The sequence below is a fragment of the Pteronotus mesoamericanus genome, unplaced genomic scaffold (assembly GCF_021234165.1).
Source record: "Pteronotus mesoamericanus isolate MK-2021 breed Mesoamerican mustached bat unplaced genomic scaffold, CSHL_Meso_final contig_50, whole genome shotgun sequence".
In the NCBI taxonomy this organism is placed as follows: domain Eukaryota; kingdom Metazoa; phylum Chordata; class Mammalia; order Chiroptera; family Mormoopidae; genus Pteronotus; species Pteronotus mesoamericanus.
Genome location: NW_026555186.1, coordinates 24,341,593 through 24,597,273, shown reverse-complemented (window position 1 = coordinate 24,597,273; position 255,681 = coordinate 24,341,593). Strand labels below are relative to the sequence as shown.

Sequence of the window (255,681 nt, the reverse complement as noted above, 5' to 3'; positions counted from 1 at the left end):
GGAATGTTGTATGCCATTTTTATTCCATTCAGATTAATTTTCCAAATGATGCTCACAAAATTGAACAATCTAAAAACTGTGTTATTTCAATTGTTGACTAATAGTATGCATATTAGGTAGTAGTTGAAAACGTTCAGGAAAAAAAATGCAGCCTCGAAACCTAAATATGTCATTCTTCAATAGCAAAAGAAAATTTGTCGGATGCTAAATGTTACCATGCTCAATGTAATCATGTTATGTAGTCATAAATTATAGCAAATTTTTTTTAAATCAAATATTCCTTCTTGGCAACTCACAGTAGAATTATGGACTGGGATCCACTACTGACCATTTGATGAAAATCCCCACGTCTCAAACAAAGGAATTAGAAATTTGTTTATTTTCCCTACAGTTAAATGCATGGTAAATTTTTAAAAACCATTTTTTCCCCTTAAGTTTTATATGAAACGGAGAAATTTAAGAACTCAGAATATGGTGTCAGAAATTTGGGTTCAAATATCATGTTGCCACTTACTAGCTGGATAGGACTAATCCTTAAGGGAAGTTAAAGTACATAAGCCTCATTTTTCTCCATTGTCAGTTTGGAATGATAACAAATAGTACTCTATTCATAACATTGTTGAGACACACGTGGACTGTTCACCAAGATAAACCAGGGGCTGGGCCACAAAACAAGTCTCAATAGATTTACCAAATGATTTGCTATATCCCATCTTCCTCAAATGGTCCCTGCCACAGAGTTCTTCCATGTGGTGAATGAGCAAATAAATATGCAGTAACCCTGATTCTTGAATCGACATGCTTGTGGAGTCTTGTCCATCTCTCTGATAGTCTCCTGCCATTGTGAAAACAGCACGTTCCTTAAGAGCATTTCCAGGCTTGCATCTCTAGTACTAGATCTCAGAGGAGAAAAGAAGGGGATTAGAATATTTCCTCTCTGCTTCACCTGCTTAATGAATGGATCCAAAGATTGCTATTTGTTCAAGGGCAACTCAGTTTGGAGTTGCTGAGGGCCTGACAGGAAGGGCCTGTGGTTTCCCCACCCAGTCACAAGGTGGGAGGCACCTAGTCCGCTCAAGGCAGTTTCCTTGGACAGATTATGGAGGAGTTTATGAGGAAGTCACAAGGAAAGCAATTTCTGAGGAGATGATGACAGGTGGTGAGTAAAGTTTTGTCTCCTTGGTCCCTAAATATTAAGCAACATCCTCAAGGAGGAGCCAAGGTTAAACAGTCTCTGAACTGGAACCTCAACAAGCGCAACAAGTGGAAGAATAGTAATTGTAATCACCATCAGGGTAACTATGGGCCAGGCGCTGTAGTAAATGCTTTATGAACGAGTTTTTTGTGGGGGTTTTTTCCTGTCTTTACAACAATCTTATGATGTAATATTATTTTCCCTATTTCTGGAAAACTAAAGCTAAGAAAAGTTGGACCATCTACTCAAAAAATCCACTCCACTAAATTGTAGTGTCTGGATTCAAATGCAGGTTATCTAATTCCGGAATTAATGTTCTTAACAGTTTTACTGCTTTTTGTCTCAAAAAAAAAAATCACCCGTACTCCTTTAAACTACCCGTAAAAAGAATTCAGAGTACAGTCATAGAAAAAAATAATCATTAAAAAAATTGGGATACAATGAAATGTTATGGATGAGAATGAACCAATTCAAGCACCTCCTGACAACACGGTGAATCATTCAAACATAATACTGAACGAAATAAACAAGAAACCCCAAAATGAAGAATGATCCCATTTATATACATTTCAAAAACAGGCAAAACTAAACTATATCATTTGGGGTAAGTAAGCAAAAACTGCAAGGGGAAGCAAAGAAATTATTATCGTAAAAGTCGAGGTAGTGGTTACCTCCAGGAGGAAAGAAAAGGGTAAGGATGGGAAGAGAAGGGCGAGGATGCTTTTGGAGGGCTGGCAGTGCTCTGCTTCCCGACCCGGGTGCGGGTTCCAGGACTGTTAGCATTATAACAGCTTACTAAACAGTACGTGCTTTATGCACTGTTTTGAATGAATTTTCTATTTTATACTAGAAATTTTACATAAAGTAATAGAATGTAGAGGCATTCTTAAGAGATTATTAGTGACCTATGTCTAGGGGTTTTGTTTTGTGAATAATATTCCTCAAATGCCAGCAAAAAAATAACTTTGTAGAATTAGAGGAAGTTGAGATCATCCCTTGAAATGGGAGAGGAAGGATTTTGATCTGGGACAGAATATTGCCCACATTATAAGGGTGATGCAGAGAAAAGAGTAGGACTGGTTTTTTAATTGAATCAGCCATAACCATTTCCACTGCAGTGGAAAACTGGCCTTACAGGCTTTTTCAGGAAATGGCCTTCCTGAAGTTTTTCAGTTCAAAAGAGGAAAGAGGAAAAAGTAAACATTAACCAAATATTGCATATACTGTGTTCTCATATCTAATTTTAACTTCATGGGTCTCTTTACTTCCTGTGTCCCCAAACTTTAAAATGCACTGGTAATAACCTGGTAAGTTATCACTATGAATCCTAACCCTAGAAAAATCACGTCAACTGGGCTAGTATGCAACTGATAGACTTTAAGTAGACCACAAACTTATCTTGACATTCAGTTGGTTATGAGGTACAGTTCTTTTATTCATTAGAGGGGCTTCCACATGGCAACTTTCTGATTTTATTCATATTTTCTTTAGGAAAAACCTTTAGGAGACTACAAAGAGAAACTCCGTACAGCTCCTGAATTGCTAACAAATGTTACCAGATGTTAGACCTCAGTCCTTGAGTTCTGGCTAAGGAAGAATTCAGAGTCAAGACTCAAATACAAACAAAAGTTTATTTAAACAGTCAAAGCATATGACTGGTGTGGCTCAGTTGGTTGGGTGTCATCCTGCAAAGCAAAAGGTAGCCTGTTCCATCCCCAGTCAGGCCTGTTTTGCAGTTTTGGTCCCCAGTTAGGGAGCATACAAGAAGCCACCAATCACTAAGAGGTAATGTAAAAAATACAATAAAGATTAAATGTTTAAAAAATAAATAAATTTGCCTGGCTGGTGTGGCTCAGCGGATTGAGTGCCAGCCTGCCAACCAAAGAGCTGCCAGTTCGATTCCCAGTCCAGGGCCAGGTCCCCAGCAGGACCGCACAGGGGGCAACCACACATTGTGTTTCTCTCCCTCTCTTTCTCCTTCCCATCTCCCGCTCTAAAAATAAACAAATAAAAAAAGGTTTAAAAATAAACATTGACCTCACATGAAAACATTTTCCTTTAGAGGATACAATTTCTGTTTTGCCTTTAAGGAGTCAGCCAATCCACTCACCCAGATAACATAGGTATTGTTATTTTCTAAGGAGGACAGGCGATATGGGGAGAAAGCGAAGCACACTTTTGTACAGCACACTGCCATTACGTAGTCCAGGAGACGAGGCGTACACTCATACAAATAAGAAATAATGAAAGGACAGATAAGTGCTGGATGAGTGGTAGAGATAAGAATAATCTCTTTTCTGACCAAATGAAACTGCCTACCTGGCTGCCCACATGCTCCTCCTATTCCTGTCTCTGTCACTTGACTTTTCCTGACACTAATTTCTCTACCTCAAATGTCCTCCTTTGTGTCTGCAGGTGCATATACTAAGCTACTACCAGTGCTTCAAGACTGAGCTACCACCTCTTCTTTTCAACAATGATAACAACAAACCTTCTTTAATCTCTCTTCTTCTCTAAGAAGTGGCTTCTGCCAATTCTATAAATATTCCAAGATTAATTTACCCAATTCTTTTGACTGTCCAAAATTCAATCACTTTCTAACTTGGATTACATATATGTGTGGACCCTCCTCCTAGATTCACACTCTGAGAGTGAGCTCTCCTGTTTTACCTGGGCTCGTCGTGGGCCCCTCTTTCTGCTACTTTGTACTTCTGTTACTTTGAGTAAGTGAACAATTATCAATGCTTCAATAAACTATCCCTCAGGTATACTGGAATTGAATTATGCTGGTAGTAATCTTGAGAAACTCCAGTCTTGCCCTCTTTTTCTCAAACATGCTCATACAGTAGTAGGTTAACAAGGAAGTTTCCTTTACTCCCTTCCTCTAGACAGAGGGGAAAAAATAACAGGAAATCAACCCACAGCACACAATGAAGATGAATATCAAATATTTGTTCCTTTCTGTACAAGAGGAGTTATACAAAATACTAGGTCATTATATAGCACTTGAAAGAATCAAAGTTGCTTTGAGTTTTAAGAATTTCCAGTATAGCAATTTGGTTGTTTTTACCTGAAGGAAGTAAAGTTAAAATACAGCCTTTTAACGGAATAGTCTGAGTATCCACAATCATCACCTGGAAGCAGCACTAATTACCAAACTTGTGACCCAGGAACCTGGTCCCTGCTGTAGTCAGATAACTTGCTTCCTTAACTGTTCCTCCATGCACACTGGACATTGTAAGAAAAGAAAAAGAAGGTACTGTTTATTGAGTAACTTCCGTGTCACTGCAATATCACAAGTTAAATATTATCTCCATTTTGTAGATAAGAACACTGAGTTTCATAGGTAATAAAAAGTTGCTTCATGTTACGTAGCAAGAAAGGATAAAACTGAGATTCTTAAAACACGTATCTTTCTGCCCTGACCAGTATGGCTCAGTTGGTTGGGCGTCTTCCTGCAAAGTGGAAGGTTGCTGGTTCAATTCCAGGTCAAGGCACATGCTTAGGTTTTCAGTTCGGTTGTGGTGGTGAGGGGTGGTGATGGGGTGGGGAATACATGCAAGAGGCAACTGATTGATTTTTCTCTCCCTCTCTTTCTCCCTCCCTCCTCTGCCTAAAAAAACCAAAAAAAAACAAAACAAACAAACAAAAAACCCAAGTCTTTCTCATCCCCAAATCCATGCCATCATACAGCTATGCTTATAAAGATGCCTGACTCCTACACCAGGCTGTGAGGTCCTGAGGTCCACATCAGCACCCCAGTGCCTGGTGCATAAATACCGTACGATGGGACACCTCCCAGTTTCCATGACCTTTCTGCTATGTCACAGAATCCCACTTTTACTGTCCATTCACCCTCCCCAGGCCAGGGGCTTCAGGTGACCCTGACCCCACCCCAGCGGCCGTACCTGTGAAGTAGGTACGGTAGATAGATGTCAGCCTGTTTTAGACTGGAAGCTCGTGGTTGCCCACATTGTCCAAGATTACAAGTAACCGAGCTGAGGTTCAAACAACAGTTTGGCTCCGCAGCCTACATTACTGCCAGCATACTACACTGCCTTTGAGGAACTATCTTCATGAAAGGATGTTCGCACATCAAAGCACTGTCAAACACATAGGCCTTAGAAGCAGTAATTGAGGGTTCCTTGGCAGCTTCCACAACTTAATAAATTCATAATCTAAATAGTGATGGCAGCCATCCATTATATATACCTATAATTAGGTTGGAAGACAGAGGCAGCCCACAAGTCACCTCCCACCACCATGGCCTTCTAGGGACAACACCATAGCAAGACTTCTAAGAAGTAGTGAAAGCATGACCAAAATATCTCTTCCCTCTTTTCTTCCCCTTTGCTTCCCCAGTCCTGGCAGCAAGAGAGAATAAAAGAGGAAGATTTCCTAAGAGACTGAACCAGAAGCCAGGAGACCCAGTTATGAACTCAGCTCTATCAGAAACCAGCTGTGTAACTTTAAGCAAGTCACATAATGTCTTTGCTACTGATAGTAAAATAATGTCTATGAAAATGTTTTGAAAGTATAAAGTACTACAAGTAGTTATTCATTCAATATTTAATACTAAGCTGCTTCTATGTGCTTGGTCTCAGGGCAAATACAAGAATAATTAAGGCATGACCTATGCTGTGGGCATCTGTTGTTTTTGCAGATCTAGCTTCTATTAAGAGCACACAGCTTTTCCTTCGAAGACGTGTCCCCTCCCCCACTTCATGAGGCCTGATGGGGTTGTCAATTACAATGCCCTGTCCCCACTGGAGTGGGTATGAGCTCCAGGCTGGCGAATTAGATGTGGTGACTGGTTCAGAGATGGACACATGACCCAAATCAAGGCCTATCAGATGTCTCCCAGAGATATGGTAGAGGGTTGCTGGAAGAGAGCCTCTCCTGTAATCCCTAGATGGAACCACATTGCGTACTGGAGCTGAGCTGCCTTCCTCAGTTCTGCAGAGGAAGTATAAATGTGAGAACATGAACGGTGAGAAGTGAAGTGGTCTGCAAGGGACCCCGAAGCCAGGTGAATTCCTGGACTTTCCAGTTTGCTAATTCAATAGATTCCCTTCTATGCATAAACTAGGGTAAATTCAGTTTCTGTCATACAACCAAAGGAAATCCGATTAATCCAGTCTCAGTCCTCCAATAATTCATATCTTATAAACTGTATAACCATTTACTTAATAATCAAAGAATAGGGACTTTTAAAAAAAAAAAACAACATATCAGTTAATTTTAAAACATACCAGCTAAGTTTAAGTGTTTTGTAAGGCCCCAGTACCCTGGAATCTCATAGTTGGAAGGGGACTTTCCAGTGAAACTTCTTCCCTCTCTGCCTGCCTGCAATGGCATTGGTGGTTAGCAATAGTTGTATTATACCCAAACCTGTTACTTCACTTGTACTTATTATTGTGTGTGTATACATATAAAATATTTAATAATTAATACTATATAATATTTATAAAATATACTATTATATAATATGTAATATTACGTGTCTGGCACTTAAGAGGAAAGTGCATTAGACTATTTAAAGAAACCTAGCCAGGGTGAAGGGCGGGTGTTCTGGAAATGAGAAAGAGTATATGCAGAAGTCTGCTTCCGGGGTGGACAGCCTCCCACCCCTTCCCACCTGTACACACGGAGAAGACGGTGCAAGGCAGACCATGGAGAGTCCTGCATATGCTGCAATTTTTGATTTTGTGATGTAGGCAAGGACGTTGCATAAACAAAGCTATGTTAAGACTAAAGATCCGTGGTAACTATGGAGAAAATTGGACTGGGGAAGACTGAGGCTTCAGATGGATGTTTGAGATTACTATCGCATGGTTTGCCTAAACCCTGGCATTTTCCTGACTTCCAAAACCCTCAGGGGTTCTCAGTAACACAAAGCTTAGCTTGTCATGCCCTCTTCCACGTGGGCCTGGGTATTCACTGTGGCTCATTTCCAGTTCAGTCAAGCTCCCCTTCTCAGGGCCTCTTTATAAAATAAACCCTGTTTATAAACTCAGCTCAGGGTTCAATTCCATCCTTACCGCTTCATGAAACATTTTCTGGCCATTCCAACCTATTGTAGCCTCTCCAGAACTCCCCCTCCTCAGAATTCCCGACTATTAGGGTCTGTCAATCCAAGATCAGCCATGTAAAAGTGATTAAGAAAGGATAAGGGCTTTATACATGTTCGAGGATAGTGTATCTTAGGTTGTTATTTTAACAGAAACATATTCTCCCATCCTCAGCTCAGTGGAAAATTCCTGAGGGGCAAAAAATTCTTTTCAGAGTTTTTGAATTCTAAAGAGCCTTGTATTGACTAGTATCAGTGCATTTCATAACTTTCAAACCTTGCTTAGCCCTCACATTTTTTCAAGCTTGGCTCAAGAGAGCTGTGCTTTTACTGAGAAAACCTCTGCTGCTTTCATCTTTACCAGAGGGTGTCTGGAGCCATCCCTCCTCTGCCATCCTCACTCCTGCCCCCTCCTCACATCACACAGCCGCTCTAGGGTAGCTTTTGTTCTGCAATTGTGCCTCCTAAGGGGCTGTCAGGGAACCCAAATGGGAAGTCCTTCCCTTGGTTTCTGTGTTCAAAAATACAGGAGTTCTTTATTTCATTTTAAGGAGTAACACTAAGGACCACTCATAACCTTCTACAGAAGTTATTAAGGGAAGCTCATCTTTGCTCTTCATAAACCAGAGTATTGGCCCTTAATTCAAGTTTACACAGTAATTCAGTCAGCATTGTGCTGAGAAGTTGAGGTGTCAGCAAATTTGCCAGGTTCCCACGGTGCAAATACCCAGATAGTTGGAATTCCTCTGTTTTCCTGCTCAAAACGCTTTGTTAAGGGTGCATTATCAATGTTGACTCAAGTTGGTCTTTAAGTATTAGGTTGGTTTATCCTTTCTTTTAAATCTCACATTAGCTTCCTTATTATTAATTTGATGTTTTCCTTTGCTAACCATATAGTTTTAATGATGCTTGTTTGCATCGATAGGATTTTCCAGCCATAATTTCAAGGAACCAGACTTTAAAATGTGTAAGTTTTGATATTCTAATAGGCCTGGAGTTTGGTTTACCTCCAGTAGGCAGCATAGTCTGACGCACAGTAGATGGCTGATAAATCTGGTGACTAAATGAATGGAAGGTCTACGGACACAAGGGTTCTGAGAGATATTTAGGATATAAAACCTGGTAATGAATTGGATGCTGGGGAGAGTGAAGGGTGAGCACAGGTTTCTGAGAGGAAAACCAGAAACTGTTTCTACAGGAGTGTTTTATTCATGTGGGTGGGGCTCGCTTCCTAATTTAGATCCTTCTCACTGGGAGGACAATTCCAAAATCTAGAAGCAAGCTTTAGGAAGAAAAATAGATCTGACCCCACTCCAGAGTCATTTCCTTGTAAAGAGCACCTCAGAGTGGGTTCACAGGTCACGTCCTTAGAAATTAAGTCACAAGTCAGAACCACAGACTTTTGACCTTCCCCCCTGTTCCTGGATTAAAAGTAATAATGAACTTCATCTAGGGCTCCAATTGATCTGGCCCAGCTCTCCGAGTTACTGAGAGTCATGACGCCACATCCTCTCCTTATCCTGGGGGACTGGTCTTAGCCATCCACAGATTTTAAAACTTGTAAAGAAAAGGAAATAACACCCCTCTGGGTCTTTTGAACTAGTAGGTCATACCCGCCAATGGGCTCCACCCTAACCCCTCAGAAAAGAAAAGACAGACTTTCACAGCTGGCAAAATGACAAAGTTTGGATTTTTCAATGGAAACAAAAACAAACATTTACAAACCTTTTTCCACTTCTCAGCTTAACTCCAGGCAATGATTTAATAAGAAAATATTTCCCCTCTCTCCTCTTTTATTTTCTTGATAAAACACCCCACACCAATTTTCTTTCAATTAATTTGTGTATTTTAGACAATATAATATAGTAAATTAAATCTATATATTACATATACACATACATAAATTTACAATATTTAATATGATTTAGGTCCTTTTTTAAAAAAAAAAGCTATTTTATTGATTAATAAAACCCAGAAATTTAAAAGTTACTTATTCATAATTTTAAAGGACTTACTAGCTGGTTTTGATAGAATTTTTAAATAATTTTTCCTCCTCTTATTTGTGATATATGTTGAATAATTATAATGAATCTGATAAAAATAGATTCCTATTCATTTAATTTTTCTACTTATTCCTAAAATTAGATATAACCAATTTTTATGTTGTTATTTTGAAAAGGTTGACTTTGTTAGCATGGGGCTTCAGTTACTTGTAATATTTACACAACTATCTCAAAACTTAAATGCTTGTATCTTCTCTTCAGTCTAAAGGCTTAAACGAGACTACAAACAAGGCAAAGGTTACAGCATGGAAGTAAATATTTAGATAGCCTCTTAAAATAACTCTGCCAGCTGCAATATTTTCACAAAATAATGTTCCTAAAACCAGCTCTGGGAGTGAAAAGCATAATTGGGTGTTTTGTTTTCTTTTTTAAAAAATTTTAAAGCATTTTTTAAAAAGATTTTATTGATTTATTTTTAGAGAGATGAGAAGAGAGGGAGAGAAACATCAATGTGTGAGAGCTACATCAACTGCTTCTTGCACGCCCCCACCCAGAGACCTGACCCGCAACCCAGCCGTGTGCCCTGACCAGGGAATCGAACACATGACCTTTTGGTGCAGGCCAGCACTCAATCCACTGGGTCACACCAGCCGGGGCTGTGTGGTTTGTTTTAATTTAAATTTTTTTATTGATTTGAGAGAGAGAGAAAGGGAGAGAGAGAGGGAGGGAGAAACAGAGTGAGAGAGAGAGAGAGAGAGAGAGAGAGACATAGATTTGTTCCACTTATTTATGCATTCATGGGTTGACTCCTTTTTTTTTAATTTAATTTTTTTTAATAGAAGGGAAAGGGAGGAAGAGAGAGAGAGAGAGAAACATTGATTGGTTGCCTCTTGTATGTCCCCAACAGGGGCACGTGCCCTGACTGGGAATTCAACCTGTGACCTTGTGGTTTGCAGGTCAGCACTTGAGCCACTGAGCCACTGAGCCACACCAGCCAGGACCATTGGTTGATTTTTGTATGTACGCTGACCAGGAATCAAACCCACAACCTTGGTATATTGGGATGATGTTCTAACTGAGCTACCAGGCCAGGGATGCATACTTGGTTTTAATATAAAAACCCTGGCCCCAAATATTTACTTCTGAATAACTATTATATTTTGCCATGTATAATGCACACTGATGTTTTTGTGCACATTATACATAAGATTACTATACCCCATTATTATACCCATTGTATATAATCATTATTCCATGTATAAGGTGTATTCTTATTTTTCCCTCAAAAATTTGGGCAAAAATGTGTGCATTATATACAGCAAAATACAGTGCTTTTGTATTCTCTAACTCAATATTTATGTCTAAATGCCCATTCTCTCAATGCCTCTGAAAGTGCTCTCCCATAAGTTACTCTTAACTTCATTTCTATGTCTCATAATATGTTCGCCAAGTATAGACTCCATTTTCTTCAAAGTCTTTTTACCTAGGAGTGATTCACTAGAGCGCTCCTTCCCCCACTCCAAGCCAAAAACACCTCTGAAACTTATCCCTTCAATTTCCCACCAGTTTATGGACTGAGCTTTGGAATAGAGAGTCCAGCAGCAGTTTTGGGTACAAAGGTATATAGAAGACACAGGTCTGAAATGAGTCTTGTCTTTTGTTGCTGGACATTTTTTCCTGACTGACTGTTCTTAACTATTTGGCCAGCCTGGCCAGCAGTCCAGCAGTAGCATCTGTGGACCTAAGGATTCTTCACTATCACTAAGCCCCCATCAGATTATATTACTTCATATTAGTTTTTCTTCTGAAGAAAATTTAATTCAGATTATTCTGGAGTCTATAGTTATACATCTTCTGATGAAAAAAGAGACAGATTTACCCAAAACTAAAATACAGATTATGTAAAGAACTCTTAAAATTCAACAACAAAAGATAATCCAATTAAAATGTGGGCAAAGCACTTGAATAGACATTTTTCTTCAGAAGATATACACATGACCAATAAGCACATGAAAAGATGCTCAACATCACTAATCATTAGGGAAACACAAATCGAAACCATAATGAGATATCCCTTCACTGTCGTTTGAATAGTTCTTTTCAAAAAAGAGAGAAAAGTACAAGTATTGGCAAGAATGTGGAGAAATCGAGACCATCATGCATTGCTGATGGGAATGTAAAATGGTACAGCCAATGTGGAAAACGGTGGTTCCTCAAGAAGTTAAACATAGAATTACCGTATGATCCAGAAATTTCACTCTTTAGTGTATACTCCAAAGAATCCAAAGCAGAGACTCAAACAGATATCAATATTCATAGTGTTCCTGGCATTGCGGTTCTTGGGTTCCCCAAGATAAAAATCAAGAGGAAACTCAAGAGAAAATTCCAGATGGATTTTATTAACCTTACGCTTGAGCACAATGGAGGCAGCACAGAGAAAAGGAAGGTCCTGTGAACTGACTGATTCAGGGGCTGGTTGTGCTTGGCTGCTTTTATCTTAATTTTTAAAAAGACTTTATTTATTTATTTTTTTATAGAGAGGAAGGGAGGGAGAAAGGGAGAGAAACATCAATGTGCAAGAGGACAGAAACATCCATCAGCTGATTCTTGCACACCCCCAACTGGGGACCCGGCCTGCAACCCAGGTATGTGCTCTGACTGGGAATTGAACCAGTGAATTTTTGGTTCACAGGCCAGTGCTCAATCCACTAAGCCACACCAGCCAGTGTTCTGCTTGTCTGCTTTTATGAGATGGGGACAAGGCAGGAATTTTGGAAAAGGCAGGCTTTTGGAATTTTCCATGTCAGGGCTGAGCTACTTTCCTTCTTCTGTCAGACTGCTCAGCAGCTATTGGTTTTGACATCTGCAAGAAAGTAAGTAGTTAGAAGGGAGAGAAGAAAGGCTACTTTTGGACTCTTGGGCAAGGAGTGGAAGAATGGCGATATTCTTTTTTTCCTTTTTTATTGAATTTATTGGGGTGACACTGGTTAACCAAATTAAACAGGTTTCAGGTGCACAATTTTACAACACGTCGTCTGTGTATTGTATTGTGTTTGGGGTAGTGACTTTCTTTGGTTAGCTTACCTGGTGTTCCTTCTGACCGTTGGCATCCTCGGGTTCCGGGGCCCAGGTTCCCATGCTGTCTCAACAGCAGCATTATTCACAATATTCAAGAGATAGAAACAACCCAAGTGCCCATAAACAGATTAATGGATAAGGAAAATGTGATATATACATATAATGTAATATTATTCAGCCATAAAAAGGAAGTGAGTACTGACACATGCTACAACATGGGTAAATCATGAAAACATTACACCAAGTGAAATAAGCCAGACACAAAAGTACAAATATTGTATGATTCTACTTCTATGAGGCATATAGAATTCATACCTATGAGACAAAGTAGAATAGAAGTAACCAGGGACTGTGGGGGAAGCAGGAGTGAGGAGTTGTAGTTTAATGTGTACAGAGCTTCTGTTTTGGATGATGAAAAAAATTCTGAAAATGAATAGTTGTGATTGTTGCACAACATTGTGAACAGCCTTAATATCAATGAATTGTACACTTTAAATGGCAAATTTTACATATATTTTACCACAATAAAAAAAAAAAGAAAATAAAAAAACACCCTGGCTGGTGCGACTTAGTGGATTGAGTGCTGACCCTCAGTAGAAAGGGTTGCTGGTTCGATTCCCAGGCAGGGCACATGCCTGGGTTGCAGGCCAGGTCCCCAGTCGGGGGCTCATGAGAGGCAACCACACATTGATGTTTCTCTCCTTCTTTCTCCCTCCTTTCCCCTCTAAAAATAAATAAATAAAATCTTTAAAAAATAAAAGAAAACAAAAAAAGAAAAAAACAGACAAGATCTAGAAGTTTTTTCTCAGATATTTTAGCACACTTCAAATGTGACAGGCCCATTCTCGAGCTGATTCTTGACACCAGGGCATGGCCACAGGTGGTCAGCTCAACTTCAGGTCTTTTTGTCCACCCAAGTTGGAAGGTTAATTCCTTGACCAACTTGAATGGTAGAAGAAAATCCGAAACCCAGTTTACAATCTGTTTTCTTTTAAAAGATATGTAAAAGTTCTATAACTGGGGAAGCAACAAGGTTTCTAGTTTGTAATCACCAATTCTTCATAAGCATGTTAAAACTGAAGGTATATTTTTTAACCTAAATTTTATATTACTATAAAATAAATACATATTCAATGTGGAAAAATAGGAAATTGTTGAAAAACATATAGAAGAAAATGAAAATAATATATAGTGTCACCAACCCAGAGAAAACAACTGTTAGCATTTTGGTGGATTTCCTTAAATTATTTTTTCTGTAGTATGCACAAAAACTATGTGTGTATATCTAATACATAAAATAAAAATAAGCAATGTGTAATTGTGTATAGATCATACTGTATCTATAACTGTGCTTCCTTCTTTCTTAACCCAGTATTATTTCATGAGCATTTTACCAATTGACTATTTTCTTCAAAGAACTTGATTTAAAAAAAACATTTCATTTATTAATTTTTAAAGAGGGGGAGGGAGGAGAAAGGGAGAGAGAGAACATCAATGCGAGAGTGAGAGAGAAACATCAATTGGTTGTCTCTCATATGTACCTGAGCAGGGACAGAACCCACAACCCAGGCACGTGCCCTGACCAGGAATCAAACGGGTAACCTTTTGCTTGGTGGGACAATGTCCAACCAACTGAGCCACAAGGGTCAGGGCAGAACTTGATTTATAATCACTGTATAACATTCCATCATACAGATATGCCATAAGTTATTTAAATTTTCTGTCCTCAAACCTGTTGGTTGTTTCCAGTTGTGGAAATAAATGAAGACCACCCAAATGAGAGCAAGCAAACATTATTTATGCAAAACTTGCTGTGGGAGGGAAACGTGTACTTGGTAGACTCAAAGGCAGGCTGAGGAGTTGACAGGCTGGATGGATAGCGGAAAGAAAAGAAGGGCTGCAGGCAAGCCCTGAGTGAGGGTTGTTGGCAGGGGAAGCTGGAGCTGGGCCAGCTAGGAGCGGGCATTATGTGAATGGTTAGGGGAGCATATTTGGCTTTCTCTGACTCGTCCTGAATTGGAAGGTATGGGAGAGGATTAAGAACTAGGGACACTGGCCATTACTGTTTGGGGCTGATTTCTGACAGAGGTTGCGGTTTGTCTTCCTGGACTCCCTACAGGACAATTGTATATTGGTTTCACGCAATATGTGCATATTTGTACGTGCGCCGTTACAAACACTGAGATAAAGCATGTATCCATAAATATCATTGCACATATCTATGAATTTGTACTTGGGATGAACTCCTAAAAGTGGGATTGCCAAGTCAGAACATATTGCTTTCTCAAAGAATTGTATTAAATTTTGACATTTTGGCAATGGACAGTTACATGGTTTATCAACTTCCACTCTCAACAGCTATGAAGGAGGATGTTTGTTTTGCCCTCTTATATTCAGCAAAATAATTTCAAGGCTAATAATTCACCTGTTATTCAAATAATAATAATTACCCAAACCAACACATGAACATGAGTTTGTTGAGTATCAGCAATGCTTCCTAGTCGGCTGAGGAGTGTGGAAAAGAGAGACAGCGCAAAAGACTTGGCGTCTGCCCTCCTGCAGCTTACAGCCTAGCCAGGGGATGGAAAATGAACACGTGAAGTAGATTCGGGCTGCCAATCCTTCTGTAATGTGAGAGTTGGATGCCATCTTCTTTAACTGACTCTAGCATTCTGTACATTTACAGAACTGGGAGAGTAATGACTTGTGGCCTCTGCAGCTCTGACTATAAATGGTACAACAGAAGAAAGGGTGAGGTTGTAAAGGGTGAGGTGTTAAATGAGCTGGGTATTCAGAGGGGAGGCCATGAGAGGTTCCTGCTGACTATTGCCCTGTAAGTAGAATGCCCACTGTTTGTGTGGGAAATTGAGGATCTACCTCTGGGCCCTAGTTTCCTCAGTTGTAAAATGGGATAAGAATAGCTTTCATATCATAGAGTTGATGTTGGTTGGGATTCAGTGAGTTACCGCGGGTGCTGGATATCTTCCCCTAGATGTACCCTGACCCAAGAAGCTGACCTGGGTGGGCTATTTCATCAGGCTCCTTATCTCTGCCCTTCTGGTTGGGTTCAGCCAATGGGAGGTACCAGCAGGACATGGAAGGAGAAGGAAGAGAAGGTTGAAATATTTTTTCCCTGGGTATCCCATGGGATGGACAATATACAAATTCCCTGCCCCCACTCCAGGCTGGCGAAAAAGTCCCAGAGAGGGAACCAGAAATTTAAATTAATAACAGTGTCCCCAGTGATTCCAATAACCAGGTCAACCACTTCAAAGGCCCAAGCTGAGACACAGAAATGATGGAGCCCCAGTCTCTACTCTGGCAGTTTAGAATTAAAGGCAGCGGGCTTCAGTGAAAGAGAAAGAAAAATCCTTTCTGACTTATACCACCATTTCTTTGTTTGGTCTATTTTGGGGCTTTACATAAATGGGATTGTCTAGTATTTACCCTTGTCTGGATTTTATTCAGTATTTTGTCCTGGTAGCAGTGATTCATTCTTTCTCATTGCTCTGTAACATTCTGCTTTATGACCATACCACAAAATAGGAAAGGGCTGGTGTCTCTCCCACATTACTTACAAACATTGTGGTACATTCACACAATGGAATACTATGCAGCAGTAAAAAATGAAGGCATTCTTACCTTTTGCAATAGAATGAATGGAACTGGGGACTATTATGCTAAGTGAAATAAGCCAGTCCGTGAAAGACAAACACCATATGATCTTACTTATATGCATAAGTGGAATCTAGTGAACAAAATAAACTAATGAGCAAAATAGAACCAGAGACATAAACATGTAACAGACTGACAACTGTAAGAGGGGAGAGGGAAGGGGGGAACTAGTTCAAAGGAGATGAAGGGAATGGTCAAAGAACATACATGCATGGCCCATGGATATGGACAAAGGTGTGGGGATTGACTGTGAGAGTGGGGGGGGGTGCTGGGTGGAGGGTGGCAAAGGGGGGGAAATGGGGACAACTGTTAATAGCATAAACAATAAAATACTTAAATTAGGGGGGAAAAGCAGCATTTTCCTCACCTGTCACATATTGTTCAGCCTCCCACCCTAGCACAAGCAAAAGAATTCATTGGCATAAATACAACACTATTAAAATAAAAGCATATGAGGTCTGTCTGGAAAAAGTCCAACCATTTTTAATATAAGGAGAACGATTTGCATGACATCGATGTAACCTGGCAGCCAAGGAGAGTGGACTGGAATGCACATGTGTGAACAATGATGACATCACTGTACTAGGCAGTGGGGTTGGTAAACACCACTGACTGAGTGTGTACTCTGTGGTCTGTTGCATTCAAAATGACTGAGAGAGTAGAGGAATGAATCTACATAAAATTTTGCATTAACCTTGAACATTCCTCGATGGAAACTATTTGGGTGATTCAAAAGCCTGCAGCTATGGGCAACTAGTGACTGGCAGCTTCATCATAACAATGCACCTGTTCATGCATCACATCTCCTGCAGAGTTTTTTTGGCAAAACATCAAATCACCCAGGTGACTCAGCCCTGCAACAGATTTGGCACCCTGCAAATTCTGGCTTTTCCCAAAACTAAAATCACCTTTGAAAGAGAAGAGATTTCAGACCAGCAATGAGATTCAGGACAATATGACAGGGCAGCTGATGGTGATTGGGAGAACTGTGTGAGGTCCCAAGGTGTCTACTTTGAAGGGGACCAAGGCATCATTGTCCTATGTACAATGCTTCTTGCATTTTGTATCTTCTTCAATAAATGTCTCTATTTTTCATAGTACTTGGCTGGATACCTTCTGGACAGACCTCGTATTTTATGAATAATTTGTGAATGTTTGCTATGATACTGTGTGCTAAGATACAGTTCTAAGTGTTTCACATACTTTAGCTCGCTTAAATCTTCACAAAAACTTTGTGAAGGGGGGAGGGCATATGATTGGCATTGTATAATAAAATAGGGAACCTAGGGCACAAAGAGGTGAAGTGACTTGTTTAAGCTTACACAGCTAGTAAGTGGCATTTGTCAGGATTTGGACCCAGATAGTCTGGTTCTAGAACCAGTACTCTTAACCACTCTACTACACAGCTTCTAACAAAATTCACGGGTATATGGCACACCAATGACTTCTATGAAAGAAAAAAACATGGCTAGGTCTCATAAGTAGCATAAGCAAAGCATCTTCTTTGCACATAGGAGGGGCCAATCTGTGTTCAACTTACGTCACAAAATGGAGATGGGAAGTCCAGGTAGGTGGCCATTCCAGCTTAGGTGTGAGCTTCTGAGGACTTGAATGTCACAAAGATAAAGAGAAATTACTAGAGTCCAATCATTCAGTGCCAATTCCTCATCATGAGACTAAAAGAAAGTCAAAGAGCAACTTATAGGTAAACAGTAACACCATGAAAGTGACTCATGAAGAATTACTCACCGACATATGGCGTGTTGACATCAGATGCTTATGATAACATTCTTGCAATATTTCCTTTCTCCATAGTCTGATTTTAAATCCTTAATCCCAAGGGTTTCTAAGAAACTCCTGGATATCACCATTGTTTATATGAAGAGCAACAGACCATTTCCACCAGCCTGCTGCAGTTGAATCACATGGCAGGGACCTTCCAAATACTTGGGAAAGTGATTTTGCATAGCTTTGTCCCACAGTTTCACTCAGGTTTGCCCTTCGGCAATAACAATTCCCAGAGTACCCTTGACTCTTAACAACATTGGCAGGCTTCCTGATCACAAACCAGATTTAAACAGGGCAGGGCAGTGTTTTTCCCACACTGACAAAATTTTCCTCATCAGTCACACATCCTTCAGCCCTAAGCACAAAGAGAATTCACAGGCATGAATACATTAAGAGTCAATGCATTTGACCCGGTATAAATAATCTTCAGGTTCTTTTTTTTTAAAAAAACTATTTTATTTATTTATTTTTAGAAAACAGGGAAGGAAGGGAGAGGGGGAGAGAAACACCAATGTGATCATTGCCTCTTACATGCCCCTGACTGGGGATCTGGCCCGCAACCGAGGCACATGCCTGACTGGGAATCAAACCAGTAAGCTTTTGGTTTGCAGGCCAGCACTCAGTCCACTGAGCCACACCAGCCAGGGCAAGTTTATTCTTCTGTAGACTTTATGTTTGGGAGGAAAATGGTTATAATCTTCTATCTTAGATGGGGGGTCTGGTTTAACATCACAAACACATGGAATCTCGGGTTTCAAATATGAGCCATGAAACCAACATTTATAAGATTGTTGTGTTGTTCTCGCCATAACTGCAAGTTTTTTCCAAAGCCACTAGCGCATGAAGCAATTCTCAATTAACAAAAGGGCTGTGTTTCTAAATTTACATTGTTTTAAACTGGGGGCATACTTTCCTTAAAATATACATGATTGTTAAGAATTGAGGTATTACAGCTCTGGTTGGTGTGGCTCAGTGGATTGAGTGCCAGCCTATGAATCAAAGGGTTGCTGGTTTGATTCCTAGTCAGGGCACATGCTTGGTTTATGGGCTAGGTCCCCAGAAGGGGGCATATGAGAGGCAACCACACATTGGTGTTTCTCCCTTTCTTTCTCCTTCCCTTCTCTAAAAATAAATTTTAAAAAATCTTTTTAAAAATTGTGGTATTGCTTATGTTCAGTAAAAGGCACTAATTTTAAGTGTTTGATTTGATGAATATACCGAAGTAATCAACCACATCAATGTAAAGCACCTAAAAGGCTCCCTCATGCCCCTTTCTGGCCAATAACCTCTATTCTGAATTCTACCATCAGAGATTAGAGTTTTAAAGTAACTTTTGTATTGATACAGAACAGACATATTTAAGTGCGTGAAGGGAACTAATCTCAAGGAGAGAGAGAATACTGAAATACGTATACACCCTTAACTGCCACCCAGTGCAGTGCATTGGACATCTTCACACCCCAGGAGGCTGCGTCGTGCCCCTTCCTGGTTAATCACTGGCTCTCCCAAAGTAACCACTATTCTTAGTCACCGTCACTTAATTTTGCCTGTATGCACTTGTGTCTGGCTTTTGTTCTACACTGTGTTGTTTTTTAACAGCAGTTCATCTTTTGTTTTTTATTGCTCTATAGTATTTATGACTATAAACTTACCACATTTCTCATTTTGCAACTCTGTTGATGGACATCTGGCTTATTGCCAATTTGGGGCTATTATGAGTAAAGCTGCTAGAAACAGCCTTGTATGTACCTTCTGATAAACATTATACTCATTTCAGTGAGGTACAGGAAGTTATTCTATTGCATTGCTTTTGGGTGAAAATGTTTTCTGAATCTCAGACCTGGAGACCAGAAACCCATTTCCTATGTATAGTACATTAGAGGGGACCCTTCCTGCCTTCTTTCTTAGCACCAGAATCACTAAAGTTAAGGATATTCTGGCTTTGGCTTTCATTGGTATATCTGGCCTATTTAAAACTGAGTAAGATAAATCCCTGACTACACTTACAGTAAGGACAACTACTATTCTGTAGGTGATATTTGTTTTCTTTCTGGTTGTCAGCATCTAAATCCCGTCATGCTTTTTGGGAATTCCCCAAGTGACCAATCTGGCAAGTGACTTAGGTTCCATCAATACACTTCTTGCTGAATCACCTGCATCTGAGTCATGAGGGTACCAGGATCATGGGATGCTAGGGTTGCCGGTGCTTTGGTACACAGAGGGCAGCAGGAGAGCTGTTCTCCTCAGATAGGATTTCAGATGCTATTTTGGACATTGTTCCTGTTGCAAAGCCTCTAGCTCAGTTCTCCAGCCTGCCCAGTAATTCTGCTATCTAGACAGATGGTAATAAATTTTTCTCCTTAAATCACACAGCTCAGGTTTCTGTGGCTTATAACTGAGAATCCTGATAGCTAAACTCTCCAACTAAAATTCCCTACATAATGATTATAAATATTTGTTTTAATTGGTAACACAAAAAGGTTTTGTGTAAAAAGAGGAACCTTGTATGCTACTTACAATTCTTACTGTCTTGGTAAATGCAATAATGTTAGTTCCTCCAAAGTAAGCACATGGGAGTTATCCACTAAACAAATTACAGGGCAAATAGAATTAAGTCTTTACATACCTGGAGGAAGAATGCACGGTAAGTTCCTTGTACCTAGGGATCTTTCCCTGCTCCTTAATAAAGAAAGTAAAGTGCCAAATCTGTGTCTTGTTAACTGGAAAATGCTGTTCCTAAGCCTCCTCCTCTTTCCTCCTGTTACACAGCCAGAGGACCTAATGGCTGCAGCAAGTCGATCAGCTGAAGTGGAACCGTGACTGGACTGTGCCAATGCTACTGTGTAGCCAGTAGGCTGTACCAGAATATACAGACCCTCAAAAGAAGCCTTGATTATATAACACTCACTAACAGCTCAAGTTATTAATAATGACCTGTACTTCAACTAATGAAAAGTTCTTTCTGGTAACATCAGAACAAAACACATAGAACTAAATGTAAGGATTTTGATAGATCTTTGTGGTTTACGATGTGATTTCAGATACTTTTGTCTCATCTGTTCCCACTGCTCAGGGGAGTTGAGTGAGGCTTAAACCCACATCCAGCTCCCATTCCTTGCTTTTTTCTACCATATGATAGGAACACTGATAACTTTAAAATAATAATGTAACTAAACAGCGTTAAAATGAAATAGGAAACAAACTCTAAGTTCAGAAAAATCACATTATTTAATTAAAACACAAAACACACCATACAATAGAATTGAAAAGCATTTTGTTAATACCAAAACTTTTTTCTATAATATGCTTATGTAAATATAGGGTGAGGCAAAAGTATATTTTATAGTTGTATTTGAAAGTTTATTCTTATATTATCGTATTATTTTCCAAACTGTAAACCTACTTTTGGCCCACCCTGTAAAAACCTAAGAAAAGAATGGAAGGATATGTTCCAAAATATTAATAGCAGCTATCTCTGGGGCAGGGGGAAGAACAATGGGTAAGCTTATTTGTGTGTATTTGGAAGAGTGTGTGCTTATCTTCATTTTCTATATATTCTATAATAAATGCATTACCTATATACTTTCTGAAAAAAGCTTTTGCCATTGTTATTAAATAGTCATTTTGATATTCTGCCTTTCAAGTAGTCAACTCATTATCTAGCTCAATGAAAACTGTATTTGAATATCCAGCCACCACTTACTGAGCAAGCACCGTCTGGTACTTTACATACAATAGTGCATTAATTTTCACAATTTCATCAGGCCGTATTATTATCACCAGATAAGAAAGCCGATGCTCCAAGAAGTTCACCTGTCAAGATCACTCAGTAGGAGCCGGAGCCGTGGTTGTGGCAAGCCCAGAAGCCCCCGCTCTCTGTCTGCAGGGCTGCCCATCTCTCCTACCTGGGACCCTCCCTTGGTTCCCCATCACACGCTGGTGCAGCCTCTCCAATCCTCTTCGTGAAAAACAGATTTAAAGTATTACAGGGGACAATTTAGAAATAATTATATGTATCATAAAAAGACTGGAAGGATATGCTCCAATGCTTTTATACTCATTTTTCTTTTTTTTCTCTTTAAAATTTTTTCCACAATACTTTTTTTCTTTTAGATAGATGAGAGTCAGAAAAAATTACAGATTTTTCTTACATTATCTTTTGAACATTGGTGCATCTCAGTATCAGGTTTATTATGCAAACCATTTGTAGAAACACGCATAAAAATGTGTACTTCATCATCAACCCCTTGTCTTCTCATTCAGATCTCGTTAGACAATAACTGCAAGGTCTCCGTTTAATACTCTGTTTTCAATGCTACACCACCACCTGTTCAATGGAAGCATCTGGCACATAAATAGGAAATGCAAGTGAATAAATGAAGAATATACACTTTCCTCTTTCCAAGTTTTTGACACACTGACATATTCTCATATGGTGTTTCAAATTAGAATATATGTTAAAGTCAGGTGGAGGGAAAAAATGTATAGGGAGTTATCTTTGCTTCTGAATCTCGCACCTTGCCACATGTGGCTGTTATGGGTTGAAGTGTGTCCCTTCATCACCGAAAGATATGTTGAAGTTCTAACCTCTAATACCGCAGACTGTGACGTTATTTGGGAACAGGGTCTTTGCAGGTGCAATTAGTTAAGATGAGGTCATCCAGGGGAGGGAGGAGGGTGGAGGTGGAAGAGGGTATAGGAGGGATAAATGGTGATGGGAAAAAAATTGCATAGTCAATGAGAAGAAGGAAATACATCAAATATTAACAGCAGTCACCTCTAGGCAGTGAGATTATTGGTACTCAAAATTTTTTCTTATCCTCTGCTTTTCCAAAAATTCCTACAACTTGCATGTACTTATTTTGTAATTAGAAAAAGATTTTTTAAAAAAATTCCAGTATATTTGAGGCATTTGAAAATTAATAATGGCTCTTATCCATATTGCTTGTTATACTGAACTGAATAAATACATGCTGTCTTGAAAAAAAGAGATGAGGTCATCCTACTGAGGGTGAGTCACTAATTCAACATGACTGGTGTCCTTATGAGAAGACAGCTGTGTGAAGACAGAGGATTTAGGTGATACCTATACAAGAAAAGGGACATAAAAGATTGCCAGGAAACCACCAGAAACTAGAAAGGATTCCCCAATAGGTTGCAAAGGGAGCTTGGCCTTGCTGACATTGTGATTCAGACTTCTAGCCTGCAAAACTGAGAGACAATAAACTTCTGTGGTTTTAAGCACCACTTAGCTTGTGGTACTTTTAATGGCAGTCTGTGGAAAGCAACACAGTGGCCTTGACATTGAATTCTTACAAATAATGGGGGAGGAGAAAATAGCCACCTCAATGTCATGACCTACAGGTTTTCAATGATTTTCCAGTTTATTTTATGATAATGTTAAACATATTCAAGAACACGCGCAATCAACACAAAAATGCTAGAAAACCAAAACAACAGGTAACTAAAATTTTAATATGCCTAGGTACTGACATACAAATTTTTAAGTTCAGTGTTACGACATTGGTTTTAAAAAAATAGCATTTACAATTATAACAAAATCAAGTTTTGCAGAGTTAAATTTCCTTAACAGTTCATTTCAATGTTAATCTACTAAAAAGGAATTCTTTTCTTTTTTTTTTTTTTTTTTTTTAAGCATTGGTATTAAGTGAGATGTGAGCACGGGGCCCAGCTCATAAAACAGAAAGCGAAGCTGCTCTAGCTGCGGCGGGCTTCCAGGGGCCTCACGCTGCCCTCGGGTCGCCCCCTAAGACTCTCAGGGTCCTATGCACAGTCAGAGGACCACGGCATTAAAATACTAACCACACACAGTCAGATTTCACTGACAAAGGAAAACTAGGAGGTTCATTTAGGAACCAACACTTTTTAACCCTCTGCTTTTCCATGTTTTTCTGTGGTTTCACTTTAGAAAATTCTTTGAATATCGACTGTTTGCATGGCAGGTATATTAAGCAGAAATTGTATTTCTATACCTGGGGAATTACAAGACCGGTGCTGCTGTACAGCCTCCAATAACAATTTTTTTTTAAACTTTTTAAGGCAGTTCATTGTTCATACTAATAAAAATAAAACATTTCTCTTGAGTAAAGTCCCAAAGCCAAGATAATTCTTGGGACGATGAAGCTTCCCAGTAAATGAAAGGGGGATTCTAAGTAAAGGTATTGTCATGGGGCCTGAGGATAAAAGTCTGAACAAGAGAGAAAATGCAGTAACATTCACACAGTCCTGTGTGATGTGACGTGTACAGGAACGGCTGGGCTGTGGAGGTGTGTGCACAGTGATACTCATTAAAGATGGGGAGTCTGTGTTGGACCCCAGTGGGCACAAAACTACAGGGAAGCATCTGCTTAAGGCTACGTACGGTTAGTTATTAATAGCCCAAAGGGGTCATGAGACACTTGGCTTTTTGGTTAGCTGGTTAGGGTTGCTCATTAAGGATCTTTCCTCGAGACATTCTAGGTAGTTTATTCACTTCACAAACATTTCCACAGATTTCACAAACAACAATGTAGTGCTAACAATGTGCCAGACTCTGTTCTAAGTACTTTGCAAATATTAACTCATTTAATCCTCCTAACAACTCTATGAGGTAGGTACTATTATTAGCCCTGTTTTATAGATGAAGATATAGGCACAGAGAGATTAAGCAACTTGCCCAAGATGATCAGGCTTCAAAATGTTTATCTTGCATCCAAACCCCTTTCAAGGGAAAACAATGACACCTGCTGCCAGGAAGAGAAGTTTGTCCTAAAAAAATCTTAAGAACCCACTTGAGTCAAAAAGGTAAAATTGATACTCTACAGCACCAGAACTGATACTCTACTCGCTCTCACACCTGAGAATGTGATCTCTAAATCACTTTTAATTTCAACATAAACTGTACACAGATGAATACAGGACTTCCTCCACTCTTTCTGAAATGTTGACGTGAAATCATAGTTTTAACATTGCATACCAGCTAAACCAACTAGACACTAATTCAGGAAGCACTTGCTTCTCTGTCACAGAGACTAACATAAAAAAGAGTAAATAAATATGAAGTTTCATATTAAAAAGTGGTTCCAAATAATGTTTAAGAATAACCTTGTACATCCCAATTCATTACTTTATCATATTCTTGAATTCTTTCCTTTATGTGAGAAAGTTTATTCTTTAGATAATCACAGCGTTCTTTTTTTTCCAGAAATGTAGGATCCTGGAAAAGAAACATAGTTGATCTATCAGCATTCTGCCTCCTCAGCAAAAAAAAAAAAAAAAAAACACAGACACATATGTTATCATCCAGAAAATGACCCTTCCTAGAATATTTTCCTGCAGCAGATTTCAAAATCTGCCTTATTAGAAAACCAGTTAAGTTGTCCACAAGGTTTTTTGTAAACTTTATTTTTTAGAATAGTTTAAGGTTCACAGCAAAGTTGAGAAAGGCACCTTTAACTTTAGTAGTTTATTCTGTTAAAAAGATTTTATTTATTTATTCTTAGAGAGAGGGGAAGGGAGGGAGAAAGAGAGGGAGAGAAACATCAATGTGTGGTTGCCTCTCACACACCCCCTACTGGGGTCCTGGCCCTCAACCCAGGCATGTGCCCTGACTGGGAATTGAACCGTCAACCCTTTGGTTCACAGGCTAGCACTCTACCTACTGAACCACACCAGCCAGGGTTAACTTCAGTAGTTTAAAATACATAAAAAGTGAATAAGTATAGAAACGTTTAATAAAAGCTCTCTCTGGTCTCTACTGATTTGTGCAATTAAGGATGGGGTTGGGAACATGTAAATAACCTCATGTTTCTGAAGGAAATGTGGGTGACGAGTTCTGCATCAGTGCTCATTTCTCTAGGGGGCTCAATAAGGACCGAACAGAAAGTAATCAGAACAGAGATGAGAAGAAAAAGCCTAGTGCGTACCCCCACTGCCTAACAAGGAGCATCTTAAGAAATACAAAAAAAGAACTGTTTTAGCTGAAAGAATCTAAAGTCTGTCAGTGGCATCCACTGTACCTGGATAAGAATATACTTTGAAGAAGAAAATGGTTTCACTCACCCTCTTTTTTTTCTTATACTCTTCATGGATTCTTGAAATTCTCTCATGTTCCTGAAAACAGTATATTATACACCTGAATTAAAAACTTGCATTTACTCACATATCTCAAGAACGGCTCAAAGTACACTGAGAATTAAAACAGAAAACCATTTTTACCTAAGATTATAATGACAATATTCACACGTAAGAATCTGATTCACCGGACAACATCTGAGGACTTACGATCAGCCAGGCAGTGGGACTGAGGGGCGAACAGAAAGGCCCTGCCTGCGTGAAACCAGGGCCGAGTCCCAGTGCCACTGCCTGCCAGCTCTGCGACCTTGAGCAAGCTCCTTACCCTTCCTGAGACTCAGTTTCCTTCCTGGTAAAAGGAAATAATAACTATAACTACCCCACAGGGTTGTGAGAAGTTTTACTTCTTTGAAATGATCCTTGTAAAGTGCTTTGCACATAGCATTCACATTAGTTATTTTCAAGCATCATTTTCATCCCTGTTGGAAAGTTCTTTTTCTGGTTTTTAGGTATTGGGATTAAGAGGTTGAGACTATTCAATTTTTGAAGATAGTTATATAATGTTCCTTCTTTCTTCTAAGTTTTATAGTAAGTATGGAATTTGTCAAGGGGTTGAGCAGCCTATCCAAAGGGAACAGATGATCACAGCAATGCCTTCCTTTATCCAGGAAACCCGTGCTATAGAGACCATCAGATACTATAACTCTAGTAAGTAAAAAATAAAATGTTATAATTTATAGTTCTAAAAGCTTCCCCCGAGGGAAGATAGATTTTCTATCACCCATCTCCTTTTCCAACACATTTTAATTCCTCAGTGTCTTTTTCATACTACGATCATGGGCAGCCCTTGCGCTCTGCAGGTGGCCTGCAGAGAGATGAACCTGGAGGTGCAGCTGTCCTCTGCCCTCACAGGTCCTGCGCTCGGGGTGACTCAGCCGCCTGGGGCTGGGGCTGCTGTGCCGGGGCGCACGCAGGGATGAGAGCAGTAATGCCTATTCTAGAGTCTGGGAGAGAAACTGGATTTAAGAGGGGGATTTAAGAAACTGGATTTAACCAGAGGAGTGATTTCAAGCAACACTGGTATTCTATGGGCTTAGAAAAGGCATGTGATTGTTTAATTCTTCAAGGGCCTCAACCAGGTTTGTGGGAGAGCCTGTGCCTCCAAGCGCCCACTGGGCTTTGACACAGCTCCCCAGGGACATGCTGGGAACCGAATGAGCTGTACTGGCGGGCACCTGCCCATGGCAAAGCTCGCCTGTGGCCAAAGAGAAGTGAACATCTGTGATACAATTAATATTTCTACTTTAGATAAGGACTGGAGGAGACAGCACGACTAAGTGTGGCCCTGTCGTTTGGCTACTTACTTGCCATCACATGTTAAAAACCAGAGGGCATGACTACCTCTAGATAGTGTGTGGAAATGTCAGGGGGACTCAGTCTCTCAGCCCCTACAGTATTCAGAACGCTCTCACCCCCGACTGCAGACCCTCATGCCTGAGCCCTCGCCCAGTCATACCGAGCTGTCAAACCAGAGACTGCTGGGTCTCGGCTCAGAGACTACCTGTCTCGGTTGGGTTTTCAGCATGATGTCTGTCAACCAGCTCACTCTTCCCACCCTGTGCTGGTCCAGTTTCCTGGGCCTGCTTGTTCTTTCCTGCACTCCTTTGAGGGCCTGTGAACGAGGTCTCTCTTTGTGCACCTGTGGACCTTGCTTGTTCTTGAAATGGTACTAACTGACCCTTGACCTACAGTAATTGCTGGATTTTTTCCTGCTTCCTGGTACTAGTGTCACTTAGCCAACATTATCCCATTGCTCCAGGATGGGGAAAATGTCACTGCTCTCCATACTTGGCTTAGATAGCTCATAATTATAACTGATTTAAATGTACACGTAAAAGTCTGTGGTTAAAACAAGGATGCCCAACTTATATGGGTCTAAGGAAAAGAATATATATATATATATAACATGTATATATTATATATCCATATATTAATCTTTTAAAATTATTTTAAAAAGCTGTATGAACTCTTAAAATCTTAATTACACAAGTACTAGATTAGATTAATACATTCTCTTTAAAAAAGATAGGATAGTACATGCAAATGTTCATAACAGCATTATTCTAATAGCCAAAAAGTGGACGCAACCCAAATGTCCATCAACTGATAAGTGGTATAGCCACATAATGCAATGTTATTGTCCCACCACAAAAAAGAATGAGGTGCCAATTCTTGCTACAATACAATATAGATGAACCTTGAAAACATTATACCAAGTGAAAGAAGCCAGACACAAGAGGCCATATTATACTACTGCACTTATATGAAAGGTTCAAAATAAGTAAATCCATACAGACAGAAAGTACATTAGTAGTTGCCAGTGGGTGGAGATAGGTGGGAATGGGGAATAAGTGCTGGTTACACAGCTTCTTTTTGGGGTGATGACCATATTCTGAAATTAGAGAATGATGATGGTTGTATGACTTTGACTTGGTGAATATACTAAAATCCACTAATTATTCACAGTTAAAAAGGGTGAATTTTGTGGTATATGAATTGTATTTCAATAAAAAATTTGTACATTAGGTAAAAAATTATAGTAACATATGGAAAAAGAAGGCATTTGCAGGGGGGAGAAAAGAACATTCCAGAAAATGTTGCCCCTCCAGCTGGTTTTCCTCTCTGCCATGATCACATTTCTCAGACTGACGTATGTGCCTGGGAGCTCACGTTCGCAGCTTCAGACCCACTCTCCATCCTTACCCACTGTGCCCTCTGGGCCTGGAGTGGTACCCGCTCAGCGACTGCGCCTGGAGAATGCAGGGCCCCTGGTGGCTCCTTTACACACTGCCCACTCCTTTGTGAACAAAATGTCCTCAAAATATCTTGGTTTGAGTGTGCCATCTGTCTCCACTGGGACCCTGATTGACTCGGTATGTATCTTTGCTAAATAAATTCATATTTTATTTAGATAAGAAAATATTATTTAATAATTGAAAGCTGGAGACATCAAATTATATAATTTGAATTGTAACCTTGACTAGTCACCTTGAAGACCTCAGGTGACTTTCCCAGACAGACAGCAGATGCATATGGTTATGGCTTGTCTGCATTTTAAAGATGGTCAGGTCGTTCCCTTTCCTATCAGTCCTCCCCGGCAGTTGCTGACACTGACCTGCTGGTTTCCCGAATGATGTGGCAACCTGCTCATCACTGCATCCAGCTCATCAAACTTCCTCAGCACGGCTTGAACTTCTGCAGAGAGCTCTTTGTACTCTGAAAACTGGTCTTGGAACACAGCTTTATAGCGTTCTCGCTCATCATCCGTCTGAATCACAGGGTACTTTCTGGGGGGGGGGGAATTAACCAAAATTGTAACTTTTTACTACAACAAGCTGAATGGGAAATCAGCTTGGCTTATTCCTCACTGACCAGACTGTACCTTCAATTCAATACACTATCTCGCAGGTAACAAATATCTGTTCAAATGTAAATGAGTTTAAGCAGAAAGGATTAACTTAGAAACAAACAGGAAAATGAAAAGGCCAAATGGAATCTCTCAATTCTTACCCTGAAGAAAGATTAGATGGATACTCACGCCACATAGTCAGGCAACACGACAGGTTTCGGTATGTGGCCCGCTGGGATATGTCTACTCAGTACTTCTGGTTTCATTTTTGTTGCTCTCAGTTCTTTGAAATTAACTTCTTGGTCTCTCTGTCTGTCACCACCCATGGCCATTTCACACTACAGTTTGGGAGAAAAAGAGAATTTGTTTACAAATAGAGGCAGAAGAAAAACAAACTAGAATTTACTTAGAAGGGAGGGACAAAAAGAAAAGTAGAAACAGCAATTAACATCTCAGTTCAGGATTACATGTTTTATACTGACAAAGTTGTTCTGACTGTTTCTATATCAGCTAACGGGACTCGCATTGAGATCTGGGGGAGCATAAAATAGGTGGAACACTCCCCGACCCAGTCATGTGTATATCAAAGATGGATGATGAAATGGTGAGTCTGGAGTCTTAAGTATCTTATTTTGGATTTATACCCCAATTAGTTGTAAAAGAAGAAGAAAATGTAGTTCAAAATAAGAAATTCAGGGAACAAAAATGGAATAAGTCTACTTAAGTGAAACAAGAAAAAAATGACACCAGAACCTGAGATGAATCAGTTACAAGTAGATGCCGAATGGGTCAGAGAGGGATGCAAATTGCGTTGTTTTCATTATCTGAAAGGAAAGGAAAGAATCCGGAGGAGAGGTGGTGGATGTCTCTAATGTGCCCATGTGTCCCTAACCTGTGACTCCCTGAAGAGGCAATAAGGACCTTGGATGTGGTGGTTTAAGTCACTCTGGCTTCTACATTGGAGAGCTCTTAAAAGGCCTTTTCAAAAATGGTACGTCCACAGGAGAGGAAATGAACGAACCCAAGATGAAATAGCCCAGGGAGAAAGTATGGGGGACAGGACTTAAGAGCTAAAATAGACAAAAGAAGGGCAGTAGGAATGGAAGACCCAGCAAACCTGCCCTAGAGCAGGCAGGCTAAGATGGATGCGCAGCTTTAGGGGAGGGAAAGAGAGTGTTCAGGACTCTATTAAGCAGTGCCCAGAACACCAGTTGAGTTGGTAAGGCTGCTGGATGCCAGGAAAGAGGTTTCCATTTTACACATAAAAAAGCCACATTCAGAGAGGTTTAGTGCATTCTCCAAGGTCTCACAGCTATGAGTAGAAAAGCCATGATTAAAACCCAGAATTTTTTGGCTCATTGATACTTTTAATGAGTAACATAGGAAACTGGTGTAGTTAGCTGTATATTGTTCAGTGCTGAAGTTCCCTGAAATTCTGGTAGCACGCCAGAAATGAATTTGTGCTGGGCGGGGCGGGCAATGCCACCCTGCTGGGGGAAGCGAGCTCCGCTTGGGCACAGTGACTCCTCCGTAGGGCAGCCAGCGCCCCTCCAGTGCCGCCATGGGCCCTCGTCTCACACTTGTTAAATCAAACTCAACTGACTTCACCGAAAACAAGTAAAAAATGAGATTTTAAAACCTTACCAGGCAGTTTTTAAAAAAATCCTCTATTTCCTGATTTTCTATCTCTAGGGCTGCCTTTGAGGTTTGGTCTAACATTAGCTCATTCTAAAAACCACTAGCTCTTAAATCACCAAACAGTACAGCCCAGATTAGAGGATCGGACAAGCTCACCAGCCCTAAGTGGGGGCAGGGCAGGGGTATGAAAAGGAGAAGCTCCCAGACGTGGAGCCTGGTGGAGCCTGGTGGAGCCTGGCGTAGGTGAAAGGGAAGCAGATCACCTCCATGCAGAAAGGCACACCCAGCCACTGGGCCCAAAACAGCAAGAATTCGAGAGGGAGCAGAATACCTTGGGGAAAATTCTGCTTTTCTCTCTGTGGGTGAGGATGCTATTTCTTCATCCTACTGAGTGCTGATATGTTTAATCTTGTAGATGAATTATGGTATTGAACATTTTGGCTTATATAGAAGATTTCTGTTTCATGGCATTCCTTTTTCCGCTTTTAACTACTGAACAACCCATTCTTCACACTGCTGGCCAAGGGAGCAGCTAGGAACATTGCCGACCCTACAGGCCTTGGCAGCGGCCCCTGGCAGCAAGTTCAGGCTTCCCTGTCTGTCCTGGATTCAGCCCAGGTCCTCACGGTGGGCACAAGAGTCCATAAGGGTTCGGTTTTTTTCCTAAAGTATTTTTCAAGCAGGAATTATTCATTTTCCTTACTTGTCCATCTCTATTTCCAAGATTTAACTGTAATATAAAGAGGGAGTTTAAACAAGCCAGAACATTTCCACAGACTATTTTGTCTGCTTTATTTTTTGTTTTGTTTTTATGCTCTTAACATATTCTTCCACTTTTCTGGGTGAACCTCACTGATCATCAGTTCAGAAAACCCTATTTGGGGGGAAAAGTCTGAAATTAGACATTAGACGAAGAATCAAACTCACTTTAAGCTTCCGTGGGAAGGAAGTGCTGGGCTCTAGCCCTGGGCCTGACCACTCTCAAGCAGTGTTCCTGGTTACAAACAGAGCCCCAGAAACGACCTTTCTTTGCTTCTAGTAAAAATTAGTTTTGTCAGCAAATATCAGAGGAGCTTTACTGTGAGGCAAGAGAAAATAATTAAGCAACGAGGTAAGTAATGCTTTGTATATAATTACTAAGTCTTTCAAATTAAAAAGGGGCTGATGAATATCCTGTTAAGGTAGAAATAGGGAAAGCTAGCCCTGACTAGTGTGGCTCAGTGGGTTAAGCATTATCCCCCAAACCGAAAGGTCACCAGTTCAATTCCTGGTCAGGGTGCCTGCCTGGGTTGCAGGCCAGGTCCCCAGTTGGGGGTGTGCAAGAGGCAGCTTGACTCATATTTCTCTCCTCTTCTCTCTCCCTCCCTTCCTCTCTCTCTAAAAATAAATTTAAAAAATCTTTTTAAAAAATAGGGAGAGCTAGATACGTGTTTCAGTGCCAATTTCTCCAATTTCTGATTCTCTCTCCTTTTGAGTATATAGTGTAATGATGCAGAGACCCTGGATCTGAAACCCACTCCATTACTTTTGATGCCTGGATTAGCACTTATGGATTTATTAAAATTTGTTTCTGTCTCTATTTGATCTTACTTTATGTCTGTATATTATTTCTTTTAAAAAGTGTCTTGTTTGCTTTTTATAAATTGTATTCATTAAAATACCAAAGAAGGGATAGCCCAATAGAGTGTTCCAAACAAGTGACAGAAACCTGAAGTTCAGAGACACGGTAAGTAATTTCCCCAGGGTCACAGTAGGGGCCCTAGTAAGTAGCTGATCTTGTCCTGAAGCTCAGATTTGCCTGATCCCAAAGTTTACTTTCCCTTCATCACACTGCACTGCCTCTCCTAGGGCAGCCTGCCAATTCTTCCCCGCTAGGGACTAGGGAGGAAGCAGGTAAAAATCATATCCAATGAGAAGCAGGAGGAGAGCCAACCTCTTCTACAAGGTTTCTCACTGGTAAGTCCAACAGAGATTCCTCAATTAAGTCTGAGATTCTCTCTCACAGAGGTCTGCCTGTAAAATAAACCTGTGTATGTTGACTCACAGGGATCCATCCCCCAGGAAAAGATGCCTTCAAAAGGATATACTGGATTGATAGACTTTTAAAAGGAGTCCCAGGAATGGGGGTTCTCCCTCTGCTAAGGTTACTCCTGACTATTCCAGGACCTCTCAGGATCTGGAACCCCACAACACACACCAGACATGCTGGGCACCAACCTCCTAGGGTGGTCCAAAAGAGGCACCCTGAGCTCCCTGGCAGAGCTTCCTAATCCTGTTCCATGGGTGAAACCTGGCTCAGCCACATTCTCACTGGTGACACTGGCCACTCTATCATTTAGGGTATGTTCCTCCAATTCAGACAAGCCTTTTACTCCATTCTGCACTACTCCCATTGGTAAATCCCACTACCTCCAAGGGACTGACCAGGAAGCCCATAAATTCCACCCTGGCCAAGGATGACCACCATTGCCACATCATCGCCACGCTGCAGCTCAGTGACAGTCCAGTCTGGTGCTGAGCAGTCAATACCTGCAGAGTGGTCACCTTTAACCCCACAAAGCAAACAGATTCTTCTCGTCTGCCTCCGAGGGTGTTCTGAAACACATTTCCCAATTGTTAGCATTCTGAATTGCTAATTCAGGTATCAGATTTTGATATCATCTATTATTAACAAGAGAGTCAGCTTTTAGAAAGTGAATTTCCTCATATGTAAGTTTTTAGGCCCCTTTTCCTTTATAAAGTCTTTCTAATCCTGATACATCTTCTAAACCGAAGTCCCTTTAAACATAACATGTTGTGCAGCGAACATTATTTTAGGACTCTCGCAGGGCTACAACTTACTCCTGGCCGTGTGGGGTTTAAGGCAGTCTTGAATGAGAGATGGCAATGACTTGCGAACCACCCTATCTATCCCAGCTGGTCAAATCTTTTGGAACGTTGTAAGGTAGCCCACAGAGTTAGGGAAGTTGCAATTAAATCACAAAGGGCCAGTGTCAATATTTAAACATCAGCCTCATATTGTTTATCTCAATATTTGAAATGAGTATTAATCTAATTTTTTTAAAAACTTAAAAAATTTAATAGGTAATATATACACATGATACATAGTTCAAAGTGTCCAAAAGGGAACATAATGAAAAGTCTCCCTGTATCCCCATCCCCCCCAGTTAGCCAAGTGTCTTCCCAAAGGCAACTACTATTATCACTTTCAGGCATATGTGATATGTATATTTTAGACAACTTGAAAGTGAGCATCAATTTAGCTCTGAGTTAAAACAAGTCTAATTGAAATGTATATCCTGACAGCAATCAATGTTGAATAAATGAACAAAAAACTAAAACACAGGGGAACCAGGAAGTTAAAACAAAACGAATGAAAAGGCATATATAAGCACACACAAAGTACAGTAGTATCTCTCTAATTCTCTGAACAATGTTTAAAGTGCATAGGTTTGTAGCACTAGGTCCACACTGTTTTATGAGAAAGAAATTCTTCAATACCAACCTCATTTGTACCATGCCTGCTCAGTCAGGACTAGTCAGCTCTTCATTTCTAAAGATTTATGAATATCCAAAATAATTCCAGGAAAGCTGCTGAGCCCTGTCAGCTGCAAGTCAGATGGCTTTACATATATGTCAGAAATAATGCAACTGACTCTTTAAAAAATGTTGCTAGTTACAGATCCCCAATGACAACCAATTAACAATGATGGACTTGAGACATTATCATCCATAAGTTGACTTTCCCAGGAGATGTCAGAGAAATACAAAATCCCTAAGCAAATTTAGTTAAATTTTATAGTTCTTGATGCTTGTGACCTCTCTCTCTCTCTCTCTCTCTCTCTCTCTCACACACACACACACACACACACACACACACACACTCACACAATCATACTCCACTAATCTTTCGTCTGTGTTTTTCTTTTTCACTAGATTTGTAAGCCCCTGGAAAATGGAGATAATACTTTTTCCCCTCCAATTACATACATGTATGAGTGTGTGCATGTATATATGTGTGTGTGTGTATACATACATATATATATGATGATACTCTTTGTAGTATTTGTATCACTGGCCCACAGCCAAACTGGCATGTTTGTTCAATGAATTAATTAATGATGACACTGATGTATTAATCACGATCCCTTGAGCAGACTGTTCACCCACTTCACAAAATCCCCTATTTCAGCATTAATAAAATATTTTTGGCAGGAACACTATAGAACTGATGCTGAATTTTTCTCAGAGTATCTCATCAAGAGAGTATTTTCAAGGAGTATTTGAGTGTTATAGAGAATATAGTTAAAAAGAACCAATAAAAGGTATTTTCAAAATGGATGTACTTAATAAAGGGCTTGCACAAACTGGCAACCCAATAAAAAAAAATTGGACAGGATATGACAGTTAATAGAAAAGGAACTGCAAATGTAACATAGGAAAAATGCTCAACCTCACTCCTGATAAGAGAAATGCAAATTTTAACTACACAAGACTGTTTTTCACCTATTAGACTGACGTCAACAAATTTCCTAACACGCTTGTGTTGATCAGGGGATGAGGAAGTCTATTGTGCTGTTGGGAGCGGGAATTGGTAAAATTTCTATTGGACAATCTGACAATCAAAATATATGAAAGGAAGATTGCACAGGCATATTCTTACATGTATAAGGTTATTCACTGCCCCATTGTTTTTAACAGTGAAAGATTGGAAACAACCTAAACATTCATTGATGGCTAAATAGACTATGATTCATCCACATAATGCAATACTGTAGCTGTAAAAAGAGAAAGCAGAAGAAAACATCTTAGAAATGTATTGTTTCTAAGAGAGCGCCAACCTGTAAGATGCAGAGTACAAAGCACTGGCAATAAGGATGCTCACAGAAATGGTTGAGTATGGATGCAAGATAGAGGAAAAAGTGAAGGCTATGCAAAGTGAAAAAAGAAAAATACGCAAGGAACCCACAGCTAAGGCAAGGACACTGGGACTCAAATCAATGATTTTGGAGCAGAAGGAAGAAATAAACATTCAACCAGAACAGAATGAAGAAACAAGAAACATCTAATAAGTTTTTGTATTAGAAAAAAGCTGAAAGTCCTCTTAGGAACTCAATGTAATAGATACTTTCATAGACAGATGATCAACTCTGTAGATTTATAGACAAGAGAGAAAAGTATTTAACAAATCAAGAGAGAAAATGTAATGTGAGCTTTTTTTCTTACCATTTTCCTTTTTGATGACAATGATGGCTCACTTATCTGGAACAAAAAGAGTTAAAATGATTTTTCAAAGGCATGTGAAGTTACTTTGCGAACATTGTCATCCATCTGCATTTATAGCCCAATCTCAATTTTACAGAGGTTGATTCTCTACTTTTCAGGTGTTCCTCCTACTCTTTCAGCCACTTTTCGATGGGCCAGTGGAGAGCCAGAGGAGAGGGGATGACTGTAATTTCCTGTCAGTCAGGAACAAAAAACAGAGGTGGAAACCTGGAGATGGTAGAGACTATTAGGGAAGTTGTTCTGAGTCACCTAGATTTTCTTTCTTCTTGGCTCCCATATACTTTGCACATTTAAAGAGTCCGAGACAGTTACATTATAAAACTAGTAGAAAAAAGCCACAGGCCATTACATCTTCTAACTTTCAGGAAGGTAGAGCAACGCAAAGAGGCACAACCTCCAACATCAGAGGTGATTCAAGTCTAATTAGTCATTACGAAAAATCTGATAAAAACAAGTTTTTGTTGACAAAGGGAAAAGAATGAAAGTATTACGTTGATAATTACAGATAATGTAGAATTTTGAAATGACATTAAGAACTCTATTGTTATTACTTCTGGCCAAGATGGAGGCACAGGTAGACAAACCTTGCCTCTTCGCACAACCAAAAGAAGGACAACAACAAATTAAAAAAAAAAAAACAATCAGAATTGCCAGAAAATCAAACTTTATGGAAGTCCGACAACTAAGGAGTTAAAGAAGAAATATTTATCCAAACCGGAAGGAGGCGCAGCAGCAAGGCAGTGACTGGAGGACCAGGCGGGCCCACATTCGTGTGCAGATAAACTGTGAGGAACAACTGGGTGGCGAGACGGTACACACAACCCAGTATTCCAGTGCAGTAACAGAAAGCCTCAAAACCTCTAGTGGTAAAAACCTGTGCAGGTTGTGGCAGCAGGAGAAACTCCCAGCCTCACAGGAGAGTTCACTGGAGAGACCCACAGGGTCCTAGAATGTACACAAACCCACCCACCTGGGAATCAGCACCAGAAGGGCCCAATTTGCTTGTGGGTGGCAGGGGAAGTGACTGAAAGACAGCTGAGAGCTGAACAAGCAGCATTGCTCCCTCTCTGACCCCTCCCCGACACACAGCATCACCGCACAGCAGACCTGGGTTGCCTCGCCCTACTGAGTACCAAAGGCTCTGCCCCTTCCAAGGTAACAGGAGCACCAAGACAAAGAAATACGGCCCAAATGAAAGAACAGATCAAAACTCCAGAAAAAATACAACTAAGCAATGAAGAGAGCGCCAACCTGTAAGATGCAGAGTACAAAGCACTGGCAATAAGGATGCTCACAGAAATGGTTGAGTATCGTTGCAAGATCGAGGAAAATGTGAAGGCTATGCAAAGCGAAAAAAGAAAAATACACAAGGAACCCACAGCTAAGGCAAGGACACTGGGACTCAAATCAGTGATTTGGAGAAGGAAGAAATAAACATTCAACCAGAACAGAATGAAGAAACAAGAACTCAAAAAATTAAGAGAGATTTAGGAACCTCCACGACACCTTTAAACATTCCAACATCCAAATCATAGGGATGCCAGAAGCAGAAGAGGAAGAGCAAGAAATTAAAAACTTATTTCAAAAAATAATGAAGAACTTCCCCAATCTGGCAAAAGAAAAAAAAAAAAAAAGACCTCTACGAAATCCAGGCAGCTCAGAGTCCCAAAGAAGCTGGACCCAAGGAAGCACACACCAAGGCACATCATAATTACATTACCCAAGATTAAAGATAAGGAGAGAATCTTAAAAGCAGAAAGAGAAAAGGAGACAATTACCTACCAAGGAGTTCCCATAAGACTCTCAGTTGATTTCTCAAAAGAAACCTTACAGGCAAGAAGGGGCTGGCAAGTATTCAAAGTCATGAAAGGCAAGGACCTACATCCAAGATGACTCTATCCAGCAAAGCTATCATTTAGAATAGAAGGGCAGATAAGGTGCTTCCCAGATAAGGGCAAGTGCAAGGAGTTCATCATCACCAAGCCCTTATTATATGAAATGTTAAAGGGACTTTTCTAAGGAAAAGAAGATTAAAACTATGAACAGTAAAATGATGACGAACTCGTAACTATCAACAACTGTGCCAAAACAAACTAAGCAAACATCTAGAACAGGAACAGAAATCACAGAAATGGAGAGTGCACGAGGGTTATCAGTGGGGAGGGGATGGAGGGAGAAGGGGGAAAAGGGGTACAGGGGATAAGAAGCATAAATGGCAGGGACAAAATAGGCAGGGGGAGGTTTAGAACAGCATAGGAAATGGAGAAGCCAAAGAACTTATATGTACAACCCACGGACTAAGTGGGGAATGCTGGTGGGGGGGGGCAGGGTGGAGGGGGATAAAGGGGAGGAAAAAATGGGACAACGGTAATAGCATAATCAATAAAATATACTTTAAAAAAACAAAACAAAAAACTCTTATTGTTACTAAATTTACATAACATTATGACAGGATGCATGTGTTTCACTACCTAGATTTCACACTGATTAGGATTTAAAGTTCTTCACTTTGTATACTCAGATGTAAATTTAAGAAATATGTTTAACATGCCAAGATAAGCTTTTAGAAAGAACTTAAACCTACGTCAAGTCCTAGTAAGGTTAATATATTTTGTGGCAGAAGAACACGGATGACACTGAAACATGCTGAGGTTCTCCCTATCACATAAGGTGCTTGTTATAAATCTAATCAAGTTTTTTGTTGCTGTCATGCATAAGATTCTTGCAAAAAGGTAAAAACATATATAGGTCAGTGAGTAAATAAATAGGTTATTGAGTAAATAAGGACAGGGTTTCATTTTTTATCTATAGTTTTGCCCAATATGTAGTGGTGGGCAAAAGTAGGTGTACAGTTGTATGTGACAGTTTATTCTTGTATTGCTATTTATTAATTATTGTATTTATCTGCATTACAACTGTACACCTACTTTTGCCCACCTCTATGCAATTATATAGTATAAGGAGATATTTGGAAAACTGGAAAAAGAAAGATGCATAATTAACTTAAAATTAAGAAAAAAGTTTAAAATAATACTGACATTTTCAGTGTCATAGGAAATTCTACTACACATTCCTCCTCAGCAGAAGAAAGCAAAACATTATCTTATTTCAGGGTATAATGAAGCTAGTAGAACATACTCTTAACATTTTGCTACTGTTTAAATAAAATTATTTTAAACAAGGCTTTGATACACTTTTATCCTCTAGATTTTATTATTATTAATTCTCCTCCTCCTCCTTCTCCTTTGTATATTTAATTAGTTAAATCTTAGAAATGAAATCAAGGACATAGCTCCCATTCTAATTTTGGAACACCTGTCTCCCTAAAATAAGGACGAAATATCAAAATGCCTGAGTAAATTTTCAGAGTATGTTTATGACAACTCAACCTCTCAATACTTGGGGAAAAAAAATCATGTTGTTCACCGTATTCTTACTTGACTTCATTTAACTCACTGGAAGAAAGTGGGACTCATCATATCAGATTTAAATGAGCACTTTCCTCCTCTAACTGGAAAGTTATGGTTTTTTACTGTCTTACCATACTAAAGAATCAACACTGTTCTCAAACTTATTTTAATGATGAGACATTGTATTACTGAATATGTTGTTATTCTTCTTTCCGGGAATTCAGTAGCTATGTTTTCCCCTAAAGCATCAGGAAGACATAATAATGCAGCCAACAAACTCTAAATTACATTACGTATCTGGTGTCCCCTTGCAATGCTGCACAACAGTGACACACCAGGGTGCGTTATCCCAGTCACAGCATGTCGGACACTGAGCTAGGACTTTTGAACTTCAGATCATTTTTTAAAAAAGGCTTCTGTAAAAATCTTTGTTTTGAGAACTATCCATATTTAACAATGGAGTGAATAACAGGAAAAAAACATTAACAACAAATGAAAGACTGTGAAATTCCTTACCTCCTGTTGCTCCATGTATTCCCTGTGTCTCCGAGCTGCCTCGTGCCTCCACAGCTTTAGGCAAACCAAAGCACTAATGAGGTAAACAATCATGGTGACAAAGAGGAAGACCATCGCTGCTATCTGTCCTCCTTCCACCCGGCAGAACACTGCATTCACTGGCGTATTAAATAATGGATAGTAGCAGAGTCCACCTCGGTTGATATCATTCACATAGACTATGGCTGCAGCCATATACAAAATAAACAAGGCCACGTTAATTCCAAATTCAGTTAGGGGCCACCAGTTAGAGTCCAAAAGAATGGTTTGATAATACATGGACATGCCAAGAACCAGAATAATAATGGTGGTGACCCAAGCTAATCCAGCAACCACGAGTACAAAAGGAGTTTTGGGGCCATTGTAGTAATAGCCCCCATACATACTGCCCAGGCCACCAATGCCTCCCATGGCAGTGGGCGAGGAATAGCCAAACATGTTATACCACTCACTGTCCTTGTGAATGTAAGCTGTGACACAAGCGAAGACGCCGGCCCCCAGGAGTAGCTCCACCACACCCAGAATCCTCAGGAGGCCAGGCCACGACTTCATGTAGGAATACCTCAGGTTATACGCCTCCATCTTCTCACTGTACGTTAGAGCTGTTTGTGTGTGTCGGCCTACAGATCCATAGGGATCCTGGGGAAGCATGGCCTCAACCTCTTTCCGGGAATTATAGGTTCCTCCTGACCCTCCGTAAGGATCTCTGCAGGAGTCAGGGGGTGAACGGTGGTTTGCTCTCCCTGGAGAGGCTGGAGGTGAACACTCCACTCCATCGGAGATGTATCTGATGTCTGACACTGGTTTATCCCATTCTGGGTCCTTTTTCTTCCCTCTGAAGAAGTTCTTCCAGGACTCAGGGACAAAGCGCCTTACAGGCTTGAGATCTGGTGCTATGGCCGGTTCCTCTGTGTCACTTGAGTAGAAGTCAGGGCCGAATGGTGGCTGTAATGGGAGAGGGGGCGGTGGCAAAGGATCAGCGCTCACAGCCAGCTCACTGTCACGAAGAGTCTGGATGGTTCTTATGGTGCCATTTTCATGGGCCAAGTCCCTTGGGACCTCATCATAGTGCCTATCTCGATTCCTGGATCTTCCATCATTTGACGACATTTGTGATTTCTAGACCTGTGGCCAAGATTAAAGTTATCACTTATAATTAGTTTTTTATTATTTCAATGAGGCTGATTTAATTCACTTAGTAGTGAATGATCATATTTAGGAAACCAATAGGACCATGTCTATCATGATATATAAAATGATAACACAGTTCTGGCTGGTGTGGTTCAGTAGATTGCATGTCGGCCTGCAAACCAAAGGGTCGCTGGTTTGATTCCCAGTCAGGGCACATGCCTGGGTTGTGGGTCAGGTCCCTAGTGGGGGCGGGGGGGCGCATGAAAAGCAACCATACATTGATGTTTGCCTCTCTTTCTCCCTCCCTTCCCCTCTCTAAAGATAAATAAATCTTTAAAAAAAAACATATTTATATTTTAAACATATGTAACAATTAATGTTAGCCAGGAATATAGTCACCATTCTATACAATTTTAAGGACAATCAAAATTTTAAGTATTAACTCTAAATTAAAACATTTATAAATCTAACTTATGTATGAGCTCTAGAAACAATCAAATGTAAAAAAAACAAAAATAAGACTAAACTTTAACAAGATGGGATGCTACTGCATTCCAAGTAGAGTCTTCTCCTCAATCAGCTAAATCAAAATATTTGGGTTTAAGCATATCAAAATGTGATAGGTCAGCAAATAACTCCTCATTTTCATTAACTCAAATTTGCTTTGAAGTGAATGGCCCAGGAGAAGCAGATGGTTAAACACAGGGAGTGAAGAGTTCCTTTCCCTCCTAAGTCAGGAAAGTCAGTCTAGGGGCATTGTTTCTCCCACTCTAAAAGAACAACACTTCATACTAGATTTTAAAAACTGATTTCTCAGAGAAAAAAAAATCACAGAAGGTAAAGAGTCCCCAAAAGTACAACACAGAGCAGCAGCAATGACCACATATATCACTCTTTCCAGAGCAATTATCTAAAGGTGATTGCTGTTGCCATGGAGAGACTCAGAAGTGACCCTAGAGGGTATTTAATCCACCTAAAACATAAAGCATAGAAAAACACTTTTACTAAACCTGCTGATTTCCTTCATAAAGTCAATAATGTGGACACAAATACAAAAAGAAGGAAAGCATTTGCTAATGTATCTACTAGGTTTGCAGCACATGAATGTCTCCCCTAAATTGCTTGTGTGTATTTACTTGAAGACTCACTGATACATGGCATTGTACTTGATGCTATGCAGGTGGTATCAAAATTTAAAAGGATAATTCCACCTTATGATATTGAACAACTTGGAAATTCCTAAGGCTTGTTTTATTTTACTTTGTAAAATGGAGACTGAGCATTCAATATTTACTGAACACCTGCCATGTACCTGGCGTATCAGTGCTGTATACTATGCTGAAAGTGTATCAAGTGAATGAAGCCAACTGAAATCTCTGTCTTTGTGGAGGTTATATTCCAGTGGTGGGTGGCAGATGATAGATAAGGGAAGTGAAGTACAGCGAAGGCTAAGCAACAAAGTTAAGAAAAGGGATAAGGAGTGCATTGTGGGCAGGGTGTTACATGTATTCCCTATGTTCCTGTTTAACAGGGTGTTACATAGAATGACCAAGGAAGACTTCATAGAGAATGTGACATCTGAATATAGAAGTGAAGGAGATAAAGGAGGAAGCCAGGCAGGTACTCCAGGGGAAAGTATTCCAGGTAGATGGAGCAGCTAGTGCAAAAGCCTTCAAAGAGTGCCTGGCATGTTGAACTATTAAGGCATGGAGGCCAGTTGCGGTAGCAGCACACTAGTGAGATGTAAAATTGAGGTCATCTGAGTCATGAGGGCCTTGAAAACCACTGGAAAGGATTTTGGCTTTTACTTGGGAGTGAGATAAGGAGCCACTGGATGACTCTGAGTAGAGTGACACATCTGGCTTTTTGTTTTTGTTTTGTGGGGCAGAGAGAGAGAGAAACATCAATGTGAGAGAGAACCACTGATTGGCTGCCTCCTGTATGCACCCCCAAACCCACAACCTAGGTTATGCCATGACCGGGGATTGAACCCAGAACAGCGATGCTCCAACCAACTAAGCCACATTGGCCGGGGCTGACTTGTTTTAATAGTCTTTCTCTAGTTGCTGTGTTGAAAGCACGCTACAGGGGACAAGCATGAAAACAGGGAGACCGGCAAGGAGGCCAGTGAAATGATTCAGTGGGCCGTGGTGGGAGCAATAGAGATAAACTTTTCAACAGAAATGTTTAAACATAATAAAAGTGGAAAGAACAGTATTATGAACTCATATACCCATTAACCAACTTCAGTGATTATCAATTTATGGCCAATCTTGTTTCATCTGTATCCCCTACCTTATTCCCTTTGTCAATACATTACTTTGAAGCAAACCCCAGACATCAGATCATTTCACCTGCAACATTTCTTCATCCCTCCAGTGTAGCGTTGGGGAGAAGCAGCCTCAGAAAGTCTGAAATCCAGATGATGTCAAGTAGGCAGACTATATATACAGAAGGGCACATGCTGCCCCAGACTAGATAGAATCATCCAGGAAATGGGGGGAGATGAAAAAGTCTAAAATCGGGAGTCTTCTAAATGGGGAACTCCAGTTTTAAAGAATTAACTATGATAGTCCCAGCACACGGTACTGCCCAAAGCAAAGTAGGAGCTCTATAAATGACAGCAATTAATTGTTGTCTTTTTGTTTCTTATCTTTATCTGAAAAGTTTAAATTCTAGAATGCAAAGTACTACTATAGTTTTGAAATATTTTCCTAAGAAGAATAGAAGCAAAAACACAACAAATAACTTTAGCAAGTTTTACATAACAGCCCTCAATGTCTATACTATATATACACTTAAAGGATATCCCATGGCGTAACTCACTGGTATTTAAAAAAGAAAAAAGTGTGCTTCTAACTGTAATGGATTCATCTGCACCTGTGAAAGGTGGCATATTTGAATCATATCGCCCTATCAATGTTTAAAAGCAAAAAATACGTAAATCTGAAGAACTGTAAAAGAGCAAAATATGTGATGCCAGAAGGAAATGGTCAGCTGTATTTCAGCACATGGTAAATAATCTGGATACAGGGTGCCGCTGAGAGCCACTCGGCACGCTGAGGCACAGTGGGTCTTTGTCTGGTCCACGCCCGGGCCCTCACTGCGTTCTTTGGGACACATATCCGGGAACACGACTGAGGTGGGAGAAGTGCCCCCCCTTCGATAAAGTGTCCCAGGAAGAGAGTTTGGTCACCTTTCCACAAACAGAACCACAGCTTTACCGGGCTTTAAAATTTTACTGGGCCCAAGAAAAGAGGCAGATTTAGGATGTCTGCGGGCTTCCAAGGGGCTGGGAAAGCCCCGAGGGCTTTCACTTCACCCACCAGTGAGTGGTCAAGGGCTAAGGAACATCTTCACTCGGGTGTCTCCCGAGTCAGCCGCTCGGCGACCGTCCCACCTACCTCGCTCAGTCCTGGGCTCTGCCCACCCTGCCTGCGTGCTCCGTCTTCGCGTCTCTGAGCGAAAATCCACTCTCAGTCTTCAGATTCCACCCAAAGTGGCCGGAACTAAGCCGGCTCAGCCGTGCCCCACTCCCAGTAACCAAGATCCCCGCGCCCGGAAGGACAGCGGCGGCGCGGCCCGCGTCTTGCCGCGCACCTGAATACCCTGAATAAAACCAGGCAGGACGCGGGGCCCTCCGGACCCCCGCCCCGCTTCCTCCGCACCGCCTCCCGCGCCGGCGTCCGCCTGCAGGTGTTAGCGGGGCCGTGCGTCGAACACCAAGAGCCCAGAAGGCTCCAGGGGGCCGAGAAGCCCCACCCCGCCCCTGCACCTGCGGGGAAAGCGCCGGCCCCTCCCCGCCGCGTCCCGGTCACGTGGGCCCCAGCCCGCGGACCCTCTTCACCTGGGCGGCCGCCGGAAGAGCGCGCACGCAGCCCGGGGCAGTGAAACTGGGATCGGGCTCCCGGGGCGGGGCCGAGCAGGGCCAAGCCTTGCCCCGCCTGGCTTTGTCAGCTCTCCGGCCGGGAGCCCGAGCCCGTAGGTGCGCGGCTCCCGCCCCCGCCCCGCGCCCGCGCTCTCCCGGAGGCCGGAGGAAAGGTAAAGGATGTGCTTAACCCCTCCGGAGAGGTATCGCAAGGTGGCCACCCTTTTCCCTATTTTTTAAAAGACGACTTACTCTGAAGGAGATTCACGTACTATGCCCAGTGCTACACGGCACGGAGTATGTTAGGAAACATTAAAAGATATGAGAAACAAAAAGAAATTCAACATTTTAATTTTTATATAAATTATGTCATACTTTCCAAAAAGTATCTAGAATATTCCACTGTACAACATATTAAAAGGTATCCGAGAAGCTAGAGACCATAGAAAAAGTGTGATTAAGGCACAAAGTTTATTTACACTGATAACTGCATAAACTTTTATAATTCATATTTACAACCCCATAAACTTTTGTATTCTGTATTATTCCTTCACACTTTGTGATATTTGGCATAATGTTCACATTTCATACACACGGACCTCCTCTCCCAATACCACTCACAAGATAAAATAAATACTAGAGAAAAAAATGAAGATACTATTTGAAGGCTTGATCTTCTATTTCCTTCAGGGAGAGTCAGTTTCTTGTACTGAAATACGACAACAGTGAATACTACAACAGTGAAGACAAACTGTAATTCACTTGAAAAGTATATTATCTCTTCAAGTGCCACTGAATAATACTAATGTGAATCTGTCAAGCAGCAATGTGATTGCTGGGCTGCTTTCTATGTCCCATCGCTCTCATAGTCTTCTATTACCACGTCGTCGTCATCTTCCAGGTCTCCCTGGGCTGAAGAGGGCTGCGGCTGGCTGGCCGGCAGTTCGTTCCCACTATTCTGACTCAAAGGAAGCGACCAGGATTCAGGTTCTGTGGTTTGAGTAGGTTCATAAGGAGCTTCCTCTGCAGGCTGTCCTCCGTTAAGCAGCGCTTCGTATCCACTTTCTGGGCCTATCATTCCATGCTCCCTGTCAGTCAGGGCTTCCATTTTTAATCTGCCAGATTCATAATGCAGGCGTTAATAATAACCAAAGAAGGGGGCTCCTTTAATTTATACCATGACTATGAAGATTATGAGGCCATCTCCTGAAGTTTCCTTTCATTTACTTTCATTCTACTCACTATTTAGCTAGGCCCTTTATTTAACAATATAAACAAATGTACAAGGTCAATGACAAATTGTGAATAAACCATTATAACTTATGACACAAATGAGTTGATTAATATCATTAGCAAAGAGTTCTTACAAACTTAAAAAATAAATGAAGAGAAAATGGGCATAAAACATGAACTTACAGAAAAAAATACCAATGTTAAACTAAACAAATGGTTCAACCTGATTTGTAATTTTAAAATGGAAATTAAAATAATGTGCTACTTAAAAATTAATAAGCTACTACTGTCATCTTTTCAACTGGAAAAGACTTTTTAAAATAACAGAACCCAGTGGTGGCAAGGGTTAGGAGAAAAGGACATGCTGGCACACTGTTAAAGGACATAAAATTGTCAACACACTCTTGGAAGCAATGGGGCAATATAGTGCAAAGACTCAGAAAGATGTATATCATTGATCCAGCAATTTCATTTTTTAGGAATTCATCTTATTTGTAAGTAGTATTTGATGTGCATGATGATTTAGCTATAAGAAAGCCTGTGGTAAAAGTTGGAGATAAGCTAAATGTACCAAAATAAGGTATAGGTTGGATTATAGGAAACTATGCAGCTATTAAAATATTAAATATTAAGCTAAATAATCATATTTAATATGATCAATATGAATCAAAGATAATGTAAATGTGGTCATCATAAATGAAAGATAACAGTACTAGTCATTGTAATAAGTATTACTGTCAATCCTGCCTCCCAAGTCAGATCAAGTAGTTGAATAATAGCAATTATCCCTTTTCAATCCTTTAAAAATGCCTGAGGGCATAGTTTGATCTTACAAATAAGCAGAATAGAAATGAAATATAGTTATTGTGTTAATCACTGATATTAGCCCAGAAACAATTCTGTGATAAAAATGACATATAGGTTTATCTCTCTATAATATCTATATTTTCTCACTTATCTGAATTTTCTTTCTTCTTTTAAAGATTTTATTTATTTTTTAGAGAGGGGAAAGGAGGGAGAAAGAAAGGGAGAGACACATCAACATGTGGTTGCCGCTTGCACGCCCCCTACTGGGGACCTGGCCCACAACCCAGGTCTGTGCCCTGGCTGGGAATTGAACCAGCGACTCTTTGGTTCTCAGGCCAGTACTCAATCCACTGAGCCACACCAGCCAGGGCTCACCTGTCTGAATTTCAATGCTAAGAAAATAAAAGGAAGTGCTTATGAGGTACTTCCTGGTCACTGCAGGCTTCAAACATAGGCTAAGAAAATCTGTTGAGAGGAAAGCTGAAAAGGGGTTTTCAGATATGCAAGAGGTGTTGAACTAGATGATTTTAAAGATTCCCCTGCCTTTGTGATTCCATGATTCTATTTTGTCTGATATTCCATGGTAAACTGGTGTAACTATGTTTTTATATGTAATAAAATAATGGATCTACAATGCAATCATATGGTCTTTAATCACTGGGCCCAAAATGTATTTCTTGGATTTTTACAGATAACATTTATTGATTGTATATTGAAAAAAATACAACATATTCAGTGGACATTTCAGTAACAGCTCTATGAAAGTTAAGATCATTAGCTTACCTTCCAAAGTGCTGCTTCAGAGGAAGCCTTCCAATATCTTGGATAAAAGAAATCTGAGCTGAAACAGATTTTTAAAAAGTTTTAAAAAGACATTTCTCCAAAGAAGATATACAAATACCCAACGAACCATGAAAAAAGGGCTCAAAATTACTGATCATTAGGTAAATCTAAATCAAAATCATGAGATACCACTTCAATACCCCTTAAGGTGACTATTATTAAAAAAAAACAACAACAAAAACAAAAAGGTCAGCAAGAATGTAGAGGAACTGGAATCCTTTTGCACTGCTGCTGGTTATATAGAATAGTATAGCTGATGTGGAAAATGGTAAGGCAGTTTCTCAAAAATTTAAAAATAGAATTACTATGTGACCTCACAATTCCACTTCTGGGTATCCATCAAAGAACCAAAAGTAGGATCTTAAAGAGTTATTTGGATACCCATGTTCACAGCAGCACTATTCACAATAGCCAAAAGGTGGAAGCAACTTAAGTGTCTAGATGAATGGATAAACAAAATGTAGTATATACATACAATATTATTCAGCTTTAAACAGAAAATTCTGACATATGCTATACATGAATAAACCTTAATGACATGCTAAATGAAATAAACCCATCACAAAAAAATACTGTGCAATTATGCTTATGTGAGGTAGACTGGTATTAGCAGAGATGGGGGTTAGTGTTTAATGTGCATAGTTTCAGTTTTGCAAGATGACAAATTTTGAAGACTGGATGCACAACAAGGTGAATACGTTTACCGCTACTGAACTATATATTTAAAAACAGTTTAATTTTATGTTTTGAGGAAACATATTTATTCAAGAATAATCAAACAAGAGACTACAGCATTTGAGCCATGACCTGCTTCTTCCCTTACTCAGCTTCCAGGAGAATTCACATCAGTTGGGTGCAGCCAAGAACACAGGGCTTCCTCCTGGTGAGTATGGCCAGCCAAGAGTCTGGGGCTCTCTTTCTCCACCCAGCCCCCACCCATAAAATGGAAGCTCCACTCCAGTGGCACAGTAGGCAGGGAATACTCCCTCCTCCTCAAACTGCAATGGCCCATGCCCCAGGTCATTCTTAGGGCACAAGTTTCAAAGACGAGGAGAGGCCAAGGAGATGAGGAGACCAGGAGAATCCAAGCTAAGGTGAACAGAGGCTTCAGTTGAAGCTCCATCCAAAGAAAATGACTTTATTTAAAACACTGTGTAGGAAAGCTCAAGCTTAAGGGACATTTTAAAATCAAGGCCTCCTAAGAGCAACAAACTAAACATCAGACAGCTACTTCATTGCAAAGAACCAGAGAGACAGCTAACAAAGCCCGCCTGGAGTCAGAACAAATCTCAGAGACATGCCTCAAAGTCTATACCTGCCCAAATTTAATTTAATCAGACTGTGAAATAATTTATGTCCCTGGCACTGTTGAAAACAACAGACCTATCAGCTAGAAATTAGTGGAGCATCAGCAGGTTGTCTGATGCCAAACAAGGCAGACAGTTTAACCAAGAATTAAAGCAAGGAGAAACAAAATCAAAGAGAGCCCTGCTAAAACCACTGTCAACACAAGGTAATTGGGCACGCCCAAGGCTGAGAGCTCTTTGAGGAGTGATAAAGGCTTCACACTGCAGGGGGAAACAGGCTTCATTAAAATAGTTTAGCCAAGTCACTAAACAAATACATACGCAACAAAAAAAAAAAAAACAAGCTGCAGAGGATGGAGGAAAATCAGTCTCCAGACCTGCCACAATGTATTACCTAAAACATCCAATTTTTAACAAAATACTATGAGACTATGCAAAGAAACAAGGAAGTCTGACTCCTGCACAGGAAAAGGGTGGGCAACAGAAATTGAGAGAGCCCAGATTTAAATTTAATAGAAAAAGACTTCAAAGGAGCCATTACAAATATGTTCAAAGAACAAAAGGAAACCATGCTTAAAGGAGCCAAAGACGGGGGAGGTAGAAGGTAAAGGGCGGAATGAATGGTGATGGAAGGAGATTTGACTTCGGGTGGTGAACACATAATACAATATACAGATGATAGATTATAGAAATGTACAACTGAAACCTATATAATTTTATTAACCAATGTCAGCCCAATAAATTCCATTTAAAAATAAACTAAAAAAGAGAAGCAAAGTCAGCTATAATGACAACGCCTCATCAAATAGAGAATATCAATAAAGAGACAGAAATTACAGGGGGAAAAAAAGAAAAGGAAATTCTGGAGTTGAAAAGTCCAGTAACAAAAATGAAACATTAACTAGAGAGGCTCAACAGTAGATTTGAACTCGCAGAAGAATCAGTTTTGAACACAGATTAACAGAGATTATGCAATTGAAGAGAGAAAATTGGATGAAGAAAAATGAACAAAGCTATCAGGAATGTGGGATACCTTAAAGCATTCCAACAGACACTAAGTGAAGACTAGAAAAGAGGAGAGAGAAAGGAGCAGAAAAAATATTAAAGAAATGATGTCTGAAATAGCATAGTACCTAAGATGAAAGAAATAGGACAAAATTTGGTAATACAAAGAAAAGCCAAACACCCTATTTTTAATTTTTTAAACCTCTTAAAATTTGCAAGTCCAACACTCTGAGGACTCTTGGATACTTACCTTTTTAAAAATCCACTACACAATAATCACAATTTTTAAAAACTAGCTTTTTGATATGGAAAACTTAAGAGGTGTGATCCTGGAGTCTGAATTTTTTTCAGTAGTGAATGAATGATTCTCCAGATGATCCCAATGTAAGTAATCTAAACTAGTACTTCTCAAACTCCTCAAACACCTCCCATGGAAGAAATCACCTGAAGAATCTTGTTAAAATTCACATTTATTCAGTTGGTATTGGGCAAGGCCTGATAGTCTACATTTCTCTCAAGCTTCCAGATGATGCTGATGCTCCTGGTCCAAGGAGGCTCTTGCTTATTACACTGATTCTTGATCCCACACCTGCGAGTGGCGACATGGAATGTGGCAAGCTGTGCAATGTGAATTGGTGGCAGTAGGACTGGAACTGAAGAACAGCCTGCACTGTTAGGAGATGCTACAGGTAGAAGAACTGAGTAAATAAGTGAATATATTCAGCAAAATGGGAGATGGATTTTTCATTGCTCAATAAAGGAGGTACAGATACTAAGACGGGAAAGATGTTAGACTGAAATTGAAGGTATCAGTGTGAACTCACTTTGTTCCCCTAGAAAAGCCTAGAAACAATGACACTCCAGGAGCAATGAGCATGCCTAGCACCAGAACCTGATTTCTAAATACCATTTCCACCAAAAGGAACCAGGGCTCCATGAAATTCATGGTTCCAGGACTGGAGCAGGGAAAGTCTGAAATGATATTGGAACATTTTGTACCAGAAAGTACTCAAAGTGTGACGGATCAGAAGGCACATATTTACCTTAAAGCAGCTTGCACTGGCCAAATATGGACAATTTGATACCAAAATAATTAATGAGAGCAAGGAACTACAACTGAGGAAATAAGAATTGGAGTCCACACTAACATAAACAAACAAACAAACAAGTGTGGGAGACAGCATAGCAATACCTACACTACAACTCACCAACACAAATGTAGAAGAAATAACATAGAAAATCACCATTTGCAACCATCACAGATTTAGGAAATAATCAACAGATGCTATAACTAGTAAGTGAAATTTTAATGAGAAATGGGATGTTTACATAATCTCAAAGTATCTCCCCATAAACACTCAATAACTTTATATTAGAAAATATGAGATATCATCTTACCAAATAATAAAAGTTAACTTTACCAGTAACAATGTAAATAGACATCATGTTCTCTAGATATGATGCACTGAGAACAGAGCATCACTTCTGTGGTATCCCTGTCAAAAACAAACGTCCTGAATACAGTCATGAGGAAGCATCAGGCAAAGTCTAAACTGATGAACAGCCTCTACACTGTAACTGCCCCATATGCTTCAAAAACTTCATCGCCAGAGAAAGACTAAGGTACTGTTCCAGATCAAAGGAGACTAAAAAGACACTGTAACTAAATACATCATGTGATCTTGCTCTGGGTTCTAGACAAGAAAGAGAACAAGTTTTTGTTCTTATTTTACAAAGGACATTATTTAGGACAACTGGCAAAATTTGAATGGCACGTATAAATTAGATGGCAGTAGTATAAAAAGTTAATTTCATGATTTTGATGTGTATACTGTGGTTATGTAGGACTGTCCTTTTTTACAAGGACTACCTTGAAGTGTTTAAGAATAGCCGTCATCATGCCTGCAAATTACTCAAACATGGTTCAGAAAAAAATACATACTTATATGGGTGGGCATGTAGGTATAAAGAGAGAGGAAAAAAAATAAAAGGTAAATACAGTAAAAATTGACCACTGAGAAATCCTGGTGAAGGATATACAAGAATTCTTTCATGCTATTATTGCAATTTTTCTGTAAGTTTGAAATTATTTCAAAGTACAGTTTAAAACACTAGTATAATCTTCAAAATAATAGGCAAGGATAGAGAAATCTCTGGATTCTGACCCACAGATTAATCATGTCCATTGTTCAAAAGTCACCCACTTCTGCCTATGAATGTACAATAGCATATTTTAAATCTTTTCGTATTAATCTTTTCTTCTTGTGGGTAAAAGCCACAAGATGAGACTGTCTTTGTATGAAGGCAGCCATTTACTCTATAATCCTTTCCTCTGACTAGTCCATAAGGCAAACCCTATCTTTAGAATTTCTGAGTTACGTAGCAGATTATTACTACTTTATATATTACACAAATTCTGTTCTACATTAAAGATCAACACCACAGACATGTGACCTACTACTGTTAATGAAATGTGGCCCTTAAAATACACAATTAAAAAAAACTAATGATGAAAAAATTGGTGAAGTTCATAAAAAGGCAAACCTCCGTAGACATAAATTGTGCAAGTGTGCATTGCCACAGATATACTAATTTTTTAGCATTATTTATAATTTCATAACTTGGAAAGACATTGTAAATATATTATTAATGTACTTTGTAATATTGAAACCAAAGTATCAATAAAGTTAAATTATAAATTTTGAAAAAAACAGGAGTTAGACTCCTATTTTTTAATATACTTTACTTGAATATACTTGAAGAGCCCCCATAAATGGGATTGGTGTCCTTATAAAAAGGATCCCAAAGACAGCTCCCCCTCGCTCTGCTCTCAACCAGGTGAGAACATGCAAAGATGAACATCTACAAACTAGGAAGCAGGTCCTCACCAGACGATGGATCTGCCAGCACCCTAGTTTTGGACTTTCCAGCCTCCAGAGCTGCTTCATCACTAATTTATAAAATACGGAACACTATCCATGGTAAATGATGTAGCAAATTAAAACTTGTATCTAATATCTGTAATATGTACAGGAAAGTGTCTAGAGGAATTTACACCAATCTGTCAAAAGGAATTTACCTATTGTTATAGGGGACTTTCAGTTTTCACTTGATATAACTCTGTATTATTTTATTTCTTTTTTAATCAAAAAGAAATTAATTATTAATTCTGGATCAACAGATGAAGGAAAAAAAATTAGTCTCACTAGTATATAGCAATGAGTAGACCTACAGAAAGACAATATTATAAAACACTACTTCTCGGGAGAATAAAAACCCACAGTATTACCTTGATTTCTCATTGGAATGGTGAGCAAAGCAAGGTATGGCAGCAGCTGAGTTTGGAGGCATAGAGCTGGTAAGCAGAAGTCAGAAAAAAGTGCTTTCGCTGTCAGGCAATTTTCCCGATACTGTATAGAAGAAATAAAAAATAAAATGAAAAATCTGGATATGTATTCCTACACATGCTAAGTTTATTATATTATAAAAGTTTGTGGGCTTATATAGTATAAATATACTTCTAAGAGTTTATTTAGTCTTTTATAACTATTCCAGCATTATTTATAATACTACAGTTATTTCACATTTGACATAACAGCAGTAAGAATTTTTTTTTACAAGATCTATGGTAGAAGGAAAAAACACTTAAAAATCAAAAGAATTGTTTATGAACATAGACATCACAAATTTTTTGAGGACATTGTTTCTCAATGAAAGAACTTATGTTCTTCAATTAACACAGGTGCAATGTTAGGCTGCTAAAAAGAGAAGCACACCTGGCAGAGATAATTTATATGTAACAAAAATGCAAAATTAATGAACGTGCTGTAAGGGCAAAGTAGGTCAATAAGGGATTATAAATTGCTTAAAAGTCATAAAATTCTTCAAAGAAATCTTTTGAAATTTCTTAGGTTAAGAATTATAGGCTCATATTTAGCCATATTATTATATCCAGGGGGTCACAGATTCAGATGCTACAGGAGCCAAGCAGGTAGTACAAATCAGTGCAGTGGAACAGCTGGAGACAGTGGTACCCACCACTCCCATCTTTCAAGAGACAGATTCTACTTGGCTTTGGCAGATTGCTGTCATGTAAAAATATGGGGCCTTACTTCCCTTTTTATTCCCCACCCCAGGAGATGCCAGAAATTCTGGAGCCAGAAATCCATGTCTGAATTTTAATTATTATACTAATTTTTAAAGATGGGCAAATTCATTAAAAAAAAAACCAACCCTGTGTGTGTACCCTGACTGGTGTGGCTCAGTGGGTTGGACATCCCTGGTTTGATTCCCCATCAGGGCACATGCCTGGATTGCGGGCCAGGTCCCTGGTTGGGGGGCATGCGAGAGGCAACCAATTGATGTAGGTATCTCCCACACATTGATATTTCTCTGCCTCTCTTTCGCCCTCCCTTCCTATCTAAAAAATAGATAAATAAAATATTTTTTAAAAATCTGTGCATGTTATATTCAACTGGGGGGCCACCTGTTTTTTGACCTTTATTTGAATTCAATCCTCTCCAGTTATAGCTATGGAAACTAAGTGCACACACTTATTGTTAGGTGAAATAACTTGTCCAAGTGGTTAGAGATAAAGCCAGATTTATTTTCAATTAAGACTAAAATATAGTTATACTTTGATTCTAATAACAGTTATTAACTAACAAAACAGGTATGAGCTTTCAAATTTTGAGTGTTTTTTTCCCCCTAAAAAATGACTAAGCACGTAAGAAGGCTGTCCTTTTATGTTTTGTCATAATTTAAAGAAAAATGTGGGTCCTAACAAGTATTTCTTACTAAGAATAAAACATTTTTCTTTTTTATAACCTAAAAAAATAACAGCTTTATTGACATATAATTCACATGCCATAAAGTTCACCTATGAAAAGTGTACAATTTTTTTTTTTTTACCTTTCTATTAATTAAAATCCACTGGGGTTTGTGCAATGGTCGAAAACTTGATCCTCCTCCTTGGCAATGAGCAAATCCTCGGGCTCTGTTGGAATGTATCACACCTCTTGTAGCTATAGATGTACTATATTTTCTGAGTAAAAAGCGTGTCTAAAAAAAGAAGACAAAACGTGAAATGAAGAAAATAAGATTTATAAAAGAGTACTATTAGTACCACTGAAACTAACCATATTTAGTCACTGAATGTTCACTTTTTTGAACATCGCTGCAGCCCTAAAAATAACATGCTACAGAGTTATTGAAGCAAATTCAACTAATAAATAATAATCAAATGCTATGTGTAAACTAATTACATCTTGGACATGAGTGGGAGAAACAACTTTAAATACATTTTTGAGACAACTGGGCAAATCAAAATAGGACAGTATGTTAGGTGTGATGTTGTTAGACTTGTAACAGAGTAATATTATTATGCATGCTTAACTATTAAGTGTCATGGTGTTTGCAATTACTTTCAAATTATTCAGTCAAAACAAGTCTGGAACTACATAATTAAGCAAATGTGGTAAAAATGTGAAGAACTGGTGAACAAAGTAAAGGTATACAGGTATTCGCTGTATTACTCTTTGAATTTGTCTACAGGTTGAAAAATTTCAGAATAAAAAAGCAATATAAAAAAAATCAAGCAAATAGTCCTGGCTGGTGTAGCTCAGTGGATTGGATGCCAGCCTGCAAACCAAAAGGTCACCAGTTTGATTCCCAGTCAAGGCACATGCCTGCGTTGTGGGCCAGGTCCCCAGTTGGGGGCATGTGAGAAGCAACCAATCAATATAGGTGTCTCTCACACATTGATGTTTCTCTCCCTCTTCCCCTCTCTCTAAAAGTAAATTAAAAAAAAATTATTAAAAAAAAATCAAGCAAGTACAACTGCTGAATAATGAAACTCTAAATATGACACACTATATGAAAAATGTTTTTACTGTATTTTTCCTAATTTTAATTATTAATGCTATTTCACCATTTATAACACAGAGAAATAAACATATCAGAACAGTGTTAACCAATGGAACTTTCTACAATAGAAATGTTTTATATATGGGCTGTTCAATATAGCAGCTGTTGGTCACATATAACTATCAAATGCTGGAAATGTGGTTAGTGTGACTAAGGAACTGAATTTTAATTTACTAAGGAACTGAATTTTAATTTAATTTAATTAGTTACCTGTGGCTAGTGGTCAGACTACTATACTGACTACTATACTGGTCAGAGTAGTGTTCAAATGTTAAGAAAAATACAAATTTATATAGTGAATAATTTCAAAACTTTAAAAAAAATTTTTTTTAAATAGCAGAAAGTATAGAAAGAAGCAGTTATTTTCTTTCTATCCACTCTTCAATACCTGTCAAAATTTCTGAGTATATTAATTTTATAATCAGGAATCTTTAGGAAAAAATTAGTATTATATTATCACCAGGAAAATAAGATTAATTGCTGAAGCTTCATTATAAACAATGAGTTAGAGGAATTAATTTTCTCATATTTATTAAGAAGTTACAGAATATCATGTCAAATAGTAAAGAATAAAAGTAAAATTTCTCAATTCTGAGGAAATAGTCAAAAACAAAAACATTGAAGTCAAATGGTCTTACATTCCAGTCACCACTGATGATATCTGCAAAACTCAGAAATTCACTGGCTCTCACAAGATCATCTACTTCCGTGAAGAAATCTACGTAGTTTTGGTGAAGATATAAATTAAATAACTCTTCTGGCATGTGTGACATTTCTACCACTTCCTATAATATAAAAAAAGCATACATACATAATTTTGGTGGTCAAATCTGTATGTCCACAAATATAAATAATATATGTCTTGTAAATGTTACTAAGTGTTATTAAAGGCTTCTCACTTTACCTCAGGATGAACAAGCAATGTATCCCGTTCATACTCTGATAAATGGGAGGGCAATCGAGGTGATTCTAATTCTGTTAAAGGTGCTCCTATAAAAAATTTCTGGATTAAAAGTAACATCTTTATAATTACATAACACCTCTCATTTGAAGGTTTTTCAACACTGTAGGCACATAATTCCAAAAGTACTAAGTGAGCAGTTAAAATTAAAACACAAAATAACTGGAAGCTTATGTGAGTTGTCTTATTAGCAAGAAAAATTTAGAATTCTGATGCTTAGATTATGGCATTTCTGGAATTAAAATATTCCACTTCTTAAAGCACTCCACTTTCATCTTTCCAGCTCTGGGCTGCTTTCTTCCTTAGAGCCTCATCTCAATATAGATGTCTCTACTGCTTAATTTACTATGTAGGCAGAAGCTGCTCTCTGCGGGAGAGAACAGGAACCCCATTCCCTACTGCAAGAGGTTATAGAAGAAAGTTGAAGAGGATAAAGAAAGGGTGGAAGGAAAAGAATCAGTGGCATGGGCACTAAGCTTCAGCAGTCAGAGGAGCTAGAGACAGAGAAGTGTCTCCATTTCCATCTAAGTGATGCCTGTTTCATTTTCCTCAGGTGGAACAAAGGTTTCTACTTAGAAATCCCAATTTTCAACAGGAAGAGAGATGGAAAGCAAGTATAAGAGGTATTCACAGAGTTTTACAGGAAGATAAAAAAAGTAGTTTCAAACAGCTGGGTTTTGGTAACCAGAAAACAGTCTCAGATATTAACAGGTGTGATAAGCATGAGGCTACAGTGAAAGTCTGCTCAGACTATTTGTGATTCACTGATGCAGCTATTTTACTACAGATTTGAAAAACTATCTGAGACAATACAGAGGATACTATACACATAACACATTTTTATTGTTAACCATGATTTGCATTTTGTTCTGACATCTAAAACTATTCTGAAACTATAGCAATGACTTGCCTTCAAAAATCTGTGAGCCCTGGAGAGTGTTGCTCAGTGGGTTGTGTGCCAGCCTGAGAACCAAAAGGTCACTGATTTAATTCCCAGTCAGGGCCTGGGTTGCGGGCCAGGTCCCCAGTAGGGGACAAATGAAAGGCAACCACACACTGATGTTTCTTTCTCTCCCTCTCCTTCTCCCTCCCTCCTCCTCTCTCTAAAAAAATAACTAAAGTCTTTTTTAAAAATCTGTGTAAATTGTTTTATTTATTTTTTTAATTCTCACTCAAGGACATTTTTTCATTCCTTTTAGAGAGAGAGGAAAGGAGGGAGAAAGAAAAACATCTATGGGAGAGAGAGAGACAGACAGAGACAGAGAGAAGTATCAACTGGCTGACTCTCGAATGCACCCTAACTGGGGATCGCATGCACCCGGACCCACAGATCGAACCTGCAGCCTAGCTGTATGCCCTGATCAGAAGTCAAACTACAACATTTCAGTTATGGGACGATACTCCAACCAACTGCGCCACACCAACCTGGGCAATTGTTTTATTCTTTATAAAAATCACATCAGACCAATTAAAAAAAAAGAAAAAGAAATCAATTTTCTTCCTTTTGGACCATGAAACCAAAAACTGATTTTTTTGAAAGGAGAAAGAATTTGAAAGGAGAGACAATTTGGGAGCTTAGAGATGGGTGATGAGGGTGAAGGGACTGAGGAAAAGTAGTCATTAAAGACAGAAGAGGAGAAAGGAAGAACATCTCTGGTTAGGGACAGTGCAGCTTGTTAAGAGACCAGGGAAGTATAACAGAATCCAAACAAACCTGAAGCTACCTGGCAATCTGCCTAGCGCCCTGGTGGCCAGAGCTCAGTGCTAAGAGGGCTTGCTTGGGCAGCCAACACTTGTCACTAAAAATCTAGATCTTACCTCTGGCAAACTATAATTGTATAAGACTTACAAACATGAATATGGCCTACAGTAGTTAGATTTTATGTTTAATCGCACTCATATTCCAAAAATACTCTATCTAGATAAATAAATCTTCCTGCTTAGGCCTTGCCAAACGGTCTCTGCCCTAGCCCTAGATCTTTCTTGTAAGAGAACCAAATACATGATGTTTAAAATTTCTGGTACTTTATATTGGCTGTGAGACTCATATCTAGTAATTTTTTTAATGTATAAGGTTTTCTTACTTTTGCAATATAGAATTTTCCCCAAAGCTCTGAAGAGAAAGAGAGACACATCTTTTCCACCAATAGCTTGGACCTCTTGATGTTCAAAAACCTTATCAGGTTTTTTTCTTCGTCTTGATTTTGACAGCGCAGCATCTGATTTTAATGAACACATTCCTTTTCTCCTTGGGCATAAATTGTTCCTTCCTAAATAACATACACCCAAGTGACAATATTTAAAATAAATTTAAAATATAAAAGCTAAAACTTGTAAGATTAAGTCATTGCTAAGTGGCAGAGCCAGGATTTTCACCCAGGAAGTCAAATTAACTTTGAAAGGTAATGCAGCAAACCACATAAGTCAATCAGGTTTTGTCTCATATATACAGATATATATGACATATTCACTGGGGAGTTTTCATGCACGTGTACACATATAATTTTATGACACTGTCTCAATAAAAAAATACAGTAAGTGGAAATAGGTATATTTCTATTATAAATTAAAATGAGTTTAGTTTGATTTCATGATATAATGTCGTAAGAATGTATTTCCATAGTTACCTTTTGAAGAAGAAAACTGTAGGCTGTTTATTGCACTTCTGATATCACCAGAACATCCTTGACAGAGCAACTGTAGAGAAGTTTTATCAGGGACAGTAATATTTCCTCCATTCTAAAATGAGAAATTTAAAAATTTTTAAATGTTTTTCTAAAACAAAAACTTAAAACTCCCTAATTTTATAAACTTAATGGAAGTATACTAGAATCCTTTAAATTTGAATGCTAAAAAACCTCTGTTTTAAATCCCAGTCTGCCTAAGAAGGTACAAGTTTCAATCACTTCACGTAGCTTAAGGTAAAACTTCAAGAATATAAAATATTCATTTGCTTTGACAAAATTACATTTTGAAGTTTTCTATCGTTTACTATATACAAATATATATATACAAACATACATATGTATCTATACAGAGAGACTTCAAATCACAATATAATGTAAAATTAAATACAAAAAATTGACAAATTTTTTGTAATTTACATGAAAATCTCTACGCTGGGGTTTTCAACATATTAATACAGTCTGCTGAGAATTAAAAAGCCACAAACACACTGACTCATCTTTAAAGCCCAAGTTTCATACGGCATTTAAGATATATAAAATACACATATATTTCAAAGACATACATGCAAATTTAAAAAATATATATACTACACCCTTGGTAGTTCAAATATAAGACAAGAAAAATTTGTCCCCTCTCTCCATTCAGAACCTCTTAATGGTTTACTAATATGATTTAAACTGAATTCATGTGACTGTTCACAGACCATCACGTTTTAGATCTTGTAAAAACTGATTAAAACAGAATAAAGTACCATGCTACAATCCTTCAATATACATTTTTATTTTAACTTTATTAACCCAAGCTGTTTCAAGTCCTTATAAAAAAGTTACTGTCTGTCCTCTGTTGGTCTCCTCAAATCCTAAGCTTTGTTACCACTGTTAATATTCTCATATCATCTTTCTGAACCTTTCTTTTTGCACAAATATAAGTATATATAGTATCTATATGTAGACATAATCGGGACCATATTATCTATGCCTTATCATATATGATTATTTTTAATACCATATTTTTGTGCTCTTTGAATCTATTTCATTGTCTAAAAAAATGTTATGGGTGTACCATAATTTAACTTGTATTTCCCCCATGAAGGTATATTTACATTGTTTCCAATTTTTCACCATGACAGACATTTATATGCATCTTTGCCAATATGCATGAATATTTCTGTAGAATGCTCTCAAGTGTCCAAAGGTATGTGAGATTGCCCATTTTTCCATATCTTTGGCAATCCTGTTTATCAATCTTTTAAGTGTTTTGTTATGTATGTGAAAAATGGTATCTGAATGGTAATGATTTTCTCTGATCACTTGCAGGGCTGAACACCCCTCATGTTTACTAGCCATTCATATTTCTTCACATACTAGCTTCTATTCTTAGCCTTTGTGGTAGGCACATTTTTCTATGTGCAGGTGTTATGCCTGTCTTTTAATTTTCCTTACCATGCCTTGTGATTTACTGTTTCTCACTTTTTTGAGATAAATCTATGGCTTTTGGGCTTTTGTTTCTTGCTTAGAAAGACTTTCCCCCAACACAAAGCCACTATTTACTCCTCTCATACTGTCCTAATTTTGATTTTTGCATTTTAACATTTAATCATCCTGGGTATTATTTCTGTGCATAGTATAAAGATACAACCTTATGTTTCTCTATACGGATATCCAGTTGTTCCAACACTATTTATTAACTGTAATAACCTCCTCTTTCCCCAGTGATGTGAAAAGCCACTTCATATAGAAAATTCCCATTTATTGACCTATTATTGTTCTGTCTTCTCATACTCTTTTATTTGTCTATTATTGTCAACACCACACAGTTGTGATTTCTATGGTTTTATATTATGTTCCAATACCTAGATAGCAAGTCTCTCTTCATCATTCTTACAAAATTTTCTCGCTCATGCCTGTGAATTTCTCTTCCATATTAACTTTATTTTCATTGTGAATAGACTGAATTTAAAAATTGTTTGAGTACTTGTTTTTGAAAAAGTCCAGATATGGATTACTTTCCAAAAAGGAAATGTAATTTGAAATCATGATCCTTGGAGAAAATACTATAAATGTTAATTACTATGAACATGTAACTGTGGCTGAAGTGTGTCATCAGCAGTTCTTTCCACACTTTATATACCTAACGGTATCAGGAAAGACTATTTTTTCCTATAAAGACAGAAAAACACCTACTTAAACAAACAAACTTCAGATACTCAAGACTCTTTCTTATTACAGTAGTCCCTCCTTATGTGAGGTTTAATTTTCCATTGTTTCATTTATCTGTGGTCAACTGCAGCCTGAAAATATTAAATAGAAAACTCCAGAAATAAACAATTCATACATTTTCAATTGTATTTCTTTCTGAGTAGCATGGTAAAATCTTGAACCACTGCTCCATCCTGCCTGGGATGTGAATCATCCCTTTGTCCAGCGCGTCCACATTGTATAGCTACCTGCCTGTTAGTCACTTAGTGGCCATCTTGGTTATCAGATTGACTGTAGTGGTATCATGATGCTTGTGTTCAATTAAACCTTTTTTACTGCTTTTTCTATTTTATTATCATTCTTATTAATTTCTTACTGTGCCTAATTTATAAATTAAACTTTATCATAGATATGTATGTATAGGAAAAAACAGTATATATAAGGTTTGGTACTACCTGCAGTTTCAGGCACCCACTGGGGGTCTTGAAATGTATCCCCCAGAGATAAAGGAGAACACTACCATACAACTAAGTTCACTTAAGATGTCAACAGTTTTTCTTTATATAATTAATTAAGCTCTGGTTCGTGTGGCTCGGTGGATTGAGTGCCAGCCTGCAAACCTAAGGGTCACCGGTTCGATTCCCAGTTGGGGCACATGCCTGGGCTGATAGGAGAGGCAACTGATCCATCTCTCACACATTGATGTTTCTCTACCTCCTTTCTCCCTCCCTTCCCATCTCTCTTAAAAAAATAAATAAGTAAAATCTTTAAGATATATATATAAAAAAAAAGATTAAGCTACAGAATGCAGGAGATGAAAGTCTTCTTTACATCTTCCTATATTATCATTTTCATCCTGGAGACCCCAAACAATATCCTAACAATTTGATTTTGTAAAAGCTTGTAGGACTTGAATAGTGTTCTTGCTCCTTTGACAGTTCTAATATGCTTGCAGGTCAACTACTTAAGACAGAGCACATTAACACATTACCTCCATAACCAAGAAGTTATCTCTTTTTACCAATATCACACAACTTGCTAAATTAAATGCCATTTGCAATTTAATAAGTTAGTCTTTTTTTTTAATTTTAAAGAACAATGAGTGAGTCTTAAAAAGTTTTCAGTTAAGGTGATAAAGTAGTATATTGATTACTTTTATTATTTCTTACTGTTTAATAAATAAAATATTTAAAATTATAACTTGTAGTTATGCTCATAGAGAACGTAGACTTTCTTAAAAAAAGCACAGGTAATCCAACCACTCACTAATCACTAGATCTAATCACATTTAGCATTTCTATATACTTTCTTGTAGTATGTATAGGTTTCTTTGTATGTGCATTTTGTTGTTACTGAAAATTGCCTGTTTCATTTTAGCAGAGTAAATTGGAATCAGAACAAAATTTCAAACCTATCTGATACTTAACAGTTGTGGGATATTATGCAAGTTATTTCCTCCAAAACTCAGTTTCCTTACCTGTAAAATAGGGATAAGATACCAATTTTGTATGGCTGTGGTGAAGTTTAATAAGATCAAGTATGTAAATACTTTGTATAGTCCCTGACACATGTAAAGGGCTGAAGACATTTCTACTGTTAGCATTATCATATAAGTTTGCATCTTGTCATTTTTAACTTGACATTAAATTGAATTTTTCAATATCACCAAATATCTCAAAACACCAATGGCATTAATAGCTCATCCATGTAACTGCTTCTTTATTGGATTGTTTGTTTCTAATTTTTCAATATTAAAAGTTGTTATTTATTCAGCTAAGTGCTCTACACACACATCATTTTGTTTAATCTTCAAAACAACTCCTCCCTTGCAGATTTCCTTCAATTCCTTTGATCCCAGCAATGAAAACAAAAATTATGTTTCATGTAAGATCTAGAACTGTGCTGGTAGAAGAAGTTCCATGTATTTATTTTAATATCACCTTGATTTGAAAGATAGAAAAAATGATGTATTAAAAGTGACAAAAGCTGCTTCACAACAATGCTAGTATGCCAACATTGCTGAACTGCAGACTTAAAACTGCTTAAGATGGTATAGTTAATAACCCTGTAACTATATTTGAAAATGTTCTCACTACAAAAAACAATGGTAATTACATGATGGGACGGAGGTGTTAGATAATGCCTGGTGGCAATCATTTTGCAATATGTAAGTATATCAAATCAACATGCTGTATACTGTAAACTTACGTGATGTTTTATCAACTGTATCTCAGTAAAGCTAGAAAAAAAATTATTGACATGGTAAATTTTATTACGTGGTTTTTTAAAAAAAATCTTATTGATTTTAGAGAGGGGGAAGGGGAAGAAAGAGAGAAACATTGATTTGTTGTTCCCCTTATTTATGCATTCATTGGTTGTTTCCTGTACGTGCCGTGACCAGAGGATCAAGCCCACAACCGTGGCATACCAAGGTGATATTCTAACCAACTGAGCTACCCAGCCAGGGCTATCAATGTGTTTTTAACCATGCACACAAAAAAGGCGTCAACAGGATAAAAGTAGAGTTGAACTGTTGATGATTAATATACCTAGATGCCAGGAAACAATTTCTTGATTACAGGCACTGTTTAGAACACTAAGCCGAACAAAGGGAAATTGCTCTCAATGTGAAAGAGAAAACAAAGTTTAATAGTAGAAAAGGTTAAGGATTTTTAAAATCAGTCTTTCCTACACTTTCCAAAATGACATGCCTTCTATGTGTAATAAAAATTTTTAATTCTAGAAGTTGAAATAGTATCTCTAACTCCTCAAGTTTATATAATACCGCTTAAGTTTTAAGATTCAAGCCCTGGCCAGTGTGGCTCAGTTGAGTGGCTGCCATCCAGCAAAGCAAAAGGCCGTCAGTTTGATTCCTAGTCAGGGCATGTGCCGGGACTGCAGATTTGGTTGCAGGTCACAGTGCAAAGGAGAGGCAACCATCTATGCTTCTCTCTTTCTCCTCTCTCTAAAAATAAACAAAATCTTAAAAAAAAATTCAAATTAATCAGTTCTTAAGAAACTTACCTTATTAGCTTCTATTGTCACTATTCGATTAAGAAATTTCATCATAATTGTTGGTGCCACAGGATTGAAACTGTCAAAGTTTTATAAAAGAAAATGGTTAAATGATTAATTTAAAATACAATGTGTATTTTAACATTTTAGGCAGAAATTTTATTCTTACCTAATGTTTGACATAGCACACTCCTCTTGAACTTCTTTGGGAAACAGTAACCTTTGATTATTATCTCCACTGAGACTGTCAGAGATTATAAATACTAGAGGACAGCGACCAATCTGTACATACTTCCTAAAATAACAAAATATCATAAAGTTAAAATTTAAGCCACTTACCATTTATTTTGGAATTTCAGAAAACTTCACTGAAACTCACCTTAGAATTTCATGTAAAGTATGAGAATCTCGATAAAACTGGTTAGGTAAATCCTATTGAAAATACATGATAAATACCTGTTCAGTTTTATTCCCATGTAAATTTATTTTCAGATTTACATTTACCAAGACAGGAAAAAATGTTATCTATTCAATGTGTTACAGCCAGAACTTTTATAAAAGGGAAATATGAAATAGCTGATATCCTAAACAGTAATATCCATCAATGGGAAACCCAATTTTCACATTAAATTTCTTGGGGTCACTACTAGTTAGAGTATGTTCACTAAGCCATCATTTTCCAAGTATTTATTTTGCTTTCCTATACTTAAGCCATTAAATTTTTAAAGCCCATTAACCTAAAGCTACTCTATTCAAGTTTACTGAATAGGTTTTTAGGTTTCCACTATCATTACGCTGTATTTTACCACTATTAATACTGTGACATATCTTGAAATTGTTTACTCTACAGTTACTGGAGATTTTCAAAAGCTGTACTTACCTCAACAAGAATTATCTTCTTATCAGTTCTCAGATTATCTCCAATCATTTGTAGTTTGTTATATTTTGTTGCTCTTAGTAGAAACTCTTTAAAAACTGTTATCTGAGACTGATAGGGAAATACATGGAAGCTTGATTCTGAAAGGAAACATATTTAACCCTTGTATTTTCAACAACTTATATATACATCAGTATCATACATATATACATATGCATTAATGAATACATATGCAAGAACAGCTCACAATACTATAGATTGTTCAAATTTTACACAGGCAAAACTTCAAATTTAAAATAGGATATCCATTTTGAAAGGCAAAAGTCATGAGTATCAGGGATTGTTCCAGACCAGAGAATGTACTATGGCGTCAACTCACTTCAGAACACAGCTATGACTCCAAACAATTGGTAGAAATACTCAGGACTTTGCATACACAATGAAGACCCTCCAAATAAGTGTGTGACTATAAATAAAATATTTCCAATAATAAAGGTTTAACAACAAAAGTTGAATGACTGATTAATGAACTTGGGAATAGGGAAATTCTCCATATAAAAGACTGTTTATAAAGACATGCTAGATTTTCAAAACTAATGTTCCTATTTAAAAAGTAAAATTTTAGGAATACAGGATACTAGTAACATAAAGAGTGTGCATACTAAGGATATAGTATGCACAGAGCATATTTAAGAAAATCCAAGAGAAGGGATTTATGAATATTCACATTAAAATAAAACTGTCCTTGCCCTGGCTGGTGTGGCTCAGTGGACTGAATGCTGGCCTGTGAACCAAAGGGTAGCTGGTTTGATTCCCAGTCAGGAACAGGCCCCCAGTAGGGGGTGTGCAAGTGTAAACCACACATTGATGTTTCCCTCTCTCCCTTCCCCTTTCTCTAAAAATAAATAAATAAATAAAATCTTTTAAAAATAAAAAAGAAATAAAGTTGTCCTTCTATGGAACCCCGTTCACTGTGAAGTGGCCTAAAAGATTTGGCTACCCCTAGTTTAGTTACAGTAGCAACAAGTAAAACTATGGAAGTTAAAAATGATTGTGCTAGAGTATATAAGCATACATGTAAAATTATTACGTACTACATCTTTAAATTGGTACATTATTATTTTTTTTAAACAGTAATTTTTTTAAAAAGATTTTTTAAATTTATTTTCAGAGAGGGGAAGGGAGGAAGAGAGGTAGAGAAACATTGATGTATGATATATATTGATCAGTTGCCTCTCACACACCCCCAACTGGGGACCTGGCCCACAACCCCAGTATATGCCCTGACTGGGAATCCAACTAGCCAACCTTCTGGTTCACAAGGCCAGTGCTCAATCCACTGAGCCACACCAGCATACCATTATTATCTTTGGATGTTTGTCTTAAGGCTTCCTTCCCAATTCCAAAGACTTTGCCTTATGCTTTGATTTGATTCAATTCACACAGGTCTTTCTCCTCTTTTTCGGAAACAAGTTCCTTTAATATTTCTTAAAGCTTGATTTATATTGGAACAAAAAGATTTTATTTACAATCTACATTATCTAGCCTGAGCCTGAAAAAAAAATACACTAATAATACAAAGAGGTTAGCTTCTCCTCTAACAAAACAGTTAAGACTAAACCCTCATTGAATCCCCTTCTCTTCTACAGCAGACACTGTTTCTTTCCTTCTCCTGAAACTACCTCTCTCTGAAAACTAGGAAGTATGGGAGAAAATGCTCTCATATAGTTTCATTTGATTGCTACTCTGACTTTGTAAAGCAGCTGGTGGTGAGCAGATGCCAATCTAGTATAAGAGAGGCAACATATACCTTTCTCTCAAGAACATACACCAAAAAGGAATCTTAAGGATATGGATAGGGAGTTTGTTTCAAATGTCCTTCAATTAAGCACAGGCTTTTCCCAGTATTTCCATTACCTTCATTGCAAACCTTACCATGATTAAACATGATCTCCTTGAAATCATCTTTTTGGAAGTCTGGTAAAACTGGATTAATCCACTCTTGTACTTGAATACCAAGTTCTTTTGACAGAATTTTTATAGTTGTTGTTTTTCCACAACCAGGAGGCCCTGTTATTAATAAAATAGGTCCACCCTAAAACCAAACACAAACATTAATTAAGAACCAAAATCACTGGAATGCTAGAATATTATGTTTGAATTTTCTTTCTAAATATTAATTAATCCTATAAATACTTACTGAATGTCTGGTATAAGCAGACTACATTTCACAATAAGGCTGGCTGGAGCAAACCAGCTTTAGATAAAATAATCTTATTTCCTGACCTTTAAGAGTAGCTTCTGTTATTTCTTCAATTTTTGCATTATGGCCCTCCCAAGGACTGCTTAGTAGTCACATTAAAGCAACTAAACCTCAGATTAGGAAGGTAACATTTGAAACAAATATTTTTAGAGGTTACCTGAACTCATAAAATTCAATCTTAATACAGAATTTTTTGGATTATATATTTTAATATTGTACAACATTCTAATGGGAAAAACAGTTTGGACATCAGTTTCTTTAAGAAATGTATACTAAGAAACATATTTAGAAGATAGGACTCTGTTAAAGAGAGACTAGAGACTGTAGGTCCCAGTGATATTCTCTCACATGTAAATCTGATTTTAAAAAATAGTTCCCTATCATTTTTCAACTTTGAGATGAATCCATTAGTGTTTCAGTTGCCCCCAATGGTAACAGGTACTCTTTTGAATCATGTCTGGCTTTTGGATTTAATCCTTTGGATTAGCATTAAAATAACAGGAAAATATACAGGAAAAACAGAAAATGGATGTTAAAGTACTTAGGTGAAAGACTGCTAGGGAGCTGGACACTTACCTGTTGCCAAAGTACCTCCCCATAGATTATGTGCCAATTGCAAGAGAAAATTACTTTACAATGAAGATTTATAACTAACACTCCCTTAATCTAGTGATCAAAACTTAACACCAAAAACAGCAGAACCAGACATACTCCCTAATATGATGCAATATAAAATACACACCATGACTTATAAAGTATTCTTGCAAAACTGTTTAACTGAAGTCTATGCATTAATTTACCATTCTATTTTTCTTTGTTTGAAGCATCTCAAAATTAGAAAAATTTAAAAAGAGAGAGAAGAATATTCTAGCTTGGGGCTGAGAGTCAGTGTGGTTTTAGGAAGTGAAACAAAAAACATCAGCATAAATGAATACTGTTTTAGGCTATATTTAGTATAAAAGCTAACATGTAATTTGCCTGCTTGCTTCAGTGTGAGACAATCTTATGTGCTAAATATACTAGCACCTGAACTGGTTTATTGTGCTTTATGTTGATGACAGGACATAAGAGTGAAAAGGAGGTATAAAAATATAGGGAAAACTCAGTCTCATAATCTTTTAATGAGACCAGGAGTAGTAACGTCAGAAAGCTTTCCATGGCTAGTGATCTGGATTTATTTGAGTAAAATCATCATAAAGGTTTAACCCCTTACAATAACCGATAAGACAGAGAAATATTTGGTGTTAAATATTTCAAATATGTCTTTTATTACCTGTTTTGACTGCCTTTCTAAGACTTCAGCTTTTAACCATGTTTCAACTTCTTCAATTTTCTTTTTGTGCACAGCAAGTTCATGCTAAAAATTTCAAGTTTAAAAAAAAAACATTTTAACTCAAGGATGTTTGGTACATCAGTGCAGAATAATCTAAACATTTTAAAACTAGCAAACCATTAACATGATAAAAAAAGGTTGATTACACTTAAGAACTGACAACATTATTTGAAAATTTGAGCAGGTTTGGAATTATAAAATTTTTAAAAATCCTGTAATACATTTTGGGAAGAAAATAAATAGAAACAGGTATTACATTTAGCAAGAAAGAAAGAAAGAAAGAAAGAAAGAAAGAAAGAAAGAAAGAACGAAAGAAAACAAACAGATCAATGCTACTTTGGTGTTAAATTTAATCTAAGACAACCAACAGTACAATTTCAGATGAGACTGGGCATGGTCAGGATAGTATGGCCATAGACAACCAATGGTACAATTTCAGAATAACTGTTGAGAAAACTCTGAGCTTTGGGATATAAAATAAAAATCCTTAAATTACTGTTTTTTCCAATTAATTTAGATTTTGTGAAAAGTAACCTGAAAATGTACATCCCTCTCCTTCCTGAAATAAAATCATGTTTGTATGCTATTTAGTACCTGAGTTTCTGGTTTGTATTTATCCACCCATGGTTCATTTTCAGACAGATTTTTTTTTGAATTTTCTAGAACATATATCTGTTCTGCAGAAGATAGTGTTCCTTTTTTTCTAGTAGGAAATGTGCTACTTTCTAATGTGGAAGGCACATTCTTTCTTCTATGACTCGTGTTATTCACACTTAATGATGTGGCAGTAATAGTAGAGGTGCTTGTATTCTCTGAAAAATCATCAAATGATGGGTCTACCCAATCTGTGACCTGAAAAAAAAAAAAAGTCATGAAAATACTACTACATTTTTTGCATCTATTCCTTATATAATTGAGTTACTCTGTTTAAAAAAAATTGTATATTTGTAGTATTTAAAATAAAAGTCTCAAAAGTTAGCTCTTTAAATAAAACTGATTCCAGCCCTGGCCAGGTGGCTCAGTTAGTTGGAGCGTTGTCCCATACACCAAAAAGGTTGCGGATTTGATCCACAGTAGGGGCGTGCTTGGGAGTCAACCCATCAATGTCTCTCTCTAAAAATCAATTAAAAACAAAACCCTTAGGTGAGAATAATAGTAATAATAAAAACTGATTCCATATGTATTAGTTATTTTTGTACTTTACAAGAAGTTCAAATGCATACTTGTCTACTTGACCATGGTAATGATGAATACCATATAAAGGAATATAGAATACTAACTTAATTCTTTTTATTTATGTCATCTTCCCAGGATAAAGAGTAGGCTGATTATTTTAAAACTCATTTGTAGGACTAAAACATAAATATTTAAAGATTTTATTTATTTATTTTTAGAGAGAGGGGAAGGGAGGGAGAAAGAGAGGAAGAGAACATCAATGTGTGGTTGCCTCTCACGCCCCCCGATTGGGGTCCTGGCCTGCAACCCAGGCATGTGTCCTGACTGGGATCCAACTGCAGACCTTTTGGTTTGCAGGCCAGCACTCAATCCACTGAGCCACACCAGACAGGGATTAAACATAAATATTTAAATTACCTATCAAAAAAGGCAAAACAAAATAGAGAAATAAAATATTACTTAACCATGTACAACAGTGAGAAGAGTTATACTTCCACCTTAACCAGGTTAACACATTACATTTCATACATCAAAATAATCCCTATTAGCTTTAAGACTTTGTGAAGATATAATCTAAAAATCCTGATACTATAAATAATTTGTAATTATGACTTGATTATATTCACTCCTCTTTTAAGGACAGAAAGTTAGAAATATTAGTCGTGGATAAAGAAATGAAACCTCTCGGAAAAATTTCAGTCATAGCTACCTGATTCATTTCCTCCTCTTCAAAAGACTCACTGTTACTACAATTTTGGTCCTTTTCCTCTGTTTTTAAGAGTACATAAAAAATTATAGTAATCGTTTTAATAGCAATTCTGACCTACATGTTACATATACATTTTATGGCTTTATTTCTGACATAAATGTGGACTCCCATTTACCAAAGAAAAAAAAAGAGAGAGAGAGAGAGAAAGAGAAACAGCAAAGCTAAATAATTTACTTAAGATCGCAGATAAATCAGCTCTGGCTGGTGTGCCTCAGCGGACTGAGTGCCCCTGAGAATGGAAAAGTCACTGGCTGGATTCCCAGTCAGGGCACATGCCTGGGGCGCAGGCCAGTCCCCAGTTCCGGGAGTGTGAGAAGCAACTAATAGATGTTTCTCTCTCCTTCTCTTTCGCCTTCCTTTCACCTCTCTCTAAAAAATAAATTAAAAAACTTTTTTTCTTAAAGGATAAATCAGATCAACCACTAGGAAAATAGCTACTTTGCATATGAGTTATGATACTGTCTGATCTTCATCCTACTCTGGCTCCTAGCCTTGCTGAGAACTCACTCACTGAACCTTAAGATTTCTAAGAGGCAGGCCCTGTTGTTAAGCTTTAACACCAACTACAACTCATATATCTCTTTTATTCTATTGCTCTTTAACTCTAGAATGTTCAGTCTTTTCTCTGTGACGGGGATTGTAAGTATTTTTTAAAATTAAGGTTGTACTTTCAGTATACAGTTGTTTCACAATTTATAATGAGGCTTTTTAGATCACTAACTACAACAGACATTGGGCATCATTACACTGATAGCAGTAATAAATCATTAAGAACATGTACAAAAATGTAAATCTTTTGGGGCAATTATACGACCATTTTAGTGTATCATACCTTTGTGGAAGATACCTTTCGTCTAAGAAAAGTTTTTGACATTATAAACTTTAATAGTTCCCATCCATAGCATACAACTTGTAGTACATTAAAGTATAATTCACCTAGGAAACAAAAAGAAAAAAATTCTCAATTAAGAAAAACCAAGACCCTGGCCAGGTAGCTCAGTTGGTTAGAGCATCACCCTGATAGCCAAGGCTCCGGGTCTCATCTCCCGTAAGGGCACATACAATAATCAACCAATGAATGCATAACTAATCAATGTTTCTCGCTCTCAAATTAATATAAAAAAATTTAAGAAAAAAAACTGTGAGAATAGTAATTAATATGTATGATATAATCAACAGCATAATAAAGTTAAGGCTCAAAACCAGTGAGAAAGAACATAATAAATATAGATAATGTAATTACCAAAGTGCTTAATTAAATTTTTATTTTAATGAAATAAAATCTGTGTCAAATAATCTACTCATGGTGTTGTAAAGTATTTCATAGGAACTCAATAATTAGAGAAAACAAAAAAACCACGTATTTCTGTACCTACCTTTTGTTATTACGAAAAATTAGACAATTTTATTTGTGCAGTTTTTATAGGGATAATTAAAATTTCCCTCATTTAAAATTAGGTGCAGCTTTTCACTGCCAAAATTTAGAAACAAAACAAAACCCACTACATAGTGAATTCAAACTTATCCCTCACTTTGGACAAAGACTTTAAATCTTACTGTAAATTTTTTCCTGTAACTGTTTTCCTTATTTAAACATACTAGGAAATTTTTTGATAGCAGTTTTCTTACTTTCATAATTCTTCAGTGTTAATACAAGCTAGTAAATTCACCAGTTTTAAGTTAGCCAAAAGGAAAGGTTTATAAACTTATAAATTGGAAGGTATAGTGGACTCGGAGACACACAAAATGTCTAAATACTTCCACATATTATAAAACAAATCGTACACATACAAATTGTTCACGATTAGAGTTTTTGTTCTGGAGTTTCAAAGGGATACACAGGTGTAAAAAACGCCTATTTGAGTAAATATAGCTCGGAGATCGAAATAAAAGGCGCAGGCTGTTGTTAGGGTATGGACTCTAAGTCATTTTTTGACAACAACACTGACAATTACCTCCTTTAAAATGCAGGTAACTGCCCCTGATGATGCCACGTTCCTGAAATGAGACGTCAGAAGTAGAAGAGACCTTCAAGAATATTTCTAGCAGACCCACACCACCCTACACACGGCACAGGGTATAATAAGCTCAGACAGTCGTACAACGTAAGGCGGCTAATCAGCGAAGAGCCGAGATAGTCTCGCGTGCCCCGGCTCCAGGCCAGAGGTCTGCACCCCCACCCCTCTCATTTCCAAATGACATGGGCAGGTCGGGAGGAGGAGCAACGAGATTCAGGAAGGCGTGACTGCAGAGATGGACTCTCGTCACTAGGACAGGTATAGACACCACAGCCGCAACCGCGGCGGCCTTACTTGCCGGGAGCTGCATGCCCTCGTAGGCGGAGAGGAGCGAAGGAGCACAGACTCTGCTCCAGGTGGTAGGGCACCCACCCAGCCCTACACGGGCTCAGCGCTGAGCCTCCCCGAAGTCCCGCCTACCGAGGACTTTCCACACTCGCCGGCGCTTCCGCGACACAGCCCGAAGGGCGGGGGCAGCCAAAGGAGAGAGTAACTTAGGCATCCAGTGCATTGCCTGAATTGAATGCTAGCTTCCCCTCTATTTCCCTGCCTCGGACCACACAATGAAAGTGTGTCATTGTAGGCCAGGAAACAATGGTCAGTGACTGGAAGGCGGAGTTTGATCGAGAGCGCCTCGCAGAGCCTCCGGAGCCCCTGGCGCTTGACACCGCCCACCCTTCCGGCTCCTTCCGGTTGCGCTTAGAGCCCTTGCGCCGAGGTTTCCAGAGCTGTGGCGGTGGGGACCATGCTGCTTCCGAACATCCTGCTCACCGGTTAGGGCGCGCAACGGGGAGGGGATGGACAGTGGGTTGGTTTGGGACGCCGAGTTCTCTGGAGCCTCGGGCGTCCGAAGTGGGAGCGCTCAGTGTTTTGTTTCGAGGCTAGTCGAGGGCCGCGTGGCGTGGCAGTTGTTAGGTCCTCAGACCCGGTCCTCGCGACCGTTGTGGGGGGAGGAGCCGGACGGGGGAACGTCAGTTCTGTTGGCTGAGTCTGCTCGGTGAGGCGGAGAGGAATAAACCAGTTCAGCTCCCCTTTCTGGCAAGCTGACTAATCTTTCTGAATCTAGTTTTTGTTTGTGAAGTGGTTGTTGATTTTTTTTTTTTTTTTTGGTTGGGTGTCTTTGGCTTTTAGAGAGGTCATATTGGTGATCTGTTAGCGGTGGATGCCTAGTTTTTAAGGCCTTACTGGGCCGTCTTTCATTTTCCTTTGTATCTGAGAGTCAACTTTCGGTAAGAGAGTTCGGGTGTTTGTGGCGTATGGTGATTAATTTGCTGTGTTCATTGAGTTAGTATCAGAGACTTTTTTTCTTCCAAGAAGAAAACAAATTTATCTCCTGAGCACATCGGGTCGTTTCTTGTACTGAGATGCGGCGGAAGTTCCCGTGGGGGTCCTTCTGGTTATTTGGATCCGTACTCAGGGGCCCCGTTAGTATGTGAGCGGTCCTAAAATGCCGCATAAGGGAGACGTTCTTTGTGGGGGGGAAAAAGCTATAAATTTTTTATCGTTTAACAAAACATAAGCTTGTTGGCTGCGCACAATTTTTCTGTTTCTGAGAGCTGCAAATTAACATAAACATACTACTATTTAGCCTTTAAGATTTCTTAAGGGAAAAATTCTACAATATCTAAATTGACTGGGGCATTCAATGTCTTGGTTTTTAATATTAAGCCATATTGTCAAAAACTTGTGTGTGAGCATTTTATTAAAAGCGCAGTGAGTCCAGGATTCAAACGTGGTGTTATTAGAGGGGAACTTAAGGCGAATGTTATTGTCTTGTATATAGAGATTTGATTTATTCTTTTTATCATGGATGATAATCGAATTTTATTCAGTGGCATTAAACCTGAAAAGCTGAAAATTATGCATTTAATTATCTTGAAATCCAGTAGATATTAAAAAGGGAAAGTGAAAAACAATGTGTAGTGCTGTCATTTATGTGAAAGGGAATGTACGGTGTGTGTACATATTAAATTTGCACGTTATGTATCGGTACATGCACACACAGTATGCTATCAGATGTACCTGTGTGTGGATGTTTATACAAACACATGCATAGGACTTCAAGAATCTAAAGGAAGAGTATAGGGAGTCCTTGGTGTAATTGAGATTTGTTTTTGATATTGTGTGATTTTTTTTTTTCCATGAACAGTTTCTTAATTTTTTAAAAAATTAAATAATGGTAATTTATTTGAGATATCTAGCTTTACTCTGAAAATTTCCATAGTGGTGGCAAGCAGTCTGTGAATTGGTATCAGAATTGCCCAGGCCCCACTTCTGACAGAACTAGATGCACTGGGTGAGATTCTGACATCCAACAGGCTTTGGATATATTAATTCATATAGGGTGGCTAATTACAAAACTTTTCATTTCTGTTAAGAATATTAAGGAGGGCAGGTAGGTGGCTAAAGTCTAATAAGTATTTCATGAACAATATTTTCTGTGGCTTGTCTTACAGGTACACCAGGGGTTGGAAAAACAACACTAGGCAAAGAACTTGCATCAAGATCAGGACTGAAATACATTAATGTGGGTGATTTAGCTCGAGAAGGTAAGGGACATTTTGGTGGTGTTTTTAAAAAGAGAGAGAGAGATGCTTTGGATGGTATGGCTCAGTGGATTGAGTGCTGGCCTGTGAACCAAAGGGTTGCTGGTTCCAGGAGGGCGTATGCCTGGACTGCAGGCCAGGTCCCCCGTAGGTTGGGCACGCGAGAGACAACCACACATGGATGGTTTTCTGCCTCTCTTCCTACCTTCCCCTCTCTCTAAAAATAAATAAATAAAATCTTAGAGAGAGAATGGAGTATTAGTACTATACTGTGAGAGGGTACAAAAAGCAGAGGAAGATTACCATTGAGGAATTTATGCTGTGTTGGAGACCCATAATAATAGAAAGTACAGTCATACCTCAGTACTCGTTGGCTTCGGAACTCATCAGATCCTGTACTCAGTGCATTTTGATGAGGAAACAATGTTTCAGCACTCGGCACTTGCTGGGGACCCATTGCACTTGCTAGAATTTGTCTTTGTCACACTGCTGTCCCGCTAGAGAAAATGCTTCATTGTTTGCTACTCATTGTTTTCAGCGTTCATCATGAGTTCTGGAACAAATTACCAGTAACTGATGAGTACCAGGGTACCACTGTATTAAATGTCTAAAACTGTGTCCTAGTTATTTTGATCATTATATTGCCCCCCAATTGGCTAGCAGGTCTTGTGGATAGTAATTGGGAAGGTTTCCATGAAGAGATTGATTGGACTTAGGATAGGCAGAATCTGAATGTGAGGAAGAGGCAGAATGTTTTGAGATGGATGAATGTGTAAAAGTTCAGGTGAAGCCAAGCGTATCTGTGGAACTGATTATATTGATCTCACTGGAAGGAAAGAGTATTCTGACCTCAGGTAGTAGGACATGGTTGTCTTACGATATTTTCTTAGATTAATTTGGTAGTTGCATGTCTGCATGAAACTGCACATATTCTAAAATGATGTGTTTTTACTTATTTTACCTTGTTTTCCCCCAGTCATTTCCCCCTTATTGTGTCTTCGTCTTTCCATATTCTATTATGATTTGTACAGGGTAGAAACTCAATAAATTTAAGTTAAGGGAACTGTAAGTGTACCTCATTAAAATTAAAAAGATTTAATATATTTTTAAAATTTAAATATTTTTTAAATGTAACATTTAAAAAACTTTTTTAAGTTCCTGACAGTTGCTACTAAAGTAACTATTTCAGGTTTGATCTAATGTGCATATTTTCTTTAAATGACCTAAAGTCTGATCACCGGATATCATGGAGTCTGGCAAGATGGCTTCTCCCAAGAGCATGCCGAAAGATGCACAGATGATGGCACAAATCCTGAAGGATATGGGGATTACAGAATATGAGCCAAGAGTAATAAATCAGATGTTGGAGTTTGCCTTCCGATATGTGACCACAATTCTAGATGATGCGAAAATTTATTCAAGCCATGCTAAGAAAGCTACCGTTGATGCAGATGATGTGCGATTGGCAATCCAGTGTCGCGCTGACCAGTCTTTTACCTCTCCTCCCCCAAGAGATTTTTTATTAGATATTGCAAGGCAGAGAAATCAAACCCCTTTGCCACTGATCAAGCCATATTCAGGTCCTAGATTGCCACCTGATAGATACTGCTTGACTGCTCCAAACTATAGACTTAAGTCTTTACAAAAAAAGGCAACTACTTCTGCGGGAAGAATAACAGTTCCACGGTTAAGTGTTGGTTCAGTTACTAGCAGACCAAGTACTCCCACACTTGGCACACCAACCCCACAAACCATGTCAGTTTCAACTAAAGTAGGGACTCCGATGTCCCTTACAGGGCAAAGGTTTACAGTACAGATGCCCACTTCACAGTCCCCAGCTGTAAAAACATCAATTCCTGCAACATCAGCAGTTCAGAATGTTCTTATTAATCCATCATTAATTGGGTCCAAAAACATTCTCATTACCACTAACATGGTGTCATCACAAAATACTGCCAATGACTCATCAAATGCATTGAAACGAAAACGCGAAGATGATGATGATGACGACGACGATGATGATGACTATGATAATTTGTAATCCAGCCTTGATGCATGTAACATGTATACTTGATCTTGAATCCACTGTACTAAGATTAAATACGCATGCTGGATGTTTGCAAGTTGTGTTTTAGAAAACATAGTATTTAATGAGTAAATACAGTTACCATAGTTTTTAATTGAGATATTGTATTTTCTTTAATAGAATTCATAGTGGTTTTTCGTCAGCCTTTAAGTGTAAGAAATAAAGTTGCTATTCATCAATTTGATTGTTGGTACTGTGGCAATTACATTTTTAGAAGCTATTTTACCCCTCATCACCAACAGAAGTAATAGTTGTAAACGACTTCAGTTGTTGCAGGCTGTTTATTACCACTAGAGTGTCATCTCTGATGTCTTCAGATGATTAAATCACAGTAGGCTCTCTGGTGTGTAAGTCATTCTAATGTGCCATTTCTCTCAAATTACTAAAATACAACCACGGTTCTTTTTGGGGAGAACACTGGATGGGGACTTTTATTCAAAGTGAATCGTCATCTGTTTGGATTTATCTTCCTCAATTGCCCAAGTTCTTCCTAGGTCCTGTTTTTCTATCCCTTTGGTTATGCTTATGGACCCTAATGTGTCTCCCAGTATCTCCCCACTTTAAAAGTTTTAGCTCTGGCCATATAACTTAGTTGGTTAGAGTGTCGTCCCTATACGTGAAGGTTGAGGGTTCAATCCCAAGTCGGGGAACATACAAAAATCAACCAATGAATGAATAAATAAGTGAACAACAAATTGGTGTTTCTCCCTTTGTCTCTCAAATAAAATTAAAATTTTTTCAGTATCCCATTTGCAGACCAGTTTTCTGCATTTTTGCTTGCCATATTCTTAATATAAATCACTGTCATGCTTTTATTTTTAATCCAGGCCTGGCATGTAAATTAGAGTTAATAAAACTCAGCTCATTATTCTCATTATTAGCTATTGTACATAGCTCGAAAGTCTTCATTTTATACCTATGTGAAATCTGGTTTTGTTTCTTTCCATGTTGAGCTTTACAGTTTTTGGCAAGTGATTTGGGAGTCACAGTAGTCATTTTCCGTCATGTCTTCCAGTTCTAGCCTCAATTTTACAGGTCTAAACTTGATTGCTATATAATCAATCAGGCATAGCATTGTGAGGAACAGTAACACTAGACCATTTGGTCCTCTCCTACTTACATTTACCCCATTTTAGCCAGTTGTTAGTCCACCTAATGGTGTGTAGTCTTAAACCATTTTATTGATGAAATTTAATCCTTAAAGAAGTGTTTTCCCCTCATAAAATGCCACATAAAAGATTTCTGGTTTGACTTGAAGTGGTGTTGGATGAGGTACTTTATAAGATCTCATAATGTACCAGATTTTTTTTTTCTTACGCCATTTGTAACAATCACTTTAGAATATATTCTGAGATATCCAGCCTTCTAATTTTTTTTTTCAAATCGTGATATATTTTAAGGAAAACCATGCAATAATCTATGAAACAGTGGTTCTTAGCTAGTGGTGATTTTGTCCTTCAGGGGACATTTGGCAATTTCTGGGGACATTTTTGGTAGGCACAACTGGGGTTCAGGGAGTTGCTAGTGTCATCTAATGGGTAGAAGGCAGTGATTTCTGAACATCCCACAATTCACATCATCTAATCCCATAACAGAATTATCAAGCTCAAAATGTTAGTAGCTGAGGTTGAGAAGCTCTGCTATAAGACTTTAAAGGAAAAAAAAATGGTTTTGAACAAATGTCTAAATGGATGTTGACAGCCATCCTAATAATCATATTGAATTGCTGTATTACAGTTGACCCTTGAACAACATGGATTTGAATTGCGTGGATCCCCATATACGTGGATTTTTCAATTGACATGTGCAGTTCAACTCTGTGGTTGGGAATCTATATGTAGAGGGCTGACTAGTTATACATGGATTTTTCAGTTTGTGGCAGGTTGGTCCCCCTAATCCCTGCACTGTTCAAGGGTCAGTGGTATTTTTAAGAGATCCTTATGCCACTTGGAACCCAGGCATGAAAAATTATTTGGGAAATTAAAGTTAATAAAATCACTGGGAGTCCTAAATATTGTGTGCCTAAGAGTACTTTTCTTATCCCTGTACTTCCAGGATCTCAGATTCCTCCTCACTTGATATCCTTTCCCATATGCAGTCATTTAATTACTTTTATCAGCATCCTTAATTTTCCTGCCACCAGTTTGTCAGTCTGAAGCCTCTGGTCCTAATCTCTGTAAGTCAAGACAAAGTAGTAGTATATTGACTCTGGATCTATTTCAAATAGGAGTTGGAAAGCGTAGCCAGACCCTCAACATTTATAATCTTGATCTGTTTCTAACCTAGTTGTGGGCAAACTGCTGCTGTTTTTATAGGAACCACTAGCTAAAGATTAACTCACAATGCCTGATGTATTTACTATCTTGCCCTTTCCAGAAGTTTGCCATCCTCTAATCTCTTTTCTGTTCCATCTTTTTCCTCCACTGAAAGCCTTTGAAATGACTCTCTCCATTTGCTCTCCAACACTGTTCTCTCCCAATCTTTGCATCAGATCCTCTCCTTCCCACCAATATACCTCTTTCCCTCATGATTTCACTGCAGACATCTTGTAATTTCTGCTCCTCTCTCTAATAATCTCATACACTCAGGACTGGCCACTCCCTTTCATTGATGATTCTTAATAACTAAGCCCAATTTCTAGACACCCAAATGTAGCCATCTGGATAGTACCCAGGCATTGCCATATTAGCATGTTTAAAAAGCACATGCTCTGAAGTTACCCCTGACTCTACTTGCCCATTCCTGATTCCTATCCCCCGCATGTACAAACACTAATACACCATGCAGATCATTTGGCCTTTAAATTTTGATAGTTTGTCTAAAAAATCTCTGTAGACTACTATTCCTAACACATCTGGTGCTGCATTCCTATGGTACCCCTAATCCATTCACAAGACCATTTGTGCTGAATCTCCTTCAGTGTCTTACCTTCCCTCCTCTACACCATCCTGTCCAAAAAACAGAATAGAGCCCTGGCCAAGTAGCTCAGTTGGTTATAGCATCATCCCTATGTGCCCAGGTTGCAGGTTCGATCTGTAGTCTGGGTACATACAAGAACCAACCAATGAATGCATAAGTAGCTAGAACAACAAATTGATATTTCTCCCAAATCAATAAAAAATTTTCTTAAAAAATGGGGAGCAGGAATAACATGACTTGATTTTTACTGATAAAGTCCATCCTTCTTATGAAATATAGGAGATTATGAACTGGCCTGTCTACCCTCAGCCTTACCTGCGGCCACTGTCCACTCTGTCCCCTTCAGTCTGCTCACAATGCACTACTGTTTCTCAGTCACACTAGGAATTTTCCACCTCCATGTCTTTATACATCTCATTTCCTTACATGTAGATGCCCTCCTCTGCCTTACAGGCAACTCTTAAAAAGCCCAACTCAAATGTCACATGTTTGGTGTTAACTTCTCTAAGCAGAAATTACTGCTCTTTTCTGTACATAAAATGCCAGGTGTCAAAAAAACAATCATTCTAAACCAGTTAATGTCTTGTACTTAATAAGTTTCTTGGATTGAGGTAACTATGTTTCCAAGTGAGAAATATCTGGAGATGTCTTAAATATTGGCAGTAGCCTCAAAACAGATAAGTAGCATCCCAGTATCTTCAAAAAACAGCTTTCACATAGTGTGTAAATTCTAGGATGGCAGTTAAAACATTTTATAGCTTGATAAATGACAGCTAGGAAGATCTTTTAAGGTAAGAACTTAGCCTTTCAACTCTGGTTCCACAATCAATATTTTTTTCTGCAAGTAATATATCTTTAAATAAGTTACAAGACTTTGTTTAGAAAATTGAATGATTTTCTAAGCTTTCATAATTTAAAGCAAGCCTTTTCGTGTTTGCTAGATTAAGACCCTATGTATAGACAACTATAAATTTCTGAAACTTTCTGAAGTAGTATATATATTTCTGCTTTTTTGGGAAATTTACAATAAAGTTTAGAATCCATTCATGGTCATGTCTCTCAATTTACTACGGTACAGATTATAATCATCACCCAAAATTCTGCAGGAGCTTTGATACGGTATCCATGCTGTTGGAGATTTGTTTCCTTCCAACTCTTTTTACAAATCAAAATGATTTTTTCATTGAATTTATTGAGGTGACATTGGTTAATAAAATTATATAGGTTTCTTTCTTTAAAAATTTTTTTAAAAATCCTCACTTGAGGACATTTTTCCCCTTGCTTTTAGAGGGAGGAAGGGAGCAAGAAACAGCGATGCGGGGGAGAAGCATCGATTGGTTGCCTCCTGCACATGCCTATACCTGGGGTCAAACCCACAACCTAGGTATGTCCTCTGACCAGGAACCAAACCTGCAACCTTTTGGTTATGGGATGATGCTCCAACCAACTGAGCCACACTGGCTGGGGCAGAGTATGTAATACTTACTTCTTGAACTTTATTTAATTGCATAGCATTTCATTAGTTACTATATCAATATTTAACTTTCCCTTTTGTTGAACATTTTTAATCATTTTATCACAATCTCTTTCTGATTAGAAATTAAATGATAGAGGAAATCTGAATGGGTATCTTTTTTTTTTTAAGTACACATCCAGAGTTGATTGACTATATATGTACATATACAACTAGTATAACAGACATTTAAAGGCTGACTTTAATTTGTACCCCTTTAACAACTGGGAATGTACAACATTTTTTCATTATGTTTACTGCCTTTTCCATTCTGTGTGAATTCTTTGTTAAATTCCTTTTTATCTTGATTTTTTTATTTTTAAGGTCTTTATATAATCTATATTTCAGTTCTTTGTCGTACTACAAAATATTTCTATTATTTCTCTTTTTATTCTTTAAGTGACACTTTTTTATTTTTTTTTAAGATTGTATTTTTAGAGAGGGAAAGGGAGAGAGAAAGAGAGGGAGAGAAACATCAATGTGTGGTTGCCTCATGCGCACCCTACTCGGGCCCTGGCCCACAACCCAGGCACGTGCCCTGACTGGGAATTGAACTGGCGACCCTTGGTTCACAGGCCAGCTCTCAATCCACTGAGCCACACTAGCCAGGGCAAACATTTTAATTGCTTATTTTATTTTTTTAAGGTTTTAAAAAATTTCTTTTTAGAGAGAAGGGAGGGAGAAAGAGGGAGAGAGATGGATCAATTGCCTCTCGTTAGCACCCTGACCAGGGACCAAGCCTGCAACCCAGGCATGTGCCCTGACTGGGAATTGAACCTGCAACCTTTTGTTTGTGGGACCAGTGCCCAACCAACTGAGCCACCCCACTAGGGCTTCTTTTCCCTTTTTTTTTTTAATTTATTGATTTTAGAGAGAAAGAAACATCGATTTGTTGTTCCATTTATTTTTGCATTTATTGATTGATTCTTGTATGTGCCCTGACTGGGAGACCCCTCAACCTTGTTGTATGGAGACAGCTCTAACCAACTGAGCTAGCTACCCAGCCAGGGCTTATGTTAGATTTAAATCTGCCTTCTTTAGAACTGCGCATCATTTTTTTTTTAAGATTGTATTTATTTATTTTAGAGGGGAAAGGAGAGAGGGAGAGAAACATCAATGTATGGTTGCCTCTTGCGTGCCCCCTACTGGGAACCTGGCCCACAACTGAGGTATGTGTCCTAGACAGGCTCAAACCAGAGACCCTTTGGTCTCAGGCCGGCACTCAATCCACTGAGCAACACCAGCCAGAACTGCCCATCCTTCTTGTTTTGCCTTATGAAATAGGATATTTAACCCTTGATTTTGGAGATGTTGGAAATCTAGAAATAAAGATGCTGTTCAGGAACATCTGGATACTGACTTACCCACACCACATGAAGATACGGCCTCAGTGACAAGACGGTTCATTCCTGGAATCCAGAACCTATTTTTATTTTTATTTTTTAAATCGAAATGTAATTTATTATTTTAAAGATTTTTATTTATTTATTTTTAGAGAGAGAGAAAGGGAGGGAGAAAGAGAGTGAGAGAAACATCAATGTGTGGTTGTCTTGCTCACACTCCCTACTGTGGTCCCGGCCCGCAGCTGAGGCATGTGCCCTGACTGGGAATCAGACTGGCGACCCTTTGGAGAACCTGTTATTTTAAATAAGTTTCATATCCTTTGCCTAATAAATTTGGAACTTAACCTTCTGTTAATGTGTGTGAGAGCATTTGTATCCATGTGTCACCCTTCCCACTAACCTGTAGGTCACCAAAATTAATGCTGTTCTAGTAGCCCACAAATTCAGAAATTAGCTATTATGAATTCTTTAGTTGGTTTCCATTTTGATAGCTAAAACAGTTTCAGATATGTGGCCATCCAAGAATTTTCCTCTAGATAAAATTCTAATTTATTAGTATCATTCACTATATCCATGTGACATCTATTGTGTTAGTGCCATCCCTTGTCTCTAAAAGAGTAATTAATGATTGACTTCCCTTCCTAAAGTCTAGAATTAATTGACTATTACTGAAAGTTACTTAGAAAATACTACTTCTGCCCTGCCTGGTGTGGCTCATTGCATTGAGCGCCAGCCTGCGAAACAATGGGTCACCAGTTGGATTCCCAGTCAGGGCACGTGTCTGATCCCCAGTAGGGGGAACGTGAGAGGCAACCACACATGGATGTTTCTTTCCCTCTCTCCCTCCCTTACCCTCTGTCTAAAAATAAATAAATAAAATCTTTTTTTTTTATTTTTTTTTTAAGAAAATACTACTTTAACCCGCCAATGTACATCTTTTCCAGGGCAGTTATATGACGGCTATGATGAAGAGTATGATTGTCCCATTTTAGATGAAGATAGAGTAAGTACAACTTTTTAAATAAAGGATACATTTTAAAAATTTTAATAGGAAATTTGACTTGTTTTTTAAGAATCATTCATCCTTTTTTTCCTCCACCTTTCTTATAGGTAGTGGATGAGTTAGAAAGCCAGATGAGTGAAGGTGGAGTTATTGTTGATTACCATGGTTGTGATTTCTTCCCTGAACGCTGGTTTCATATAGTTTTTGTGCTGAAAACAGATAACAGTGTATTGTACAAAAGACTTGAAGCAAGGTAAGAAAGGAAATATATTGAATTCTTAAAGTATAAACTTTTTTTCAGATTCTGAAATTGGTTATTGTGACTATTTGGTCTCTAGTTGTGAACCAAATCTGCATGGTACCAACATTCTGAATCTAAAAGAAAAAGATGCATTTGTATAATGCAGGCATTTGTATAACTGTGTAAATGAATACTTCAACTGACAGTTTAAGTAAAATGTACTATATTGCAACCCTATTGAATATGCTTTTTCCTTGAAGTAAAACCTTGCTAGGAAAACAGCCAAGCCAACAACATAGTCTTTGCTACTGAGTGAACATTACCCAAATTATCCTTATTACAGGAATGGGAAAGCTTATGAAAAACTAACAAGATAAATCAACATTTCACAACCTTTAAAATATATTTGAGTTAGTGCCTCCAAGAGAGTGTCACACTCCAGAATAACCAAAAAGGATACATTTTTGAGGAAAACATTTTTCTGCTGCCTTCTGATTCAAGCTTTGGGAAGATGGCAGTTCTAGGAGGAATTTAGAGGGCAGTCTCAGCAAAGAAAACTCCAGAAATTTGCCTAAGGTCAGATTCAGAATTTGCGATTCTCACTGAGTCAGCTCTGAGTAACTACCATTGGGTGGAATACTTGCAAAATCCTTGCACAAAGGAGTATAGTAGCAGACATGTAGGGAGGGTTCGGTTGGAACAAGACCCACAACTGCCATCCTTTTTTCTCTAGGTAGTGAAAAGCCATTAAAAGTATTTGAACAGAGAAGTAATAGAGACCATGTAGTACTTACGCTTTTTTCTTAAACAAGGCACTTTTTAAAAATTATTAAAAATTACTGTTTTTTTGCAAATAGCCAAAGACTAAGGTATGAAAATAAGATGAGAGGTAGTCTTTTATTTGTAGCCATTGAAAAAATTATAATAAAGTAACTACTTTTTAAAAAACAGCTCTATTGACATACATTCACACACCACACAATTCACCCATTTAAAGTGTATAATTCAGTGGTTTTTAGTATATTCACAGAGGTGTGCATCTATTACTACAGTCAGTTTTTGAAAACATTCATCATCCTCCCCCCCCCCAAAAAAACCCCACACCCATTAGCAGTCACTGTCCATTTTCTGCCTCTTTCCCAGTCTGAGGCAACCAGTAATTTACTTTCTCTCTCTGCAAAGTTGCCTATTCTGGACATTTCATGTAAATTAAATCATATAATATGTAGCCTTTTGTGTCTGGCTTTTTTCACTTAGTGTGATGTTTTCAAAATTCATCTGGGTTATCAGGTGCATCAGTACTTCATTCCTTTTTTATTGCCAAATAAAATCATTGTATAGATAGACTATATTCTGTAGTTTATTTATCAGGTATGTGATTGCAAAAATTTTCTCCCAGTCTGTGGGTTGTCTTTTCATAAAATTAATCGTCTTTTAAGTAGTTTCATTTAATTTTGATTTTTTTCATCCTCACCCAAAGATATGTGTATTGATTTTTATTTGATTTTTAGAGAGAAAGAGAGAGATACATCAACTTGTTCCATTTATTTATGCATTCGTTGGTTGCTGCTTCTATGTGCCCTTGCTACAGATTGAACCCACAATCTTGGTGTATTAGGACAATCCTCTAAACCGACTGAGCTACCCAGCCAGGGTAGAATTTTTTTATATTTTTCACTAGTTAATTGGTTGGCTAATTCACATATCTGTCTAAAGATTACTTAAGTTTATTTTTTTCAATGTCTTTGAAATTGGTAAAGATACATCTAGGTGATCAAGTACCTAATTAGTGTATATTATTTTAATCATATACATTTCATTTTATTAGATACCATCTACTTGTTTTATCTGTTTATATCATAACCACTCTCATTCTTTTTAAAATCTAAGACCATAATTATAGTATTCTTATTTTATTTCAGAATCTGGATTGAGATAGTTAGGTGTATTTACTAACTGAGTGCCTGACAAAATGTCAGGGAGGGGAAATTTCAGACAAACCTAAATATTGATCCTTCGTTTAACCCTCTTGTAGCACCCCTTATTTATAGGTGCCAGTCGATTTTCTATAGGTAAAGAGAATACAAGAAGTATTTTTGCATGATTTTTTGTATTTCCCACAGTCTCCAGTTTCTGGTATGTTTATTAAAACTCTAATTAATGCCATTTGTTTGCTTATCTTCTCTCTGCCTTCTAGAGGTTACAATGAGAAGAAACTGAAGAATAATATTGAGTGTGAAATTTTTCAAGTGCTATATGAAGAAGCATTAGCATCCTACAAGACAGAAATAGTGCATCGGCTGCCCAGCAATAAACCAGAAGATCTAGAGGATAATATCAATGAGATATTGAAGTGGATTGAGCAATGGAGCAAAGATCAGAGCTCTTGACTTATGAGTCTGGCCCCTTTAGAATCACTGTTAATATTTCTCTGCCCACATCACATAAATTGTCCAATAATCAGTAAAACTTTTTTATTAAAATTATGTTGCAGAACTAGTAGGTGCATAGTATACAGCTTTATGTTTGGGTTTCTCTTTTCTATGAGAAAGCTAAACAATCTCAAGTATAATGAATATAATGTTATTAAAGACAGAATAAAAATTGTCATCATTTAATGCTTGCTGAAAGAATAGGGGTAGCGATTGCTAAAGAATAAATAAGTCAGACAAAATGTGTGGACGGATATCTTTTAAGTTTATTACAGAAGAAAATGAACATGGTCTCTTAAAACTGAAATCTAAAGATAAAGCATCAGAGTTTCCATTTTTATTTCTCTAAAAAAGGGAATACTTACACTCTGAAAAAGGTACAAAAGATTATACTGGAAAGGTAGGTTTCCCTTCCAGGCCACCCCTGTTCTTCAGCTACCCCACATCCTCTCCCTTTAGGAACTAATGTTTCCTATATTTCTTTTCAGATGATTTATGTCTGCACAGTGTGTGTGTTACATATTTTCTTAAGCGCATGGCTAGCATACCATGTACACTATTCTGTATTTTTTCACTTACTATATTTTGGAGATTATACCATCTCAGAGTCTACGCACTTCCCTATCATTTTTTTAAAAGATATAATTCACGTGTCATAAAATTGACCATTTTAAAGTGGACAATCCACTGGTTTTTATCATATTCAGAAGACTGTGCAACCATCACCACTAATTCTATAACATTTTCATCACCCCACCCAAAAGAAGTCCTGTTCCCATTAGTCATCACTTCCCATTCTTTTCTCCTAGCCCCTTGCTATTACTAATCTTTGTATACATTGTTTCATTCTAGACATTTCATATAAATGGAATCATGCAGTATGTGGCCTTTTGTGTCTGGCTTCTACTACTTAGCATAATGTTTTTAAGGACATCCATGGTATAGCCTGTATCAGCACCTCATTCCATCAGTTCCACAGTTGGATTGTATCCACTTTGGGTTTTGTGAATTACCAATATTTGTGTATGAATTTTATGTGCATTTTGGTTTTCAATTCTCTTGGGTATGTGTCTAGGAGGGAAATTGCTGGGTTATACTGCAACTGAATTTAACTTTTTGAAGAAATACCAAACTGTTTTCCAAAGTGGCTATGTTGCTTTATAGTCTCACCATCCATGTACTAGGGATCTCATTTCTTCACATCCTTGCCAACATTTGCTACTGTTCATAATAGCCATTCTATAGAGATGCAGTCATATTTTATTTTTGTTTTTACATTTCCCTAATGACTAGTGGTGGTGTACTTCTTTTCATGTGCCTATTAATCATTTGTACAACTTCTTTGGACCCCTAAACTTTGTAATGTTTGCATCGAATTCCATTAAGGATGTGCTGCAATTGGTTTAGTCAAGCCCCTATGGATGGACAATTAAGTTGATTCCAGCTTTTTACTATTACAAACAATGATGTAAAAAAGGATAATACATATGTTAATGTGTGCCCGGCACTCTTAAACACAGTTCAAAAGTGAACTCTTAATTCACAGGAAGGTGTTATTTCCATTACAGAGGACAGAACCAAGGCACAGAAGAGTTCCGTAATTTACCCAAGAGCACAGCAAGGAAAGTGTCTGAGTCAGGACTCCATCCTAGCAGGCTTTTACCCACTAAGTTGTGCTACCTCATGCTTATGTAATTTTGCACATGAACAAGTTTCTCGGTCAAGTAAATTCCTGAAAGATAAACTGTGTGCAAACATAACATTGAGTAAATCCTTTTTAATAAAGACAGATTGCCTATTATATATGTGCAAGACTTCATCAAAATCACTATGGTAGGGAAGGCCTCCCAAGATGAGTTCTTGACCTCTAGATGATCTTAACCTAGTATATAAAAAAGACATACACACAAATGGACGCTTTAGACAAATAAGGTAGAATGTGGCAAGTGCCCTGTTGGAGATTAGAATGAGAGAATAGAAGAGAGAATTATTTTCTACTGTGAGTATCAAATGATGTAGGATGCAGGGCCTTGAAGACAGGGTATGGAAGTAAAAAAAATCGCTTGGCCTAGGTTAATACAACAAGGTGCTACCCAGTACTACCAGTCATATAAAATGAGGATAATTACTTCACAGGGCTATCGTAAGGATTAAGTAAACTGCTTAGCCCACACTAAGCACCATATGTATAGCACCATATATGTGTGTGTGTGTGTGTGTGTGTGTGTGTGTGTATGCTTGTTATTGTTTTCAGTAGTGTGAATGGCTATTTTGAGAAGATTATTGCCTTTTCACTACTGGAGTTCTCTAAATTCTCTTGCTAATCAAGCTACTCATTATCTTAACACGAATATTGACTCAATAATAAATGAGATTTTCCTTCAACAGGTGGGAGATAATGAAGTCTAACACAGAGCTACAGAACTTTTTGGAATTTTGTATATTCACTAGTTTCAGTCCTAGGTTTTCATGTGAAACTAGTGACAATGATTTAACATCTTATAGTGTGTTTGGAAAAGGTCTTAAAAATAACCTCCTTTACTGTTTTTCTCTGTTTTTATTCAAACCTATTTGTTAACTTTTTGTTTAAACAGGATGATTTAAATCAAACTTAAGTGTGTTGCCCTGGCCGGTGTGCCTCGGTTGGAGCATCATATCGTAACAAAGAGGCTGTGGGTTCTATTCCTAGTCGGGGCACATGCCTGGGTTGCAGGGTTCCATCCCTGTCTAGGCATGTATGATCCTCCTTCAGGGTGCATCCAGGAGGCAACCAACTGATGTTTCTCTCTTACATGGGTGTTTCTCTCTCTCCTTTCCTCTCTCCCTTCCTCTTTATCTAAAAGCAATGAAAAAATGTCCTCAGATGAGAACAAAAAAAAATTGAAAAAGAAAAGATAAGTGTGCCAAAATTTTAATCATTTCATAATTCTGTAAATGAGACTTTTTAGTATGATGTATTTGGTTTCTCAAGAGTGCCTTAAGATAGTAAGCTTTGGTGTATACATAACCAGTGACTTTTTCCCCCTTATGTCCTTGTTATATTTTTATTTTGGAGGGCTTTGAAATAGGGCTTTGGCCTTCAGTTATATTCCTTCTGTATTCTAAGCATGTCCTACCCAAATCCTTACCAACATTTAAATTTGTCTTTAACACAAAAGTAATAGGAGTCGAAAGAACCGTTTATTTTTTCCTATGAAGTAGGAAGAGGGAGAGGAAAAAAATCATGTTTTAATAACCTTCATTGCTGTATATGTGAAAAACAAATCATGAAAATTATATATACCTATGCTTTTACTTTTTCAAAATAGTAGTTTATTTTTCGCTGTATTTTTTTCTGTTACCATTTATTACCCTATACCCTCCTGCACCCCTGCTCATCCCCCTGCTGCCAGTCACCACTCTGTTGTCCATATCCATGAGTTCTTTATCTTTTTTCTTGATCCTGCCACTCCTCAACCTCTGCCCCCACCTCAGGCAGAGCTGTCAGCCTGTCTATCTATGAGTCTGTCTTTGTTTTGCTTGTTAGTTGAGTTTGTTCATTATATTCCATATATGAGTGAAATCATATGGTATTTGTCTTTCTCTACCAAGGCTTTTACTTAAAATTTAGTCCCTTAACTACTTTTGATGACATAAACTCTATTGACATTCTCATGTAAGCTATGAGCCCACTTCCTCCAAGGAGATATACATATTAATACAAAATGGTGCCTATATTTTTCAGAGATTCACAGACTCCTGAAATCCATCCAGAGGTTCATTGTTTAAAGAGTTTATTTTTATGGGAAGAGGGTTCAAAAAATAATTTGTGGAAAAAGACTAGTGAATAAAAAGCATATTCGTCATCCTGGAAGTCCTAGCCAGCGCATTATGCAAAAAAATAAGGACATGCAGAGCTAGAAGAAATAAACAACTCTCAGTCAACATGGTACCTATGTAGAAATTCCGAATGGCGTCCACACAAAAGCTACTTGAACTAATAAGTGACTTTCAGCAAGATCACAGAACACAAGACCAATACATGAAAGTCAATTGCATTTCCGTATATTAGTGACAAACAATATTAAATTAAAATTGTTTTAATTTAATTTTAAGGAAATTAAAATTAAAACAATAATACCATCTACTAATGTACCAAAAGGCATGCGGTACTGAGGTATATATCTAACAAAATATGTGCCATGTCTGCATGCTGAAAATTCAAAGGAAGGATCCAATTAGATGGATATACCATGCTCATTAATTTCAAGACTCAATATTATTAAGTTGTCAGTTTTCTGCAAATTGACCTATAAATTCATTCCCAATAAAAATCCCAACATAAAAATTGATAAGCTGATTCTAAAATGCACATGGAAACATATAGGAACTAGAATAGACAAACAACGCTTTAAAAGAACTTTTAAAAATTTTAAAAAACATATGTTTATTGATTTTAGACAGAGAGTAGGGGACAGAGAGAGAGAGAAAAACATCAGTTGGTTGCCACCCATGTGCTTCCCAACTGGGGATTGAATCTGCAACCTAGGTATGTGCCCTGATGCAGAATTGAACACCCGAATCAAACCCCCAACCTTCTGATGTACGGGGCAATGCTCCAACCAAATGAACCACACCAGCCAGGGCTTAAAAAAAAAAAAAACCAACTTGAAAAAGTTAAAAGACTTAGAGTACTTCATTTCAAGATTTGCTATAATAAAGTTTTAAGTGAAGAAAACTTATTTTTGTCTTGCAAAGCTACTGAAATGTTTATCATACAAAATGAAATAGTACACAACTGACTTGACAGTTATAAATATTTTAATTCTCTATGATAATTTTAAATCCCTAAGCAGCTAAAAAGCACATGACATTGAGCTTGTTCTGTTACGAGGAGAAATTTTAGAGCCTTGATTCTATCTAGTTTCCCACATGTCTAGGAATATTTACTTTTGAAAAGCAGCTAATTAAGGGAAATGTGGGTTGGATCTGGAGAAGAGGAAGACTAAAAGAAGTTGGCTACTGCGAGGAAAGGGTTTATTCGTTTATTTCGAATCCAAAGTAAACTTTAAATCCAGCCAACTTTTTTAAATTATATTTTATTGATTATTCTATTACAGTTGTCCTCATATTTCCCCCATTTGTCCCCCTCCAACCAGTGCCCCCACTCGCTCAGGCAGTCCCCCCACCATTGCTCATGTCCACGGGTCATGCATATAAGTTCTTTGGCTCCTCCATTTCCTATACTGTCCTTTACATCACCATGGCTATTCTGTAACTACCTATTTGTACTTTTTAATCCCCTCACCTTTTCACCCATTCTCCCCCGCCACATCTGTCAATCATCTGGTAACCAATTTCTTTTTTCTTGCTGCTTTTAAGAGTCTCTCTTTACCTTTAACTTTTGGCCTTTTAAATTATGATGTGTCTTGGAGGGGGCCTTTTTGCATCCATCATACTTCTGACTCTCTATGCTTCCTGGACTTCTATGTCTATTTCCTTCACCAAATTAGGGAAGTTTTCTTCCACTGTTATTTCAGATAAATTTCCAATTTCTTGCTCTTTCTATTCTCCTCTCGTACCCCTATGATGTGAATGTTGGACTTCTTGAAGTTGTCCCAGGGGCTGTTTATACTAGCCTCATTTTTTTTGGATTTTTTCTTCTTGTTGTTCTGATGGTTTTTTTGTGGTTTTTTTTTCTTCCTTATGTTCCAAATTATTTATTTGATTCTCAGCTTCATCCACTCTACCTTTGTTATCCTGTAAATTGTTCTTTATTTCAATTAGTGTATCCTTTGTTTCTGACGAGGTCTTTTTCATGCTGCTGAGGTCCTCACTAAGTTCTTTGAGCATCCTAATAAACAGTGTTTTGAACTCTGTATCTGATAGATTGTTTATCTCCATTCTGTTTAGCTCTTTTTCTGGAGTTTTGATCTGTTCTTTCATTTGGGCCATGTTTCTTTGTCTCTTCATTTTGGCAGCCTCCCTGTGTTTGCTTCTGTGGATTAGGCAGAGCTCCTTTGACTCTGTGTGTTGGAAGTGTAGCCTAACGTAGTAGGTTCCTGTAGGGTTCAGTGAGACAGCCTCCCCTATCACCCAAGCTGGGTACTCAAAGTACACCCTTCGTGTGGGCTGAGTACACCCTCCTCTTGTAGTTGAGCCTTGGTTGCTGTTGGCAGGATCAATGGGAAAGGTTTACCCAGGCCAGTCAGCTGCCAGGACTGGCTGTGACCATGGGCCACCAGCCTCTACCCTCCATGGAGGATCAGCTGTGCAGGGACTGGATGGTGGTGCGCCGTGGTTGGTAGCTGTCCACTGGGTGCGTTAGCCCTGGTGGGTTCCCAGGTGGTATAGGCCAAGGTCAGTCGTGGCCTTTGTTCTGCCTGGGGCACCCTGCCTGAGTGGTAAAGCAATCTGAGATGGCTGCTACTTGTGCTGGGCTTGGAGATTTCCACAGCCAAGTTTTCTGACCACTATGAAATCCCTTCAGTTATTTCATAGATGTTGGTGTGGATAAAAAAAGGGATCATATACTAAACCTGAAAAGCCCAGGGGAAGCCCAGATGGTGGGCCTTACAAACTCAGAGAGTGAAAATAACCACATAGGATGGTATGAACATAAAACTTCCTAACTAAAAGCAAGTCATGGTGAGTAGTCAGGTCCTAGGTCTGTAGCTTCCTTGACAAAGGTCAATCTTTACCTTAACTGAGGCTATCTATTTGTCTTTTTGCATCTAAAATAACACACCTTTGGAATGTCAGAGTAATCTCCTTTTCCAGACCCCTCAGGGCATAACAGCTGCACTAGAACAGAGACCTCAGAACCCCTCATTGTTATCTTGTTCCTCAAATACTATCTCTGTGCTATAAATGTTTGGGGTTTTTTAAGTATATTTCATTGACTGTGCTATTACAGTTGTCTCATTTTTTCCCCCTTTTATTCCCCTCCACCCTGTACGGCCCCATCCCACAGCATCCCCTCCCTCCTCTGCCCATGGGCTGCACATATAAGTTCTTTGATTTCTCCATTTCCTATACTATTCTTAGCCTCCCCCTGCCTATTTTGTATTTGCCATTTATGCTTCTTATTCCCTGTACCTCTTCCCCACCTCTCCTCCCTCCTCCTCCCCACTGATAAACCTCCATGTGATCTCCATTTATGTGATTCTGTTCCTGTGCTACTTGATTGCTTAGTTTTTGTTTTTAGATTCAGTTGTTGATAGTTGTGAGTTTGTTGTCATTTTATTGTTCATAGTTTTGATTTCCTTCTTTTTCTTAGATAAGTCCCTTTAACATTTCACATAATAAGGTCTTGGTGATGATGGACTCCTTGAACTTGACCTTATCTGGGAAGCACTTTATCTGCCCTTCCATTCTAATTGATAGCTTTGCTTGATAGAGTCATCTTTGCTGGATGTAGGTCCTTGCCTTCCGTGACTTTGAGTACTTCCTTCCAGCCCCCTCTTGCCTGCAAGGTTTCTTTTGAGAAATCAGCTTATAGTCCTATGGAACTCCTTTGTAGGTAACTGTCTCCTTTTCTCTTGCTGCTTTTAAGATTCTCTCCCTATCTTTAATCTTGGGTAATGTCATTATGATGTGCCTGGTGTGTGCTTCGTTAGGCCCAACTTCTTTGGGACTCTCTGAGCTTCCTGGATTTCCTGGAAGTCCATTTCCTTTGCCAGATTGGGGAAGTTCTCCTTCATTATTTTCTCAAATAAGTTTTTAATTTCTTGCTCTTCCTCTTCTCCTTCTGGCACTTTTATGATTCTGATGCAGGAATATTTAAAGTTGTCCCAGAGGTTCCTAAGCCTCTCCTCATTTTTTTGAATTCTTGTTTCTTCATTCCGTTGTGGTTGAATGTTTATTTCTTCCTTCTGCTCCAAATCATTGATTTGAATCCCAGTGTCCTTCCCCTTTGCCATTGGTTCCCTGTATATTTTTCTTTATTTCACTTTGCGTAGCCTTCACTTTTTCCTCTTTTCTGTGACCATACTCAACCATTTCCGTCAGCATCCTTATTACCAGTGCTTTGAACTCTGCATCTGACAGTCGGCTATCTCTTGATTGCTTAGTTGTATTTTTTCTGGAGTTTTGATCTCTTCTTTCATTTGGGCCATATTTCTTTGTCTCAGTGCTCCTGTTATGTTGTAAGGGGTGGAGCCTTAGGTATTCACCGGGGGGTGGAGTGGGGGGCAACCCACATAGCTGCACTGTAGCATTGTATATGGGAGAAGGGTCAGAGAGGGAACTATGCCACATGTTCAGCTCTCTCCCTGCTTTTAGTCACTTGCCCTGTGACCCAAAAGCAATTTGGGCCTTTCTGGTGCTGATTCCCAGGTGGGTGGGTTTATGTGCATTCTGTGGGTCTCTCCAACAAACTCTCCCATGAGGCTGGGACTTTCTCCCACTGCCACATCCCCCAGAGGTTTTTACAGCCAGAGGGTTTGAGACTTTCATTTCTTGCACTGGAATTCTGGGTTGTACAGTCCATCTTGCAACTCAGTCGTTCCTCCCGGTTTATCTGCATGCAAATATGGGACTGCCTGGTCCTCCAGCCACCTTGCCATGCATCCTCTCTGCCCCTGCTGCTCATCTGTGCCCCCTCCTACAAGTCTGGATGAATGTTTCTTCTTTAACTCCTTGGTTGTTTGACTTCCATACAGTTCAGTGTTCTGGCAGTTTTTGTTGGTTTTTGTTTTTAAATTGTTGTTGTCCTTCTTTTGGCTGTGTGAGGATGCAAAGTGTATCTACCTACACCTCCATCTTAGCTGGAAGGCCTCTGTGCTGTAAATGTGAATTATTAAGTATTGCGTACCTGATGGGGGACTCAAGTGTTGAAAATTTCTAGTTTCAGATAACAGCTAGTAAGCTTAGTAATCGGTGTATGTAAAAAGCTATTGTTTCAGGAACTGAAGGTATGACCCATCTTGACTCCAGGAAATCATTGGCAGCTCCACCTTTGTGCCCCAGGAGGACTGCAAGGAATCCAGATGGTATCTGAGCCACTGTCCTCCCGGGTAAGCTGCCTACCGCCCAGGACACAAATGAAAGAATGCTGCAGCTTTTTATCTGATTAACTTTCCCCCTGAATTCCAAACCCCTTACCTACACTTTTCTTCTTATAAAAAGGGTTGGCTGGAAATGGAATTTAAAATGGTCTGTTAGGGTACAAACCCGCCATCTTCTCAGATTATCGAAGATCTGAATAAAGCCCCCATAAAGATTCAATCTCTCTCTCTCTCTGTTTTGGTTCTAGTAGGTGACAAGCAGCACGAATGCCGGCTTTTCCAGTTTCATACCCACCCATGTAAAAGAACCCTCTGTTTCTCTATTTTGCTTTTTTATCCAATCACAGAAATTTCCCAGATTTGCCTTCTCCTACCCCCTCAATCTGCCACCAATGGATTTTGTGTAACTCTCCTGACTCTCCTCTTTTTATTCTAACGAATAAACTAAGCTGCACAAACTGCCATTCTCTGGAGCATTTTCTCAGTTCCTTGAGATTTTGCTTCTGGGCAAGTTTAGTCAGGTTGGCTCAAATAAATTCATAAAAATTCTCTATTGGTTTGGACATTTTTTACATCGACATTGGGTAGTAGGAAATAATACCAAAGTCATTTTACCAAACGTAATCAATCTAATGACGTTTTGGTGAGGTTAGAAGAAGGCAGGGCCCATTTCGAGAAACCCACAGGAGCAGGTGGTCCAGAGCAGCCGCTTCCTAGGTCCTCAAGGCCACTCCCTCTGTTCCTTCCCAGGGCCAGGCTGAGGGCTGCAATGCCCTCGGCATTTCCTAGGACTGAGCCCACGTTTCAAGGTCTGTCTCCACCGCCGAACCTCAGCTCTCCTCCACCGTTCCCTTACGGGACTTGCAGAAACAACGTTTTGAACAGTCTAATGCTTCCTTTATTGGAGCACACACGGTCTTCTGCGCAATCGGGTGCCCGCAGCGGGGAGAGGGCGGGCTTTGGAGCCGGTCGGAGCTCGGGTCCCGGGGCACTCTCCGTACAGCACAGCCGGTTATGCAGGGGGTCCAGCCCCCGGCGCGCTCCCGCTCGGGGCTGCGCCGCGCGGTCACGTGGCCGAAGGACGCGGCGGCGCGCGCGACGTGGCGGCTCGGTGCCGGGTGAGCGCGCTGATGGGGGCGCGAGGGCGGCGGGGGTCGCGGTCGCCTAGCGAAAGTAGGGTTTCCCCAACCCTCCCCTGGCGGAGGGGTTTGGGGACGAGGCAGAGCCGGCAGATGGAAACACGGTGCGGGGGTGGGGAGCGGGGCGAGGCTGCGCACATCCGCGGGAGCTCGGCAGGTTGTGGACGAGCTGGCGAACTGGCTCCTTCCCCCTAATGTTAGTTTAATGGCCTCGTCCGACACTGAAAGTGTAAGGAATAGGTTTACAAGGTTGTTCCTGCTTCTCTCTTCTTTTCTTGGCTTGATTTTTCTTTTCTTTTTTTTCTATTAATTTTGAGCCTTCACAATTACAGCGTACTAAATGCAATGTAGTATCCTGGATTGGATCGTGGAGCAGAAAAATGACATCAGGAGAAAAACTGGGGAAATTGTAATAAAGTCTATGGTTTAGCTAATGTTAACTTCTTAATTTCGATAAATGTACCCTAATATTAACATTAGAGGAATCTAGGTAAAGTATATACTGGAGTTCTCTGTATTATCTTTGTAACTGTCAATCTAAAATTGTTTTAACAGGAAAAGTTACAAAACAAAATCCTATGGTGCTGTGCAACTGGCCATTATTCACCAGGCAGGGATCCGGTTCATTCCTCTTTGCCAGGCCTGACAGGAATTGTTTGACCAACTTGTTTGCTAAGGCAAGAGTTGTTAGGCCACTGGGTGTGGATGCTTCTGGTCCATGTTATCCAGGAAGGAATCTGCTTTCTCTTTTAATTCAGTCCATCAGAATTAAACACCTTTGGAACACCTGTTACTCACAAGCAAATGAGACAGGTATACTCCCTGAACTAGAGATGTGTACAATAAAAATATTAGATAAGAAGTAACGACTACTGAAAGTGACAATACAGAACTAAGAAGGCTCAGTGGTAGGAGAAATCACATCTGGCCCAAGGTAGTCTGTAAGGCTCCTGGAGCGAGTGGCTGCCATGAACTGAGAGGGGCCTGAGAGGAGAAAGCACTCCTGGGGGGGAGACCCCCCCAGGCGGAGATTGAAGGTGACCACGCTGAGGCCACGTGGAAGAGGTTGCAGTCCCCTTTACAGGAAAGCACAGAGCATGCCCAAAGAGTACTGACAGTTGAAACGGGGTGAAAACAGAATTCTTCTTGTAGAAAACAGGGTGACACTTTTATTTTATATATATATGTCATGAGGGTTATGGAATGTGATGGGCATCTTTGGACTGTGCTTGGCAACAGTGTGTAGGACTGAGGGGAGTTACCCCATCCCGTAGAGTCCCCCTAGCAGCCATGGATGAGGAAATAAGCCGCTCGGGACACTTGGTCTGCCAGGAAAAGGGGGTGGCGATTCCCTCTAGAGGAGAATGCCCTGAGCACTTCTCCTGAAGTGGCTTTTATTGAGAACAAAATGCGTGCAGGGGTATACAGCATGCATGCAAAGCCTATCAATCTAAGTCAAAAAGGCTATAGATAATAAATTGAAAAAATACAGAGGTTTGTCTTAAGGTCTGTCAGGTTGGCGCCAGGTACTCATTAAGGCACAGTTTTCGGGGCTCAGGAATAATCTCCTCACTGTGAAGTAAAACACCTGGTTTTTCCTTGTCAGGGCAGTGGGAAGCAGAGCAAGCTTTAGTGGATACAATGCATTCCTTCACGGAGCCACAGTTCCCGATACCACACAAAGTGGTCCCCAACATAGGACAGCTTGGAGTAGATCAGTTAGGGACTATTGGTTTAGCCCAGAAGGGGTACAAGAAATTGAGCCAAGCCTGTGAAGTTAATGTGCAAAGAAGGACATGGCATTGGGAGAGTTTGTGGATCTAGAGGACTTGACAACTGAAGGTACCAGAGAGAAAAAAAAATGAGGGAAAAAAGAAAACTATTCCTAAATTTTGGACTTGGGTGTTTTAGAGCGTGGTTGATGCATTTGCAGAAATAGATGACTCAAGAGGAGACATGGCTGTAGTGGGGGAAGGGTGTGAATTTGTTTTTGAACAAGCTGTGTTCGAATTGCTGCCAGGATATCCTGCTGGAATGGAAGCCAAACATATACCGAAAGGACAGGAAGAGGAAAAGGAGCATGAACAGGCAGATATCAGAATGGGGGATTCCCACGAGGTTGAAGAGCCAAGGTGGACCAGGCACCTGGGTGTGGTGAGTCAGTGAGCACAGCTTCTGCAGAAGGGGAGGTGGCAGAGGAAGGAGACTAGGTCTTGGATTTAGGGATTAGAAAGTCACTGGTCACTTTTCAAAGAGCTGCTTTAGTGCAGAAGTAGGATTTGCTCAATTTGCAATCTGATCGTCCTGTGGCCTTTCCCAAGTGGCCAGACCACAAAACATGGAGCCAGAGAAATAGTTTCTAGTTCCGGCTCTTCCACTACCTGTATAATTTGGGGCTAGTCATGAATGCCTACAGTAGCACAGGAAAATACATCTCCTAATAAAACCAGAAGGACCCTTTTATTCCTAACAACACCTCATAGTTCATAGAACTAGGGTCTTAAATGGCACAATTTGGAAAATGCTGATATAGAACCAGGATTTTAGAGCTCTAAAAAAACCAAAAAAAAAAAAAAAATCTTCTTATCCACTACCCTCATTTGACAACTGAATAAACTAATACTCAAATTCTAATTCATTAAACATTGATTCCAAATATATCAGTGGTGCCCAAATGTTGAGTATATATAACCCCATAAAGTAGTTATGCTTAAACCCATTTTGCAGATTTGAAAACGGGCTCCAAGCCCTGGCAGGTGTGGCTCAGTGGATTGAGTGCAAGCCTGCACACTGAAAATTCACCAGTTTGACTCCTGGTCAGGGCACATGCCTGGGTTGCAGGTCAGGTCCCCGGTTGGGGGCACATGAGAGGCAACCAATCTGTTTCTCTCCCTCTCTTTCTCCCTTCTTTCCCCTCTTTCTAGAAAAATAAATAAAATATTAAAAAAGAAAGAAGAAAAAGAAAGAAAGGAAGGAAGAAAGAAAGGAAGAAAGAGAGAGAAAACAGGCTCCAAGAAGCTAAGAGACTTGCTGAGGGTCACAGAGTAGCAAGTGAAGGGGTGAAATTTGAACCTAGGCCTCCTGAAGTCAGGCCTTCTCTGTTGCCCATCGTGCTGCCTTTCTTATTGTCAACACTGAATGCGTTTAAAACTAGTCAAATGGAGTGTTAGTAATGTGTTCCAAAAATCCAGTTTAATTTGACTGCATTCCATATTAATATTACTATTAGTACATAAAAAGTGGGAGAGTACACAGCCAACAGTTCCTAAAGTTACACTTTAAAAATCGGTAGAGTGTTAGACCACGTGAAAGCTTAGTATGATGTTCAGTTCTGAATAGCAGGAAGGTGTTCCCATGGCACTTATTATGAGGTCTGTCCAGAAAGTATTCATCCATGGTCTATGAAAAATAAGACACTGATTGAAGAAGATACAGGAAACATTGTACATAGGACAGTACACCTCAGTCCCCTTCAAAATAGGCACTTTAGGACCTCACAGGGTTCTCCCAGTTGCCATCAGCTGCCCTGTCATATTTTTCTGAATCTCATCCATGTTCTGAGATCTCTTTCCTTTCAGAGGTGAGTTCAGTTTTGGGAAAAACCTGAAGTTGCGGGTCACCAAATCTGGGTTTTAGGGGACCAAATCACCTGGGTGATTTGATGTTTTGCCAAAAAATTGTGCATGAGACATGATGCATGAGTGAGTGCATTGTTGTGATGAAGCTGCCAATCACCAGTTGCCCATAGCTGCAGCCTTCGGAATCATCCAAGTAATTTCCACAGAGGAATATTCAAGCTTAATGCAAAATTTTATGCGGATTCATTCCTCTACTCAGTCATTTTAAATGCCATGGCCACACAGTACACACGCTCACTCAGTGGTGTCTACTAGTACACCACTGAGTGAGCGTGTGTACTGACTAGTACAGTGAATTTGTCATTGATCACACATGCGCATTCCAGCCCACTCTCCTTGGCTGCCAGATTACATGGATGTTGCACAAACTGTTCTCGTTATATTAAAAATGGCTGGACTTTTTCTGGACAGATCTCATATATGGTGCATTAAAAAATATTCTTAGCTAATCCTGTGATTGCATATTCTTTCCTCTTAATTGCTTTTTTCTTTGTGTTGACCAATTCCATTTTCTTCACTGCTGGCTGCCTAACCATGACCACACCTTCCTTAACAGAGATGTGAGGTTGCATTTATAAACAGGGTTCTGCTGCACTAGAGGTACAGCACTACCTCTTATCCAATACATAGTTTCCTGTCTACCCTGATATATAAAAATAGAGAAAACTTACTTATTTAGGAAATAAACTTGTAAATGAATCAAGGTGATTTTAAAAATGGGTTCAATAGACTGTGTTGAGTGTGGCTAAAACTAGCTATTTTAGACTTTTACTTTCAGTTCTGTTAGATATCATACGTAACAGAAACCTGATTTACTCTGATGTTAGCCTCATTGAAATTCTCCAATGGATAGAAAGCAGTTGCTAAGAGTGTAACAGTATCTCTAACATCCGGGATCTGGATTCAGAATCTGACTCTGGCTCTTGTTAGCTGTGTTAATCTGTGTGTGCTTCAATTTAACTGTCTATACTTTAATAATAGTGTTGGCCCTGGCCAGGTAGCTCAGTTGGTTAGAGCATTATCTCCATTTGGAACACCAAGGTTGATGGTTCTGCCCCCACTCAGGGCACATACAAGAATTAACCAATGAATGCATAAATAAGTGGAATGACAGATTGATGACTATCTCTCTCTCCCTCTCTAAAATCAATAAATATAAAAAAATATAATAATAATGTTGTCTTGCAGAGTGTTTGTAAAGATTAAATAGAATAATCTAAGTAAAGCACTTAGAATAGTGCCTAGAACACAGAAAGCAAGCAATAAGTGCTAGTTATTATGCCATTATTATTGATTTAAGGCATTTAGTTTAATAATTTTCTTAAATAAGAGGGTATAACTTATTAACACACTTCTCATTTTGTCCCCTGATCCAGTGAACAATCCCTTACTTTTTTCTGTGTTTTTAAAAACATTTACCATCATATTATTGAGGTAAAATTTACATATAATAATGGTGGAGGGCAAAGGGGGCCAAATACATGGTGATGGAAGATGATCTGACTGAGTGGTGGGCACACAGTGCAATGAGCAGATCATGCATCATAGAAATGCACACTTGAAACATATGTGATTCTAACCAATGCCACTCCAATAAATTAAATTTAAAAACTTACATATAATAAAATGCACCATTGTAAGTATACAGTTGAATTAGTTTTGACAAACCATCGTTCTACTCAAGGTATAAGACTTGTCCATCATCCAGAAAACTTCGCTCATGGCCTTTGAAGTTCACCTTCTTACCCCAGGCAACCATTGATCTATTGTCTGTTATGAATATTAGTCCTTCCAGGATTTGATATAGTACTGTGATTCTTCAGTTAGCATAATGTCTGTAAGATTCACCCATGCTGTTGCATTGATCAAAATTCATTATTTATTGATGAATATGTTGTATTATATGGATGTACTATAATTTGTGTGTTTTCCTGTTCATGGGCATTTGGATTGTTTCCAGATTGGGGCTAATTTGAATAATGCTATGAACATTCATGCACACATCTCTATGTGAATATATTTTCATGTCTCTTGGGTAAATACCAAGAATGCAATTGCTGTGTCACCATTGAAAAGAAACTGCCAAATTTTCAGTGTTTGTACCATTTTATACTCCCACCAACAGTGTATGTGGTTGTCTAAATCCTCAGCAACTCTTGGAATTGGCAGTAGTAGGTGATAGAATCTCATTGTAGTTTAAATCAACAATTCCCTGATGACTAATCATGTTGAGTGTCTTTCAAATCTTTTAAGGGCCTTTGTTTTTAAACATTGAAAATATATGGTACTTTGACCTAAAACAACAAAAAACCCTTTCATACATGATTAAATTTATTGGGCATCCATGTCCGGTTTTAAATAGTGGAAGAATAAGAGAGATCGCAGCAAAAAAATGAGATTTAATTATGTTTGAAGGACTGAGATTTTATTTTTTGAAAGTCCTGATGAACAGGATATTTAGAGAAATACATCGGATGTGTTTTGTTTCTTTTTATCTTTAAAAAGATTTTATTTATTTTTAGAGAGAGGGGAAGGGAAGGAGAAAGAGAGGGAGAGAAACATCAGTGTGTGAGAGATACATTGACTGGTTGCCTCTTGCACACTCTCAACTGGGGACCTGGCCGAAAACCCAGGCATGTGTCCTGGCTGGGAACTGAGCTGGAAACCTTTCAGCTCACAGGCTGGCACTCAATCCACTGAGCCACACCAGCCAGGGCTCCTTTGTATTTTTAATGAGTCTTGTGAAAAGCATGAAATATTTCTAAATAAGTACAGCAAAGCAGCTGTTTTGAAACAGCTGGTGGTGAAAGTCCCTCTTAACTGCACTCTGTGTGCTAAGCTGAGCATTTCAGGTGCCCTCCAGCCACCAGGTAGGCCACTGTCACCAGATAGGTGCCGACAATGCTCTTCAGACCAGGAAGGCTCAGTGATGATTTCTCTGCTTTCTCTGCTGGGCATTTTCACGTGGAGATGTTGTTTTCTTCCAGGAAGAAGGGCAGACAGTTAGCCCCAAGGCATCCAGGGTGGAGCCTTGCTGAGATGACTCTTTTTGTTTTTCTGTCCTAGAGGCAAGTTGATTTCAGTGTGTGTGTTCCTTCCTTGCTTTGTTCTTTCCTTGAACAAGTATTTATTGAGCACCAATTATGTCTCAGTTTCAGGTACTGGGAATGCAGTGATGATCCAAACAGATAAAAACTTCTGCCCCTGTGGAGCTCACATTCCTCTTAGGGCTGTCTAGAGTGGGTTTGGACTCCGGTGGGGGAAAATTTAGGGGGTGCCCTACCTCTTGAGAGGTATTCAAGAGAGGCTGGAGCCATCCTCCCATCCTCAGCTTCATGGGGCTCCCTCTTTTGCACCACCTTTCCCCTTTTAGTGGCGTGATTTGAAAAATGAGTAAGATACGGAGGAGTAAAATACAGAGGAGTGTGTTAGGGTGGTCGGTAATGGCGGCTGTGGAAGAATTCTCAAAGAGAAGAAAGTTCAGAGCATAAAGGTTTTTTTCCCAAGGGAGGGAAGGGGCTAGGTGCTGGGGAGAAAGGCACCAGCCCCGGCCCTGAGAGCTTAGGGCTTTGGGTTTTTGTCGGGCAGTGGGGTGGTTGTAGAGCAGGATGTTTCAGTTAGGTGGCAGCTTGTTTCGATATTATCTTTGGGTGCAGCGTCAGCGGGGTCCTCCTGTCGTTGTGGTCTGGTGTGTCCTGTTTCATGGGTTCCCAGAACCTCCAGAGCCTCTGTGCCTTCAGGGCAGTTCCAGGAATTTTCTAGTCCTGAGGATAAAGGCTCATAAAACAATTAGGGTCAGTCATGCTTGGGGGTCTAGCCAGCTCGGGAAAGAGGGCCTCAGAAAGTGGTTTTTGTCCTAACGGGGGAGTCCAACCTGTGGCCCGAGAGCCACATGCAGCCCAGGATGGCTGTGAATGAGGCCCAACATAAAATCATAAATGTACTTAAAACATTATGAGATTTGTGTGTGTGTGTGTGTGATTACGTGTTGCAGTGTATTTAATGTGTGGCCCAAGACAACTCTTCCAGTGTGGCGTAGAGATGTCGAAAGGTTGGACACCCCTGTTAGAAGGTGATAAGTGTGAAGGAGAAAGATAAAGCAGACAAGTGGGATTGCAAGGGTGGGGACGGGGGTTGCAATTTTAAATGGGGTGTCAGGAAAGGCCCCGCTGAGAAGGTAAGACTGAAGGAAAGGCCCACTGGAGCTGAGGAATCAGTTGTGCAACTGTGGGGGGTGGGGGAAAAAGAGCATTCATTCCCCTGGGGCAGGGCGGGCACAGACGCTGGGGCTGGAATGGCTGGCCTGGTTCAGAGCACCGCGGCGCCAGGGCAGTCAGCCTGAGGGGCTGGGGCAGGGGTGAGCATAGGGTATTTAACCCTAGAAAAGGCTTTGGTATTTGCTCTGGTTGCATTGCAAAATAGGTTTTGAACACAGATGCAATCTGATTTTAGAAAAGGGAGAGGTGGGGCACCTTGGTCCCTCCCACCTATCACTGTCCCAGATACAAAACCTTTCCTAACAGCATCTACACAGAAATAGCAAATGAGCCGAGTAGGGCTGTAGGAGAAATGGGAAGAGCCTGGAGCCCCTGAATTGGATAAAGGGCGGGGAAGGGACAGAGGCAGAGTGGTCTTGATCATTGGAAGTCTCGTTTTCCAGAGACTTTGCTGACTGAATCTTCTAGAGCTCTTAGGCTTGTGAAAACAGAACCCTTTCCTTTAGAAGCTTGTATATCAAGAATGTTGTTTCCTTAGCAAAGACTGATCTGTTTTATCCTGATCAGTAGATTACTGCAGTAAGTAAAAGCCTTTCCTGCTTCTTTACTATTCACTGCATCTTTGAAATAAACAGCTGAAATTTTTCTTACCTAAAACGTCCTGAAATGTTGAATTGTATTGCGCCTTGGCGCTGGCGCCTTTCTGGGACAGCCATGCCTGCAGAGCGCAAAGAGGAACTTTTCTTCCCTGGAAAAACCCACCTTTCTCACACTGACAGTGTTTTAACTACTCTTTTTTTCAACTACAGGTAACCGGTTTTCCCTTCTGGTCCAGGCGGCATCCGGCTGATGAGCAGGGTGGAGAGGCCACCGGGGCCGGAGGGGGCGCAGGCGCAGACCTGCGAATCAGAGGATGATGATATGGCCCAAGGCGATTTAGGGTATGGCCTCGGAAGAATGCCCGGCAGTGCTTATGAAGGGCAAATTTCACCTTTATTTACATCTAGAAAAAGATCAGATGAAAGGAACTTTAGCCCTCTCCCATTTCCAGGAAAGGGGGAAGAAAGAAGTGGCGCCATTTTTCAATATTCCAGGACTAAGATCTTGGAAGCTGCACGCCTTGAAGGGTCCAGAATCTCCCATCCCAGACAACTGAGCAGCCAGGGTGAGAATGCCTGGTGTCCTCTCTGTCCTCCTCCTCCTCCCCCACTGTGAATTTTGGTGCTTCCACCCTTCCAACACATCAAAATAGGTCACCAGAGTGGATTTTAGAAATTTATCTATCTTCACTTCTCAAGATTGGTGATGGTTCAAAAGTAATTAATTGATCAAATTAATTTTTTAATTACTTACTAAGTAATTCTTAGTAAAATTAATTACTAAGAATTGTTCAAATTGTGAAGTACACTAGTTATTCCGTATTCATACATAGTGATACCGGTACATAATTACCTACCGTGCTTTTTTGATGATGTAGTGGTATATTTCATTTATTCTTTTTTTTTTAAAGGTTTTATTTAATTTTAGAGAGGGGAAGGAAGGGAGAAAAAGAAACATCAATGTGCTATTGCTTCTCAAGCGCCCCCTACTGGGGACCTGGCCTGCAACCCAGACATCTGCCCTGCCTGGGAATTGAACCAGCAACCCTTTGGTTCACAGGTTGGCGCTCAATCCACTGAGCCACACCAGTGAGGGCTGTTCTTTGTTTCTTATTCAACAAATATATATTGGGTACCTATTAGGTGCGTGGGATAGCTCTAAGCTCTGGGAATAACATCATTGAAAAAAATAGTCAAAGGCCCTAATGTCACGGAGTTTACATCGTAGTATAGGAGACAGAAAATAAACCTACATATCGGCAGCTGTACAACATCAGTCAGTGGTAAGTGAAGGGATAGTGAGTGACTGGGGAAGCTGGGGCACCACTATATTAGGCAAGGGTCAGGGAAGCCTCTGGAAGGAGGTGACATTTGAGCACCCCACGCCTGGTGCTTTTCTGGGGAGGGAGTGTTAGTGGCAGAACACGCAGACTTCTGGTTATCTTGTGGGTGTTATGAAATTCTCAAAAATTATCAAAACAAAATTAATCTATTTATTATAACTAAAAACAAGTTTCCCATACATTAAGGGAAGAATACAATTCAGAAGCATACTGTGATAGAATGACACAGCTCCAGAGGGACTGGGAGGCGCGGCTGAGTGCAGGCTGTGCTGTGGCACAGCTCTGTGTGGCTGAGTCTTTTGTAATCGACGTTGTAAAACATCCCCCACCAAAGCGGAACAAACACAAATTAGAACAACACAAAAATAATGTAAGAAACCTGGTTTCAGATTTATGGTTTCAAACAACATGTTCTAGCTGGGGATCTATTCCCATCCCTCAAAACTCCTTCTTGAAATTAGGGTGGGATTATTGAAACATTTTTCTTCCAAGTCCTTAGAGAATACACACTGTTTTGCAAGGAAGATGCTGAAAACTGAACATGATGCTAAAATGCCTTTGTAAAAACATGGGGAAACCACTGGGATGGAAATAAGATGTAATAGTGACAGAATGAGCTTTTGTTTTGTTGTGTTACGCACTTTTGTCTTTTTATCAAAGTTGACCTGATCCTAGGTAAGAATACTGTGCAAATTTCTTAATAGGTAATCTCTAAATTACCAGAAATGTAATGGTTTAAAACAACACAAATTATTATCCTACAGTTAGGTAGGTCAAAAGTCATAAGCAGGTTTCACGGGGCTGCAGTCCGGGTGCCAACGGGGCATTCCTCCTGGAGGCCGCGGGAGAGAACCCATTCCTTTGCCTGTCCAGCTGCTAGTGGCCGCCTGTGGCCCCCTCCCTCTGTCATTAACGCCAGCACTGGCTAGTTGGGTCTTCCTCATGCTGCGTCAATCTGACACTGACTCTTCTGCCTCCACTTTCATTTTAAGAACCCTGTGAATACCTTGGACCCACCTGGCTAATCCAGGATAATCTTCCATCTCCAAGAACTAATTTAATCCCATCTGTAAGGTCCTTGGTGCCACGTATTCACAGGTCATGGGGATTAAGATGTGGACGTCGTCGGGGGCCATTATTCTGCCTACCACAAGTATTAATAAAACAGAACTTGTTGTCAATACAAATGTCACTTTTGTCCCTCTTTGAAACCCTGTATCATTAGAGTAAACACATGATTTAGGTTTGCCTTCGATACTGTCATGCTGATGAAAGTTCAAAATAGCAAAGAAAAAAATTGTTTTGAGAAAATTTTAATATCCTTCAAAATATTCTAAGTTTTTTCTTCATTTACTTCTTTTCCTTTGCTTATAATATACCACTTTAATGTTTTTCTATTGCCACGGAGACCACAGTGAACATGAAGCTCCTAGAGAGCTCAGTTTAATGTCTCAGTTGATCACATTAAAGAGAAAATAACTGAAGTTACAGGAGATTTCTAGTCATTCTCTTTGGGAAAAAATTAAATTCAGGTTATTTCTTAGCTATTCATATCACTATATTGATTACACTTAAGCCAAACACCAAAACTTATTTATTCCACTCACCAACATTCATGTTTGTGTGTGTGTGTGTGTGTGTGTTTGTATGTAACTAACCAATTTATTAACAAGTTTTATTTTAGAGTCCTTTTTAAAAGTCTTTTTATTCAAAGTGTGTGTATCTTCATTTGTGAAATATTTTAAACTACCTATTTTTGTCATTATTTGGATTATTACAATTCTTTTCTCTTTGCAATTTGGGGGAAATTTATATTTGATAATTTGTAAACATGTCTTTATTTAAAGAAAATATGTGGTTTTTTTCCTAATAGATCCTAATTCAGAATTATCAAGTGTAGAATTAAAGCAACGTCTTGATGAAACATTAGAGGTAGGTACTCTAGCTAATATAAAAGTTCTCTTGTGAATAGAAGTCCACTGGTAGATATTTTGTTTAAGTAATACTAAAATTGTATGGAAGGCAAATGTTGGCTTTACCGGTATTCCGGATGAGCAACAGGGTAAACAAATGGGCTGCCCACCTCAGTTTGTATCCTCGGCATGTCTCAAAAAGGTGTTTATGTAAACATGCCCCCCAGTTCTCCTTTTGCCCCTAATCCTTACTTCTCTAAAATCCCGGGGAAATAGTTACCACTTCCTTCCATCTGTTTCCCCTGTAAATATGTCTCCCCTATAAACAAGTCAAGAAAGAACCTGACTTAATTTAACCTCTTTGAGGTCAGAAGGCCAGAAAGTAGCCCAGGTGGTCCAGCCTGTTGGGAGTATGTGTTTCTGTGAGGGGTGCCCCTCCAGTGGGAAACAGGAAGCCCATCTTAGTGTACGTCTGTGACTCTTTGGAAGCTGCTGTAATGAAGTACCACACATTGTGGGTTTAAAACAACAGAGATTTATTCTCTCTGTTCTGGAGGCTAGAAGTCTGAAATCGAGGTGTCGGTGGGCCGTATTCCCTGAGAGGTCTTGAGGAGAGTTCTTTGCCTCTCCCAGCCTCTGGTAGTTGTTCCCGACAGCCCTAGTCCTTGGCATCCCTTGGCTTGTGGCTGCATCACTGCAGTCTCTGTTGTCATATGGCCTTCTCTGTGTGTCTGTGTCCAAGTTTTTCTCCTTTTAATAAGAACACCAGTCATTGAATTGGGGTTTACCTTAATCCAGTCTGATCTCATTTTAATTTGATTACATCTGCAAAGACCCTGTTGCCAAATAAGATCACATTCACAGTACCAGGAGGTAGAACTTGAGCATTTCTTTTGGGGGGACACAGTTTAACCCGTAACTACTGGAGCTGTGTGAATGATTATGTGGCCTAAGAGTTTTTTGTTTTTGTTTTTGTTTTTTTCAAATCCTTAGCTGTGTGGCCTAGGTGGGTAAAAGCAAAAGATTTGGGCTTTGAGTTACAAATAGCACCTGATAGTAAGGCTCTCAATTTTGGCCTGTCTGGCCACTTACAGAGTCTGTAGGACTTTCCAACCACATTTATAAGGTCAAAGTGCTTTGAGTCAAACTGTATTTTGAGCTTAAATGTAGACTCTTCATCAAATTGATCATTTGGGGTTGCACATCTTGCAGATAAAAAGACTAATTTCATTTCTTTCCTCAGGAGGTAGAAATTTTAAAAACTGAGCTTGAGGCATCCCAAAGACAACTTGAAGCTAAAGAGGAAGCACTGAAAATTCTTCAAAGCATGGTAAGAAGTTGTTTTAAAACTTCCATCACTTTCGCATTCCAATACTAAGTGGTATGGTTTTAGCTTTTAAAACAAAAGCAGCAATGCTTGATATAATTCAGTTTCTTTTTGAGGTTTAAATTTTCTAACAGCTTTACTGAGGTATAATTTGCATGCTATAAAATTCACTCATTTTAAGCATGCAGTTCACTTTTACTAAACTTAAGAGTTGCGCAACCATCACCCCAATAATTTTAGAATATTTTCAGCACCCCAAAAGGAACCTCATACACCTTAGCAGTCACTCCCCAATGTCATCCCTAATCTACTTACTTTCTTATAGATTTGCCTTTTCTATTTAGTATAGATAGAATCATACAATATGTGTCAGGATTCTTTTAGTTAGCATGTTTCTGAGGTTCAAGCATGGTGTTGCATGTGGCAGTACTTCCTTCCTTTTAATTGCCAACTCATATTCCATTATATAGATACAGCACATTTTGTTTAACTACTTACCAGTGGATGGGCATTTAGGTTTCCACTTTTTGGCCATTATGAATAATGGTACTGTGAATGTTTTTGTACAAGTCTTTGTATGGAAAATCCTTTCATGCATTCTCACCTTCATTGGGAAAGACCCAAACCAAGATCTTCTGACTTTTGAACGATCAAACACGCCACAAAATAATGGTCTCTGTGGAAATTCTCATCTCAAATTAATTTTCTATTGCTTTAATATAAAAATGTGAACTTCAGCACTGTCCAGTGTAGCTCAGTGGGTTATTGTCATCTTGTGCACCGAAAGGTAACAGTTTTAAAAAAATACATGTATTTATTAATTTGAGAGAGAGCGAAACATCATTTGGTTGCCTCTCCTTTGGGCCCGACCAGAAATTGAACCTGCAACCTTTTGATGTACAGGAGGACAATCCAAGTAACCGAGCCACCTGGCCAGGGCTCGAAGGTTTGATTCCCGGTCAGGACATATACCCAGGTTGCTGGTTTGGTCCCCAGGGGTGCATGAGGGAGGCAACCTATAGATGTTTTTCTCTCACATTGATTTCTCTTCTCTTTTCTCTTCCCTTCCCTTCCCTCTCCCTTCCCCTTCCTCCCTTCCTTCTTCTCTCTCTCTCATTAATAAATGTACCCTCGAGTGAGGATAAAAAAAAAAAGTGAACGTTTTGTGCATATAGGAGTAATTGGAAATTTAATTTATACTGATATGATTTTTATTTTTCTTAGGCAATATTTGGCAAAGCCACAAGTCATACCCAGGTGCTACTTCAAAAAACTGTGGAACAAAAGAGATCCTTGGAGAAGGTATTTGCATTTTTAGCTTAGACTTGTTTAATCCAAAAAGCTTTCAAACAGAATTTCCTTAAAGGCCACCTCACTAACGGATATGTCATTTGCACATACCTCTGCTAGGTGTGCTTCAACTTTATACGGTTCCTTCCCTTTTGGAGCTTGTACTCCAAAACAGGTTGTCAAATGGGCAAAGAGTTACGGTTTCCTTTATTTCCCCATTTTAAGGTAGGGGAGGCCTGCCAAGTTGATACCTCCTATTTTTCTTCTCTTCTTCCTCTGCTTCCAGAGCCTCCCCTTTCAGACCACCTCATCTTCACTGAAAAGGTAGTTAGGAATTGCCTTCAAAGGTCACGTGCCTCCTGTGCCTGTTGTGCCCTCCCTTGGTGGGACAGCCCTGGCTCAGACTTCCAGTGTATTTTGCTTGTGGAGCCTGCACAGGTTGAGGGTAGGGATAATGAGACACGTAGGTTTGGACCAGCACACTTTTAAGTTAAACAACTTGTAATTTCTCTTACAATAAGGAAGTTTAGGCAAAGCTCTTTTGAGTGCTTAAGCGGCATGTTATATGGGTTTACAAATGTCATAGACTCTTTCTGAGCAATGATTAGTGTTTTTTTCCTCTTTAACCTATTTCTATGAAATGATTAGATGATTTATTTCAGCTATTCCCAATGTCCTGAAGTGATTTTGTAAAGTTTTCCATGAAAGTGCTATTTTCTTCCTATAGGAAATAAATGCCTTGCAGTGGAAAATAGAATTTGACCAGAATAGATTTAAAAATATAGAGGAATCTTGGACCCAAAAGTTTGACAGGTTTGTATATTATTATTCCATAGTTTTTCTTTGGAAATCTTTCAGGTGTGTGTAATTGAAATGTAGCTTAGGCTTCCTCTGTCTTTGAGCTAACAGTAAATATTATAAAACTCTTATTGCTTATCCACTTGCCAGCTCCATATCTTTGTTGGTTCTAATTTTATTTTTAAAAATATATAATATAAACTGGATTTTCTTTAAGTTCATTGATTATCCTGCTACAGTTGTCCCATTTTTTCCTCCCCTTTAGCCCCCTCCACCGTGCCCCCCCCCCCCAGCATTCCCCACTTAGTCCGTGGGTCGTACATAGAAGTTCTTTGGCGTCTCCATTTCCTATACTATTCTTAACCTTCCCCTGTCTATTTTGTACCTGCCATTTATGCTTCTTATTCCTTGTACCTTTTCTCCCATTCTCCTCCCTCCTTCTCGCCACTGATAACCCTCTACATGATCTCCATTTCTGTGATTCTTTTCCTGTCTTAGTTGTTTGCTTAGTTTTTGGTTTTGTTTTTTATGCTCACTTGTTGATAGTTGTGAGTTTGTTGTCATGTATTTTCAAATACAGTGTAAGAGTCATTGTTTTCCAAGTTATTTTAGCATTGATGCTGTTTTTTCAAACAAAATCTTTTGAGCAACTCTTTCATTAGTGTGATTTTTAATAACTTTAATTTTAACAAATACTTTTTATAAGATCAGTCATTGAGAAATTTATTTGATACCTTGGTTATAGATGGCTTTATTACTTAAATTTTTAATTTATTATTTCTTAACTTCTAATTTGAGATAACTGTTTTACAAAAAACTTTTAAGAACAATACAATGAAATTCTCACATAACTTTCACTAAGATTGTTGAAATTTTTGTCCTTTATCATTCTTTCTCTTTGTAGTTGAATATGTAGATAAAGATAGAATTTTTTCTGAACCATAAGAGTAAGTCACAGGGACATTCTCTTTAAAAACCATAACATAATTATAAAAACCAACACTGTTTATTAATCTGTAGGCCTTATTTATATTTGCCAATTATCCTAATAATGCCCTATAGCAAAAGAGAGGAAAAAAATGTCGCCTGTTTAGGATCCAATACAGAATCACTCATTGCATGTGGTTGTCAAGTCTAAACTTTAGTGTCCTTTTATATGAAACAATTCCTCAGTGTTTCTTTGTCTTTTATCACCTTGATAGTTTTTGAGAGGATAGGCCAGGTATTTCTGTAGAGTGACCCACAGTGGGCATGTCTTGTTTCTGGATCAAATTCAGGCCATGCATTTTGGGCAGGATAACCCCTGAAGCAAGGTTGTATTCTCAGCGCAAAATATCAGGAGGCATGAGATGTTGCTTTGTCCCATTCCCAGGATGTGAATCTTGATCACTTGGTGTAGGTGTGGCATCTGTCCTCATTCTACACTGCAGTCACAATTTCCCCCTTGTAAATAATGAGCATTTTGTGGGGAGATACTTTGAAATTATGTAAATCTATTGTTACTCATCAGACTTTCACCCACTAGTTTTTACATCCACTGATTATTCTGCCTGAAGAAATTATTACTGCGATGGTTGCCAAATGGCAATTTTTGAATTCCATCATTCCTTCTACAAGTATTGACATCTTACTGTAAGAAAGAAATTTTCTTTTTCTCATTTGGTTTTTTGTTTGTTTATATGAATATGAGCTCATGGATTCTTGTATTATTCAGCGTGTTAGAACTATTACTATCATAATTTCTTTTGATGCCTAAAATTTTACAACTGTAGTCAATGGGAGTGCCATCAAACTTGCTTCAGTGGCTTTTTGACACTTTCCTATCATTCCTTTAGCACTTTCTTGCTTTCTGGTACAAGATATTCAAGTTCGGAATACCCACAGTATTAGGCATTGCTTTGATCCTTTTAGTGGGGAATGGTGTTTGGAAATCAAGATCTGAGCACTGGGTAAGCTCATTGCTACTGGGGAGTCAGTGATTGAACGTCCTCTCAAGGAACGGAGCTGGAAAATACACACACACACACACACACACACTCTCTCTCTCTCTCTCTCTTTCTCTCTCTCTCTCTCTCTGTCATCTCTCTGTCATCTATCTAGCATCTGTCTATCTGCCTATCATCATCTATCTATCTAGTATCTCTCATCTGTCAATCTATTAAAAACCTTGAGTTCATACCCATATTTCCAATTCTAGGCTACCACCAAGGAGATCTTTTTAGCTTTGTCCTTTCCACATTTATAACTCCCACAGTGAGAAACCTGGCTCCTATTACTCAATATATTTACTTATTTTTCCCACATAGACAATAGAAAGTAGCCTTAGAATTTCTGTACATGCCATTGCAAAATCAAACCTACCAACCAGAGTTCAATACTTGTATATAGTTTTCTTTTCAGCCTGAGGGTGTTAAAAATCCTGTGTTCAAAAGTTACTTGATAGTTTCTTCTTTTTTCTCTGTAATATTGTTAATGCTATTCATTTAAGATCAATTTGTTACAGTTTGTATGCTGTTTTAGAGTTGTTTTCACCATGCTGTTGATTTACTTATTTTTTTTGTTAATCCTTACCTGAGAAAATGGTTATGATTTTAGAGAGAGAGGAAGGGGGAGGGGAGGGAGTGAGAGAAGGAAAGAGAGATAAACATTGATGTGAGAGAGAAACATCTATCAGTTGCCTCCTGTACATGCCCCAACTGGGCATCGAACCTGCCACCTAGGTATATGCCCTGACCAGGAATCAAACCCACAACCTTTTGGTGTATGAGATGATGTTCCAGCCAACTGAGCCACCTGGCTAGGGATATTTTATTTATTTTTGACTTTGTAAAACAATAACATGCTTTCAAAAGTCAGAGTCGTCAGAAGGGTATATTCAGAGAGGTGCCATTCTCTCCCCCATTCCCACCCCCTGGTCCTTCATTCCCCTCCCCATCTGCAGATGACCAGTCTTAGTATTCTCTGATTTATCCTTCCTGTGTTTCTGTTTGCACAAACGGGCAGATATTTATGTTTTCTTATTTTCCCTTCTTTCTTGCACAAAAGACAATTTACTGTAAATATTCTTTTGCACTTTGGTTTTCCTATTTAATAATATATCCTGGAAATCACTCCCTTGTGTGGATGTGCCATACACTCTGCAATCAACCATTCTCCTATATATCGGCACTTAGATTGTTTCCGGTATTTTGCGAGTATATACAATATGGTAATAAATAACCTTGATGTATATACATTGTGTTGTTGGAGATGTATTTTTTAAGGGTGAATTCTTAGAAGTAGAATTGCTGCGTCAGAAGGTGAATGCATACATTGATGTATTAGATGTTGCCAAATTCCTCTCTGTAAGTCTTCTAGCACTTTGCATTCCTACCAGCAGCACAAGTGCCTGTTTCCATACAGTCTCCTCAAGAGAATATATTATATGTTTTAATGTTTGATAGTGTTCTTTACCTAATTTGTTGATAGATTGCCTTTTCAGGTACTTGTCAATTAAGCAGAGGAGGCAGGGGATACTTATTATGAGGTCTGCACAAAAATAGTTAACCAGATAGCGAAGTTAATGCATTTGACTGAGTAGTTATTTTTTTAAATTACAGTTTATATAGTAATTTATAAAGTAATTTAAGTGAATCTAATAAAATGTTTGTGAGCATTTGAAGAATGTCCTCATAACCTTAGAGGTCATCAGAATTCATTTTGAAACTCATCTGAAGTTCTTAAAAAGTGGTTGTACTTACAAAGGTGCCTTCTTCCTCAGGAGCTACACATCTTGTGTTAGAACTGGATTTCATGTTGTATTAATTTGTTAATCGTGGAAACAGAATGCCTGAGATTTACGTTTAGTTTTAATTGGGAAGCATTAACTTCATGACCACTGTTTTAATGATCTGCTCACAGTCCTGAGCACAGCATATAACATTTTGCCCAAACATCGCTACAAAATGTCTTGACAAATATTTTATATAGTCACAGAATGACCAGAAGGTCTGTCTGCTGGTTTTAATTACAAAAAAATTTTGCATCTTGGCTGGTGTGACTCAGTGGATTGAGCCGCTGGACTGGAACTGAAAGGTCGCCACTCTGAATCCCAGTCAGGGCACATGCCTGGGTTGTGGCCAGTCCCCAGTTTGGGGTGTGTGAGAGGCAACCAATCCATGTTTCTCTTGCGCAACAATGTTTCTCTCCCTCTCTTTCTCCCTCCCTTCCTCCCTCTTAAAAAAATAAATAAATAAAAATCTTTAAATTAAAAAATTATATTTAAGATTTTGTGCTCTAATTATGGGGTTAAAATATTCGTAGTTAAGTACAAAGTGCTTATGTTTGGTTATTTGGAGGGTACTTTTTTCCAGGCTAAACTGTGAAAATGCAGTCCTCAAAGAAACTTTGAAACTAAAAACAGAAGAAATTAAAATGCTGAAGTCTGAAAATGCACGTAAGTAAAGAATGGTATTTTGATGATTCTTTAAAAATATTACATTGAAAGATTCATTTTATATAGAGTGTCATATGCTTAGAACACATACCGATAGAGACAAAGTGCTAGTATTTCCAAGTAATATATTTTAAGGATAATAGAAGAAATGTATCATTTAGGTTTTTTTAAATTTAAAATCTATTTTAGGTGAAATTCACACAACAAAATTACCATTTAAAAATGAACAATTCAGCCCTGCCTAGGTAGCAGTTGATTAGAGCATAGTCCCAATACACCAAGGTTATGGGTTTGATCCCCAGTCAGGGCACATACAAAAATCAACCAATGAATGCATGACTGAGTGGAATGACAAATTGATATTTCCCTCTCCCCCTCTCCTCTGTCCTCTATCTCTCTAAATCAGTAAATTTTAAAAAGTAAACAATTCAATTGGTAGTTATAAAATAGTCACAGGAAAGTAAGTAAAGCATAGGAAATATAGTCAATAGCATTGTAATAACTATGTATGGTACTAGTTGGGATATTGGAAATATCATGGGGGACATTATATAGGGTATGATTGTCTAACCACTAAGCTACACACCCAAAACCAATATATAATTTTAAAAAAACTTTAAAAAAATGAACAACTCATACCATTCACAATGTTGTGCAACCATCTAGTTCTATAACATTTCCATTAGTCCAAAACAAAACTTGAGACCTATTCCTCCTTTATCATTTAGTTTTCATACTCAATGTGAAACAAAATGGTACAGTACCTGATATTTGAGGAACCTGAATATAGATATATAGTTTATTGAGACACTAGTAGGAAAAGTTTATAATTGTGTATTTAACATTATTTTCCTTAAAAGTGTCTTCTGTGACTTTATTCCTAATACAATTATTCTTAATTTTTCAAGATATTATTTGACTCATTAGGAATTTGAAATGTGAAATTTTTTACACATGCAGTTGACCCTTGAACAACACCAGCGTGTTGGGGCATCGACCCCTGTGCAGTCAAAAAATCTGCATAAAACTTTGGACCCCCTAACACTTAAATCGCCCCTCTGTGTCTATGGGAGATCGGTCCCAGACCCCACCGCTAGGGACACCAAGTACATGAATGCTCAGATCCCCCATATACAATGGCATAGAATAATGCATACAATCAGCCCTCTGCCTCCACGGCTTCCCAGCCATGGGTTGAAAACTGTATTTCATTCCAAGTTTGGTTGAATCAGCACATGGGAAATCTGGGAAAAAGGAGGGCCCACTGTATATTTATTGAAAAAAAAATCACATATAAGTGGACCTGTGCAGTTCAAACCCGTGTTGTTAAAGGGTCAGGGGTATACATGTGTATACACCCCCCCCCCATATATAATAAACCACTTTATGACAAAAATTAATAAAAGAATATTATTTGATCCTATTAACCAATGCCACCCCATTAAATTTAATAAAAACTTTAAGCCCCGGCTGGTGTGACTCAGTGGACTGAGTGCCGGCCTGTGAATCAAAAGGTCACCGGCCTGATTCCCGGTCAGGGCACATGCCTGGGCTGCAGGCCAGGTGCCCAGTTGGGGGCATCCAATTGATGTTTCTCTCTTTCTTCCTCCCTTCCCCTCTCTCTAAAAATAAATAAAAATAAAATCTTTTAAAAACTTCAAAACATATTTAAAAAATTGAAAAGAATACTAAAGTATTTAAGGATGATAAAGTGATACCAACTTTTAATGAGATTTGGAGATGTTGATTTTCCCTTCTGAGCAAAAACTATTTTAAAGTGGTGGTTTGAAAGGGACAAAATGAGCTCTAAATCCGGTCATGGGCCTGAGGGAGGCACCATACAGAGTGTGGCTGAGTGAGTTGCGGCAATGTCCCGTGTGAGAATTGCACACGCATGGTGCTTCTTGATACCGGTGATTTGAGCAGATGGAAGTTTCTCCTCTATGAGGTTAGTTCTCCAGACAGAAGCTGCTCATAACCACAACCCCTCCCCTTCCTCCCTACCACTCCACCCTGCAAGAAGAAGGAAAAGGTTATTGTTTCCTGCTCTCCAGTAGATAGCTGAGCCCTTGTTCTAAATGGTTTGAGAAAACTGTCAATAGAAAACTCTTACAGAGTTTGGATTGCTGGTACATTGGACATAATACAACATATGAGATCCCATCTTCTGGTTGTCTCACTAGCTACAAAGTCTCTGAATAATTTGCCTTTGTATGTTTTCTCTTTGAAAATGATAAAAATTTTCCAAGAGCAAATGAAGACCAGACTTTCACTGCAAAGTTATTTCCAGTTAGAAGTAATAACATTTTAGATACCCACTATTCTATCAGATTTTCTGAATGGGGCCAAATTTTGTGGGCAATGCATGTTGTATATGCATTGCTTATAAGAAATGAGTATAGACACTGATGTAACAAGATTAGGTGAGGCTAGAGTTAGCCCTCAAAACTAATGCTTTCTTGTATGGCCCTTCCTAGGTTTGAATCAACAGTATCTGGAAGCCCTTGCGATGCTTGATGTCAAACAGCAGAAGATGGTTCAGGAAACCACATGCAATGATAAAAGTGACTTTGCAGAGGTTTCAGGTCTTGAGGTAGGTAAGCGGGTATGAAAGCTTAGCAGGATGGAAATTTTCTACTTTCCTTTCCACCATCACCATCTGTTACATGTTCTAGGACAGCCCCATACTTAGCAATTTGAGACTGAGAGGCCCATGGATTGCCCAGGTCAGTTCCTGTCCTACTGGTACCGTACCTCTCCAGCTTGACATTCTTGGACATTAAGGGATATACTAGTCACCTCCTTCCTTTTATTCTTTGTTTCTATAGTTTTAGCAGAAGTTATGTTAGTAAGGTCTCGCATTACATAATCATAGACTTTTTTTTTTTAATGAGTGGACAGATGATTGTTTTTCTCACTGACATTAAAATTCAGTGATTTCTGAAAGGCAACTCTCCTTGACAGGAGCAGGCCGGGATGAGTGCTGGCCAGGGGCCAGGTGCAGAGTCACAGGAAGTCCACGCCGTGCATGTTAGTACTTGCTTCACTAGGTCACGGTCCTCCTGCCCAGGACTCAGAACTATGCGAAACTCGTGCCAGGTTAAAGGTGAAGGTGGAGAGTGAAAAGAAAGAAGATGGAATTCCATTAATTTTTTGTTCCAAGTAACAACATTCTTTCCTCATTTGCATGTAATTAATCTTCACTTGGATCCTGAGACCCTGGCCTCAGCTTTCTTGCATTTCTGTTTTCCTCTCCAGTTTCTTTGAATCAGATGCTGGACTAGAAATGTGCATGGGTATGTGTGGGTGTGCCCCTGCATTTGTGTCCAGCCAAGCTGTGCAACACTTAGTAACGGACAGTGCTTTTGGATTTAAAGCTCACAGTCCTTGGAGCCTGCCTTTGTCTTGGTCCTGGAGGGAGCCCCTGTTCCTGCGCCCAAATGGCAGCGTCTGCTCAGAAGATGCTTCTCCAGCTCAAACAAGAGGTAAGAGGAAATGCTTCTCCAGCTCAAACAAAACTTTGGTTTTGTTTCTCTATTAATAGTAGAATAAATGGAATTATCTGCAATGACTAGCTTCATTTTAGTAGCCATTGGTGATGGAACTTACACTTAATTTTATATAATAGCATTAACTTATAAACTGTGTTTTATTTATTTCATGATTCCGGAATACAAATAGTACTTGACACAACATTGTAGACACACAACGTTGTTTGCCTAAGATTATAGTTAATATTTCCTAAATTCTATTTCTTTTGTTTGTACAGGGCTGTAAAATCACTATATATTAGAGTAGTGATTTCCAACCAGTGTGCTGCAAGAATTTTTAAATTTAGTCAGGGACACTGACCTCTTTTCCCTTAGATTGTCAAATAAAAAATGACAACAGCCAACACAACAATAGCCATCCAGTGTGAAAGAATTAAAATCATACCTATTTTTGTTAGGTTTGCAAAAAATTATTTTTTGCTGTGTCACAGAATTTGAGTAATTAGTTTGTATGTGCCATGAAATCAAAAAGGTTGAAAATTGCTGTATTAGAGGAAAATGTGCACTTATGCTTAAAATTACTAGGATCCTCAATACTGATTAATGGGTCATTAAACATGAAGCTTATTAGAAAAGCAGCAAGGTACCGTGGAAGGAATTTTTGTACTAGCAAGACTTAGGTTTGAATGTTAGATCCATCGCTTTCAATAACTAGTTTGGAGGGTTGTAAAAAATGGAGGAAGCAGACATATGTTTAGCAATGCCCAGCATTTAATCAAATGATAGCTGCCATTGTAATTAGGCTTTAATAACAAATACAGTGCATGGACCATAATTTTAAAAATGCTTTACCTTTACTGAAGGTATGGTATTTAAAGTCTTCAGACTATATAGAAAAGCTAACAGCTAAACATTAACAATTCACTAGGAATAGCATAAAATTATATAGATCAGAGTCAGGGTCAACTATATATAGGGGGTATTGGAAAGATGATATTCAAAATTATTTTCAGTGTTATTGTCTGCAATAGCCAACCCAAGGCAGTACTAAAATGCAGGCTCTGGTATCCCCCCTTCTTCCTAGTTGGGAAGAACACACACAGGGCCTGTCTAGGAGAATGGGGTCCAAGAGTTGAATTAACAGAGAATTGAGGGCACTACAAAGGAAATGTCTGGTATTCTAGTTCAGAGTGGGCCATTGCTGCAAAGGAGAACTGGCAAGGATTAAGGCAGATAAAATAGACCAAAGACAGACCGCAGACCCGTGCTAGGCAGGGAGATTGCATTTGCTAATCTGATTTAGCATTCAGGCAAGAATTATTCTGATTTTCCTCTGACATCCCTCAAACTTTCTTTCAAAACCAGCTGGATCTTTTGCAGAAGAGTAAAGAAGAAGCATACATAATGGCAGATGCATTCAGAATTGCATTTGAGCAACAATTAATGAGGAAAAATGACCAGGCACTAAGATTGACACAAATGGATAAAATGTGTAAAAAAGAAACAAAATGGATAAACTGGAAGCAAGTTAAAGAGGATGGTAAATATGAACTATTATGGCAATAAATCACGTGTAATTTCAGTTATTTTTGGTTATAATTTGATTAAGCACATTTAATACAATGGGTAACATAATTGAAATTTTGCATAGGGTTGTGATTTATTTTAAAATTTAGTCTCCATAGGAAGAAAGGTGTCATTGGATGTTACACATGCAGATAAGCTATTAGGAGCAACAAAACCATAAAATAACAGGAGAATCCTTTTTAGAACTCTCCTAGTTCATTGAAGCAAGACCATATTTAGTGGAGGAAAGAGTAAGTGCACTAGATGATTATGGGAAAACTACCAGGAGGGAAGAAATACTGAAAATGACAGTGAAACTCCACATTAAATATATCTATCTAATTAAACTTTCTTGACATGTGTGACTTTGGAGGAGACATTTTGGGGTAGAGGAAATAAGTTGGACAAATTAATAAAATATTCTTCTAATAAATAAAACAGAAGTTAAGGCTTAGGTTCACAAGCCTATCAAAGTTCATGGCCATATTTAAGTATTACTGTATTAGAGTAAACAGAATATATGAAAATGACATGAGAGAATTAAATTACAATTGAAGTAGGTGATCCAATATCTACAAATTAGCTGTTTTAAAAGAAAATTTAGTTTCTCTAAAAGGTCAGCATCAGTTTTCATTTATCGATATTGTTCAGAATTCATATTGCTTCTGTTTAAAATTTTAATTTGAAACCATTTATCAGTCAAGAAAGATTAAAGTGAAGTTTATAAGAAATTTGAATGTTTTAGTACTGAAATTCTGATGACTGATTTCCAAATATTTTCTAATATGTTAATATCCATAATCCTCAGTCCAATATATCTCATTTTAAGATGAACTTGAGGACTAGTAAGCACCTTGTAATATTAAGTATGAAACCTTAAATAGTAGATAACAATTTTGTTTGAAATTTTTCTTTTCAAATAGTACTTATTAGCAATAGTATATGGTCTAGTGTTGCAAATTTTAGATTAACTAAACTTTATTCATCCCTTTGCTGAAATGGTGAGAAGGGACAATAAGAATAGTAGTAAATAAGAACTATGAACATAGGTTAAAAAAAGATTATACAAGCTATATACTTAGAGTGTTCATCAGGTGGAAGTCCAGGCAAAAAAGGGAAATCTGTTCTTCAACTCTCACTCTTAAAGAGGCATTCCCCATCGTCCTGAAATTCTAAAAGTTTTTGTGACATGAGACTTACAGAGGCCATTAAGCTAATATGATGGCTAAGTCCTCAACAGTAATTTATGGTAAATACAAAATCAATATTTATATGACTGTCTTCTATAATAATTCCTTGACAAAAACTTAAGGTGTAACTTCAATGTCCAACTCAAGGAAGGTGATCTTGCCAGGGAAATAGTCCATGCATTTAGCCTTTCAGGAATCAGTAGGAAACATTTAAGAATATCTAGTTCCACATGGATAACAAATGTGTAGGTGATCTTCCTGAGGCATCTCTTCTGTCAGCTGCACCCTTGATAGCAGCCAGAGTGCAAATGTTTCAAAGGCGAACCCTTTGCCAACAACCTCGGTGTTCTGTGTTGTTAACAGAAGGCAAATCCATTTGGACATCTATCTATCTTGTTTTGATGGAATGTAGGGAAAAGAGTGATGAGAGAAAGAAAAGGAGGGAAAAGACATGATTAAAGTAATCTGATGAAAGCTTATCACATTCTGTCGCCTTCATAGGGGGCCCCCAGGTATGCGTGAAGGCTGGCCAGAAGGATAGTACTATGCAGGTGCAAACGGGGTTTTTAAGAGGTACATTTGTATTCATTTGAACGTTTGAGTTTGTACTCATTTTATTTCCCAGAATTCCTGCCTTTCTTGGCTAGGGATAAAACTCAGGGACTTTTCCATAGAAAATGATTTGAGAGGTATAGCTCCCAATCTTGGTTTTCTGTTAAGGTACTGAGAAACTTAGAAGAGAATTTAAAGAATTGATTCATTCTGAAAAGCCTTTACAAGTCCTTAAAAGCTTCAGTAACTCTTGACTGTGAGCTTCTTAGTGACAAGATTTTGATTCATTTTACTAGTATATTCCCAATAATCTGAACCAGTACAGGATGATTATTACAGTTCATTTTCTTATGTGTGATTAACACTTAAGCCATCCACTTTTCTTCTTGAATGGCATCTTAGACAAGTTCTGAGTTATAGTTTATGAGCCTAGTTTCTTTTTAAAACTGAAAATAGAGGCAGTTTGTCCACTTCTCAGAGTTGCCAAGCGCATCTCTTGCCTGGTGTTTGTTTCCGTTTTGCCACAGTTGCTTGCGGAAGAGGTCAGATGTGAACCCGAGTCACTGCGTTTTATCTGCTCTCTGTTCTCCGTTTACAAAGCATTTCAAAAGTAATCTTGAAATTTTCATTGTATAAATCTACAAATTTTGTACCTTGTATTACAAATTGTTTCCTTTCTATGGAAGAAGCAGAGCATTAGTGTACACTTTTCAGGATGTGGACTTTCAACATTGTCAGTACCTGGGCTAGATGCTTTCATGGATTTTTGGGGGTACAGGGGGGGTAGTCATTACTACTTTAACCATTTTTAAGTAACATTAAGCACATTCACATTGTTGTGTAACCATCACCACTATCCATTTCCAGAACTCTTTCATCTCAAACAGAAACTCTGTACCCAGTAACCGCTAACTGCCTGCTCTTCTCCAGCGGCAGATGCTCTGTGGTTTAATGGCACAGCGACCCTGAGGCAGAAGCACTGATGCTCTAATTCTAGAGCTTAGGAAATGAAGCTCAGAGCGCTCGTCCAAGGGCATGCAATTAGTTAAGTGACTAAATGAGGATTCAAGTCCAGGTCTTTCTGACTCTGAAGCAGAGTTTGCATGGTTCAGGGGCCACTGGCTTGTAGACATTTTGTTGGGTCTTCACAGTATTCTCCAATAATGTGGGCAAGTGGCTGACATTTAAAATTGGACAATATCAAATACAAATCTGGATTGCTGGCTCCTCTGGAAGACTTAGATGATCTGGTCGCATGGGCTGCATTCCCTTCCGGGGGCAGCCATTGTGAGCTGAGCAGCAGCAACAGACAGGATGTGACAGAAGGGCAGGGCGTTGCTCTGGCTTCTTGCCGCGACCCTGGCCTTGCGTTTATCATCCTGGCTCTAAAGACTGTGCTCTTCCCGCCCCACTGTGCCACCTGACTCAGCTGTGCTCACGGTTACTTGAGAAGGACAGCCTCCTGACTGAGGAATGTAGTAGCCCTGGTTCATACCTCTTTTCACAGGGAAGTTCTACACCCGTGAGTGTCCTTTTTATGTCTCAGCTGGCTTTTCACATTCTATTTTAGGATTGCTATCACAAAGGACTAAGAAGACCTTAGGGCAGAAACTGATGCGGATGCTCCCTTCAGAAAACAGTTCTAAGAGGACTGAAGACCAGGACAATCCTCGGGAAGTCTTTAAGATGCTAATAGATTTGGTTGGTATCTTCACTTTCTTTTTGATTGTGGTTAAGCGAATGTTTGCTTCCTATTAATTCTACTCTGCCACTCTACACTTGCCTTTTATGCCCTTTCCCCAGACCCTCCGCCAGAGTTACAGCCTTCAACTCCTTAAACTCTCAGCGTGCTCTTTCCACTTCCCCATCCCTGTTCTTCCTGCGCAAGTTTAAAGCTCCACCTCTGAAAAATGGCCGCTTCCCATAATTAACTCCAGGCATCTATGTCTTCTGCACTTAAATACATAGTTCAAGACAGGGCCTTCTCTTTACTCAGGAATTTTTAAGGTGTTCATCCACTTCCTCTCACAATATATCCTTTAAGCATTACCACAAGCTTGAAATCAGCCCTTTTATCCTCATTTCACAGATGACTGGGGTAAGAGACTCACATTATATGAACATACTTATCTATACGAGAGTGTTAAAGTTATTTATTTGCATATAAATATATAAAAACAATTTTATATATAAGTAACTTCAACATTCTTTTACAGAGATAAGTACAGGTTGATTTTATATATTTATATATATACACACACACATATATATATTTCTGCCACCCCTTTGGATGACAAAATTTTCAGTAGTAGTTTTCTATTCTTTAAAAAATATCCTAAATAACATAGAGCATAATGCTTGGGAATTGGTGGACACCTAATTAATTTATTCATATTGATTGACCTGATAGATTAGAGAATGAACATTTTGATAAAATACTTCTCACTATAGCTCTGTATTATTATTTACTGACTAACTGGCATTTTTAAAAAATTTATGTGCATGCAGCTGAATGATAAAGAAGAAGCTTTGGCTCATCAAAGAAAAGTTAGTTACATGCTTGCTCGGGCGTTGGAAGATAAAGCCACTGGCTCAAAAGGGAATAAAGGAAAAAATCCCACAAAAGACAGTTTTCCATTAAAACTCCCCCAGCAGAAAACTACAGAATTCTCTGTTTTGCGTGATTCTGTACCTTCAAGTGTTCGAATTTTGAATTCTGTGGGCTGTATCTGTTCAATCCAGCATCTTCATACAGGTCAAAATCGCACAAGAACTCTGAAAAGATCCCATTCTTTGCCATCAAATATCATGTTTTGAAGACAACCCAGTTGAAATTAGAACCGAGAACTGTTTGTATCAAGAGACTTTGAAAAAAGATTGCGTAAACATTGCTACATCTTCAGAAGCTGTATGTTTTCTGGTTATTTCTAGATTTTAGAAGGCAGCTTAAATACTCAAATGTTTTCTACAAGAATTTATTAGTACTCTGTGTAGACTATTTTATTTATAAAATACATTACTATATTTTATAAAATTTTCAGTATTTACCAACAATTTAAAAACAAAAATATTATTGTATTGGGTTGGCCAAAAAGTTTTTTTTCCCTGTTAGATGGCTCTAGTAGTGCTTAGTTGTTTTTAACTTCATTTGAAACAATTTTGTTAGATTGTATTGTGACAGCTGTCATATCAGTGTGCATTAAAAAAAACCTATCAAAATTGGTGAATTTTTATGTAGCCATTTTAATATTGAAGATGGAAGAAAATCCATCACATTTTTGACATATTATGCTTTATTATTTCAAGAAAGGTAAAATTGCAACAGAAATGCAGAACAAGATTTGTACAGTGTATGTAGGAGGTACTGTGACTGATGGTTAAAAGTGGTTTGTGACGTTTCCTGCAGGAGATTTGTAACTGGACAATACTCCACAGTCTGTTAGACCAGTTGAAATTGATAGTGAGCAAACTGAGACATAAATTGAAAACAATCATGCTATATAACACGGGAGATAGCAGACATACTCAAAATAGCCAAATCAATAAAGTTATTAGTGAAAGTGAAAAATTTGTCTTTTTATTTTATGGAGAAAAACCAAATGAACTTTTGGCCAACCCAATATTTTGAGAAAAACAAAAATTATTTAACTATTTAGATTGACTGTGGGGATCTTTGGCTCAAGCACCAATACAATGTAAATGAATGCTCTAAGAAATAACAATGCCTAGGAGTGAATGTAATTTTTTAAATACACTTATCTTGTTTTATTTGTTTTTCAGGATTTTTCATTTGTCACATAAAGTTTAAAATATTTTCCTTAAGTTAATCTTAATTAAAAGATACTACGGCCCTAGCTGGTGTCGCTTAGTGGATTGAGCACTGGCCTGTGAAACAAAGGGTCACTGGTTCGATTCCCAGTGTAGGGCACATGCAGGCCAGTTGCAGGCCAGGTCCCCAGCCAGGGGGCTCATGAAATGCAACCACACATTGATGTTTCTCTCCCTCTCTTTCTCCCTCACTTCCCCTCTCTAAAAATAAATAAATAAAATGTTTTAAAAAAAAAGTTACTATGGTGGTACTTTGGTAGAAGTATATTCAAAGTCATAGCTAGTTCTCTTCATAGTTTTCTCTTTTCTTACAAAGTGTTGACATTGTGTAGCCAGATCTACACAGAATTGTGATACTAAGACCAGTTTGAATTAACTTCTTGGTTTTGATGCTAAATTTTAGACCATTTAATTTGTTTTCATAAATATTACATCATAATAATATCTTAATACCTTTTGGGAATATTGCTAAATTTGTATCACTACAATTATGTTGAAAGAAATGTATTACATTGTCAGCAATTATAATAAAACTTATCTAATTATGATCTGTGATGAAAAGCTATATGGCTACACTAAATACTACTTACATAGGTAATAGTAGAGTATACAGTTACTATATAAACAAATTACAGTTGTGTTAAACGGAGAGCATTTAATTGGCATTACTAAATAATAAAAGCTGAAAACTGGGCAAATATATTTTTAAAAAAGGGGGAATGATGAAGAGCTATTGTTATCAGACATTAAAATGTATTGCCCTATCCTGGCTGGCATGGCTCAGTGGATTGAGTGCCGGCCTGCAGACCAAAAGGTTGCTGGTTTGATTCCTGGTCAGGGCACATGCCTAGGTTGTAGGCCAGGTCCCTAGTTGGGGGTGTGCAAGAGGCAAATGATCAGTGTATCTTCTGCACAGTTTTTCTCTCTCTTCTTCCCTCCCTTCCCCTCTCTCTAAAAAGAAGTAAAATTTATTTTTTAAAAAATTGTCCTGATAATTTAAAGGTCCATTATTTAAAGCAGTGTGGTACCAGCAGGTCAATGGAATAGGAAAAAAAGGCCATACACAGATCTTGTATATATGAGAATTTCCTATAAAATAAAAGGTAAGGGCCCTGGCCAGATCGTCAGTTGGTTGCAGCATTGTTCTGATACACCAAGGTTGTGGGTTTGATCCTTGGTCAGGGCACATAGAAGAAACCACCAATGTAGGTATAAAGTGGGACAACAAATTAATGTTTCTTTCTCCCTCTAAAATCAATAAAAAATAGAAGGCACGGAAAGGAAGGATCTGGGATTAGGATTATCTAATATTAAAATTAGAAGTGTAAAAATATTTCAAATTACAAAAACTAGAAAGGTTCTTTTTAAATGTGTGTATATGTATGTATCTATATAAAACAAATTCATGTAACACTCCAATTGGTAGGTGGACAAAGATAGATTATGTGAGTGGTAGAGATGATGAGGTAAACCAGCTACTTTAATGCAGTGTTGATGAGTGTGTATTTGAAACCCTGTATTCAGTTTTTGGGGGTCTCTACTCAGAAGTGAAATTGCTAGATTATATGGTAATTCCATTTTTAATTTTTTGAAGAAACACCAGTTTTCCATAGCAACTGCAACTGCACTGTTTACATTCCCACCAACAGTGCATAAGGGTCCCAATTTCTCCACATCCTCACCAACACTTGTTAATTTCAGGGTTTTTTAAATAGTAGCCATCCTAATAGGTATGAGGCAGTATCTCATTGTGGTTTTTTGTATTTTTTATTTTTAGTCAATTATTTTTATTCTCACCTGGGGACATGTTTGTTCATTGATTCCGGAGAGAGGATGGGAGAGAGAAACATTGATCAGTTGCCTCCTGCACGCGTCCTGACCAGGGATCAAACCACAACCTGTGTATGTGCCCAGACTGGGAATTGAACCCGCACCATTTTGGTGTATGGGAATGACACCTGACCAGAGGTCACTGTGGTTCTGAATTGCATTTTCCTAGTGATTAGTGATGTTGGGCATTTTTCCCCACATTTATTTGCCATTTCCATATCACCTTGGTGAAATGTCTATTCAACTCCTTTGACCAAATTTTAATTGGATTTTTTATTGTTGAGCTATGAGTTCTTTATATATTCTAGATATTAACTCTTTACCTGATAAATTCTCTCCTGTTCCATATTCACCATTGATTATATCCTTTGATGCATACAAGTTCTTAATTATTATATAGTCCAATTTGTTTACTTTTACTTTTGTTGCCTGTTCTTTTGGGGTCATAGCCAGGAAGTCATTGTCAAATCTAAGGTCATGAAGCTTTCCCCCTGTTTCCTTTGAAGAGTTTTTATAGTTTTAAGTCTTATGTTTAGGTCTTTGATCCATTTTGAGTTAATTTTTGTATATGGTGTAAGGTTAGAGGCTTCATTTTTAAGAATTACTGAATGGCTACTGGGAATGTAAACTGATACACTACTTTGGAGAAATATAGTAGTAACAACACTAATTAAACATGCATATAAATGTTCTAGTTTTTTAATAATTGTGAAAAACTGAAAGTAACCCAAATGTCCATGTGGCAATATTCTAAAGATGACCCTTCTCACGATTCCCATCTAGGGATGGACTACATAACTTCTGTGAAAAGATTTTTAAGATGTATTTAAAATCCAAGTGAGTTGACCTTAGTAAGTATGGATGACCCAATCACATGCACGCCCCCCGCCATTTTTTAAAGAGCAGAGTGCGCTCTCTTGGTAGCAGATGAGGAAGGCTGATGAACGGAGGCACTGCTGCTGGCTTGCAGATGGAGGGTGTCATGTGACAACACATGTGTTACTGCCCTGGTTGGCCCCTGGCTGACAGCTACGGACAGGTGGCACATGCATTAAAACCGCATGAATTAAATGCACTTGGAAGCAGATTCCTCCCTAAGGCCTCAGGAGATAGGACCCCAGTCCGACTGACACCTTGATTTGGGCCTATGCAAAAAACAGTTGAGCCGTGCCAGAGAGCTATCTGACCTTAGAACTGTGAGCTAATACATTTGTTTTAATTTAAGATGCTACATTTATGGTAATTTTTATTCAGCAAAAGAAAAGTAACAGTCCATAATAGAGCACGGGTAAACAGATTTACATATACATATATTAACATGGAGGGAATTTGAAATTTAAGTTTTCAGTAAAAAAAATTGCAGTATGAGATGTACAATTTATCATTCATATAAAATTCTGAGAGTGAAAACAATGCTGTGTATTACTATATGCATTATAAAACAGCAGTATAAAATCATGGGAGGACACATTCATTTCCTGGGAGTCATCTGCCTTTGGGTAGGGCGAAAAGGAAGAAACAGAATGGAATGACATATGAAAGGGACCTCGATTTTATCTGTAATATTTTTTCTTTTTTTCCTATTTAGTATATTAACATTTGTTAAGTCTGGGAGTATATTTTGCTGTATTACTACTCCTACTTTTTGGTTTTTAAATACTACCCTTGCTACTACAAATTTGTGATGCTATACTGGCCAGATCATCAAAATAACAGATAATTATTTTTAGTAAGATTTCCTTAATGCATTTTTTATTTTTATTCTACATTTCAGAAAACTGAACTTATCTTTCTTTTGCATTCTAATCAGAAAAATCAAAAATAAGTTTTAAAATACATTTAATAAAAATAACTCAGTTTTACATATTTTACATGTGTAGAATATTTACAAATTCCTTCTACAGCATTTATTTAATGTTTATTATTTTTTCATTATTTGCCTTTTTGACTATTTTCTTCAGTAGTAAAATACTATCCAGTGTTGTCCGTAACTAAAAAATTAGCTTCTTGGGTAATCCTCCTAAGTGGGGGGAAAAAAAGAAAAGGTTGTTCACATTTAATCTTATGTTTATGCAATTTTGTTTGTGAAATTTTAACCAATCATTGCATTCCCATTACATTTACTTTACTTGCTTTGATTTTTCCAATAGCATTTGTTAAACATTAAGCATACAGTGTACCAGTAAGGGTTTATGAAGAGAGTAAGATACACGTTAATAGTTCTCATAGCTTTGAGGTATACTCAAAAGCACCCTTGTCCTTTTAAAGAGCATGATGCCGCTAAAATTAAAATACCACATCCTACTTACTTTATATAATTTAAGTTTATAAAACATAAATAGCTCACAATTTACATTTCTTAGCTTTCCTCCATCACTAGCTACACATTACTCATTTGGAGTTTTCTGAATCCATTGCATTTCTTATAAAAATGAGTCTTACCTTGTTCTAAGGCCTCTGTCCTCTTTCGTTTTGTTGCCAAAGATGGATTAGTTTGCTCCTTCAATGCCTCCACTGGACAGTTTGGTCTTGGCAGATGACATCCAGGTGTTGGCCCTGGCCGATTACTGAAATACTTAGTTTTCAGTGCCTTTTAAAAGAAAAGGTACCACAGAAAGTAAACTTTTAAGTGAGTATCTGAACTGTGTTTAAGGAAAATCTGACCTCCAAAATCGTTGGGAATGTTAAAAATACTAAATGAATACTCCCGCTCCCAAAACAAAATTAATTTCAAGTATTTGGACAAGCAAATTACTATGAATAAACAAACATCCAGCAGCCTAAGATTGGCCGATAACTCCATTACTGTAAGAAAGACATTACCTTCTTTTTTTCCTACAATTAACCAGTCTATACTAAATATGAAATATCCTTAGTAAGATAACAAGGGGAGACCCCGCCCCCCAAAATGGAATTAATATCTGTAAGGTGGGCCCCTTGTAGTACAGGCTTCCCCTACTAGTGAGTGAGTGAGGAACCCATCTGTATCAGTGTACCAGCTGGCACTGTTGTGAGAGGCTGCATTTGGCTTCAGTGAATTTTTTTTTAAGACTCTGTCAGCACATTTGCCCATTTCATAATGGGTGAGTTATGAGCACATCTGCCCACACAATGCTTGAGAGTTGAGTTTTTGACCGAAAATGGCACAACCTCGTGCCCCACCCTCCCTATTCACCCAGTCTCACTCCCAAGCAACTTGTTTTTGTTACCCCAGATGAGAAAAGTCCTCAAAGGGAAACATTTTGCTGATGTGGAAGAAGTGAAACAAAAAATGGCAGAAGCACTAAAAGGCATCAAAATCAATGAGTTATGCAACTGTTTGGAAGAGTGGAAAAAACGTCTTGATAGGTGTATGGCATCAAATGCAGAGTACCTTGAAGGTGACCTAAGTTTAAGCACGTAAGAATACACACTTTTTTATAAATAAATTCCACTTGGTTTCTTTTTGCACCCCTGCCCCGCCCTGTATTGTGTAATTCAGCTCTCTACACATTATGGGCCCTATAGTTCAAAACACAAAGAGAGAAATTTGCTTAAAAAGAAAATCTAAGTGTACAGCGTGGGGCAAAAGTAAGTTTACAGTTGTTCGTATGCAAAATAACACAACAATAAATAATTCAAGAATAAATTCAGGGGGAGTGGGGTGAATAGAGGTGGAAGAAGGTATGGGGGGATAAATGGTAATGGAAAAGTTAAAGTTAAAATTAAAAACTAAAAAATATTCTGTGTTTTACATACTCGCAACTGTAAACCTACTTTTGTCCCACCTTGTATTCAAATTCCAATCCATGTAAATATAAATTCTTAAAAGCTTTTAAAAAGATGCAGTAGGTTGGCTACAAGGGATTAAAACCCAACAAGCCCCCGCAAACTGACAGAAACATTGCTTGAAAGGACTTGCCCACGGTTATTTCTATTTTCTGCCAGTCTAGTGCTCTATGATAAGATATTTCACGTCAGGCCAAAATTTCAATGAAAATACTTTTTTCTAAATGACATATTTGTCAAGTTAATGCTTTATTTGCATCATAGTACTGTTTAACATCCACAATAATTTAAGATATTTCCTTTTGGATAATCCTTTTAGGATTAAAAAGAGATCCATATAAACTCTTCAATCATTCCCCCACCAACATTACATTATTTTGAAGTAACGATTCAGAGATTCCTTACTTCCAAAGAGTTGCATTTCTAAAGTGCTACTTCCAAATCGAAGCAGTTCCCTAGGTAAATAAAGCTAATTCTGAGCTACATGGGATCTAAAAAAAGGGAGTTCCTCGTTCCAACTTGAAGACAGAGCCAAAACCCATCTTTTTTCTCATGAAAATCTGTTATTTAGTATCTTTTTAAAAAAAATTAATCTTTATTAAATTTTTTCCCATTACCATTTAGTCCCCTTATACCTCCCTCCCCCAGCAATCACCACACTGTCGTCCATGTCCGTGAGGGGGCGAAGGGATGGAGCAAAAGGGAAAAAGGATTGGGCAAGAACACAAAGCCCATTTTAAAGAATTCGTTCTGTCAAAATACAACCCAAATCAGTTATCATGACCACTATTTTTCTGTAAGTTTTGAGTTTTACTATTAAGGAAAACTTTCTAGATAATTGGACCTGGTCTCAAGTTTCTTATGACAGAGTTTCTTATTCATGTAAAGGTGAAAAGATAATGAGTTACTTGTTTGAAATTAGAAGAGTGATTCTAATGGTAAAATATCTAGCCGGTATGTATTAATGTAGCATTTACATAAAAAGAGAAGGCTTATAGAAGTAAATGCATTAAACAATGATTTGGTAGGATATAATAAAAAAAGGACAAAAACTCACTTTGTATCCTTGATATATTGTGCATTAACATGTTTTGTTAGACTGGAAGACTTCCTATTTCATTTTAATCAGTCTCTTTCTTTATGAAGCTAAAGCACTGCATGTGTTGCATATTGTATATCCCCAAACCAGTTTTAAGTGTTTGTGAGTCTACCCTTTTTGGTTCATGTGCTTATTTAAAAAAAAATTTTTTTTTAAATGTTCTGATCTTAAGGAGAGAAAAGGAGTGAGGAGAGAGGAACTTCAAGGAATTGTTCCACTTACATCTGTGTTTATTGGTGAATTCTGGTATGTGCCCAGAACAGAGATCGAACCCACAACCTGGGTGTTTTAGAACAATGCCCTAACCAACTGAGCTACTCAGCCAGGTCCTGTGTGCTTGTTTTTTAAAAAAAAAGAAAATTTTTATTTTGAATCTATAGCTCTTACATTTTTGTGTTGGATGACATTTCTCTCTTCTTTTATAAGAGCAGACATACTTGGTATTTCAAATTTTTCTTGAGTTGATACTTATTTCCCTTGAACAATGGTCAGTTTCACTGTTTGTTCTATTTGGGCTATCATTCAATCTCCTGTCAGCATACAGTTGTACCAGACTAAACCATTTCCTCCCCATATCACTTTTGGACTGCAACAAGGTCCAGTGTGCATATCTGGAGTGTATTTTATAGGAAACAACAAAAGACTTTAGGCATTAGGCTTGGCACAAGATATAAATTAATACCTAATATTTAATTGAAATATATTGGTGTCTTAACTAATACAAACTTTATTTTTTTCCCCTTTAAGTAGGCCACTTGAAAGCCAATTAATTATGTAATTGAGCCCTAGCTGATGTAGCTCAGTGGACTGAGTGCCAGCCTATGAACCAAAAGGTTGGTGGTTCAATTCCTTGTCAGGACAATGCCTGGGTTGTGGGCCATGTTCTTGGTTGCGGTGATTATGAGAGGCAACTGATGGATGTTTCTCTCTCACATCAATGTTTCTCTCCCTCTCTTTCCCTCTCTCTAAAAATAAATAAGGAAAATCTTTCAAAAAAAAAAAAATTGGTATGTATTTATGTTCCCAATAAACTTTCCTGTAGTGGTGCATGCATGATGTAATTTAATACCAGTCTAAACAGTGCTTATAGCTTGAAGATAAAATTTGTTATTCCTTAAAACAAAAACGCATCTTTCCAGTATCTAAAGAATGTCAGAAAATCTTACAAAATTCCATTTTTATCTTATCAATGCTACAGTTAAGATTATCCTCATATTTCTTAATGTAAGAAAGATATGCTAAAATACCTGTGTGGCTGTAATTCGAGTACACGGATTAAATAAGAATAAGCCTTGTATGAGAGCTAGCAAGTCGTCTCCTGCTGCAATGAAGATGTGTTGTAATGGGATTCCAGGGAAACTCTTAAATGTCACGAAATCTGGAAGACTACACATATCCTGTAAAAATATTTTTATAATTCAAACTTAAGTAAAGGGTTAAAAGGCATATAGATCTCAAACAAAGAAATAAAACTCATATTTATTTCATGTTCATATTTATTCATATTCATGTCATATGAATAGTATGTAGAAAATGCCAAGAATCTATTTAAAAACTAGAATTAATGCGTAGAGCAAAGTTGACCATATAAACTACACAAAAATCAATTGTAGTTCTATATGCTACCAATGAACATGTGGACACTGAAATTTTAAAAATGCCATTTAGAATCACTGAAAAAGAACAATAAAATACTTAGGTAAAAATCTAACAAAGCATGTGTAGAACTCCTGCACTGAAGGCTACACAACACAGGTTAAATAAATCAATGCTCTAAATACATGGTGAGACCTATCATGTTCATGGATTGGAACTTTCATCATCATAAAGATGTTAATTCTCCTCTAACTTATATATAGATTTAATGCAATTCGTACCAAAATTCTGGAAAATTATGTAAGATTATTCTAAAATTTATATGGAAGCCAAAGGAACCAAAATAGCTAAAAAAAAAAAAACTTTGAAAAAAAGAGGAATTGGTCTACCTACTTTCAAGACTTAAGAATTCTTACCTTGACCAAAGTCTCACATCTAACACAAAAATTAACTCAAAAAGGACCACAGTTATAAACAAATATCAGTAAATAATCGCTATTAGGACATGTTTTACAATTAGAACATAGAGCAAACTTTTAATTAGAAAGTTGAGGAGGTAATAGCACAAAAGAAGTTCCTTAGGCTTAATTTCAGTTTCAGATAATTTTACTGCAGTTTTAACCATAAGGTGGTCTAATTAAAATTTCTCTTTTCTAATACTTACTTATTCCCCAGGAGATGGAGCTAGAATAGGAAGAAAAACCAAAAGGTCTATAATTTTAATTTAAGAATAAACAAGGGAGTATATTTTACTGAACTGTATACATAAAATTTAGCAACATAAATTACTAGTAAATTAAGACAATGAATACATTTCTTCAAGCAATATTTACATGACAGCACTATGTATAGAAAATATATTAAGGCTTACAGGCCACTGTTCCTCAGTTGGTGTGCCCAAAGTTTCAAATATTCTTGTTAGCTGATCAAGGTCTGAATCTCCTGGCAAAAAAGGAACCTGAATGAAAGTGAGAGGTAGATATTTCAAGGTGGTTTGTAATAGTTGTTATGCTGGTGAAACTATAAATTTAATAAGAAAAACTAAAGTGTAACAAAAATTAAACACCACACTGCCCATTTTATTCACTCCACAAATCTTTAATAAATACTTATCACTGGTATAAATATTTCTATGCCTTTTCATTTAACAATAAAATAGGAGGTTTAGAATGCAGATCAATTTTCTTCTAAAATGATTTGAACTGTATTGACTACTTTGGTTGGACATGGGCTTACTTATTATTGCTCCTGTTTTCTAGTTTAAGTAGCTTTTTAATCCTACTTTTTAAAAACAGTATTTATTTATTCAATTTTTATTTATTGAAATTTGAGAGAGAGGAAGGGGAGAGAAAGAGAGATCGATTTGTTGTTCCATTTATTTATGCATTCACTGGTTGATTCTTGTATGTGACCTGACTAGGAATCAAACTGGCAACATTGACATTATCTGGATGACCTTCTAACTAACTGAGCTATACAGCCAAGGCCTAATCCTACTTTTATAAAATTTATATAAAAGAAAAACAACATTATAGAAAAGGGATGAATGCTCCTAATAGCAAATCTTTCTATTAACTATCTTGCTTTCAATATTATATGATATTAGGACATTATATAGTTTATAATTGTAATTATATAAGGTAATTACAATTCTTCACCAATTAGGGCTACCTATCCATTTCTTCATAATCTTAATGATGATTCCAGCAAGAATGCCAACGGATATGATGCCAACTACGATTTCAATCAGGTCCACAATTTCTAAACTGTCTATTCCAACTGCTCTCTCCTCTTACTTTCTCAGTGGAGTGATTAGTCATAACATTAGGGACAAGGAGTTGTTTTTCTCTTGGTCATGAATGTACCGTGCTTTTGGCTGCTGAGAGGTTGTCAAATGTGGCCTTGGGGTAAACTCTATGTTCTCATAGTAGCAGAGTTGCTCTGCCCGCTGATTCACAGGACCCAATACTAGCAACGGAGATTGTGTCATCTCCAAGTCTAAATGTGAGGGTTTTTTCTGTAAGCACCCAGAGGGATGAACTCGAAACAATTCACAGAACTTACACTAAACTGGAAAAAACAAACAAACCCCAAAAAGATGTTTAAGAAGGTAATTTTTCTCTCTGGTGTACAGAAGTTGCTTTCTGTGTTCAAGGAACTAAACAGCTATATTTTTATGTCTTGGATTCACATTTCTTTAAATGTGGCTTGAGGAAAGACAGAGTAGGGACTGGAATCTGGAATGTAGGGAGAAAAAAATCAGCTTCAGAAGGATTCCCTAATATTCCTTACTCATTGGACATCATTCAGAAGGGCTAACCTGAACTTTACAGTTAAAGAAAAGTTTCTGAGTCAGCATCTTTCTGTCCGATGAGGGCAGAGTGAGGATGCTTTACTGCAAAATGGTTTCAGTAGGACCACTGTGTCTGCTCTGCTTGAACAGAACTAAAATAATTCTCTCACACAAGGTTTAGCATTAGTTACAGAGAGTTGCGGGTGCAGTGGTTGGTATTACATAGCCTGCAGGGGTGTCCAACCTGCGGCCTGTGAGCCGCACGCAGCCCAGGATGGCTGTGAATGCGGCCCAACACAAAACCGTAAGTTTACTTAAAACATTATGAGTTTTTTTGTGATTACGTGTTGCAATATATTTAATGTGTGGCCCAAGACATTTTCTTTTTACAGTGTGGCACAGAAATGTCAAAAGGTTGGACACTCCTGCTTTAAATTTTACATTTAAACAGCCCCAAAGTCCCAGGAATGCAAAAGTTCATCCTAACACATTTAGTTACTGTAGAGCTATTACCATATTAAAACCCAATGAGGGTTTTATTATAGTTATATTTCAGAACATAGAAATGATCAACAATAAAACCTTTATTGTCCTAAATGGGAGGTTTTCTCATCTCACATTAGCATTAATAACAAGGTTGCCTTAGGGGTAAGGTTTTTTTTAAATTGGTTTGTTTGTTGGCTTTTTATTGTAAGGATGGTGCACCTCTCTCTGTGAAGATAATTCCTCCACAAATTTTAAGAACAGATACCTATAACAATATTGAAATGCACACAGCAATTCAAGACTTACCCGTAGAAGCAACTCTGCTAATATACAGCCAACAGCCCACATGTCCACACCTACACCATACATTCTTGCACCAAATAGTAACTCAGGGGCCCGATACCACCTGAAGAACAAAAAGAAACACAGTCATTTTACAACAAAATTATTAAAGTATTTCTTAGTGAAAACTCCTCAGCGAGACATCATATCATTGATGAAATTCACTGTTTTCTACAGACTCACCTACTAAGTCATTTGTACTCACACAATCTGCCTTCCTACCTGTAACTATCCTTGACTGTTTTTAAAGTCAATCCATCAATCTGAGCACTACATACCATGCTCTTTTGCCTATTTTCAAGGATATTGCTCCTGTAATTCTCTCCCCTTTCTCTTATGTCAACTTTTTGTTCTTTACTAAACTATTACTACCAATATACAAACACACCATTATTTCTATGGCCCTAAAAAATAAACTAAAACCCAAAGAAACAAACAACAAAAATGTCTTTAGACCCTACTTCCCCTAACAGCTACCTCCCCATTCTCTGGTTAGTCTGAAGAGTTGTCTGCTCTTACTGTGTCTAATTCCTCTTCTCTCATCCTCTTAAACTCTTTTCAGTCAGGCTTTCATTCCTAAAACGGCTCTTGTCAAGGTTAACAATGATATCTACATCATTAATCTGTCAATTTTCAGCCCTCATTTTAATTTGACCTATTACTAGCATTTGATTTGCATGAAAACATGAGAAACTGGTAGATGAAAAGCCTGTATACTGTGCTCTTGTATGTGGGTCCTTGTTTTCCTAAATTCCTGAATGACAGGCTTAATCTTTCCAGCAATTACATGAATAGCTATTTATACCCCTTATGTCTTACTAGGGGTTCAGGTGATTGATGCTCATTGAGATCCACTAGGAAGGAGTTGACAAAGTAATTTGAAGGAATAGATAGATAAAATGAAGATCTTCTCAGATTTTTAAAAAAGTCTTCGAAATTGAAAAATACCATTGCGGTATGAATGATAAAATCTGTTGTCCCTATCTATTTAATATGATTTTTAATTTGTATACATAAAAAATTACAAGTGTAGCCCTGGTTGGTGTGGCTCAGTTGGTTGGAGCATCATCCTGTAAACCAGAAGGTCGTGGGCTCAATTCCCAGTTACGGCACATATCAAGGTTGCAGATACAGTCTCTGGTTGGGCCTGTATGAGAGGCAACCGATCAACGTTCCTCTTGCACATTGATGTTTCTCTCCCTCTCTCTTTCCCTCCCTTTTCCTCTCTCTAAAATAAATAAATAAATATGTCCTTGGGTGAGGATAAAAACAAAAAGATAAAAAAACAAAACAAAACCCAAAAACCCGAGTGTAATAATATGAAAAACCCAAACATCAAAATAATTCTTTGTTTAGAGAATTTTTCATTCACACTGAATGATAAAATATGGAATCAGGACTGACTATAAATCCCTCCAAATCAGCCCTCCAAATCAGGTGATTACGTAAAATAATCACTAAAGTTATAACATACCTAACTAAAATGTAAAAGACGTATAAATTAGCCCTGACCAATATGACTCAGTTGGTGGGGCAGCATCCTATTAAGTGAAAGGTCAGTGGTTTGATTCCAGGTCAGGGTACAGGCCTAGGCTGCAGGTCCCATCCTGGTCCAGGTGCATATGAGAGGCAACTCATCAATGCTTCTCTCTCACATCAATGTTTCTCTCTTTTTCTTTCTCTCTACCTTCCCCCTTCCTTCTCTCTCAAAACAAACAAAGAAAAAAGCCAAAAAAAAAAAAAAAAAAAAAAAAGAAAGAAACCCCAAAGCAAAACGAAGACACTGTATGGTCTTCATTATTAAAAAAAGAACAAGTATAAATTACTCTCAAAAGTTACTATGTAAGTGTCTGAGGACAGATTTAATGCAACTCGTGTTTGAATGAAGGGCTATATTTTTTTCTCACTTTGGTACAATATACATAACATAAAAATGGCTGTATTTTCAACAAAACATACAATGATCCCTGAATTCTGCCAAGGAAGCAAATTATGCTCACTTGTGATTAATAGCCTGCACAATATAAACTTTCAGTTATTTAAGGATTCTTACCTGGTTACAACCTGATGTGTATAAGCTCTATTGGGGCTCCCAAATGATTTGGCCAGGCCAAAATCTGCCAGCTTTAGAACTCCATTTTCATCTAGCAACAGGTTGTTTGGTTTCAGATCCTATATTGCGGAGGTTTTAAATGAACAAGTAAGCAGGGCGGGTGAGACTACCATAACAAAACATTTAGCTGGTTTAACCTTAAACTTAGCAAAAACAGGGTAACACCCCAAATTAAACATCTATGTTTTTTTATTGATGTAAAATTCTATCAAAGCAAAACAAAACTGGTCACATTACCTAATGAGACCTTGGATCAGGGTACCTAATTTCACTGAACTTTAATTTGCCTACTTTACAGGGCTGCTATGAGAATTATATTTAATATTTTCGGTAAAGAGCCTAGTGTAATCACAGGCTCACAGTAACTAATCAATAAACGGCTGTTGCCACTAATTTAATAGCAGTAATATATGTAAATTTAGTAAATAAAAACATACATTTAGAAAGGATGAGGAACATAGTCTCAAAATCTATGCTAAGAAGACATAGCAATAACCTAAACGGGATTCCAAGGTTAAGGTATGAAAATTACCAACTATAAATTATATACTCTTAGCTACTTACATAAGCAGGGTGCCTAAGAATATCTACCTATCTCAATTATCAGTCTTATTCCAATAGTTGAATGTTCAGAACAATGACTGAACCATTTCAGAAATTTTACTTCATTACTTTGTAGAATTTTAGACTACTAGAAATATTATTTTTCTAAAGGAATTTTAGCATTGTATAATTCAATCCAGATTCTCACTCTATTTTTTCCCCCTGATAACCATGGTACAGCACATGGAATAGTAGACTTAAAGCCAAAGATCTAGGTTCTAAGACTGTCACTTACCAGCTCCTGGCCTTGAAAAATATATATAACCTTGCCCCAGTCACTAAGCAATTTAATTCTTCATTTTTGAAAACTATTAAGGGCTGGGTCTCTTCCATTTCTAAATTTCACAGTCATTTACAGTCCATACAGCACCACCTGGTGGAACGACTAGAGGGAACACACTGAGGAAGAAGGTGGGATAAAATAGTCCAGCTACATCTTTATTTAACAATGTACATATTCAGACCATTTACGTAACAAACTAGTTACATAAAACTTGACAACATAAAGAAGTTATCATAGCTGGTTAAAAACCTTACCCTATGAAGAATCCAATGTTGATGTAGATATTCTAACCCTTGAAGTGTCATCAACATGTAGGCTTTGATGTGTGATGGTGTCAGCACAAGACTATTATCCTTTATTATAACCTGTAAAGGGCAGGTATACAATGTACAGGTAACTTCATTATTACAAATAAATGCCACCATATGAAATCACATACAGACATAATGAATTTATTCATAGAGGTGAATCTCAAGAAAGGCTGCCTAACTCTCCTTAGGAAGTAGTGTCAGAATTTCCCATCACGTGATTAGGGAAAGTCTCTGGTTTGGAGAGAAAGCAGTGCTTTTTCCCCTACTGCTTTATTTTTTCAGCTGCCCCAGGATGTATAGACCCTTCTGATAAGAACATTCAACATACTTTTGGGAAACTACCTGCTCCTCACTCAATCCACATGGTGTTAAGTGGACTAACCACTGCCTGTGGCCTCTAGAAGTAGGGTCATGACCCAAGCAGTCAATGACTACTGCAGCCTGCTGTCCAGGGGGTTGGCTGGGGGGTGGGGGTGGGGGTAGACACATGATCCAAGTCAAGCCAATCAACCAGACCACATACTTGTACTATAATCAAAAGGAACAAAGAACTTTCCTTCCTCAGGGATTATTAAACTCTGAGGATATAAGCCTAGAAGTGTCTCAGCTACTATATTGAGAAATTATGCCCATGAATGAAGGTAATAGAAAAGAAAATAAAGCTAAAGTGCAAGACTGAGTTCTGATGGCATTATTTGTGAACTGTGCCTATAGCTAGTTTATCAATTACATGAGTTAAAAATTACCCTATTTTATTTTTAAAAAATCAAATTTAGGTAAAATATACCCTTGTAGAGTGCAGTTCTGAGTTTTAATGAACACACCCAGTTCTATAACCACCAGTACAATCAGGGAGTAGTTTTATAATCCCCCCAAATTCTCTCAGGTCCCTCTATACTCAATCCTTCCTTGTACCCCAGCAACCACTGATCTGGTTTCTGTTTCTTTACTTTTGCCTTTTTATATAGATGGAATCATACAACATATAGCCTTTTAGACCTGGCTTCTTTTATTTAGTATAATGTATCTGAGATTTGTCTATATTGTTGCATATATTAGTTCACTTCCTTTTATTCCCAAATAGCAGTCTATATTATGGATATACCACAGTTTGTTTATGCATTCACTGGATGAAAGATCTCTGGACTGTTTTCACTTTGGGCAATTATGACAAGCTAAACATCTGTGTACCAATTTATTTCTGTGTAGGTATGATTTTGTTTCTTTTGGATACAAACCTGATAGTAGTAGTATTGCTAGAGCATACCTTAAATGTGTATTTCACTATATAAGAAACTGCGAAACAAACAGAATAGAACCAGAGGCATGGAAACAAGGAACAGACTGATGGCAACAAGAGGAGAGGCAGGAAGGGGATAAGGGTGGAAAGGGGAAGGCACCAGTCAAAGAACATATATAAATGACCCATGGACAACAGGGTGGGGACTGACTGTGGGAGGGGGACTGGGGGTAGGTGGGGCAGATGAGAGCAAAAGAGGAAAACTTGGACAACTGTAATAGAACAACAATAAAATACTTAATAAAGAAAAAGAAACTGCCAACTATTTTCCAAAGTAGCTGTACCATTTAAAAACTTTCTTTAAAAACTTTATCAATTTTAGAGATAGAAGGAGGAAGGAAAAGAGAGAGAGAGAAACGTGATTTGTTGTTCCACTTATTTATGTGTTCATTGGTTGCTTCTCGTCTGTGCCCTGACAAGGGATCGAACTCACACCCTTGGTGTATTGGGATGATGCTCTAACCAACTGAGCTATCTGGCCAAGGCCAAAGTAGCTGCACCATTTTGTACTCTCACCAGCAATGCATGAGAAGTCCAGTTGTTCCATACCCCTGGACTGTCAGTTTTTGAGATTCAAGTAATATTAATGAAAAGCACGATCTTATTTTTCTCAAAAAGAAACGGCTTTCAAAAGGTTGATTGAATCTCTTAGGTCCTTAACCGTAGCTTTAATAAGCATGACATTATTTGATAAGTAAAAACATTTACATCATTTCAAAAAATACTGCCTTGACTGTGTTTTATGCATATTTTAGCTTGAAGTTTTGAAGCGTCTTTTCTTTTTTCCTATTTTGTATTGTTTTTGTTATTGATATTAAACAGTGTAATCTTTGCAGGCATATATTGAAGATTATTCTGGAGCATTTATTGCCTTACCAGAAATGTCAGTAAGAAATGTTCTTTAGAGTAGAAAGATAGACTTGAGTTTCTATACTTTAATAAGAGCTCTTTGTTCCTGGAGGGAAGAGTGGGAGGTGACTTTTACTTTCATCTCAATTTACTAAAAACCCACAACTGAAATATATTTTCTTTCAAAAATTAACAATTTTAGAATTTCAGATAGTAGTTGCTCAGGAGTACACGCTACTCAAGATATTAAGAGAATAACAAGCTATGTAGATCTACTGTTGATACAGAATCTATGTACTTGAACAAATGTGTGAATCTTAAATATCTCAAAGCAAAACAAAAGTGTTCTTCTAGAATGTTGCTTTTTTAAAAAGCACTAAAGTTAGACCAAGGCATAGAGTTTTGTTCTGACAGACATTTAGGTTATTTGTAAAGATAAGGAATGCATTATGCGTCAAAATCAAACATTCCTTTCATGTTATATATATTTTGTTCTTTGTTATATTGGCTTTATTTTCAAAATTGTAGTTTGTAGCATTAGTTTCTTTTTATTGGCATTGCATATACTATTCATTCAATAAGTGAGATAAGACTTTAAAAAAAAGGTTGACTGATATTCTGTGACAGTATGGAAAAACAGCACTGAATTTTCAAGGTCTAATACTCATTTCTCTAAAAATAATATCAATTAAAAACAAAAATAAAAATAATGTCAATAAGGTATAGGATAACTTGGAAGAAAAATGCTAAAAAAAATCCCAATCTTTGTATTTAACATTGAGAATATGGCTGAACAATTCAGAAGATCTTAGATTTAAGAGTATATCCAGATTTTAAAATTAAGCATTCTTTTGACTTCTGGTATCTTCATAAGTAGAAAATAAACATTTAGGTTCTCTTTTGAAAAACAGAACCCCCCCCCCACAACATTCCTCTAGGAATCTTAATCTTACCTCTAGATCAGTTTCCATAAAATCAAAGACAAGACTAATATTAGATTTATGTCCAAAAGCATCAAGGAGCTGCAAAACAAAAATTAAAAAAAAAAAAAAAAAGAAAGAAAGAAAATGTGATTTTTTAATTAAATACTTAGCAGTATTATATCAACTAAATAATTTTTTTAAAATTTAAACAAGCATTTGGACAGTTGATAATTCTCTGTAGAGTTTAATCAATTTTATTAAATTTGACATTTATCTCTTTTTTTTTTTTGCTAGGAATCAGTACTTGGAGGCACAAAAATATTAAACTTTATTATTTTTTTTTAAAAATCACTAAATAGTTAACCTCTTCCCCCAAATTTTGGGAGTTATAATTAAGAAATGAATTAATGAAAACCTCACCTCAGTCTCCAGTTCAGAAAAATTCCTACCTAAGAAAATCCTATAAATTGCAATAGCAGCTATCATTCACTGAAGGAGCACATTCTCTATGTCAGGCACTACTCCAGGTCCTGTACATGTAGTCAATTAGCTAGTCTCACAACAACCCCGTAAGGCAGGGGCTATGGCACGGAGTTGTGAGGGTGTGTGCTCAAAGCCTTACACGTGCAACAGCTCTCTAGGCTTCAAAATGATTTGACAAAATTAGCCTGTATGCCAGTATTTAATCTATTTCATCAGTTGTATAGTTTTAAAGACACAGCCTACAGGAACAATTAGGATAGAAAGTACATTTCAGCCTGATAAGCTTTTAAATCTTTTTTTCAAGGCTTGCTTAGGACAATTCATTTTGCTGAGTCTTCAGTCAACATACTAGAAAAGGCACGGTCCCAAATCCCAGAAACAACTTAGATCATACTCACACCAATTATATTTGGATGACTTAGCTCCTGTAATAATTTTATCTCTCTTAAGGCTGTTCTATTTATACCTATATAAAAAGGCAAAGCAAAAAGTCAAAAATAATTCTCCAATCTCCTTACAAATATTTTTTTGGAAAAGGTTAGTCTCTCAAGAAATAGCAGTGAATATTCTACAGAAAAATAAGGGCTATTTTGACAATTTTAATGACACCAGTTTTTCTTTTACATTCTTTTATTTTAAAAATCGCTTACACAGACCATGATAAATGATGAAAAATGTATTTGTTTTATTTGTGGCACATCAGTTCTAAAGACTGCTGGAATAACAACATGTCTATCACGTAGACACTAAGTTACAGCTTCCCTTTTCTTGTCCTAACAATATGAAGGGCAGATTCTTTATGCTTTATCAACAGCAGAGTAGTGATAACATAGTATCTTTCCCAATTCAATGGATAGAACTCAAAATAAAAAATAGGATCTGGTACTAGGTGTTGCATGGGCGATGGGTCCTTTTTTATGGGAACTATTTCTCGATGACTAAAGAGGACTTAGCACCCTAGCAAAGCTTTGGCAGAGGGATGAAGAGTTCAATAGTGAGCTTTGTGCACAGCCATGAAGGTATATCCTGAATCTTCAAATTCGGAGTTAAGAAAATGAAGAAATGATGGCTTGTAACAACACCTGAAACATGAAGACAGTAAGACAAGAGACTAATAACCTTGCTGTCTTCCAGTTACTATGGTGACTTGAATGTTCTTTTCTACATCCAAAGGGTAGGAGTCACAAATACCTGCCTCCCTCCTGAGTCTACCTCTTGTTGGGAAACACCCTGTCTGGTTTCAGGAACTGTAACCCTGCCAACAGGGTGGAGGGCCCCAAGACTGAAAAATAATCAGGGAGGCCTTGAAGAAACAGGCTTCTGAGGAGGCATAACCTGTCCCCCCTGGCAGGGGCATAGCTCCTGTCTCTCTGCTTGGCTCTGTGGTCAGTGATCCATGATGGGTAAGTTATCTCATGCAGAGATAGTAACCTAAGACATATATTGATTTGGTATGGGTAGCAGAAAAGAAATTGGGGGACATGGAGAAAGGGCAAAAAGGCCCACACCCCTCAGCTGGGCTTGGACATGGCTGGAGTCTTCGTTCTATCCGAAAGAAGTCTCCTTGTCTCTTGGTGGCTCCCTCCCCCCGCCTGGCTCAGGCTCCAAACAACACTGGAGTCAGTCCTAAACCAGATCTGGCAGTTCCTAGGGAAATCAGGCCTAAAAGTAAATTCTTTAAAGTATGCTTTGTTTTATCCACAGACCGAAACCCTATACCCTTAGGCACTCTTGTATTTACTATGCTCTCCTGTTTAGTCATCTCTCTTGCTTACTTGTCTCCTCTGGGACCCATGTAAATCAGTGTGTTCCTGCCATTTGTTTTCTTCAAAACATCACCTATTCTTGGTGGATGTTAACATACTGATGTAATGAGATAACCTGTGCATTCCTGTTACCTAGCCCCACTGATAACCTTTTCAATAAAAGCCTTTCAACAAGGGGACTCTGGGCCTTTCCCACTAGGGGGATGTGCCACGCATGTCTTCTCTTCTGGCAAACAGAGAAGTGTTTGCAATGACTGGTGTTTATTTCCCGCATCTGTGACAACCCCAGGACAGGCTCTGCAGGATCCAGAGTCCCTGGTCCCATCTCAGCTGGCCCCAGACGGTAACCCTCAGATCCTGGAGTGCTGTGCTCCCCATGACGCACTCAGTCCCCCTGACTGGCAGTTGCTGCCCAGACTGGGGATGAGGGATGACCCGCGGAGGCGCTCCCCTACGCGTCACGATGCGTCGCACCCTGCACTATGACCTTTATTCTTCTGGGACCCTGCAATAACTCAGTCCAAAACCATTGTTAACTCTAATTAATATTTCATTCATTTCCTCAGTAGAAATAAAAACCTTTCTTGTTCTGTCAAAGTACAAGAAATAACTTACCATCTTTAGCTTCTGATCTATGTCCAAGTTTAATCTGGTAGAGGAGAAAAAAAACAAACATTAAGAATACATTAAGTTATTTAGAATTAATGAATACACATACACTTCAAAAACTTATCTACAGCAAAAACAGGTAGCAACTCATATGTAGTTAGTGTTAGTAGGCAAGAAGGGAGTGGGAATAATGAATCAGAAAGGCAAAAGTAATATAAGAAAGGATCAAGCATCTACCTTTTCTTGCCCCTTAAGTATTTGAATTACATATTCAAAACCACTCAAGAAATAATGATATAAGCATATTCACTCAAGAAATAATGATATATGCATATTATTTAAAGAAATGGGGGAAGAAGTTATAGGAGTTGAAAGTTATGCTCCAAGGAGTGAAAAACTGGGGTGTAGGAGTCAGGTATGTTAAAAAGCCTTGACCTACTAATTAACTTTTCAAACCACAAAGATGTATTATGTGAAATAAAATAAACTGTAAGAGAAGATTCTACTGTTGTTATTGTGCAGAAAGTTTGTAGAGTCAGCACTAACAGAACCAAACATTAAACATTAAGAAATTCAGTGGAGAAAGATTGACTCTTTTATTATAAATGGCACCACCCAGGGGAATGGGAAGCTAATGCTCAAAAGCCTGAACTCCCCAGTGGCATGTAGCTTTCATATTATATAGGGCAAAACCACAAAACACCGTGGGTTAGAGGTTAAGGATTGTGCTGGGAACTGATTGGTCAGGGGTGAGGTAAGGGTTAAAAAACCATTTCTTCAGGTCTTGAGGTCAGCTCTGAGGTCTGCCCTGGCGTCACTCTGCCTGGTTCCATGGAAAAGTAGCCGGAGGGTTGTTCCAGCTCAGGGCGCAGGAGCTGAAGCAATTTAGGTCAAGGTGTTATCTTCAGCTTAACAGAAACCCATACCTTGTTACCCTTAGACAAGGTATGGCCATTGTTGCTGGCTGCTTCAGAGGGTTAGCAAGTATTGACTAGTTAGGGAAATGGCTAAGGCTTGCAGGGCCACTGGTTTCACCAAGTCACCTTCAAAAGGTAAAAGTTTATCACAGATAAACAGGATGGATTCTACCCTAATTTATGTTAAAAGCAAGCAAACAAAAAAATCTTAGGACTTCAGAAAACTACAGAACTCAATATGACAACAGTTTGAAGAGATTATATCAGTCAAGTGAATACATTTAAAAAAAATCATCTGAGGATATGTTTTATTGATTTTAGAGAGGAAGAGATGGAGGGATTGGGGGGGGGAGAGAGAAACATTTAGTGGTCACCCACCATACGTGCCCCAAGTGGGAGCAAACCTTAAACCTTTTGGTGTACAGGATGACACTGCAACAGAGAGCCATCCAGCCAGGGCAAGTGAATACATTTTTGATGAGTGTCTACAAATATACCAGTCATAGTTGTAAGTGGAATTTGAGTGGAAATAGACAATAAACTCATAGGTAAGAACATTTTAGATTTTAATAAATGCTACGAAGATAATAGAGACACATGGCAAAGAACAGTGGGGAAGGAGGGAGGCGTGCCTGTTTTAGTCAGAGTGACCATCAGGGGTGTCTAGGTGAAGAGACATTTGAGTGAGATCTAAATGGTAATGAACCTGTCAAGTTTTAGAAAAAAAATATATTAGCCAGAAGACAGAGCAAATAAAACAATCCTGGGACTGGAATGAATTTAATGTGTTCAAGGAACAGAATAGTTAGTGTGGCTTAGAGTAAAGAAAACCAGGAATAATATTGAAAAACAACTTTAGAAAAAGGAGAGTTAAGGGTTTTACAAAGGAGTAGCTAGAGTGCTAGATTATAGAATATAAACTGGAAAACAAGATTAGAAAAGTCAGAAAAAGTAAAAAAGAGCCCTGGCTGGGTGACTAAGTTGATTGGACCGTTGTCCATACACCAAAAAGGTTGCAGTTTCAGTCCCCTACGGGGTACATGCCTAGGTTGCGGGTTCCATCCCCAGTCAGGGTGCTTACCAGAGGCAACCAATTGATGCTTCCCTCTCTCTCAAAATCAATAAATGTATCTTTGGGCGAGGATTAAAAAAAATAAAAATAATAACAATGGAAAGGGAGTCAGGAGTTAAGTGAATGAAGAAAACATGCTTCAAAAGAGAAGCATATTTTGAAGGAGAAACAGATCCAATGTAGCAAAAAGCAGCAACAGGAACAATAGGAAGGTGGAGGTCACTTACCTCATCAAATAGGCCTTGAGATATGAGCAAAATAACCTCTCCTTGAGAAGGTTATTGACTGCAGTAGTATGGGAAAGAGCAATCAATGGGACAGCAGGACACCTGGACGTATATTCTAGCTTTAGCAATTACTATCTGTGTATCATCTTGAAAAGTCACCTAATCTCTCTTAACCTCAGGTACCTCAAGTGTAAAGTGTAAACACTTTACCTATTTCACAAAGCTGTTTTGTGGGTTAAATGAAAAAAATGTAGGTGAAAGTGCCTGGCATACAGACAGTTAGCTAAATATAACACATGCTTCTTGAATGAATGCATATAAAAAAGCTAATTAAATCATTTTTAAAAACGCATGCACATCAATGTTGTTAATGTTGGTGAAAGCCTTTCACAGTCAATCTGTACACAGAAAATACAGAAATGATGCACAGAGTGAATGCAGGTGAGGCAGAAATAGTGATCCGGAAGATCATAACATTAAATAGTTCTGAGAACCCAAAAGACTGGCAGTCTTTTATCCGCTTTGCTAACGTCTGAGTTTATAAAGCAAACATAGCTTCATCTTCATTTCAATTTCAACTAATGGAACAAAAAACTAGTTCAACTGACTTCCATCTTGGGACACAAGACACAAACTTCGCCTTCTTTAGAAACGGCGTAAGTCAGTCCTCATTAGCAAAGCACGGTCAAGATTAGTCAAACGGCCATCTACCAGCTCACACACACCCGAATCTTCAAAGAAATTCAAAGGAAAAAAAACCCTGTAACTCACTTTTTTAATAGCGACAATCTGGTTGGTGTTCTTGTCTCTGGCTTTGTAAACCGTGGCAAACTAGAGAGGAAAACAAAAATAACGTATGTCTGTGGGAAGTTTTTTGTGGTTGGCTTTTTATTTTAGATTTTGGGAAGCAAAGAATCAAGGGTTCTTGGAGCGGACTCGCGGCGGCTTGACACGTAGCGGGGCAGTCCACGTCCCGTTCCCGTCCGTAGTTCAGAGAGGGGAGGGTTGCTCAGGGTGGACACGGGGGCAGCAGCGGCATCTGGGCAGCCTCGGCAAAAGGCCAGTCCTCCAGCTTGCACGAGAAAACCTGTGAAGAGACGATGATACTCGGAGCCCTCCCCTCAACGATCCCCCGATTCCCCGAGAGCCTCACCTGTCCCTCCCCGAGGAAGTCCAGTTTTTCATAACGCTTTGCTCGCGACTTCACGTCCACAGCCATCCGCACGTGAAGCCAGACACCAGCTGAAAAGAGCTATCTCCCAATAGGTAGCAGGAATTTAAAGCTACCTTTAAGCCTCCAACAGCCACTTCCGTCCACTAGGCGCTGACGCTTTGTTAGCTCCGCCCACTTCCGGGATGGGCGTGGGTGCTCTTAAATAGGCCGGGCCCCCGGAAGTTACGCAAGGTACAGCACGTTGGCTTTTCCGTGGGGCCAACCGCCCTGTCAGGCGATCACGTGGTGCTGAAAGTCGTGTGTTTCCGTAGGTCCGCGTTTGTGTCCCCTAGTTACCGTTGTAACCTAGATATTAACTACCACCGACGATTTAGCGTTTATACTGTTCTGAGTTCCGGACTTAATAGGCGTGTATAAATGTGAAAGGCTTGGCCTTTGTCCCTGATGTCCCTTTGTGGTTTTTGGTAGCGGGTGTTCTGTCGCTACGGTTACTAGGGACGCCTGGCTTGGCAATCTCAGGTTACTCAGACGCATGACCACTTCTTAAAGCCTGGTCAAGAGGTATTCTTTCTTATTAGTCCAGTGCCTTCATGACGAAGCACGCCCAGGGACACAAGTCAACTGAAGAATTTTGTGTATGGCATCAGTTTTCTACTCTGTAAAGTGGAAATAGTAATAGACTACATCATAGGTGGTTGTGAGGATTAAATGAGACATGCAGGAAGGTTAACGTAAGGTTAGACATAGTAAATGCTCAATTAAGTGTTAACTGTGACCAATACCCAGCTTTCTCATAAATTCTCATACAAATCAACAAATTAAACATTAACTCATTTATTCAGTGAATATCTAATGAGGGCTTACTATGTGCCAGACTCTGTTGCAGGCTGGGAAGTCAACCGGAAAGAAAAAGATCCTTGCCTTCAAGTGGGAGTAGATAACAAGTAAAATATGTTATGATAAAAAGTATGTATTGATACGTAGTGATAAGTGCTATAGAGATAATTGAGCAGGGGAAGGGGGTAAAGATATTATGGTTTTCAATCTTCAATAGGGTGGGACAAGAGATCACTGAAAAGCCACTGCAGTTTTGAGCAAATGGTATGATCCAGCCATGTTTTAAAAGGTTCCTCTGGCTGTTCTGACAGGTCAAACTACAGACTTCTGGGGTCGAGGGCAAGGAAAAACAAGGCGGCCATTTAAAGAATTATTGCAGTAGTCCAGATGGCTGTATTAGGTTTTACCAGTCTGGCTTCTAGACAATAGGATTTGCTGACAGGAGGGTATGTGCTGGGGTGAGCTGGTCGGCAGGGCAAGGGAACTTCTAAGGTTTTGAATCGGATCACTTGATGTTTCTAAGAGTTGAGAATCTGATTTTCGGAGGTATATTTGAAGAAGGCAGCAGGATACCAAGGCTTGTAATTTAGTAAAGGGAATACAGTGGAGAGGCTGAGCTTTGCTCTGGATCTACACGCCTACATTGACTACTAGCAGAGAGAAACATCTATCAGTTGCCTCCCATACACGCAGTGACTTGGGATCAAAACTGCAAGCTATGTATGTGCACTGACCAGGGATTGAACCCACAACCTTTTGGTGTACATGACAATGCTCCAACCTCCTGAACCATCCAGCCAGGGCACTAGTGCTAGTTTTTTAGGAAAGTATTCCGAATGAATTTTAAAATAATAAAAAATCCCATGAATCATGTATTTCTCATGAGTCACCAGAACAGCTTATTGCTAATACCAAATCCCTACCACAGATTCGAATTGAGCAACATTTATACTAGGCCACAACACAGAATTTATAAGAGAAGCAGGTCAACTCTAGAATACCAAAAAAAAAAGTAAAGATTAACCCATTATCTTTGTTGACAAACTGGGCAATACTCAACAATTCTACTTATCTATTGCTTATAAACTACTATAGGGATTTAAAAAAATTTTTTTAAAATTAATTTTAGAGCGAGAAGGGGGGAAGGATGGGAGAGAGAAACATTAATTTGTTGTTCCACTTATTTATGCATTCATTAGTTGCATCTTATACATGCCCTGATTGGAGAAAGAATCTGCAACCTTGGTGTATTGGGGACGATGCTCTAACCGCCTAATGCTCTGACCAGGGCTATGGATGTCTTCTTTAAAGCATATTCTAGAAATCTGTAAAGGTATGGAAGAAAATTTATTTAGTTTTGTGAGACTTTATTTTCACAATCATATATACTCTTGGCACAGGAAGACCCTTTTAAAGTTTCATAAATTACGTTGACAAGGTAAATATTTAAGTTGATTTTATGAAGCTTTCAGACATTATGTTTGAGAAAGTTAATGGTTACCAGGATTTGCATACATTATTACAATTAAAAGAGTAAAATAAACCAAAGAACAACACTTTCTTAACCCTAAAAACATAAGAAATTGCAATTTCTAGTTAAACATTTATACCTATGCTATATTCATTTTGATCTGATTTTATACTGACATTTTTTTTTTCTAAAAATAGGTGACAAATAATCTTTTGTATTAACTTCCCAGAGTTAATACTACAAAGTCACTGGTTTTTGCTTTGGCTATATTTTTATCATTTAGAGTAGGATGTGCTTATTAAGCCAGTTATACTCCAGTAACTTTTTGAATGAAAAAAGAGAATTAAGAACAAATAGTGGAACCACTATTTCACTGATCATCATCCAGTTTCAGGAAAAGCACTTCCAAAAGGCAGCAATTCTGCCTAATAAATTCATTTCTAAACAGAAATTGAAAGAAGTGAAATTATGGGAAACCTATGATGGTTTACTAGATAAGACATTGTGTGCTTTTAATAGTTCAACACTGGTAATACTTGATAATCAAGAATAAGTTAATAGGCTAACATTTTCAGATGTGTACTTTAATAAGTATAAAGTATATAAACAATCAGGTAAGCTTGTGGAGGAGCTGACCAAGATACATAAATTATGAGATATAATTGTCCATCTAAATTTTCTATGTAGGGTTTTTTTTGTTTACAGAATATTTATTAAAGTTGTTTAATGTACAATTTCTCATTTGTCATTTTGGAAGTCCTTTATTGTAAAGACTATTCTTTTGTCTGATGACAAACAGCAGCCAGTATCAGTGATTATTCTGGACCTCCACGCTGAAATGGAAAAAAAATAAAACAGTAAGATTAGGTATTAAATTTACAGAAAAAATGTTTTCATGGCCACTATACAAATTTACATTATTTTTAAGCAAATGATCTTTAAAAACAATTTTGGGATTTTTCCATTGCTTGTGGGCACTCACAGAAATGTCCTAAGTAATTTCAGATCTGGAAGGGACTTAAGGTTCACCTAGATCAGTGGTCCTTAATTTGGTGGTCTCAGAAGCCCTTTACACTATGAAAAATTACTGAGAACCCTAAAGAGTTTTTTCATGTGGTTATATATATTACTTCCAAACATCATATTTGTACACAGATTTTTTTTATGCACATTAACTGAGAGCTTGGATATGATTTATTTCTCATAATCCTGGCCTATCAGACCGTCTGTGTCTTAGCTATGGACACACCGTGACAAGACAATGGGAGAAGCGTATAATTCAGCATATGAAATTCCAACAGCCAAAAGTGTGTTAAGGTGTTTTGCACAATATTGTGATAAAGACCAACAACATACTTGGATAAATTCAATTTCTTCTTGAGACATAGGTTTCCTTCTATATTTCTGAGGTAATGTTTTTATTATTTCTGCAGTGTCTGGTGGACCCTGATGCATCAGCCAATCTGGCGATTTACTTCCTTTAAAATGCTGTGAAATTGAAGAAGAGTGAGATGGTAGTCCTGATGATCTCAAAATTTCTGATACTGAAATTAAAAAAATGTAATTAGAAAAATTGTTCAGAGGTCTTAAAATACTATTTTGCACAATCTATTATTGAATAATTTAGTCATTCTTGAAATAAGTATTATAATTCTGAGAGGTAAGTTTTGGAGAGTAACTTAATTGGGTAGCTATATAAAATTTCATAAAGGCTGTGACCAGTGTGGCTCAGTTAGTTGGGTATCATCCTGCAAAGCTAAAGTCACCGATTCGATTCCCAGCCAGGGCACATGGCTGGGTTGCCGGTTCGGCCCCTGGTCATATGGAAGGCGCCCACTGACGTTTCTCTCCCTCCCCAACCCTCTATCTAAAAATAAATAAAATCTTTAAAAAAAATTTCATATTCTTAAAACAAATATGGAGGTAGTGTTAAGTTAGTGAATTACTAAATTGAACAAGTTTATAAACTGAAATTTCTAGGTAGTGGAGTTCAACCCATATAACCTATGTTACTGAAGTTTCGTCATGCAGTGAAGTTTATAGGTAATAATATATCTTAAAATAGGGAATAAGAATTCTGGTAAACATAAATGAGATTTGTTTTCTCAATACCTTTATACTTGTTTGTCAACTCTATCTTAATTCTTCAAGAGTTACAGTGAGTTAAAAATATCTGTATAAAATTTGTTAAAATTTTCCCTGAATTAAGGATCAAATATCTTATAATGAAGATAGGGACAGAGGATCTGGTGAAAAGGGAGGGGTCAGAGAAAAAGAGGACTTTTGTTCAGAATCTTCAGTTACTTTCTAGGCAATGATTGCTAACGTCTACAGCAATCTAAGAAATATTTATTGACTGAATAAACAGATAAATGAATAAATGAAAAAAAGGTTAGCTGGAGGGAAATATAGAAATGGTTATTATTCCTCACAGTATCTGTAAATGTAAGCATGGGGCATTATTCTAAAGGATAGAAGGAAAGAAAGGTAGAATATAAATTCCCCTAAATAAACTCGGTATCGTCAAAAATTCAGACATCTATTGTTGAGTCATTTCCTTTTTAAATGGAGGTAATAAGTTAATTTTTAATTGCATGCTACTTAAGGTACCACTTTCTTCTAAGCTACAAAGTCTACCTGATTTTAAATTGAAAAATATTGCCTATAATAGGATATTCAAGTAGAAATATACATGTGCACCATAAAAAAAATCTAAAGTACAACTTACCATTGGGTTTAGGATGGTCTCTTCTGTTAGGGAACCTTATTAATGGAGTATGTGGCTTGACTACCTAAAGGAAAAATAAAATGCATTAAAAAAAGATGAAACACTAAAATAAAGTCATTAGCTATATATACAAGAAAACCTACTGAACCTTCATTAAAGTAAAATAACTTATTATTTGACAGCAATTTTAAATTTTACTCCTTTACTCTTCCCTGAACAGGAAAGCTGGTCTATGAATTATTAACTTATCTTACTTGCTAATCCCAATAACTTTGTACTTTATACATTATAAGACATTTTACTGCACTGCCAACTGACCTCAAAGACAACCCTATGAAAAAGATGACATCGATTTTATGTTGTGTGACTTATATATTGTCCTGCTAATTGGTAAGAATTGGAAGTTTCCTGACTTGAATATTGTTTCCCTAATCTGTTAATATCTAGCAGTTTAGAATAGGATAAAAAATGTACTGAAAATTACATAATTAAAAGGTTTGTTTTCTGACTACAAAAGCAGTATGTGTTCTGTGTAAAAAGTCTGGGGGGAAAAAAATGCACAAAAGCACGAAGGGGAAACACTATCTTGATCCCAAAACCCATATAAAATAGGTTTAAACATTTAATAGCCCTTTTAAGGCTTGTTCCTACACCCACAGAAATACATACTTTCCATTGTCCTAATTCATCATGCCATTTCCATCCCAGTTCAATCTAGAGCTTTTGTCTTCTACCAGGAAATCTTTCCCCAATCCCACCCATTTCCATGCCTCTGCTTTTACCTGACTGCTTATCTTTTAAAGCAGCTCAAATATCACTCCTAAGAAACTTCCCCTGAATCCAAAATCTGATGCTTCTCTTTTGTGCTGCCCCAGTCTCCTGAACAACTTAAGAATATTGTGTAGCGGACAGATAAATGAGCCAATGATTTACAGGACAGCTAGGTCCCTCGAAAGGCAAAGTCAGAAAATTAAGCATTTCTGCAGCAGTGCCTGGTGCACAGTAAATGTTCAGAAAACATCTGCCAAATGAGTGAACAGGCTATTTGTATGCTAAGACTAAGTATATAAGCATGTGAATATGTATACACACACAGTGCACATACACTGGAAAGAATCCATTTCAACATTGCTTTTGTACACTTAAAACTATGCTATAATATGCCCTTACAGATGAAATTCCCACACTACTTGGGATCCCCCCTTTTTTTAACAAAATTTTGAAAATTATGTAAAAGTAGAGAAAGTAGTATAAGCCCTGATAATCACATTACACAACTTCAACAGTAATGTAGTCAATCTTATTTTATCAACCATACCCCTATAAGGGGAAAAAACCTGATAATCTGGACTATGCTAAAAAGAAAAAAATAGACCCCCCCCCCCCCCGCAACATATCCAACTAGGTAAAAAAATTTTGCAATAGACCAAAGGTTAATAGCCATACTATATATAGAACCTGTAAGCATAGAAAAATGGGTAAGATATTTTCCACAGGTGAAGAAATGGAAATAGGTCTTCAACCACATTAAAAGATAGTCAGCCTTATGTATATTAAGAGAAAATAAAACTGCATGGAGATTAATATTTTTCATTAATTAGGTTTTAGCGTACAAGCTGGATAACAGCCGTCTGTTGGGAAGATGATAGGGAAGCAGGCACTTATTCATTGCTATAAGGAATGCAAAATAGTATAACCTCTATGAGGGGAAAATAAGCCTAGAACCCACAGGTCATTCAATGTTCTCTTTTCCAGCACTCTCAACTTTCTTGCTGGAGGCTTATTTTCACCTGTAAATCTCAGTCCCTGAATTAATCCAACCACCCATCTTCTTCCCTTGTGCCTCATGCAGCCAAATGAATTCCTATATGACAAACTCACCTTTCTGCTCTTACGTCAGCCCAAGCATATCAAATATACACTGCCTGGCATTCAGCAGTCATTTAATTAATACCTATAACTTACTCTTTTAAAATTACTTCTAAATCCCCTGTAGTCCAGCCAAATTTCTCTACTTAATGTTGATACTATGCTTTGTGAATTTCCATGAGCTTGTGCCAGTGAGTCTGTTGAAATACTACCCTTTCTTCAAGGTATGGATCAACAGCTGAATTTGAAGCTCTATGCAGGCCCCAGGTCTGTTTTGCTGGCACTATAGGCCCCAGCACTGAACGCAGGCTTGGAACAGAAGTACTCAATAAAATTTGCTAATATAATATGTAATTATTTCATGTTAGCACATTCTGCTTTGTATTTTGAATATCTTAGTCAAAGTCGTTGCAGCTCTGTTAGGAGACAAACCATTCCTTATTGTATACCTCACAGTATCTTTTTTTCTTTTTTGTGCCAATATCAGTAGTTAGTTCTTTATTAATACTGTGTACTATTCCATTTTAACAAATCTACCACAATTTGTTTATCTCGCTAATGACCATTTGTATTTTCTCTGGTTTGGGGTTTATTATGGATAAAGTTCCTATGAACACTTTTATACGAGTCTTTTCTATATAGTGTATGCACTCATTTCTCTTGGGTGTAAACGTATGAGTAGAATCGCTGGGTCAAAGGGAAGGTATGTTTAACTATTAGAGACTGACAGTTTCCCAAAGCAGCTGTACCTGTTCATCCTCCCACCGGCAATATATGGGGGTTTCGGGCGCTTTGCATTCTCGTCATCACTTGGTACCATCAACATTTTAATTTTAATCATTAGGTGGGTGTAGTAGTACTTTCTGGTTTTCACTTGTATTTTCCTTGCAAGTAATGATATTGAGCCTCTTTTCACAGGCTTACTGCTCATTTGGATATCTTCTTTTGTGCAATATCATTTTTTAAAATCGCGCTATATATTATGGATACCAGTTCTTTGTTAGATGTTTGCTTTATCCTCACAGAATCTTTAATTAGTTAATGCTCAATAAATATCCAATGAATGAGTAAGCGAAGGTCATTCATTACAATGAGACCAAGACTAAGATCTACGATTATATTTCAGACTGACACAATTTTAAGAGAAGGTCTTTATGTGTCCCCGACGGGCACAGGAGATATACTTGTGCAGAAGGAAATCCACTTCTCATATCAAAATTAATACAATACACTTTCAGAGTTGAAAAGGACCATTTAAACCAACCACAAAAGTGGAGTTTGAGTTAGTTCCTTTATATCCAATTTTACCACTGCTCTTCAAGCTCGAGACCACAGCTGGAGAAGCAATACAAATGCTATTAGGAGTTAGTAACTAACACGTGGATTAACTAAGTTCCTATAGCTGCCAACCTAAATTTAGGAAAAAAAGCTTGGGAAACCAACACTAAAACATGTATTATAGTTAAACCTAAATAATCTTTTTTTTTTTTTTTTTAATTCCCTCCCGTCCGGCCTGTAAGCAGACACCTGAATTGGTGGGGCGAAGGTGCAGCCAGTTCTCCGGCCATTCCCAAGTCCTTGAAGGGACACACTGGGTCAGCGAAGGGTTTGCTTGCTTTCCCCCGCCGCTACCGCCTCCCTTCTGATTGGCTGATCGGGGTGTACTGGCCGGGATATCACAGACTATACTGGACGCCGATTGGTCAGGATTTGGCCAGGGCAGCCTAGCCCGCCGACTTCTAGGAGAGCTAACAAGATCCTCGCGGAGGGCAGTCCAGGGACCCCCCAAAGCAGCTATATGCCTACCTGCTAAGTTGCGACACGCCCGCGGCCTGGTTCGAACCCTCAGCTCCGGTCACCGGCTTACTACCCGACCCAACGGGCTCAAGGTCCAAATCTCACACACCCCCAAGTGGTTCCGCTGGCCCTACTCAGGGCTGCGGGCACCGCGCAGTCTCCGCCACCGCCTTTCCTCCCCAGCGCTTTTAGCTATAGTCAGCACCATCCCTACCGCCCTTGGTGCGGAAAGGCGACCGAATCTCTTTACCTGAACGACCCTGCTAGCAGACGCCATCTTACTGCCCATCATGACCCCTGAGAAGGGGCAGCTTCCGGGGCGCTAGCGAGCTGCCTCGGTCACTGGAGTCTTGGGCAGCTGGGGGCGGGCTCTGTCTATGACGTCAGGGAGGAGGGGCGAGTGGGCTTGATCCTCCACTGTGGCGCTAGCACCACCCCTCTTTGCGTGACCCCACCCCCTCATGTCTCCTAGAACGCATGTGTTTCCCATTGTTCCCTTTGCAGATGAAGGTTTCTGATGTTGGGTTTGTTTTGCTCGTTAGCCAGGAGTGATCTAGGACCATTTCCTCTCCAGAAAACCAGTTTCTAATTTCAGTATAGTCCAAATTTAATCTGAAGTCAAATACAATCTCGTGGTTTTCTAAAACGAACAATTATGTTAAAACTTCGGAGTTAATGGCAAATTCCGGAAGAGTGGTCAATTCCGGGTCTATACAAAGCCATTTCATATGTCCTTCCTCATTGGCATTGATTAATTTGGTCTTCTGTTTCTGTATTTTTTTTCCACTATTTGTCTTGATACTATACTGCTGCCTGCTTCAAATTTGAGGGAACGCAAAAGTTCACGTTTTTCCTTGAAACATAAGCCATCTATTGTATATCATTCCCCCAAAGTGATATTAAATTCTATAGTAAAAATGAATGTTTACATTGTTATAACTTTTAATATACAATATATTGTGGTTACTCAATGTAACTTTATGGGTAATGTAGCCTTAAGCCACTGTAATTATTTAAAGTGACAAATTTGTTTTGATGATCTAGGTCAGTGATTTATAGCTTTTTAGAAATGGAATTTGCCCTGGCCCGGTGTCAGTTGGTTAAAGCATCATCCCAGGGTTGCAGTTCTGTCTCAAGTCAAGGCACAGGCAAGAAGCAACCAATGAGTACATAAAAATGCAGGAAGAAATCGACGTTTCCCTCTTCTGTCTCCCCCTCCTCTTTCTCTGTAAAATCATTAAAAAAATTTAAAAAAAAAAGTAAGTTACTGAGCCCAAATGTGGGCCCTTCTGATTTAATATGTCTGTGGAGGAGACCAGAATCTATTTTTTAAAAAGCTTTCAACCCTGGCTGGTGTGGTTCAGTGGATTGAGCACCAGCCTGCAAAACAAAGGGTCGCAGGTTCGATTCCCAATCAGGGCACATGCCTGGGTTGCTGGGCCAGGTCACCCGCAGAGAGCGCAAGAGCCAACCACACAGATATTTCTCTCCCTCCCTTCTCTCTAAAAATAAATAAAACCTTTTTTAAAGAAAGATTTCAAAGCTTGTTTTAGCAGCATATGTTCTAAAAATCAGATTGATAAATGATTAGATGGGCAAAGGACATTTTTCTTTTTCTTTTTTTAATAGCTCATATTTAAAAAAAAGATTTATTTCTGGAGAGAGGGGAAGGAGGAGAGGGAGACATCAATGTGTATTTGCCTCTCACGCGCCCCCAACTGGGGACCTGGCCTGCAACCCAGGCATGTGCCCTGACTGGGAATCAAACAGCAACCCTTTGGCTTGCAGGCTGGCACTCAATCCACTGAGCCACACCAACCAGGGATAATAGCTCATTTTTTGTTGTATTTTTTTTCATTACCATTTACCTCTGCTATACCCTTTTCCACCTCCACCTATTTCCCTCCCCAAGACATTTTAAAAAGGGAATCTATATAGATATATCAAGTCATCCTGTTGTATAATTTAAACATCTTATGATTTTGTCAATGATCTCAATAATGCTGGGGGAAGAGCTCAAAAGCAACAGCAGCTTGGATTCCCAGCACACAGATTTTCATTTACATACAGAGAAACAGCAAGTTTCTCTATGAAAATCTACAATATTAAATTCTTATTCTGAAATCATTTAAACAACACAGACTTCCTTGGCAATTTATTAAAATAAAATATTTTCCATTTTTCTTTATGACTATACCTGAGAAAGAGATGAAAATGGGCAGAGAGGAACCATGATTTAGAGCTTTTATTAAAAACTTTCCAAGTCCTCTAATAACAAGAAACCTCCTGATATTACTTGAAGACAAATTCAGAAAATGCCAAATGCAGTGCAAATTTGGTATTTGCATACTGGTCATACTGGTAAGATTTTGTGTTGGCAAGTCTGCCAAGAAAACGCTTTGACTTTTCTCTAACTGTGGGCTTATTTCTAAGAATTGGCATTCTTATTTCTTTACAGAATTCTCATCCAGGCTCCTTTGGGATTATTTCCCTCTAGGATGAAGATGATAAAAGTAACTGAAGATGCCCTGGCCAGGTAGCTCCGTTGGTTCAAGTACTGTCCTGACACACCAAGGCGGTGGGTTGGATCCTGTCAGTACACATCCAAGAAGCAACCAGTGAATGCATGTGTGAACGGAACATCAAGTTGATGTTTCTCTCTCTCCCGCTTCCTCTGTCTCTGAAATCAATAAATTAAAAAAAGAGAAAACTTCCAAAAAGGTAGCTGAAGCTGAACCAATACCTAAATGCTACCTTCTCTTCCTGTTGCTCAATTAGCCTCCTGTCATCAAATCATTTGATTACACACCCCACTGAAGTCCCCTGATTTTTATGTATATTCTCAAGGCTATTTATTTTTTAGCTATTTTCATGGACCTGAAGCACACCATCTGATTTTACCTCTTGCATTGTGTCTTCTTAAAGCCCCTATGTCACCGAGCCTTTGACTCCTTTCTTGTCCCATGCACCCTGTCGCTGACATTGGCTGTAGATCTGTTAGGCAGCACTCAGCACGCGCCATAGCCTCCTGATGTGATGCAATATGAAGTACCCAGAAAAAAAAAAGTTAGTCTGATTGATGGGGCCCAGCTGGTTGGGTGTTGTCCCGCAAAGAAAAGGGTAGCCAGTTCAACTCCCAGTCAAGGCACAAGCCTTGGTTGTGGGCCCAGTCCTGGGCTGGGGTGCGTTTGAAAGGCAACCAATTGATGTTTCTCTCCCTTTCTCCCTCCCTTATGCTCTCTCTCTCAAAATGAATAAATAAATTTTCTTTTTAAAAAAGTTAGATTTAACTTCTAGTTTATAGGAATACAGAGGTGAAACAAGGTACTCAAAACTTGTAAATAAATCAGAATGGAGAACTTCCTACAGGACAAGTGTTTCTTCAAGCCAATAACTAAGAAAAATGTCGTGGAGGGGCTTTATCATCTCTGTTAGAGCTATTCAATCCAACTCAACTATGCTATTGTGAAGGGAAAGCAGCTACAGATACTTTGTAAATGTATGGGTGTGGCTTGGTTCCAATAAAATTTTATTTGTAAAAACAGGCAGCTGATAAGCCATAGTTTGCTGACTCTGATATTGATGAAATGAGCAACCAAAGCAACCATCACCACCACCACTACCATTTTTGAGAAAAGTAAATTAACCAAAGCACCATTAGCTTGAATGTTTTATTTTGTTAAATGTATAATCTTTATTATATTTTTTCCATTACCATCTGTCCCCTTACACCTCCATCCCTAGCTTGAATTTAAAGGCTGAGATACAAAATATCTTAGGGTCCCTAAACTAGAAAGCTGTGCGCAAGGGCATACTCTCTAATGCCCTCTTCAGATATGGCCGTGGTAGTGGTAGGGGAGAACCTCCGAAACTGCAGAATAAGATACCACGGATGAAGAACTGCTTCCAGAGAGCACGAGAGCCAAATCCAAGTGTTCCCTAGTCCTAGGAAGGGGCACTTCCTATCACTTACCAACTTATATTTCAGAATTGCTACAGGCCTTGTCCACTATTGTCTGAAATAACATAACTTGTCTTCTCAGTTCTCAGGTCTCCAGATCAAGAAGAGCCACATCTGGATCTGAGATCCTGAACTTTGAAACTGTTATTGCATGACATTGTTAGGTTATCTTCCTTGGGAAGGGGTGTGTCTTTTACACAGAGAAGGGAGGTTAATATTTAAGACCAAGATGCAGACTGGGAAACTGAAATCTTTTCAACAAATACCCATTTTCTGTCGACCATTCTGGAACTCAGAATGTCCCTGCTGTGGAAGAATTATACTTTACCGCCCCATTGATGTTGGGCTGGTCAATGAAACCTGGGTGGAAAAAATGTACACCTCTCCCAGACAGAAACTTTAAATGTGCTTGTGTGTGTAATTTGACTTGGCCTCATAAACCATGAGAACATGTTTCAAATAGTGGCTGTTCCTTCAAGCCTGGGTCCTAGAAAGATCAGCCAAACCAGGGATCCAAGACAGGAACAACTGTTATAAGCCACTGAGGTTTGGGGTTGTTACCCAGCAGGATTTCAGGCAAAGCAAACTAACAATTTCTGAGTTGGACTCTAAGAGGGAACACACAGTATAACAGAGTCCCAGGAAAATGCAAAAAGTTTTTCAGATGATACTGATAACCCATCGAGCTGGGATTCACTAATACACGGTGCACCTATGATTTATTTAATGCCGTATCTTTGGATCAGAAAGGCATTTTACCAATTGATTTCCTAGAAGAAAAATATAACTAGTTTTACAATTTATGCAGAGAATTTCCAGGAATTCACCGTGGCAAAATAAATAAAATTACAAGTGAATTATGATTTATCAAAACAAATGAAGTAAAACTAAATCTTCCAAAGAAAATTGTTCAGCATACAAATTTAGGCAAGTCTCAATATTTTTATTATTGATCTAAAGAGCATATTTCAAATGTTATTAACAACTGCCATGCATCTTACCAAGTTGTTTAAAGTCTTAAAGAACGCTAAAAACACCATGCTGTCTATAAAAATGATCAACAGCTCCAAATTAATAAACAGCTCAAGTCAGAGTTTTCAAAAGATTGGATGGGATGTATAAAAAGTGGCGTTCTATTTTTTAATTACAAGAGCAACATTTATTGTTTTAATTTTTTAGCTTATGAAAGGGATGCCTGATAAATATTTTATTTCCAATAATTTTGTAAGAATTTCTTACGGTGATACATACAAGAGAAAAAAATCACAATTCCTCTACAATAACCACAACTATTAACCCATTGGATATCTTTTTCTTTTTTCCAAGGCTAAGGCGCTTTATTTGGGTCTCTGTTTACAGATGTGGGTGTAAGTTGGGGGAAATGAGGAGATGTTGGTCAAAGGGTACAAGCTTACAGTTAGAAGATGATTAGCCCTGGCTGGTGTGGCTCAGTGAATTGCGTGCTGGCCTGTGAATCAAAGGGTTGCTGGTTTGATTCCCAGTTGAGGGCGCATGGCTGGGTTGTTTCTCTCTCTCTCTTCCCCTCTCTAAAAATAAATAAATAAAATCTTAAAAAAAAAAAAGATGATTAAGTTTTGGAGATTTAACACACAGCATTGTGATTATAGTAACAATACTGTATTATATACTTCAAAGTTGCTGAGAGACTAGGTCTCAAATGTTTTCACCATAAAAAAGAAAGAATTATGACATAACAGAGACATTAGCTAATGTCATGGTGGTCAATTCAAAACGTACACCTTAAACTTATACAACATTATATATCAATTACATCTCAATAAAAGAAGAATCTATAATGAGATAAATCTAAAATAAGATTTATTTGAATAAAATACAACCAACTGTTAAAAAAATAAAAGCGTGAATACGCTTTTCTAATTTTTCTAGCATTTTGGTTGACGAAGAAATGCAGAGACATATTCCAAACGAGAGTTGGGCCTCCAGGACCATTGTAGAAAAAATGTTCACATAGAGTGGAAAGCGGACTAGATGATGTCTTTCTGAACCCTTGCAAGGCCAATATTTTCAGATTCTTTTTAGAGTATGCCAGTCACTTTAATTATAATATTTAAAACAGTAGATTCCATGTTATAATATTAAGGTAAAAAAAAAATTTTGCAGTATAAGAATACTTCCAAAAACACTGAAAAACATATTTCACCTAAAATTGGTTATTTAAATGATATATCAAAGACAAAAACAAATAATGCCGACATAGAATTCTTCTTAGATCATGGTGAGATTCTTCTCAAGCTGCAGAACAGTTTCCTTAAGAGCAGAATCCTCTGCCCAATTGACTTTACTCCCCAAAATGAGGTTCTGTAATACAAAAAAATTTTTTTCAAATTAAAGTTATAGACATTTTAAAAACTTAACAAGCTTTCAAAACACCCTCTTTCGCTGATCTTATGAAATAATTACCAAACTAAATGTGAACATTTACTCTGTGATTGTGAAAAAAAAAGCGATACATTATTATATATGCTCATTTCCACTTTCAGTAAGGCTTCAGGCTTGATCCCCATAATTCTAGGGAAGGGTTACAATGCTAACGCTTTTCTATGCTTCATCAGTTTTTGTGGGTGGTTTTTCCCATGAAAGGTGCTTTTAGTGGTATCCTAGATTAAAGAAAAAAGATTGCAGTTGGTTCAGAGTTCACTTTGTACCTCCATAGTGAACAATTTGAGCCTAAGTAATATGTCTTATTTTTAAAAAGAGGTAAAACAAGAGCTTAATTCTCAGCTCTTGCCAAGTCTCAAGACCCTGAAAAAAGATGAAGAGCATTTCTGTGGTAGACATTGGAGGAATAATTAGGGTCATAATTAATGAAAATTCTGGTCATTATGCACTGAAAAACGATAGCTGAATGATACTGAGTTATTAATTGAAATATTGTTAAAACCCATTTTGGAATATAATGATATATTATTACACATAAAAAATAAAACTTTGGCCTAAATAAGACTCATTCTTGTTATAAGTTAATAAAAAGGCCAGTGTATACAAATTCAGTCCAATTTGAAAAGGCAGATGAAAGTAAGTATTCACACATGACTGAACCCCTGAAGACTGATCCTCCATTAGGAACAAAGAGAGCTCCCAACTTAGCCAAACCTATATTCTGTTTAACAAAGTAATGAGTTCATTAATTCAATGTTAACACTAGTTTAGAGAATGTAAATAAAAATTTAAAAATGTAGAATAATGCCGTCTCCCCCTTATTTCCCCAGCTGCACTTGCTCTGGAGCATTCCCAGCACCTGCCCCTTCCCCCTCTTTTCCCTACCAGGTGCATGACCTTTGTCTTTTCTCTCCTAAGCTCCAGCTCCTCTTTTGCTTCTGTAACTTATTTCTTGAGCCCATGCACCCCAGTTGGCTCACCTTTTCTACCCCTGTGACTTTCTAAATAAACTCTCTTATAATAATAATAATAAAAAAAGAAATGCAGACTAACAGAAGTCTCAAAGTGGTAGAAAGGAGTATGTGCCAAAGCAAATGAAAATGATTCTTTACTCATCACGCAATCCTCTTCTTAAGGTTAGCCTAGGGGATTTGACGACTTCTAACTGAAAAACCCACTCCTACTAAAAAGTAGGTGTAAGACCTGTAGAAGAATTTCTTATGGTGATACAGAAGGCCTCATATTCTACAAGGATATGCTTTACACATAATAGGCATTTCTTTTACATATAATAGTTTTTTAACTGTGCATCTTCATAATTGGAAACTGGCAATTTAAATATTTCAACAGTTCCAGAGACATTTTATAATTCACAAAGCGCTTTTAAAAAAACTCCAGAATAAAGAAAAGGACACTTAAAATTTAAAAATTTAAAACTTGATTATAACTACCAACATTTATTGAGAATTTACTTGGACCAGACACTATGCTAAGGAGATTAACATGAATTTTCTTTGATAGTTGTCGCAACCACTCTTTTTAAACAAGGACACGGACACTTAGGAAAGTTAATAATTTGCTCAAGGTCAGCAACTTTTAAGTAGCAGCCAGGATCTTAACTCTAGATTCCCATCATTCCCATCAATGTTTTCACCAAACTCCCAGCTTGGAATCTAATGCTCTCCGCCATTGTACCATTCTGCCTCCACAGGGCTGCTAAAAGTCATTCCATTTATAAATGCCATAATGAAAAATCAATACCATAAACATTAAATATACATGAATTCCAGATATATATAAACAGACCAATTTTCAGCACTGGATTATTTTGTCAAGATCAAAGACTAACTGTAATTCTGAAAGTAATAAAATCAACCATTTTTAGTAATAAAAAAAGTTCTTTACCTCCCTTCCTTATTTATATACACATTACCTGGAACACGTGTTGAATAACTGTAGTAATTTGTATCTCCATCTGTAGCCTTTGTTTCAAGGCCTTTATCTTGTCTGAATTTTCCATACTGTCCAAATCATCTTTCTGTTTGTTCTTTTCAGTCTGTATTTCTGAAAACTTATGTTCTGAAGATCGTTTTAATTCTGTAAGGTTAAAAATAAAACAATATACTATATATATAGCAATTCCTACATACAAGAATCTTAAAAAAGTATGGTTATTTCAGTCAAGAGAAAATATTTTTAAAGATTTTATTTATTTATTTTTAGAGAGAAGGGAAGGGAGGGAGAAAGAGAGGGAGAGAAACATCAATGTGTGGTTGCCTCTCACGTAACCCCTGCTGGGGACCTGGCCCTCAACTCAGGCGTGTGCTCTGACTAGGAATCCAACCTGCGACCTTTTGGTTTGCAGGATGACACTCCGCCCACTAAGCCATACGAATCAGGGAAAGAGAAAATTTTTAACAAGGAGTATTTCAGGTTGCAGTTCTATTTTTATCTAAATATGACTTCCCTGGTACAAAATACCAATATCTGAATTTTACACTTAGCTATGCAAATGTTCATGGTTTGTATATATGACAATGATAACTGTTCACAAATGTTTGAAGTGACATAGTGTCAAAGAGGACCTACTCTGGGCACCAAAATAGGCAGGAGTTATATGTAAGCAAACAGTTTTACCTTTTTATTTATAAAATGACATATTACCAAGATGAATATTCAGCAAAAAGTAAGGTTCCCTTCTCAGGATATAAACATCAACCATTTTTTACAGTTCCTGTAATGTTCTAAGAATTACACTATTTGAACACATAAATGGGTATGTCATAGGAGCTTGGTTCGTTGACATTAATGTATCAAAAGTAAGTTAGAATGCAATGAAAAATATTATATATTCAAAGGATAATTATATCAGACAATCACGACTATTTCTGACCCTGACATGACTTACAATGAGTTAAATCTGTATATTTAAAAATAGTAATTCATGCTGTTAAATGAAAAAAGCAATTTACAACACAATAAAATGATGCCAATTTTATTATAAAAAACAGGCATTGAAGATTATCTCTTGATGGTAAAATAGAAATTTCAACTTTTCCTACATATACTTTTCTCTTTCCAAATTTTCTACAGAGAATGTGTACTACTTTTGAAATAAACATTTCAATAATTTCAATGCAAAAAGCCACCTCATGTTCATTAAGTTAAAAGGCTGTAGGGCCATTTGTATTAACTGATCATATAAAAATTATGTATATATAAATATGTCTAACTGTGGTCACACAGAAAGGACGCATGCCTTTCACATTACACTTTTCTGTATTATTTGATTTCCCCTCACTGAGAATGTACTCATTTCGTGATTTAATGTTCTAAAACAACAAAAATGTATCAAGCAAAATACATTTTATATACTACTTTTTAAATTGTCATGCCTAAAATTGTAAGAAAATTTGAAAATCAAGAAATTTCTCAGTAGCTGAGAGATGTGGCCCTATCAATCTCCATATGAACTGAAAATATACTATACAAAACCCCTCCCAAAACTGTTCTACATACCAAATCTCTTCTTTTTAATATCAAGCAGTTTTTCCTCCAAATCCCAAGATTCCTGTTATTAGAAATAAAAAGATTAAGGCACATCACCTAAGCATAAACATGTAATACTTAAATAACTGAATTTCATCTTAGTTCATATTTTCTTAAACTCCAGGTTTTAATTACTTCCTTTCTATACAACATGAGAGGAGAGAGTAGCATAAATTACAAGTAGATACTTAGCAACATTAATGAAAAATAAGAGTTATGAAAAAGAGAGAAAAGCCCTGGCCAGATGGCTCAATTGGTTGGAGCATCATCCCATACATCAAAAGGTTGTAGGTTTGATCCCTGGTCAGGGCACACACCTACATTACGGGTTCAGTCCTAGGGCACATGCAGGAGGAGGCAACCAACGGATGTTTCCCTCTCTCTGTCTCCCCTCTCTCTAAAATCAGTAAATATATCCTCGGATGAAGATTTAAAAAGAGAGAGAGAAAGCTTAAGGATAGTGAATTCCAACCATACCAATCCCTTTGGACAATCCCATTTAATCATATATAATATAGTTACCAGCAAGAAGGTGTTACTGAAATCATTGAGAATGCATAAGCAGCCTAATGTGCAAAGTTACCTGCTGTGATTTCATTATTATTTTATTTAGCTTTAATATGTGTTTCATGTTATCCATGAGCTCACTGAAAAGGAATAAAAAATGTTAACCTTAGTTAAAAGTAATGCCTCATTAATGAAGGAATCAATTAGTAATATATACTTTCATTAAATTAACTGTACACTTCAATAGAAAATCATCATTTAACAAAACAAATCTTTAAAAGTTTGATGTAAATTAAATTTCTGTTTAAAAGTAGAGATGTTATTTCCCTAGAGAAATTTTTGGTCATGGACAATGAAAAATATCCAATTCAAGCATGTAAGAACATTTTTTAAAAAATCTCATATTTAGAGAGAAAAAACTCTAACAATTTGCTAATAAGTTGCTTTTTTAAAAAATACTTTATTTTTTATGGCAATTTTAGGTTCACAGCAAAATTAAGCAGAATGTAAGTCAATGTACCCTCTGCCCCTACACACACACAGACCCCCGGCTATCAACATCCGCTACCAGAGGTCCATATGTTATAAATGATAAATCTTTATTTAACACATCGTAATCACCCAAAGTCCATAGTTTATGTTAGAATTCACCCTTGTTGTTGCACTTTCTATGGGTGTGACAAATGTATAATGACATGAATCCCCTACTACAGTATCATATAGAGTAGTTTCACTGAATAAGCTGCTTTTTATCTCCACTCCTCTGAAAAATATTTGAGTGCCTACCACATACCAAGAACTGTGCTAGGCATAGTACCTGTTTTCAAAGAGGAAAGAAGTTAGTGAGGGAAAAAAGTAAATCCACAACCATAGTGTTGTTTCATTACAACCAGTATTGGACATGAACCATTCTAAAAGTTGTGCCAAGTGGAGCAAGGGACACCCTTGAACCTTAAAAGACATGAAGTAACGACCTAAGTCAAGTAGTCTGCAATGGCTGGAGCCAAAGGGTGTGAAACAGGACTGGGCAAAAACAGTGCTCCTATTTCAAAGTGCCACAGTCCCTTGGGAGGGCTGCTAAAGCGGGCTGCCAGCTGCCCTCTCCGCCACCCTCCTCCCCCATACCTTGGTTTTTAGATTCAGAGTCAGTAGGTTTGGGATGGGACCAGCAATGTGGTCACTGTGATAATACGAATTATTCTGATATTGTAGAAGGAGAATAGTGGGGAGGCCGAAGAGGGGGCATCTATACAGACATGGAAGAGCTGAACTCATTTTCCACTGGTTACAGTTGTAAAGTTTATGATGAACCTGTCCCATACCTCTTTGACTCAGGAATGTTTTAAACTCTCATTTGGTGGAGGAGCAATAATGGTAAGCTCAAATTCAGATTTCAGGATTTATGTAACTCTGGATTTATATGGAATATGGGGAGAATGTGTATGACTCTGAACCACCATATAGGAGACGCGCCCAGCTCCGTCTTAGCATTTTTCTACTGCTCATGGGAGGGGATTTTTATATCACAAGACTTTTAGAGCCGTGGGAGATGAAACCACAGGTAAGTCTCCTGAGGCCAGACATTTAGAACCAGATTGTAGGGGACCTTGACTGCCAGAGTCTTTATTTTATATTCCTTGACAGATTGTTTAATGTATACAAGCTCATTTCTGCCAATGAAAAATAGTTTACTTTCTATCATTGGGTTGTTGTTGATTAAATGAAATAGCAACTGTTCCTGGTTTTCAGTGAATAACCTCCAAAATTAACTTTCAAACCTTCCTTCAAAATTTTCAGACTATCTGGTTAAAACCTAAATTGCTTCTTAGTATTGCAATATAAACAAAATGCCAGTGGGACTATAAAGTTGGGATGTTGAGCAAGGCCCACAAAACTTCCATCCCTTTTCTTATTCCCCTGATAAAAGTGATTGGCGGGGACAGTTAATTTTTTTTTTAAAAAAATCAAGAAACTAAAGTCATTGTGCATATCCCCCTTCTTATTCCCATCCTTAAACAAATCGAGAAAAAAAAAAAAGTACCTATTCTGAACGTTACTTTCCTCCAAGTATTTTCTAAGGGCTGACGAAAGTTGCATCCTATCAGAGGAAAAAAGCTGGTGTTATAAAACACGGATAACATTTACGGTACACTGAAAAGAAAATTTTAAAATATGACAAGTGAAAGATTGATTTCTGTTTAAATATAACATAAGCATGGCATAAGTAGGTTTTAAAGCAGTATTGTATGGGAAATATTTGATAAGTCAGTCACAGAAATATGAACTAACACCAAGATGGACGGCGCTGTTGCACATGGTCGTGCACGGCCAGGGTGAGACTCAGCCCGAGCTCTGTTTTCCAAGCCATCCAGCTCGGTGCCTGCAGGAAGCAACAAGCATGAAGACGCGACGATCAACAAGGCCTGAAAGGGAAAGAATGAGGGAATACAAACCCACACTTAACTGTAAACTTTGAAATAAGTCTATTACAAATAAGCTCCATAAATCACTGTTAAATTCACATAGCTAATAAATAAGTAATAATAAAAAGTCAATCAATTCAGGAATATCAGAGCCCTTCCTTTTGGTCACATACAAGAAAATTCCAGTTTTAGAAATTTAGAAAATTTAGAAGTTTTAGAAAATTTAGAAGTTTTTAATACCCCTGAAATCACCTTAAAAAATATGATCTATATAATGGGCCAGTATATGACCTGAGGGGAAAGGCTCACTGTTAGAAGCAATTAAAAGCACTTTAGCTCTGCCTAATCTGGCTTAGTTGGTTGGGTGGGTGTTCTGCAAAGCAAAAGGTGGCCAGTTTGGTTCCCAGTCAGGGCACAAGACTAGGCTGCCAGTTCGGTGGCCCAGTTGGGGTGAGTATAAGAGGCAACTGATCAATGTTTGTCTCTCACATTGATGTTTCTCCGCTCCTTTTTCCTCCACTCTAAAAATAAATAAATAAAATCTTTAAAAAAAGATAGTAAAAAGCTCTTTAACTATTTTTCATTTAAATGTATGAAGAAATTCATCTGGGAAGGCCAGGAATACAGGAAAGCAGTTTTTAAAACTCAGTAACTGAATTGAGATAATTAATTCAGATCACAAAGTCTATAAGAGACTATCTTTATCTTATTAATAACTGTATACCAACACCTACCATGAAGCTTAAAACATAGCAAGCATTTGAATATTTGTTGAATAAATTTTAAACTACAGATGCAAAATCCAATATAAAATATACTTTAAACTCGATGACAATTCTTTTACACAATTAACAGTTACTGGAATATACAAATCCACACAATCCTTTCAATGAATGGGGTTTAACTTCATATTTCTATTGTCTTGATTGACACTTCCTTATGAACCCTATATCATGTAGCTTCTTTAAGTGACTGAGGTAACTTTTTTCTCAGGATTCAAAATTTGTGTGACTATTTTGCTTGATTCATTTAGACTAAAATATTTTTTCTACCTCGAGCCATACCCATTTTGCATTCCATTCACAATGCTTACTCATGAAATGTAATAATTACCTGTCTAATGCAAGCTTTTTCATTTCAAAAGCCATTTTCACGTCTTCAATTTCATTTTCCAGGTCTTCAATTTTACTATCAAAGAAGTATGAATAAAAGATTTTCAGCAATATCAGGACAAGTCACTATTGGAATAAATGTATAAAGTAAACCTATTGGAATAAATGTGTAAAGTAAACCTTTGAAAAAAGTAAAATGCATCTATCTAAATAGAGTATTCTATAGGCTCACCACACCAATGTACTTACAGATTTGGTAAACTGATGCCACCTGAGATACTTTGATAAATACCTTATTAAGGGCGAATGCCAAAAGTGCTAATAGGATAATGTACATTTAACTCTATATCCCATATCAACAAGTTCTCAATACATGCATGACAAATTACTTGGGAAATCAAAAGGAAAAACAAGAAGGACAATGTTATAAGACAGATATTGTTATTAAATCTTAGTAAAAATCACAAATAAAATTTAAAATATGACATACGTTTCAATTTGTTTTTCTGGAATGATTTCTTCTGGAGTTTTTTCTTCATCTGCAAAAAATACATTTGTTATTTAATTTTTTTATTTATTGATTTTAGAGAGAGAGAGATAGACAAACATTGATTTGTTGTTCCACTTTTTTATGCACTCACTGGTTTATTCTTGTATGTACTCTGGCTGGGGATTGAACCCACAACCTTGATATATAAGGAGGATGCTCCAACCAACTGAGCTAGCTGGCCGGGGTAATTTTTTGAAGCTAGCAATGTTTTAGAACAGTGCTATCCAGAAATATAATGTAAGCCACAAATATAAACCAAATATGTAATTTTATTTTGTAGTTTCCACATTACTAAAGAAACAAGTCAAAATATTTTTAATATAGCTTATTTAACCCAATAGGTCCAAAACAGTATCATTTCAACATGAAATCAATTTAAAGTTACTAATGAAATATTTCACAATCTTTTCTTCTGTGTGTATTTTAGATTTATAGCCCTTCTCAATGAAGACTAATCACATAACAAATGTTTAACAGTCAGAGCTAGCGGCTACTATATTGGAGAGAATAGCTTTAGAATTATATATATAAAAAAAGAAGGGAGGAAAAGATGAACAAGATCAACATAAAAAATTGACTGTATGTTTATAAAAACTGGACATTAAAATTTAATACCATGTACATGTGCATTAAAAACATACTTAAGAATCAATTTAACAAAATATGTGTATGACCTCTACATTGAACGCTACCAAATATTTTAATGGAAAGACATATCATGTACATGTATTGAGAGTGCCAGCATTGCTAATGTAAAAATTCCCCTATATTGATCTGAAGATCCTAATCAAATCCCATTTAGAATTCTATCAATTTATACAAATTGTTTTACAGAAAAAAAAAGAGCTGATTTTAAAATGCATATAGAAATGCAAGGACCTCGAATAGTCAAAACCACTTTTTAAAAAGATTTTATTTATTTGTAGAGAGAGGGGAAGGGAGGGAGAAAGAAGGGGAGAGAAACATCATTGTGTGGTTGCTTCTCACATTCGCCCCACACTGGGGACCTGGCTGGAAAGCCAGGCATATGCTCTGATTGAGAATTGAACCAGCAACCCTTTGGTTTGCAGGCTGGTACTCAATCCACGGAGCCACACCAGCCAGGGCTCAAAACCATCTGGACAAAGAACAAAATCAGGGGACTTACAGTAGCTGATATCAAGATTTACTGTATAGCTACAGTAATCAAGAGAGTGTGGTACTATTGTAAGCACAGGCAAATGCCTCAAGGGAATACAGGAAAGCGTCCAGAAAGAGACCCACACATAAACAATGGAGACAAGAAAGTCTGCTCAGCAAATAGTGGGGAAAAATTGGATTTCCATATGGAAAAAAATGAAACTTGATCCTTAGCTCACACCATACAGAAAAATTAACTTGAAAATCAGACTTGAATGTAAAACCTAAAACCACAAAACTTCTGGAACAAAACAGTTAGGAGAAAATCTTTGTGACCATGAGGTAGTCACAGATTTCTTAGATAAAAACTCAAACTCAGAGGGTCTAACAATCTAATGAAAAAATGGGCCAAGATTTGAACGGACACGTCATAAAAGGAGATTCATATATACATTGCCAATAAGCACATGAAAAGATAGTTAGCATGATTAGTTAGTAGGTAAATATAAATTAAAGCCACATGAGATACCACTATGTACTTATTAGAACGGCTAAAATTGAAAAAGGTTGTCAGTACCAAGTTTTGAAGAGGATATGGAGTAACTGGAAATCTCATACGCTGCTGAGGGGAATGTACCATAACACTATAATTGCCTTAGCTGTTTGGCAGTTTCTTAAGAAGTTAAACATGTGACCTGCTACTTCACTTTCAGGTATTTAATCAAGAGAAATGAAAACAAATGTCCACAAAAAACAGAAGTACAAATGACAAATGTCCATAGCAGGTTTACTCAAAATGAGAGAAACTGCAAACAACTGAACTGTCCATCAGCAGGTGAATGGATAAACAAATAGTGGTACAGTCATCATGGGACATGCTCCATAATAAAAAGAAATGAATGACTGAAACAAACAACATGGATGAATCATAAAAATACTATGCTGTGTAAAAGTAGCCAGACACATTGGGAATGACTACTAACAGGTCCTAGGTTTCTTTTTAGGGAGGTAGGAATTAGTAGTAATACATTGTTTATATATATGTAGTATTTTTAAAAAAGATTTTATTTATTTATTTTTAGAGAGGGGTAGGGCGGGAGAATAAGAGAAACATCAATGTGTGGTTGCCTCTCACATGCCCCCTACTGGGGACCTGGCCCATAACCCAGACACGTTCCCTAGACTGGGGACTGGCACTCAATCCACTGAGCCGCACCAGCCAGTGCAACATTGTGAACATATTAAAAACTACCGAAATATACATTTTAAAATGAATTTTATGTTATGTGCATTCTCAGTGAAAAGAAAGGTTTCTGACACAAAAAATACATACCATACAATTCCATTTACATCAAATTCTAGAAAAATGCTATTCAATACCACTTTCTGTGATGATGGAAATGTTAAATATCTGTGCTGTCTAATATGGTAGCCACTAGACTTGTTACTACAGCAACTAAAGAACTGGATTTTAAATTGTATTTGATTTTAATTAATTTAATTTGAAAATGCCACACGTAACTAGTACCTACTGAATCGGACAGCACAACTCTTGAAGACAAACCTGCAGTAACAGAAATCAAATTGGTGGTTGCTGGGGGTTAGTGTAGGAAGTGCTGCAAAATGGCTCAAATGAGGTATAACAAATATTCTATATTTTGATATACATTTGTCAAAATTCATCAAATTGTACCCTTAAAATGGATGCACTTATTAAAAAATGCTTCAAGCAATAAAACCTCAGTAATATATTTTTAAATGGTAAAATAATCCCTTTTAGATAAATATCTTCTTTCAAAGACTACAACCTAACTTCTCATGGTCTGCTTTAAATCTGACTTCTCCTTTACTTGTAGAAATTCAACAGTGCAACTACTAAATCTACTCAAGTTTTCAGATGTCACAATGCCTTAAAAATGAAATTATTATAGGGAAAACCAGGACTGACCGTATGAGAAGGGACACTCTCTTATCACTTGATTTGAGCTCTTACATCTTCCTCTCAGAGGAGCCGTCTCGATCACCCTACCCAAAATCGCCCCCGCTGTCACGGCACCATTATTCCTTCCTCACACTCACCGCACTTCATGGCTATCTTGCATGTTTCTTTGCTTACCTGTTTGGCTACAGAGAATTTAAGATTCATGAGGGCCAAGTCTGTCTGGTTCAAAACTGTATCTCCATGCCTCACTCGGCAGCAGGGACACAACGGACACTTAAAAGGAGTGAAATGAATGCAGGGATACCTACAGAGATACTCAGTGGTCCAAACTTTGAATAGTTTTTTTTCTCTACACCCTGTCCTCTAAGATAGATTATCCTTTCCGATTAGGTGGGCTCTCATGCAAAAGCATTAGTATGTTTCTAAGGTAAACACCATAGGTATAATTCAAAAAGCATGAGGTCTGGAAATAAGGGGACCATTAGCTCTGTAAGGGGATGGATAGTGACCTATGGGCCATCTTTGAGGTAAGTGTTATTGCTATAATGGAAGGGTCATGGCTTTGGAGGCAAGAAGGCCTGGTTTATATCCTAGTTCTGTAATTTATTAGTTGTAGTAAGAAGAAAAAAAGTTAGGGGCCCATGTTTTTAGATAAGGTTTCTTCGTTGTTATTTGTTTTTTGCATAAAAAGACTTTAGAAACCTCAGAATATCCAAAGGAAAACATAGCAGAATTGCTGCAGATCTATGGCCTTGAAATAAAACTTCAGCAAAATCTGAAAATTACCTAAGTTCAAACACAGATTCAGCTGAAATGACTCAGATGTCTATGATCTTTATTTCAATAGTATTGAATCACAGTTCTTGATTCAACCTAACATATTATTTGATTTTATTCTTTAAACCTATTTCATAGAGAAAAAATGGTTCACCAAACCTACCTTCATGACCCAAGGAGTTATGAGTCAGGTGGCAATAGGTGGTTACAACTTTAGGAGGACTAAACCCATTATTTTACTACTCTCTCGGTCCCAGAGACTTCTGGATTAACAGTTTTAAAAGATACATGAAAACTTTTTGTGTTTAGAATAAAAAATTGTCACTCATGTCTTGAGGCTAATCTCCCTTTTGCCTCTCATTCCTATTATCCAGCACTTCTCAAAGTGTAGTTCTCAGGTCACCTGCTTCATAATTATGTGATCTGCTAATTCAGCCTTCGAGTTGATGATAGCAAGTTCTATGATTCCTTAAGTCCTCTGGGGTTTCTCAACTCTCTGACCAATAGAACTTAATTGCCTTGCATTGTTATTTGGTTGTTTTATATACATTTCCTGAATCCCTAACTAGTTCCGGAGGGCCCAGGCAAGCCTGCTTTTAGCCTTCTTACATAGTATATAAGATAGCATTATGCTGCCACTCCTATTCCCTAAGTACGTAACTTTTTTGTAAAGTGACTTTTTTTGTAAAGTTGACTTTCTTTTCCCTAGAGTACTGTTACTCATCAAACTCACAAAACTTTATTTGAAAATACAAATATGCCCTGACCAGTGTGGCTGAGTTGGTTGGGGGTCATCCCACAGAGCCAAAGGTCCTTGGTTCAATTCCCAGGGCGGGGCACATGCCTGGTTTACTGGTTTTGTCCCGGGTCAGGGCTTCAACAGAAGCAGCCGATGTTTCTCTCCCTCTCTTTCTCCCTACCTTTCCCTCTCTAAAAATAAATAAGTAAAATCTTTAAACGCCCCCCCGAAAACCCGCAAATACTTACTTGCATCAACCATTGATTTATATTCCAAGAGTTGTTGTTTTGTCTGTGCTCTCAGCCTGAAAACGGATAAAAAGAGAAAGTAATATATTTATTGAGGTTTTACTAATTAGTGTAAGATAAATAACTCATTTTTTGGAAGCTAACACAACAAAATAAGTATAAAGAAACTCAGCATTAAAGTCTTCTGATTTTGCCTCATTTTATTTAAAATGGGCATAAGCAACTTTAAGGCCTCAGAGGAAGACAAACAAATAGAATACAGTAGAAAACAGGATTTAGAAGGAAGAGTTAAAAATTTGATTTTTGAATGTATTCTTTTTGCTTTAGTTTTTTATTGAATTATTGAGTTGATATCGGTTAATAAAATTAAACAGGTTTCAGGCATACAATTCTATAATACATCACCTGTATATTTAAATTTTTTCTTTTTAATTGAACTTATTGGGGTGGCATTGGTTAATAATTATACATATTTAAATTTATTCATAATGGGCCACAGTGAAGTGGGGTTTAATGAGAAATGCTCCGCAAAAAACTACATCAGAATGGGAAAGTCTGCAAACACTGATGAGTTACAACCAGACTGTAAAATGCTCAGGAGATCCAGAAAAATAACAAAGATATTAATTCCTGGATAGATTAGTAATTCATAGTTTCTTAGCTGTCCTATGATTCTACTTAATTCAAAATCATACATAAGTAGAAAAGCTATGGCTAAATGATAATTAGTTAAGTTGTACTTGTGTTTAACACTGACATGGTAGTTTCATAAAATTGAAACTGTTGCTTTGTGACTTTGAGACCTTTTTAAGAAGCTAAGAAGCTAAGAGTCCTGGTTAGCACGGCTCAGTGGATTGAGCGCTGGCCTACAAAATGAAAGGTTGCTGGTTGGATTCCCTGTCAGGGCACATACCTGGGTTGAGGTCCAGATCCCCAGTTGGGGTGTGCAAGAGGCAACTGAATCACTGTATCTCTCACACATTATACTTCTCTCCCTCTTTCTCTCTCCTTTCCCATCTCTCTAAAAATAAATAAAATTTAAAAAAAAAAAAAAAAAGCTAAGACACATTAGACAAATTTCTAAAGTTCCATGGCACAGTTTCTTGTTTCAAAATTCCAAATGAAGAGAACAATTTGTTAGATGTTAATTATGCTAGCATTTTATAAGACATACTGAAAGTTTAGTTCCCTTATATCTTTAATGTTTTAGTATTTTATATTGCAAGTAGGAGGGAACTTTTATTTATTTATATGTTAATTTATTTATTATTTTTTAATTCTTACCAGAGGACATTCTTATTGATTTTTGAGAGACAGGAAGGGAGCGAGAAAAACATTGGAGAAACATTGATGAGTTGCTCTTCTATGTGCCCCAACCAGAGACCTAACCGCCACCTGGGCATGCCCTGACCAGAATCCAACCGACGGCCTTTCAGTTTACGAGCTCAGCTCCAACCGACTGATCCACACCGGCCAGGTCACGAGGGAATTTTTAAAGGGAGCTTGTGAGCTTTATTAGCCAAAGCCCTTCAAAGCAGTGGTGAACTTGGAAAACATTTACAGTGCTTATTTTTTAAAAATCCCCTTGTTATGATTTAGAACAATCTGCAAACTTTTTTTGTAAAGGACCAAAGAGCAAATATTTTAGGCTTTGTGAGTCATATGGTCTGTGTTGCAATTAATCAATTCATTCCTTGTAGCAGGAAAGCTGTATTAAGTAAAATAAGATTTTACTTAAGGACAATGAAATTTGAATTTCATATAATTTTCACGTGTTATTAAATATTCTTCTTGTAAATTTCCCCCCAACCCTTAAAGAAATAAAAACTATTCTTAGGTTGAGGGGTTCACACAGAAACAGGCAGTAATGTGGACTTGATCGTGGTTTGCCCACTGTTTTTTTGAAGATTTATGTCCCTTCTCATCAAATCTTCCCCTAGTAACTGCTTAGTGGAAAGGTATGAAAATCACCCTGTTGGTAGAAAATATAACATAAAAATATACAAAAAACTTCTGGATTGAAAAGGGCTGTAGCTCTAAAACAAAGGGGCGGGGCAACCTCTTCCAGTAGCTCAGGGCTTGGCTGCACTCCACAGCCCGCTCGAAAATCGCGGCCCCAAGCGGGTAAAGGGATAAGAAAGGGAAGGGTAAATTAACAGCTGCGAAGGCTCTAAGGGCACTACGCTGAACGCTTGCCCCAATAAAGTGGTCTCTATTAACCACTTTAGCAACCTTGATAGGAGGGTGTCATTTTTCCCTCCTCTTCTTTTCGAAGACAAAGAACGGGGCTTAAGGAGCTTAATCGAATGGTGCAGTGACACAGCCATTCAGGGACCGAATCTGAATTAGAAACATTCTGGCCATTCAGCGCGAAAGGCGGAGCTCTTTGGACACAGAGCACAGCGGGATGGAGGGAACAACCTGAGCAGCAGGGTCAGTTGGTCCTCGGGATGAGCCTGGGCGCGGGCGCCAGGCTGCGGTCCGCCTTCCTCTCTGGAGTCTGCGGGCGCAGCGGCAGCTTGCTTTTCCAGTTGTTTTTCCATCCTGGTTCCCACAAAGAGCTACTGCGTAGGACCGAAGGATGCTCTCAGAATAGGACGCCTTTCCCGCCACCAAATTGAAGTCCAAAAGGCGCCAGAGAGCCGGCGCGTCCGGTCCTGCCTCTTCCTCCCTGCGGGCCCGCCCCTTCCGTCTTGATCTTGGGTGGCCACAGTTGCCGTTGCTCCTTTTATCCTGGCTCTGCTAGTTTGAAATCGATACAAATCACTAGTACAAGAAGTTTGAAGGACTTTAATTAAGCCCCAGCTCTTCCGAGTGCTGCGCTAGAGGCTGGGCTATAGAGGTTTGGGACACTCCCCGGCGCTGTCGGGAACCGCAGCCTGGATGGTAAAACCCCGACAAAATGCTTATTCAGCCATGGGGTTGGGACATGGAACCTGCGGGACAACCGGGGGTGAGGGGGGTGGGGGGGGTGAGGGTGTGTGTGTGTGTCCGTCCTTTGGCACTCCCTTTCCGTGTGCGTGTGTTTTCATCTGCGTTGGCACTGCCTTTCTGCGGCCTTGGAAAACCGTAGACTGGGAAAGAGAAATATTACAGGGTTAAGAAGACTTTGATCTGAGCTCATAAGGTCCAGACACCGCGTTTGGCTGAGAAACAAGTGGCCCAAGTTCAAAGACACCACGCCCCGGCGAGGAAGGACAGATACTTGAACTTGACATCCAGCGCGAAACTCTCGTATCAGTAAAATTCGAACTCGTAACAGAAGAATTAGGTGCCCCCAAGTGTCAGGTTGGTGATTCGACAGCTTACAATTAAGCTTTCCTAGCTGGCCAGTGAGCGGGTAATAGAGGAAACGCAGGACCTATACCTGCCTGGTTGAGCTATAGTTTTTTCATTAGGGACGGCGGTGTAAGGGACACTGTCCTTGTGGCACAAGCCCAGCAGCACGGATCTCTTTTAACCTTTCCATAGCTATTTCCCAAGTTATACTTGCTCACATGGCTCCCCTTTCTTCTTTTTTTTTTTTTAAAGATTCCATCCACTCATGTTTAGACAAAGGGAGGAGAGGGAAAGAAACATCAATGTGTGATTGCCTCACATGCGTCCCCAAATGGGGACCTGACCCACAACCCAGGCATGACTGGGAATGGAACCCTGACCCTTCGATTAGGAGGTCTGCATTCAATCCACTGAGCCATACCAGCCAGGGCGCTTTCTCTCCTTTATTAAATACAGCTCCAGGTAAGATTCAAAAGTCACTATAGGATGTAAATAATGACGTTAGGTTCGAAGCTCTTATCTCCAAATTCCTGAAAGAACATTTTGTTTCCTTTTATTTTTTGTTTTATACAAAGTGATCCTGCTCTTTTTCTACTTTAGCCAAGATGTCTTACAAAATCAGTCTCATCCTTTTAAGCAATTGGCTATCATGTCCACTGGCCAAATTTGGGACAAAGACAATGTAGTAGTTCACCAGTCTGAGCATTCATCAAAATCACTGGTTAAAACAGATTAGGTGCCTAAGTCACTGAGTTGCATTTCTAACAAGTTCCAGGTGATACAGATATTGCTGGTTGGGGACAGTACTTTTAAGAACCACTGCATTAATGGGTTTTAACAATTTCTTTTAAGAAAATTTCAGGTTAAACAGAAGTGCACTTCAGTCTTCTCTGGCTTAGGAACACCAGAAAGCACTTCAATAATACATTTGGGGGCCGCTTTAGATGGCAAAATTACAAAAATAAGATAAAAATTTAAAAAAAGTTACAAACCTAATCTCCAATGCAATTAAAAATCACCAACAAAAAGATCTCTGACCAAAAAAATAGTATTTTTTAATCCTCTCCTGAGGACATGTTTATTGATTTTAGAGATGAAGGGAGGGGTGCAGGAGGGGAGGAGGAGGGAAGAGAGACATACATAGATCTTTTACCTCCCATACTTACCCCAACCAGGGATTGAACCCCCAACCTAAATATGTGCCTTGGAGGATGCTCACCAAGGTTGTATGAGAATCCTCCCATACAAACTTGGTGTATCGGAAGATTCTCCAACCAAGCCACCTGGCCAGGGCCTGACACATTCTAAAAAGAAACTACTCAGAAAATGAGCACTTAACTAACCCCCAGACCAAAAAGGACCACAAAAGAAATGATAACCAGAAACTGATGAAAAGGAGTACTTCAGAAACAAGCTTTCTCAGAGGAAAAAGTAAAGGCTTTTATTATTAAAATACATTAAGTATTTAGGTTAAATTAGAAAATAGCCAATAGAAAAACAGATGGTGAGAATTAACATCAAAACTAAAACTATAAAACAAAGATGGTAGAAATGATAACACCAAACATTGATTCTTTCAAAACACCAATAAAGAACAACGTCCTGGCCAAGTCTGATTAGAAAACCAAAGCATTTAATATCAGGAATGAGAAAGAAAACACAAAACCATAATATAGAAAAGATTAATTTTATCATGCACTTCTATGGTTGTAAAAATCTAGGATGGATAATAAAAATGGAAAAAAGATCCATAATAGACCAAAATACCATGGTCAAATAACTTTTAGTTTTCAATGAACAAATAAGGACTTCAAATTATAAAGACCTGAAGGTGAAAATCTCTTTAATCTACCTTTGAGCTGGTAAAGTAAAACCCCAAAGTTGGCAGCAACAAAAATGGAACCAATTACCCAAGTGAGATGCCAAATTTTTTAAATGAAACAGCTTAAATCTATATATCATGAGCAAGAATTCATTCCACTTTTGGAAATCTCTAACATGGATTATTACATCAAATAGAGAAAAACCCTAATGATACAAGTCGAAAAAGTAAATGAAATTCTATAGCTTTGCCTATAATTCTAAGAGAATAAAAAATTCTACCTATTATCAGTGATTATTTTGGAGATTATTATACAATAAATACCATAAACACTGAGAAATAAATTTTTTGGATTTAAGGCCTAGAAAATGCCACTAAGAACAAATCAAGAAAATTGATATCAGCTGGGTAAGAAAATACACTTAGCAATAAAAAATAAAGTAGAAATTAGGTTCCACTCATAATAGTGGCAGAAAACTTAAACGCAGTAATACATTTGAGTTGGAGGGGTGGCAAAAGGGGAAAAACTGGGACAACTGTAATAGCCAAAACAATAATTTAAATCCCCCCCCAAATAATTTGGCAACCCGTCATGCAACACATGTTCATGGGGAACCTGGTGCTAAGCCATTTGTAGTCGAACAAATCCCCCAAAACTTGACAGGGAAAGTGTAGCAATTATGTAATTAAATCCTAACATTGTATTTAAGGATATGCAAGAAGACTTGATAAAAACACTTCTGAGTAGGAACAATGTCAGTCCGTTTCAACATAGGACATAATGTACCATAATGTACAAAACAATTTTAAAGTTCCTACGTGTTTGAAAATTGCCCCCACATATTTGAAAAATAGTGGTGGGCTCATCTTACCAGAGAATGTAGTTTTACATTGTTAGCCCAGAAAAAAACAAGTAGACCAGGGAGCAATAGACGGACATTGGTATTTCAGTTCAGCTGGACAAGGTGATTTTAATCATATGGTACTGCCACAAATAGGCACCCATCTGGAAGAATCTGACCTTATGCCACAGCAATTAGAAGTCTAATAAGACAAATTTTTAGTTTTTAAAGATATTTATGGTTTTGGGATACCTTACCAATGAAAATCCAAAAGCAACTGCAGAAAAAAAAAAAGATTTGATAATATAAAAACTGTGTCTGCATGGCAAAAAAACAGCATTAACAGTCCAAGGGTAAATAACAAACCAGGAAAGCCTTGCATAGTGTTAAGTTAGTAGACAACAACAATTTATTCAAGTAGCCATTGGAAGTATAAATTAAAACAACGAAGTAGAATTTTTTTTTTTGCCAAATCACAGAAATTGAAGACAATGATTATCTTTAGTTCTGGCAAGAGTGCAGAGAAAACAAGCGTTTTTGCACATTGCTGATGACATTAAGAAAGTCATCTGGCAGCACCCCCTAGAAGTGAGAACACACATACCCTTTGGAGAACCCAGTGTGCATTAATAAAAAAGAGATGGTATATAATATTTAAACAGCATAGGAGCAAATAAGCAATCTGAATGTCAACAGAATGATTGAATATATTATGGTATACCATGCAATGTATACCAAAATCCAGGTAAGGCCTTTACATGTTAAAAGGAAATGCTGATAGAACAATCAAATTTTTTAAAACCTCCACAACAATTTACATGCATGTCTATATTTATAGAAGTCAGGAAAGGATATATCCCAAACTGCTGATACTGTTCAGGTGGATGGGACTGAGATGTAGGAAAGTTTGGGGAGAGGTAAAATAAACTTTTAAAGATACTTTTGTATGTTTAATAATGAGCCTCTTTCATTTTCTCAACCAATAAAACAAAAAGTCAAGTAGGTTTAGAATACAGATTGGCGTTCTTATTTTTCCAAGTTAAAAGTTGATACTAAATTTGGTAACTTAAGAAATAGTGGTAAAGTTAGGTTATTAGAATTATGGTAGCAACCACCAGAAGAAACAAAACAGGGGGACTAGGGATGAGGTAGACTTTTACTTAAGTAGAACAAGGCAGCAAATTCTCCAAGATAACTGGGCTTACATGCAGTATGCCCTGTGGAAATAAGAGTTTTGAATGCGTTCATGACCTCAGTAATTGCTATTAATAAAGTAAAAGTCAGGTTCATAAAACAAGAATTACATAAGCAACAATTTTATATATATATATGTATATATATATATTAGTTGGGTTCTCAGGTTAACTGAAAGCACTTTCATATCCAACATTCCCCACCATATCTATAAGACACCTTTTAAGGTACCCTATAATAGGAAATAGCCACATTCAAATGAACTAAAGTATAATAAGTAAAAAGGACCATAGCTTTATTAAAAGTAAGTAAATGTAACATATAATATATACAGATAGCACATGGTGCCAATTGTATTTGCAGATATTACAGTATTCCAACTCAAGTTCGCAAGTTACACCTTTGCCACAGCCTTGGCTAAATCTTGAACTAGTGCAGAATTCAGCTGTGCTATAGTGCTGATCTTAGCATGCTTAGACGCGGCATACTTGTTCTTGATAGTCTGCAAAAGAAAAGTACAGAAATTAATGGAGGAAAGCCAGGTATTCAGGTTCTTAGAAATAAGCTATGCATTTGCAGGCATGAAGTCTTAATTATTTTCACTTTTCCCACACAACATCCTGAAATGTCACTGATGGACTTACCATGTGCTTTGTAAGCCCACGATTCACCATGACTATATTCTTAGCAAGGTGTTGCATAACAGCAAGAAGGGATTCTTCAGTGTATGACAGGTAATGCTGTAGAACTGGTGTCTAAGACAATAATAAATAATGTTAAATGAGTTAACGTTAAAAATGTTCATCAACAATGGTTTTCATAAAATTTATAGATGTTATTCAAGAATAAGGTAGGGAGATAGATACTGTGTGACTGATTATAACTGAAGTTTAAGACAAGCTTAAGACCCCCTCTTCCCTACTCTTCTTTCATGCTTCTCTAGTATCCTGTGCTCAAACCAATATACTTTTGTACTGCTGACTTGTCTACCCCAAACCTAGATCCAAATTCCTTAAGGCCCACTTTCTCATTCATAGTTCTATTCCTAGGCCTAGAGTAGCACATGGCATACAGAAATTCTTGTTGAATCAATGAATATGAATGAACTTGCAGGATGCCATTTGACCTGCTTGAACTTTTCCACCTGTAAGGAGTAGCAGGTACTCTGCCTTTCTCAAAGGGATAGAGAAAGATGAAATCAGGTAATGAAATGAAAGCATTCTGTGAAGACATCACAAACAGGATATCATCTTTAATCACTCCCTCCACAGATGCCAGATTTAGGAACCATTTGAATTGTCCTTTAATGAAAACAGTTCTGTACTCAGGCAAATACTATTTACAATTTACAAGCTTAGGGCAACCTAGGTCTGTGAGACAAAGCTTACCCATTCACCATTATCGAGAATTTTCAGTGCTAAACAAAAAGCTCCTGCTGCAATCTGAGAAGGAGGAAAGTGCACCATGTCGTAGTCTAACATACTTAGTTCCATCAGGTATTTGGCCAACGTATGTTGTTCCACATCAACCTGGAACAAAATCCACACACAGGTCACTGAGCTGTCAGGAAATTTTGCCTTGGCAATAACCAGTATGCCCATAACTGTAACCACAAATGTTTATCTATAAACTCTCAAGTGCAATTGCCCATGGAAGGCCTTAATAATATTAACATACAGCCAGACTGGAAATAATTATGTTTATCCCTTCCCCATGTAGTTAGGTGTGTCAGTTGAATTGTAGCTGCTTGGTCAGCAGCATTCTCTAAAGTTCCACACCAGAGGTTTCTCAAGGGATCTATACCTCTCCAATCTTAGATGCTCTCCGAAGGAAATGCAGGGGTAGAGGGCGACCCAGACTAAAGTTTAAAGCTCTCAGAATCTTCATTTCCATCTGTCTGATTTGGAGCTTAGTGTAAGTATTGTCAGTCACAAAGGCAAAGTCACCAATTTCTGGAGGGTACATTTCTTCATATTTGCTTGCAATAAACATGGCAGTGACACCAACCAGCTGCAGCATCTTCTTGGGCACCAAATTATTCTGCAATGGGAATTTCAACTGGATGAATAATAGGTCCTTGAAAAAGGAGACACAGCTATGAAAGAGGAGGGAAAGACATATTCCCAGAGCAAATTCTCTGACACCCTATCCCCCAAAATAGATTTCAGCTGAAAAGGTCTGTTTTTTATAACTCGGTTAGGACCCTGGAAGGGAGACCCCTTGATTACTGAACTGTGCTTACCTGCATAAACCGATCAATGATGGAAACAGTCATATACATGGTCTCCTGCAGTAATCTGAATTTCATTTGAACCTGTACCAGCCAGTCGATTAGGATGGCTCTCATGTTTCCAGTGACTTCACGACCCAGAAGGTATTTTGGTCTGACTGCTTGCTCTTCCTACAAAAGAAATGCTGCTTTTTTATCAGAAGACGACTCCATGTGACATTTCTAATCAGAAATATTAGTTACCACAGAATAGCTTTGGGAACATTTGGAACCTCCAACAGCCCTTAACTTAATTATTCTTAGAGTCACTACAAAAAACACACAAACATTAAGTACGACAGTGGGGCAGGTTTTTTATATTGACAAATCTTGTGTTCAGCTCACCATCGCCCCCTTCTGGCCCACAGTCTGCACCTACTTCCTCCCAAATGAAGATACACTACCATTATCTCCAATCTTTTCACCTACAACTGTAAACCCAGATTCTGAGCTTTATGGAGAGAAAAATAGCAGCAGATCACAGATTAGCTCAAATCCGTGTGCTACCCTTCTCCTGCCCCGGGGTTTAAATCCCCAAAACACCATACAGAAGGAGAGTGAACGGTCAAGAACCAGTACGTCCATCTGCTAAATCTGCTCCTCCAAAATTAGTAAACAAACTAAAAAGGGAGAAGAAACCCAGATGGTCCTGGCAAGGAAGTCATCTTATAGGACAACGGTGTAGAAAATAGAGATGCCCTGAAGAAACAAGCAAGAGGCTGAAGATGTTAATGATGCCAGGGGAAGAGCATGCATTATAAAAAATTGGGTAAATCTGGTAACTGTATAGCTTACGTTGTTAGCATACAGAATGCTTCCTTTTTGCGGGCAAGAGGACAAATGCTGCTAATGGGAAGTTTCAGGAGTGGGATGAAATAAAAGAGAACTAAAACACTTAGTTTTTGAGTGGACTCTTCTGAGATGCAAAGAACAGCTTCACGGCCACATTGACCCACAAAATGCCTTGTGTTTAGGTGGCTAGTGTTTCCAGAGTTTGGGACTCGCCACCTTCTAAGTGTGATGGATATAAATATATCATTCAATCTGTGGAGTTTCCGTTAGAAAGAGCCATGGTATTATCTACTTTCACTTTAAAATTTCCCCATTCGAAATGGCAAATTAAGACTTCATTGGTTTGTTCAGTGACTTTTCTTTTTTCTTTTCTTTGGTATTCCATGACAGAGAATTTGAAAGTGGAGTCTGCTATTAAGAAATGTTTCTCTTGCCTTCTGCTTGAATTATTGTAAACTGTTAATGGCAAATATCTTTAATAAATCTAGATGCAGTTTAGAAAAAGCAAAGATTCTAATCATAATACTGACCTCTAGTTGTCTCAGATAAGTATAGATATCTTTCACATATTCACTACAAAGGTTTGGATCGGCTCCATCTTCTGCATCCACATCATTCACTGCAAGAATTACATCAGAGAAAGCCTGACACAGATATTCTTCTGCAGGGGCACAGCCAGATGTTTCCATTGGGCTTGGAGAGGGAGTGTCAACCTTAAAACAGAGAGACCTTTTGAGCTAATAGCAAAGAGGAGCATACAATCTGGAAATAAAGATCAGATTATTGGTACCAGCTCAAGAGACCACTTGCTGAGTAGTCATGCAATTCATTTCCTTAAAGATCAAGTATCATCTTTTAAAATTTATTCAATTTCTTTTTAGGAAGTGATTAATATGAAAAGTGAAATGCCTGCTTGAAGTCTGCAGAACCTAAATGCTAACGGGTAAAAAACAGAGAAGTAAATAAATTCAGATTCTGGACATTCCTCCAAAGGAGACTGATAAATAATGAATATCTTTATCAGTGTCATTCATGTGACATTAATCCAAATGAATGGCAAAAGTCAGTCTTTCGTCTTTATTTCAAAACATGGACTACTTGTCACTGCTCAAGAGAACACAAGCTCTGTCCTATTAATTACTACCTGATGTCATTAACCATTTCCTTCAAACTCCAGCTACCCCCTTGTTCACTAATGGATCATTTTCTTCAAGCTACCCTCTGTGCTAGGCACTAACTTAATGATGTTCTCCAGGGGCTTTGAAGTGGAGTTAAGGAGAATGATTCTAGGAACGATGGTTGGGGTGGGGAAAGTTAGGTAAATCTTCAGGAGTTGATAGCCAAGATGTTTCGAAGGATGCAAAGATTATTAGCTAAATGAGAGTGGGGAACACATTTTTAGCTAGTGTGAAAGCAAAGGCAAAAATCAATATGGGACTTTCAAGGGAAGCACCAGTAGTTTGGAATGGCCAATTAAAGACCTTGCATGCTACAGGTTTCCTGTGCTATGCCCAGAAAGCCAATACTAAAGCAATAGCCTTGAATTTTATATCCTTATATATAAGAAGACTGGCTGAATGACTTTTACAGATTTTCCCAACTGGTTTTACTAAGTTTTTAAAACTAGAGCTTCAGAACACATTTCACTGTAATTTCAGCAAAGTAGCCTCCTCCAGATGGCCTGTTTTCCCTTCAAAGTAGATATATTTACCCTAATACTTAATAGAAAGTTCTTGGTTTTTGAGGCTGTTAACTAACTTATCTTTTTACCTAATCTCTAAAGAACTATATTTTCTTTCTGCTTTACACCCATTACATGTTATAGGCTTATTAATTACTCAGTGGTCATATTAATGAGTAAAAAAAAGATTCAAGGGAACAATCTATGTTTCAGTCAATAAATTCTGACCAGAGAGAGCTTGTACCAAAGGCAGCTTAATCTTTGGTCGAGGCAGCTACTACTCAATACCATCAACAAAATGATTAAAAGCATAGGTTCTGGCCTTGGCCAAGTGGCTCAGTTGGTTGGAGCATCATCCTGTAAACCAAAAGGTTGCTGCTGGTTCAAGCCCCAGTTGGGGCTTGCAGGGGAAGAAACTGATCAATGTTTCTCTCACATTGATATTCTCTCTCTCTCTCTCTCTCTCACGTCGATAAAAACTTCCTCAGGTGAGGATTAAAAAAAAAAAAAAAAAAAAAGGCATAGGTTCTGAAGCCAGACAAACCTGGGTTTGAATCCAGTACGTGCCACCGATTTGATATGTCTTTAGATCATACTTTAACACTTCTTTAAGCCATTATTTACAAAGTAGAATACTACTAGCTAAGAGAGTATGAGATTATGTGAGTTAATGCATTTAAAGTGCTTAGCAGAGTATAAATGTTACTATTATTACTATTTATTCAAATACTATTCCATGCATTAGAGTAAAATGAGATTCGTTAAAAAAAATCAACAGACTCTAAAATAATAAAATAAGTTTACCAAAATAGGCTCGGGCGAAAGTTTTTCTTCTTTAACAGGCTCAGGTTCTGGTGCCAGCGCTGGCGCCGATTCCACCACAGGCACCGGCTCAGGCTCAGGCTCGTGTGCCTTTTCCAGAGGTTTTGGTAGTTTTTTAGCAATAACTTTTCCAGCAGTTAAAGGTTTTGCCTCCTGTGGATGAATGGGAGAGAATAGGATGTTTCTCAATCCAGGGTCACAGTTGGAAGGTGGGCCTTTATAGATACGTTCAATCAGGAAAATAGTTACCTTTTTCAGGGGCAATTTGGCCTGTGGCTGTTCACTGACGTTGTTTCCGATGTCTCCAAGTGCCGTTCTTGGCCGCAGTCCGACCTTGGAGGCTGCAGCAGTGGCCACAGGCACGCGCTTTGCGCCTGCCACACTGATCTTCGCCTTATTCTCAGCATTGATTTTTGTGTTCTGAAAGAAGCAAGGCCACTTTGAGAGCCGGTCCAGCTAGGTTAGACTAAGGGGTTAAAAGGAGCCAAGAGAGGCTCCGGATGGAAGTCCGCTGTGAGCCACGGGAAACCTGGGTTGCAGGGTCTACGCTAAGACTATGACAAGTCAGTTTCCTCCCTGAACCTCTTCACTCAGATGGAGGAACTGCCCATTTTGTTCCGGATAGCCCTAAAATACCATTAATTTACATTTGAAAGGAAATAAAAAATGTCTCCAATAGCCGGCACTTTCTCCTTCCGGAAGCGAGTTAACGTAGTTGGTGGGAACTCACACAGGGGGCCTCCATTACCTTTTAGAAAAGGTTGCTCGTCGACCCTCTACCATCCCCCCGCCCCTCCTTCCATATTTATCCAAGGCCCATCCAGGTCTCTTTGTCTCCTTCCTCTCTTCGTTGGTCAGACGTCCAAACTCCCCTACAATGCCAGGGGCCCACCGACACTCCTATCTTCCTCCCCAAGTCTCTGCCCTGGTCTGCTCCCGCCCGGGGGGCTCCGGCAGGCGAGATGAGAACAAGCAGCGAGAAGGACCCCGTTTGTTTCCCGTCCGCAGCAGCAGCTCACCCTGGTGATCCGGAGCGCCATGGTTTCCTCTTCACCAGGTAGCAGCTCAGTGGGGAGAAGCAGAAAACGGGAACCCCCAGACAAGCCGGGGACCTGAATCCAAGACAGATCAACAACCGTTCCTCCGCAGCACGCTGGGAGATGCAGGGCTCAGCCTCAGATTTAAACCCCGCACCTCTCCCTCCTTATTGGCGGGTTCGTGGCACTCGCTCCCTTCCCATTGGCGGCTGCCCATTCCCCCGAGAATGCGTTTCCAGGGCGATCCCGCGACGGAGTTCGAGAGGAGGCGGGGCCAGAGCAAGGTTTGGTCGCGGGGCCTGGGTCCAAACTTGGTCTGGCTCCGCGTCTGCGCTCTCGGGTATTTGAGGCAGTAACCTGAAGAGGTCAGGTCAGGCCTGGCCTAGCCAGGCGAGCTGTGCGCCCCGCCCCGCGATGTAGCCTAGGGGAAAAGTGGCTTTGGAAAAGTGACAGTGGAGCAGCCACTATCTGAGTGGCAAAAGAGGCACTTACAGCTCTAGTCCTACTTATTGTTTCAGACTTCATACATATGGAAATATATATGGTGGTATATAGCCAGAAAGGCTTTGATATGCATTCTTTCATTTGATCTTTCCAACAGCACTCTGGAGGAACTGAAGCCCAGAGAAGCTTTAGGTTGTTTTTCAAGGATCACAAACTAGTAACGTGGGTACTAAATGTAATTTTTCTTTTTCTTTTTTTGGGGGGACCTAGGGTGGGGGGAGGCTGTGGGAAGGGGTATCTGCGATATTTCCGCAAGGCTAATTGTATCATAAGAATCTTGTCATTTTCTTAATCTCCCAGATTCCTTCAAACAAATTGTTTTCCAAAGACAATCTTTTTCTTTTAGCTTTTCGAGAATAATTTCAAACTTAGGAAAATTTCAAACAAAAATATTATATACACACGTATACTCTTTACCCAGATTCAACTGTCCTGAGCATTTTACCCCATTTTCTTCATCATTTACTTAATCTCTCTCTTTCTCTGTATAAACTGTATGTTTTCTTTTCCTGAAACATTTGAGAGGAAGATATATATACCTTTTATCTTTTAATTCTGCTGTATGTATTTCCTAAGAAAAAGAGATGTTCTGTTACAAAACCATATACAGTTCATAACTTCAAAATTTTACTTTATTATATTTTTATGTCCGAGTCCTTTTTCCTTTACTTTATTATAATACTTTATTCAAATATTATAATATAATATTCCACTTTGTCAGTTGACTTAATAATATCCTTTATAGCATTTTTCCTCCTCCAGTACATGATCCAGTCTAGGGTCAGATGGTACATTTAGTTATCATGCTTCTTTAGGCTCCTTTAATTTGGAACAGTTCCCACAGCTTTTCTCTGTCTTTTATAACATTGATGTTTTTAAAGAATATAGCATCCTTTTTTAAAAAAAACATTTTATTTATTTAGTTTTAGAGAATGGGTAAGGGAGGAAGAAAAAGAGTGAGAGAAACACAGATGAGATAGAGAAACATAGATCGGCCTCTTGTATGCACCCCTACTGGGATCGAACCTGCAACCCAGGCATGTGCCCTGACGGGGAATTGAACCAGTGACATTTCAATTTGCGGGATGATGCCCAACCAACTGAGCCACACAAGTTAGGGCTACTTAATAAAAACAGAACTTTCTTATTTTTGTTTTTGTTTGTTGGTTTCTTGTGATTTGAATAGAGATTGTGCATTCTTAAATGTTATATCATAGCACATCTTCTTAGGGGATCAACTCTGCAGATGCATGATTTCATCTGTCTACCATAAATGAGATTAAATTTGATCACTTGGTTAAGATGTTGCCTGATTTCTTTACTGTATATTTACTCTTCTTTTAAAATTGCATCTAATTAATTGTTTGCTAATAAATTTAAGACCATGCTTCTCATCAAATTTCTCCCTAGATTTCACATTCCCTCACCATAGCATTTGCTTAGGAACTGTTGAAACTGGTGTTTCATTGCCATGGGCTCCAACTAGCTGAAGCTGATTAAAAACAAACTTGGAATGACTCTAGGATGCCAAGCCTTTGCCAGACTTAATGGAAGACCCCTTCCTGACTATTGCACTGTGGAAATTCTTTTAACCCAGTAATTCTCAACTGAAGGACATTTTATCCCACAGGGGACATCTGGCAATGTCTGGAGACATTTTTAGTTGTTACAACTGGGAAGGTGCTAGTGGCATCTAATGGTCAAAAATCAGAGGTATTGCTAAACATCCTATAATACACAAGACAGCTGCCACCCCCCATGCTCCCAACACAAAAAATTCTCCAGCCCCAAATGTCAATAGTTTGATAGCACAAAGCTTAAGAAATCTTGCCAACTATGTACAATTATATACATGGACTCATTTCTAAACAGAATGATAGTTATGCTCAATTAGCATTAGTTCCATAGATTACCTCCTTTCTTTATAACACTTATAAACTTTTCACTTTCCTCCTCAGTAAATTACTCAGTGTTCTCTCCCTTGGCCAACTTAACAGTGTGAACAATACGTACCAGACACTGTTCTAGGTGCTAAGAATACAGCTCTGAACAAAATAGAAAAGATCCCTGCTCTCATAAAGCTTATATTCCAGTAGGAGAGAGACAAAACAAGTAAATAAGTAAGTAGAGTTAAAAAAGAAATCAGCTAGTACTGAGTGGTAGGCAGAGAATGAAAAGAAAATGATGCAAATAGAGTGACTTGGTAGCTATTTGTACTTTAGACATGGTGGTCAGGGACAGTCTGAGAAGGTGACATTTAAGCTGAGGCTTAAATGACAAGAAGAACATTTCAGACAGAGAAAACAGGCTGTGAAAACCCAATGATAGGAATTAGCTTGTCATGTTCAGAACAGCTAGTGTGGCTAGAGTTTGGAGGAGGGAGGTAGTGCAGATAAGATTAAAGAAATTTGGAAGGGTAAAATTATACAAGGTAATTGTAAATTAAGATGAAGAATCTGGGCTTTTTGTGAAGTGGAACCTTTTGGAAGATCTTAAACTAAGGTGTAGCATAACCTATCTGTGGAGATACTGTATGTGGGTGAGAAGGAGGAGGGGGAAGCAGGAGGTAAAGATTCAAGGAGAGCCATGAAGAGGCTATTGTAGGAGGCCAGGAAAAAGATGATGGCTTGGATGGTTCTGGTAGTGCTGGACAGAAAGGAATGGTCTTTAGAAATATTTTGTAGGTAGACTTGATGGGTCTTGATGGCTTGCGTGTTTAGAGTGCAAGAAAAGGAATCAAGGATGACTCAGATTTTGGCTTGAGTAACTGAAACAGAGAAGATGGAAAAATGAGCAGCTTTTAAAGGGTAGCAGGTTTGGGGCAGGAGATCAAGAATTCTGCTACATTTGGAGACGTGGCTGGGTAGGTCCGTTGATTAGAGTGTCATCTTGATATGCCAAGGATGCAGGCTCAACCTCTGGTCAGGGCACATACGAGAAGCAACCAATGAATGCATAAATAATGGAACAACAAATCAATGCCTCTCTTTCTAAAAAAATTGTTATTTAAAGAATTCTGCTACATTTGGAATGCTTAGAGATATAAAAAGGAGGGGACCATTAGGCAGAAGTCAGGGTAGGAGCTAAATTCTCCCTTTCTGTAGATAATCCTGACACAGGTGAGGTTATCTAGAGAAGGAATATAAAGAAGAGTAGATGTCCAGGACAAATCCCAGAGCCCTCCACATTTAAAGATTGAACAGATGGGGAAGACGCCAGTGCAAGAGCGCTGGAGAGGTAGGAGACCAAATAGTGGTAGGTGAGAAGAGAAGGTAGTGTTGCACAGAGGAGATAGTGGTATAACATGGCAGGTTGAATATACACGTTTATTGTTTCTTCCTGAAGGTACTAAGGGGATCTTTTTTTAATTTTTTTTAAATATAATGTGCTGACTTTCTGAATACGTTTAAAAGGATAAATAGTCCTTTCAATGCAAAGGAAAAGAGCAGACATTGCTCTAGCACAGAGTCAAAGCCAAGGGAACTATGAAGCACACTTGGGTGTTCACTGTGCCTTAAAGGGATTATTTTAAAAAATGCATAAATTCTCAAAGGTATGGGAGGAACAATCATGGCACCATTTTGGAAGTAGGAAAGTGCATGGAAGAGCGGTAATGAAAATGACAGACTGAGACAGTTGCAACCTAAGCTGGCAGTGCAATGCCAAGAAGCAAATTGATTCGTGCTGTAGACTTCAGCAAGCCTCAGGAATTGGAGGTACCAGGAGCCCATAAAATCAGTGCTATAGGTGGAGCTGAAAACAGGATTGGTTGATTCCCTACTGCAAATCTGAGCACAGTGAGAGTGCAACCTCTTCCTGGTCCTGGCAGATGACTGGAGGTGTATGTTTTGCAGAGGCTGAACTAAAGGGATTCTGGATTTTGAACACCAGGAAAGCATATGGAGATGAAGTGAAATTCTCCATACCAAATGGTGATACCTTTAGTTACCTTCTTCCACTCAGTCCCCTAAATGCAGGAAGCTGGACTTATACCCTCATAAATGAGATAAAAATATGAGATATAAGAAAAATCTTAAAAATACTCTAGGGAGGATGTCCGATGAGCTTGCATCTAAATAAAACAAAATAAAAATACCTGGGAATAAATTTAACCAAAGATGTAAAAGACCTGGAATTGAAAAATTACAGGACAGTGAAGAAAGAAATTGAAGAAGATACAAATAAGTGGAAGCATATACTGCGTTCATGAATAGGAAGAATTACCATGATTAAAATGGCCACACTACCCAAAGCAATGTTCAGATTCAATGCTATTCCTATCAAGATACCAATGGCATATTTCACAAAACTAGAAGAAATATTCCTAAAATATTGTGTAGAACCATACAAGACCCTGAATAGCCACAGCAGTCTTGAGAAAGAATAAAGTTGGAGAAATCATGCTACCTGGTATCAGACTATACTACAAGGCCACAGTAATCAAAATAGTATAATATTGGCATAAAAACAGATATAGATGAATGGAACAGAATAGAAAGCCAAGAAATGAACCTATGCCTTTATGGTCAATTAATATTTAACAAAGAGTCAAGAACATACAATGGGGTAAAGATAATCTATTCAATAAATGGTGTTGGAAATATTACACAGGTACCTGCAAAAAAAAAAAAAAGAAAAGAAAAAAGAAAAAAAGAAAAAGAAAAAGAAAGTAGAACACTTTCTTACACCAAACACAAGGATAAACTCAAAATGGATTAAGGACTTAAATGTAAGCCTTGCAACCATAAAAATCTTACAAGAAAACATAAGCAGCAAAATCTCAGACATTTTTTGTAGCAATATTTTTTCAGATATATCTCCTCAGGCAAGGGAAACAAAAGAAAAAATAAATGGGACATTAAACAAAAAAAGTTTCTGCACAGCAAAGGAAACCATCAACCAAATGAAAAGACAGCCCACCAAATGGGAGAACCTATTCACCAAAGATACATGTATTAAGGGGCTGATATCCAAAATTTATTAAGAACTTACACAACAACCCTGGCCAGGTGGATAACTTGGCTTGAGTGTCCTCCCGTGCACCAAAAAAGCTATGGATTCAACCCTGGTCAGAGCACATATGGGAGGCAACTGATGGATGCTTCTCTCCCACATCAATGTCTCTCTCTCTTCTCTCTCTCCCTTCCTCTCTCTCTGAAATCAATTTTTAAAAAAAGAAGAGCCATACAACTCAACACCAAAAAAACCCAAACATCCAATTAAGAGAATGGGCAAAGGACCTAAATAAACACTTCTCTGAAGAGGACATACATATGGCCAATAGACTTATGAAAAGATGCTCACTGCGAAATCATCAGAGAACTGCAAATTAAAATCACAATGAGATATCACTTCACACCTGCCTCAATGACTATCATCAATAAATCAACAAACAACAAGTGCTGGTGAGGATGTGAAGAAAAAGGAATCCTTTTGCACTGTTGGTGGGAATGAAGATTGGTGCAGCCACTGTGGAAAGCAGTGTAGAGTTACCTCAAAAAATTAAATATGAAATTGTCTTATGACCCAGAGATTCCATTTCTGGGAATTTATTGAGAGAAATCTCAAACACTATTTAGAAAGAATATATACACCCCTCTGTTCATTGCAGTGTTATTTATAATAGCCAAGATTTGGAAGCAGCGTAAGTGCTCATCAGTAGATGAGTAGATTAAAAAAGCTGTGGTATATTTACACAATGGAGTACTACTCAGCCATAAAAAAGAAGGAAATCTTACCTTACGTGGCAGCATAGATGGACCTGGAGAATATTATGCTAAGTGAAATAAGCCAGTCAGAGAAAGACTTGTACACATGATTTCACTTATATGTGGAATCTAATGAACAAAATTAACAAACGAAATAGAAACAGACTCATAGATACAGAAAACAGACTGACATGTGTCAGAGGAGAGAGGAGTTGAGGGCTGGGTGAAAAAGATGAAAGGATTAAGTGAAAGAAAGAAAGAAAAAAAATAAAAGAAGGAAGAAGGAAAAGAAAGGAAGGAAGAGAGAAAGAGAAGGGAAGAAAACTTCATAAACACAGAAAACAGTATGGCGGTTACCAGAGGAAAGGGAGGGCGGGGTGAGATAGAAGAGGGCAAAGTGGGGATAAATGTTGATGGAAGGAGACTTGACTTAGGGTGCTGAACACACAACATATAGACGATGTATTACAGAATTATACACCTGAAACCTGTATAATTGTATTAACCAATGACACCCCAATAAATTCAATAAAAAGTAAAAAGAAAGAAAAAAATATATCAAAAAGTAAAAATGCAGTAACATGTTTGGGAGAAAAATTTTAAAAATTACCCATAAAAATGGCTAAATGACAAGAGAAGGGACTATGGAAAAGAAGAAAATTAGAGGATCATTCCACAAGGTTTGACATATAACTTGATAGGGGTTCCAGAACAAAAGGCCAGATCCCAGACAATAAAAAGCTAAAGGAGTTCATCACAACCAAACCAGTATTATCAGAAATGTTGAATGGACTTTTTTAAGAAAAAAAAAATCAAAAGTACAATATGAATAATAAAATAGCAGTTACTACATGGATTAAATGCTCCAATCAGACCTAGGGTAGTTGAATGATTAAGAAAATAAGAACCATACATATATTGCCTACAAGAGACTCATTTGAGCTAGAAAGATACACATGGACTGAAAGCAAAAGAATGGAAAAAGATAGTTCATGCAAATGGTAACAGAAAAAACCAAAAAAAAAAAAAAAAACAACAAAAAAAAAACAAAACTGGCATAGCAATACTTAAATCAGACAAAAGACTTTAACCCTAGCTGGGTAGCTTAGCTGGTAAGAGCGTCATCCCAATACACCAAGGTTGCCAGGCCAATCGCAAGTCAGAAGCAACCAATGAATGCAGAAATGAGTGGAACAATAAATAAATGTTTCTCTCTCTCTCTCTCTCTCTCTCTTCTCTTTCCCCCTTCCTCATTCTCTCTAAAATCAACAAATAAAAATTTCAATAAAGACTTAAAAAAAACTATAACAAGAAATAAAGAAGGACCCACCCAGCACTCCCACTTCTGGGTATTTATCTGAAGAAACCCAAAACACTAACTCAAAAATAAGTATGTACCTCTATGTTCATTGCAGTATGATTTGCAATAAGCTAAGATATGGAAGGAACCTAAGTGATCTTTTATTGCTAGACAAATGGATTAAGAAGATGTGGTATGTATGTACAGATACACAATGGAATATCTCAGCTAAAAGAATGAAATCTTGCCATTTGTGACAACATGAATGTATGTAAAGGGTAGTATGTTAGGTGAAATAAGTCAGATGGAGAAAGGCAAATACCATATGATTTCACTTATAAGTGGCATCTAAAAAACAAAATAAATGGACAAACCAAACAGGAACAAACTTACAGATTCAGAGAGCAAAGTGATAGTTACCAAATGGGAGGGGAGTTGAGAGGAAGAGTGAAAAAGAGGAAGAGATTAAGACATACAAATTGCTAGTTATAAAAATATCATGGAGATGCAAAGTACAGGATAGGGAATATAGTCGATAATATTTTAATAACTATGTATGGTGTCCAATGGTAATAGATTTATTGGGTAATTACTTTGTAAGTTATGTAAATGCCTCATCACTACCTTGTACAACTGAAACTAATATTGTATGTCAGCTGCAATTGAAAATTAAAATGTATTAAAAAAATAAAGAGGGCCCTGGCTGGTGTAGCTCAGTGGATTGAGTGCTGGCCTGTGAACCAAAGGGTCACCAGTTCGATTCCCAGTCAGGGCACATGCCTGGGATGCAGGCCAGGTCTCCAGTGAGGGGTGCACAAGAGGCAACCACACGTTGATGTTTCTCTTTCTCCTTCCCCTCCTCTCTGTCTAAAAATAAATACAATCTTTAAAAAAAATAAAGAGGGGAAAAAAGAGACCCATGAAAATGGAGGAAGGGAATTATTACAGAAATAATACATAAAAACCTTTCCAGAACTGAAGGACATGAGTTTCATCAATTCATGTCTGAGTGCTCTGCATAGTAAGTGAACAAAGACTTATCCCATGGTGCTGGCATATAACATTAAAAATAAAAAGAAGACCCTATAAGGAACTAACACAGATAGCATACAAAGGATCCAGGAACAGACTGAAATTGATCTTTCAACAGACATGTTGAAAACTACAAGATTATGTGGGAAAATGATTTTCAACCTATAGTTCTGTGCCCAGCTAAACCATCAAACCACCATGTAGCAGAATAAAGGTATTTTCAGACTTAGAAAGTCTAAAAAATTATCTTCTATATATCTCATCTTAGAAGCTATTGGAGTCTGTAGTCTCCCATAACAAAAATTAAAATTAAGAAAGAGGAAGATGCAGGATATAAAAAACAGTAGTTCCAACACAGGAGAAAGATTAAGGGAATTCCCAAGACTTTGAAAATCCTAGGCTGGCTCTTTCCAGTAGACCAAGGGAACAATCAATGAGATAGTAATTATGTACATTTATTGATAGAATAGTGCTCATCTGACACTTGGTAAGGGTTCATTAAATTATTTTCTTCACAGTATTTATCGCAGTCTGAAATTTTTACATATTAGCCTGTCTCCACTAGAAAGTAAGCTCCATTAGGGCAGGACTTTATAACTTCATCCCTAGCTCCTAAGACAGTGTCTTGGAAAAGAGGACTTCAATACATTTTTGTACAATATGAACAAATTTGTTGAATGTTTAAAAAACATGAATGAGCTATAGAATTTTATTAACGGGCTTTCCATAACTGTGTCAATATTGACAGATCTATGTACTGTACTTTGTTGCCAGGGGAAAACCTGCTTGGTCTTTAAATTGAATTGAAAAAGGGCAATAGAAAGAGGAACAATAGGCACCTGAAAAAAAATCTAGTCTGCATTATTGCTATAGATGTTAAAGTAAACAATATGTGATAACACCAGAACTAGGAGGAAAAAAGCATCAGATGATTATGTAAAGTGCTTAATATGGTGCCTAGCACGTAGTACTTTCTAAATAAATACTAGCAAACTATAAAAACATTTTGAAAAAACACTTAAAATATAGAAGTTAAATTATAAAGATTTTGACAACTGTACAAACCTGCGCAACCACCACCCTGATCTAGAACATTTCCATCATTACAAAAAAATGCCTGCTTCCTCTTTTTGAAACAAACTCCATCTCCCCAAGAAATCATGTTTTAGGCAGAATATCAACCCCCCAAAGATGTCCTTGCCCTAATGCCCACATCGTCACCATTATATGGCAAAAGGGACTTTGAAGACCTTGAGACAGCAATGATCCTGATTACCTGTGTGAGTCCACTGTGACTACATGAGTCCTTGAATGTAGAAGAGGAAGGCAGAAGAGGTGGTCAGCAAAAGATGCAACAGTGGAAGAGGAGGCAGGTGAGATCTGAAGCAGAAGCATATGACCCACAGTTCCTGGCTTTGAGGACAGAGGAAGGGGGATGGGGTCACAAGCCAAGGAATGCTGGTGGCTTCTAGAAGCTGGGAACACCAGTATAGAAAAAGGGACCTCAGTCTCACAACCACAAGGACTGAATTAAACCAACCCGAATGAAAAGGAAAATGGATTCTCGCCTAGAGCCTGTAGGAAATGCAGCCTTGCAGCACCTTGATTTTAGCTCAGTGAGACCCATACTGGACTTCTGACCTGCAGAACTGTAAGATGTTTGTGTTAAGCCACTAAATTTGTGGTAATGTTATGACAGCATTAGAAAATGAATAAAAATCACTTTCTGTGCTCTTTCACTATAGTCTTCTCTGTTCTTGGACTTCATATACATGGAATCATACAGTATGAACTCTAGTGTCTGGCTTCTTTCACTTAACAATATTTTTGAGATGAACATATATTAACAGTAATTTTTAAAAACTGCTGAATAGTACTCCATTATGAATACACCACAATTTAACCATTCTTCTGATGGACGTTGGCTTGTTTCCAGTTTTTGGCTATTATGAACACATACATTCTTGTACAAGTCTTTTATGGACAGTTTTCTGCTTCTCTTGGGAGTGGAACTGCTGGGTCACAGGGTGGATGCTGTTTAACTTTAAAAGAAATTGCTAAACATTTCTCTAAAGTGGCTATTCCATTTTATACTCCCACTAGCACTGTGTGAGTTCTAGTCCCTTTATACCTTCTCCACTTCACAGGAGTACTTTACATCTGTGTATTTTATTGTGTATTAGTATACCTAAATGTATCACAAAAGAAAAAATGTAATAGGACACCATATATGTACAAAGTATTATAACCATCTTTGTAAAACTGGACAGTGGATAGAGGAACAAAATGTAGAAAAAATGTGATTAAAAAATCCAACTTTATCCTTTTGATTGTTTTATATATTATTTACTAAACATTTTACTTCTGAAAAATCACTCTAAAAGTGATATAAACATTAGTGGTTTTAAAATGAACTCACTTTGGCATCTATGTATCTCTTTGCATATTTAACTTTCATACAAATTAAGGCCATTAAAATGTTTGCCTTAAAATTTCTATTTTAAGACATCTAACATTGCTGATGGATGATAAACTGGGACAATCTCTATGGAGTGCATTTTAGCAATATTTTTCAGAGTTATAAATGCTCTAAACCCTTTGCTTCTGAAATTCTGCTTGTTGGAATTCATTCCACATATTTATTTGCACATATGCAAAATGATGTTTATACAGGGCTATTCGTATCAGCATTGTAATAACTAAAGATGGGAACCAACCTAAAAAATTCCGTCATTAGGTTTACACTGCAGCTAAGAAAAAGAATAAGGATGTTTTTTAATGTTTCCACTGTGGTATAATTTCTAAGTAAAAAATAATACATACATGTATTTGCTTGCATACTCATAAAATATCTGGAAGGGTATACTAGAAACTAACAAATGTAGTAATTTTTAGAGAGGAAAGCTGTGTATCTTGAGTGATAGAATTGGGAGGCTTTTGCCATTTACTCTTGAATTTCACCATGTGACCATTAACTAGTAAACATGCATTTCTGCATTAATATAGTGGGTATTTTAGGGGGGAATCATAATCTAAATTTAGAGTAAAACCAGAGTCCTTTAGAGATATTTAATTATATATAGCTTCATTATTCTTTTGCTGTAATTAAAAAAGTTCGATCAATTATTATGTAATAGGAACAATAAATACATGTCAAAAGATGTAAAGTTTATTCTAAGTGGAAATCATGGGTGCCTAAATTGGTAATAAGGGAAAACAATAGTTGAAAAGAAAGAGAAAGGAATAAATAGGTGTGTCAAGCAACCACCACCGCCCTTCCTGAGGCAAAATATAGATAGATTTGTTTTGGGTATTGCATTAAGCTTGTTAGGTCAATATCTAATTAATTTCTTAGATGCTGCTTTCACTAGGGAAAAAGGAAATAAAAGCTACCTATGAAGTTTAAAATATTAACAATTCTGTAACTTTAGCCCATTTCAACTTTCATTTTCACATACATTATTCCTTTTGTTCTTCATAACCCAGTTAACTTGAGCAGATTTTATGTATGAGAAAAAGATGGGGCTGATTTGCTTAGTCATATGGTCTGTATGAGTTGGAACAAGTACCCAGGTGCTCTTCAATACTGGAGTTTCCCTACTTCCCACCTGCACCCCCTTAACCTTCAGCCCCTGCCTTTTCTCAGTCAGTTTTATATTTTCCTGCTGTTTATATGCCTTTTAAGAGAAATAACAATCTTAATAATGGTGCAATATTCATTGTACCTATCTACTTAAAATTTTTTAGTGTATAAAAATTGCACTGAAACATCGATATGCAATTATTTTTCCCACCACTCAAAAAATTTTAATACATATTGAAGATTCTGGACCAGATAATGTTTATAAAGAAAAGACAAGGAATATCCAAATAACTTATAACAAATTTCTAAACCTCTCACATATTAAAATTTGTAAGACAAAAATATGATTTACAGTACACATTTGCCATTGTTATAGATAAGAAAATAGTAGCCATACTAAAATTAATTCATCCTACTTATCAAAATTTCTAGTATAAGAATGAAAAATATTCAGTCTAATAAATAGATAGGTATTCAAAAGTTTCTTTTAGACTCATTCTTTGGTGTTTATAAAACTGCATGTATTATTACATATCTATCGTACAGTCTTTTCAGACTGTACATTCAGTTTAAATTGGAATTTAAAAATATAAATTAGATATTAGCTATAGAAAATAGTAAAGAGTATTTTGATTTCATGGCACCCAAGTGTTGATGGACAAGATTTACTTATTAAAATTTTAAAATAAACTACCTATGCTTTTATATTTCTTATATATCTACATGAACCAGACATTAAAAAAAAAATCACATCTGTAGACAGAAAATTCAACACTGAGTTGACAATTATTTATGATCCTCTCAACTGGCTATTCCACAACATATGGAGCTAAGTGAAGACGAAAAGCTTAGCATTGCTTGGATACCAGCATGGTAAGGAAATAGGAATGCCAGATGCATAAGAAATAGGATATTCTACTTTAGAGGGAGAAGACAAGTGAGTAAATAACTTGGACACAACTTAGTGTAAGTTCTTTACCCTAATAAAGTAATTATTCATTTGCAACTGTTACCAAAAGTAAAAAAATTTATTTTACAGAGTGGTTGGTTTTTGTAATACATCAAAAACTGTAATGTTATACTTTCCTATTCTCACTACTTGTCTCATATCAGTGGTTGAAATTTTCCCAAATAATTTACTTTACATTTAAAGTGGCAATACAGATTTTACTTAATGAATTTAAGTTATAATTAGAAACAAGTTTTATATACAGAAAATCCATAAATATAGAACTTTTATTCCTATATTATCTAGGGCTATGCAAAAAAATTGACTAAAAGTTTTTCATCTGGGTCTTTGTAATAAACATGTAAATACATTATTTACAATGGAGATACTTTCTGACAGAAAAGTAAACACAGAAGTAATTTGGTCTTCACTTGATTCCATCATTATATGTTCATTTTCAAAGATGATGTGATACATCATGTTCACTCAAATTTTAAGATTCTTGTTATACACATAATTCAAATGATGATTTTCCTTGAACAATGAATGCTTGCTTCATTCTGTATTTAAATTTCCTCTAAGAAAGATTCCTAGATCCAATAGTAGGGAACTTAAAAATTCTTTTTTCAAATATGGCAAAATGTTTCTGTACAACTGTGTGCAATTTTCTTCCTTCTGGCAATACTATAAATAGTCATTTAATCTTCATTGTTCACACTCCAGGTGTAATTCCTGGGTTATCTCACATGATGTAAGTACCATCTTTGTAGTATTTCATGGACTCCATTTGTTTTGTCATAGCCAGGACATCATGAAATCCAGTACTTAGGCCAGACATATGCTGAAAGTATGCTTCTTTCTCCACTTGAATTGTTAAATTGTTTACACCGGCATCTTTAAGTATTCCTGTAACCTGTTATAAAAATCCATACATTTTAAAGCAGTTAGATTAATGCATTTAATATACATGTCTTAAATAACTGATACCCCATTTTTTATAGCTACAGATAGTCAAAGATAAATCCTTGAGAAAATGTTTATTATTTATTTGGCCAAATGTTAGGATTCTAGACAACCAGTAAATTCTGATCTCACATTCAAAGTAGTAAAGGAAAATAGTAATTATTTCCAATTCAGAATGTCTAGAACAGGGATACAGGGACCGTTTTGATCCCTATATCCAACCATAGCACATGCATATACACTACAAACATTATTATTATTATTAATTTAGGGCTACTCTATAATAACTTATTTCTGGATAATCTATTGGGAATCAAGGTGGATCACAAATAAATTTTATTTTACATTAACTTAAGCTGATCCTCTAAATACTAAAACTTGATTTTATTTTAACCAGTCTTGGATATTAAAAAACCTAGATGGAAAAAAAATGTTATGTTAACCTTAGCTGAAAGGCTGATATTTTCAAACAGTTAAACTACTACTGAACTGTGTAAGTTATAATATGTGAAATTTTATGCATGAATTACCTCAACTGACATTAGTATAAAAACAAAAAATTATTACCTGCTGTACTATTCTTTGTTCCAGCACATCAGCTGTCACTTGTATATGAATTGTTCCTGCCACAATATTGGCAGAATGACGCCAAAAATGAGGGTCTCGGTATGATATTAATCCTTCAATTTTCTGTATCTGTTAAAGAGGTGATATAAATGGACTTAAAAGCTATAACTTACTTAAAACAAAGCAATCTTTTTGGTCCAGGAACCACTATGAAGCTAATTTTAAGAAAAAAAGGAGAGCCCATGAATGAGAAAGGAATAGGAGAGTCAACTAGCTTAAGATAAGGATGCCAAGGATATTTTGATTTAGGAGTGATGTCAAGGAAGGTAGTACTGAATAGGAAGTAAATGGGGTACAGGTGTCTCTGTAACCAATAGTTGCAAATCAGTTTTCACCTATGTAAGATGTACTCTGCTTACTTCTAAACAGTGGATATGTTCAATATACTATATGATTTTCTTTAAATACAAACATTTGCATATTGTTTGTTATTACACATTCAAAAGATATCTTCTATGATCAACAACTGAGGGTTGGTTAAATAAATTAGAGACTACCCATTGTCATTAAAGCTGTATTAGAGATTTATCAACATGACATAATTAAATGAGGAAAATTTAAAAAGCAGTACAAAACAGGGTTTTTGGGCCACTTTTATTTTAAAAATATTTTTATATAGAAACACAACTTTTAAAAGTGCTTCTCCCGGTGGTAGAATTATATGTGATTCCCCTTCCACTCCCCCTTTTGGTACTTTTCTGTATTTTAGTATTTTCTGTAATAGACAGATATTATTTTAAAATGAAAAACATTTTTAGTAGGATGTATATTCACTAATTATGAGAAGATGAAAAAAGCATACTATTATTTTTAAAAAAAAATGGGATCTAGCTCATTTTTTTAAAAGAGATTTTATTTATTATCAGAGAGGGGAAGAGGAGAAAGAGAGGGAAACATCAGTGTGTGGTTGCCTCTTGCACACCCCCTTCTGGGGACCTGCCTGCAACCCAGGCATGTGCCCTGACTGGGAATCGAACTGGTAACCCTTTGGTTTGCAGGCTGGCACTCAATCCACTGAGCCACACCAGCCAGGGCTTATTTATGAAAATAGTGGGTTCAGGTGCTATACTTTAAATATTCAAGCTGCTAACTTTTCATCAGTAGATCTTAATTGCTTTAATATGATCTGGCAAACCACAAACTAAAAGATATTCTATTTTTCTAATTCATAGAAAAAATTATGAACTGTTTAACCAACTGAGCCAGACACTGGACAGGGCTGGAAATATATCTTTATATCGTGTGGTATGGAAATATAAAGCTTTTCTTTTCCACCAGGTAGAGATGTCAATTAGGTCAAACCTTCCCCCCGCCCCCCGATCTAAAATGTAATCTCTGGTATATAGTGAAGTTCTTAAGTTCCTGGGTCTGTTTCTGATTTTTAAAATAAGAATTAATCTGTGTGTTTATTCCTGTGAAGAACTAAATTGTTAGTTCTGTTAGTTAATTTTGTAACTTTATAATCACAAGATAGGATCCTTTTAATTAATTAGTTAATTTTGTAAATTTATGCATTTTTTTGTTTATTCTCAAGCATTAACTCTTCCAAATAAGCTTCCAAGTAATACTGGGTGATCTATTCTCTCTCAAAACAAAAACAAAAATTCCAAATGAGAGGCAACTGCACTGGCATTTAAAGGACAAAAAATCAGCATCTTCACAATACAGTTTCCCATCCAAAAAAAAAAAATTTTTTTTTTCTTCATTTACTCAGTCCCTATTTTATGTCCTTTAAATAAAACTGTATTTTCTTTATTCATATCTTGTGCATTTCTTGTTAGGTCAACTCAATTTCAAATGCTATTTTAAAAGGAAAAAAACAGTTAAGAAAATTATGCACAGTACCTTTTCTAAGGCAAGATGTAATTCTTTTTCATGTTCTGGTGGCAGTCTCAGAAGTAGAACCTGACAGGCATCTTTAATCAATGGAACAACACTGAGAAATATTAATATAGCAATAAAAAGAGAACAGAGGGGATCAGCAATGAACCATCCAAACTGCTCTATGAGAATTGTGGATACGATCACACCAATACTGCCAAGTGTGTCTGCCAAAACATGTAGAAATACACCTGGAAGTAAAATATATAAAAACATTAAAAATTAAATTACATCTAATTTAGTTCTTTTATCTATTCTGTAAATATTACTGGGTACCTACTAGGCACCTGTCTCTCTGCTAGGGGCTGTTACTTCAAAATGACTAAAACATTGTCACTACCCTCGAGTAATTCACAGCCTAGTGGTAAAAAGGTAAGGATGTGGGCCACTGTACAACAGTGTGGTGAGTTTTATGATACTGTAGTTTATTTGGGAAGGCTTCCTATAAACTGTACATGAGCCAAGTCTTAACATTACCCAAATACTTATATTAAACATTGACGATAAATAATTCAGTATAGTAAGTGATAAATATTTCCCCGATTTTTTTAAAAAAAGATTTTATTTATTTTAGAGAGAGGGGAAGGGAGGGAGAAAGAGAGACAGAGAAATATCAATGTATGATTGCCTCTCGCATGCCCCCCTACTGGGAATCGAACCAGCGACCCTTAGGTTCGCAGGCCAGCACTCAATCTGCTGAGCCATACCAGCCAGCGCCCCCATTTTTTTTTTTACAGTACAATAAAAATCTCCTGTTTTTTTTGTAATGAAAGTTCATAATGGCATACAAAGTGTTTCCCTTGCAAATAATATTTATGCAACTATCATGATGAAAAGGACTATATAATTACAACACTTTACATGAGCATTTTCTACAGCAGATGATTTCATACCTTTTTTTTAAGCCAGGTTGTTTTTCCAAAAGAAAATCGTACCAGAAGCCCAATATTTTAATACAAATAAACAGTATTAATCTACAGTATGGTTGAAAGGTGGGCCAATGTTTGGCAAGGACTTACCCCTCATGTTAGCATTCATGCCTCCGCCTGCAGATCCATGGCTGTGACCATGCCCATGGTCACTGTGTCCATGCATATGGTGTGAATGGCTGTGATCAGATGAGTGACAGCTTCCTTGAGAAGCTCCATGGGTATGGTTATGGGCATGGCTAAAGGCACAGATACCAATAAGGTTTACTATCAGTCCTCCGACTGAGACTGGCTAGCAAGAAGGAGAAAAGAAAACCTTTAAATTTGTATTTTAAAGAATAAATCTGTTGCTTAAAAGTTAGTATACAGCTATATGTTTTTCTGTTTATGCTTTTGAAAGCATTCATAGTAAAACCTCATTAAGTTCATTAAGTAAATCCACACTTAAAAAAACATAAATTTTAGAACATTATGTAAAATACCAAGAAAGTATTGACAAGTAGAAGGATTTAGAATTTTTTTAATTAAGTAATTAAGAATATGTACTTGGTTCATGAGTTATGAATACATAAATGATGCTTAAGTTTCCTTTTATTAAAAAAAAAAAGTTTGAAAACCCTGCTTACTAGAGCAAGTACATACTATACCAGGGAATCTTGTTTATATTAGTAGGTAAATTTCAATAGTTTGTAAAGTCATGATTATAATTTAATAACTAATAGATTCCAAATAAATATAGCCCACTATATCTGACAGTAAAATTTCCCAAAGTAAAAAAAAAAGCCAAAAGTACAACGAAAAAGCAAACATTAATAATAATCTCTATTTTTTAATAGATTTTATTTATTTATTTTTAGAGGGGACGGGAGGGAGAAAGAGAGGGAGAGAAACAACGTGTGGTTGCCTCTTGCACGTCCCCCACAGGGGACCTGGTCCACAATCCAGACATGTGCCCCAACTGGGGATCAAGCCAGCGACCCTTTGTTTGCAGGGTGGCACTCAATCCACTGAGCCACACCAGCCAGGGCTCTTTTTAAAAATAAATAAATAAATAAATAAATAAATAAATAAATACATACATACATACATACATACACACACACACACACACACACACAGTGAATGTAATTATCCTGATTTGATGGTGCCACAACAACACTCCAAAGGATAAATTAGGTTACTTACCATTGTTTATCCTCTTACAAAATGATTTTGAATAGCTCAGGATGTTAATCAATTTACAAATGTCTACAGTTTCTCCTTTAAAGAGATCCATTTGTTTTATAAAAAGAAAATACAGCCCTGACTAATGTGGCTTATGGGGCTGGGTGTTGTCCTGCAAACTGAAAGGTTGCCAGTTCAATTCCCAGTCGGGGCACATGCCTGGGTTGCAGGCCAGGTCCCCAGTTGGGGGCCTGTGAGAGGCAAGCAGTCAATGTTCCTCTCTCAAATTGACGCTTCTCTTTGTTTCTCTCCCTCTCTTTCTCCCTCTCTTCCCCTTTCTTTAAAAAAAAAAGGGGGGGAATAGATAATTGTAATTAATTTTCAAAGGTAGTAAAAGAAGGGATTTACTTTAGTAAACAGGTATGAAGAAGCTTATTTACATCTTCTTGTGGCTCAGACCATTTGTCTATCGGATTTAAAATTTTCAGTTATGAGCTTTATTGAGCTTGAAGAGGGTTAATGAATTTTGAATAAAACTAAGTACTGCTTACAGAGATCTCATCACTTCATAAATACTTCTCGTCTACTGAGAAATACTTACTTCATCTTTATGTAATTTGTCATAAAAAATAAAATGTAGAAAATGAGAGCCCCTTATAAATTATACTGCCAAAAGTCAGTCAGTCTTAAGAGAATGTGTATTTTCTATGCACATACTAATATACATACACATACATCTTTTTAAATCAAGAATAGGATTTTAATATTGTTTTATAATTTTTTTCACTTAGTACATCTTGTAAATATTTTTCACACCAGTATTTATAGGTATACCTCATTCTTTTTAATAGCTGCATAGTATTTGGTGAGTGAAAAGATTTTTTTAAACTAGTCCTTTCATTGGTGGCCATTGTTTTTTTCCCTCCAACATTATAAATAATGGTATAATGAATCCTGCACCTCTACACACTTGTGTGAATATTTCTGTATTAAATATTAAGGGATATGAGATTTTAAAATTCAAAATATATTTCCAAAGTGTAATACAAAAACATTTTACTAATATATACTTCCACAAACAATACTCATAACTGCTTTGAGTCATTCATCAATTAATTGCTGAGTTTTTACAAGCCAGGTGCTAGAATTTAAATGTTAATGATACACAATTCAGGTCCTGAAGACACTTAACTTACATCTTAATTGTGGAAGAATGACAAATTAAACAAGTTATTACTCAGTGTTGCTGAAGAGGAATGCACAAGATACAACGGGAATGTTGGGAAAGGGAAATTTAACAAACTTTGAGGAGGAAAGAGAGAGATTAAGGCGAAGTATGCCACCAGAGCAGACATATAAGCAAAGTCTTGAGGGAGGTTGAATGTTAGAAGTAAGGGAAGGGCAGGCCAACTGCAAGAATCAGCAAATGTCAAGGCAGGTCTGTAGGTATAGGCAGAACATTAAAAGTTGCTATTGCAGTACTATAATCTATGGAGTAAAGCCTTAAAAATATTTTTCTGATTCTATCTCTAACAAATTTCTTCAGGTATTTAAGAATGCACTTTCAAACAAAAACATTTAATAAGTCAGAAAGAAATCTGTGTTTTAGAATGTTACCTAATATTTTGACTACTAAAATATTAGAGGAAAGGATTAATTCTAACAATCAGGAAAAAAAAAAAAAAAGAAATTACATTTAAGAAAGTACACCTGATTACCAGCAAAGCCTCTGAGCACTGGAAGGTGAAAAGAAGAGGGGAGAAAGGTGGGTGGGTGGCTGGGGGACAGAAGAGTATCACAGCAGCCCAGGGGGTGGGGCCAAAAGATACAGATCGTCCCTAGGACAGCGAGGGAAGGATGTCGGGGTGTTTACCAGGGAATGGTATATTTACTAAGGACTGGCCAGGCTCTCAGAGCCGCATCACAGCCTGAAGGGGGGAAAACATTTCTAAGAGTCAGCAGTGTAAATAACAAGACAGGTGGTTATGTTGATTTAAATAAAAAATGAAACAAAACCTTCACAGATCAATAATTATGAACAGTTATACTTCAGCATGAAAAAAACTGTATGAGTATGCTCAGAAATTCAAATAGAAAAATAAAGACTTACTGTTAACATGTGTGTGTCTAATTCCGGAGGATCAATTAATCTAGCCACTGACTCCACGAACACAAAAAAAGCTATTACCATTAGAAAAAGTCCATTAATAAATCCAGAGAGAATTTCTATTCGGCCATACCTAAAAATGTAGAATATATTTTTACTTTACAAATGAGGAAACAAGTCTAAATTTTCAAGATATAACTAGTAAGATTAGAAAATTACCAAGATTTTTAACATATTAACACGTCCTAAAGTACTTTCTAAACATATATGTTTGTTGAAATTTTATTTATGAATATATGTGTTCCCTCTTTTACACAAAGCCTCCCCTAATTTCTTAGCAAAAAGTTATTTCTACTCTACTCCAGTCCTTAATGTGTTGTATCTGTCACAGCACACAGATTATTTCATACCAAAATCATTTGTATTTTTGGCTCAGTGATCTTTCAAAATATAAACAGGTGAAAATAAGAGCTGAATTTATTAATCTATTTAGAGTAGGTCTTTTCAAAATACCTTGTACGAATAGGGGATTCTAATATTTGTTAAACTGAATTATTCATTTAATGAAATGATATTTCAGGCACAGCCACTTCATTTTTTAATACTCTTTCTAACAGCAAAGATGTGAACGATGACGTCCATTCCACTGCAAGAAACAGTTTGAGCAAACAGCTCAATATTTAACTAATTCTTGCTCTCCGCCCATAAGAGGGATTTGTCAGGGAGTATAATCTTGAGCTTACTGTCAATCAGTATTTACTCAATATTTGGTTCATCTCTTCTTAGCTAGTTCAAATGAAAGAAAAATAAAATTCTGGAAAGTTATTTGCATTAAGAATAATAAAATTTTATTCTCTAAGATGGAATTTACACTTCAGACTTTTTCATCGTATAACCTCACTTTGACAATCTGTGTACCTACCCATAGGAGAAAATCCGAGTTGCTTTCCATCTACTCATTAGGGCAGCAAAAAGTCCCATGACTAAAGCAGAGCAGTCAAAGAGCATGTGAAATCCATCTGAGATCAGACCCAGACTATTGGTCAACACTCCATAGAATAATTCCACAAAGGTAAAAAGCTAAAATAAGTTAAAAAGAAAAAAAATAAGGGAGTGTGTTAGGAAATACTGTTTCAAGAGAGACTTACTAGGTTTAGTTATGAGGATTTTAACCCAATTAACCCAAATTATAACCATAATTATACACAATCCTTACTTGAAGATATAACCGTCTCTTTAGCTATCTAACTGGCACTTAAACGAGGTTATTCAGATATGCCCATCTTATAAATTATTTAAAAGGAGATAGTTAAAATCTTTAGAAGCTACTATATTTATTGATTTGAGACAGCACACTAAACCAATGTTTCTAAAATGCCTCAAAAATTGTTTGCTTTAAGTCCTTGCTGGGCAGCTCAGTTGGTTAGAGCATTGTCCCGACATGTCAGGCTTGCCAGTTCAATCCCCAGCCAGGGCACATACAAGAATCAACCAGTGAATGCATAAATAAGTGGAACAACAAATCAATGTCTGCTCTCCCTGTCTCTTTCTCTCTCCCTTCCCTTCTCTCTCTCTTAAAAAAAAAAAAAAAAAAAAGAAAGAAAAAGTTTGCTTAAGTAGTCTGAATATGATCCTGTAATTGTTCTACTGCTTAGAGAAAATGAAATTTTAGCCTATTGGTATTTACCAGAAATTTCAGAATTACTAAAATTATATCAGAATTAAAATGTTAAGTTTTTGATATGCCACTAATATTTAAAAATCTTACCAGATTCAAACACAAGAAGTAAAAGATCTGCCTAGAGTCATTTTCCTCAAGAATTTGTTTCAGTGATTCCTTAATAAACCTAGGGATTGACTGGGAACTATGCTGAAAAGCATCACCCATGAAGTTATAAAGAGGTGTTCCTTCAGGAGAATATCCAATTAGAGTACCTTTCTGTCCTCTCTTAGAGGGAGATGATAAGATGTTAGCAGCTAAAAAGAGAGAAAAACGAGTATTACAAAAGTTTAAAAGTTTAAGCTAGTGAAAATCAACCCAGCATCTGTCAGCACTAAATGCAAGTACTGAACAAATTCCCAAATTAAGTAAATGATGTAAACATGAGAATCCATAAGAAGAAATTTGCAAAGGAGAAAAACGCTTACACAAAATGAAGAATATAGCACTCACTACCACTCCTCCAGACAGGACGTGTTCAGTGCTCTCCTGGTGGGCTGCTCTGTTCATAGCCCGCAGCTGGTCTGTTATTGGATGTGTCCAAAAATTTCCAAAAAGGAGAGCACTAATAAAAATGGAGAAGGATCCATAGCGGGCACATTTGGAAACTTCCATTTTGACTGAACAAATGGAATCGACGTAGAAATCCAGGATCATGACAAAAAAGATAACCGTAGTGAAAGGCATAATAAGAGAAAACCAAGACTCCACTTTACTCTAAAAATTAAAAAAAAAAATTGTTTTTGTCAATATCATACAGGTATAAAGTTCATATCTTTTAAGATGTTTAAGTTAATCCCTTTATGTATAAACAAATATTCTCATGATTCAATATGATTTGTAAAATGCCAAAATATAAGAGCTATAAGATACTGGCACATTTCCCCAATGTTCCGCAAAGTATTAAAAAAAAAGTATTATGGTCTAATAATTTTATAAATACTAGGTGACCCATAATCCTTGTGTCTAAAACACGGTGGATACTAAATTGTTTCAACTGGTTCTTTTGAGTCATAGGCATGGGAGGCATATATAAATCTAATGGTTACTTGATTCTATTTTTCTATAAACAATACGACTAACTTTAAAAAAAGTCAAAAACTACAAAGAAAAAAGCAAAGATAATTTAAGCCCCTTGCAAGCTCAAATTTAAATAAAATATAGTGTACCAAACTAAAGTTTATAAAAGCAATTCATTTTACTTATTACCAATAAATCCTGATCTTACCTCAGTTGTCACAGAAAGAACAATGACCCATGGGCACAAGAGAAGCACAGAAACAAGATGGGACAAAGCTTGAAGACGTTTGGCTCCACCAACATCTAGAGAGAGCTTTCTGGAAGCTGTATGAAACCCCACTTTACAACACAAAGCCAGTACCAGCAACAATACTCCACCCTATGAGTAAAATTAGATAAGTCTCATTAGAAATATACACAGCCCAATATTCAATCTTTAAATACATAATATTTGAAGAAGTGAACTAGTATGTTTTTCCATATCCCAAATTCCTGAACTACTTAAATGGCAGGCAGTATTATAAATTACTGGTAACTTATCTTAATGACACTTTTAAAATTATAGTTGCTGTTAACTTTTCAGAATCTTTTGATTACATTAGCAACAAAGAAAAGAACATACCTTGTGATCTGCCACACCTAAGAAGGCAATGGCTGTGTAAAGCATGTGAGTTAGAGCACTGTCATGATGTCCTTCAGCTAAGCGATCTGGAGTCAAGGGACAAATAGCAAATATGAACTCATTGAACCCTGAAGTCCTCCTGGAATTTTTGGGTCCAATTTTAGGTTGACTACAGACTAGTCAACCTAAACTACCCTCAATAAAGTTTCCCTTAAAAACAAAGTAATTTAAAATTTAATTTTGTGATATGATTAATAAATTGCATGGTCTGTATTCCTTTTGTTGTCTCCAAAACAATTATAACAGTGCTTAAGATATAGTTGTTAAATTTTAGTACTTAACTGCTAAAAGATATATGAGTATACATATAGAACAAAGGGACAAGAGCAAGGACCCTCCTTGGACCACTCCTATCCAATGGAATTAAGGTTGTTCTTTTAGAATGACATTTCAAATCAGTCCTATATCTGTTTCTAAGTCACTGACCTCATAACCCTCAGCAATGCAAGCAAAAAACAAATGAAAGTGTGTGTGGGGCGAGTGGGTGGGGAGAATAGCTGTATCACAAGCAATCTGGACTTTTTCAAGGTCATGGCACCCTCTTTCACTGTAATAAAATAAAGTGATATGAGATAACTAATTATAAATAGTTAAATTTATAATTATTGATGACTAATTATAAATAGATAAATAGTTCTTGGGCAGTGAATAGCTGTAACCAGAAGAATTAAAAAAGGTGTTCTGAGTCTGTTAGATGGAGTGGGCAAAGAAAGATGTATGGATAACAAAGAACAAGTTATATCTGTAGAGAAAAATAAATGGACACATTTGACTTGAAAATTGGGTTTACATAAGAGAAGAGTGGGATCTGAGTTGGAAATGATAATTTAGAGCAAGAGAGCGAATACCAAATTAAGGAATTTGAACTTTTTTCTGGTAAAAGGACATCAAATGTTTTTCATTTAATCTCAAAAAAATTTATATTTAATAACTGCCACTGACTTCTAAAACAATCATATAAAATACAAGGGAACAAATAGATTGATTTTGTTGAGCACCAAACCATTTTTGTTTTGCATGATGATAACCTAAAATACTTTTACTGTCCTTAAATTTCTGACAGTTTAATTCGGTCATTCCATTTTCCACTCTACCAGTCATCTTCTATTTTTCTACAAGACTAAATAAGTCTGATCTACTGCAGAAGGATACGGTGTTCAGCCATTTTAGCCATGAGATCATCATTGTCAAAAAGCAAGAGGCAGATCACAGCGATAATGAAAAAAGCAGCTCCCCTTGTCTGAAAATGAAGAAAACAATCTAAGTATGGCTTTTTGAAGAATTGATTTTCAAGACTACGATTATACAAATGCTAAAGAAAATATTTTTGCAATTAAACATTTAAAGTAAAACAATATCTGACATTAGAGCCCTTGTACTATACAATATAACTTTACAATAAGTATTAACAATAAGATAAAAATAAAGAGGTCTAACACATTTTGCAGGATATTTTAAGGGTATTTAGGACAAAATAATAACAACTTCAATTGTCTACTTACTATTATGGCTAGCCATGTTACTACCATGCACAAACTGTTACTGTTTATAGAATTACCCTTTGCCAATGTTACTTTGCTTGTGGTTGGAAAGCCCAAGTAGGTAAAGAATAATTAGTAAGAACTTATTTTATTGTACAACATGTAAGTAATAGGAAGGACAGTTAAATTACAATAATATCAATATCCTAGTTATCACTCTTCTAGGGAGAAGAACTAAGAGGGCATGTTAAAAAAATTAGCAAAGTTATTTCTAGTATCTAGTAAAGGTATAAGGCACTTAAAAACTGCTAAGATTTTTATGTTCTCATTCCAGGGAAAGGATTTTGACAAAAGAAAATTATAAAGGACATATTAGCTTAGTTTATGCAAAACTTCAGAATTTGGGGTCCAAAAGCAATGTAAATAGCATTATTATACATTCTATATTTACAAATTTATAGGTATAATACTAGATACTTACATTAATTAAAAATTTAAAATGAAAAGTGAGGATCCTATTCTACTCATTATTCAATTATTTTGGTAGATATTTTGACATAAGTCAGTATACATAAACCACACCATTAAAAATTTCATATTTTCATTGAATCAGAATATGGCAACATCAACATCACTCAAATATGGGCACTGTAATCTAATATTTTATTAACAAAGAGGGCAAGTGAGAATTTTGTAGTTCTTTAGTCATAACCAAAGGAAAAGAACAGACACCTGAATAATGCTGAGGTTCATTACTGTCACTAATGAGAGGATATGGAAAATCTACACTGTCATTTCTGATTATTGGTACGGCAAAGTTTTGTGTTTTTTGTTGTTGTTTTATTCTCATCTGAGGACACATTCCCATTGATTTTTTGAGAGAGAGAGAGAAAACCATTGATTGGTTGCCTCCTGTACATACCCCAACTAAGGAGCATATCAAACTGATGCTCCAACCAAGCCATGTAGCCAGGGCAGCAAAAATTTTTTTTTAAAGATGTTTTCAGTCCTTTGCATTTCTTTTGTGAATTGTTTTTCCCTGTTTGCTCATTTCTATTCAGGATCTTAAGTGTTTTTCTTAACTGATTTATATTTTTAATGAAATATAAAGCTTTTAATTTTTGGCAATTCCTGTTAGTTTGTTGTTTGCACAATAATTTCTGTTATACAGAAGCTTGTAATCATTATGAAGTCAAATGTATTGAATTTTCCCTTTGTGATTTTAAAAAATTATTTATTTTTAAATTTACTTTTCAATTACAGTTGGCATAAGGTATTATATTAGTTTCAGGTGTACAACAGAGTGATTAGATGTACTCTTAGGCAGTGACTTTGTGATATTTTTTCCAGGGCTTCTATGCTTAGGAAGTTCTTCTCTGCCCAGAGATTAATTGTCCATCTCTATATATATTTTTTAGTTTTAATTAATTTATAAAATTTAATCTTTATTGTATTTTTTCTCCACCTATATTTTATTCTATGTTTTTAAAAACATCTCCCACATTACTCTTTGATTCACTTGACATTTACTTTGGAGTACTCTTTGAGTTGGGGGAAAATTTTAAAAAATGGCATATGCTTTAATACTAACGATCCAATGTGAAATCCATAGTCTCTCACTCTGCTCTACTTGGCACATTGTTTTGTTCACTGTATTTTATTCATCTGTCTCCATTACTTAGCCTGAAATCCTAAAGGACTAATATACTTTGTTTTTATTTTTCCTTTCCCCTACACCTAGAACAAGGCACCGGAAACATTTAATTTTATAAATAAAAATAATGTAGTTATAAGAATGTGGAATTAGATTGATGACTCATTTACCAAAAAAGGATAACACTTAAATTATCTAAGATGAATAGGGATACCTAGCTGGCAAAATGTTGTATAGATATTTATCCAAAAAAAGTTCATGAGATTTTAAATATAATAAGTTCTTAGGTATTTAAAAAAATGATGTAAGGGGATTAAAAATGAGGTTCAGGTACAGCATGAAGGAGATGTTTGTGGTGATCAGTTTTGTATCTTGACTGTGGTTGTGGTTACATGAATCTGCACACATACAAACACACACACACATACACATGGGCATATTCAAAATTGGTGAAACCTGAATAAGGTCTATGGATTGTACCAATGTCAATTTCCTGGTTTTGATGGTATAACTAAGTTTGGTTAAGAAGTTGCTACTGAAACTGAGTGAAGGGCACAAAGACCACTCCACTATTTATGCAACTTCATAGGGACATAAAATAATGTCAAAAAGTAAAAAATAAAAAGTTGTAAGAAAAAATTTAAAATCAGTAGAAAAAGTCCCTGCATTCTTTTATATGGTAAAAGATACTATACTATTTTATTGCTTTGGATAACATTTCACATGGATATTTTCAATATTCAAGTAGCTAATAATGGAAAATTCTACCTTTGCTGGTCCTCCTCCAGAATTAGTGAACAAAACACTGAGAAGTGAGATGACAACAATATCACTGTGTTCAAATAGCAGCAAAGTCCTACAAAAATAAAACATTATCGTTCATGAAATATATCTGATCTTATCAGAAGCATTAATCAACCACAGTAAAAGAAGAGTATTTCCCCATTATTTCATGAGAGAAATAAATAGGTAAACTGCTCTGGAAAATATTTTGGGATTATCTACCTTAGAAAGGCTGAAGCTACAAATAATCCAACAATACTACTTACAGATTTCTGGTATCTGTGTACCAGGAAATACTTATAAGATATCAGCATTGTTAGCCCAAAACTGAAAACAATCTGCTCACTGATAAGATAGTGGATGATATAGATTGGAAGATATACATTTAGTGGACTATTATAAAGCAGTAAGAATGAACAAAATTCCGTGAATATATTAAGAAACACAGAAATGTATACTTTAAAAGTGCTATAGACTAAATATCTGTGTGTCCCCCCCCCCCCCCCCCCCCCCCCAACACATTGATATATTGAACCTGATCCCTCCTGTATCTGGAGGCAGGGCCTTTGGGAGGTGCTTAGGTCGCGATGGTAGAGCACTCATGAATGGGATTAGTGCCCTTATAAAAGAGACCACAGAAATCTCCCTTGCTCCTTCCACCCTGTGAGGTTATAGCAAAAAGAGGGCTGTCTATGAACCAGGAAGCAGTCCCTCACTGGACACTGAATCTGCCTCACCATGATCTTGAACTTCTCAGCCTCCATAACTGTGAGAAATAAATGTGTCATTTAAATGACACCCAATCTATGGTATTTTGTTACAGCACCCCAAATAGACTAAGACAAAAAGGGAATTTTATGGTATGTGAATTATGTTTAAAAAAATTGCCATAAAAAAAAAACGAACCATATATATACATATACACACACACATATAAACTACATGCATCAAAATGGGCAAATCTCAAGCATAACAGTGAATGTAAAAAGTATGCTGCAAAAAATACATGCAATGGATTTATATAAAATAAAATACTTGCAAAGTTAAACATTAAAAAAAGAAACATGTACATATATGGTAACATTACAAAGAAAACCAAGAGAATAAAAAACAAAACTTAAGATGCTGATTACATACAATGGTAAGAGGAGAAGGGGATACAATCAGGAGGGCTTCAAAGGTACTGACTGGTGACATTTTATTTTGGGGCCTGGGTGTTTAATACATGAATGTTCGTTTTATTATTATTTACTTTTTAGATTTTATTTACTTTTGGGGGGGGTTTGGGAGAAAGAGAGGAAGAGAAATGTCGATGTGCAAGACATATATCGATTGGCTGTCTTTTGCATGCCCCTAACTGGGGACCTGGCCCACAACCCAGGCATGTACCCAGACTGGGAATCGAACCACTGACCTTTCAATTAGCAGGCCAGCGCTCCAGCCACTGAGCCACACCAGCCAGGGCCATTTTATTATTTAAACATATTTATTTTTACTTACTCTAAGTACAAATTAAAAAAAAAATTAGAAAATATTATCACCAGCCAAAGGAAGCCTATAGGCTCTAAAAAATAACAGATTTTCAGCTGCTCATTAAAATTCTTTCATTTTTTTCCTCTTTACCCCAAAACCTGAAAGGGAAACATATTTTAGTTCTATTAATATTTGGGAGATTATAATTTAAGAAAATAAATAAATCAGTAGAATAATACTAAATTAAGACAGCCAATGAAACACCAAAGCAGTCTCTCTAATCAAGAAACTGCTGTTTTGAGTCAAAGAATGAGGGTCAGTTTGGCAGAGGGAGCTAGTGGTGTGAGGGGCTGTAAGGGTGGGAAGTAAAAAAATAAAAATTTTTGCCCTTCCTTCCCTATCCTAACACACAGAGACAGTGATTTGGTAACACATAGAAAAAACGTAATGAAGAAGAAATTTAAAATATTAGCAAAGATAAGCAATACCACCAATCATATTCAAGCATAAACAGAAAAAGTGCTGCTCCAGCTGAGAAATTTCAGCCAGCTTTCCCACCACTCCAGAATGTGGTGTTCTGGACAGGAATGTGGTATTTGCAATGGTGCGTACTATGCATCTGACAAAGTGTAGGGTAAATAAGCCAAAGGACCCAGACCCAGAAATTGTTATGTTGGCTGGGAGAGGGGAAAGGATTTTTCACAAAGCATTTCCCACCCACCACTTTTTACTTTGTGATGCCACTGTTCCGAGTGAGATTCTTTACAACTCCCTTCATCTTACTCCTTATCCCTCACAGTCTCCCCTCATCAATGGCAAGGTACTTTTTCTTATACTTTTACTCAACAAGTAAAACCCTTTAGAGATGGACAAATATTAAAATAATGTTTATGCAGTTGCCCATGTTACAATTCTTATTAAGTGGCCCTTAATTAAGCACTTTTCCCTCAAACTGGCCCCTTTACTTAAAAAAGGTTATGGATCTAGGGGAATATAAAATAAGAGTTAATACATCTTTAATCTGAGTATTGACATACTACGCCCAAGACATTTGTTTACAACCATATCTTCTAAGAATTTTCTGTGGGCACTCAAGTACTTTCAGAATTTGTGTTAAAAAAACGTTTTTAAAGATTTTGCTCTCTTCCTTATTGGTGATTTACCACTTCAGATCTTTTAGTTTTAAAAATCAGCTGCTAAAAGGGATCACCCATCAATAATTTAAAAAAATCCACTTATGCCAAATATTTTCTGAAACTGTTTGGATTCTAACTGGTAAAATATATATTACAGATCATGAATAGTAGGTTAATGGTATTCACCAAAGAACCAGTCCACAAACTAAACAGGTACTTAATATATTTATATGTATTTGTTGAGTTGTACTCAATGCTATAGAAGTCATAGAAGCATTTGTATGTAATCTGACACAAATAGTTGACATAAAATCTAATGGAACAAAACTAATATTAAAAATGAAATATAAACATTCAAAATATGCATTTTTATTTACCTTAGTGGTCCACAAAGAGTGAGGCCAAAAAACCACAAGAGTGAAATGATACACCCAGCAACTGCATGTTTAAATATTTTGATCCACTGTAGATGAAAACAAAATATTAAAAATTTCAGTCATATATATCCTGCTAAATATCTGAAAAATCTTAAATACACATAGGAAAATAATGGTAACAAAATTTTAAAGGCCAAATAATTACATATTTTGAAAATAAACAAAAAAAAAAATGTTAAGATCCCTTGATTATATTTGAATTTGCATTTGCAAGACAGTATTGTTTCCACTTTCCATATTCCTGCATGTTAGGTCTTGAAATCTTTTTCCATACATTACAGTTTTCTGGGTTTTCCACCTCATTAGTTTCTTACTAGTTTGCTAACATTTAACATTTTAGTCTTTAAATTCTTTAAAAAAATTTGTTTTTAACTTATTGATTTGAGAGGGAGAGAGGAACAGGAGGAGAGAAAGAAGAAAAAACTGATTTCTTGTTCCACTTATTTATGCATTCATTGGTTGTTTCTTGTATGTGCCCTGACTGGGGATTGAACCTGCAATTTTGGTGTACTGGAAGACACTCTAATAAACTGAGCTACTTAGCCAGGGCTAGTCTTTAAATTCTTTCCCATCAGGAATATTCAGTGCTTCAGTTATTTGAAACAGAGAAAAAAAAGCTGAGATGGTGTTTAAAATATTAATCCTACTTTTAAAAACATCTTTGGTCTCTAAAACAGAGGTATTGTACTTAAATTTGTCATTCTAATACAAAATCATGGCACAGGTTTCCAAGTTATGGCATAAAGCAAACATCTAGTAGGGCATAACTGCTATCCAAACAGGTGATAATGTGAGATGACTGATTATGCAGAATGAAGGACATTTCTGGTATGCATCTTGAACCTTAGGTGTCTAAAAAGGATGATGATGATGATGAGGGTGACAGCAACTATCCTATGTATTGCATACTCACTATATGCCAGGCATTATTTTAAGAACTTTAGATACATTAATTCATTTATTCCTAAGGAAAGGAGTTATTATCTCCACATAACAGGTGAGAAAATTATTGCCCAAAAAAGGATTTAGTAAGTAGGACACACAGAACATGAATTTGTCTGACTCCAGAGGCCTTAACTGTTGACTCCTATGCTCTACCTTGCCTTCCAATGACATCTGTATAGGCTTTGGGGCATGTATGTCTCCATGTCTGATTTGTAAATCTTTCAGAATAAGGAAGGATCCTGTACTATAGAAAATAATCATATGCATGCTTTAAAAATTTTCTGCCCTCTTCTGCATTTTTAAACATTCCATTACCTTAGCACTTTACAGTTCTTTTAAAAATACATATTTTATTGATTAAACTATTACAGTTACCCCAATTCTTCCCCCTTTGCCCCTCTCCGCTTGGTATTCCCCTTCCCTCCAGCAATCCCCTACCTTAGTTCATGTATGCGGGTCGTGCATATAAATTCTTCGGCATTGCCATCTCCTATGCTATTCTTAAGAACCGCCCCCCCCCCCATCTATTTTGTACCTACCAATTATGCTTCTTAATCCCTGCATCTTTTCACTCATTCTCCACCTTCCCCCTCCCAGCTGATAACCCTCCAAATGGTCTCCACATCTATGATTCTGTTCCTGTCCTGGTTGTTTGCTTGTTTGTTTTTTTTAGATTCATTTGTTGACAGTGGAGAGTTTGTTATGTTAGTGTTCATAGTTTTGATCTTCTTTTTCTTAAATAAGTCCCTTTAACATTTCATATAATAATGGCTTGGTGATGATGAACTCCTTTAGCTTTACCTTGTCGGGGAAGCACCTTATCTGCCTTTCCATTCTAAATGATAGCTTTGCTGGATAGAGTGATTTAGGTTGTAGGTCCTTGCTTTCCATCACTTTGAATACTTCTTGCCTGCAGTTTCTTTTGAAAAATCAGCTCATAGTCTTATGGGAACTCTTTTGTAGTAACTCTCTGCTTTTCTCTTGCTGCTTTTAAGATCTTGTCTTTACCTTTAACCTTTGGCATTTTAATTATGATGTGTCTTGGTGTGGTCCTCTTTGGATCCAACTTGTTTGGGACTCTGTGCTTCTTGGACTTGGACATCTATTTCCTTCACCAAATTAGGGAAGTTTTATTTCATTATTTTTTCAAGTAAGTTTTCAATTTCTTGCTCTACCTCTTCTCCTTCTGGTATCCTTATGATTCAGATGCTGGTACATTTGGTGACGTTCCAGAGGCTTCGTATGCTATCCTTGTTTTTTTGAATTTTTTTTTTTTTTTTTTGCTATTCTGGTTGAATGCTTATTTCTTCCTTATGTTCCAAATTGTTGATTTGAATCCTAGCTTCCTCCCCTTCACTGTTGGTTCCCTGCAGATTTTTATTTTGCTTAGCGTAACCTTCATTTCTTCCTTTGTGTTGTTGCCAATACTCAATGAGTTCTTTGAGCATCCTGATCATTAGTGTTTTGAACTCTGCCTCTCATGGGCTGGTTATCTCTGTTTTAACAGTTTCTTTCTTTTTCTGGGATTTTGTTCTGTTCTTTCATTTAGGCCATATTTCTTTGTCTCCTCAGTTTGGCAGTCTTCCTGTGTCTGTTTCTGTGTATTAGGTAGAGTTGCTTTGGCTCCCTGTCTTAATAGCATGGCCTATCATAGAAAATGCACCTGTAAATTGTGTGAGGTGGAGCCTTAGGTAATTGCGAGGGTTGGGCAACCACATCACCCTGCTTTGTGGCTCTGTAGCAGGGGAGGGTTTGGAGAGGGGACAAGGCTGCTGCCTAGCTTCTGGAGGTTTGACTGGCACTTGGCCAGTTTCCAGTCACTTCACCCATTCCCCATATATGACCGGCAACCTTCTAGTTGTTGCCCTCGTGCGAATCTCACAGCAGGTGGGTCTGTGTACATTCTAAGACTGTGCAGGCCATTTAAGCAGGGTCTCCTGAAAATCCGGCAGTTTCTTTGGCTACTCCAACCCCCACTGATTTTTACAGCCAGAAGTTATAGGGACTTATTTTCCCTGCTCTGGAACCCTGGGCTGTGTGGTCTGGTTTGGGGCTGGGATTGCTCACTCCCATGGTATCCCTCCTGATTTTTATCCACCATACATGAATGTGGGACTGCCCCTTCCACTGCTGCCTCTCTGCACCACACCATGTCTCCTCATCTCTCTGCCTGTCTCCTCCTCTCCTAACCATCTGGATGAATGTGGCTTCTTTATATCCTTGGTTGTCAACCTTCCAGACAGTTTGATATTTTGACAGTTCTGGGTGTTGTTTTGAAGTTTAGTTGTAACTCTCCCTGTGGCAGCAAGAGGAAGCGAAGCATGTCTCCTACAGTTCATTCTTGAAGCTCGAATTCTGAATAGACAAGCTAATCTGGAAATGTTCTGCTTTGCACTTAAATTATTTAAGTAACCCCGAACAAGGAAAGAGCACTGTCATCTGGCCCACTGAACAGGAAGCAGCTAGGAGAAAAGGACTGTGCAAAAAACTTACCTGGTGTTTGGTAATACTTTTTCCAGAAGAAAATGGCTTTTGAAACAAAACCATAAGAAATGCAGTCCTGAGAATATTAAAACAGTAATATATTAATCAATCTTATATACAAGGTGTAGTTTTAAGTAAAGACATTTATTTAGACAAGTATACTAGAACCTGAAAGGTATGTTAACCTCTAGAGAAACTATACTGGTGAACATTTTGGGAACTCTTCTTTTGTAATTGCCTTCTGAACCAGTTCGCAAGCCATGGAAGAAAAGGAGTCAATATTTTTTCATACTTTGAAATACCAAAGAAAATTAGTCCAATCTTCTCAGATTATTTAGTAATAACGAATTTTGAAATAATAGAAATGAAGAGAGTACTAATTATATGTTCTTACCTTTCAAACTCCCAAAAGGGTTATATAAAAGTGCATACAAATAGTGCTTAAAATTTCCTAGTCATCAAGTATCACTTTCCATAATATTACTAAAATTATACTTCCAGGAACCTTCTAACATTTTTTTTTTTTTTAACACAGAGGATGATCATTATCAATCTCAAGGTCTAGAGAATCTCTATTTGGAGAGAATTTCTTATTATATGAAGAATAATATAAAATTTATACTATATGAGGAAGTTGTACTCTGAGGGGGACATGCAGTGAATACAGTCCAGCATGGTTTAACTTAGAGAACAGGGAATGTCTCTGCTAAGACAAGTCTCAGGTAACATTTTATGCCTGCGGGAAGGTTGGACTATACCAGTGGTATGGCCTGGGAACCCCCAGGGCCCCTGAGACCCTTTTAGGGAGTCTGTGAAGTCATAATTATTTTTATTAAAAAAAACTAAGACATTATTTGCTTGCCTCTTATTCGCTCAGGCATGTAGAGATGTAGAGATTTTCAGAGGCTAGCTGAAGTGAGATAGTGTAAAAGATTGTTGCTGAAGCCGAATAAGAATCAAGCTGTCTTCAATTATGCCAGAAATCTGCAAAAACCTCATTAACACAAAGTAAGGTAAAATCTATGTTTTGGCAAGCTATTAGAATATTTTATATATATATATACACACACACACACACACACACACACACACACATATATATATATTTTTAAATCAACCTTTGTATTGCTAACCTTGGATATTCTATCTCAAAATATTCAATGTAAAATTTCCTAAAAATACTCAGTTAAAACAAGACTATCCAAGCAATAAAAAACATTAAGGAAAAAAAACATGTACACTCACCCAAGTTTTAATATAAAAATGAACTGAACAATGTGTACTGCTTTTAGGAGATCATATGATTCAAAAAGTCCTACTGCCTTCAAAAATTTAATGAAACACAGCAACACAATGTATTTCGTTAACCTGAAAAATAAAAGCAGAAACAAGTTTCGGTATCACTGAAATCACAAGAAATGCTGTAATCTTTTCTTCTTATTATATAAGTAGTGTGGTCACTATAAAAACCATAAAAATACATAAACCAAAAATGAAACAAACCTAAACAAGGGAAATTTAAGTCCACAAAATTAGCTAGGGTCAAGCTCATGTCTCTTAAGTATGCTCATTTTAGTATGTCACATAGAAAATCAAAGTTCAGCCAAAAGGCTTTGAAGATTCCCATCTTCTAAACTGTTTCCAATTACACATTCGCATTGTCCCACATGAAGAATAAAATCACCTTAAACATGAAAGATAAAATGCATATTAAAATCTAAGATTAATTTAGATATTGGCCCATTTAAGCTAGGGAAAAGTGTTGGGAAATGCTCTGTCTGGTTTTAGGGACTGTAGCCTTGCCAACAGGCAAGAGGGCCTCAAGGCTGGAGCTAATCAAGGAGGCCTTGGGAAAACAGGCCACTGAGGAGACAAAACCTGTCCCCTTGGCAAGGGCGCAGCCCCTGCCTCCCTCATATCACTCTGCTTGGCCCTGTGATGGTTGGTTAGTCAAAGATGGATATGATAACTCATGAGGAGGGACAACCTAAGACAGAAACGGCCAGTATGGGCGGCAGTCAAGGACTTGGGGGACACAGAAAACGGGCAAACAGGTCCGTACCCCTCGGTTCGGTTTGGGCTTGGCTGGAGTCCTCATTCTATCTGAAAGAAGTCTCCTTATCTCTTGGTGGCTCTGTCCTGCCCGCCTGGCTCAGGCTTGAAACAATACTAAAGGCAGGTACAACCCTAAACTGGATTGGGTGGTTCCCAGGGGGAAATCAGGCTTAGAAGTAAGTTCCTCTAAGCACCCTTTATTCTTCCCTCAAGAACTATGATAACTGGCTCATCCTGGGAAGGAGATTTATTTACATTATTCATAGACCCTGACCTGAGGCAGATCTCCTGTGTTCCTTCAGTTGTTATCTATGATCTCTATGTTTTCTGTAAACAGAGCCTTTTGACATTGATTGATGAGCTTTGCATCCATACACCTGTGCATATGGTTCTCAATAAAAGCCTTTGGACAAGGGGGCTTGGGGCTTTCTCCACTAGAGGGAAGAGCCACGTCCCCTCTCCTGGCAAACAGAGAAGTGTCTGTGACGACTTGTGTTTATTTCCCCCATTAGTCACAACCCCAGGACAGGCTCTGCAGGATTTGGAGCCCCGCTCCCTCAGCTGGCTCTGAACAGTAACCCTCAGATCCAGGAGCGCCCCATGTGACACTCTCCCAAGACAGAAAAGTCATACAGATGTAAGTAAATTAACTATATTAATGCTAATTAAATACTCTGGTCATGGTAGCAATTCATAATTAGCCAATATAAATAATAGTTGAGCTAACAGTCCTTTGTTTATTCAGTCCCTAACACAGGGACTGACATAGCATGTGTTCAGCAAATATTTACCAAGTTAAAGAATGATATGTCTATAATTATACTTACATGATACAGTAACGTCTAGGTCAGTAATATACAGGGTCTGGCACAAATAACACTCCTTTTTTATTATAAAATCTCTTATTACAAAATCTTAAGTATGTAATTCTGTAAGATAGTATCACACTCAAGCACACCATATGATGTTTTAGGTGAAATGTTCAAATTAAAACTATAAATTATTACACCCATATTATCACCCTACCAATCACTCTCAAGCAGTCCTTACTTCTGCCAGACCCTGTATATAGTGCAGTAATTTAGTACATAAGAGGCAGTCAAGCTTCTGGTAATTTAAAGTACCAGCAACTCAGCCATAAATTCAAGATAAAGAATGAAATCAAGTAAAGGAAAGCTCAAAGTCTCAATTTTTTAACTAGACATAAAGATAAGGCAGCAGGAAAAAACACGGACACAAGTAACAACACTGTCGAAGAGGTAGGGAAGAAAAAAAAAGACCAGGAAAAATAAAGTTACATTAAAAATCACAGCAGTCTGCGAAATATTATGTTAGCAAGAGCCTTGTACATCCCTCATGGGGCTATTTGGCCATTCTTCAAATATTCTTTGCATATTTTACTATGCAAGTAAAATCTATGCAAGTAAAAAAAATCTAAAAAATGTTATCCATTTTAAAAGCTCGAATATAAAAGCCACACTTAGGATGGCAGAGAGCAAAGGTAAAGAATCTGGACCCAGGTACCACTGAGGGGTTGAGCAAATAGCAGCAGTCTCTGGTTTCTGTGATGTAAGGATATGTCCCTATTTGTTTAAAGTTTTCTTAGTTTGGTTACTTACAACTAAACACATTTCTAGGTGCTACTCAAGATACTAGATACATAAAAGAGACCCTGTCCTCAAGGAATTGAGGTCTTAGAAAGATAGGCAGGAAAACCAGTATTTATGTGACTCAGGTAAATAACAGGGTTAAAGGAATAGGTACGGAAGCAACTTTGTAATTTGCTTCTTAATAAAAGCCTTTGGACAGGGGGGCTCAGGGCCTTCTCCACTAGAGGGAAGAGCCATGTCCCCTTTCCTGGCAAACAGAGAAGTGTCTGTGACGACTCGTGTTTAACTAGGGAAGCAAAGACTGCCTTCAGAGTTTGAGATATGTAAGTGTATATACAAGGACTAACTAGATACTCTGAAGCAGGGAAAGGGAAATGGTATTTCAAAGTACAGAGAGCAGCATATGCAAAAACACTAGCACTAGGAAGGCATCATTGAGTGACTATTTAAGCCCAGTTCACCAGATTATGCTCAATATGACCAGAAGTCACTAAGGAAATGGTAACTTACATTTAATATACTTGTTTTAAGAAGATCGGAGCAATATGTAAAATTACTTCTAAATTTTTGTTTAAAACAACAAAACTTAAGAAAAATTTTCCCTTAAATAACAAGATTTAATCATATGGAATATTAAATACTTCTTGATGTTACAAATATGATCTGACACTAATTTTATTTCCCTTTTAATTTAAAGAAAAGATTACAAAGTAATTCCTGAGCAGCTGGTTGTTAAAAAAATTTTAAATAAAATAATTCCCAATTTCCCCTCACCGGTGACCAACTTGGTACGTACATCCTTCCAAACCTTTTTCTTTGTGTCTCTATGAATGGACACACATATTTTAGATATATTCACGATTGTATACATTTTTCTGATATTGTTATGTGACTTTTAACACAATGTATATTGAAGATCTTTCGTTATTTATTAAATTAGAAAGTTTATTTTTTAATTTCAAAACTTGGATACTTTGATTTTTAAAGTTTCAATTAATGAAGTCTTCCTGTTGGGCTAAAAATGACACACTAACGAAGGCCAAGTAACCACACATACACCACTAAGTAGACATTCCTAGTTTACTGCAGAGGGAAACAATGAACAGCTTAATTTACTAAAAGGAACAGGGGGAGAAAAAGGAGTCTTTTAAACAGGAGTACTGGCCCCTGAGCCACTTACTGACTCTCTGGGCAAGAGATGGGGAACCAATCCATCTCCTCAACTTAAAAATCATTATTTGCCATTAATTGCCTCATCAAAGTTATCACTGGCGTCCGTAAACCTGAAATTACTGAAATTTGGGTTTGAGTTTAAACCTGTTTCTTGGACTTTGCTCACTTGAAACAGCTCACAGTTCTCCAGTTTAAACAAACAAACAAACAAACAAACAAACAAACAGTCCCAGCCAGTGTGGCTCAGTTGGTTGGGCATTGTCCCACAAACTGAAGTCACTGGTTCGATTCCTAGTCAGGGCACATGCCTGGGATGCAGGTTCAGTCCCCAGTTGGGGCACGATTGATATTCCTCTCTCTCTCTCTCAAATACAAATAAGTAAATAAATAAAAATAAAAACCAAACACCCCTCTCCCCATGTAATTCAAATATAATTCATTCAATAAATATTCAAGTGTTTATTATACAGAAGGCACTATGCATGGAGTTTGGGATAAATGACTCCCAGTTCAGTTATTAGGTGTGTGACCGTGAGAGACTTACTTTTCTATATCTTAGTTTCCTGGTCTGTGAAACAAGGACACTGCTACACAGTCTGCAGCTCTGTGGTAAAGGTTAAGTGAGATGCTATACTCAAAGCATTTGGAACATAGGAATAGCTCAGTAAATGCTGGCTGTCACCCTCTGCCTTATTCTACAGAGAACTTATAGGTGTCAAAACTGAAACATTTAAAACAATTCGTATTTGAATTAATGTATTAAAAAACCTCCACATTTAAAGGATTTGCCAATTAGTTTTTGTTGCAGATTGTAAGCAGTATTTGATTTTCAGTCTTTATAAAGGAAAACTCTTGCAACCTGAAATATTTTAAAAATTCAACCAGTCTTGAATTTGATTCTGCAATGAATTACAATAGAAGGGCAGCTCTGCTAAGTAATGCAAATAAGATAGCAAAGGACTGTTTCCCACATCTATCTAAGAGGATAAACTCTTTGAGTAAATAGTAATTTAAAACTTTTATTTAAAAATAACTTCAGGTTTACAGAAAAGTTGCAGGAATAGTATACCCTTTGCCTAGATTCCCTAATTGTTAACGTGTTGTCCCGTTTGCCTTATCTCTCTCTCTCTCTAATTGCACACTTTTTTTCTCAACTATGTATTTAAGTTACAAACACTATGCTCTTTTACCCCTAAATATCTGTATTTTCTAAGCATATAGACATTCTCTTATAAAATCAGCAGTTACCTGCTCCAGAAACTTTAACAGGGTACTTGAATCTATTGTCCATAGTCCAATTTTTTTTTAAAATCTTCACTTGAGGACATGCTTATTGATTTTAGAAAGAGGGTAAGGCAGGAAGAGAGAGAAACACCGATGGGTTGCTTACCGAACATGCCCCCACGGGGGATGGAGCCCACCACCTAGGTGTGTGTCCTGACCAGGAATCGAACCTGCCACTTTTTGATGCAGGGGACAATGCTCCAACCAACGGAGCCACCAGGCCAGGGACATAGTCCACTTTTGTCAAATGATCTAGTACTGTCCTTTACAGCATTCTCCCTCTCTAGGACCAAATCCAGACCAGAATCCCCTATTGCATTTGTCATGTTGAAATACAAATCCAATATGTAGTTATTTACATGAGTTTCTCAAAGTGAATGAGAAAATTAAACTTGTACTACAAAAATATAGCTGATTTAAGGTCTGTTGCAGCATTTTGTTTTTTCTTTTTCACAAAGAATAGTTTTTAGTAAGGCTATTTCTATGATTTCAAAGAATTTATCAAAACAACCCTTAAGTCTCAAAAGAAATATTCAAGAACAACAAAACCTTAACCTCATTAAAAAATGAAGGCAATGAATAGCAGTTCTAACCAAATGGTTGGGCCATATTTCACGCACCATTGACTCTACTTCACAACTCAGGACAGGTCAAGGGCACACTTGAAAGTGGTCGCGTACTTACCTTTTGAGGGGCCAGTGGGGCACTGGCGGGGGGTGGGGAGGAGAGGAATCCTCACTTTTTACTCTGAATTTCTGTACTGTTTTAATTTTTTGGACAATGAGCACACATTTCTTATTTAACAAAATAAACCGAGAAAGGAAAAGAAAACTTGATGACGGGCTGGACTCTTGATGGGCGGGGCTAACCTGAACTTCCAAGTTCATTTGTTTGAACTCCGGTTTATTCGCCTGAAGATAGGATGGTGACATCTTCCCTTAATTTACGCAGGAAGATGTCAGAAAGGTTAAGTAGTCACTGAACTACTACTATTTTAGGGAGAAACGGCCAACAGAAATACTTTGCTTCGATCAGATGACTCTCTCACGTGAACCGGCTGGCAGTGCTAAGGTTAACGGTCTGCCCAGAAAACCACCGGTTCAAGCGGAACCTTCCTGGATTTTAGAGCATTCACTCTGCAGCGGGAACGGAGGAGCCAATGAAAGCAAGAAGCAGCCTGGAAGTAGAGGAAGAGAGGACGGAGGGCTCCAGGGCGCGCGCTCAACCAAGGAGGGCGTTCCGGGCTGTCATGGGGCCGAGAGGAAAGCCGGTCACCGCGCACACCCGGGTGGAGTCCAGGGAGCAGCCGTCCAGCTCCGCGAGCGAGCGAGCCTGCGAGCGCAGGCACGGGCTGAGAGAGGCTCCGGAGCCTGCCGCTGGATCGGTCCCTTACCGAGCGCTGGGCACGTCCACCGGCCCGAGGCCGCCGCTGCCGCCGCCGCCGGGGCCGGACAGCACGTCCCCGCCGTATTTCTCCTCCATCCCGGGGCTCAGGAGCCGCCGCCGCCGCCGCTGCTCCTGCCGCGGGGTCTCCTCATGTCTCGCCGCTGCCGCGGAGCCGCGGGCGCAGGCGTGTCACTCTCCCATGGCAGTGGCCACGTGGGGTTCCCGCAGGCCGGGCCGCTGCCGCCGTCCCCGGAACCAGCTCACAAGCACAATCACGTCGGGACTAGGCCGCGGGTAGTTCTCGAGGCGCTGGGTTCCCAAGAGGCGGACCGGGTCGGACGTTGCCAGGCCACGTCATCGAGCCCAGCAGCCCTCACTCCCGGGGGAGTGCCCAGCGCCGCGCCTGCGTATAACAGAGTTCTCGCTTCCCTTGGCCGAGCCTTAGGCTCCTCCCACTGCGGGGTGACCAATCGAATCCTCGTTCCTCATCCGCCTCTTCCTTAGACCCGGCGGGCACGCTTACCTGTCCCTGCGGCGCCGCCTGTGGCCTTCGCGGATACAGCGCCTTCTTGTGGAGCAGAGCGATTTTTTCTGTTGCTAAGTGAGGAACGTGGTTTCCTGTGTGTGTGTTGGTTTGAACCCCAACCCTGCCACTTAACAATTGTGTCACTTGGTACTTCCTGTACCTCAATTTTCGGATCTGTAAAATAGAAATAGTAATAGAAATATCTGTATCTTAGCTTTCTTGGGAGGATTGTATGTGTAAATGGTATAGCAGTGAATGGTGTATAGTAATCAATAAATTATTTTTACTCATAGGAAATTGGATGACTAGGATTTGGAAAAGAAAATAGGGTTTGGAGCAGTGTAAATTATGAATAGTTTACAGTATTGTACTTAATTTGAATATACATAAAGAGTCCTAGTAACATAAAAGAATGAGGAATCATAGTCTCTACCCACTGGAGCTTCATGATCTATTCTGGAAAATATTTAGCAATTTTAGAACAGGGCCTGGTTGGCAACGTTTCATGTTAAAGGCACAAATGCTAAGGTTTCCCAAATAAGGTGTGATATGGGTCTAACCAGAAAAGACTCACTGGTAGACAGAACCTGACCTGGAACTCGGGTAACGTTCTGGATATGGGAGAAAGACATTGTGGGAAGACAGGTCCTCTGTGTGAAACACAGGGAAAGGCCCGATCTTTAAAAGCAAAAGATGTGTATTTTTCTATTTGAGGCAAATGGGAGAGCAAATATACAATACCCCTAAGCTATATTGAGGTTTTAAATTAAGAATGTTTTATAGCATTATATTTGTTTATTGAATTTGCACAAAAATGTTCATATCTTTTGCCTGCATCAGGTGACACACATTGGTCCAGAGTGGGATGGATTAAGTCCACCAAAGAATGACATTCTTGCTTCATGGTGTCCAAGTGACTTTTTTTGGTAGCATTTTTTTGAGTAGCTATTCTTTGTAGAATTCTTTTTTTCTAAATATATTTTATTGATTATGTTATTACAGTTGTCCCATTTTTTTCTCCTTTTTATTCCACACTGCCCTGTATCCCCCTCCCACCAGCATCCCCCCCACTACACAACCCCGCATAGTTCATGTTCATGGGTCGTACATATAAATTCTTTGGCTTCTCTATTTCCTATACTGTTCTTAACCTCCCCTTGTCTACTTTGCACTGACCATTTATGCTTCTGATCCCCTGTACCTTTTCCCCCGTTCTCCCTTCTCATCCTCTCTGCTGATAACCCTTCATGTGATCTCCATTTCTGTGATTCTGTTCCTGTTCTAGTTGTTTGCTTAATTTGTTTGCTTGTTTGTTTTTTGGTTCAGTTGTTGATAGTTGTGAGTTTGTTGTCATTTTACTGTCCATATTTTTGATCATCTTCTTTTTCTTAGATAAGTCCCTTTAACATTTCATATAAGTAAGGGCTTGGTGATGATGAGCTCCTTGAATTTGACCTTATCTGGGAAGCCCTTTATCTGCCCTTTCATTTTAAGTGATAGCCTTGCTGGATAGTCATCTTGGATGTAAGTGCTTGCCTTTCGTGTCTTTGAGTACTTCTTTCCAGCCCCTTCTTGCCTGTAAAGTTTCTTTTGAGAAATCCGCTGATAGTTTTATGGGCACTCCTTTGTAGGTAACTGTCTCTTTTTCTCTTGCTGCTTTTAAGATTCCCTCCTTATCTTTAATATTGGGTAATGTAATTATGATGTGCCTTGGTGAGTGCTTCCTTGGGTCCAACTTCTTTGGGACTCTCTGAGCTTCCTGGACTTCCTAGAAGTCTATTTCCTTTGCCAGATTGGGGAAGTTCTCCTTCAGTATTTTTTCAAATAAGTTTTCAATTTCTTGCTCTCCTTCTGGCACCCCTATGATTCAGATGTTGGAACGTTTAAAGTTGTCCCAGAGGTTCCTAAGCCTGTCCTCATTTTTTGGAATTCTTGTTTCTACATTCTGTTCTGGTTGAATGTTTATTTATTCATTCTGCTCCAAATATATAATTTGAGTTGCAGTTTCCTTCCCTTTACTTATGATAGCCTATATATTTTTCTTTATTTCGCTTTGTATAACCTTCATTTTTTCCTCTGTTTTGCAACCATACTCAACCATTTCTGTAAGCATCCTGATTACCAGTGTTTTGAACTCTGCATCTGATAAGTTGGCTCTCTCCTTGTTGCTTAATTTTATTTTTGGAGCTTTGATCTGTTTTTTTCATTTGATCCATATATATATATTTTTGTCTTGATGTACCTTTATGTTGTAAAGGGCAGAGCCTTAGGTATTCACCAGGGTCGGGCAACCCATGCCATTGGATTGTGGTGCTACATGTGGGGGAGGGGTCCGAGAAGAAACGATGCTGCCTGCTCAGCTCTGGCCCTGCTTTCAGTCACTTGCCCTGCTGCCCACACGCAAATTGGGCCCTTCTGGTGCTGATTCCCTGGTTGGTGGGTTTGTGTACATTCTAGGACCCTGTTGGTCTCTTCAATAAACTCTCCTGTGAGACTGGGAGTTTCTCCAGCTGCCACAACCTCCACAGGTTTTTACAGCCAGAGGTTTTGAGGTTTTATTTCCCCATGCTGGAACCCTGGGTTGCATGATCTGTCTAGCTCCCTAGTTGTTACAGTTTCTCCGCATGCAAATATGGGACCACCCGATCCGCCAGCCACTGCCTTTCCGTGTGTCCTCTCCACCCCAGCTGCCTGTCTCCACTCCTCCTACCAATCTGAATAAATGTTTCTTCTTTAACCCCTTGGTTGTTGGACTTCTAAACAGTTTGGTTTTCTGGCAGTTCTGATTATTTTTTGTTTTTAAATTTGCCATTGTCCTTCTTTTGGTCATGCAAGGAGGCAAAGTGTATCTACCTATGCCTCCATCTTGGCCGAAAGTCTCTTTGTAGAATTCTTATTTTCTAATCAGAATGGCAGTGGCAACAACTGATAATTATATTTTTCTAGAGCTAGTTCCATTTCTAATTCTGGAGAGCACAAGGAAAAATGACATGTATAAATTGAAGTTAAATTTCATTCCAAGCAGTTTGAATTCCTTTAATATTTGTGACTTGGTTAGAATTATGACACTTTTTGTTTAAGCCAATATGAGTACATTTCCTACAACTGTGTGGCTTTTCTTTTCTTTTTTTTTTTTTTGGTGGTGGGGGTGGAAGGAAAAGTGTCTCTGTTTTCTTTTCTCCTACTCACTTAGCTCATTCCAGCTCAGATTCTGTACTCATCATTCCTCTGAAGCAGCTCTCTCATGGATATTTTTCATCAGTATGTTACCTCATCTCTCTATAGCTTTCAACATAAATCTCTCCCTTTTTTGTGAAGCATTCTCTTCCCTTGGTTTCTAGAACTCCATATTTTCTTGTCTCAAAGAAGCTCAAGTTGTTTATGTCCAAAAGTGTATGTATGATCTTTCCCCTAAACCCGATTCTCTTCTAATACTCTCTACCTCATTGTCTGGCACCATTTATTCAGTTAAGCAAACCAAAAACTTAAGCATCATCCTTAACACCTCCCCTTCCTTATGCTATATATCCAGTCAATTACCAAATCATGTTGATTTTTTACCTTCTCAATATTTCTTAAATCAATCCAAAATTTTCCTTCTCCATCACTACTATAAAGTCTAGGCTACTATCATCTTTTGTTTAGACCACTACAGTAACATCCTTACAGTTTTTTCCAAGTCCACTCTTTCCCTTTTCCAATCTGCCTTTCATATGTGCCGCAGTAATAGTGATATTTTCCAAATGCAAATCTTACAGTGCACCACTCTTCACTCTCCAGCCTTCCAGTGGCTTTCCATTACATTATGCTTAAGGCAAAGTCAAATCATTAACACAGCCAACAACATCGCATATGGAATTGCCACAACCTATCCTTTTAGTTTCATCTTACATCAGGCTGCCTTTTGTTCTTTGGGTTACAGAGAACTCTTGCTGCCTTCAGCTGTTCTGCTTATCTTCTAGTAGAAGACTTTGCTCATCTATTTTCCTTGCACAGGATACTCTCTACCTCAACCTTCTTTTGTTAAAATCCTATTTACTCTTTTTATTACAGGTTGAGTTCTCCGAGAAGCGGAGTCTGAGATGGAGGTTAGTAGGCAGGATATTTATTAAGGAGTGCTTTTGAGACAAACAACTGTGAAAGGTATGGAAAGGAAACATAATTGAGCAGAGTGAGAAGTTGAGAAGTGGTGCGGTCCTCAAAAACCTCAGTGGACCTCATGGAGATCTCTGACGCTACAATGGTCTTTGAGAAATATCTTACATGTTTTCCCAGTAAAGTCCTACGAGGTCTCACCATAAAGTATCCAGCCATGTAATATGAAAAATAGAGACATTTACTGAAGAACATACAAGAAACATTGTGCATAGGACAATGATGCCTCAGTCCCCTTTAAGTAGGCACCTTGGGACCTTGCACAGTTCTCTCAATCACTATCAGCTGCCCCTTTGTATTTTTCAGACTCTCATTGATGGTCTGAAATCTCTTCCCTTTCAAAGGTGATTTTAGTTTTGGAAAAAGCCAGAAGTTGCAGAGTACCAAATCTGGGCTGTAGAGGAGCTGAGTCCCCTGGGTGATTTGATGTTTTGCCACAACACTCTGTAGAAGACATGGTGCATGAATAGGCACGTTGTTGTGATGAAGCTGCCAGTTACCAGTTGCTCATAGCTGCGACCTTCTGAATCATCTGAATAGTTACTGTGGAGGGATGTTCAAGGTTAATATAAAACTTGATGCAGACTCATTGCTATACTCAGTGATTTTGAATGCCACGGCCACACAGTACACATGCTCACTCAGTGGCATCTACCACCCCCACTGACTAGTACAGTGAAGTCATCATTGTTCATGCATGGCATTCCAGTCCACTCTCCTTGACTGCCAGGTTACTTTGATGTTGCGCAAATTGTTCTCGTTATATTAACAATGGTGGGGCTTTTTCCAGATGGACGTTGTGTAATTTCAGAATCCAATCTAGGATGATGTATTGCATTTAATTGTCATGCTTGTTGGTTTTCTTTTATCTGGAGCAGGCCAGGTCTCTCCTTTTTTTTCAGAACGTTGACATATTTGTAGAGGACAGGACAATTATTTGCAGAATCTTCATCAGTTTGGGTTTGTCTGATGTTTCCTCATGATTGAATTTAGGATATGTATTTTTGGCAGGAATACCACAGAAGTGAATCTCTGTTCCTTTTAGTGCTTCACATCAGAAGGCACATGATGCTGATTTTTTCATTACTGGTGAAGTTAACTTTTATCATTTGGTGAGATAATGTCTACCAGATTTTCTAATCTAATGTTAATGAATAAATATTTTGTTTAGAGGTACTGTGAGGTTCTAAAGATACTAAAGATTCTTTTTCTGTTCACACTTTAACTCATTTATATTAGTATCCATTCTGCACGTTGACCAAAACAATTACTGCTGTAAAGGTTTCCAAATGGTAATTATCCCTTTTACATTTATTAGTTGACCTTCTACTGTCAGGTAAAACTTTCTTGTCTCCTGATTTATTTATCTACTTGTTTATATCAGTATGAGCTCATGAGTTCCTATTTTATTCAATGGATTGTAATCAATTGCCATCATTATTTTGATGCCCCAAACTCTTCCAGATTTAACCAGTGGGAGCATCAAGGCTGCCTCCAGTGTCATTTTGACATATCCTTATCATTCTTTGAGAATTTCCATATTTTTGGTACAAGATGCTCCAGATTCATTATATACTTTCCCTGTCTTTTGTCTGGAATTAGCCATTTTGCCAAGGCTCTGCTATGTACCAGGTATGGGATGTTGGGTATGCTCATTGTTGCTGATGTTCTCACTCCTTCTTTGACCTATCACTGGACAGAGTTAGGAATTATGTTTGCACACAAACACACATCAAAATGTGTATGCGTATGTATGTATATTAGATACATAGGTACATCTTTCTATTCATCATTTATCTGACAGAAACTAGGAGTTCATATTCATACTCCCAATTATTATCCAATCTTATATGTTTTATCCTAGCCTTTCCCCTTTCTACATTTTTACCTCTCTTCTATGAGAGTGAGAAACCTGCCCCCCATTATCCTCAATGCATTGACTTTTTGGTTTGGTCTTTTTGTATGTAATCAATCTCCTGACCATGTAGGCCATCTTTTTCTCTGCAGCACTGCCAAATCATACTGGCCTATGCTGGCTAAGCCTTCTCCTGAAGTCCAGTTGTTATTTTTTAAAAATCTAGTTTTGATTCATTTGCACCCAGTGACAAGTATGGAGAGGAAACATTTTCTCTCTATTTAGCTTTCAGGCAGCTGGAAGGAGCAAGAAAAGGAACTGCCGTTTTGGAGAGGCTACTATGTACCAGGAATTCTCTTGGTTTGTTTAATTTATAGAAAACCCTTTCAAGATCAGCATTATTTTCTGTTACAGAGTTTAACCGCCCCCTCCCTCCCCTGCAAAAGTCCTATTATCTATTATATAACTAGTAAGACAAGATTACCCTCTAGATGGGCAAAGTGCACTTCAGGGTCAGTTTTTTTGTGGCTTTCTTCCTGATTGCATAAATAACAACTGATCCCATGATGTCAGAGAACCAGATGGGGAGGGCCTGTTTCTTAAGCCACCTCAGGAGCCTGGATCGGAGAATGTAGTGGACTTTGTCATGGGGGGCAACTGAGCGCCGGCTTCCTTCCTTCCAAGGAATATTTATCGAGTGCTTACCATGTGCTAGGTCCAATTCAAGGTACTTGTTGTGTTTCTCAGAAGCAAACTCTGAAATAAAGATTTGTGTGAAAGTGATTTATTAGTAACTATTCCCATGAAAAACTGGCAGGAGAGTGGGAAAATGGGACAGGGAAGAAAGACAAGCAAGGGTGTGGCAAGGTGCCTTCGTCCATCCGAGCTGCTGTAAAAAGGTACCGTAAACTGGTGGCTTATAAACCACACACATTTATTTCTCACAGTTCTGGAGGCTGGGAAGTCTAAGATCAAGGTGCCAGCTGATCTGGTGTCTGGTGAAGACCTACTACTTTCTGGTTCTCAGATGATGCCTTTTTGCTGTGTCTTCACATGGCGGAAAGGGAAAGCTGGCTTTCTGGTTTTTTTTTTTTTTTTAAATAAGAGCACTAATCCCAATTATGACGGCTCTGTCTACAAGACCTAATAATCTTCCAAAGGCCTGTAACTTAATACCAACACTTTGGGAGGTAGGATTTCAACATATGAATCTTGGGGGTGTGGCACAAACATTCAGACCATAGCACAAGGGAATTTGGATATTTTTGGAGCAGTTTTCGGGCAAAGACAAGAAGGTGCTGGCTGTGAGGAGTGCTTCTGGCACGGGTAAATATAGGAAATGGATCCAAGGGGATTTGGGCAAAGACTTACTGAGAGTGTCCCCTACAAGGCTGCATATGTTTTGGTCATTTCCCACATTACATTTTCTACCTGTCCACTACAAGGCTGAATATATTTTGGTCATTTCCCGCATTACGTTGTCTACCTTCACAAGGTTGAAACCAGAAAGCTCACATTCCCAGACTTCCTTATAGCTGGAGTTCTGACGTGTGACCTTGGTCTCACCAATCAGATATATCCAGGTGCGACTTTAGCTAAGGAGCAGCAAGTGGGGACACTGATTTTCTGGTGTGAAGGAGGCATCTAGGAATTTGGAAATAACAGTGGCAGAGCTTCTGGTATCTAACCTTAGGCATCATTGGTGCCAAATGGCAGTGGCAGCTATGTTTTTGGCAGCATGGCCTCCCTCCATTGTGTGTTTAGGCCTTACTTCTGACTGTATAGTTTCAGAGCAGGGCTCTCTTGTCCTCCAAGAGACTCTGAATTACCCAATTTCCCTTAACAAATTTCCGCATGAAGTAGTCAGAATGAAGGTTGTTTGTAATTAAGAAAACTGAATGGTACTGGTGATATGGTACCAGACCTTGAATAACAATAAGTGGCTCACAGATTTTGTAAATGTATTTTATTTTAAACTAAGGAGCAGTACAATGCTCATAAAAATCATCTAATATGTTGCACCTTAATGGAGAAAGCTACTCCAGACTCATCATGTTACAGGACAGAAAGTTCATCCACCTGGAGCTAGCAGAGCCAAACTCTAGACACCAAGGATTGCAGTGGAGAAATATTGGCCATTTTGTTATGAATGGTGCCACTCAGGAGGATGGGAAACTGATTCTCAAAAGCCCAAACTCTCTGATGGTGGGTAGGTTACAGATTATATAGGGCAAAATCACGAGACACCATGGATAGGGGTTTTGGGTCGTGCTGAGAGGTGATTGGTTGGAGGTGAGGTAAAGGTGATGAATCATTTCTTCAGGTCTTCAGGATAGCTCTGAGGTACTTTCTTATGTCCCTCTTTTGGTTTCATGGGAAAATAGCCTGGGGTCATTCTATTTTAGGGCTCAGGCACTGAAACATAACTTAGGTCAAGATGTTACCTTTAAGCCTGCAGAGGTCTGGACTGCATGGCCATTAATCAGTTCGGGGCTACTGCCTTCTGCTGCCTTGGTGGTTGCTGATTATCCAGGGGAAAGCCTAGGTCTTTATATAATGCCATCCTCTATATCAAAGGTCAGGCAGGTTTGTTAGCAGCCTCTTTAAAAGACTAGAGTCTCCTAAACTCAGTTGCATGCTTAGCATCTGTTGTACTTGGGCTGCCATCATCATGGGATGCATTATTTGGGGCTGGGGGAAACATGGTGAAGTAATACCAACATGAGGTTCATGCTTCCTAATGAGGGACAAAGTCCTTTGTCTATGAGCCAGGCATCTTGGGACTTCTGTCAGCTTTAGGAAACCATGGCAGGCTAATTGTGAGCTTGCAAACAGGGAAAATCTTAGTCTCTTCACAGTTCTTGACACATGTACCCACAGAAGTTAGTATCACCTATTTAATTATATGTCTGATAAAATTCATAATAGACTGTGGTCAAGGGTGTGAGGAAACAGGGATTCTTGTATTATTGGCAGTTATAAATTCATATTACCTCTTTCAAGGGCAACTTGGCAACATCTATCAAAATTTAATATGTACGTGATCTTGGAATTTAACCTATATATTGCACAACTGTGCAAAGGCATAATTACAGGGATATTAAGTATAGGAATAATTGTTACCAAAAGACTGTAATATGTGCCTATAATAATGAAAACACTTATTTAATTTTTATAAGGTTTAAAGCACTCTTTTAAGCAACTTTTAATGTAACAATTCAATCCTCACAACTATATGAGATAGTATTGTTATTATCCTTTCTTTACTGGTAAGGAAACTAAGGGAAAGAAAGTTTAAGTAACTTGCTCGGTGTTAACACAGCTAGTGACATTGTTCCTGATAAATAATGGTGTATTCATTTAATGAAATACTATGCAGTTAAAATGAGGTAGAACTTCTTATAGTTAGTGCAACACAAGAGGCAGAATAATGTGTCGTTTTATGCTTATTTTTGTGCAAAAAGAAAATACAAATTTAGTGATTTATGTGTATGCAGAGAACCTGTCTGAAAAGATAATAGGAAAGAAGCAACAGTGAGAGAAAGTCAAAGATAAAGGAGGTTTGATTTTCACTCTACATATTTCTGCAGCAATCACACTTTTTTTTTTTTGCTACATTCAGATATTTTTAAAAACTGTATGTACTCTGGTTTCTTCCTACATGGCAAGCACTTTGAGAGCAAAGAAATGTCTCATTTTCACCTATACCCTCCTCCCCCACCCTTCCCAAACTGACCATCACGATACCTTGCACATAGTAGAAGCAACAAACATTTGTTGAATGGATACATGGAAGAAAAAATACCCCAAGCCCCATCACACAATAGGCTAAACTAATAAAAAGAAAGACTAATGAACCGTAAGCTTACACAGCTTTCTTATTCAGCATGTGAGGTGTTCCCATTTCAGACATGACCGAGATTGTGACCACACACAATACTCTGGAAAAGAGACCAGCTTTAAACACTTCAACTCACTGTATTTGTCCGTATCAATAGAGAACTTGTAGTTATCATTTTTAGAACTTTTGCACTCCCAGGGTATAGTACCCAAAATAGTTACATAGGATTTCCTGAAACTGTGTAAGAGGCAATGGCAAACTGGATTGCATTACCTGCTTTAAAGGAAGTCAGTGATGGCCTAAGTTCCCATTCTCCCAGGGAAGCTGAGCTGGGTGGCCTGTCTAGTCACAACCATCCCATAGGATCTCTGTCATTCATTCCAGTCCACTTAACAGACATTTGTTAAGCACCATCTTTTTGTGTGGTCCTCTGATGAATACTGCTTTTAAAAAAGGAAGACAAGACATTTTTGAAACCACTAGAGGACGATATAACACAACACAATCCACTCTGAATTTGGGCAGAGCATGAGGCCAAAACCAGAAAAGGGAAGGCAAGAGTGCTGCAACCTGGCATGACTAGAGAAGGAGCAGATTTGTAGCCTTTTCTTCTGGGGTTTTCCAGTCAAGGAAGAATAGTGCACACTATTCTTCACAGAAACCCCTTCACAGGCTGGTTATATACAATCTTTTCTAGAGCTACTATGTACAGGGTCCAGCAGAGGTAAGGCCTGCTTGAGTGTGGTTGGTAGGGTAATAATATGGGTGTAATAATTTATAGTTTTAATTTGAACATTTCCCCTAAAATGTCATATGGTGTGCTTGAGTGTGATATTGTTATGTTACAGAATTACATGCTCATGATTTTGTAATAAAAAAGGGGTATTATTTGTGCTGGACCCTGTATTTGGCTTTTTCCTGCCTCTTGCAGATCTGCTGAACACCTCCTCCTTTTCAGATAAATTTGACTTTACTCCTTTGCATGAAGCTGGATTTTGAAAGCACAGAACCTAGTGTCTTTGATCATAATATTGTTTTGGTTTACTCAGAGTTAGAAATTCTGAGTAGTTTATAACTAATTCTTTTATATTAATTATTTTTGGATATGCGTTTCTTGCTTGTATACCTCTCACTCTTCTGTTTCCACCACAATGATTTCAGTAGAGAATTTTGAGAATTTCTGTAGTTTTCTTTTACTGTGTCTTTGTATTCAAAAGAGAACCAACATATTTGTCTTGATTTTCACAAGTTACTAAAATCATTTAGTTGAGTCCTTGATTATTACATGTGAAAATTACCTGGTTTTGTATCTCCAGGGCTTATTACATTGAAGGCTTGGCACATGGTAGGCTCTCAGTGAATGCTGTTGAATCTCACTTCAAAAAAGACTAGACAGGGAAAATATCAGAGTATGGCTTGCTTGCCCACAGTCCATATTAAAAGTTTTATGCCCAGGGCCTCTTGCTGAGGGAATGGAACTTGAAATCTCCTTATTCATAGATGCTGTATTCTAAATCATATAACTTATTATCTCATCTAAGGACCATCAACCTAGAGCTACAGTAGTTGTTTTCAAAATGTGACTTCAAAATCAAAAGCTTGAGAATCACCTGGGGATTTGTCAAGAATGCAAGTTCTTGGACCCTACTAGAGCTATACTGAATCACGAATTGTTTAGTAAAACCAATTAAACCTTTAAATTCACTTGGTAGATTTTTTGTTCTTTAACAGCATGGAATGGACCAAGTTAGGGCATGCACTTGGAATCAGGCACAAGCGTGCCATTACTATTGAAAATCTAGTCCCTGGAAGAATGAGTGTGGATGTTTTTCCCCATGCACCTCATAGTTTTTTGTCAACCAGACCAAACCCAACATAAAAAAGGCACCCAAGTTTTTGGATGGACTAATAGCAGTAGAAAAAAAAAATCAGTATGTTTAAAGAGGGAAGTTATACCAACAGTGGGTGGATTTGACAGTTTTATAGATTCCTAATGTTAGAAAGTTTTCCTGGAATTTGAACCTAAATGTAGAAGCAGAGTTATTTGAATCTGTGGAGTTGATGGAGGTGTTCCTTGGTGAGTAGCAAAATTTGTCAGAAAGAGCTAGATATTAAGTAGTAGCTTTTAAGAAGAAAAATATAAATCTCCTGGGAAAGGAAGGAGAGCTAGAGACCATAGTACTTGAGATACTGGCCTAAAGTTGTGCAGGAAAAAAATGTTTTCTTTTCTTTTTCTTCTTCTTCTCCTTCATTTTCTCCTCCTTTTTCTCCTTCTTTTTCTCCTCCTTCTTCTCCTCCCCTTCCCCTTCTTCTTCTCCTCCTCCTCCTTCTTTTTATTATTATTTAAATCAAGGGAGATAAAGCCCCAAGCTTCCAGGAGCCCTGAGGTAAAGCGTATGCATAATGAGGCAGGACACCTGGGATATGAAGGAGCAGTTGCTTTGGCATAAGACTTGTTTTGCTGTCCAAGAATGACTGATAACACTGAAGTGTCACAGCTGAGATGGGAATAAAGCAGAAGGCCAGAGTCTAGAAGGATGACAAATTAATGCATATAAAGGCTCATGCATCATTAGAACTACTGTACCTAGATGTTCTGAATTGATGGGTTCAGGTTTCTGATTTTAATAATTCAGAAACATTCTCGTTGTTAGGTGTTACCATAGACACTCTAGTATAGCCCTGGAGAATCAGGTAGGGGTAGCCCTTTGCTGAGGCTCGTCTTGTACCACAGCCCCACCTATAGGGCACCTGTAGGAACTACATACAGAAGGTACCAAAGTCTAGGAATCCGGTGACTAGAATCATTAAGATTTTGGAGATGATGGAACTTTAAAAGCCATTGAGCCAAGTTTCTACGCAATGCCTGAACCACTTTTATAACATTGATTAGCATTTGTCTAACTTCCGTTGAACCTCTTCAATGAATGGAAACACACTCTCACTTAGCAATTCATTCTATAAATATTTTCACAGATTTTAACTTTTCATTGCATACTTCACCACTCCCTTCTGCAGAATCTAGGCCTCCTAATCTTAGGCCTTTCCAGGAGGCTTCCAGGTGAATTGGTTTCCTTCTCGTTGTTATCCCTCTTTGCAGGCACTTTGGTGGTGGGTCCTGCCAAAACAGTTACTATTTATTCTCCATCTTTCAAATTACTGTTCACATTTCCTAACTACTCATTCTCTTCGTTCTGTGGACTTACACTTTTATTTAAAGAAAAACTTATCTACTGTAATTTTGGTAGATTTTGGAAGAGAGAGATAATAAGTGTAGGGTTTTCCATTTATTCCAATTAAGATTTTTATTGTTAAATCTGGCTTGTTGTTATGGCCTTTGGATCATCACTCTGTCATTCAATATATTGGCTATCTCTCCTAGCCATTAGAGATATGGAAAAGCAAGCCAGTTTGCTGTACAAGCAGATATTTACTCAATGAATAGGACAAATCTGAAGACAGAATCCCAGGGCATTAGAAATTCTGGGTGACATTGATTCATAATTAGCATCTATCTTTGTGATCATATGGGCCACATTCCTCCATCTTGTTCACAATGTGAGAGTCTCTGTCAAATGCTGAGATCAGATGCTGAAGCGGAGTGTTGACAGCTTCCTCTGATTTACCACCGGTCTGGCAGAGTATGGGTAAAAAGGAAAGTGCTGTTAATTCATTAAATCATGACTTGTCCTTCCTGACTCCTAGGCATATTTAAGTGCTCTTTGTTATTCTCTTTGGCTTAAAGTGATATTTGAAAACCTGTCTAATTGCTTGCCCATTCCTGCCCCAGTATCTAAGATTATTTTTCAATAATAAATAGCAGCTCATTTTATTACCAAGTCCTTCCAGTAGTTGGCAGGGATGGAGTTCGTTGGGACCAGGAGGTTTGCACTGATGTATTGAACCCAGGGGCTCTCTTATAATCTCTCCGCCAGTTTGGATTTTTACATCTCTCATCTGAATGAGTTTCTACTATTTTCTGTTCAATCATCTTTCTCCTTGGCAGAGATGGAAGATGGAAAATAGGAGATGAAGTATTCCATGAACCATGTATCTGCCTCTATTATCAATCTTTCACCTCCTTGTTCTTATTACCCCTATGTAATTTCAAAAAGTTATCCTGAACATTTCAGTAAAAAGAACAAGTAGAGCTCTTGGGTTTACAAGAAAATGTGAATTATTTAACATTTCTGATTTTTATTAAATGACTTTTTATTGATTGTAGCCTATGCTTTGTACAGGGTTTCAAGTGGATCTCTTGGCTTAGCAACTCATGATTTAAACTCATATTCAGGAATGAAGGAAAATGTTTCAAAATTCCTCATAGCTTCATTCAGTTATCTGCCTCTCACACACACAGGGTAGAATCTGATGTGATTTGGCTGGGCAAGGGTATTGAATTTCTTCAGTGTGCCCTCGACGCCCATTCTTCACCATTCTTCATACCATTCTTTGCTCTGCAAGGCTGTTTGGCACAGATTACACCAAAGGCACCCATGCTCTCTGGCTTTCTGCAGGAGACGGGAGGGAGGGAGAGGGGAACATGGGGTACAGGTATTTATTTCCTTGGTTCTTTCCTGGGAGGTTGCCACAGGCTGCTGTGTCTCTCAACAGAAGGTCACTGCTCTTGCCTAGGCAGCCCACTCCATACTGCGCTGTCTCTCGAGGTCCTGCTCTGGCCAGCTCTCCTCCCCTATTCCTTCGAGGGTAGTGGTAGCTTCACTGCTGCTATCTCTTCTGGCTTCTCAGTATCCACTCGCCCTTTTGTAATTTTCCTAATTTTCCTAACTTGAGTGTACCATCTGTTTTCTGATTTTATTTTGATTGATATAGAAAGTTTAAAATGAGGCTGTGAGAAATTTCTTCTACTGTATTGGACCCTATGATGAAATATTCTTGGACATGCTAGGAACTGGCTCTTTATAGAGTTTTTGGTACATCATAATCAAATATATAAAATATTTTATACATTTTTTAGATCAGAAAATCAAGTGAGATTATTTTCTCATAAGAAATCCATTAACTGAATTTTACATTATAGAATGGATTACTGGTATTTTGGTTTCCAAAGTGTCAGGTAAACAATAAAAAATAAAAAATCTGCTCACCTACACATATGACTATATATATTTCAGAATATACATATTTTCTAGGAGATACACACACACACACACACACACACACAAATTTTCCAGAATATATGAGACTCCTACAAACCCATGTGAAACAAACCAAAACAAGTAGAAAAATGGGCAAAGTCACAGGTTGCAAATGCATATAAAAAGGTGCTCAACCTCATTAGTAATCTAGAAATTGTGACTAAAACAAGAAAGCACCTCATATGCATTAGAATGGCAAAAAATGAAAAAAAAAGTCATATCCTGTGTGGAGTGGGTGTGAGGATACATTGGTGTAACCACTTTGGAAAATAATTTAGTAATATCTGGTAAAGTTGAAAGCAAGCATACTATAGGGCCTGTCTCTCAATGAGAAAGTGCAATTCTCTAATTCACATTTGAAATCCTACCCTCTTTTTTTCCTGCACCATATTCCCTTTCCTTTGTCCCCACCCATCATTTTTTTGGGATGTATCCCCCACCATGCTCTTTGTATTTCTCAGGAGAGCCTGTGATTTGTTAAAACCTCTTAGATTGGACTGGCTGCCTTGGTGCTAAGACTGAAAGGGCAAAAATGATTTATTCCAAGGTAAAATGTTCCAGGGACATCAAGAGCCTTTGTGCCATTCTTTTCAAAGCACCTGGGTAGCTGCTCCAGAGCCCATGGAAATGAGGAAGGAAAGGAAAGGAAAGAGTCTTCCTTGGGCTGAGATGGTGTTGAGAGCTCTGCTTCTTATCACCTCAGCACACCCTCACCCAGCTGGCCTTTTCTGAAAACGGATTTCACAACATTTGCCACCTTATAACTCAACATGTGTGTGATTTCCTGTCAGTTTAACTTCTCCAAACTTTTGTTTAACAATAACCAGAAATTCTCAGAAATAGGAGGATAGTGCAACATGGCCCTTCCTTGTCACCATCCTGTCATCTCCCTGGAGTTCCTGAAACAATACAACTGATGGCTCTTAGCAGAGGCCAGAAGTCAGGACAGGACAGGAGACCCTCCTGCGTTGCCCCCCTTGACCTGGATCCTTCCATTTCTTTGTCCTGTCAGCCCTCATGAGTCTATTATTTGATACTATTAGTGTATCCTCTTGATGAGTGACATTTCCTACCCTCCCCGCTGCCACCCCCAGCCGGACCTGTTCTATAACCAGTGGCAACTCAAAAAAAAAAAAAAAAAAAAAGTTGCTTGCTGACAACTGCTTGTGGGTTGACAGGACCAAGGAAAGGTGGTGTCCTTGGAAGAGGGCAGCCCTTTTCCACCTCCAGGTTGGACTGGATTTCTAAGTGCAAACATTTATATTCTTCTTGGACTTGGAGGTCACTCTCTTGCGATAAACAAAAAGAGATCCTCACTGGCTTTCCAAGTTTATGATTCTGCCTGAAGTCTTGTAAATGAAAACTTTGTGAATGAAATCATGCATTTGAAAGTTGAAAGGCTAATTTTGTCTAACTTTTTGATTTTGCAGTTGATGAAAGAGGCTCAGAGACATTAACAAATTTCCCTAGTAACAGTATTATTACTGCTACTATTATTATTTTTAATCCTCACCTGAGGATATGTTTATTGATTTTAGAGAGAGAGGAATGGAGAGAGAGGAAAAAGAACCCATCAATGTGAGAGAGAAACCTCGATCTGTTGCTTCCTGAGCATGCCCTGACTGAGGTTGTGGTCAAATTACATGCCCTGACTGGGAATCAAACCTGCAACCTTTTAGTGTATGGGCCAACATTCCAACCAACTGAGCCACCTGGTCAGGGCCACAAGAATATTATTTTATATAACATAATTCAAAAGCACTGTTGACTCCATTGTTCAGAAGAGGAAAGGGATGCTCAGAGAGATGAAGTGAGTGGCCCAGGACAGCGCAGTGAGTTGGAAACAGAGGCTGGACTTGAAGCTAGGTCTCCTGATTCCTGCTGTGATGCTTTTGATGGACACAATGCAGTCTCTGGCCATGGGAGGGGACTTTGGAAATAGCTAGGTCAGCTGTCCAGAGCCCACTTTGTCTGTCTATACTTGCTGATCCAATGTACTACTAAAGAATCACATGCATTAAAAAGTTAAATGTTATTTATTTGTTCTTCATCAGTAAAACATAAGGTATAGAATTCAAGGGGGCAGAAAAGGTGAACACAGGGTGAACAAAGCCTTCCTCACGCTCCTGTCCGCCAGCCATCTAGTTGCCTCCTTCGGATATGTACTATGCTTAGATAAACAAACACACACACATACATATAAACATTTTTAATAAAAAATGGAAACACACTTTCCCCTGTTTTCTACCTTGCATTAGGAAAAAATTGATGTATTTTGGATGTCAACCCTTATCAGTGCACATAGAGGTGCTTCTTACTTTTTAGTGGCTGCAAGTATTCCATTGAATGGATAGGTCTCATTTTTCTTAGCCTGTCCACTCTTTTTGTATATCAGGTGGTTTCCATTCTTTGGCTATTGCTGTGAAGAATACAGTGTACAGCATAAGTTTTTATATATATGTGCTAGGATACCTAGTAGGGGTTGGTGAACTATATAGCCTATGGGCCAAATTCAGGCTGCCATTTTTTTTGGTAAATAAAGTTTTATTGGAACACAGCTATGCCCACTTGTTTACATATTGTCTGTGGCTGTTTTCATGCTACAACAGCAGAGCTGAGTAGTTGCTACAGTGATATATGTCCTGGATGCCTAAAATATTTACTATCTGGTCCTTTAAAGAAAAACTGCGCTTGCCTCAGATCTACAGGACAGATTCCCATTCAGGAATTTGCTGGGTCAAGGGTTTTGCATTTTGCATTTGATAGTTAGTGGCCCAATTCTCTCTGTAGCGATTATACTGGTTTATTCTCCCACTCGCAGCACTTTTTCCCTCATGTGCTCACCAAAATAGTTCATTGAACCTTTTCATCTTTGCCAGTCTGACAGGTAGAAAACAATATTTACCTTACTTTGTTTTGCATTTCTCTGATTTTGAGTGCAACGGAGCATTTTTTTATGGTTGGGGAAGGGTGGAGGTTATGAGGGAAAGAGAAATGAGTGTGAAAGAAATTATTGGGTTTTAATTCTTATACTTGTCTACAACTTCAGCCCACTAAACGAATTCAGCAGAGACCCTACTGCACATGCCAGCTTGGCCATCCTAGGTCTCTTGGTCACTTCCTTCCTGGCTAGAAAATGGATTCTGAGCAGCATCTGCTTCTTGGCCTTGCTCTACCGACCATGATTTGTCATGGTGTACACTGTGAGCAACCTCTAGGCGGGAAAAGTGAGTTCTGGTTTCAGTCCTGGGGAAGTGAAACTTCCTGAGGCGAATTCCTGCACACAGGAAGGCCCTCAAAAGGTGCGCATCAGCCTCAAACACAGCTACCCTGTGGGGCGAAACCGCCCTTCAGTTTGCGGGGGAGGATAGAGAGGAGCCAGCTGGTCTTCGCCTTGGGGTTTAGGCTGTGGTGTCTTTGGAGATACAGATGTGGCGTGTGAGAGAGCAGGGGCTCCAGCTGTTTCCAGCAGAGTGAAGAGTCACAGTGCTCCTCTCACCAGCAGGGAGGCGAGCGGCGAGGCCCGCTGAATTGAGGGTCCACATTTGGTATTTCCAAGTCCTTGTTTTTCTCCTGTTTAGAATGGATGTTGGTTCTTGATCTGCTGTTAACAGGCTCAGGCTGTGGGCTAGGAGGCAGCTGCATCTTTTGATAGTTTGTCAAATTTAAAGATAAATTGCTTCGAGAATAAAGCTTTTTCCAAGAAAGATAGCAAGGTATTAAAGTTTTGAAGTTAATGAGGCTGAAGAAAGGCTCCTCAGGAACTAACTAGATACATAAAATGTGGTGAGGCAGTAATAATATTTAAATGGTAAAAATTAAATTTTTAAGAATTCAGAGAGGAACTATTGGAAATGACTGTGCTCAATTAATGATGGTAAATACATTTAATGGAATCATATAGACTGTTAAAAGAATGCAACAGATCCATATATCCAGATAGGGAATCTTTTCCAAGAAATCAATAAGTGGAAAAGTCAAGGTAAGGGATGGTAAGTGTCTTACGTCAGTATTTCTGGAAGCAAAGACTGATATGGGGATTCTTGTGCTTTTAGGAGAGATTGCTCCCAGGAGCAGGGGAGCGAGGAAACTGAATAGGGCGGGGAAAAGCTAGCAAGGGGGTGGTTTCAGTGGATATTTGCTTTAGCCTGGTCCCACTGGGAGCTTTGGAGTGTGAATTACACCACCGAGTCATCCAACCTTTTGTGCCCCTGTGTCGGCTGCGGTGTGCCACCTGGCTAGGGAGTGGC

At 37.9% G+C, this 255,681-nt stretch overlaps 10 protein-coding genes and 1 non-coding gene across 19 annotated transcripts; 3 read left to right on the top strand and 8 right to left on the bottom strand.

The window, feature by feature from the left end:
- Positions 1-23,473: 23,473 nt before the first annotated feature.
- MARVELD2 (MARVEL domain containing 2) lies at positions 23,474-45,196 on the bottom strand. 6 transcript variants are annotated; one of them, XM_054578464.1, is made up of 8 exons: positions 45,159-45,196; positions 43,666-43,722; positions 40,142-41,305; positions 36,156-36,191; positions 29,481-29,629; positions 29,058-29,229; positions 25,871-25,921; positions 23,474-25,025 (listed from the first exon to the last, which is right to left on the bottom strand). In XM_054578464.1, exons 3-8 carry the CDS (start codon positions 41,288-41,290, stop codon positions 24,903-24,905), a joined length of 1,680 nt encoding a protein of 559 aa, XP_054434439.1. In that variant the 5' UTR covers positions 41,291-41,305; positions 43,666-43,722; positions 45,159-45,196; the 3' UTR covers positions 23,474-24,902. The 6 variants fall into 6 exon arrangements, with proteins under 6 accessions (XP_054434439.1, XP_054434438.1, XP_054434440.1 ...); XM_054578463.1 differs by lacking the exon at positions 45,159-45,196 and adding an exon at positions 44,716-44,955; XM_054578465.1 differs by lacking the exons at positions 43,666-43,722; positions 45,159-45,196 and adding an exon at positions 44,716-44,955.
- A 737-nt stretch (positions 45,197-45,933) lies between these two features.
- On the bottom strand, positions 45,934-73,996 carry RAD17 (RAD17 checkpoint clamp loader component). 2 transcript variants are annotated; one of them, XM_054578461.1, is made up of 18 exons: positions 73,892-73,975; positions 73,535-73,577; positions 72,412-72,515; positions 70,229-70,486; positions 69,575-69,658; positions 67,974-68,133; positions 66,042-66,178; positions 65,541-65,593; positions 65,331-65,456; positions 65,171-65,240; positions 59,888-59,999; positions 59,345-59,530; positions 57,204-57,289; positions 56,938-57,084; positions 55,286-55,435; positions 53,664-53,784; positions 48,003-48,060; positions 45,934-46,294 (listed from the first exon to the last, which is right to left on the bottom strand). In XM_054578461.1, the coding sequence occupies exons 3-18, from the start codon at positions 72,451-72,453 to the stop codon at positions 46,027-46,029; spliced, it is 2,058 nt and encodes a 685-aa protein (XP_054434436.1). In that variant the 5' UTR covers positions 72,454-72,515; positions 73,535-73,577; positions 73,892-73,975; the 3' UTR covers positions 45,934-46,026. The 2 variants fall into 2 exon arrangements, with proteins under 2 accessions (XP_054434436.1, XP_054434435.1); XM_054578460.1 differs by lacking the exon at positions 73,535-73,577 and having other exon boundaries at positions 73,892-73,996.
- Positions 73,997-74,129: 133 nt separating this feature from the next.
- On the top strand, positions 74,130-89,520 carry AK6 (adenylate kinase 6). The gene is made up of 5 exons (XM_054578459.1): positions 74,130-74,370; positions 76,054-76,146; positions 84,949-85,007; positions 85,115-85,260; positions 87,446-89,520. The coding sequence occupies exons 1-5, from the start codon at positions 74,343-74,345 to the stop codon at positions 87,636-87,638; spliced, it is 519 nt and encodes a 172-aa protein (XP_054434434.1). The 5' UTR covers positions 74,130-74,342; the 3' UTR covers positions 87,639-89,520.
- Positions 76,058-78,360, top strand: TAF9 (TATA-box binding protein associated factor 9). The gene is made up of 2 exons (XM_054578458.1): positions 76,058-76,146; positions 77,373-78,360. Exon 2 carries the CDS (start codon positions 77,390-77,392, stop codon positions 78,182-78,184), a length of 795 nt encoding a protein of 264 aa, XP_054434433.1. The 5' UTR covers positions 76,058-76,146; positions 77,373-77,389; the 3' UTR covers positions 78,185-78,360.
- An 8,219-nt stretch (positions 89,521-97,739) lies between the features above and the next one.
- On the top strand, positions 97,740-127,885 carry CCDC125 (coiled-coil domain containing 125). Its single transcript, XM_054578456.1, has 12 exons — positions 97,740-97,785; positions 106,471-106,826; positions 109,477-109,535; positions 110,760-110,846; positions 112,068-112,145; positions 112,861-112,946; positions 117,284-117,366; positions 119,844-119,959; positions 120,744-120,851; positions 122,223-122,397; positions 125,736-125,866; positions 126,674-127,885. Exons 2-12 carry the CDS (start codon positions 106,511-106,513, stop codon positions 126,980-126,982), a joined length of 1,548 nt encoding a protein of 515 aa, XP_054434431.1. The 5' UTR covers positions 97,740-97,785; positions 106,471-106,510; the 3' UTR covers positions 126,983-127,885.
- A 3,260-nt stretch (positions 127,886-131,145) lies between these two features.
- Positions 131,146-152,204, bottom strand: CDK7 (cyclin dependent kinase 7). Of its 3 annotated transcripts, XM_054578453.1 has the most exons (12): positions 152,017-152,204; positions 151,635-151,694; positions 148,654-148,687; positions 146,671-146,738; positions 145,820-145,888; positions 142,661-142,771; positions 141,461-141,579; positions 139,372-139,471; positions 137,158-137,244; positions 135,938-136,087; positions 132,266-132,413; positions 131,156-131,843 (listed from the first exon to the last, which is right to left on the bottom strand). In XM_054578453.1, exons 1-12 carry the CDS (start codon positions 152,080-152,082, stop codon positions 131,815-131,817), a joined length of 1,041 nt encoding a protein of 346 aa, XP_054434428.1. In that variant the 5' UTR covers positions 152,083-152,204; the 3' UTR covers positions 131,156-131,814. The 3 variants fall into 3 exon arrangements, with proteins under 3 accessions (XP_054434430.1, XP_054434429.1, XP_054434428.1); XM_054578455.1 differs by lacking the exons at positions 145,820-145,888; positions 146,671-146,738 and having other exon boundaries at positions 131,146-131,843; positions 152,017-152,048; XM_054578454.1 differs by lacking the exons at positions 148,654-148,687; positions 151,635-151,694; positions 152,017-152,204 and having other exon boundaries at positions 131,152-131,843; positions 146,673-146,727.
- A 2,016-nt stretch (positions 152,205-154,220) lies between these two features.
- Positions 154,221-161,112, bottom strand: KGD4 (alpha-ketoglutarate dehydrogenase subunit 4). Its single transcript, XM_054578452.1, has 4 exons — positions 160,990-161,112; positions 157,074-157,137; positions 155,702-155,889; positions 154,221-155,178 (listed from the first exon to the last, which is right to left on the bottom strand). Exons 1-4 carry the CDS (start codon positions 161,029-161,031, stop codon positions 155,161-155,163), a joined length of 312 nt encoding a protein of 103 aa, XP_054434427.1. The 5' UTR covers positions 161,032-161,112; the 3' UTR covers positions 154,221-155,160.
- A 5,719-nt stretch (positions 161,113-166,831) lies between these two features.
- On the bottom strand, positions 166,832-182,717 carry CENPH (centromere protein H). Its single transcript, XM_054578238.1, has 9 exons — positions 182,509-182,717; positions 180,088-180,143; positions 175,203-175,251; positions 174,714-174,788; positions 173,219-173,275; positions 171,254-171,317; positions 170,641-170,692; positions 169,055-169,218; positions 166,832-167,040 (listed from the first exon to the last, which is right to left on the bottom strand). The coding sequence occupies exons 1-9, from the start codon at positions 182,628-182,630 to the stop codon at positions 166,948-166,950; spliced, it is 732 nt and encodes a 243-aa protein (XP_054434213.1). The 5' UTR covers positions 182,631-182,717; the 3' UTR covers positions 166,832-166,947.
- Positions 182,718-187,618: 4,901 nt separating this feature from the next.
- Positions 187,619-194,079, bottom strand: CCNB1 (cyclin B1). The gene is made up of 9 exons (XM_054578237.1): positions 193,808-194,079; positions 193,038-193,208; positions 192,771-192,941; positions 190,816-190,998; positions 189,467-189,625; positions 189,028-189,264; positions 188,613-188,753; positions 187,869-187,979; positions 187,619-187,726 (listed from the first exon to the last, which is right to left on the bottom strand). Exons 1-9 carry the CDS (start codon positions 193,826-193,828, stop codon positions 187,619-187,621), a joined length of 1,302 nt encoding a protein of 433 aa, XP_054434212.1. The 5' UTR covers positions 193,829-194,079.
- Positions 194,080-197,710: 3,631 nt separating this feature from the next.
- Positions 197,711-197,844, bottom strand: LOC129074786 (small nucleolar RNA SNORA22). Its single transcript, XR_008529590.1, has one exon. It is a non-coding gene; the product is annotated as a small nucleolar RNA SNORA22 (small nucleolar RNA).
- An 8,614-nt stretch (positions 197,845-206,458) lies between these two features.
- Positions 206,459-236,248, bottom strand: SLC30A5 (solute carrier family 30 member 5). Its single transcript, XM_054578451.1, has 16 exons — positions 235,903-236,248; positions 229,633-229,755; positions 228,397-228,463; positions 224,899-224,984; positions 221,898-221,985; positions 219,147-219,234; positions 217,935-218,011; positions 217,521-217,691; positions 216,721-217,009; positions 216,341-216,549; positions 215,495-215,652; positions 214,576-214,705; positions 211,392-211,593; positions 210,337-210,563; positions 208,432-208,560; positions 206,459-207,814 (listed from the first exon to the last, which is right to left on the bottom strand). The coding sequence occupies exons 1-16, from the start codon at positions 235,989-235,991 to the stop codon at positions 207,644-207,646; spliced, it is 2,304 nt and encodes a 767-aa protein (XP_054434426.1). The 5' UTR covers positions 235,992-236,248; the 3' UTR covers positions 206,459-207,643.
- Positions 236,249-255,681: the final 19,433 nt, after the last annotated feature.

Excerpts from the sequence above, each read along its gene's own strand:
- MARVELD2 (XM_054578464.1), bottom strand. The coding sequence starts at position 41,290 with ATGTCGTCAAATGATGGAAGATCCAGGAATCGAGATAGGCACTATGAT. Across the intron at positions 36,192-40,141 it reads AATACATGGAGCAACAGGAG|ATAAGTGAGCCATCATTGTC; the intron begins GTAAGGAATTTC and ends TTTTTGTTCCAG. Across the intron at positions 25,922-29,057 it reads ATCATTCGGGAAACCAGCAG|GAACATGAGAGAATTTCAAG; the intron begins GTCAGTGTCAGC and ends TACTGTTTTCAG.
- RAD17 (XM_054578460.1), bottom strand. Across the intron at positions 65,594-66,041 it reads AGAAGATAATTCTTGTTGAG|GATTTACCTAACCAGTTTTA; the intron begins GTAAGTACAGCT and ends TATTTTCAATAG. Across the intron at positions 57,085-57,203 it reads CATTGCTTGTTCATCCTGAG|GAAGTGGTAGAAATGTCACA; the intron begins GTAAAGTGAGAA and ends TTTATATTATAG.
- AK6 (XM_054578459.1), top strand. The coding sequence starts at position 74,343 with ATGCTGCTTCCGAACATCCTGCTCACCG. Across the intron at positions 76,147-84,948 it reads GGGTGATTTAGCTCGAGAAG|GGCAGTTATATGACGGCTAT; the intron begins GTAAGGGACATT and ends CATCTTTTCCAG. Across the intron at positions 85,008-85,114 it reads CCATTTTAGATGAAGATAGA|GTAGTGGATGAGTTAGAAAG; the intron begins GTAAGTACAACT and ends CCTTTCTTATAG.
- TAF9 (XM_054578458.1), top strand. The coding sequence starts at position 77,390 with ATGGAGTCTGGCAAGATGGCTTCTCCCAAGAGCATGCCGAAAGATGCA.
- CCDC125 (XM_054578456.1), top strand. The coding sequence starts at position 106,511 with ATGAGCAGGGTGGAGAGGCCACCGGGGCCGGAGGGGGCGCAGGCGCAG. Across the intron at positions 110,847-112,067 it reads TGAAAATTCTTCAAAGCATG|GCAATATTTGGCAAAGCCAC; the intron begins GTAAGAAGTTGT and ends TATTTTTCTTAG. Across the intron at positions 119,960-120,743 it reads CAGAGGTTTCAGGTCTTGAG|CTCACAGTCCTTGGAGCCTG; the intron begins GTAGGTAAGCGG and ends TTGGATTTAAAG.
- CDK7 (XM_054578453.1), bottom strand. The coding sequence starts at position 152,082 with ATGGCTGTGGACGTGAAGTCGCGAGCAAAGCGTTATGAAAAACTGGAC. Across the intron at positions 139,472-141,460 it reads ACACATCAGGTTGTAACCAG|GTGGTATCGGGCCCCTGAGT; the intron begins GTAAGAATCCTT and ends TTTGTTCTTCAG. Across the intron at positions 137,245-139,371 it reads TAGCAGAGTTGCTTCTACGG|GTTCCTTTTTTGCCAGGAGA; the intron begins GTAAGTCTTGAA and ends ACTTTCATTCAG.
- KGD4 (XM_054578452.1), bottom strand. The coding sequence starts at position 161,031 with ATGATGGGCAGTAAGATGGCGTCTGCTAGCAGGGTCGTTCAG. Across the intron at positions 157,138-160,989 it reads CTGCTAGCAGGGTCGTTCAG|GTAGTCAAGCCACATACTCC; the intron begins GTAAAGAGATTC and ends TTTTTCCTTTAG. Across the intron at positions 155,890-157,073 it reads AGACCATCCTAAACCCAATG|TATCAGAAATTTTGAGATCA; the intron begins GTAAGTTGTACT and ends TTTTAATTTCAG.
- CENPH (XM_054578238.1), bottom strand. The coding sequence starts at position 182,630 with ATGGAAAAACAACTGGAAAAGCAAGCTGCCGCTGCGCCCGCAGACTCC. Across the intron at positions 169,219-170,640 it reads TATTAAAAAGAAGAGATTTG|AATTAAAACGATCTTCAGAA; the intron begins GTATGTAGAACA and ends TTAACCTTACAG. Across the intron at positions 167,041-169,054 it reads TTATTCAACACGTGTTCCAG|AACCTCATTTTGGGGAGTAA; the intron begins GTAATGTGTATA and ends TTTGTATTACAG.
- CCNB1 (XM_054578237.1), bottom strand. The coding sequence starts at position 193,828 with ATGGCGCTCCGGATCACCAGG. Across the intron at positions 193,209-193,807 it reads TGGCGCTCCGGATCACCAGG|AACACAAAAATCAATGCTGA; the intron begins GTGAGCTGCTGC and ends TGCTTCTTTCAG. Across the intron at positions 192,942-193,037 it reads CCAAATTGCCCCTGAAAAAG|GAGGCAAAACCTTTAACTGC; the intron begins GTAACTATTTTC and ends ATTCATCCACAG.
- SLC30A5 (XM_054578451.1), bottom strand. The coding sequence starts at position 235,991 with ATGGAGGAGAAATACGGCGGGGACGTGCTGTCCGGCCCCGGCGGCGGC. Across the intron at positions 218,012-219,146 it reads GGCTAAAATGGCTGAACACC|CTGAAGGACATCATGACAGT; the intron begins GTATCCTTCTGC and ends CAGATCGCTTAG. Across the intron at positions 216,550-216,720 it reads TGCTATATTCTTCATTTTGT|CTGCTAACATCTTATCATCT; the intron begins GTAAGCGTTTTT and ends CTCTCTTTTTAG.